The sequence below is a fragment of the Lepisma saccharinum genome, chromosome 14 (assembly GCF_977018435.1).
Source record: "Lepisma saccharinum chromosome 14, izLepSacc3.1, whole genome shotgun sequence".
Classification (NCBI taxonomy): Eukaryota; Metazoa; Arthropoda; class Insecta; order Zygentoma; family Lepismatidae; genus Lepisma; species Lepisma saccharinum.
Window position 1 is genome coordinate 35,164,471 of NC_139242.1, and position 288,358 is coordinate 35,452,828.

A 288,358-nucleotide genomic window follows, 5' to 3' on the forward strand; every position below is an offset into this window, starting at 1 on the left:
CGAACCCGGAACCCCTGGCGTTGTAGCGCGATGTGCTAACCACTCCGCCACGGGGCCGGCTTTTGACCAATTATGAGTTATTGTTTATTACATTATACATTTATTTCAAAATGTTTGCTAAACCAACCGGAGGTGCGACACAAAAACAAATTATTTAGATCGCATATTCGATACCCTTTTCTCGATAAACAAAATAATCAAGGTGTCGGAAACATACGAACAGCTAGCTGTCTTTCGAAGTGTAACTATACCTGTAATGCAGTTACACACAGAAAGCAAATGTAGGCCTATTAATTGACTGACACAAATATGTTGATTCCATTAAAGTATCGAGTACATAAATTTCTAATGATGCACTTTTGGGGAATCGAAATACACAGAAATGCCTCAAAGGATAGTTTTTTGAGCTGCTTTTCCGTATGTGATACACTGAAAATGCATCGTTCGAGATGATCGGACACCATCGTTTCAATTAAACCAAAAGTACATTTTGAATTCTCTGTGTAATAACTAAAGCAGGAGTTAGTTATACAATTAAATGAAAATTAATGTTTTGATGGTCATCAGTGAAATAAAATTCATATTCATAGCATGCAGTTCAGATAAGCTACACAGAGGAAAAAGTTATAAAAATCCCAAAAATTACTGGTAACCAAAGCCGACAATCAAATTCTCTTGGCAATTGTGCATATTTTCTTCAGGCACACCATACAATTTGGTCAAAATTTACATTCATTTTTAAATAATTTTCTTAGCACCTTCATATCAATTCATGTAATTTCATTTGCTTCATGAAAGTTCAGAATATTCCTCCCCATCTCAATTTTCAGCTACAGAAAATACATTTTTTGTAATTGTGACTGGTGTGACACTTCTGAGACATTACTTTAGGAACCTTCCTCAGTTTTTGAGATAACTCTGTGAAATATATGAATCGCTTACTACAGAAAGGCAACTAGTCCAATATTTACACATTTCCTTTTTTGTGACGATAATGGTTTGTAATAGCTCAATGGATCGTTTACCACAGAAATGACACCTGTCCGCTCGATAACAATGGGCATGGCAACGCCTTCAATTTTACGTTTACTGCAGAAAGAGAACTTATCCCGGACTAGTTCCCTGTCTGCAGTAAATGAGATTTTGTAGTGAAATGTGTACATGTTGCCTTTCTGCTGTAAGCGGTTCATATGGGTTTACTGAAACAACTTTACTTTATTTTCACAAAGTAAACTTTACTCGACATTTAGATGATTTTATTCTCTAAAAATATAACTACGTACTTTTCTTATAAACATTTTTTGCCTGTGACAAGTGTGACAAACTTTGTGACGGGTGCGACTTCATGCACATGTAGGATAATGGAACAATGCAGCAAACAAAGTCTATTAATATTATCATTAATAGATTCTTCAAACTAAGATTTGTTTCAGAAGGGAAGTAGGATACTTCAGAGCTTAAGCTATAGAAACAATAAATGAGACAATTAGAACGAAATTAGAATTAATTTGGTTTTCTTATGGTATAATACTGTTTCATAATGAAACTAAATTAAGTTGAAACACCACACATAAAATCCAACTTCTACTATAAAAAATAATAGGTTTTAAACAATATGTTATTTAAAAGCCATTAAACTAGTGTTTGTATTAATAATTCCAAATTCGACGTAGTTTTCCCTTTAATTTCATGTATAATAAGTGATACCTTCAATAAAAATAAGTTAACCTTGTTCGCCCACTTTCACATGGAATGGCTCATAAGCGAGATTTTGTGAACTAAGTTCGGTGCTATTTTGTGGTGTATATAGAGTACAACACTAAAATATTTTGAAGTGTCAGTGTATGTAAGTTTCATTTGCACACTTATTTTTTTCCCCAGCCAAATTAGATTCTGCAGCATGCTGCCACTGCATTTTTTTTCCACTTTATAAATATATGGTCTTCAATCCCAAGCAAATCCACCAGCGGAACCAATAGGCTATGGCAGCCATTATTTTCTTCCATATCCATATGGCGCTCCCCCAAAAGTCACATGAGTTTAAGGTTTTTCACGAGTTAAATCCTGAAACGAAGATTATGAAATTAATTTTGGCGTTCCTTAAGTCGATTTTCGTGCGATGCGTGAAGTTCGTTCTCACTCACGAAACTGAAGGCTGGTTTGCTTGTTCAGTGGAAATTGTCTGCCACTTGTAGAGACAATGTGCATGCATGATGGCTTCAAACTCCACTCCACTGAGAAAATACAATATGATTTGAACAAAGAACGATACGAAGGAATATGCACACTGTGTGCCTTAACTGTTCTTAATATGTGATGAAAATGGGCAAGATGGAGTTTATTTCTGCCAGACTTATCCCATAACAGGGTTTCGAACCGTGTTTTTAAAAATGTGGGAGTTTGCCCTTGCAAACTGTGATTGTGCTAAATCGCTGTGTTGGTGCCGTATGTGGGTGTCGCTATTCTAACATTACACACAACTCAAGATGTTAATTTGATGCCAGAAGTTTTTGTGGCGCGTTTTCTGCTTTCGACGTCGAATCGTGGTAATATTCTCTGTAGAAATGTAAAGACAAAACCGTTGAACATTTTCTGTTCCCTTTGCGATATAGATTAGGGATGGCCAGATCCGGATCCTGGCGGATCCGAAATCCGGATCCGGTTGGTTCCGGATCCTAAAATTTTTCGGATCCGGATCCGGAATTTTTGGATCCGGATCTGTTTTGCCATCCCACATGCGCTTCTTTGGAAAGTAAGAATGTGTTTATAACATATTGTTACCTGCTAATATACATATATATATAATATACATACATACACACACACACACACACACACACACACACACACACATATATATATATATATATATATATATATATATATATATATATATATATAGTGTTTGTGCGCGCGTGCGCGATTTGAAATTAATTAATACACTTACAAGGGAGGTCTAAGTCTCCCCTTCCGATTTCCATGAAACTTGGCAAATGTATAGAGCCCCCCCCCCCCTCAAATGTCAAGATGAGGAGAAATTGAAGTGGGGATCTGACCCCGAAACCACGTAAATATGGCATAGGAAGAAACAGGGGGCATAGGGCCTCTCTATACACCTGCCAAATTTCATGGAAATCTGAGGGGGACACAGGGGTCAGATCCTTACTTTAATTTTTCCTCATCTTGACATTTGAGGGGATTTTGCCTCCTAAAACAGTGTTTAGCTGAAACAAAAAAACACGTATTTCTTCCTTTGGGCCCCTCTATACACCTGCCACGTTTCATGGAAATCGGAGGGGAACACAGGGGTCAGATCCCCACTTCAATTTGTCCTCATCTTGACATTTGAATGGGTTTTGCCCCGTAAAACCGTTTTTTTAGCTGAAACAAAAAAGAAACACGTATTTCTTCCTTTGAGCCCCACTATACACCTGCCACGTTTCATGGAAATCGGAGGGGGACACATAGGTCAAATGCCCACTTAAATTTGTCCTCATATTGACATTTGAGGGGGGTTGCCTCCTAAAACAGTTTTTTAACCGAAACAAAAAAAAAAACTTATTTCTTCCTTTGGGCCCGTTTATACACACACCTGCCAAGTATCATGGAAATCGGAGGGGGACACAGTGGGCCAGATCCTCACTTCAATTTGTCCTCATCTTGACATTTGAGGCGGTTTTGCCCCCTAAAACCGCTTTTTAGCTGAAACAAAAAAACACGTATTTCTTCCATTGGGCCCCACTATACACCTGCCAAGTTTCATGGAAATCGGAGGGGGACACTTAGATAACCTCTCTTGTTAGTCTTACACTTGTAATTATATAACACTGCATATATTATAATGTTGTTTTTTTTTAATTTGTAAAACTGTAACTGTAGAACAATTGTATAATTTTTGTATAACATTTCTATCTTGTTATATGTGTCAAAGGTTTCATCCTGGAATGGAATGTCTCACATTTATGTGTGTTTTCATTTCCAATACATTCGAATGAATACATATTCGTTTCAATGGCATTTACAAAATCACCTCTGACATTTTATGTTAAACAAGTAAGATTATTTTTGTGCACGAGTGTGTTAGCCGATGCGTAGCAAAGTATTTTAGGAACAACACTTGAAAAAATCTTGAAGGACTAACTAATGAAAAATTTCTTTGTAATCGAAGATCATAATACCTTTTAAGGTGTTATGGGATTGAGATCCGGATCCAGATCCGAAACTTTCAGACCCGGATCCAGATCCGAAACTTTTGGATCCGGATCCGGATCCGTTTGGCTAACCCTAATATAGATTTCAATGCATATTTCCATGCTTTATTTATTTTGAAATATTTCTCTCAAAAATGTTAATCTTGTTGCTGACGTCAATAGTAGGGGAAAGTGGGGCACTTTGCAACAGGAGGCACGTTGCAACAGTGCTTTTTCGGTTATGTAGGATGGCTCAACTGCGTTGCTCTTACTGTCGTTCCAACACACGTTGGTAGGTGTCTCTGATGAACCGTTCGTTACGCCAGTTTTTCAGATGTTGTCAGAGTGGAGGAAGAAAGATGAATTTCGTGGACGGCGAGTAATATTTAAGAATCTATTACAATTTCTAATATGCAATTCCTATAAATGACCACAGCATGCGACATGTGGTCAATTGAAAGCATGTTTATTTAAGGTGTGGAACGTGATATTGCTTTCCATTTGATGCAATTTTTGTGGAGGCAAGAATAGCTTTCGTAATCAAACATGTCGGTGAGGCAAGTTGCAACAGATGTTGCAACGTACCCCACAATGTTGCAAAGTGCCCGATGACAGACCAGCCCTTTAATAAGAAATTAAATGTAATTGTTCACTGTCCCGAATGTGATAAATCGATGTACGGTGTATTGTCTACTCATTTTACAATCTCTTCAAGTAAAAAAAAAAAATGTGATCGCATATATTTAGTCCTTAGCTTAAGACAAGTGGCTGCAGAGTTCAACATTCATTATTCAACCCTCTCAAGATATATACAAAAGAAGAAATTACAAGGAAGTGGTCCTCGTGAGAGACAGAACATCAGTTGTGGTTATGCGAAACCGTGGAAAGTATTTTCAGAGGAAGAAGAGAATATCTTCAAAATGTACTTGCAGCGTTCCAGTGAGATTATGTTTGGATTAACACCACAGGAAGTGCGAAAATTGGCTCATCTCTGTGCAGTTAAGTTTGATATAAGTGTTCCTTCATCGTGGTCGGTAAACGGAATGGCTGGTATTGAATGGTTCAGGGGATTCCTGCAGAGAAACAAAGATCTTTCGGTGCGCTTGCCTGAATCAACTTCTTTAGCAAGAATGTACAGTTTCAACAAAGAAAATGTGCGCATGTTTTTTGACAAAGTTTCCGAATTTCTGTCCAGAAACAATTATTCATCCTCAAGAATTTGGAACATGGATGAAACTGGTGTCACAACTGTGATGAAACCAAATAAGGTTGTAGCTCGAAAAGGAACAAAGCAGGTTGGCTTAGTGAGCAGTGCAGAAAAAGGTGAACTTGTGACAGTTGCAGTGGCAGTAAGTGCTCAAGGGACTTTTATACCTTCAATGCTAATATTTCCACGTAAAAACTTTCGGGACCATTTCATTCGAGATTGCCAAACAGACTGCATTGGAGCAGCTACTGGTTCAGGTTGGATGATTGAGCATGTCCAATTCATTCGACACTTCATTTCTCAGGTGAATCCTAACGAAAACTCCCCTGCGCTTCTTTTCATTGATAATCACTCTTCCCATCTCTGCTGTGAAGGTTTAAATGAATGCAAAAATAATAATATTACCCTTTTGTCGTTTCCTCCACACTGTTTGCATTGAGTATGACCGTTAGATGCCAGTGTTTTCGGTCCATTTAAGAAAGTGTGTGGCCGAGCAATTGATTCTTGTCATAAGAATCATCCAGGAAAATTCAACCAATCTACTACGTACCACAGATAGTTAAAACAGCATTTTTGATTACAGTTACCCCTACCAACATAGCATCAGGTTTTGCTCAAACAGGAATATTTCTCTTCAATTCTGAGGTATCCCAAGAAAGCGAGTTTGCTTCGTGTTTCGTTTCAGATCGACCAAATCCAGCAGGACAGGTAGATAGTAGGACTCCCGTATTTGATAGTGATGACATAGACCAAACTGCCAGTTGCGATGCACTGCCAATTACATCATCTTCAGGTGATGTTCAAAGTGAACCTTTGCATTGGCAAATTGAAATGCCGGGTCCAAGTGGCACACAAATGTCTTCAGTAGTGAGTAGACCTAAAGTTTCCTTCTCTCATGAAAATGTTCGTCCATACCCAAAGGCTCAACCCAGGAAAACGACGAATCGTAAACGTAAAAGAAGTGCCATTCTAACACACACACCTGAAGATGCAAAGAAGAGTAGTGCAAAGGGAAAGGGCAAGAAGAAAATTAAAGTGCAAGAAAACATTACTCCAAAGTTCTTGCAAAGAATAGTCCCATTGGCTGTGTCCGGAGAGAAATCCTTATTATGTGTGCATTGATTGCAAATAGTGTCATTCAGACAACGCATAATCCCTGTTGCAACGTACTCCAAACACTGTTGCAACTTACCCCATGCATGGGGCACATAGCAACACTCGGACCTGCTTTAAATTAACATTCTTTTCTCACTTGACGTTCAAAATTACAATTTCATATTTGTTTCTTAAGTAGCCAAAAGACGTACCATTTCATAGCATATTTGCAACTTGCTCCAACTGTAACAGTTTTTGAAAAAAAACAACAACTGAAAAGTGTTCCCCTATTTATGGTTCTCTGTTCAATTATTGGATTATCTAAAGAATATTTCTATTAAATAATTCATTGGTTGTGTTGTTATTCTTTGTGAGGTTTGTTTATACGTATTAGTGTTTTTCCATGTTTTTGCATATGTGATAGGCCTACGTACTCTGATACTAGTCGTCTATGATGAGAGACAAAACGACGGTCGGTTGGATCCGACCTGTCTCCAAGGTGACACTTTGAGTTTCTTGTGAGCAATGACGTTTTGGCGGCAAGATGAAAGCGCCATCAAACGGTTGGACTGCAAAACCATGGACAAGTAACAGGCTATTGCGGTTAGTCCGACATGAAACTCATACATTAGTGTTGAAACAAAACATTTCTTATTTCTCATTTTTAAACATCGGGCTATTTCTTCTTACATGTAATAATACTCGTCAATATGTTCAATTCCTATAAAGCCAGAAACTGAAGCAAAGCATCTGTCGAGGAAATGAGCATTTGTGCTCTCGATTATGTGTTCAGTTGTCTGAGATTTTTCTAGAATAGAATAGCATTTATTTTCAAGCTGTGCATACCATATAAGGATGAAAAATGTTAGTGCAATTTTCCTACACCCTTCCTCCTCTCAGTCTACTTCCACATTCACACTGCTTAGGAGTTCACAAACATTATTTCATTTCAACTCTTTCACTACACTTGCACTGTTACCCGAGTGATTCCTAAATTTTCTCACATTCATTTATTTAGTATAGTAGCACCCCCCCCTTTTCATACATGTTCGCTATCCCCACTGAGCTTCATTGCTCTCTTTGCCCAGGCATAGTGTAGGACTTTCTACGCTCCCGTCCTCCCGTTTTAGTTTAACTTGTGTCCATCCCCCAGTCTGAACCAGGCCAATTCTGACCTTTCCTTTGCCCCATACAAATCGATGTAGTTCCTCTTTCCCCATTCTCGATCCGTATCCACTAGTTTCGCTGATGTTAACGATATTTTTGTGTCTCATTCTGCCAAAATTTTATGTTCGTTAATGTCTTCCAGTTTGGCACGTATGGCCCTTAACATCTGCATATCAATTCTCCCCTCTATTCCCTCTTCCCACACCCATCCCAGCCCTATACTGTATAATTCTGTCTTTATTTTTCCTACCCATTGCCTCCCATTACCCCCATTTATCTCTGATTGTACACAGAGTTTCTTCAAATTTCCCCCCTCCCAGATGATCAGTTTTGCTCAGTATTTAATGCTCCTCATTTTGGCATCCACTTCCTATCTTAATTTTCCCATTTCCCTAAGTGCCCCACATGTTGCCATACCCCTCCTACACCTATAGCCCTTGTTTTAGGATTCTAGACTGTATGACGTTTACGGTTTCTCCTCCCTCCCAGACCCATAGTTCGATGCCATAAAACAGTGTCGCCTTAACTGTGGCCTCGTAAATCCCCTCCAGAGTTTTGATTGGTATATTTGGTACTTTGTATTTATTTTTCTTGTTTTTTTTTTTCCAACGCAAACATTGCTTTACATTTATTCCAGTGTACGTGCCTTGCCCACCTACCCGTCATTGTCATCACCATGCCTTAATAATCGTACTATTTCACCCTATCAACCTATCGACACTTTTCCCTCCGTATTTCCATTGTTCATCCTTACCAAATACATACCCATTCTTAAATACCATTATTTTGGTCTTCTTGATATTTACTCGCAGGACCCACTTCTCGCAATATCCATGTAATGTGTCTAGACCGTTCTGTAGACCTGCTGTTGTGTTCGAAATCAGTACCAGGTCGTCTGCGTAGAACAGAAGTGGTACCTTTATGTCGGATATCGTTGGTTGGTCCATGTCCTTCTGCGGTATTTCCTCCACGATATCGTTGATGAGGATACACAGGAGAGGGGAGAGAACGCACCCCTGTTTCACCCCCAGTATTGATTCATTTGCACCTGTGACTCCCTCATTCCCGCACTTTACGCAAAACTTAACTTTTTCATATGCCGCTTGGAGAGATCTTATCATTCTGGCCTTTTCGAAATCTACGTAGCAGCAATATAGTTTCCCCCTTTTGCCCCCTAATTTTTCTTGTATCAATGTCTGCAATAAAAGTACATTGTCTATTGTCTGAAAATTTTTTCGAAATTCAGCTTCCAGAGGGGAAAGTACATAAATTCCGCACCATTTTTGTAAGCGTCTACTATATAATACTGTCAGTACAGTTTGCTCAGTACCGACAGTACTGAGACTCCCCTGTAATTTTTCCGGAAACAGACCCTTCCGGTAGAGCCCATTCACAATTTCCCTGCCCATTTTCGCCATCAGTGAGTTTTTATTTGTGGCCTTTATAATCTCCGAAGTTAAACCATCCTATCTGCATAGTGCAACACTAGCGCATATATTTCGTATTCGTTTCATAGGATTCGCCTTCTACCGTCGTTACGTCATCACGACGAAAACAATCCATCTACTCAACCAATATATTTCTAATAACCTTGAGTCGGTCAAGATTCTGGACCATTTCTCAGTTACTCGTACCTTGCTTCTTTGTACTTGTTGGGATGTGTGGTTCGTGTGGAGGATATCTTACAGCCCCCTTGTTTCATATGCGAACTCGTTGAGAAGTTTTGTGGTTTTGCTATTTAGTTTTGACGATATCTGTGCTGATTTTTATTGTGTGTCTTGTCCCGAGATTCCATAATGCTCGGTAGGGCGTGATTTGTGCGACTAGTGTGGGGGTGGAATAAGCGTTCCCTGTGCAAACTCGTTTCACTATGGTTTGATTTCTTGTAAGGTTTTGAACCCTTAACTCTTGTTCAGACCGACGTCTCGGAGTGGGACCTTGTGTTTTTACTTGTTTATGTTACTGTGTGTTTATTTTGATTGGCAGGTCTGTTTTAATATATTTATTTGCTTATATAGTTTTGCCCTTGTGCACTTGGGCCTATGCACATTTTGATTTTTCAAGTTTTATCTTTGTAATGAGGCGATCATTACTGGATCCTTTTTATGTTATAAATTGTATGTATGTGTATTTCTGTACTGGCTTTTCTCGAATTCTTGGCCGTCGGGGTAGGTAGGTGTGTCGCTGGACAACCGACCGGCGGAAAGTTTCCAGTAACGGTTAGGTCATTAGCGGGGCCTATAAATAGGAAGGGCAGGGGAGCAGTGGGTCTCAGATGTTTAGCGTAGTACTACGATGTAAGAGGTATCTTCTTCTCTAAGAGGAGCGGATGGGCGAGCATTCTTTCCTTACTATGTGAACCGACGGGGATGTTAACTTTCTTTCTTCTTATACACACACTTGCTCTTTTCATATCGTTTCAATAGTATATTTCATGTGGGAAACCGGCTACACTACACACGTACACATACTTTCAGCAACCTTTTTTGGTACTAAAGGGTTATTTTTTTTACTCGTGAAGTCAGTGGTTACACGAGTCTACACACACTCTTCGGGAAGGGCGGACAGGGCACACTGAAATGGGATTTTTTGTTAATAACGGCCTAGTTTTAACTTATGTAAATAAGATATGAATAAACCTGTATATATCAAAAGGAACATGGGCGTTAAGTTATGATTTGAAGAAATACCTGTATATTGCCAATAGTTATATCCCCATAACTTCAGATACTGTATGTTTTGAACCTAGGGACAAGGTTTTTAAATGTATGGGTGTGTATGTTGAAGGCGCGAGCTGTGAATCGCTTAAAAAACACAATTTATACCTATACATCTTGTAATCGAAATAAAGAAATAGATTTCCGAATCTATATATTCCAAAATAGGCTAAGTTTCTGAGTTTTGTTTGACTGCAAATCTTAACACTTCCCATGCTCTGAGAGGTATAATTTGAATACCGGTTTCGGGTCTCATGTTGTGTTTTGTAATTATTGCTGCTATTAGCCGTTTCAGTTCAGAGCACCGGATTTGTAGTTAATCACTAGTCCGACATGGGTTCGACAACTGAGAACTAGAGATGAGATGCTCTCTCGAAAAGGCCTAGTAGATACGCACAGAACTCGAAATGTGTCAAATGAAGGTTGACACAGTTAAACCACAGATAAAGATATTGTATAAGCAGGTGGAAGGTTTTCTCTGAATCCATCGCTTCAGGGCAATGGCTCCGGTGAAGTCAGGCATGACAGCTGTTGAAATTTAGCAGTGCCATCTCTTGTTCTGTTTGTTAGAATAAGTGGAAGCAAGATTGCGAGTAGTGCCTTTCAGCGCCTCTTAGCGGATTATTACAAAACTTCTTGCGATTGGGGATTCTCAGCAAGAGGTCAGTGCACCGGTTTTCCTGCCTTAGATGAAGATATGCTTATATATCTTTATCTGTGGATAAACCGTGTAGTATGGTTTCTTTGGAGTGATAGTGTCTGAACTGTTCAACTGAAGTTAGTGTTGCACTGAACAGAAGGTGATGGAAGTACTCTTTGATGTATTTCTCTGTTTGATACATCAAAAGCGTATTGTTAACGGTTTATGTATTTAATATATTTGTCATTTGACACTTTTTGTGTTCTGTGTGTAATGTACAATTAACAATCCAGGCTAGTATATATGCAGGATTTCCAATTCGTAGTGAGAAGACAAAATGATTTTGCTCTCTGGAAAAAAATGCTGCAAATGGTTCACCATGCAGCATTTCTAAATTATTAAGGGGTTAACTAAGTCTCACCTATTCCCCATTACTGTGTATGGCACGGTAATATAGATATCCCGGGTTCGATTTCCACTGGAGGCGCATTTGTCCAGTGGTTCGGATCCCACTTTAAACTGTAGCATTAATTGGCGTAGCATTCGAAACAGAAACCAAGTCGATCCAGCCGCTAGAGTGCTCCACTAGTCAGCGCATGTGACTTCTAAAGGTAAGACTCGACTGTCCCATCCGCGCACAGAGTCTGCGTGGGCGAATCCAGCCGTACGATCGATAAGAACGATGACGGGCGAGAAGGCATTCCCCACGTCGTTTCGTCCGCCAGTTTATGGTTTGCCACTAACAGGACGGCGGGGGAAAACTTGCTCGGAAGAGCCAACTGCAAGGTTTCTGCGGTTGGGAGCAGAGGGAGGTGTTTGAGAAAGAACACGAACTTGATTGTGGCAACTTGTCATTATGTAATATCTCTCCCTCTCTGTAACACACACACACAATATTCGTATTTCATTCCTTGCTATCTACCTAATGCGCAGTTTTTACACCGCTAACTTCAGGCTTTCCTACGAGGGATCTGGGCCTCCCCGATGTCGTAAAATCTCCGCCTTGTAATGAAGGGGTCGCTGGTTCGATACCCAGTGGAGGCACATAGTGTTTCGGATCCACTTTAAACTGTAGGTCCAGTCTTGATTAGCCTATGTGCATGAAGCTTTTACTTAACAAAGTCAAAGCCTACAAGGAATCTGGTTTTGATCCCCTGTGGAGGCACATTGTACAGTCGGCAGCAAATTTCAGTTGTTTTGCACATGCTAAAAAAAGTACTGGGATTCCTACAGCTTACTGTCGTCAAAAACAATCTTACATCGTGTATTGCCTCTTGATTTTTACAATGACCTGGTTTCCCTGCCCAAAACACAATATACATTACAGGAATTTTTGTATGTTTAAGGATTCCATAACAACTTCCGTTTTTATCTTTACTTATACATCCACTTGATTGTTAACCTGTGTCAGAAAGCACATGTTGAAAGATTCCACAATAATATTCCGAATTGTAAAGAATTACAACTGCTTAGAGTCCCTTCTGTAGAGCAATGAGGTGTGGTTTGCTTTTGCTGTTGTAGACAACAGCAACACCAAAACACAATAAAATATACTTGAATATTCGAGAGGGAATTCTAAACAGGTGTACTTTGTTGGGATTTGAGCGAATTTTCGAACGTGTCTTTGTTGGCGCACAAAGGACCATTGCGGCCTTAGCTATATTTTCCTACATTTTCCTAATCAGCATGGAAGTCGTACATTTTGGTGCCAGACATTTTGGTGCCTGGTCATTTTTTTGCTAGACATTTTTTAGCACTTTTCTCTTTCGACACCCTTTTATCTCTAACTCCTGACTGTATATGCTGAATGTCTTCATCCAGAGGCGAAGATATAGTACAAGCAATGCAAGCACTGCTTGCATTATTCGAATGTCATTTAATGTACTTAATGTTTTAGCCTTATTTCGTTTCCATCGCACTCGATTTCGCGAAAAATTACGGCCGCAAACTCCCTCAGCAGCTCTGTAGCAAGCACCAGCCTCAATGCTTGCGGCTGTTCTGCGGGAAAATAACGCACCCGAAAGAGTCACATGGCGAAGCGTGAAATTCGAGTGGAACCCGTCCACAACGCTTATACCAAAAGCTCTGCTTGCTGAGCTTGCGTTATTCCCGAAAATGGCCGAGCTCAACCGAAAGCAGAAGGATATATTACCACCAAAAACTACGAGTAAAGAATATTTGTCTTCATGATCACGTAAACAAGATCGCGAATATAAAAATAATTCTTAGTCATAAAATAACTAGAATAAGTTATTATCATTGTTCTAAATTCCATATATACCATTTTATATTACAATTTATTTTAGATTTCGCGAATTGTAAAACGCGTAAAAAAGTGGATATTGGGAGTTCGGGCGAGATGGTAAAGGGCGGGGGTTTGTGTTTCCAGGAAGTGAAATGTCTGCACCCCCGTGAAGAGTTTCCCCAGGGAGGGAGGGAAGATTCGACGGACCTTGGTCTGCACCCTGTGTCCAGCTCGGTCCAGCTCAAATTACGTCAAAAGTGTTGACCGCACCAGTGTTTGCAACTGCCAAATTATTTACACAGTAATTCAAGTGAGCTGTTTCACAAATTTTACAACCACATTCAATAAATTGACTGCTTTTGAATAAAACTTGGGGTGAAAATAAAGCTATCTAAAAAGAACTCTCTACTGATATTTACACAGCACAATTAAATCTTATACATTGTACACATTATGAACACAAGAACATGTTTTAAGTTTTATTATTATGACACAATTGGTGCTCCCAGGATTTTTTGTAGTAGTCTTCTCATTTTGTCATCTTTTCCTGCCTTTGTTCCTTTTCTTAGGAATACTGGGCCAAAGAGGGGCCAACCCTCCCCCGGCCCCGGCCCCGCCTCTGTACGACACTTTATTACTTAAATATTATGTATATACTCTTTCTGCTGTAATGATTCTGATTCCACCGCTTAATTTCTATCTCCATACTGATATATCTTTCCTTCCCATGAGGGATAAAATTAAGGAAATAGGTTGGTATCACTTTCGGTCGTTTCAGAGATTTCCAAAGTGATCTTGCGTGGATGCTTTCCAGTTGTGGAAAGAGCATGGGAGTGTCTTCACGTTTTGAGAACCTTGAGACCCTAAGATTTGTTGAATTGTTCGATAGCGGGAAATTTCCTATATATGCAAAGGAGTTTGGAATTTATTGTGGTGAGTACATCGTCTATGCATGTGTTTCTTTGGTTTGAAATGAAATTTTTAAAGTTTGTATTTAACTTTTTATTTTAATGTTTGACTCCGAATACGATTTTTAGAATGCCCACAAATCCAAAATTACAATCACGCAGTGTAAATTAAATAAATGAGTTATTTTACCTTAATCCGTTTGGTCACCGTTTGCCCACATTAAAAAATAATGAACAAATGAAAGTACTAATAAATAAATAAGAAATTACGTACCCCTTTAGTCGTATGCGGAAAGTTTGCATATGTAAGACGTTTACTACCATACGAATAACGTTACGTGGAATTTCGAAAGTAAATGTGACGTTTGAGGATCATATGGTTTATTTTTAGAACCGTCACTTTATTATGATATTTTGACAAATACAGTGACCGGGCCAATGAGGCTATAAACCTTTAATCCCTCTCTTGGCGTGCCATTGTACTACATGTTTTGTTGTACTGAAACATTGCTTGCCTCCTTCGTAAGACTACGCTTCGCTACTGTCTTCATCACTTATAAAATGGCTTTGTTAGTGACTTCCTCTCACGGTGTGAAGAAACTAATTCATGATGGATTTTTGTATTCAAAAGAAAAGGCCAAAAACGATCAAGTGTAGTGGTTGTGCTCTCTGAAGCAGTGCAAGGCCCTCGTCTACACTGTAGATGACGAAGTTCTGAAACTTGTGAAGGAAACTACTCGTGCTCTGGTGCACGTGGACTAGCTGCATTGTACTCTAATTTCTGTAGAGACCATTGTAATGCATAAGTTAAATACTTAATCCGGTAATCCCTCTTATGTTACGTTATGTCGTTCGCCGGCCTAAACTGCTTGGCTACGAGAGGGATTTAAACGTGAGAAGGGGGAATAATTAATGCTACTTTGTCCTTCACCTATGTATTATGTAGCTACAGGCCGAACAGGTAAGGGGGTGAACACGCCTGAGCCGGGTTTGAACAACTAAACACTGATACTTAAATTACTAGTGTCATCACTGTACCTGATCTGGTCCGTCGGCCTGGTCGCGTTGGCACCGTGTGGTCCGTTGACGGTGTGTACTTTGGGCACTGCCCAACCTTTGCACGGACACACTCCTCGAGTCGCACCACTTAGGCTACTCGCTTCCAACTCTCTCGGCCACTAACTTCTGACTCTCCCGACGACCTCTCGTCACCGGGGACTTGGCTGGTGTTTGCTGATTTAGCATTTAATGCCGGCTCGTGACACTTAATTAACACAGTAAGGTCATAATATATACTATTAGGAAACCTCTAAGATTATTAGTATCACAAAAATTAAATAACGTATGTGGAACGAACGTTCCGGAAGACGACAAATACCCAAGAATGCGTAGTGTTTTTTTAATAGTTTCAATACATACAAGATGTCACCTCAGCTTTAGTAGACTCCAAAAATCTTGTTGCGTTTTGCTGACAATTGTTTCATTTCACTGTACATCGACATGTTCGTTTACAAATTTCACAACTTTATCACTTACATTGTGGGTCAGAGATGAAGCGAAACAAGAGAGCACCAAAATTACCTAGCACCAAGATGTCTGCCACCAAAATGTCCTAGACTTGATCAGCGTATCTGAGTGGACTTGTCTCTTATCAAGCAGTTCCTTCTTATCTTGTGTCCAAGCAATTTCTTTCTTCTCTTGATCACTTAAGTGCTGTGCTTCCTTCACTAACTCAAAACACCGTCCAATTTCTTACTTTGCCCATTTCACTCTCTTCATTCTTCCCCATAGTCACATACCTACATGAAAGTTCTAGTCGCTTTTCCTCAATTCTTGGTAGAGACCAAGTCGCTGCAACACTTATTTTCGAACTCTTCCTTAGTTCTTTGTTCAAAGATCCACAAAAATAACTTCTTCTATCAAATGCTTCTTCCCATTGGTTCTCACTATGGCTTCCTGACTGCAACTCATGTCGCTGCTTGTGATGCATCCCAGACATCTGATAGAATTGTTCAATCCTTTCGCCTCGAATTCTCAGGTTAATTTCCCTTGAGTTTTACCGCATCACCTCTTCCCGACAGTGTTGTCACTTTTAAATTTACAACCCACGTAAAATAGAAAATTTGCAAAGGACCTGGTCGTGTTAACAGAAAACGAAACAGTATGTTAGAAAAGTTATAGCCGTTTCAGGATTCGTGAACAAGGGGTACTTATACAGAATGAAAATCGATTACACAGTTCACACCATCTTTTATATATTACAATACCTTTACGAGTACCAATTGACGTGACTAATGTACAATTTACTGCAAAAGCGAAGCAAGTGCAAAGGCAAACCTATTTTTGCGTAAGTGCGTAACCTATTTTTGTTCACATTGAATTTCAATAAATTTAAAATTTCCTGCTTTTCCGTTGATCTATTGATAATTTTGTACAATAAAATCTGCTCGTGGATTTCTCTTCTAGTAGAATGTATTATACTAAATATAGTCTATTATACTCCCTGCACAATCGTGTGTTTCATTAAAATCGGCATTTCACTTGCTCGCTTCAACAATAATGTAAGAAAATCAGGCATTTAAATGTTAAATCCTAAGTCAAGGTGTCGCGTCTCGATTTTTGTCACATAACACATATTATCACAGATCATTTCTGTCTGGTTAAACAAAATACAAAATGCGCATACAATATCATTTTTCAAACCTTAAATTATTAAGAGACAATCAAACACGTAACCTATTTCCCTGAGAAGAAAAGTTAAAGATATGCATAATAATTCTTGCAAACATCTTCCCCATTAGCTCCCGTGTTAACCCTGAAAATTAAAATTTTTAGTCCTAAGTATACATACCAACATTAAAGTAAAAAAAATAGAAGCCACAAAGAAGAAATCGGGAACTTCAGAGTTCCGAACAGTATAATTACATGTCTAATCCTATTTGATTTTCTTTCGGGGACGATAAAAGATAATTTCTTTCTTGCTTTTAGAATCATTAAGACGACCGGAAGTATGAGAAATGGGTGAAACTATAGGGGCTATCCACCGGAAGGAAGTGCCTTCGCGCGGACGCCATAGTTGTAGCACAACAACTTCCGGTTCGTAGGGTCACAACATGCCGCTAAAGGGAGTTAGATTGTGTCATGTATGAAAGGAACGAATGAGTGTGTACAAGGAGGATGTAAACTACGATCAGGGCTAAATAATCTTTCATGGATCTCTCTTCATCCATTTCCTCGAGATCTAGGGCGCCCAAATTATTACATTCAAGCTGTCAGGGGTGAAAATTGGAAGCCCATTAGCAGGAGTATACTCCGCAGTAATGACAACGGATGTGCAGGAATCCAAAAAGTTGGGACCTGAAAAAAATTCCGTTCCTATCCAGACTTCGGAAAATCTAAATAAAAGTGGTTTATTCTCGACACACACACACATACATATATATACAGTACCAGTGATTATTCATCAACAATTAATGAACAATTTTTAGTCAAGCAAGTGTTCGAAATGTCCTCCATTATTATATTCCAAGTTGAATTGATTTAAAATAATTCAACTTGCAACACGTACATACTTTGAATATACAATGCCAGGCCGACAGTGTACTGTATACCTACTTTTGGGCCACCCCGTATATCTCCAAAATGTTTCAGTCGGAACTTTGCAACGTGGAAGTTGCATAGCAACAAATATGCACAAGAACAAGAACAAGTTTACCCCAAAGGATGCATTCAGTAAATATAATCCGGCTACGTTCTGCCTTCAACAGGGGGTACGGCCGTACCATCGTATCCCCCCGGAGCCGCCGTGCGCGTGCATGAGCCCCAACTGACGGTGTCAGTTGAGACCCATGTGGATGTGCGGAGTGCCAAAAGTGGTCGGTGCAGCGAGTGCTGTTGTGTACGTACGAGGTTGAAATGAACAACATTTTGTTCACTGCCCTAAAACATGTTTGCCAAGGAAAGATAGTGATTTAGGATCAAAATCCCGTGGCAAAAACGCACGAGAATGTCATCAAGACTTGCATGAAGCCTGTAGCAACAATATCTAGCCGTATCTGGTGTTGCACAATGGGTAATTGTATTTCTTGAGGTTTGATGAGGTTGGGATGTGTCAGTGAGAACATGAGGAAAATTGCATCATGCTGGGTTCCCTTCCCTCCCTATATTGTCATCATTGTGTAACCATCAGATACGGTTAGGTATTCTCTTACTGACCGAACAAAGATTTCTCCCATTGAAATAAATGGCGGTATTATTCGCATTACCTTTACAACTGTGAATATATTTCCGAACCTTACGTGAAAAATATATTTACATGTACACTGATCTGTTTACGACACATGTTCTGCCTGCCTACACAACTTTATTAAGACAATTTTTTCGCAGTTATCTCAATCTTTATAAATGAATGGTCAAGATAATACAATTGTATAAAGAAAAACCTATGTAACAAGATGTAATGTAAAAATTCATGATGTCTTCTTTTGTTTGTATAGGAACAGGCAAAGCGTAAGATATTGAGGCCGTGAGGTATATAATGTTTCGTTGGGTCCATCGTCTCTCTTCTCAGCCTGTCGACAGGTCTCTGCATCTTCTGTCACTTCAAATAAGTTCGATTTCTTTTCTTCCTTTCCGTGCGTGAAATAAATTTTGATCATAGAACGCTGAGGAATAAGGAATGTCTCTCTACCGTGCTGTCAGAATTGAAAGGATGATGAGAATTTCTGTTTTCCGATACCCGCTCCTCACGCCCAATTGTGCAGTCGCAGGAACTTCTTTGATGTGTTGACTTTACTAACCTTTCTTTAGAATGGGGCTAGGTTGACCCAATAATATTTTATATATGTAAATATATATGGGCCATTTCTTGTCAATCAGGCAGGAGTTGACCCTCGTATTTGGCGATTTTGATGATATTTGGTACACAGCTGTGCTTTGCTTCAAAACCGACACCTGTGAAAGGTTTTGCTGAAATATGATTATTACGTATTATATGAGGATTGATCAGAAAATAATTTTTCACAAATATGCAATTTGATTGAATGAAAATACAGAACCATTCTTGAGTTCGTTGTAAAGAGGAAGGTCAGTAGAATTTTACGAGGTCATTAATAGTTGAAACCTAGTTCAATTTGAACAATAAATGAGTTTGAAATTTGTCCTGCACCAGCAATGAACTGAACCGTAATAGACTTATGCCGAGACATTTAATTTGTGTCGCTCTAAAGGGTGTTTACTTACTGTACAGGGACAAGATGGTATTCCTCTTGATTTTTGATTGATATACCGGGTGGTCCATTTATAATGACAGTATGGAATATCGCATGCAGAATGCATCCAATCGAAAAATTGCACAGAATAAAAGTTTGATACTATTGAGGGGGTAAGTCAATGCCGCAAAAATTTCGTCGCCGCCACCCACCCCTTAGGGTGGGGGGTACATTTGAAATTTCAAATGGAACACCCCCATTCGTTTTACATGTTTGGATTCCGTGTTGAAAAAGAAGATTTTTTTGTTTGAAAAATTTTGTAAAAAAATTGCAAGCTTCGAACATTTATAAACATTTGGTAGTTTCAGATTCATTTTGTTCCCTTTATGTAATAACGGTTTTGGTTTCCGTTGAGAACATTGCATAAACGAATTTTATTCAAAAAAATGTGTGCAAAGAATTCGGCGAAAGAAAATTGTTTGCATTAGAGATAACTGACCGGTTCAAAATAACACTTGGTACGAGGCCTATTATTTTTATTAATTTAACCAGAATAGAAAACCTATTTTGACGATGTTTTTGTCGATTTTATACTATTACAAATCTGTGTTTTTTCATCTCACACTTGCTACGAGTGGTACGAGGCCTATTATTTTTATTAATTTAACCACAATGGAAAACCTATTTTGATGATGTTTTTGTTAATTTTATACTATTGTAAATCTGTGTTTTTTCATCTCGTACTTCGTACGAATGTCATAATTGCTTACGAGTTAAAGTACATCTACACCCATCTACACCCACCCACACTCACCCACACCCATACCCACCTACACCTATTTACTTCCGGTCTACTTCCGGTCTACTTTTTACTATTTTCTTTTGCCGAATTCTTTGCACACATTTTTTTGAATAAAATTCGTTTATGCAATGTTCTCAACGGAAACCAAAACCGTTATTACATAAAGGGAACAAAATTAATCTGAAACTACCAAATGTTTATAAATGTTCGAAGCTTGCAATTTTTTTTACAAAATTTTTCAAACAAAAAATTCTTCTTTTTCAACACGGAATCCAAATATGTAAAACGAATGGGGGGTGTTCCATTTGAAATTTCAAATTTACCCCCACCACCCCTAAGGGGTGGGTGGCGGCGACGAAATTTTTGCGGCATTGACTTACCCCCTCAATAGTATCAAACTTTTATTCTGTGCAATTTTTCGATTGGATGCATTCTGCATGCGATATTCCATACTATCATTATAAATGGACCACCCGGTATATCATACATTGATATGTAGCCTATTAATAACTTCCGATTCGGTGGTCAAGCGCCGTGCCGGCCTCCGTGGCGGAGTGGTTAGCACATAGCGCTACGGCGCCAGGGGTCCGGGGTTCGAATCCCGGCCTGGGCATGGTTGTTTGTGAGTGTCCATTCATCAATTTCATCATATCATCACTCATTCCCATCTTCGCAAATTAGCCAAAAGTGGTACAAAAGCGAAGTAAAATAAAGCAAATGAATCAATGAAGCCAAGCGCCGTAAGTGTTGGACTTTCCGTTTCGCACCGAAGTTCCCTGGTTCGAATCTCGGCGTGAGCATAGTGTTCTTTCCCCCTTCATCATTTTCATCAAATGATCACCCATCCTCATTGTTGTGATTAGCCAAAAATGGCCGAAAAGCGAAGCTAAATATGTATTTCCCCCTTGACGAATTTTGGGGAGACACTTAATCGCGAAGATAATCATGAATGATGATGAGATTAAATTGATGAATAGACACAAAGAACAACGATGCCCAGCCCTGGATTCGAACCCAGGACCCCTGGCATCGTAGTGCTGTGCGCTAACGGAGGTCGGCGCGTTTCAGTTTAATAAATCCGATTAGCCTATTTGTTCCAAATCTTTTCTTTGTATTCTTTGACAGTCTGGAAAATATTGTTAAAGGATTGTATTTAATGTTACTCAAAATTTGTTTTCGTTCGTTCGGATTAACGATATCACTTTAAACAGAAGTTAGTCAATACTTGTTTTTTGGGGGAAGGGGCATCTAAATCCGCCAATGTCCAGTGGTCCTAAGTTCGAACAGCGGTAAGGCGTGGATGTATTTGTGCCTGTCCCATTGTCCAATTTTCTAATTTCATCATTCATCCTTATTGACAAATGCCAGAAAAGCGAAGTAAATTAAGTTAAATAACAATAAGAAGAAACAAAACAGTATTGTCCGTGGTTTTACGCAGTGGCTCCAGTTTCGTGAATGCTTAAACGCGTTCTACTTAATTTGTATTTTCCCCCCTTTTGTGTTCTCACTTCCCTCTCGCGAATTAACCTGATGATGATTAATGCAACGGTAATTAAAACAACTAACCAACGAAACAATTCATAAAAAAAAAAATACCAGAACGGCACATATTACGAATTATGACGCTAATATAGTAATACAGTGGGAATTGAAACTGAGTTAAATGGATACATGACTTAGAGTATAGAAGGTGTAGAGAGAGCGTGTGTGACGTCAGCTGAAGCCAAAATAGCTTGCGGCGGCCGCCATGTTGGGATGTGCCACCCGGCTGTTGCGTCTATTTGATAACATTCAGCGAGAGGGAATTTCGTCGGGAAAATGAAGGCTGCTTGTTATGTTTATTTATGTTTAAATCGTCAGAAACAATAACACGAAGTTCTTAGTAACTAGTTTTGACAAAAAAAACTTTTTATGTACTGGGGCGTCTTCATTTACCATATGTAATGCTCTATTATATCTCGTTAGTAGACCAGAAAGAGTTTAATGAAATAACAATAGAATCAAAATAGGAGTTGCATTATAACTCCTACACTCGTAAATGCATCACAAAACATTATTATATAAAAATATGAGCTATGTACAAAGGTTTAACATGATTTAATAACACAATTTAAGCCACCTCAATAAGTAAGCCTAAGTCGAGATTATAAATAGATTTCAAACCGAAGCATCAGGCGATACGCGACACTCGACAGGCGACAAAAGACAGGAGCACGTTCATTCAATGGAAGCATTCAGACCGAAGCGACAGGCGACAAGCGTCTCTTGGCAACCGACTCTCAGAAATGAATGCAATTTTTTAAACCGAAGCGACACGACGAACTGCACGTGTCGCTTGTCGCTCGTGTGTCATTCGGACTGAGTCGTTTCCCCAATACTATACATAATGTCGCTTAAGTGTGTTGTTCGCGCTTCTGCGGTGAATATTTTGCTTTGGTGAGAATTCATACCGAAGCGACACGTGTCGCTTAGGAACGAACCAATCAACAGCAAACGTTTCACACCGTAGTGACATGACAGGCTGCACCATCAGAAATAAATGAGACCTTCTGAACCGAAGCGACATGCACGTGTCGCTCGGACTGGGCTGTTTCTTAATACAGTCCTTCGTGTCGCCTCGGGCTGTTGGTGGCGCATGCACGGTTAATTTTGTTACTTCAGACTGAAGGGGCTAGTATCGCTTGTCGCCTCAAAAAACGGAGTTTTCAGATTTAATGTACACGCGACTCGTGTCGCGTCGGAACGAGCAAGCCAACGTTTACACCTGCCTTAGCGGCAAGACAGACCGCACAAGGCTGCATTGGTGAAATCCTCAAGCAACACGTCGTGTCGCCTGCCGCTTTGGTATGAATTCTCCTTTAGACTGAAAGGGCGCTTTTCGCTTGTCGCTTGCCACTCCGGTGTGAATTCTCAGGTGTTCGCGCGACACATGCCGCTTGGGAACGAGCCAACCAACAGCAACGTTTCAATCCATAGAGGCGTGACAGTTCGCACTAACGTGCCTTCGATTGGTGAAATCCTTAAGCTACACATGCCGCGTGTCACATTTCGGTGTAAAATCTCCCTAAAAGCAAGCATTCACCGCGCACAAAGAGACCGAGGCGACACGATAAACGATATTGGGAAAACTGATCAGTCTGTGTGACACATGCAGCTTGCCGTGGCCCTGCGGTTCGAAAAGTTGCATTGATTTCTGAGGGTTCGCTTCCAAGCGGCACGTGTTGCTTGTCGCTTCGGTCTGAATAGAGGTATTTCATACCGAAACAACAAGCTATACGCGACGCTTTGAGGATTTCACCAATGTAGGCTTGTGCGGCCTGTCTTGCCGCTAAGGCAGGTGTAAACGTTGGCTTGCTCCTTCCGACGCGACATGAGTCGCGTGTACATTAGATCTGAATACTCCATTATTTGAGGTCACAAGCGACACGGGCTCCTTCAGTCAGAAGCAAAAAAAAATTACCGTGCATGCACCACCAACAGACCGAGTCGACACGATGGACGGTTTTAAGAAAACGGCCCAGTCCGAGTGACACGTGCAGCTTGGTGTATCGCTTCGGTTCGGAAGGTCTCATTTCTTTCTGATGGTTGGTTTCCAAGCGACAAGTCTCTCATTTTTCATGTCTGAGGTCTCTCTTTGTTCGTTCAATGAATTTACATTCCACAAAGTTCTCAACACGTATAAATATTTGCAATAGTTACCTTCATGAAACGTGCGAACGATTTTCGCTATTCCGATGTGTCACAATTTTGAATTTAAAATTTTATACGTACTGTTAATAATAATACCACTAATAAAATCACAACAGAAATGCGTGTATAATAAACGTAAATATGTTGTAAGCATATTTATCTGGGAACTTCTCAATTCCTTCTTTTTTTAAAAAAATACTTCTTGTCACTTCTATTGTTGCATTGGAAAGCTGCGCACAGAGGTATAGATTCTTATTTATTATCTACTCCCAGTGTCACTGAAGTGTACAGATAGTATGCACTATAACGAACATTCCACGCTCAAATCCCTACTTCCATCACTGTAACTGTGGCACATCCCAAGATGGCGGTTTTACCTCACCCCCTTCCCCTCACGGCTTCATTCCCCTCGCCCAGAAAACACGCTTCGGCTCTCTCTATACCTTCTATACTCTAAGATACTTGACATGCTCACTTGGTTTGATTGATTGATTTGCTTCATTTTACTTCGATTTTTGTGCCACTTTTGGCTAATTTGCGAAGATGGGGATGAGTCATGGTATGATGAAATTGGTGAATGGACATTCACATACATTCATGCCCAAGCCGATATTCCAACCCGGGACCCCTGGCGTCGTATCGCGATGATCTTCACTTGAAATCAACGAATCAGATGACGAGGCCTTCCTTAAGGGCGAATCACACGGAACTGGATATCCAGTTAGTTGGCGCTGAACTGGCTACCTGCCCGGATGTGATGGCTGCCTGGCTGGCTGCTTGACTGATTTGGAGGAATAGGAGATGTTCTAATTGCTACTGGCTTTCCTTGACTGGATTCTGTGGAACAGCCAATCATAGCAAAGTTTGGACATGTGAAGATAATCTGTGAGTTTGCAAAGGAGAGGTTTTTGTCTGTGGTTTCCGAGTGCTGGCTGTTTTCGTTACTTTCTCCGTTTCTCGATAAAAAAAAGGTAAAGAGATGACATGCAGTTCATTAATATTTAAGTATTTATGCAAAGCGATGAGATGTGTGACAAATATCATTATTATTATTACAAGTGTATTAAATGAATCTCATGTATGAATATGCATACCCGAGTTTATCAAAAAGCTTGTTTGGTAGGCATTGATTACTATATTTTTTCAAGCCAATTTCTAGTTCATACTTTTTTTTTTTAAATTTTTAATAAAAGCACAAAGCAGTAAATCTCCAACAATATTCTTCAAATTGCTCGTCCATCTTAACAGATTGTCGGCTCTGCGCAATGTCTTATGGGAACAAAAGCCTATGGACAAGTACGGTAGCAAGTGTGAGGCGAAAACTAGCAAATGAGTAGCCAGTCCAGTGCCAACTAGGGCATTCCTACTGGAAATCCAGTTCCGTGTGATTCGGGCTTTAGCATCAGAAGGATACGGGTTGTATTTTTGTATTTGAATTAATTTCCACTCTCTTTCTTCCTTTGGGATGAATGATGAAATGCGTGATAGTAAGAATAACGTTAGCAGTAGCCATGAATTGATAGTTGTTAGTTTCATGTAGGCCCGTTACCATGCAGGGGTCAGGGACTGAGCCCCCCCGCCCCACACACCTGCCACTGGCGTCAGCCCCCCCCCCCCCCGACATAGGTAGGTATTTTGTATAATTTGTTTGCATTGAAGAGTGAAAATGTAGACAGCAGATATTATTTTGCTCACAACTTGGAGAAGGATAAATTCACAGAGCATGAAGAGCAGCTATTACATTCGTTCATCTGATTTGTGAGCCGAAGTCAGTAGCGATAGGTATTTAGAAGATTCTAGATTTCAGAATGTTCTTATGTCATCATCCACATTCCTTCCACATCTGCGTCAAAGGTCAACAGCTCCCAAGTTTTGGGAACGAAGGGGAGTTTTATTGCTTCGGCCGGGGGTGGAATGTATGGTAGGCACTATGATTGAATATTGCACATTTTTTCTTGTTATCATATAAATATATGTATCATCAAAAGTGATATGGAGTTTGTTGTAAGGGATGGTGTCAGTAGCAGTCAAAAAAATGTAGTATTTGTATGATATTTCTAAATTGTATGTTTTGCATTAACTTAATGACACCCCCATCACACACAATTTACCTTCATTTAATACTGTTAAAATTTTGAAAAAGGGACTTGGTTTACAAAGCCCCCCTGATAACCCGTGAGCCGGTTTCTTGGAAATTTAACTTTTCATCTCATGAGGAACCTTCTACAAAATCAAATTGTACGAAACACACACCTACGTAAGGTGCTGGTCCTCGTGAGGAAGATGACGACGCAAGGGTTTTAAGATCAAATTCGATTTGTTTTTGTTTCTTATAGGCATTTATCGTAATTTTTCTTCCTCTGTAGGTTAATCAGGAAAACAATTTATGATTACATTAAACAGATGAACGAGGAAACACAATGAACCCAGTTTGGTTGGGATTCGAACACTTAACCTTGTCCGTTGAAATTTCAAATTCTAGATAAGGCAGTTGCTCTATCTAATACTTGCGTCATTTTATCACTAATGTTTTTCAATCGCAACTACACCTGAAATAAATTTATATTGTATTTTCCAATGCATATATATTTTTTCACGGTTAAGTGTGACACACACACGCGATTGGAGTATAAACTCTCACCTAGTTTATGTAAATTGTCCTCTTTGTTCGTATGTCGTTAATGATGAAAAAGAGTTCTTGTGGCATGATTAGGACCATCAGAAGTCCTCTTTTTTTCTGCACATGTGTTACACTTAAGACTTGAGTCCGGCGTTCGGAAGGAATTTGGAAGAAATCTAAAATATCCAACATTTTTGGGTATCACATAATCTGAATTAAGAAAACATGTTTTTCTACGAAAAAACAGAATCGATAAAACTCCAGATACTGAGAGTAAAATAACTCCAACACAACTATATCCGGGTCAGGCTAAGAACCGGCCACCATTCACAGCGCAGAACGGCTATTTTGACAAGATCCTGTTTCCCTGCTGGCTGCTTCGGAGAGGAGTGACTTTAAAGTTGCTACTTCTTGCCCAAACAGGGCAACAATATCGTGGAATTAGATTTCTGGACGTTTTCAAGGTATCCTAAGGTTCTAGAATTCTGAACTTCTGTATTCATTCTTATTCAATTCCATGCGAAAGCTGACGTTTTTAACTTCACATACAAGCATAATCACTTAAGAACTCTTCTACAGTTATATAGTTCAAAATGTATCAATGTTTATTTTGAATTGCATTTTTAAAATTTTTGTAGTTTTAGGTTATGTTTGCATAATATTTTGAAATGTTCTTTTGTCTAATACTGTGGTTTTGGGTATGTTGTAAGTTGGCAATGGAATTTTTGTTATACTGCTGTATTAAGGTTCAAAAGCTCTTCACGGCAGTATAAACATGTTTTAAATAAATAATAAATAAATAGATGAAGATGAGGCCATGATGTGGTGAAATTAAGGGACATTTACAAAGAATACTCATCATCACGCCGTGATTTGAAACCGGGAACTTCGATGGCGAGATCGAACTTCCACTTAACGTAGTCGATTCGAGAACAGCAATGAGGATTTGACACTATGTTGTCCTAGACTGTGGCCTCAAGTCTGGGGGGGGGACAAAAATGAGACGCTGAAGGGGCGGAAGTGACAAGACCATCGACTATTAAAATTCCTTAATACTGTGATAATAGCAAAATTAAAAATGTCAAGTCCTTGTACTTGCTTATTTCATGTAAGAAGGTAAGAAGAGAGGAGTTTCTTAGCGTAGCTTCTTATACATCACAACCCTATTTTCAGTACTCTATTTTATTAACCGGAGTGCAAGTCTGTGTAGCAGGCTGCAAAGGAGAAGTGAACTTGGCTGGTGACTATCTAAAACTTATTCGTGAAAAATATTTAACAGTACATATCTGAGAATTTTTGTGAGTATTTAACCATCAAATGCCGAAGAGCGGTCGTTCGGTGTTCTAAAAAGAATTGAGGCTCCCCTCAGAAATTCAGCTTCGGGTATAGTAACTAGTGTTGCCCACGGGACGAGACGGGATAGGCTTTTAAAAATTCGAGACGAGACGAGATTGACCATGTGTCATAAGACAAACGAATATTTTCGAGACCAGACAGCATTTCCACGAGACTCCACGAGACGAGACAGGCCAAAGTCTCGTCTCGTGGGCAACACTAATAGTAACAGACTTTCTACTTTAGCTTCCTTCACAGTGAATGCTGATCTGCAGTAAGAATTGGACTTTGAGTCATGTTTGCTGCCATGAAATCCAAAAGGAAACTGTTTTGGGTTAGTGTTCCGTTATGAAATCTAGAGTCCGGCCATGGCTTAGCCCCGGTTAGGGGCCGCCTTTCTGGCAGTGACCCTCTCTCTATTCCCGCGTTTATCTACGAAGAAACTTGCTGCAAACAGCCAATTAGGCCTACATCTAATTGACACCTTAGGCCAGCCGCACACCGGATCCGACACGACGCGACGAGTCATTTTTGTTGCAAACCGACTCGAGGAAAGTCTAACATGAGGCTCTTATGGGCGGCCGCACACCGGACGAAACATTTGACTCGAGGCACGTTGCCACAGTTTGCGACAAAACATTGAAGTCTGGGGAAGTAGTATGGCAAGGAGCAGCTTGCGACAAGACGATCTGCGCATGCGCGAATCCATTCAATTCGGCCACGGATAATTACAGGCCAAAATTTCTGAACTGGGGAACAGTATCATGGCGGCGATTTATTATATTACAAATTAAACGTGATTATATTCGGACACAGGAGATTATGAAACAGAAAATCTGGACGACCAAATTAAGTTTGGTGCAAAGAATGTTTGTGTTCAACCTGAGCGAAGTTCGACATTTATGAATTTGTGAACATGGCTGAATGGTAATATTAATTACATGGATGCCGAACTTGTAACTACTATGTTCGTTTATTTAACACGAAAAATGTTGATTGTTATTTATACGTATGTCCGTATTATTGCGCATATATTGTCTGAAATTGTGCGCACTTCAAAGTGCAAAAGTCACGTCTTTAATATCTTATTTACATCTAGCCACAGTAGAGGATATTTACTTATTTCTTCATGCTAAGTTTCGGTATACAAGAATTATGTGCTTCATATACATGACGTGAAAGAAAATTAATGCACATTAGTAGAATTTTACGACTTTGTTCACATCATGTAAAATGATACATTAATTTCTACAAATATTCGTACATTGATGCATTGATTCTGCTGTAAACTGTTATTATGTATCTTTAACCTGCTTCCGAAACTATAAGAGACAGACCTATTGAGTACATGGACGAAATCTGCTATCAGATTTTAGCCAACTAACAAAATGATTTGTGACTCGTCGCGTCGGATCTGGTGTGCGGTTGGCCTTACTAGACATTTGCATAGTAAGATGTAAAAGGTGATATAATTTATAATCATTGTCTACTTTATGCACGATAAAATATAAAAATTTAAATTTAAAAGTGGGTGCGTACCGTTATTGTAAATTTTACGGTAATTTCTAACTCTATTTGAGGGCCGTATTGTTAGTAAACGTGAGACTTTTAAATCCTCAGCGCTCTGGATAAAGAATAGCATTTCAGGCATCTTGAAAATATGCAAGCTTAACTCGTGAACAACTTATGAAACTGAGAACCTTACTCTCGCGTTTATAAAGCTACCTGTTCTTGCTCTCTAAAAGATGTAAGCAAAGTCTGCGACACCTGTTACTCGGCGCAATGCTGACGTCATCTCACTCTTCGTGATTTTCTACTGTAAGCAAATTCCACATGTGCACAGTAATGGAGTACAATGAGGTTCTTTGAAGTCAATCTTCTATCATAAAAATGCAAGCACAACTGCAACGGTGAGGTCAGATCGGACCCCAGGCGGCTATAGTTAGTTATCCAGTAACCCGCCATAAGACTTCTGTCCTATGAATTTACTTCATTAAGATGAACCATATGCATACAGCGTGTTCCGCTTAGAAGGATCGAGAAATAATTGATAATTTGAAGTGTATACAACGGTATATTAACACGCCTTTTTACTTACCTTGATGCTGAAACTCCGAGTTTAGGAAATTGGTGAATGAAACTCGACGTGTGCGCCCTGCAGACATCTAAACTACATTCAAGCTCCCGCAAGTATATTGTGTTCAATGACTAGCGCAGCTGCATTTATAATGCATGCTGAAGCGCGTGTATTCACTATTGGTGTGTAACCTCGGATAGTTTCTGTATCTTGTAAAATGAAAATCATATCTTCCTCTGTGTTTAAACGGTGAGCATATATTTCTCGATCCCTCTAAGCCAAACACGCTGTATAGCTAATGCGTCAACATTCTCTAATAATGTTGATTTAAGACAAATAAAGTGGCATTAAAATAAAATTATTAAAATTGTTCCAAATAAAAACAGAACTACAGATCGGATGTGATCCCACCATGTTCAATTTGTGAATTATTTGCACCATGGAAAGACCAGAATTTGGAATGCCACCTTAAAGACCTGATTATTCACGGTTTGTTCTTACCATTCTCGAATTACTTTCCTTGGTCCGATTACTTCGAGGACATTCTTTTCTGTGTAACAATCGTTTGTCTATTTCCTTCCTATACGGCACCATGTCTCAGAGGTATACATTACCACAGGATTTACGCAATTAAAGGGTGCTAGGTTCGATCTCGGTGAAGCCACATTTGTCAGCGGTTTGGATCCCACTTTAAACTGCAAGTCTTTTCCCGATTAGCTTATCTGAACATAAAGTGCACTTATAACAATCTGTAGGTCTCATCTCTGTGCAATAAATTTGTAATTTTTTAACATTACGTTCAATTAGGAGAAATAGGGTTTCCAAAATGCAAAACACAGTGGAGTAGAGTGGTGCGCTCTGCACTCTGTGGTTCTCAAATAGCAACCCCTTTATTTCGAGTAGCTAAAAATAAGGGAGAACAATGGTGCGATTGCGTCCGTCTTATAGATTGAGATGCATAAGTATTACCAAGCAAGTATTGCCATCACCATGTTTATTATGTTTGCTTTACGCAATAAGAGATTAAAGATCTGAATAAAATTGCGAAACAAGCTTCTGACGTAAAAATCCATTCCTTCAAATCTTACAGGAAGTATAATGTATATACTCAGGACAATTTGCCGAGTAATATTTGTGCATTCCACTGTACAACCGACGGAAAAAATCGTAGGCGAATTATCCATCACCATTTTAATTCAGCCCGTTTCCTACATGTGATCTTGTATCGAAATGAAACCTCAATCTGCTTCACATCAACAGAATTCCATTCCTTAAAACAACACAAGATGTGTAATAAAAAAAGAATGAAAATAGCGATGGACAATTTGCATATTAATATCTTTGCTTTCGATATCGACATATCGCACAGTGTACAGTCATGAAAAAAATACTTCCCCCTGTAGTCTTATGGAGGAAGTAATTCTTTTCACGACTGTACACAGCCTCCTCTATACTCTTCACCAATCTTGAATACATGAAAATGAAAAAGATCATAAAATCGATTTTTTTGTACCCAATTTATTTACATTCATTTGTCTAACTCTCATTGTACATATCGCTTTCTTTTTTTGTCAATAGACGCTGTATTTACAAATACGACTGTATAAGTACAACACAAACTATACTGTACGTTCGAACACAGTGTACAAACAATCCTGCCGAAAGTATACGGCAACTGTATAACAGGAACAAATACTATTGAAGCACAAGTATATAACACAATGCGATGCAACTAACGCCGACAATCACTCACACATTCCTTCACAAAGAACAGAAAACGATACTGGAAAGGAAGAGGGGTATATATTTCTTTCTGTTTAGAAAAGTTACCAGTTAAGAAAATATAATTATCCACATAAAGCACTAAACAGTAACGGAGTTTCACTGTCTCTTTACACACAAATGTTTTAGATTTGAATTTGTAAACTATACACTCACTGGTATCTTCTGTTCCAAAAATACCCAATTTCTATTTTTTTTTCATTTTGGAGTATTTTATTATCACTGGAACTCGACATAAGCTGTTGTATCGTACCCTATTGGTTCAAAAGATGTTGATGTTGCAGCACGCTCCAAATAAGTGTAAAATTTAACTATATGTCCTTTCATAAATTAAATAACGCCATAAGATCCTATGTATATTATCCCAATTGATCCTTTTAACACTATTTTTAGAATAACATTTTTTTGTAAATGTACAACATGTATGCCATTGCTTCACAAGATCATATCAAGAAAGGCACAGAATATAAACATATTAGTTTCAATCTGGCCTCGCTTCCTAGAAAATTCAACCATCTTTAATCCTGAAAGTAAGCTTGGAACGTCACTCTTGAAAATATTCTGCTATATGTATTGTGGGTTCAGTACACATTTTTTTCTGACAGTCCTTTTGGAGAATGATGGGACGCAAAGTGAAACAAGAGAGAATCGAAGAAAAGACCGGTTAAGTTACACATTTTTGGAAAACGTCCACAGCACTTGCGATGTGTTTAAATGCAATTTAGAATAGTTCTGAAACGTTATTTCTAACTTGTATGCACGTTGGGTAAAATTCATTGGAGTTTCATGTAGAAACGAACACCTATGGCTTGTATTGAATTTTTGAATTGTTGTTTTAAGTCCACTTTATGCACAGAAAGGCTAATCGGGACTGGACCTACAGTTTAAAGTGGGATCCGAACCACTGTGCCATGTGCCTCCACCGGATATCGGACCCGGAACCCCTTGATTACAAGGCGACGAAGATACCACTACGCCATCGGGGAGGCCAGCCTCTGGTTTGTAATGGTCTCATTTAAAGTCCATGGGGTTGTTAAAACTGTGTCCGTGACTGTACTTCCTAGATTCGCTGAAAACATTTTTGCACTGATCACTTTCTGCACATGGTAATACGGAAATCTTTCCATGGAAACACTAGAGAGATCACATCGCATTATTCCACCATCACAATAATTCTTTTCTCCCATTTCTCTAAGGTGTCAAATCATCCTCCGAAAGTTTAACCCCCCCCCTCCTTGAAATCAGCAAAAATGTTAACACTTCTTTTACTGCTGAGAGGGGGTACCACAAGAACTTTTAATCGGCTTTCTTTGGCGTTCCCAAAATAATAAGTAATAGTATTATTAATTACAGAAAGACTGTGTTCCTTCCGTGGAAAGCCTTTTTTCTTTTCTTCTTGCAGTTTCGATGTCACACCTTCCGTAACTTGACTAAGGAACATAATTTCAGCTTTTGGTAACTTATTTAGGATATCTACTATTGAAAAACGGACGATTAAATGAGCTTTGAATCGCCAAGGAAACATTCTTAGATATATATCTAGTTTTAAAAAAAATGTTTGCTGCCTGTATTTTGGCCGAAGCAAATATATCGTTATGATGGTGTCAGTATAACATTATTGCAGTCATCTTTCTGGATCATTCTGATAAATCTTCGTGTTAAATGATTTCCTGTTGTCTAATTTTCCAGAATTTTGAATATCGACGAGATTTGTAAAAAAAGAGACTTCCAAAAAAGTTGAAACTTAGTGTGAAATAGACTTAGAATCATATCACGAAGGCAAGTATTCATATTTCCGCATAGAGGTGTACATAAAAATATAAGAACACAATCGGATATTTTTTAAGGCCCGCCCTCTCTCTTTGTACTGACACGATGCAAGTGTACCCTAGAGCTCAATGAGATCTTTGACAACAGTGGAGAGATTCCTTAGTTCCGGCATTCTGGGCTTTCCCGATGGCGTAGTAATAACGGCGTCGCCTTGTAATCCAGGAGTCCCGGGTTCGATACCTGGTGGAGGCACAAGTTGTTCGGATCACACCTTAAATTGGGTCCAGACCCGATTAGCCTTCCTGTGCATAAAGTGGACTTAAAACTCAAAAACATGTTCCGCCATTCTATACTTCTTTGGTTACCACATAATGATGAAATAGTTGGACATTATACTGTAAAGCAGCCGGAAACAAGGTATACGGCTTCTACAGGAGCCCTGAGTGTTGCTGGAAATATTCTCAGTAATCCAGTCGTGAGATGATCTCGGCCAATCAGCTATAAAGGTGAGGAATGGCATGTTAAGACTTGCTTTCAGTATCGTTGTTGCGACTCCTTGCATTAATAGGATCTCAATTTTGACAGATTCTTACAGAACAACGAGCCTGTGCATAGACTTACTTTACTGGCAACAGTAATTTACCGAAAGTAAATATTATGCAATAATCAACATCTTTTGAGCGTACAATTAGGAGATGAGTAAGCCAGATGCAAAAATTCATTATGCAACTACCAAAGCTCTATGGTTTTGAACACAGTCTTCACACACACACAAAAGAACTTACAAATCTCAGAAACTGTGTGGTTCTACCTCATAACATGTAGTTTTGCATGTACCACATAGCAGATCACTGCAACTTTCGACAATGGGACTTGACGCAGGAAAATCTCTACAAAGTTTAAAAGAGTGGCGGCAACATTTGTACTATTACTCTAAACCCTCCATCACCATCACTCTACGTAAACACTCACTGACAACAAGAAACTGGAACAGACAGTATCTTCAAATGCGAGTTCATCTCGCTGGAAAAAAAAGTCTTGCATTTCTTACTCTTCGAACTGCTTCAAACGCGACACCGAACAGGTACGAATAATCTTCAGAGATCACTAATGTGGGGAGGTTGAACTGTACAAACGCTGCACGCGCGTTAATGTTACAAGTCATCCCCCTTTCAGCAACGGTACCATCGCGATACTGGAAATAAAAGTTCGCTTTTTCAGTCTTCAATTTCACTTGGAGTTGGCTTCTGCTGCTCTTACGGTCAGTCCCGCGGCCACTTTTTCAATGTTCCTCGTCAGGTTTTCGATCTTCCTGATAGAGGAGACCTGTGGAGGCAATTTATGGGTTCCGAAATTTTTGGTCTGCCTGTTTCCGGTCAGGTCGTTTTTGTTCCTCGAGTCCATCGCGAGCTGCTGAAGCCGGCTTTGTGCTTGTTGGCGGAACAGCAAGGAGGGGTTGGGGATGTGGCGGACAGCCTGGTTGGGTCCCGGTTTCCCACCTGGGAAAATCTCGTGGAGCCGCGGTGGGGGTACGCTGGCCTTCCCTCGAACGGTCGGGGTCGTGCCGTTCTCCGCGGGGGGCGAGGGGGAAGGGGAAGAACCGGAGGACAAAGACGAGGGACGGGGCTTGTTGGTCGGGACCGCAGGAATTCGCAAGGGGGGTGGGGGGCTACGCATTAAACCCGTCGCCCTCCCCGTTCCACCCCTGTGGTAGCCAGACACGCCTCTTCCTCCAGGTCCCATCCCGGAACCAGATGGTAGCGGTGTCCTCATGCCCCGCCCAGGGACCGCCGCCGACCCGCCTCTGGCAGCTGCCATGGCGAGGTTCAAGTTGCGAATCTGCACCGCCGTGTCCGAGAGGGTCATCAGGTTACGCATGGCCGCGCTGTTGAGGACGGACGCCGCGGCTGCCGTCGTGCTGGGGACGGACGTCGGTCGATTGGAACCCCGTGGGCCGTCGCCGTTCAGCCCGAGGCTGGATAATTGCCGATTGACGAGCGTCTGAGCGATTGATAGAATGGTCTGCGTCGCCTGCCCCTTTGCTGGCTTCGCTGGGGAGCGGGGGCTAGGGGGAGCAGGGCTGGGGGTCTTGCTCGGAGACCTCGGAGGGATGCTGGGAAGCGACGGGGAATCCGCTTTGCGGGAAGACTTCCCCGAAAGGTCAAGAGCTCCTATGTCGTCGTGCTTCGGTTCCTCTTCCTCTTCGGTGCCATCTTCTTCGTTCACCGCCTTGGTCCCGTTCTCTCGACTCTTCCCGTCCTTTTGGTTCTTGGAGTTGGTTTTGGTGTTATGCGAAGACTTACCATCCAGCGCTTGCAATGCGGACGATGGCTTCGGGGTTGGCGGTTGGGGTGGCTGCGAGGTTGGTTTCTGCTCCTTCCTCTGCTGGGCAACTCTGGGAATCTCCCTCAGGATCAAACCTTTCGGGAGCGGCGGGATTAGAGGATGCTGCTGCTGCCTCTCCTTCTGCTCGTTCCTCTGTTGCCTCTCCTTCTGCTCCTTCCTCTGCTGCCTCTTTATGAAGTCCGCCAAGGGAAGGGCTTTGGGAGGTAGAGGCATCGGCTCTTTCTTTGGTTTGTCTGCTGGGGTCGGCAGGGCGGGTGCCGGCGATTTCTGCGGCGGTGGCGATAGAGGCGGGGTAGGCGATGCCTTCTCGGGAGACGCTGGTTTCTGCGACGACGCTTCTGGCGATGCGACCTTCTCTGCTTCTTTGGGTGTCTCCTCTTTCGTCCCTGTATCCTCTGCGGACGGACTGCTTTGGTCTTCGGAATCAGGTTCTGGGTTCGTCTCTTCCGGAGCGTCTGGAGTCGACGGTGGTTGTTCCTGCTCGTTCCCACCTTGCTCCTGATCTTCACGCTCGTCGACGGCTTCGTCCACTTCAAGTCTCGGAGGTACTTCATCCTCACAGTCAGCCGCTGATTGCGTTTCCATCGGTTGCTCCTGGTCCGGATCACCACTTTCTTTGCCTTCATCGTGCTTCTCCTCGTCTTCATTTTTGACTTCCTGTTCAACTTCCATCGCGGATTCGTCTTCCACCTCCTGCACAGGATCAGGAGCTGCTATCTTGAGGCTAAGCTCATCCTCCTCCTCTTCGCCGCCCGCGTCTTCCACTGTGGGAGCCTGGTCGTCGACTGGGCCTGGAGTAACCACCTGATCGTCATTTTTTCGATGGTTGGTCTCATCCGCCTCTTCTTTCTGCTCCTCCTCCTGGGATTCGGATAACCGCGACATTTTCTCTGGTGGTTCCTCCGCTTCCGGTACAGGGGTGTCTGCAAGCGTTTTCAAGGCGGGTCTCGGCTTTGGTGGTTTGAAGATGCGAAACGAAAAGCGCATTGATTCATTCTGCAAGAAAAAAAATATACAAAAGAAATATTAAAATAGTGCTAACGGTACGATGATTTTGATGATTCTGAGATTAGGGGACCAATTAACAGTATTCACTAAGTTTGTGGAGCAATTCTAAAAAAAATATAACATACTCTAAGTATACAACCCCTTATGGCACAGCAATTATAATGAAAAATGTTTAAAATTGATTAAAAATATACGTTCAATTTGTCAGTAGCATGAACGTCCGTGGAATGACGTATTAGAGTTTAAGTGTTACTTTTTATTTATAAAGTAAAAATTAGTTTTTTTTGTGTAAACTAAATATAATAATTCATAATACCATGAAAAGAAAAAGCAATCAACAATATAATAGAGAATGGATGCGAATAAACTTTTCCCCAAGATCCTATGTCATCAGCATGACCCAAGGACGTAATTAGGAGGGGTCCGGACCCCCCTCCCCCCGAAAGATTTATCAAGTACTAAAATTAAATAATGAAAAATATATTCGTTTAGCCGTTTTTGTATAACTTCCTCTGAACTTACTGTAAGACAAGGATTATATTGGAATCATAGGGCTTTGAGGGACACGAAGGACGTATTTAGGGAGTCTGGAACCCCGCCCCTACCCGAAAACCTTATTAAGTACGAAAATTAAATAATGAAAATATACTCGTTTAGTATTTGTTGTATAATTTTCTGTGAACTTATTGGAAGACAAGGGTTATATTGGGATCATACGGCTTTCAGGGAAACTTAATTTTGGGGACAGAATCTGATTCAAGAAAGTGCACATTGGATTCGAGTGAATTTCATAAAATTGGTCCTGTGAAATGAATGCGCCACGAAACTGTTACAGAAAATTCAATCTACGTGAGAAATTCTAATCAATCTAAAAGTTTTCATAATTTAGAATATTGATATTTTCTAAATTAGTTTATTTCAACAGTGGAAAATGCAAAAACTATATAATTGGCGACAGATTTTCGCATACATATATCAAGGATAGAATTCGGCCGATATTATTCGGATATCTAATCAATTCGTATTTTCATGCAATCATTCTTAGTGCATATTAAAGGAACTTTCGTTTACGTAGCGTGAAAATATGTAATCGAAAGTTCCCCTTTGTACAAATGGATACTGTTAATAAATTAATAGACTTACTCTTTTCCACAGGAAGCAATACGCGACATCCATAAGTGTGAAATCTTCGGGGAGGCACTCGTCTTGGTAGATGATATCCACCTGTAAGAAATAAACGTGACAATTAATCAACTGCGAGGTTACGTATAGGTATACAATATGTGTGTGTACGTATATGTGTGTATGTAACATGTACAGAAGCTACAACTAAACTCCGTGACGTAAAAGCTATCTTAGACTCGCGGAATACTAAGTAGCTTTGTCATTGTCTTCATGATTCTGAGCCAACACCGAAAATTTGGAGGTTCACACCGGAAATTGAACCCTCACACAGAAAACTAAATGCAATCTATTTGATGCACCAGAAACGCATCGACAGATGCATTTCTGTATATCGTTTGTAAAGATAACGACAAAGTGCATCATTGTGGATCTGTACTTTGATGCATCAGTTGATGCGTTTTTTCATGCAGTTTCCTGCATCTTTCTCGATGATAGTCTGAGCTACAGACTTTATGCATTTTTCGTTTCTGTGTGGAAGACCGCTCTCACGCTAAACATTTGGCTTCGCGGAAGACAATACCATTTTCAACTTTCATGAGCAATTTTCTGGTTTGGTGGTAAATCTAGAATTTATATTTCCTTATTGAAGGAAACCACTCTGGTGTGCTAAATTTTGATACAATCTACTTTAATATTGTACGAGAAACAGATCTAGTTATTCTGAATTAAAATATCAAACTTGCTCTTCAAAACGAGTGACATATTCCAAAACACTGTTGCAAAGACAACCTCAAACTCTGAACATGTTGTTTGAAAAAAATAGAAACCAGTATATACTTATTGTTCGGCAGTTACACCGCCATAACATATATAAGAAAATAACTGCCGAACAATAAGTATAGACTGGTTTCTATTTTCTTCAAACATCATGTTCAGAGTTTGAGGTGTCACTCCAGGGGTTGACATAATTTCAATCTATGAAGATGAGAGTGACGTTAGCTCTCCAAAGCTCGGAAGCCTAACCGGAAATTACCTGGTTGATATCCCAAGAAAATCTCTTCATGTATAAGAAAGTGTTTGTTCTACCTGTATGCAATAGTTTGTCTGAAATACTTTTTATCCCCCGACAAAATAAGGCCATGAAATTGCATCATGAACTAAACTTCTACACTTCATGAAATAAATGAATATTTTTTCATCACGCTTACCTTGTAGTCTGGTGTTAGGCCATACTTCATCCGGATAAACTTCATCAGCAACTTCATCGTTACGGCCGCTGGGCACTGGAGATAACGCCTGTGGGGAGCCTGAAAAAAAAAGATAAATACATGAATAATAAAGAAAAAAAAACAGTTCCAGCTTGACGTGCTTTCGTCACGACATGTCAAGAAATATAACAGGTTACACGCAGGCATGTTATGGTTCTGCAAATTGACAATGTGGATATTAATTAACAGAACTATTTTGTTATCTTCACCCTAAAACCACAAAGTATGAAATTTATCGTTGGCTGTGACGTGAAGCGTGAAAAAGACAGCTTCCGTAAAGGTACATCACGAAGCGTGTCGGCATATTTATTTGTGGTACACGATTGTGACACACAGTTTCTGAGTTCAGTTGTATCTTACTTGATGGAACGCAACTTGACAAGTCATGCGTTGAAAGTGAAACAACTCTGAGCTTTCAGTTCACAACAGGAACACTTATACCATGCGTGCAACACTTCATGATAATATAGAAACACCGATAATTCGAGGTGATTGGAATAACCTAAGGAAAATTGGAACAGACGAAAGAATACAACAAACAACTATAGTATGTGAAAAATGGGATAGACAGTATCTGAATTGGGGAAAACGTTAGAAAACATCCGCGGTAGTGTACAGTGGAATGCACAAGTATTGATCGTCATTTTTACTTGCATCCTAGGTGTTTTTAAACAATGGAGATTGTCAACTACTTGTTTGGCGTTTGGTTCCAATTCTTGAAACTCTCATTGGCTAAAACAAAGAGAAAAAATATTGTGATGGACAATTTGCGTGTCAATAATTATGCATCCCACTGTACTCACTCCATTCAGGAGTCTGGATCGCGCTTGTTGCTCTTAAACGACGAACCTAACACCCCCACAGTAATTTTTTTTTTGCTTCAGTTTATCGAGAAACTACCGTTATCAATCTTCGCATAGGAATTGTAAAAGAAATATGCAAAGGTTCAAGATATTGTTATTTTGTTTGGGCACATGCCTGATACAAAAACTTAATAGTTTTTTAATTGCGTTCAGCTTACGAAAGGCGTACGCTGGATTATTTCCATTACAGCGTAAAACCAAAGTTAGTATTATAATCCGAATAATGCATTTTGTAAGAATGTGTTAATTAAAAGGAAAACAAATCATGATGACATCAATGGCATCTTTATGTAAATACTTTTTGAAAAAAAATTCGCAACGAAAATAAAAAGGGTCCGCTTTTTTCTCATTTAAGCTAGTCGGGACTGGACCTACAGTTACATTGTATCTTAACCACTAAATTGTGCCTTCGTGGAATTGAACTGTGTTCTTCTTGATTGCATGAAAATTTTCACTGTAAAGTCTAAACGGACAAAGTTATAGCTGCTCGGTTCATATTTTTCTAGCTCAAAACAGCATTTTCTTACCTCTTTATCTGACTGTTTAGAGTTCTCCCCATTCTGGTCTTGATCGCTGGTATCCTCATTCGCTTCACTGGAAGAAAAGAAAAGATAACACAAATAAGAAACTTGTAAATTCCAATAACGCTGTTGAATTTGTAGCCAAACATTAATTCAATTTGCAGAATGAAAAAATGTATACATTCGTTTAAAACTGAGTTACAGATGCCAAGGAAACCGATTTTCCCATTACGGCATTATAGAAAAAACTTATTTGATTAAACTTCTACAAAGTATAACGGGATTACACATTGGACTATTGTTAATAAGGGTTCGAACAGAAACTGAACTTTCTCAATCATTCAGCTTTCTGGATGCAACTGCTTATAACAAGCGAGCCTAGACCAAGAAAGCTGCGCAGAAACGTGTTCTGTGGTGATCTGCGCATGCGCCGAACAAAAACCGTTGCGTGGGTGGAGCCTCACCTACAACATCATGTGCTAAACTCGCACTGAACGTGCACGTAAGAAAGAGACACGCTTGCGAAAAATACACATGTTTCTGTATTGGCAAGAGTCATGGGGGTTGTTTTGTAAACGACACGATTAACATATAACCTTCAAATGTCAACTGCCCACATATCTGAAATTTTATGACACTTCTGTGTGAATGTAATTCTCATTTAACAGTCTCAATAAAAAGTACATTTTTTAAATTCATTACCCTATGCATTGGAAAGTAATGTGTCTGCATCATAATATGTAAAATTTCTCATTTTATGTCGCTGTTATTCTCATCAGAGGGGATTTATAGCATGTGGCATGCTTCGAAGAACGCCCTTACAGCTTTCCATAAAGTGGTGAATAAATTAACACATTCCACTGACACAGACGTCAAATATACAGTTCTCAGTTGTTTTATTTCAAGCCGATAGTAGTTCGAAGATTGGTACTTAGCGAGAATAACTTTCACAGATCCTTTCGTTACCTTAGATATTCTTTTGAGTCACAAACAACTCTGCGCACACAACAGCACGTAACGATTCCTCTTTTACCAATTCCAATCTTTGTAGAGTACTTTTTACTATCTTGAATTTCACGTCTATGAGCTATTGCTTTTATCTATGGAAGTTGTTTCCTCAACCTAAAAATAATATTGACATTATTGTTCAAGGCAAAGACGAAACATTGAAAATAATCTAGTAGTGTTCAAGAGTATCACAATTTATTTTTGAACCTTTTCTGTGTAATCATTGTATATACTACTAGCTTATTTGTCTCAAGCCTGCTTTCTATTCGTACACATTTTCATAAAAAGTATTAGTCTATTCACATTTGCATTATTTTGATCATGTAATTCTGTAGATAGGGTGGGACTTTAATTCATTTACACATGTATATATTACTTTACAAATGTCATAAACACGCTTTTCTGGTACATACGTATATAAATCTTCGTGTGAATTTTGGCAAGACTCTCAGAAAAGTGACCAGATTCTAATTTTTAGAAAATAAGTATATTCGACTAGTATGTATAACTGAAACATTTTTATACATGACGAAAGTTGCAGCTAGCACAGACAAGAAGGGCTTTTAGCAGAAGAAACAATTATTAACCTACAAGAGCATCGACTTGGAAGAGATTCCTAAAGACATTTGTCTGGGACACTTCACTATTCGCGATTAAAGTTATCAGATATGCCATCTGGTGAGATTTTCAGGAACCACTCCACGTAGGACACCTCGCTGCACTTCGCCGTGTTGAAGCCGTTCAAAGCATGGGGAACATGCGAAAAAGTAGCGTATACTGTTCAGTTTTTTGCTCTAAATCGTTTTGTGGTTCAGGACAAGTGAAAAGCTTACATGTGTTTTCCAACTCATGGAATCAACAAAATTAAATGTTTAAATAAATCAGAGAAAACAACTGATTGATAAGATTGGCATAACTGAAATGCGGCAAGGAAATTACGAAGAATGCACGAGTCTGTTCACTCTATTTTCCGAAATAATCTTTCGGAAAAATGATTTTATTGCCATGAAAGTAAGTTTTAAATTGTTCTTTATGAATATAACATTTTTTTCGAAAACAATGTATTATGTATGTAGTTTGGAACAGGTGCAAGTCGATTAAGTGCAAAGATGAAAATAGTTTGAGAATTAATTAATGTCCGTAATTATAAAGGTGTCAGAAAAACATAATCGACATGCTAATGTTGCTGTTTCATTCAGTATGTTAATTTTCAGTGAAGACTGCAGTATGTTAATTTTCAGTGAAGACTGAAAATAGCCTCAATGAAATTATTGTTATTGTTATTATTATTATAATTATCCGGTGTTGTTATTAAACCAGCCTGCCTCTTTGGGGGAAAAAACTGTAACAGCATGTTTTCATTTATTTCCTCCCAAGCTTTGCAATACAGGTGAATTGCTTTATTTTCAAATCCTTTCTGAGAGCCCCAGTTAGGCAGTTACAACCGAGGTGCAGTGCAGATGAAACAGCACCACTTTGAAAAACCAGGTTACATTAGTTTCGTGTGCGTTTTCCGTGTTATTTTTATTATCATAATTAAATTCTTCGCTCTCAGCACAGCTTCACCTTCGTTATAGTTCCTGGAATTCACATCGCATTCGCAATATTTAAATATAACGCGTAATTTAAACGTTTCTTCCATACCATCAATGACAAAACTCTGCTAGATAGACTAATACTGAATGTAAACAAAGATTTATCCTACGTAGAGCGGCCATATTGGAAGCGACACTAGCGCTCAGGTGGTCATTTTAATCGCGAATATAGCTATGGATACGAATCATGGACAGTGGCTAAAGGTGAAAGTACAGACTGCAAGCCTTTGGAAATAGATATTCCAGAGATGATGCAGGATGGTAGGCCATATTCTGAGACTTGAAACTATAAGGCAAACATTAAATGAAGGAATAAAAGAAACGAAAACTATACTACCTGGCCCAGGATGGGTACGTAGCCGAAACTTTCCCGTAAGTGAAGATTTCAACACCAGATCTTCACTCACTCCAGCATGAAAACGAGAGAACTTGCCGAAAGGAGTAAATTCAGGGTTCTCTGTCTTACAAAGCCTCGGGATATAGAAACTCGTCCGAGTACGTGTATCAAAGAAACCACTCAAAATGTGAATTGCAAACTGTACAGACAAAAGAAGGTATTAGCGGAAGACCGGAACAAATGGGGAAATGTAACAAAGTAATAATATAATAAAACTTCCACAGCTCCCTTCTTTAACATGGAGAACAAGAAAGAAAAGGAAATATGAAGTGAAAATGGGCGTCGCCAGAAATTTTTCTAGGGGTGGTCAGGCCGTTGATATAAAGCCAAATAGTAGAAACCAGTACTATAAATATTAGTTTTATTGCATCTCGTGATTATCATCATCTTTGATGAGCGACTTTTAATCGATACCCAGCACAACTGTTTACTTTCCGTATTTCATATAGCATTACTATGCTGAGATGAATAGTTTTTCTATTTTGCTAGTAATGTGTACACACTTGAAATTTCTTGAAAAGTAGGGGGAAATTTTAGTCGGGAAGATTTATGAAATCTGACTTGTTGGATTTTGAAAATACGTGGTACCATTTATATTATTTGGATTAAGTTGGGGAATATGAAAACATTTTCAGTCTTTTTTTGCATTTTGCACAATTTTTTCTACTAAATGCATTTTTCCATTTAGATAATTTGATGGAATATCCATCACATAAGCTTTGTGATTCTTTATCTAAATTTGAAATGAATGGTGCTAATTTCTAAGGAGGGGTGGACTCCCCTACCCCCACGACGCCTATGCAAAAAATATATATTGTGCAAAGGAAGAATTGTTGTGACTTGAGACTGTCACGATTCGAAGACGCACTCAAACAGCCTTCGTCATTAGAAAGCGAAGCCAGCTGTGGTACAGACAGGGAGGACGTGTCAATTATTACATTCTCTCTCCCACGATTGATAACAATCGCAGGAAAGGCAGTTGCAGATGTGTGGCTTGGAAGTGCATGCTTGTAGGCGGGGAGGGGGTACTGTAGCTCTGGCATCACGAGATCCGAACCTGTTCCAACACCACAAATCTTGCGTGCTTGAGTGGTTCACGTGTCAAGCTGGGACAAGTGAATGACGACTCGCTCGCTCACTGCGCCGCGGAACCGGCGTACGGCAAATGTGAGAGGGACGCAGAGTACTCGATACCAGTGTTGCCAGCCGCGCTGAAAACCGACAGTGTTGCCAGGGGATAATGGAATATCTGAGGATTGGGAAAATGTTTCGGGACAGAATTCTTTCAAGCGTGCCATGGTTTGGAATCATATTACGACTACACACTCTTTATTTTTTCCCCAATTTCATTCCTTACATTTAATAAAAGACTGAGTTTACTTACATTAATAACACTGGGGAACAAAAAAAAGATTTTATTTTGTGGCATAAAGTTTAATAATAGTTTCAGTTTCAACACGCAAAACAGCTGTGATTGCCAATTGTATGATTGGTTCAGTTGAATTGACTCCAGTTATAAAAATAAACACACCATGGAAAATGTAGGTGGTAAAATAACTCCACGCTTTTCTCGGTAATATCAAAATTTGATAATGGGCTGAAATTCCCATTAAGAAACTTATTTATTTATTTGTAAATTGTTGCTAGGCAACCTATGAAGCATTGCTGGGCAATATATATCTTAATGTTGAATTTTGTAGTATAACTAAGCGAAATGCGTTTAATGTGAATAGATTGGAAATATGAGTTCCTCCCGTAGTAAGTGTTTCAATAACCCAAATGTTTTTTGCTATATATGTGGAATATATTGTCTACCATCACAGAGAAGAAATAACACGGATGTAGTGAGAGATTTGTATCAGGGTTATTTTGCCAAAAATCTGGGACAACAGAATAAAAAATGGGTCCTACATATAGTTTGCAAAACTTGTTTGGAATCACTTTGTTATTGGGGCCAAGGCGGACGAAAGGGACTCAAATTTGGAGTGCCCATGAAATAGAGTGAACCAAAAAATCATGTTAATGATTGATTGTAATCACAAAAAGAAATATTAAATTGTTGTTGGAAGTTCATTTATATGTATGTCTTATGTTTCCGCCATTTTGGTTTAGTTGCATTTATTTCATAAATTAGAGCCAATTCAGGAAATATATTATTATATCATTATTCACAAGCATGAAATCGCCCTAAATTAGCTCTCAAACACTGTGCTGCAATTTCACTGTTCCCCAGTGTAATATACAATAGGTGGGTTTTGTATTTGTTACCTCACGTGGCTTTTCTGCCGATTTTGGCTAATCGCTACGATCAGGATCAGAGATAACAATAACCCGTGGCGCAACAATCCTCGAGGGTCAGGGCCTACCTACCGACTTCCAGCCCCAACAATTTACGGGGTGACGTGTGGTCAGCATGACGAACCCTCCAGTCGTTCTTGTAGGTTTCCTTGGCCGGGTTATAACTACTCCTTCGTAGCTTGATTTCCTCACGATGGTGGGTGGCCACCGGTCCCATACACAGGCCGAAATCTCAGGATAAAAGTTGTTACGCTTCTCACCAGAGACTCCAACCAGCGTGTGTCTCTTAACCTGTACGGCCACAGTGCGGGACAGGATGAGAAGTGATTAGATTACATTGATGAAGGGACACTTACAAAGAGCACCAATTCCAACGCCAGAACTCGAACCCGGGAACTTCAGTGGTAGGATCGAAATATGAAGACTTAAATGCGCCGCTACCGTGCTGCAATGAAGGACAAGTTTTATGCAATGCCTTTCAACCAAGAGGAGAATACGATCCCTGATAGCCACAGTTCGGTAAATTACCAAAAACAAAGTAACGCGTTACATTTTTCCTAAACTGGAACCTTCTCGATGGCGTAGTGTTATCGTTGTCGCCTTGTAATGAAGGGGTCCCGGGTTCGGTACACGTTGGAGGCGCACAGTGGTTCGGATTCGACTTTAAGCTGTAGGTCCAGTCCCGATTAGCCTTTCTGTACGTAAAGTGGACTTGAAACAACAATCAATTAAATTATTCCTAAACTCTGCTGACAGCTTAGTTGCTAAATAACATCGCTTTGTACTCGAGAGGTCCGGGGTTAGATCCCTTGTGGAGTGAAGGCATTACCCAGTGGTTAGGATTCCACTTTAAATTCTAGGTCTCGCCCCGATTAGCCCATTTGTGCATAAAAAGACCTTTTACTAGATGATTATTTGTCATTTTCGGACTTACGCCGGTTCTAAATTGCCAACAGAACAAAACAAAAATGTTTAGAATCATCTCACGATAATTAAAGAGTACATTGAATGGTTGGTTTGGTTTATTTCACTTTGGCTAATCCGCGAAGGTAAGTATGGGTGATGGAAGAAATTGAATCAAAGAACACCCATGCCCGGAATTCGAACCCTGGATCTTCCAAGAGTACATTTCGTGACGTTACGTAACGGATACATTGCAAGGACAAATGTTTAAAGTGAGTGTATGAATGACAAGTTAGTTCTATGCTGCATGAGATGTGGAGTCATATCCGACCTCACAGTCTCCGTGGCACACTTATAAAATTTGTGAAAATAGTAACTTTGCTAGCCTATAGTTAATTAGCGGGTTTTCTACGTGACGGAACGGTCCATCAGCATGTTTTTTGCACGGTGAAGGAAGCTGAACCGTGAAACAAATATGTGTCGCCGCTTTTACGGTGTGGGAACATCATTACCACCAGCATCAAACCTACCACACATAACAAAACGTGAAATTACTAAGATTATAAAACCTGACACGCAAAATATATGAAAAACATAAAATTATTAAGCCCTCAAACGATTCATCTGAATCTTCATGTGGAATTTTGAACCGGTCCGAAGTTTCAGAATTCCCAATAGCGTGGTATTTCATCACCGTAGGCATTTTTAGAAGTCGGACACCGTTCCAGCAAATCCTCAACGGAAAACATTTCGAAATCAAGGAGGTTGTGGGTTCGATTCCATTTAGATACAATTAAAAGTTATATTTCGGTGGTGCTAGACTCGGTAAGTTTCTGTGGGCACAAGTGGACAAACCTTCCGGGTGTCTTTTGGCATTCTTCTAGGTTCCCATTTGCCTCACCTGAAGGGGTTAATCGAGAATTTTTCATCGGGAAGGGAAGTAGGGGGTTATTTTAGCGCCAGAATGACCATGAACTGGGCTCTTGTGCAAAATTATGGTGTGTGCGCTGATAAACCACTGCCCACTTATCCGAGGCAGAGCTAATAGGCGACTAAACGCTCTCTCTGCCGCAGCCTATCCACCACCCCGCTGTCTTCTCGACCTTCGAGTTCGCCCGCTGACGTCCAGGTCGCGAGGGGAAGCATGCTTCTCCCATCAATGACGATGCCGTAAGCCGTTGCCATGGAGACGGGCGAGCGAACAAGAGGTGGCATGCTGCAAACAGTACCAACTTCGAAACATCCGCGCGCTACCTTCCGCCAACGGATCCACAAGTCTGAAAACGGGCCCCGGGGGACCAAAAGTAACTCGGCAAACTTCAGCATCCATCCACCTCTTTTGCAACTTTTGTTTCAAATGTTGCTTCGGCTGTTTCGATCTCCGTTGTTTCAACCCTTTGCATAAGTCGAAAGCAAGATTTTCATTAAATTTTGTTCACTTAATTTAAGATTGAGACCATGTGTAAAGAAATGCACGTGACTTGTGAGGATCCCTATTGGTTAATTCCGTTGACTGTTGTTGCACAGGTTTGCACGGGTGATGACCCAACTCAGGAACTATGACGAAAGTTCCGAATTCAGAAACCGAGCTTTTCACGTGGAATGTTCCTAAATCAGGAACCGCTGCCTCGGGAGGGAAGGACCGGTTTTTGAGAGGTCCTGCAGTTACCCTGAAATACCGCGTACATATATATCCATTTGCAGAACAAGTACTGTGCTTTTCGGGCAATTTCTTCTCTTCTCTAATATATTTTGAGTACATTGCAAATCTTTGGCTTATAGGTTAGGTTAGCAGTTACACAGGTGTGCATAATGTCAACTATGTCAGACGCCAATTCATCCACCCCCGAGGCAATTAGTAGGACGTCCTGATTTGGGAAGACATTTTACTGAAATATACAACTGGTATGAACAGTTCCTTTTCAGTAATTTCCATAGTTCCTGAGTTGGGTAGTCCTGAATCGGGCATAAATCCTTACACGCAGGAATATGGTGCGTATGGTTAAGACATGCAAGTCAGCTATGTTACTAGATTGAAGTTGTGGGGCTATAAGCCTAATTTTTTACCCACGTCACGTTGGTCTGTCTACCTATGCTCATTGCCTCCATGAAGAAGATGAGAGATGGAAAATGGGGGGGTGGGTGTAAGAGAGAGCTATGAAGTGACAAAATAGATGAGAGAACGAGGGAGGGGGAAAGAGAGAAGAATAGAGAAAGATAGAGAGAGAGAGAATCTCTTTCCCTGTCTCTATCCCCTCCCCGAGTGAAGATTGAACCAATGGACAAGCATATGACAAGTCATGCTGTTTTGTGTACATTGAAGTCATTATTACAGTGGATGGAATATGGAGCAGGCATGGTGTCGAACAGGGATGGTACAAGGGCTTTTTTTATTTTAAAAAATTGAGACGAGGAGGTCTGGATTCCACGCCATTCGAGATGTAGTGGTCGAGACTACGATGAGAAGAACCACGGCAAACTTGCGAGCTAAAGTGGACTGTCATTTTTTTCATCTCTCGCTTTCTTTTCGCTTATGTCCGAGTGTCCACGTGTGGTCATGTAAAACTTCCCTGACTTGCTTCGTTGTCAAAAAAAAAGTTGAACAGCATTAAATATCGCGTCTCGCTACGTGCGGTTTTTATTTCCTCTTCATGATGATACAAACATTTGGTAGGGCCCCACAGGTTACGGAATTCCCATTTTGCCGAAAATTTTCCTTAGGTGGGGCATTCCATGTGAAATCAACAAGTGAAGATTCACTTTTCAACCTCACATACTTTGATTCACTTGAAATTTGGCGTACTGAAAGGGCCACCTGAGGTAGGAAAATATGCATGGTTACAGATCCATAACTTTTGTATTTCCGAAATTACGGTGTTGCAAACTTTGCGATTTTGACCATTTTTTTCCCACATCTTTAAATTGCAATGTTTCGGCAACCAGGGCACCTATAGAAGTGATTCGGACGACGTTGGAAAGGTCTTGAAGGGATCTTTCACACGAGATCCGGAGTTATGTTAGATTTAGGTCAGATTAGGGAAGGCAGGCTATGGTATGTTAGGTAATGGATGATAACAGATTTTGAAAGACAAATTCCTAATGTTCAAAAGTAAAAATCTAACGGAAATCAAATACAATATTGTTTGAATTAACGTACATGAATATGACGTTTAAATTCCCGTTTATTAGAAATGCAGGGAGACTCAAAAGTCTTGTTCCATAGGCAACTCCGTTATTAGAGCACATAGCGAGAAATGGAAAGAGGGGAAAGTTGGTGGAAGTAGGTGAGTTTCAATCTAAAGTGCTTGAATTTTCAACACCGTTCAGGATGTACATTGGTACGACCCTAATTGTAAACCAAAAATGACACATGCCCTAACCTGACCTAAGTCTAACATAACCCCGGATGTCATTGGCGTCCCATTTTTAAACTTTGTACACTCATTGAGTAATAGTGTATATATGACATATAATTTTTCCAAACAAATTAAAAGACCCATTTTTGAGAAAATGGCTACCAACATTTTCTTTTCACCAGCTTCAATTGTTTTTACCCTGGCATGGGCATATGTGAAAGATCCCTTCAAGACCTTTCCAAGGTCGTCCGAATCACTTCTATAGGTGCCCTGGTTGCCGAAACATTGCAATTTAAAGTTAACAAGATGTTGGAAAAAATGGTCACAATCGCACAGTTTGCAACACTGTAATTTCGGAAATACAAAAGATATGGATCTGTAACCTTGCATATTTTCCTACCTCAGGTGGCCCTTCCAGTATGACTATTTTCAAAGGAATCAAAAAATTTAAGGTTGAGGACCTTATAGATTTCACATGGAATGACCCAGGTGTGACATTTGTCTCTGGGGCATTCGTCGAAATGGGAATAAAGGAAACAAATTAGTGCTGTGAGTAGATAAGGGATGGGGTGAAGTCCTACTAGTAACAAACACGCTTGGTTGGTCATAGTGTTGCCCACGGGACGAGACGGGACAGGCTTTTAAAAATTCGAGACGAGACGAGATTGACCATGTGTCATAAGACAAACGAATATTTTCGAGACGAGACAGCATTTCGACGAAACTCCACGAGACGAGACAGACCAAAGTCTCGTCTCGTGGGCAACACTAGTTGGTCAGCAGGTGCGCACAAGGTAATTTTGCTTTCAGTCAAGATAAAAACACCTTGCTATACTGACCCCCAAAGTTTCATTACACATGCTTCAAATTATTCACAAAGGTCTCATTTTATTAACATGTGATTCTATAGCGGCAGCAACTCCTACCAGATTATAGAATGAAGAAATTAAACGACATAATAATTATTTTTGGAAACATGAAATACCAATGTATCAATTCAAAGACAATTTAGTGTTAAGACACGAAAATGATATTGCCGAGCCCCGTGGCGGAGTGGTTAGCACATCGCGCTACGACGCCAGGGGGTCCCGGCTTCGAATCCTGGCCTGGACATGGATGTTTATTCATCATCACATCATCACTCATCCCCATCTTGTGCCCCAAAAGTGGCACAAGAAAAGAAGTAAAATAAAGCAAATCAATCAATGAACCAAAATTATATGAAATTTTAATTTCAAACGATGAAACGCGACGCAAGACATGTAATTTCTCAACTTTCAGATAAAATCAGAATGTATTGCATTTGCTATTTTTTTTATCGCCATTTTTACCTTTTGCCATTTTCACTTTGATATTTTTTCCGTTGCCATTATAACCTATATTCAAACATTTGGCACTGGGTAAAGGTGACGAATGTGTGTTGAAGAACGCCAAACATTTCGGCAACGCAGGGGAAGGATCACATGGTAAACAGCTGACTGTATCGTCCACGTCCCTCGCTCATTTATGGTTGAAAATCTGAAAGCGCCACAGGGGACTCCTCATCTTGGTAAAGCCGTACAAGACGAAATAGAGACAAAACCGAGAACAAGACACGCCCCTGCACACACAAGATGAGATTGGCAAGTCTAGTCTGGATATATCCCGTATCGAAAAGTGAACCCATATATGCACACGCCAGTCTAGAACAGGCCACTACATCTTTTATGCATTTCTGAAGGTTTCATTGTAGCATAGTGCGTAATGCTTTCGTCTTCGGTGCTAGTGGTCCTAGGTTCGATCCATGATGGGAACTCAGATTTTTGGGTGTTGGCCCACAGTCGCAAGGACAATTCGGTGACTGCTTAAAAAAATAGAAGCAGACTCCGGTCTAGAAAGTCAGACGACAGACCACGCGTCTCCCTACGAAATGAGGCTTGACAGATGTTGGCCCTCAAACGGAGCTATTTAATGCTGTCGACTACAGCAACTCGATAAAGGTAGACTTGGGTTTTCCCCTTGTACCCTTCATTTTAAATCTACGCTTTCGTATGTTATTTGTACTTCCGAGTTCATGTAGAATTCTTTGCTCAGTTTAATATGAGAAGAAAGTGAAAGAATATCAGATATTATTATTATTACTATAAATGTTTTTTTGTTGTTTTTTCATACCAACCTCCATGGCGGAGTGGTTAGCATAGCAGCCACGAAGTTTAGTTCTGCATTTTGGGTTCGTGGCGACAAAGAGAGCGGAAGTACATGAATTAGATTTTGGGCCAAACACAATCACACACTCGGGCATACCAACGTGATCGCTCAGCTACATGACGGCGAAATAAGCTTTGCTCGCTAAGAGCTACTCACTTGCTCCTTGGGCGAGCTTGAATCTTGATCGCCACAGATTAAACCCACCGAATATATCGTTTTGTGTTTCGATCTCATCAGATGGTGGCTAATGAAGAAGAAGTACTTGTGACTAACGGCTTGGCACATGGCGTAATTACAGAGGAACTTCAAGTAACAGAAGGTAATATCATTGTCCAGTTTTTGTAAATGTATTTAAATTAAAGTGTTGTTTATTCCAAACATACACCGTAGTTTTTGCAAACTTGTGCAAGTGTTGGAAAACGTAAATTTCAAATAACGTTTGGTGAAAATGTTTGATTGTATTCTCATCATTAGCACCCATCATTGTTTTGATCAATGAGCATTGAGCATAGCATACACCGCCAAGTAAATGATGCGTCTGCTCAGCGAGCATCGCTCAGATGCCCGACGCGCCCCAGGTCTCTGATTCGTGTCCTGACATTTGCTGTGCGATTGGAGAACGCTGTTTTGCATGAATTGCCTTGCCACAAGGTTGACAAAACAACACCAGCAGTAGTGGCCGGTATATTGTGGAGTTCCAAATAGTTTAGTAATTTACTGCATATTTCGTCTATTTTATGCATTAACTCCAAAATGTGGGTTTACACAAATAATTCACAAACTTTATTTTGTCTGGAATGTGTAAAATGTGTACATTTTAATTTAATTCCTTAGAAATATGTATTTTATATGCTAAAGGTAAAATGATGCATTTTATGTGAAAAAAGATTTTGCAGCGGTGTGGTTGGTTGGCACTCCTACCGAGTATGACCAACTTTCAAAACAACAAAAAAGTGTTGTTGTTTTTTGTTTTGTTTTTAACCTATAAACATCGGTTCCCTACTCATAACTTGACCTCGGATATTATGTTTTAACCTATTTTTTCCTTTACAGGTATGTAAGAAATAATATGTCATGTCCGATTTCTTCTTAAAAAAGCAACAACTGATGAAGTTTTATAGAAACTAAAGAAACTAAGAAACCTATTTTGCTTGTTAGAACTTCATGCGCCTAAACCAAGCCTTTTTTTAGGTTTTTATATATTTTTAAAGGTTTTGCAGGATTTTTATGTCGCACAGAGGCATTTGCTTTGTTTGGTCACGAAACAATTCAATGACGAACGTGTTTGAAACGTACTCTCTGTCGATTTATCTTATAACACCATTAAGCCTTGTTTCCATTATTATGAAAAAATATAAGCTGACCAAGGCAGTAATTTATTTTATTAAAAACATAAACTAAACGTAACGTTTCAACCTTCTAGCAAGGTCTTCATCAGACTCTGTATCAAGTACAAAAGTAACAAGATACCAAAAACAGGGCATTATATATACACACAAAACATTACTCCCTCCAGACTATTAGAAAGTTGTTTTGGAACTTTCTAGCAGGTGGCTTTCACTATTGAACTGTACTTTCACCTAAAAGGCGAAAAATATATACTTTCATATAGAATGTGGATTGGGCTTTATATCTCACGCTCTGGAAAGGACAAGAGAGAAAGAGGAGAGGAGAAGGAAGAAAATGAAGGAAAAAGAGCGTGAGATATAAAGCCCAATCCACATTCTATATGAAAGTATATATTTTTCGCCTTTTAGGTGAAAGTACAGTTCAATAGTGAAAGCCACCTGCTAGAAAGTTCCAAAACAACTTTCTAATAGTCTGGAGGGAGTAATGTTTTGTGTGTATATATAATGCCCTGTTTTTGGTATCTTGTTACTTTTGTACTTGATACATCGTCTGATGAAGACCTTGCTAGAAGGTTGAAACGTTACGTTTAGTTTATGTTTTTAATAAAATAAATTACTGCCTTGGTCAGCATATTTATTTTTTTCACGATTTATCTATCTCCAAGTCCATGGTGGTTTTTCAAAGCTCTAACAAAGCAAAATGTCTGGTGCCACTGTTACCTGTACAATCCAAAGTGGTTTGAACTGTGTGGTCTTGCTCACTTTCCCGTCACTTCGGTGCTTTGTGGCATTCACGCCTTGCAAACTAACATTTCAGCATTGAAGTTTGCACCGCTGACTATGTTTTAGTCATATTATTTTCACTATATAAGATGATCCTCACAGACAAAATTCCGGAGTTTGACTGTGGATAACATGAAAAAATATTTTTGCCTAACTATACGGCGAAGAGTGGATTTTATTAGCAAATTTCCAATGGTAAGTTCTGCCATCGCCGTAGGGTTAGGCAACAAACATAACGTTATGCAAGATATAGGTGTCCCATTTTCATTGCCGGTGACTTAACCTAATCAGCAATTTTAAGAATTTTGAACTATTTTAAGTTTTTTTGAACCCACTTCAGGATTTGTCGAACCTAACTTCAGATATTTAGAACCTATATTTAGAATTTTTAGAACCTATTTGAGGGTTTTTAGAACATATTTTAGGACTTTTAGAGCCTATTTTAGAAACCTAGAGGCACACTTTTTCGAAGCTAAAAGTCCGAGGTCTACTCATAACAATAAATGATCTGGCTGCTGTTAGTTGCGGACAAGAACAAGGGGTGGTGGTACAGAGGGATGTCTTGCGTCAAATACTTCAGAGCGTTCTTTGACCGAAGCCGGGAAGTGCAAGGACTAAGAAAGAGGCAGAGGCCACCGCACCGTATGGCTACACCGTGAAATGATTCAGCGTCCAAGAACAATAGCATCCAGATCATTGAACCACGTAATGAATCTTCCCTCCGACGACGAAAGATCATATCGGCATAGCGAAAGGCAAACTCCCGGGTCGCTACAAATGAGAGTCGAGTCATCGCGGCTTTTGTAAGGTTGCAGAATCCCACCGGCGTGTGTCCACTGAGGAGCATATATCCACATTTTAGGGGTGCGGACTTTTGTCTACTTCCCGTTTTTGTATTCATTTGTATTAAACATAGGTATTAATGTGTGCTGTTTCGAACCCGATAACTCACTGTTATGGTGAGGTTTGTGAGATTGAAGTTTTGTGCCTATTTTACATAATCTTGCCTAAAAATGCCGCTTTATTTCACTACTTTCGTTCTCCAAGAAGTACACTCAGCGGCAATAAAAATGGGATACGTAGATTCTGTAATTCTTGCTTCCCCACAAGGCGTTGTTGTGTTGTTGTTGGTAGAAATAGCCATTGAAAATTTGCCATTAAAATTCCCTCACATAACGCCTTTCTGGGAAGCAAATATTTCAGAATCTACGTCTCCCATTTTTATTGCCGCTGAGTGTACACCGTACAAGATAATGTTTTGTATTCTGGGTGCCCTTGCTGAGATAACTCCAAAAGACATAAATGTATTCATGTCAATAAGTGTGTAACCGACTAAAGGCCGAAACACACAGCTGTATTTATACTGGAATGTCCTTGTTGACTCTGGACTGGCTACCAGGCTAGAAATAATGGCTGCCAGACTAGTTTTGGCGACTATCTTATTATTTATACATGGGTTACAGCAACTGTGAACACGGTGGAGCGTAGCTGCTACCAGGACAAAATAGTTTTTCTAGGAGCGTCGACACGAGGCGTTAAACAGGAAATTGTTATTGAGAAACATTTTTGCGTTTGAATGATGCATATATTGCTTACAGACCCTGTTACATTAAATGAGATTGAGACTTTTCTTTCGAGACTGTGTCGACCTCCGTGGCAGTGTGGTTAGAACAGCGCGATACGACTCCAGAGGTCCGGTGTTCAAAGTCCGGCCTGAGCATTCCTTTGTGAATGTCCCTTCACCAATTTCTTCAATCGTCATCAACGCTAAATAACAAATCAAATCGAGCCTTTGGTAGAAGCTGTCCCGAATTCGATCCCCGGTGGGTGACTCAAAATCCCGATACTGACTCATCAGAGTGATGGCAATTAGGTAGCTGCTTGAAAGAGACTGTTTATGAAGTCACGCCAGAGAGGTGACCTGACCGCATTTGATGCGCTGAATACGAATCACACACGCTGCGTCATGCAAAACAAGATGGAACAGAAGCTTACCTATCGTAGTACTCCAGAGAGAGACTGATACTGTCGTCAGGCGAGATAATGATTCCATCCACAGCTTCCCCTCGGTCCTCTGGTGTTGTCTTGAAATTTGATGCTGGAACACAGAGAAATTACATCTTAATGCCAAGTTTTAGGTTTTGTTCCCTAAAGAACATTTCGTTACTGACGTCCCCGTGAAAATTCTGTTACTAAAATAATGAAATTTTACTCTAAATCCTTGCATCTAGCAAGTATTATCCAATTCTCCTCCTCTCACAAGATTTCTAGTTGTGATGCTTTCAGCCCTGGAGCTGAAAACACGGTACACAGTCTATCCAGAAGTTTCCATCTGGGACCATGTATGATCCTTTTGGGAAGGGGTAAATGTAGCGCCAAAATAAACACAAATTGATGATTTGTGAAAAAGAAAAAGGTTTAAGAAAAGGAAGCTAGGGGTGTGTGCATTGCGATGCTACAAATTAGCATCCTTGGATGCAATGGTCTCTTCCATTGCATCGGCGGACAGTGGTCACTGCCGATGATGCACGGATATTAGGGTGCCGCTACCTTCAGGATAAAGATCTTATCCTTCGGTAGATACAACCATAATATCAATGAAACAATCACCACAGCCCGCATCCAGCTAGTTAGTCGATAGGGGTGGGATACCACTGAATGTTTTCATTGCAAACATTAAGAACTAAATTACTAATGAAGTTGGAAACTATTCAACTTGAGTACATCACTGATTATTGCAAATCAACCACTGAAAAAGTTTCCTACACTGTAAGATCGTCAATTTTCGCTGCCATCCATACTCTTAGAATTTACCGTAACATTAACATTTTACGGTTAAATTTTAACATTCTCCCTGTTACTTGTAAAAAACTGGACGTAACAGTATTTTTTAAATTTTAATTTCAATATTTTATCATGTACAAATACAGATAATGATTATAAATTACAGTTAAGTAAATATATATTAAAAAAAACTGAATCATTAGCATTACATTAATTAGGTTAACTATGCAATAGCCGTTAATACTTTTAAAAACTGTCAATGTCAGACCGTAAGAAAACCCAAGGATAACATATAAAATTGCAAACAGCTAAATAATGGTTTGTTTTAAGATAAAGAAATCAGAGCAATGGATAATTTTGGTCATAATCTTACTCTTACAAGCAATTTTCTCACTAAAATATATTTTTTTGGGGAACAGCATTGGTGAAACAAAACACTAACTAAATAACAACGAATCCAAAATGGATCCCTACCTTCCTCTTTGTGTTTTGCATAAAAGTCTCGTCTCCTCTGCATCTCCCCATGGAAAAGGCTAGGCACCAATTTGTACACGATATCTTGGAGTGTTTTGTCCGACCTGTAATTAAATAATGATTACATTTCCTTCACGAACCTATGGACAATATTACCTAATCTGGCATAATATACTTAAATTATCATCATGCACATCATTAGAAATCATATCAATCTTTTTAGACCGTGTAAACTATCTCAAGAATACGGATATAATAACAGTCAAATTGCCCATCAGTATGTTCATTCTTCCCTATCGTGCTTTATTAATGGAAGGAATTGGCGAAATGTCAATCACCATTTTCATTCAGTCAATTACGACACATTTACCAGAAGATTTTCCATTTTTACTGCCAAGGGTTATACGATCTACGAAGCAATAATTTATACATATAAATTGCAAGAAAAATGTATTAATATTAAAGGATTCCAAAAGTATATTAAATTCAATAGTCTAATTACGACTTATTTAAATGCTCTTCATACATTATAAACTGTACAAAAACTTTACAGAATTTAAGAATCAGAGGAAAGATAATTAATTCATTTACCCTGGGTTGGAAATGAAATGGCAGATTTGTATGCAAAACAAGCCAGGGAAATTCAATCGTCCTGGAGCTGAAAACACGGTACACAGACCTTTTACCGAAGGTGAAGAAAAAATTGAAGGGAAACTGGAAGGAATGGTATAAAATTGAATTTCAAAATACGGGAAGTTTTTTTTATCAAAGATTAGCTAATTACAATAGAATCAGTCCCTGGTTTACAAAAGTTAAAGGTACAAGGAATATGATAGTATTACGGAATCGTATCAGGTCAGGACATACAACTACAAAAAGTCATTTACAAAATATTCGGATTGTGCAAAATCCAAATTGTGTAGGTGGCAATAAGGGAGATATACACCATATTATATTTCAGTGTAATAGGTAGATAAAGGTACAAGGTACACTCTACAATACTATCAAAAACTGCAATTCCTCTTCCACAGTGTTTGGAATCTTCGATTTGTGAACCTAACCTTACAGTCGGATATATATATTGCTATCATTTGTTTTTTTGAAAATTTGTAATATCAGTAAGAGTTATTTGTATCAATATGTGACGTTTTAAAAATAACGTAGACCAAGTAAAAATAAATATGTATAAGTTCATTCAGTCTGTTTTCCGCAATGTATTGATGATCAATTGAAATAAAAAGTCAATATGCAGATGACATCTGCTTCGCATCAAGAACATTACATTCCTTCAAACAGCACAGGCTGTAGAATACAAGGGAACGTAAGTTGTGATGGACAATTTGCCTATACTAATATCTTTCCTGTTGACTGTACCGTTGTCATGGAATCTTTAAAACACGACCTAAGTTCATTTGTGGCACGGAAGCAGATAATCGTATTATGCAGATTTTCAGAACGGGTTGAGCTTTTTGTTCAGTGTCCTAAGAACTCGACCTTTATTGCATTGTTGAGGTTTGTTACAATTTTTAATGAGCATGCTGATGGACAATTTACCCATTATATTAAATTCAAAAAACTTCCAGAAGAAGAAACATGGAACCCAATTATTTTTAAAAGATCAGTCGGCCTTTTTCGACCTGATTCAGTAAAAACTATTTGGAAAGTGTCTCCATTTTCAAAGACCCACGTGAATAATTCAACTCGTAGCTTCAAGTGTATCTTGTGAAATATTTCAAGAACGTTGATACCTACTTCATGTGTCATAAATATTTTCTGTTTTGCCTTTAACTTGTCTGTTCGATTTAAGATATACACTGGTTACACAGAAATAAATATTTGGAAAACACATTTGCTGACTGGTTCCCCCCAAAAATTGGTAGTCAATAGTGTTGCCCACGGGACGAGACGGGACAGGCTTTTAAAAATTCGAGACGAGACGAGATTGACCATGTGTCATAAGACAAACGAATATTTTCGAGACGAGACAGCATTTCCACGAGGCTCCACGAGACGAGACAGGCCAAAGTCTCGTCTCGTGGGCAACACTAGTAGTCAAGTATTCTCAATAATCAAACGATTTTTCTATGACCAATCACATACATCACACTATACGTAGTACACTTGAACAATGATTTATGCAAGCTTACTAGTACTTACCGTATGTGGAGTAAAGGTTTTGTCTTGTGGATTTGCACATCGCAGATGGGACAAAATTTGCTGGTTTCAAGGTAACGCACGATGCACGTTCTGCAAACTGGAAAACAAGACGATACATTTTGTAAGCATCAATCTCTTAGACAATATTATTATTACATTATTTCTACTTATTTCGACAAAATAACAAATTTCCTAAATTTCCCCAGTTTATCAAACCATTCGGTGGTACTTTAACATGCTAATAATACCGTAGTTTATCCAAAATGTTCCACGTTGGAGAGTGTAAGATCATGTTCAGGAGTGTACAAGGGTAAAATTTATACAAAATAACCTTACTGGACATTTAGGAAACATTTTAGAGGGATCTTGAGGGTGTTGGGGGGGGGGATGTGGATAAATTAAGGCTAATAACCAGTTTTAAGTGTTAAAACAGCTCTTGCTATTAAAGAGAATAAAGTTTATTCAACACTAAATAAAGTACATAAATGTACAAAAATCTCCCGTTAAGAATCTAGTTCAAGGAAAAAGTGGGACTTTTATTTTCATTCCCAAAACCTAAGAACTACACAAACGGAGTGGTTATCACATCGCGCTACAACGCCAGGGGTCCCGAGTTGGAATCCTGGCCTGGGCATGGATGTTTGTGAGTGTCCATTCATCAATTTCATCATATCATCACTCATCCCATCTTCGCAAATTAGCCAAAAGTGGCACGAAAGGCGAAGTAAAATAAATCAAATCAAATCTCTCTGACAGTACTAAGTTTTTTAATATATTTTCAAAGCGTTACTCGAGTGTAATGGTAAATTTAGAGCGAAAATAATCATAAATTGGACCTTCATGAAAAATTTTAGTGGGGGGGGGGGGGGTGCTTGCGCTCAGGTTGAGCCGTTTTCTCAATAGCGTTCAGCGTGTCGCCTCGGACTGCTGGTCACGCATGCTCAATGTTCTTTTTTTTTAGACTGCAGGTGCCAGTGTCGCTTGTCTGTCGCGTTGGCCTGGAAGCTCCCTAAAACATTTTGTTGTTATTAATTTTAGTATAACTTCCACAACTACAGCAGTAGTTGATGTAAATGTTTTCGAGACGAAAGGCAGGTGCATTAAGATTAAGTTACATTCTATTCAGCTATAGAGAAAAGAGTTTGTTTGGAACAGCCAAAAAATAGTTTTGTCGTAACCGAATATTTACTTATACTACACGCGAATAAGTAGGTGATTGTTCACAAAAACAAAATTATTTCAGTAATCGTGTAAATTTGTTTTGAGTTACGCTAAGAAATTGATCAAAATCACCAAATTTGGTGAAGGCAAACACACTTTTAGTTTGTTTAGTTGATTCATGTCGATGTTCATTTATTTTTATCAGCGTCACAACGCAGAATGTCGCCTGCCTGTATGTGTGACATAACTGAACACGTCTCAAAATCTTCGTCTCCTCTCGATGAGCGACAGATAGTTTTGGATGGTATCGATCTGGACACCAATGCCTGGATTGTTTTCGTGTTCCTGCGGCCAAAGACCCGAGTAAGTCTCTGTATTGCTTATCATGTCAATGTTGGTGAAGAAATGAGAATGTAAGGTCGGGCAAGCCTTTCTTCTCGGCTCTGACCTTTCTGCGGAAACTGCGGTTTGCTTGAATAAATAACGACATTCCCGCGCATGCGCTTCGCATAGATTAAGCCACTTGGGCAGTCGCTGCGATGAACGATGATGCCCCTTTGTTCCCTCTGGGTGTCGTGCTGGATGTTCAGTACTATACTAAATTATAGCTTGTGTTTCCTCTCGGGGCGCTGTTTTATCATGTCAAAGTTCGCTTCAAGTTCAATTTATGCTTAGATAGGTTAATCGAGTGGAATCCGAAACACTGTGTAATGTGCCTCCAACGGGGGAATTAAGCGGACCCCAGAAGGTTAACCCTGATACAATTCCCGTCACCAAGCGGTCTTTCGTCTGCTAGCAAGCTTTGCTTCATCACGTGAGTGTTTCCATCCATTGATACGAGCGCTGAGTGCAGCACGTGGTGTTACCTGCCAATCAGAGCTCGCCAATCAGAATTCGCTCGGTCACCTTCCTCTCGAGCTGTCAAAGGTACCAAACTGGCGTTCGAATCAGGACTCGGACCAAACCATCATCAATGCGAACCACAATATTAAAAAGGTGCACGTCCTCCGTTGGTGTGGAAGGATGGAAGACAAAAAGTATATTAGGGATACAGGTGAATTTAAAATTAAGAGGATAATGAAGGTGGTTACGATTAGAGAGAGAGAGAGGCGAAATGTCTTACGTCATGTCTGGACAAAGAAGTTCCGAGCGGGAAGTGAAAATGAATGACTAAAGCTCTGAACAGTGCATAATTAATTAATGAAAGTAATATAAGTTTAATGAAAGCGGGGAAATGAAAAGGTGGTAGGAAAATAGAAGAGGAGGTACAGAAAATTGCACCATCATTCCCAGGTATGTGCAGCTAAGGTTCATGCTCTAAATAAATGCTTCTCTTTTACAAGTTCCAAAGATTCAAATTTCGAAGAAGTTTCCCCTTATTTTGTGTGAATTCATTGTAAAAAAAAACACGCCACTAAATTCGGCATGCTACAATTGAAAGAGAGATCCACAGCAGGGGCGCCGACTTGTCAAAATTATTGGGGGGGGGGCCTCTGATCACTGAAATAAATTAATGAATGACTCCCTCCCACCCTTTTTTCAGTTTTGGCCTCAGTGTTCAGAATCTCGTAAAAGCACATGAATTCCTCAAAAATATCAAAAATTTCATTCACAGTTCGAATGCAGAATGTCAATTGTTCACGGATGTAAATGTCACTAGTTTCGTCAACCGTAATAGCAAAATATTCCCGACTTTTAATATCTGCTACAACGGGGCACAAAACAGATCTCCCTAACATATCAACGACCTCGTTCTTAATGTCATGTGAGAGCCATTTGTTGCCCGAACGTCCTATCCACTCTCCTAGTTCATGCACATCTTATTTTGAAACTCTGTTTAGTAAAAATGTTAACAATACTCTAATTATATAATTAGTATATAGTAATATGTCATGTGTTTTGCTGTCTCTGGTCATTGCCCCCCCCCCCAAAGTTGATGGTGTAGCGGTCTCAGCCCCCCAAATTTGATGGTCTAGAACATTTCAAATGTGTATTTAAAGTTAAGTTCATGTGGCACAATTCAGAGTAAACTTTACAAGAGAAACAAAATAATACATTAGATTCTCTTAAGCAAAATTATTTGGGGGGCTCTGCCCCCACATCGATAACATTGGGGGGGCTCAAGCCCCCCCCAAGTCCCATGGAATCGGCGCCTATGTCCACAGCCCCTTTATTTTACATACACTTTAAAGTTTAAAAAATGCAGTATGCTTGATAAAAAGTTCGAGGCTGTTTTGTGACGCCATTTCGTTGTCTCCTATGTTTGATCTTCAAATCACGAGATGGCAGAATTCATAAATAAATAAAGTTCTCCGTGCACCTTACACCGTGCCATGAAGGCGTATCTGGCACATTATCGTTCTCGGCCATTTTTGGAGGCGATGTGTTCAGCGCCCCGCTTTCCTCATGGTTGTCCCCAGAGGCTGGTAAACCCCAGAACCGCTTTATGCAGGGAAAAGGCTGGAAAAAGTCCGCCTCGACCACCAACCCAGGGAATCGAACCCGGGTATCTCGCGTTTGTCAGACGCCTCACACATGCGGATCCTTTCCCCATTCAAGACATTTAAAACTAAACGCTAAACCGTTAACACACGAAACATCACAGAGAGGAGGGGGAATTAGTTGACGCACATAAGGTATTTGCCCCTCCCCCACCTTCTCGAGTCGTTACTGATGTCATAAAAACATTACATAATTGACATTAAATAATAAACGTGGAATGAACTTTAAATTCCTAGAATATGAATAGTTTAAACTACAACGTAAAATCAGGAACATTACAAACTACACGAGCTGATCTTCGGAAGTGTTCCCATCCGAGCCATGAACAAGTAGACAACTTGTAATGGATTCCTGGAAACGAACCGAACAACAATTACGTTATGTTACGTAAGATCTCCGAGCGAGAGATCCCATTTCGAACCCATTCCGTCTTGCTTCCCCCTTCCGTACACTCCGATCGGAGGAAAGAAAGAAGAAGAAAAATAAAAGCCAAGATTCACCCGGAAATAACTTTACGGCCGAGCTCGAGCGAGTGTAAACCAGGCATGAAAAATAACGGTGTCACTTCACTGCCCTCTGGTGGATAGTAAATGTAGCTTTGTCAAGTCAAAAGAGAGGGCAGAGTGGCACATCAAAAGATGGAGGGGGGACTGCTGTACTTGCCATGTCTCCCCCTTCCCCTTCTCGCGCGAACAGATCGATAATCCCCCCTCTTCTTCACTTCCTCTCCCCTTCACGGTCGCATGCTGTCCTTCCCCCTTCGCTAACCATTCGCCCGAGCTTTAAAAAAAAATCTTTCCCACTCGAGAATCGCAACCTGTTTGGCACGCGCTAATGAAGGAAGGAAACCTGTTTTAATCTTTCGGCAGCCGTCACCAAGGTTTCTTAAAACTCTGAAATGACACGTCAAAACTTTAGGAACTATTTTGTACGGCGGTGGACCTAATATTTACAACCTTGGGAAATAATTCAAAACAAATGTATTGATATCAGAATCTTACTTACGTCACTGTAATATATTTAAGCAAATTACTCAAACACGTTACAGTTAATATGGTCGCGGGTTCGAATCCAGGCGCGTATGGGTGTTCTTTGTGAGTATCCCTTTATAAATGTAATCGGTTGTTACAATAAATGCGAATAACCACAGACTATCGAACATCAAGCATCAAAATATGTTTTAAACAAGTCTAAGAAAAACAACGTTTTAAGCATTTTGTTTTAAACGTTTAAAACATGTCAAAAAAACAAAGCCATGTGTTTTAAAAGTTTAAAACAAGTTGTTTTAAACATGCCAACCCTGGTTACGAGCCAGTTTATACGAGACGCAATCGCCTTAAACTGATGCGAATCACCTCATCAATCATTATCAATCTACTTCCATATCAGAATCGATCTCGTATTTCTTTTACAGATAAAAGGTGATCTTTAAGAAAGGTTCTCTAGTGTCAACCCTTTTTGCATGTAGTATACTGTAAACTCCTATAACACGACGGGTGAAAATAGCCAATGCGTAAACAAATTATATTCACTTATGCCATATCAGGAATGATTTCTGACCAGCGTTACGGATCTCCCCGATGGCTTAGTGGTAAAGTCATCGCTTTGTAATCGAGGGTTTGATACACGGTGAAGGTACACAGTGCTTCGGATGGTGCTGTGCATAAGGTGGGCTTAGAAACTAAAGCCACTTTTCCACTCTTTTTCTAATACTTTTGTATTTCTCTTTTTATTTATGACTCTTGTATTTTTCCTTCACGTTTCTATCTCGATTCGCTTCTCCTTTCTTTCTTTCTCTCTCTCTCTCTTTCTCTCTGTGTCCTTATGTCTTGCTCTATATTTGTTTCTTCTTACCTCTGTTGCTTCTTTCATTTCGCTTTCCACTCTCACTTAAAACATTGCTACTATTTTCAGTGGTGTGCCCAATGGAGGGGTAGGGGGTTCGTAACCTCCCTTTTGTCCAACATCCCTAAAAAGTCAGGGGAAGTGTACGGGAGACTACTAGACATAACCCAATCCCTTTTAGGTCATATTCCCCTGAACGAAAATCCTACCCACGCCACTGGCTAACTTCATCATGACTCGCACCCGGTCGGCTTCCGTGGTGGAGTGGTTAGCACACTTCGCTACGACGCCAGAGGTTCGAATCCCGGCCTCGGCATGGGTGTTCTTAGTGAATGTCCTTCATCAATTTCGTATCAACTCATCCTCATCGTCGCGATTAGCCAAAAGTGGCAGAAATGCGAAGTAAAATCAATCAGTCATCGACTCGCAACCATGACGTCAACATTTTTGAACATGGATACCAGTTCAAAACACAAGTTTAATTTTGGTCCCCCTCGTAACTTTTTATGCTGGTGCTCATGCTTACGTGTAGGTGCGAAGGCGGATGATGTAGCTAAGATTTATTGCCTACAACAAGACAAATATAACAAAAGTATATCGGGTTCGATGCCCGGTGGAGGTACATAGTGGTTCGGATCCCAGTTTAAACTGTAGGTCCAGTCCCGATTAGCCTTACTGTGCATAAAGTGGACTTAAAACACCAAATCAACCAACCAAAAGTATGCACAATGCCGATTTCATAAATCGTTTCTGTGACTATTCTGTGGCCACATACATTCAAGACTGAGTCACACAGTCTCCTCCCTATCCTTGTATTTAGCACATGGGAACCATTCAATTCAACCATTGAATGGGGCTGATTTCTTGCACCCACAGCAGATGGCACGTCTCAGTGGCGTACGCAAGGGGGGGGTTACCGGGTTTAAACCCCCCCCCTTGAGCTTTTGAAATATTATGGAAAATGCTGTAGAAAAAATTAAAAATGGCTAATTTATCACAGTCAAAGATCTGCGACAGTAATAATAATAATAATAATAATAATAATAATAATTGAATTATTATTCCCATGCAGCATGAAGAAAAACACAACATTCCAAACACAATCTAAGCGGCCGCAAAGTTCAATTTTGCAATTATTTTCTTTTGCAAAAAGTCGCCCAGTGACTCTCGCGAGAATTGTGAAAATTCCTTGCTTCGTCGCAGTGTGCCGACCTTATTGCAAACGTTCTTCCCGGTACTGATTTCACATTCCCTTGTGAACTCTTAAGTGATGCTGAGTCTACATCCACATCATTAAATAATGTTGAAGAAGTGCTTTGTGAATCACCTAGAAGTGATAAATGTCTTAGAATGTCTATAAACGTACTTTTCAACGAAAACATAGACTCAGTGGAATTTAGCAACATTTATTCTCGCGCTTCATCATCATCCTGGGCGAGTTTCATAGGTAAAGGTAATGTAAATTCCCCCGTGCATATAGCACCGTGCCATGAAGGCACACGTAGTGGTGTGGTGGGCCCCAAAGATTCTCGATCTAGTACTATTTTGCAGGTGATGTGATCAGCACCATGCTCCGGCAGCCTTCATCCCCCAGGGTTGCTCTCAGGTACCCATTGATATGAGGCTGGGTGCGGAGACAAGCCTGGATAAATTCCAACCAATTCCGGGAATCGAACCCGGATATCCCACGAAGTTGTCTGACTAGACCAGCGCGGCTCCTTGAATGAGTTTCATATTTCGATTATTTCAATAAATTTAATATATTTGCTTGTTTTTATGGATTTTCTTCACACTTAAAATGTCTCACTTATCATATACAAATAACCGTTGACTAGACAATTATTTTGTTACAAAGAAACAAAAAAATGTAATTTTGTTCTATTTCTTTCATAAATAGCAGCTGCATTAGTAGTAATTAAACTAATTAATTAATTATAAGAAATATTAATTAATTAATTAAAGTATAATAAAACAATGGTAATGTGAATTTGTAGAAAGTTTTCGAAATAACACCCCCCTTGATGAAATCCTGCGTACGCTACTGGCACGTCTTATCAAGGAAACAGGTTTCTTAATGATTTGTGTTAATTAGTATTGTTAAGTCTCTTACCCTTCTTATCAGGCTCTAAACATTTCGTTAATGTGGTCGGTTCCCCTCTGGCCTTGGTCAATTAGGTCATTTTGAAGGCTTCGAACAATTTACGTCATGGTCCTGGTGTAATTGTATAAGTTATCTTCTACCTAATTGGGTATTGGTAGAGAATGTAGCGACAGCTCATATTTTCAAAATAAGATCATGCAAAGAACAAGGAAAGAACGTAGGGCGTGTCATGAGTTAAGTGACGTCACGTTGGCAGAAACAACAGCAGCCAATGCCGTGGTTTGAGTCCGTCTCAGTGACGACCTTTTTTTCTTTCCGAAAATGTCTGGTCTCACTGATATTCTAAATGTATGCTGGGCATAACAGCCAAATGTAAAGCTGTAAGTCCAATAAAACTTTGTTGAGTTGAGTTGATATTCTAAATTCTGCAAGTTATATTACTTATTAGAATTGCTCCTAGAATGTCTATGAATTGCATTCTCTGTCTACATCCGCAACAGTTTCGTAATTTTTACTATTGCAAATAGACAAGCAACAGTGAATAAATGCTGGCATTTTTTTTTTTCTGAATCTAGACCAAGTATCCTGATACAGATCCATACCCCAATCGACAAATAAAATACTCAAATATTTAAAATATAGAGCACAACCGTACATAGAAAAACTGATGTTAGAATTAACAAAAACAAGTTTGGTTCTACGTAGTACATCTCCTGTGTGTGTCTAATCTACAATAAGGTTTGGTTATGTTTTTTGGTAACTATAAACACGAATCTACTAGCATTTACTAATTTTCACCAAATTCTTTGGTAATTCTAGACGACCATGAGCGAATGAATACTAAAGGCATTTGGTTCTAAAGTCGCTTGGCTGACCCTGTAGGGCCATAGAATTTTGTTTTAGAACCCTTTGTAAAAACTGCTTTCAAGTTTCACGTATAATTGCAACCTACAACGTAGGTTGATAAAAACATGAATACAAGACTATGTTCAAAACTTCAATCATTTTAGTATTCTTCTACCTGTAAAAATTTGTGGGTATTTGTGTTCTTGCGTAAAATATATATTTCTTCCGCTCCATTCTGCTCTCTCGTTCTTCATTTTCTAACCAGAAGCAGCCGAGATTACTTGACAACTTGTTTTCTTGCAACGATCCCCTGGAGAAAAGCATTGCTGGAAAACCGGCAGCGTTTCCTCTGCTCGCGAAAGACGCATATTAGTGCAGGCCAGCTTTCTCTGCCCTCGATGTTCACACACTGTATTGCTCGCTCGTCTTGTCAGACAGGCTTTGCCGCTTGCAAGCGTTCTGCCTTCCAGTTTCCCCAAGCACAAAATGGTCCGCGAGGTTTTGGTGTTGCAAGACGCCTGAGAAGAAAACAGCTCGAACACAGAATATTTTCCGATGTGGCGTCGTGGTAGGCATTGATGTTCCTGTCCCAGAGGGAAAATTTCCTGTCGCATATCCCACAAAATTCCATTTTCAGCCTTAAAATTTCCAGTTTCCGCATATAAATTCAAACTTAAACTCTGTGGTGGAGTGGTTAGTACAGCGTGTTCCGACGTCAGTGGTGACGTGGTCCCCTGTTCGTATCCCGGACTGGGGGAATGGGTGTTCTCTGCGAGTGTCGTTCGATCAATTTAATCACCACATTATCATCCACTCGCATCGTCACGATTAGCCAAAAGTGGCAGAAAAGAGACGCTAGATAGCAAAAACAGCCTTCTGGGGTCCAGGCACTGCCTAGCGACTTTTCCATAGGGTGCATGGTCAACGCATCGAGTCCCATCGCAGCTGTTTTGTTCTCACGATGCTGTGCCAACACTGAACACTTGTGGGCTCTCGCTGAGAATCGAGTCCGAGACCGTTCGCACCAAAGGCGAGAGCGCCAACCATATGGATACGCGGGAGCTTAGAAAATAAATGGTCAACGTGAACTTTCGATCTAGGAGGGAGCAAGTACGATTTTAGGACGTGTGTAAAGGCAAATTTAGTACCAATTTAGTGTTTGTAAATAATATTTGATGGACGTAAACCACTCTGTGCTAATTCATTTTCTTTGTTAAACATTTACAAAATTTGCTTCATCTTTAGTCTTCATTATTAATTAAACTTCTAACTTATAAGTTCTTATACTTTCTAGCTCAATTAAGATCAGCCGAGTTGGAATTTAAAAAAAAGTACGACAGGGGTTCCCAAACTCTTTCGTTTCACGGCGCTCTTAATGTTTCAAGATATTTCCGCGGCGCCCAAGTCAGAATGTACACCTATATAACACTTGCAACGCTCAGTATGTTACGTTGCTTGCTGAAGTTAAAAAATAAACACATATTTCAAATTCAGGAACATTTTGTGTGTAAAAGTACTAAATTAGCACATATTTGAATCAATCATATCATTTCAGTGAAAATATTCGGAACATTTCACTGAAATACGATATTTCAGGGGTGATACTCCAGTAGAAGCGGCAAAACAGACGCAAGTGTGAGTCAGAAATAAGTATTGGTTTGATTAATTTGTTGTTTTAAGTCCACTTTATGCACAGGAAGGCTAATCGGGACTGGACCTACAGTTCAAAGTGAGATCCGAACCACTGTGCCATGTGTTACCACTGCGTCATCGGGCAGGCCCAAATAAGCATTGGCATAGTGCATTACGTCTAATATCCCCGTTTCTTGCATTTTCCCTTTCTCTGTAATTTTGAGCTCCAGAATTTTCAGTTTGTGGGGGAAATTCCCTGCTTGGAACATCACTGATCCCTAAAAATCTTCAGCGAATTTCTCAAGGATTCGTGTGGACTGCATTCTTGGCGGTAACGGCCATGTTTATTTTAACAAAACACGTTTGGGAAGCTTTTAGTAATCAATAAAGAACGAAAATTGGTAACCTTTATTAAATATGGTAATTTTGACCAAAATTTTTGCTAACTCTAAACAACAGTCGAACACTCATTTATTTGTTGCCTATTTAACCACTAACTGATAACGTGTTCTTTTTTTTGTAGCGTGATTGGTAAGGTAGGGTGTTTCACACTCCACTTTTGCTTCCCCCTCCTCCCGATCACTATGATGTAAAACCTATGTAAACTTTGTTTTTATGTTTGTTCGTCTCCATGGGAGATACGTAAGTGGAAAAGATCGCAGAGGAAAAATAATTGGCACAAAATAAATACATATATTTCTTAACCAAGTACATAACGTCATATTATCCTGAAATTCTGGCTATCGCCATAGTATACTCAAATTAAATGTTTCAGTGCATTTTCTGAATTTCAAATAAACACAGCAATTAACAAAACCAAGCACTTTGAAAACACAGCAAACATAATGATTTCTGCAAGTCCTGAACTTCAACAAATCTTACATACAGTTTTGGAGCACGGATTTGCTCGAATAGTCACTGACAAAATTTTGGTCCACCTCAGAGTCATCATCTCCACTAAGATCGCTTTCAGCCTCATCAAGTATGCCGCGGGCCCACTCTTCAAACCCAGGGTCAGCTTGTCTCATTCGGTGCCTCTCACTCTCCATAATGCACTAAACAAGATGCAGAGCCCTATCACAAAAAAATTACGCTAACAGGAACGTGGGGTGTAGCCCACCCCAGCCAAGGATTGTGATATTTCCAGCGGAAGATTACTCACCCTGTGCAAAGCGCCGATCCTACACGTGTGAAGGCTAGGTACCGACTGGGAGGTATACGGGAGCACAGTGCCCTATAGTGACCAAGCGCTGAACTATCCACCAGCAAAAAATGACTTGGGTGTGTAGGCACCCCACGTTACCAGTTAAGGGTTAAACACATATTTGGGTTACCAGAAACTATTTCTTGGTTATCTATTTGGATTCTTTTTTCCTCGATGCTCGAATGAAGGAAATCAGCCAAATCCCGCATTTCGTGGTATTGTTCAGGAACTATATTTTTAGGCGCGCGCGCATACACAAACAACAATGAAACGGAAATGAAGAATGCACGGTTGACCTCTGCAAATAAATCCTCCCCGGTATCACACGAAAGCTGTTGCTAGGTTGATTCGTGTTTGACGATAGCCTAGTTATGGTGACGTCATAACGTCGAGACAAGAAGCAGACGCGAAACAAAAAGGGAACGTAATTTTCGGATTACAATTTGCTCCTTACTAATTATCATCTTGGCGTTCTCCATTGTAACAGTTAGCATTGTAAAAGATAATGTTCACACTCCCACGTTCCAGTCGAGATGAGAAGGTATTGTCAACGTTGTCACGACAATAACGATTGCAAGTATTAATTTACACAATGGTATAATGACCACTTTGTATTGGATGCTTGTATTAATTTTAAAAAAACAACAACAATAGAATAAGCTAACTGTCAATTCAGCATTACAGTTCTAAAAACAAAACTGTCGACTAGGACCGGCTCTATATACAACATATGCACGCAGTGGCGGCGATTGGGTTCCAAAACCGGGGGGGAAGGGGCAAGCTGCCAAAACTGGGAAGGGGGGCAAAGACAGTATTTTTCCCTCTGTAGATAAGGTTTAGCATACTGCGGGGGGAAAAGTGGCGAAAAGTAGAGGCAATATTCACAATATAAAATTATAACAATTAATTTACATATTTTGTATTATCATCTAAGAGCAATAAGCAGAACATGTTGAATGTTAAAACCAAGAGCTATGGGAGGCTATTAAAAGTTTCTAAACTGTTTAATTTTTATTTTTGATGGTGCAATGTTTATTACATTTAATTACAAAATTCGGTGTGTTCAATATAAAAAAAAATATTTTACCTATTAACGCGGCAATTTTTTGTTACATCAAATTACATTCTCTATCACAATTCTCTTTGTTTACTGCCGGCCTCCGTGGCAGAGTGTACAGAACAACGCGCTACGACGCCAGGGGTTCTGGGTTCGAATCCCGGGCTGGGCCCATTCATCAATTTCATCATATCAACACTCATCCCAGTCTTCACAAATTAGCCGAAAGTGGCACAAGATGCGAAGTAAAATAATGCAAATCAATCAATCAATCTTTGTTTACTATCATTGAATTTTGACTGATAGTGAAATGAAAATATATTGCTTCATATGAAATAATATTTTCACTTCATGAGTTCATTGTATAATTAAACTAAAATTGCACATTAACTATTTAATGCCATATTTATGTAATGCTTTGTTTAGAATATGATTTGAATGATTTTGGATATCTTCAAGTAGCCTATGTCAAAACAATCCATGAAGTCATGAAAATCAGATTAGCTGCTTAATTGGAAGTACCAGTGTCCTATGAACTCGTAATAAATCGCATACAAATAGTTTATATCTGGTGCGGGGCCTTGGGCGAGTGGCCGCCCCTCACGGCCTACCGGTTCTGTTGCCTACGATTCCAGAAATTTCGTAAAAACGATGGAGAGGTATGCCTTGTTTTTGAAGCAGACCTGTCTGCATTCTGACTTCCTTCTTTGGTAGAGGATAGTTTCCCGGGCGGGGTATGTCCCCTTCTGTGTTTCAAAGGAAAGGGAAGGGTAATTTCAGACAGTACAATTTCGCACAAGGTAAGCCAAAACGATGTTCCCGATTATTTTTTTTTCAATTCATATTTTGCAGCAGAAATAAACAATTCTAACTTCCAGAGCCCTAACTAGACATTTCTGCGCCCGGGGCGAAAATAAATTTCGGCGCCCCCTACACTCGCCTTGTCGAACTTCTACTATTGTTTTTTTTTTTTAAAGGGAGGGGTAGAAGCATTTGTTGTGGCTTACTTAAATAATGTCGTTCATTTAAATTGACGTTTCATTTATGCTAATAATTGTAGCAATTACAACTATCGAGTTGTTTGTACGTATACACATATTCTTCTGAAGCAAGGATCATTATTGACCTCTCGGTGTACAATGATAAAAAATCCTAGAAATTAAACTAATCCAACCTACCGTTTTGAAGGAACATAATATGAGTAGTCTCACTTTAAAATCACTGAGTGCCACAAGGTGGGAAAGCAGGTTCGATGCCTTAATGTGACAATAAAACTGTCCAAATGGTCGCACATGAGGCTCAGTGTATTGCAAACCAGTTGTGTAGCTTTACATTCCTTGGATCACTAGTTATCTGAAATGACTTTTTACTCCAAGTAATGTAATGAGCAAATGTCTTCAAAACATTATTCTACGATTTGTTAGATGCTGTTAGATGATTTATTGCAAACATTTCAGCGCTTTGAAAAAAGCAGAGCCATGAAATTTTCAAAGTTTCTTAGACGCCACTTGGCAGCCTGGCAGGGCCTCCCTCCCTCCACTCTTGGAGGCGTCGGGGGGCGGCGACCTGTGACTCCCGGTTGTTGAGAAATAATTGGCATCGAATTAGATATAGATGATCCAAAGATAGGCAACACTGTACAGGGCCGAAATCGAAAGAAGCAGCAGTTTCACTATGATGAAACTGTTGAAAAACTGTACAAATTTGATTTTTATTACCAGGTCCTAGACGATCTTTTTTAGCTCCAAGAGAAAAAAATTGAGCAGCTTAAAGATCATAGTGAATTTTTCAATTTCTTTTATGATATTAGTAAGCATCAGGGGCGGCGCGAGGGGGTGCTTGCGCTCCCCTTAATTTTCTTCCGCACCCCCTTCAGTACCCCTACGTTCACTGAAAACACTAATCCTTAGAGTGTCATAATTTGTCATGTACTCATACTGAATGCCGAATTTTAGGTACTGAAGTAAGGCCGTTATTATTGTATGCAACAGACAAGCACTGAAAGAGATACCGATATACATATTTTTCTCTACTGGCGGCAACCTCTATAACGATCAGCGGCCCTTTTCTTTTTTCTATCGCCAGCATTGATATTATATGATATTATGATATTTTTCTTCATTTGTTTCTTCAAGTGGTCTGTTTGTGGTTTTCGATAATTGCCTATAGCTTAATGAGTTATGTTTTTTTCTTTTTCTGTTTTGCATTGTTGATAAACGGTTTAGCTGGAGCAAAAATTGCAGGGCCGGGATTAGAAGGGACGAGGGGGGGGGGCAGTTGCCCCCCTCACTTTTTACCACTTTGCTAAACCTTATCTACCAAGGGAAAGTAAACTCCCCCCCAGTTTTGGAACATGTCTAGTAAACGTACCACTTCAGGCTTTTTCAAAAACTGTTAGGAAGAGGCCCAATGTTCACGAAGAAATTTTACAGTTCGTTGTTGGGTATAGTGCGGCAGAAGAGATTTTAACGAAGACGAAGTTGCTGTGCACTTCGCGTTTTTGTCCTGAAGTAGCAGAAGGAAGGAACATATTATGTATTATGTAATGTACTGTATGTATTTTGTACCTCCATTGGTTATATTGAAAAGGTTCAAAAATTGTGTTTTTAAAGGCAAGGATAATTTCATTTTGTATTTCACTACATAGTTCAATAAGACTGCAACGTGTATTTCAATGCTTACACTGTATGACCACTTTCTTGGAGTATAAATGAGACTTAAAACATATCATCATGGACATCCAGGGGGAGGGCAAGAGGGACACTATTTCGCACATATAATTTCATTTAGTCAGTAATTTATGTTAATCAGTGGCGGCGATTATGGGTGCAGTTTCTCCCTGTTTTTGCTATTTTTGCCTCCGCATTATGCTAAACCTTATGTACCAAAGGGGAATTAAACTGTCCTTGCCCCCGCCCCTTCAGTTTTGAAAGCTTCCATGCGTATTTTTCAGCATCGTACCCCCAAAATTTATTTCCGCACCCCCTCAGCACCCCTAGATAAATAATCCTGGCGCCGCCGCTGGTAAGCATAAAGACACGCCATCTGATCTTTTGTCTGAAAAGTGTAGAAAACTTTCCCATAATGTTAACACATGAAGGCTACTAAAGTGCTTTTCGGCTATAATAACCCTTACAGTGATAAAGGGTTATGATTTTCCATCTAATGTGAATGTGGCAAGTGGCTAACAACATTTTTTTCTGGAAATTTAGGTTAATAAAAATACTATCTTCCGTCAACCATGTCTGAAACAACACGCTTGTTTCCATTTTGTGCAAGATAGATAGCATTATACGAAAGAGAATATTACATGCAAAGGTAAAGTTCCCTGTGCATATAGCACCATGTCATGAAGGTACATTTAGAGGATGTGGGGACAGGACCACACACATTCTCGATCTAGTCCATTTTGGAGGTGATGTGATCAGCACCACTCTCCGGCCGCCTTTACTTCCCATGGTTGCCCCCAGGTACCTATTTATTTGAGGCTGGGTGAACCCCAGAGCCGCTTTATGCGGGAACAACGCAGGAATGAATTCAGACCTTAGAACACCCGCGCGGGAGATCCGGGAATATTACATTTTAAAAATCAAATCATACCTATATCACAGACCTACAACGGTAAACATAAGAAGTCAGGCCTTCATTTCTTTCTACTTGTTCTCTCTCCTAAACGTATCTTAAATGTAACAAGTCTCGTTATTTATTTTATAGTTTGATGTTTTACTTAGGAATAGATTGGTTTTAAATTTCCCGTGGCTGCGTAATGACGGGGAAGGTGGGGGGGGGGGGTTGTCAGGCAACCAATTAATTTTTTAGACCATTTGATATTAACTCGAAATTGCGTTTTTATAAAGCACGTGCAATATTTATATAATCCTAGGCCAAAAAAAGGGGGGGGAGGGTTTTGGAAAGGCGAACTACTACATCTTGTTCTATGGTACAAGAAACAACAGAAAGAGAAATATCCATGCAAAATTCTTTACTTACAAGAATGCAAGCATTCGATGATGGTGGTGGCATCTATGTAGTACCCTCCGCACAGGAGGCAGATCAAGTGCGGATTCAAGTCTCCCAATCGGAGCTTCTTGGGTCTCTGCATGTTGTCACATCCACCCTTTTGCTCTCACTGCCTGCACCTGGAAGAAAGAGTATTATTGTGTAATTATAACAGTAATAAACGAAAAGAAAATGATAATAAACTACACCTACGCGTATAATGTCTAATGTCTACTGTAATGGTTTCGTTGTGCATCTGCTGCATCGTAAAATTTGCAGTATTCAAACGTTACCTATATGTAAAATTTGTAATATTCAACCGTTACCTATATGTAAAATTTGTAATATTCAACCGTTAAGTGTATAATTTGCAATATTCAACCGTTAAATGTAAAATTTGCAATATTCATCCGTTAAATGTAAAATTTGCAATATTCAACCGTTAAGTGTAAAATTTGCAATATTCAACCGTTATTTTTCAAGTCTACCTGTTAATTTATAAAAATAGGACGTAATCGTTTTTGATTTTTTTCGTGGGTGCAATATTTCTCTGTGCTGGGACTACAATGAGAAGTTAACATGACGTCGGCAACCGCTTGGTATGTTAAACACGAAAACACACTCGCGCAGAGAGTACACACGCAAACAGGGGTAGGACAAGCAATCCTTTTTCAGGGAAGACAAACAATTTTTTGATTTATTTGAAAAGGGAATAAGATTTATTTTACTTTCCACGTAGCAAAGCATAATGTGCAGAAACAAGTATTTTTACCACTCGTTTCCAGGAGAGGTGCAAGGCCCCCTCTTGCTCCCCGCTGGATACGCCCGTGTGGAGAGTAGGAGGCCTCTTATAGTATACAGCCAGGAAAACTTTCAAATTTAGAGTATTTCACCATGCACTGTTCACCACAAATATTATTAGACTTTATCATTAAAACTGCGTTAATTACCGTTAATATTTTAAAAACAGTCTTGGGTATTTTTATGGTAGTTAGGTGGTAGCAGAAACTGACGGTCTTGGACCGTCGGTGAAGTTTTTTTTTTACAGTGTAGTCTTTTTGCTTGAAGCTCATGGATGACATGACTCGTGGCCTAATATCTTATCAGTGATTGTGGAAAAAAAATAACAACAATACAGTTTAATATGCATAACGTACACACACACAAAAAGTTCTTGAGCAGTTGCAGTTTTATCATTATGACGTCATTAATATATTGATAAAAAAAATTAAAATCAGATAACATTGAACAGCACAGCGCGCTACGCTACGACTCCATGCGTTCCAGGTCTGAATCCTGGGGTTCATGAGTGTGTGTGTGTCCCTTCATTAACTTCATCTTATCATTAGGTTGGTTGATTTGGTATTTTAAGTCCACAGTAAGGCTAATCAGGACTGGACCTACAGTTTAAAGTGGGATCCTAACCACTATGTGCCCCCACCGAGTATCGAACCAGGGACCCCTTGATTACAAGGCGACGACGCTGCCACTGCGCCATCGGGGAGGCCCATCTTATCATTAGGGCCCAGACTTTTACGTAATTACATATTTTTTTCCCCTTTGAATATATAGGAAAGCAAACATTGCAAATGTCGGCGAGTTACGATGTTAGGAACAATATATGTGAAATTTAAATAACATATTTTGAGGTTTATTACATATTTCTAGTTTACATTGCATATTTTAACAAAAATGTATGGACCATCTTTCTGGTTTTTGATTAATTGGTTGCTTTGCTTTATTTTCCTTCGCTTTTCTGACACTTTTGACTAATCGCAAAGATAAGACGAGTGGTGATACCATGAAATTGACGACGGAACACTCACAAAGGATCACCCAAACCAAGGCCGGACTTCAAACTCGGAACCCATGATGCCGTAGCCTGCACCGATAACCACTCCACCACGGAGGTAGGTATTTCTGATTTCTCATCGAGTAAGGAGCTAAAATTGTGGTACAAACGTTCAACATTTGATTTCTTGAAAAGTCCGCTAATTTGTATTTGATTGTGACAGCTCCATTACTCTTTAGCTTCACATCAATTCGAGATAACTTCTTAAATTAAATAATATTGAGAAACTGATTTAGTACAATTACATTTTCTACTGCCAGGACAGCTGAGGAATAATATGCGAGCATATTTTAACATACTTCAACAATTTTTCTTATTATTAATGTTCAGATTTCGCATGTTTTGTCTACATAAAAATCCGGTGTCTACTTATTATAGCTCATACTCATCTTCGCGTTTAGCCAAAAGTGGCAGAAAGGCCAAGAAAAATAAACAAAATCAATCATGTGGAGAAACCATCATAGACAGGGAAATTTCCTTTGCTGTCTTTCGATCTGGTGGTCTGCACGATTTATTCCCGATTCAGGATTTCCCAACTCAGGAACTACGGAAATTCCAATGAAAACAGTGACATCTCAGGAACTGTTCTTTACCAGTTGGATATTTCAGTGAAATGTCTTCCCAACAGTCCAACTAATTGCCTCGGGGGAGGACGAATAATAATAATAATATAATCCGTTGCGCAACAGCCCATGAAGGGCCTAGGCTTACCTACCGACTGCCGGTCTCCCTCCCACGCTTTCCTTCGTCACCTCTAAGCGTGGAGATCTTCAACCAGTATTGGAATAGTCGGGGGGTCGGCCCGACGTATCCCCAGCCGTTATAGTAGGTCTCCGTGACCGGATTACGCTCACTCACTCGGAGCTCCCCAATTTCCTCACGATGGTGGGTTGCCACCGGCCCTATACGTAGGCCGAATAAATTCCGACCAGAGCCGGATTCGAACCTACGCCGTCCCGCAGCGAACGATCTCAAGACGAGTGAACGCCTTAACCCGCTCGGCTACGGAGGAGGACTCGGGGGAGGACGAATAGGAGTCTGAAATAGTTGACATTACGCACAGCTGTGCACCTGCTAACCTAACCTACAAGCAAAAGATCTGTACTGTACTCAAAATGTATTAGAGGAAAGAAGAAACTTCCCTTAAAGCACAGTATGTTTCTGGATATATGTACGCAGTATTTCAGGGTAACGTGCAGTAACGATAAGAGCCTCTCAAAAACGGGGTCTTACATCCTTCCCTTCCCTCCCCATTCAATTAGCAGCGGTTCCTGAGTTGGGAACTTTGGTCACAGTTCCTGAATTGGGGCATCATCGTCTGGATATGTTCACAGAAAGAGAAGGGGGTGCGATGTTACAGGGGCACTAGGGATAAGAATTACTCCTCTAAATACATCAAATTCCGAGTTCCGACGAGGAAACAGTAGCTGACAAGCCGGTTCTGTACTTGAAAGAAGAACCTGGCCATCTTTGAGCCTTCACGACCTTTCGCAACCCAACAGGTATCGAGTAAAACTGAATGAAAGGATTATTGCAGTTCCCGTTGTGCATGTAATCCCTCCCCATTTTGCTCCCCCTTGGCCGTTCGTGCCACGAGATCGATAGCTACCCCAGAACCCTCGTCCACAAAATGCAAGATCTATCATTTCTCCCAATCTTGCGCTGCCGTCAGGGGCAAGCCGAGTGCTTCCGGAGATTCCCGACCGCGCCCGAACCGCGCTGGGGCTGCGGCACGCGTGCAGCTCAATGCGATCGGCCGTCCGCTATCACCAGGAACGTCTGCGGAGAAGTGGCAACAACGTGTCCCGCGTGCTCGGCATACAATGACATCACGTGAAGCAAGGAGACACCGCGTGGATACATTCCGCTGCATGACCGTGGCGGAGTTTTGATAAATCGCTGTGCAGTTTGTTTAGGAATCAATTGGGTTTTTGAGCAAACAAAACCACGTGACTTGAGAAAAAGTAATTTCCAATGAGTTAGCTGTGTTGTTTAGTCGTAGCCTTGACGCATATTTTTTTTTCGGGAAGGGGCTGAAATTCTAAAAGTGGATTCACATAACTGCTTTCTAGGTATGAACTACAGCGTGTCCACAAAAACATTCACAAAATTTTAATTATGTATATTATATAAATATATATATTATATAAATTTATACAGATACCATTAGAAAGACAGCTCAAAGAATTTTAGCGGATGTGTAATTGATGGCGTTAACTACAACAATAGATGGCATAACAATAAAAGAATGGAAAAAGGAAGAAAATTAGCCAAAAGTAGCAGAAAAACACATTTTAGGATGTACGAGAAAATTAATGAAATGGACAATTTGCACGGTAATACTCATAGATACCGCCACTGGTGGCATCAACTTTAGTTCGCGAGTTCGTCGCTGTCATTCTCTTCTTCATATGACTACATTGAGTGGTATGGCTTTATTGCTATTTTTCTACGCGGAAGGGTCTTGCACAGCTGTCACTGCAATAACCAATAGAATTCCTCAAAAGACACGTGTGTGTGTGTGTGTTTACATTAACTTCGTTCTAACACCGGACAGAGATTAGTTCGACCGCTTATTTATTGGAGAATGGAGAGATGATGATAAATTGCACCTTACATTGAAAAAGGAACATACATTAAGAGTATTTGAAAATAAAATCCTTAGGAAAATATTTGGACCTAAAAGAGATGAGGAGACAGGTGAGTGGAGAAGGTTGCTTAATTTAGAACTGCATAAAATGTATTCATGTCCAGATATTATTAGAATTAATAAATCAAGAAGACTTACGTGGGCAGGCCATGCCGCACGAATGGGAGAGGAAAGACGAGTTTACAGGATTCTTGTTGGGAAACCTGATGGTAAGACACTTGTAGGAAGGCCAAGACGAAGATGGAGGGATAACGTTGAGATGGATCTAAAAGAAATCTGTAAGGATGGAGAAAATCGGATTGATCTTACCCAGGATAGGAACAGATGGAATGCTTGTGTTGCTGCAGCCATGGTGAAGTTGCAAGTTGCATGCCGTGGTGAAGCGGGAAAAGACATGATTTGCAACTGTTTTTTCTCTTGTGCGGGTGGTAGGGCATTCGAGAAACGGGCACTGGGAGTGGAACACAGGAGTAACGGATTACTCGTGGCCATAATAGCAACGGAATAAGCATAAAAGAGAAACTTGTAAACCGAAAAAGTCAAAACTATACTGTCTGTTCGATGTAAGAACGAAGTCGACGTTAAAAAACTCAATGTGGCTTTTGAGAAATCCTATTGGTTATGCAATTGGCAGCATTGCAGCTCCGGACAAACTTAAAGAAAGTGTTGCCACCACATGCCCCGTCAATGTTGCCAATTCATGCAAGGAGACCCACGTCGATAGGCTGGAGAATTCACTTCGTATGAACAGTTCAAACGAGTTTTTTTTAGATGTTTTGCTGCCTCTCAATCCTCGTCCTGGTGATAAGCCCTTATTTTCCCTTACTTTGCTAATAACGATGTCACCATGGACAGTGTAAATAGTAGAGGACAGTGAAAGATACCATATTGGAGGTGTAACAAATTTATTGTGAAGTATTTTTGATTACACTCAGTCAGTAATTAAGTTGTGAATTATTTAAATATATAGGGATGAAACGTTTTTTTCTCAAGCGCGGGGATTTTTATTTTTCTAAAATAAAATGTAGGCTAATAACTGGCATTATTTGGAAGACTCGAGCCTCACACGCCCATGTAAATTGGCGCCATTAAGAACACCAGAAATTAAGCCCGCATCACACGCAACTGGAAACCAATAAATATGCCCTAGTTGGCGCTGGACTGGCTACCAATTTGCTAGTTTTCGCTTCACACGATACTTATCAGCGTACTTGTCGATAGACTTTTGTTCCCATACGAGGGCGGCTGCGTGAGAAGTAAACAATGTATCACTTCACATTTTTAAAAGCCGATAACTATTCAACCGAGAGGAATAACGTTTCGTATAAAACGTTATTAGGTACAAAACAATGGCGCAGCTTAAATACATACTTTACAACGTTTACTGTACACGTATGGAAGAATATTTTAGTTGTTTCAAATGTCAACACCGTGCATTCAGCATAGATGGTGTAACTCAACGCGCCTTTCATGCTGTATACGTTATACATTGCTGGAGTAACACTCGGAAACCATAGACAAAAACGCTGCTTTGCACACTCACAGATTATCTTCACATTGCGAAACTTTGCTCTGATTGGCTGTTCCACAGAATCCAGTCGAGGAAAGCAAGTAGCAATTAGAACATGTCCTATTCCTCCAAACCAGTCAAGCAGTGAGCCAGGCGATCATGATTGCTACCTAGAAAGTTAGTTCAGCGCCAACTAGGGCATTCGTACTAGAAATCCAGATCCGTGTGATAGGCGCTTAATGCCTGAATCATAGACTAGATTTCTTTGCTGGATTTTCCAGTTGGACTTGTGGTACTGGTTTTCGCCTCACAATACTTGTGGCTTTTGTTCCCACAAAGCATTGCACAGAGCAGCCAAGCTAGAAAGATGGACGAGCGATTTTGAAAACGTTGTAGGGGGATAGCTACTACTGTTATTAAAAATTAAAATTAAAAGAAAGGTATGGGATAGAGACTGACTCGAAAGAAAACTTGATAATCAAGGTGTATGAAAATCCAGTTCCATGGTATTAGGCCACGTGGGTTTGTTTAACTTCGTTCCAACGGTGGATGGATATAGCGCTGACAAGGCGGTCAAATCGTTTTCAATGATTAGGACGTCACCTGTTGCTTCCTGCCGCTGCCACCCAGTAGCTACGTCACGACCTTCTCGATCTCGCTAGATACCATTGTCAGCGTGGCCGCGAGGGGCGATGCACCAGTGCATACAACACATGGCGCTCGATACACCTGCTGCCACCTCGTTGCACATCGCCTCCCCTGGCGTTCGATGAATCCGACCAACTGAATGCGGGATTTCGAATTGTTCCGGGTGGGGAACTAGCTGGTCATAACAATCGGAAAAGCTACCAGATTAGCCACGAGCCGGGATTGATTTTATTGAGACTGAAAAAAAGTCCAACAGATGGCACCACTTTCGTGCAACAGCGTTCCATTAGCTAGGGTGCGCAAACAAGCTTGGAAACGTCGGATTTATGCAAGAAAAGAAAGATTTTAGTCTTTCTTTTTTACGCGACCTTTACAAAAACGTGTCCAGTATTACGAACGGTAACGAGACGAGATGAGAGTGGTAGTCTCGGTCTCGTCTCGCAGTGTCGCCAACCTTTGAGAAACATTGTGTGAACTCTCAGATTTTTTCTCACATGATTCATAGTTGGGGATTTGCTCTACATTTGAACAGAAAATAGAGGTTTTTTACTTTTAAAAACCGTTTCAGGCCATCTCTGAGAGTAATACATCAATTCTATACCGCACGTTTCTGCCTATTTTATTCATAGGTGCCTATACCAAAAATAACTGTCGACGTGCATCACTTTCAGAGCTAATTTTGTATTTTTCGGTGCTTCTTTTGCCTGCCTATTTTGAGAGGTTTTAGTGCTTCATCCGGATCATAATACTTCTGTGGAGTTTCGTACTGTATCGGAACCCACTTTAAACTGTGGGTCAAATCCCGATTAGCCTCTCCGTGAACTCAAACAGAAAACTCAAACTCTAGATCTGGCGTAAGAACAGCTAGGATGGCAACTCTGGGAACGTGCTTTGAAAGAGAATATCTCGCTGGAACCGGTGACTGCGATGCATCAATGCGTAACGAACTGTGGGAAAACAAACAGTTGACACACAGAAGAAGGTAACTGCTCCCTAAGTAGTACTTTCCTATGCACGCTCCGAGACGGGAGTCCGACGCAAGTTCAAGTAAAACTTGAAAACACTCCTTGAAACTTTTCTGCAACTACGACAAACGTAACAGTTTTGCCTTTTGGAATGCCAGAGCAGAGGGAATAGCTGAATTCGCGTCAGCAAGAAACAGAATCCACATCTCTTTTGTGTACTTGCTGCTGTAGCGTCTTCCACAACGCTCTTGAACATTGGCATCTTGTGAACAACGGTGCTAACGTAGAATTTACAATATTTTACCGTTAAAATTTAAGTCTCTGTGTTAATTTATAAAAATGGGATCTAACAGTTCTTTTCGTGAGCGCATGCTACAGTCACTACCATTCACAGGGGTGGAAGGGATGACCGTTTATGAAGACAGACAGCCAAATGTGAACCTCACTTCCACGTAGTACACCCTGGACTGCATTTTGCAGACTAGCGAGGCTCTGTCGTCTTGCCCTGCAGCCAGGAAAAGCCTCTGTGGGTATCGTGTTGTGTTGTGTCGTCCCTCTGTTATTGTTCCTTCATCCATCATCTCTTATCACTATTCATTGTCATCCTAGCAATTAGTGTAAATTGGCAGATAGCGAAGTAAATTAAACTCCATCAATTCAATCTAAAGTTGAGTTCCTTAGCTACATTCTAAAGCAGGGTTGTTTTAAAGGTACAGGAATCCATAAATTCTAATGGGTTCTATTGGTTTCCACTGCAGGACCGGAACCTTTTCTCTCGCACAATTTAAATTCGATCCAATGCATTGAAAAGGGTTCCTGGACCGTATTTAAAATTGATGCGGGAAAAAAAGGTTCCTGGACCGAATTTAAATTCATCCGGATAAAAGGTTCCTGGACCGTATTTAAACTGATCCGGAAAAAGGTTCCCGGATCGAATTGAAATGCTTTAAATTTGAAAAAGTTATACACTGTCTGGAACTCATTTACGTTTGCTGATTTTCTCTCCCAGACCGGGATTGAATTTATTTACAATTCCTGGACCAGGGTTGACAGATCAAAAGTTGCCTTCTAAAAATGCCCGCGAGTACGTTCTACATTAGAATGTCACACTGCGGTTGTAGAAAACGTACCACAGGGAATAATTCAAAATGCTGTTGTTCTCTCGTGGGGCAGGTAAAAAAACTCCCTTGTCTGCATAACGCAATGGACTATATTGAGTTCAAACCCGTCACGTGTTGCTCTGGCATCCGATCCAGGAACCGCAGCCAATAGGAACCGTTGATGAGGTAACGTGAGGCTGCTGTGTTCCCAGCAGATATCACAACAGGGACGGGCAGTGCTGCTACAACCAAGTGAAGGAACACGCGCGAGAGAATGGGGCTACATGGAGAGTGGTAACGTGACTGCAGCGTTTGCGTTTCGCCCATTTCCACCTTGTACCTTAGATTCTCGAGACAGCCAGCACCTGGATAAGTCTTTCATGCTCACAAGTGGATAATTGTTTATCGCAGTGGCGGCTGCTTAATACGTGCTACCGTGCTATAGCACGCTACTCAATTTACTAAAATGAAAAGAAAGAAAGGGGCACATTTCATAGATTGAAGAAGTTTAATAAAACACTGCAGTGAAATGAAAATTCTCACGTTAAGAGGCTCAAAAATTTGCAGCGCGCTATGTATTTTCCGCACGCTCTTAACCTACAACGAATACCGTGCTATTGGATTCATAGCACGCTTTCGCCACCTCGCGGCGCGCCGAATCTGGCCGAATGCCCCTCGGTTCTACGGGGGAGGTAGGGTCGGAGCCAATCAGCTCGCGAAATTCGTCTGCTAGCGTGCTACACAGATCCACAGCACGGTAAGTGTTGTCATCTCAGTATAAGAAGAAAGTTTGCGGATAGCTTTACAGAAACACACAAATTCTTTTCGCGCTGTTCATGGTCATGCACGTGGCATATGGAGCAGTCATGGTAAAGGACAGTTGTTCCAAACAGTGGCGTACGAGAGGTTGGGGCTAGGAAATTGATGGGTGGCTACATCCCATCTCCAAATTTTGAGTTTCGGACGAAAGCAGCAAAGAACTCGGAAACAAAGAACCGTGTTAAATGCAAACACCCCTTAAAATAATCTCCGATTACCATTTTTGTCTTTGAATAACTTAAAATGAAGGCTTAAATCGGTGATTGCAAAATATTTTATAGTTTATTCCGACCGTACGTAGAAACCAGCTATGTGATACAGACCTTTACAATTCCAGACCCCCCGGGGGAAAAAAAAACCTGCGTACGCTAGCAACTCCAAGTGAGTGTGTAAATGTGTATGTGTTTTTGTGGGTGGGGGGGGGGGATAATTGTAAGTGCAAGAAACAACATCTACCTGTAGCACGCATCTGTGAAAAGTCACGAGCCGCCGCTGGTTTATCGTCAGGTCCGTATTCGATCCAAGTTGCGTATTGTTTCATTTCAATACGGAACTTGGACCCTATTTAAACTGATTCGGGAAAAAATGTTCCTGGACCGTATTTAAATTGATCCTGGAATAAAGGTTCCTGGACCGAATTTAAATAGGTTCGGAAAAAAGTTCCTGGACCGTATTTAAATTCATACAGAAAAACGTTCTTGGACCGTATTTAAATTGATCGGGAAAAAAGGTTACCGAATTGAAATACCTTACAGATAAAAAGGTTCTTTACGGTCCAGAACCCATTTACGCTTGCTGATTTTCTCTCCTGGACCGGAATTGCATTTAATTAAAATTCCTGGACCTTTAACAACCCTGTTCTAGAGGAAGGGGGTGGGATACACTATAAAATATTTCGTAATTATAATTTTTTAAGCTTTGTTTTAAAGCGTTACCCCCACACCCCCTATACGCCTTCATGGCGTGGTGCTATGCACAGGGGAACACTTTACCTTTTTACCTTTTTGTTTTAAAAGTTGTTGATAGACAAAAATTGATATCGGGTGTCATACTAAGGGGGAGATTACATTTATTAGTTTTTATGCAACAGTTTTCTTAAATTTTAATTTTAATATTTTGTCATGTACATAGATAGATAATGGTTATAAATTACAGTTGCATACACATAAACTGAGCCGTTAAATCACTAAAGTTAGGTTAACTTTGTAATGGCCTTTAACACTTTGAAACGAGGTGTGGACTTCGGAGTGCATATAATTAAGTGAATTAATAAACTGAGGAGATGAACAAGTACTTGGAAGAATTAACGGAAATTGCAGGACAGGAGTAACAGAAACTGGATAGGATACGGACGTTGTTTGCGAGCGTAATATAAGGTGATAATGACGAACGGTTTGAAAGATATTGTTCTGTTACTTTGAGAACACTCTATTTTACCGAACACGACATTTGGAACTCCCATCTAGCGACGATTCTCGGAAATTTGAAATGTCTCTCCCATATTGATATTCTTGATCATGCCTTTCTTCGCATGGTCAAACACAAGAATACAATAACGTTAAGTAACCAGTGATGTCATGGAAGTCGGATCTTTATTTATTGACAGGTAATGTGCGTTGTTGAATGTACAAAAACTAACTTCTTAAAGTTCAACACCGTATTTACGTAAGTACTCGTGTATAGGCAGCATCCTTCTCCTTGCAATTTCGCTGAAAGACAATACAAGAATCAGAAGCGTTGAGAGTTTATGCCAACGGTTCAAATTCCTTAACTCTCACTGACCCAGACAAAGCATAGTGAATGAATGGAACAAGGGGGTCCTTTTCAGTTATTTTGCCGCGATGATGATATGATGAAACGGACGATGGGACAAGCACAATAACCAGGATTCGAACCTGGAACCTCTTGTTTCGTGGAGCGTTACGATGACCACTCTGCTACGGAATTCGCACAAAGTAGGCTGAAGTGGTGGCTAGCATTGCTGTCCCTTCACTCCTTGAGTTTACTGGTCATGGGGCACTGAAATATGGGTCGAGTACAAGCGAGTGGTACCTTGAAATCCAAGTTGCAAGGTGTGCGATTCTCAAGAAAATGAAAAGTAGGTGTCGTTACACCAGCACTTTTGACAAGATATGTGTGATATTAAGAATAAGTTGTTTTAAATTAAAATTTAGTATGACTTTCACTTGTCTCGTGTATAAGCCGCACCCAATTAATCTGTCCAATTTTGGGTCTAAAAGGTGTGCGGCCTAAGCACTTCTAAAAACTGTTTTTTTTTCCTTAAATTTTCCGTGCTACGACTTCGAGACAAGAATAAGAAGGGCATCCTCATTACAAGTGTCATCCTTGCTGCTCAAACACCTTTTCGATACTTGCGTTAGTAACGCATTTGCAGAAATTAGAAGAATATTATAACTTCACTTCATTACTTTTCGATACTTCATTTGGATTACCTTGATAAATTCAGAGGATTAATTTTGCCAGTTGTGCATCGTTCTGTTGTTTTAAACATATTCATGTAAAGTTACATTGGGAAAACATGCAGTACAGAGAATAGATGCTAGACTTGCGTAAACAGTTAAATATTTTTATTGTATTACAAAGTAACGATAACACGTTATTTTTAAAAAGCAAAGTAACTATAACGGGGTACATCTGAAAGCAAAGCAATGTTAACTGTAACGCAATTGAGCATTATACTCCAGTTTATCGCTTCACGTTAATGATATTTAAAGTTTCCATATTTATTATTGCATTAAATATTGTGTCACAGACAGTCTTTCGGAATCCGTGTTCAAATTGAGTTATAATCTCTCACCGGTGACGTCACACTTATAACTCGATAGATCAAGTGGATGGAGTAACTTGGATATATTAAACTAAAATAATGAAGTTGCCAGCATTCGAATTGCTTATATAATACTTGCTTCTTCTTGAGACAAGTTAATATGAAATTGTACAAGTTATTTAACATTGTATTTGAACTTTGTGTAGAAATGTATGTAAAAAATGTTTATTCTGTGAACTCAAAATGTATGCTGGGCGTAAACAGCCAAGCTGTAATAAAAATTATTGATAATGATGATGAATGGTTAACATTCTGGTGATGGTCAACTTTTGATTAACCCAACACTTAGTTTTTTTAAAAAATTAATATCTGTAAAATAGGAGGGAAACTGATAATTTTAATGTAAATCAATTATCTACATTTTATATGTATATTGTAATGGACAAAAAACGGCATAAAAGCTGTTAGGTTCAAAATAAAGGAATGAATGAATGAATATCCAACACTTAGAAAGGCAAAGGGTAAAGTTACCCGGAATATTACAATATGACATGATTTCATATGGGGTGGTGTGGAGGCGATGCGATCAGCACCACGCTCCGACCGCCTCAAACCATTCCGCGAGCTGCTCCGAGGTAGGCATTCACTAAAGGCTGGGTAAGCCTCAGAGACGTTACATGAAGGTACATTGCTAGAAACAACTGCCACCTGAAATTACCCCGGGAATCGAACCCGGGTCTCCCACATGACAGTCAGACGCCCTAGCATCCACATATCTTGTAAGGTACGGGACTGAGTTATCTTTTTTAGGAAAGGGTTCAGCGTTCTGCCTACCTCAGCAGTATTTATGCGGTAAAAAAATGTCGCAATTAGCATGCAGTGCAAGTACCCGTTTTTCCGCTCATTACAGCCAGAGCCAAGCCAAGCCTTGCACTGTTTGCATCAAGGGCCATCACGTCCCCGGACCTCACTTCAGGTAACAAGAAACAAGGAAGCGGCGTGCCTTGTTCCTTCGGTACCCGCTGACATTTGGAGGATTCGGGGAGGGGAAAGGGGGAGTAGGTCCTCACCAGACAACTTTAAATCACTCCTGGGCACGCGAGCCCATCATTTATCTGTGCAGAGTCTGCGGTCTTCTCGTCAACAGTGTTGCCAACCATTGAAGCTGGAAAGAAGCCATTTCCAGATTCGTTCAATTTCTTTTTAGAATCTTGGCAGGAGACGGAGTGAAGTCTTTGCATTTAAAAGAAAAATCTGCGTCGCTTTCCTGCCAGTTTAGCTAATCCCAAATATGACAAGACATACAGAGATGCCCACGGATGTCATGTTTTTATTATTTCAATTTCGATTAAATTATGAGATTATTCTGCATTATTATTTGTACAAAAAAATTATTTAACTTTTCATTTGCTACAGTTCTTATAACATATTTAGCAAACAATAACAGAATAAAAGTGTACTAACAGGAAGCGCTTTTTGTTCTTCTCAAACTTATTTAGCCAAATAACCCTGCTAACTAAAAGTTACCTAGAAACTTTTCAAACAGATTAACAAAGGGCTAACAATCCTGGCCAATATTAATATAAGATTAAGTACTTTAAGAACAGCGTATTTAATTATTTTTACAATTTTCGTATTGATTTTTTTGTGAAACATTGTTCTACTTCTGTTTAGAATAATCCACACGCGCGTCTAGAATTGCATGTAATTAACTGTATTTATGAATATCTCCTCTATGTACAATTTTATAAACGGTACATGGAAATAAAGTTTATATGTTCGGGAGTGCAAATATACCTACTACGCATTCGGAAATCTCATTGGATGCATTTTGCACCTTTTCAATATGTACGGGGAGAAATCCCCTTATTGAAAATCCTTACCTGAGACTTAAAAAGAGGATGTAACTTGTAAAGGGGTCTATGCACATGACGTAGTTGCGAAACAAAAAAAGTTGCTTATCGTTTTTCTAGGTGGGTTTCATGTGACGTCACGACGCGCACAGCCGCCATGTTTGTGGCCAATTTTATTTGTCGTTTGCAAGTAAATATCCACCACGTAGCGTTCGTTACAACTGCACGAACTGTACGTTTGTTTTAAATCACGAATATATGTGTTAGTATCTCCCGCCCGCCCACTTGAATTCCGTACGCTTATAAGAACTGGCCTCAATCATGGCTGCTCGAAGGCACAGTTTGTGACGTAGGTGAAACACACCGATATATTGGCAGGCAGTGTGTGAAATTTTAACGGCAGAATGTTCACAATGTTATGGTAACAGCCTACTCGCTTCCACTTCATGCCCACCTGCTAGAATGTTCCAAAACAACTTTCTAATCGTCTGGAGGGGAGTAATGTTTGTGTGTATATATATATCGTCCTGTTTTGTACCTTGTTACATTTGTACTTGGTGCAGAGTCTGAAGAAGACATTGCTAGAAGGTTGAAACGTTACGTTTAGTTTATGTTTTATAATAAAATAAATTTCTGCCTTGATCAGCATATTGAGTTTTTCATATCATAGAAAAAATTGTATATAAGTAATGCTTTTTTGAAACTCATCTGTTTACCTTGGTCTTGACTTGTTTATGTTTATATTTTGTTTATTTTATTTTATTTTATCTTGTTTCGTGTGTTCATTTTAACACTAGTGTACTGTTTTACTGTGGTTTCTTTCCGGTTTAAAATGGCTTTTGTTGCACTGAAAATTTCAATAAATAAATAAATAAATTACATTTGTACAAATCATGAAATTGAATTGAAAATACCTAGGGCCTCCCCGATGACGTAGTGGTAACGTCGTTGTATTTGTAATCAAAGGGTCCCGACCTCCATATCACATGGCCGATTGCACAGTGATTCGGATCGCCCTTTAAACTGTAGGTTCAGTCCCGATTAGCCTTTCTGTGCGTATGTGGCCTTAAGACAACAATTCAAATTAAAATTAAAATTACCTTGGCATTGTTGTCACTAGTAAATCGAAACTGGATACAACTTTGTCTCCCTTTCCAGAAACATCTATCAGTTTGTTGATCAAAAATTCTTTGCCTCTTTGTATTTTTTTATGATGCACATCCCATATATATATCAACAGAGATCACTTCATTTTCTGTCTTTCATGACACACCTCATCCTTCTTTTCAAACTATAATTTCGCCCCCTTCTACGGGCGCCCTTGGATGCAAGGGGCGACGACCCTCCACAAACTCTGTTACACATTTCAACAAAACGTCAAGTAACGTAGGATAAATACTGACTGGCCTCTCTCTCTTTGATACCAGCAAAGTCGATTTCGAAAATTCATCTCATTTCGAGAAACCGCCATGCTATCCCAAATTCTGAAAAATTACACGTGTTTAGAATTCCTTCTAGAGCATTCAAGTGAATCTACGTGTGGTTTTCTCTCGCCTTTGTCTGAATATCTGCAATATCGTGGTACCGTAAGCCTATTTTCTATTGCAGAGATCTATAGACAATAGCGAAATCAAACCACACGACGATGCTCTGGAGGGAATTGTAAATACACGTAACTTACTCAGAATTTGGAATACCATCACGGGTTTAAAAATATCCCAGGTTCGATACCCGGTGGGGGCACATAATGTTACGGATCCCATCTTAAATCGTAGCTTTTTTCTAGTGCTTACGGTCCGTTCGAACTTCCCTCCCGTTATGCTTTAATATATTATTTCGTAACACTGGCGTACGCAAAGGGAGCTGATAGGGGTAACGAATGAAAGCAGTAAAGAACTCGGGGGGGGGGGGCAGTGTTAAATGCAAACCCACACCTTAAAATGACGCCCGATTATCATTTTCGTGAGTGGAATGATCTAAATAGGCTATACGAAATATCTTGTGTATCTCGCCCCTTTTTACCTTTACAACTCCAGCTCTCACCGACAAAAACGCCAGTGTTTCGTACCTTTATAGAAAGTGTCATTTTTGGGGACATTATGATTTGCTACATTATCTAAAAGATTTACGAAACATTTTTATTATCGGCTTAGACCAGATACCGTTAACTTCGGTGTAAACACTGTTTCAATAATATAACATCGCTATCCAGTGCAAAACTTAGGGCAATCAAATGAACAACGACTTCCCTTCGAATACAACTACGCTGGCGCCGCCACCGGAAAATTTTAGCATTGAACTGCCCATTGCCAAACACACACATTTAGTGTGAATAAGAAGATATACGGACACTCTAGGAATCGAACCCGTAGCACTCTTCCAGAATACGGGTAGTTTCAGCAAGATGCCCGTGTCCACATAAAGTACGTATTCCGCTGTGCAAGACGGGATTTACCGTAATTTTCTCGCTGCATTTAACCTTGCAACCAGCATGTTGTCACGTTGTTGTTGAACACTGAAGTAACGGGATTCAAAACCGGATACTGCCTACCTTCCGTAAATAAAGGACACGCCGCGATTTGTTTCTTTTGGTCTGGACGTATGTTAAACTTTTAGTCTGTTCTATTCTCTGTCCTCTGTGAAAACGAAGTCCATGTAAACAAATTCACAGGACTTCTGAGAAATCCTATTGGTGGTTCCAGTGGAAGCTGCGCAGAAATCTTGCGGCGCGTATACACAGAAACCAAAACTTGTCAATTGACAAACATATATAGTTTGACTCTTATCGGCTGAAGTTCCGTGCGATGCACTAAAACTGCATCAAGTGGGAAGATCAGACAAGGTCATTTCAAAGACAACAAAATTACACATTTATCTGCGTCAATTAATGCATTAAAAGTGAAATGTGATGCATTTTTAGTGCATCACGCGGAACTCCCGCCGATAAAAGTGTCCTTTTATGCATTTCTGTATGTAGCTATTTTGACACACCAAAATGTGCATAATTTGCAGTTTATACACGTTAATGTGTTATTGGAATCAAAATATATGTGTGTGTCAATTGACACGTTTTGGGTTCTGTGTGTAACAACAGGCAAGTATCTACAAATTTATTTCGGGGAGAAGTCCGAATCATGTGTCTCAGAAATAAAAATGTACTAAATGTTTAAATGAATACGTTAATATAATTTATAGGTCTATTCATAATAATATTAACTGTACTGGCACGGAAATGAACAACAAAAAATTGAATATTTATTGAATAACAAAAAAGGAGCTAGTCAGACGTCCCGTATAAGCCGGGACAGTCGTTTTTTCTAGTCTGTACCATTTTTTCTTTCAGAACGTAAAATGCCCCTTTTTGTAACAATGACTTATCGGCATAGAATTACTGACACTATGAACTATGGCATTGATAGGTAATTTTTTTTACATTTCGATGTCAACAATGTGCCTGCCTGCCATATTCCAATTTTATTAAAATATTGAAGTTTCCTCTCTATTTACTTGGAACTGATGTCATTCAAAGCCGTGTTGTCCCAGTTTTCCATTGGTAGACGAATAGAGTTGTAAATGGTTAAAAAAACCAGGAGGTTTTTTTTCGCGGCTTTTTTGGTTGGGCTTTGTTCACAAAAGTGTTTCAAATTCGATGAAAATACAGAGTTTGCAGTATTTTTCCTGTCCCATGGTTTTCATTTATCTCCCTACTGTAAAATAGACACTAATTTCTAAATATAAAATACAATTTACACTATGAAATTCGTAGCTAGACAAAACCAGTGTTTTCAAGAAAGTTGGCTCTTTTGAATGGGTAGTTCTTCCTGAGTGTTATCTTTATATTTCGGTAGGCTTATTAAATTATCTATGTAGTATAAGCATATACACATAACTAGAGTAGTTTTGTATGTGTTATTTATTAATAGAGCCTAATAGTGTGATTAGTATGATGTGATTTTCAGTGTTTGAATTTGTTATAGGAACACGTACGTGAAGCATAGAAGAAAATACTGCTCTACCTTTTGAGAATCTAGTATCAAATCTCTTTACATGAAATTTTGTGTTCAGTAAAATATATTTGTATTCTGGCTTTCCAGTACATCATGTATAATTTGGTTAAATGGCCGCTAAACCTGGTCACGGAGCAACTAGTGTTGTATTTTGGCTGCTCGTTGCAGCGGTTCTCGATCTTTGTGAGACCACAACTCAGTAAATTTATTTCTTACAAGTCGATGCCCTGATCCCAACAATTTCACTCATAAATACATTTCTGAACTTTAAAGTTTATATGCAAATTAATATGCAACCTTAATTAATATTAATACATCAACTATGGCATAATCAGAGTAGAAATGTGTATAGACTTGCTGTTAAATATAAAATTAGTTTTAAATTTGTCGTCAACCCCTGGGTGCAATGGAACTTTTGCGGCCCGGCGGTTGAAAAACACTGGCACTAAAACTGAAGTTGAAACAAAGACTGGCCGCAAATGGAAAAAAAATATATAAAATAAATCTGGAGTGGACCTACAGCTTGAAATGAGATCCGGAGCACTCTGCCTCCACTGACGATTGAACCTCGGACCCTTTCTTATCACAAGGCAACAGCATTACTTTATGCCACTCCAGAGGTCCATTCATAATTATAAAAGGAACATTCTATCAAAAAGCAGGCCTTGGTCCTTATTACCCAGCAAAGGGGCAATTGGTACCATACAACCTGCCTTTCAATTCATTGTTGTTTTTGCCTTTGCATTATATTCTTACTCGTTTGTGTTGTCATTAATGTAAACTAGAAAATATACATTCCAGAATGCATCCTGTTTGTGTTTCCTTGAACAGCTCCTGATGAATTTCTTCAATGAAATAGCAATTTGGTGGTCTTTAATACCCCGGTTTACCTTACATTATGAGCTGTACCGATACAACCAGGCAAAATAACACCTGAACTAACCCATAGCAACCCATAACCCATATATCTGATTGACTGATTTAGTTTATTTTACTACGCGCTTTGTGCCTCTTGGCTAATTTGCGAAGATGGGGATGAGTGATGAAATTCATGAATGGACATTCACAAACAACCAAGCCCGAGCGGAATTCGAACCCAGTACCCTTGGCGTCTCAGCGCGATGTGCTAACCACTCGGCCACAGGGTCCGGCCCATATATCTGAGAAGCCATGTTTACAGCTCGGATCTCTCAACTTTAGGACTACGATATAATTCAGGGGTACAAGCAGATGTTTTCTCTATTTCAACCTTATACGTAGGGAGACAAATTTATGGTAAATAAAAACTGAGGAGAGCGGTAAATAAAATGTTAGATCAGCGGTATATACCAGCGGTGGAAAAAAAATGGCACACACTTTTTCATCTTGAGAGGAAACAACATACAAAAGAGCTATAAATTGATAAACTACTTCATTTTTATATACTGTACACATACACAAGTACTTAGCTGTCCAACCAAAAAGAAAACATCAACACAAAATCACTTTATTTCTAAATTGCATATCTCAAGTGATTTATTCATTGTATGTAATTAAAGGATATCCTTGCTGTCAAACAAATAAAATAATCACTACTGCACATACACAAACCCATGTTGATAGACAAAATTCATTCATGACGGAACACAAATTACACCATTGTTTCCCTTGATGTGCGGGAACAGACTAATTTTATCGCTACTACAGCTAGCAAGTTCAATGAAACTGGAAGTTGAGTAGACATTCGGGGGAAGAAAGGAATGCAGCTTGACATGGAGCGAAGTTTTCGAACTGAGATTATGTGCATGGGAAATCCCAATTTGCAGCGTCTTCCTGATGTGATCGAAGATAAAACGTTCTTCTGCTGCTGGTGGTAGGAAACTTTAGGCAAACGTTTCGTTACAAATCGACAGTTAGCGCGCGCAGCCTCGATTGCCGGTTTTTGCCTGTTTTCTACTTAATTTCATGATATTTCACGGTTATTTCGCGAAAAAGCGTTCATTTCGTCGAAAAGCACACATTTCGCATTACTTCGCGAATAAAACTCAGGCATATTGCATCATTGGGAGTGTAGTTACGTGCAGAATGTTCAAAATTGCATCTTTTTTCACATTTCGCGATTTCGCGCATCGCGAAAATTCAATGTCTCTACTTAACACACATACACATACAGATATATTAACAATATAAAGGGCCTGTGTAATTCCAATGTATTCAAAAATTCTAATTCAATTCAATTAAAAGATTCAATTCAATATTTAATTTAAGGTGCGGAGATTACATTAGCCATTTCACATACTCGGACATGAAATACAAACACAAGTCGTAAACGTTACAGAATATACTAATCTACGATAAATTGTTAATTGTATAAGAATTTCAAACTCAAATTTACCTAATCGACTTCAAGATACGAGGGCGGATTGAAAAGTTCGTGGCCTGAGTAGGAAGGAAGCTTTTAATTTTAAGTTTCATACATTAGTTGCATAGCTATATCCTTTGGTTGTCACCGTGTAAAATTTCATTTCATTTCATTGCTCTATTGTTTCAGGCGAGGACTTTTAGTGGGCAGAAGTGACGGAAATTTGTGACATGGAGAAAATAGAGCATCGCGCTGTCATTAAGTACCTGCATAAAAAGGGTTAAACACCACAGCAAATTCATACGGACATGGTAGAGACGCTTGGAGACTCCGCGCCCTCGTATTCCATGGTGAAAAAGTGGGTGGCTGAATTTAAGCGTGGAAGAAACAGCATTGAAGATGACCCCCGCAGTGGCAGGCCTGCAACGTCGACCACAACAGAAAATGTCAATAAAATTTGTGACCTGATTTTGAGTGACCGCAGAATCAAAATCCGCGAGATAGCTGAGACTGTGGGCATTTCCTATGAGCGAGCACAAAACATTATCGTGAACGATTTAGGGTTTTCTACGGTGTCTGCGAGATGGGTACCCAAGTTGCTTTCAGTTGAACACAAACGCACTCGACTCACCCTTTCCCGTGATTGTTTGGAACTGTTTGAAAGTGATCCGGAGGAGTTTATTGGCAGATTTGTGACTATGGACGAGACATGGGTGCACCATCATACACCGGAATCAAAACAACAATCAAAGCAATGGAAACGACAAGGATCTCCTACCCCAAAGAAAGCCAAACAGGTTTTGTCGGCAAACAAGGTTATGGCATCAATATTCTGGGATGCTAGGGGCGTTATCTTAATCAATTTCTTGGAAAAAGGAAAGACTATCAATTCTGAATACTACTGCACCCTGCTGCGACGTTTACGCGAGGAAATTAAAATTAAGAGGCCAGGAATGCTGCGAAGAAAGGTGTTGTTTCACCAGGATAATGCGCGCGTTCACACGTCCCTTGCATCCATGGCAGAAATTCATTCCTGTGGGTTCGAACTGTTGCCGCACCCATCCTATTCGCCTGATCTGCCCCCCTCGGACTTTCACCTGTTTGGAAACCTGAAAAAGTTTTTGGGGGGTCAGCGATTTTCTTCGGATGAAGAGGTGAAAAGTGATGGACTGGGGTATTTTGCAGACCTTGAGGAATCAATTTTTAAAAGTGGTATAGCAGCGTTACCGGAGAGGTGGCGTAAATGTATCTCCCTCGAGGAGGATTACGTGGAAAAATAAAACATAACTTATCCAAATATCTTCTCATTTTCTAGGTCAGGCCACGAACTTTTCAATCCACCCTCGTATCTTGCAATAATCTTCCGTCTGTCAGATATTGTTCTGCAAAGTAAAAGGATTGAGAGAATTCAGTTTTTATTTTCCAAGCAGCTTTCTTTTCCTTCCTTGATAAAATAAAGGCTAAACTGTGAAGTACTTGCCTCGGGGCATTTATAAATATGTGTAAATTCAATGGGATTTGGATTAATAAAAGTTGCAGTGTTTCACGTCTACGGAGAAAAATTCACACACAATTCCCGGAACTCGAGGAATTTTCGATTGAGTAGCCACCCTGCTGAAGAATTGGTAACGATTGCATGATGCAAGAACAATCAGCAAGACTCATCCTTGCCCATTTCAGATTTCGATCCCAGGATCATTAACTTTTCAGAGCGTTATTCTAACCCGTACGCCGCCGCGTCTTTCACTTTTATGGAGCACTGGGGATCTGGGAGGTCTGAAGCCACAACGAGTTATTAACACCACGCTTATGTCTACAAGGATAATTAAAAAAGACAGCTGCTTGCTGAAGAATTAAATTGCCCGGCAACCCTGGGTTCAAATACTAATTAAGAAGCTTGCGGAAAATTGAGTGGAGGTTTCAGACAAGGCGCGCTTGTCTATCGCAGTAACATCTAGGTAACGGTTCAGCATTCAGGTCAGCGTCACTGGGGATGGAATGCCTTTTATTTCCTATTTTTTTCGAACGTTGTCGTGTGACTTGCAGTGCAGAGTAGTACGGTAATTCTTATCAGTCTAAAAGTCACGCGGGCCAACAAAATATTTTCTGATGGGGGAGTCAAAATGTAAAAGATGTGTTGGTCCTTTCACTGCTTTCGGTATTCCATTCTAGAAAATGTCATTTCTTTATAATTCCTTCTGGAACATTCGATTGAATTCCCAAGTGGTTTGCCTTTGCTGCTTCAGTGGTTCTCAACCTTGGTGAGCCCGCCGCCCAGTAAATTCGTTTCTTAAAAGTCGATGCTTCGATCCCAACAAATTTTCCACGTAAATAACGGTAGCTTTCCATTGATTTTAACTTTATACGTTAATTAATATGAATCCTTGGAATCATAGTTGATTGATTGCTTTGGTGTTTTAAGTACACTTTATGCACATTAAGGCTAATCGGGACTGGACCTACAGTTTAAAGTGGGATCCGAACCACTATGTGCCTCTATCGGGTATTCAACCCGGGAGCCCTTGCTTACAAGGCAACAACGCTACCACTGCGACATCGGGGAGGTCCTGATAGTATTAGTTCGATTATGACTAGGCTTGTTGACAAATACAGGGAGGTTATTGCAGCATGCCACCGCTTCAGCGTCGGCCGCTTGCCGGCCCAGTCATGCAACAGGTGCCGGCAAATTGCGTAACAGATAGCCCGTTACACAAACCGCTTGTTTTGTAATGTTTCCACTTTTCACAATTATAGTTACAATTACAACTTAAATAAGCACGTACCTTGCCGCAAGGATGCTGGAAAAGGTGTCCTCTAAAATACAAATATTTCTGGCACTTTATTTCTGCCCATATCGCTTCTGACAGCAATGACTCATCCAACATAAAGGATTCAATTTTTCATTCTTGTCTTGCCTTCGAATAAACAAAACCGTGACTCTTATTTTGCAGATAACACAAGATTAATCCTTTTGAACACTAGAGTCAGTGGCGTGCCCAAGATTTTCGAGGGGGGAGGTTACGTATACATTATTATGCAAAACGAAAGCGCAGATAAACGAATTATTTAACAGTGTCACTTAATTTTAACGTGTGAATATTTTTGAAGTAAAGTAGCGATCATACACTGTGTGCGTTTTTCTTTCTGAGAGCGCCATTTGAAATAAGCACTTTTCCCCTTTTGCTACTATGGGATAAACTGAATATAAAAGGCTATAACTGCTCAACAACTGCATCTTTTTAAGAAATTTAAATTCTAAATGTAAGAATGAACAAAAAGCAACATTTTATGTAAATTCCGACAATTGTGAGTCCAGGGGGAAACGGGGGCCAAATCCCAAAGTTCTATTTTCCCCGTAATTACGCAAAATTTCTGAACGTCGTAATTTCCATATATTTTTTTTTTTTCAAAGTTGCGGCAGGAGCATTACATATCCTCATAGAGTAGTCTTTTGTTGTGCTTCCCTCAAAATTTGGTCCATCCAGTGTCTATAGAGCCGACGCTAGAAGCGAAATTCCTCAGATGTCGCAAGAGCGTCAGCGGCTTATCGGAGTAGTGGTAAGCCGCGAGAAGCCTCTCGATACTACGCGAATGCGACAGCTGTCGGCTACCAGTTGTTTAGACGTGTTCACTTCGGTTTGCGTTTATCAGTACTCGTGTTGTTCAGTGCTAGTGCTTTATCGTGTGTTAATTGTTATTCATTCATTAGTTATGCCGCCAAACAAATATAGTCTTGAACAAAGAGTTTTTATGTACGATACTTACGTGAAAACGAACTCTTGCAGAAAAATAGTCAGGCGATTCGCAAGAAAATTTCCTGGCAATCCTGTTCCGGACAGACATACTGTTTACAACCTCGTTAAAAGATTACGAGAGACAGGATCTCTTGAACCTAAGAAACGTGTTTCCAGACGACGTGTTCTTACGGAAGAAAAGCTAGACGAAATTGGTGAACGACTTGAACATACTCCAAAAAAATCCCTCCGTCGGCTTGCTCAGGAAACAGGCATTTCAAAATCCTCAGCACGAAATGCCACTAAATTACTTAGATTAAAACCCTACAAAATTACAGTGGTTCATGAATTGCAACCGCGCGATCACGCGACTAGAGTTCGATTCTGTAACTGGATGCTGGATAATATTGTTGCTGGCAGAGTAAATCCAGAATTAATCATATTTTCAGACGAAGCTTGGTTCGAATTGAATGGCCGAGTTATTTCACAAAACAATCGCTATTGGAGCGCAGAAAAACCTGACCTTGTGCATGAAGTTCCGCTCCATCCTGCAAAAATTGGTGTGTGGTGTGGTTTGAATGCGCACAGAATAATAGGGCCTATTTTTTATGAAGGTACTATCAATGGTGAAAGGTATCGAAGAGACATACTACAACCATTTTTTGAACAATTAACGGACATTGAATGCCAGCAGTCATTTTTTCAGCAGGACTCTGCTACTGCTCACACTGCTTATGAATCACTTAATTTTATTGCCGAGATTTTTGAGGACAGAATTATCAGTACTGAGTTGTGGCCCTCTCGTAGCCCCGATCTTACTCCTTGTGATTATTATTTATGGGGAACATTAAAAAACAAAGTGTATCAGAATAACCCGCGTACAATAGAGGATTTAAAAGAAAATATAAGAAGAGAAATTGCCAGAATCACACCTGAGGAGCTTATGGATGTTCAGAGGAATTTCATACGCAGATGCCGGAAATGTATTGGTGTTGAAGGAGGTCATTTTCAACATCATTTATAACACAGAAGGTTAGTGATCATCATTATTATTAGTTTTAAATATAATTTTACACTTTCGGTTTGCTTTATGCGCCGCGATGCTGTTTCTGTTACGGACTATCTGTTACGCAATTTGGCGGCACCTGATGCATGACAAGGCCGGTAAGCGGCCGACGCTGAAGCGGTGTCTAAGAAAGATTACATGTCAAAAATAAAGTGCCAGAAATATTTGTATTTTAGAGGACAACCTTTTCCAGCATCCTTGCGGCAAGGTACGTGCTTATTTAAGTTGTAATTGTAACTATAATTGTGAAAAGTGGAAACATTACAAAACAATCGGTTTGTGTAACGGGCTATCTGTTACGCAATTTGCCGGCACCTGTTGCATGACTGGGCCGGCAAGCGGCCGACGCTGAAGCGGTGGCATGCTGCAATAACCTCCCTGTATAAAATTTGGTATAAATTTGTTAAAAACGACTCTAATCATTAAATTTATTGCCATGTCCAATTTCGGACAACGAAAAATTCAATTAATTTCCAATATTTCTACTTCAATATATTTGTTAATGAGAATATCTGCGAAATCACCGCAGTGCCCGTCCGTCAACCTCCAAATTTTGGGGCCGGAAGCAACGCATTATTTGATCGCTCACCGCCACTGTTGCCGAGGACATTTTCTGTTATCGGAGTGGAAACCCGAACGTATGTCCATGTTTCCAGGTAGTTGCTAGCTTAGGCTGCAAATGAAAATCAGGAGAACCACTCGCGGCCTGGCGGTTTAGAAACACTGCTCTAGACATTCGCAATACTTTAGGAGACGTAGCCAAATGTTCCTTTCGGTCTGAAAGCTACCATCCTAACACAGTTTCATGGCATCACAAATAAAACAACGTAGTGGATGTGTGATCAGAAGAACGAGGAATTTTATGGGACGGAAATAAAGCGAACCACTCACAAAGTGAGGAATATAAGAAACCAGACAGACACTCAAAGATAAAAAATAAAAGAAACGAGGGATCGGAACCTTGTATTTGTCATCCACAGATGGCAGCACCATTAAAAAATTGTCATAACATGAAATAAATAAAAATAAAGTACTTTATTTCTATAATGCATGCAAGTGTTAATAAAGTTTATGAACGCAAAATTAAAAAGTAGTGAAAATATAATATATGTATATACATTACTGAGAATTCAGCCTGAACAGAGTGAAATATCTCACCTACTTTCCCTGCAAATAGGCATATTACATACGTAGATTCACAATACTTCAATACAATCATTCTTATCTTATGTATATATCTATACAGGGTGTTTCTAAAGGTTGTTTACAACGCTTGGGAGGTGATTCCTCACACGAAAACAAGCAAAAAGTCTAAGTTCCATTTTTACGACTGAGGCTTCGTTTCCGAGATAGGAGCCTCGCAAAAGGTGACAAAGTGAACGTCACACCTGACTGGGACGAATACTATCACAGATAGAGAGGCGGTTCCAAGGGAATCATAAAGGAATCGTATGTGCTCAGTCCGGAAGTCACTATGAAAAGTTCACTGCACGCATGCGCAATGGAGTCCTCAAAGGAATTGGGGATTTCCAGCAAGAACAATACATGGAAAGGGTATGTAACGCAGCAAGAAGGACCGTGACAATGAGAAATGCGTTAAAGACAACACATCCCGACCTCAAACATCAAAACATGAGCACCGAACACAAAATCCGAAAAGTTGAGCACGGTTGCATACCCCAGTTACACGCGAGGAATGAACGAATCATGTCATGTGGCATACGAGATACACATTACTCCACCAGGAGGAGGGAAAGAAAAACACAATATCAGATGATTGCGACAACGTGTATTTTTACACGCGACAACTACGTAATATCCCCACACACACACACACCACAAACAACAAATGCTACAATGTCTTATGCACAGACAGTGCGTGTACACTGTACACCAACTGTACACCAACTGAAGATGTCACTTTCACCACACAAAGGGGGTGGGGAACAATACCAAAAGTGTTCGCACGCGATCATTGTGACGTAAAAGAGACCAGTTTTGGAAGCGCTGTGCAGGCAAGTCTGGCTCTCGTAGTCTACGTTTGACCTTCATGACTGCTGTTCCCGCGAGAGGAGCTCGAAGGGTTGGTTCTCTCCGGCAGTCGTTCCAGTCGTGTTGCAGGTGCTGGGATATGATCAGCAGTTCGCTCTAGGTTGTCATACGCATTGAAGAGTACTAGTATGTTGTATTGAAAGAAGTTGACGTGGTGGAGTGGGCAAGTCAAGTATCGCAACAATTGGTCTGTGGTGTTCGTACGGTGATACGGCCAATTTGTGCAGTGTGCCAGTGTTAAACAAAAACAATACTTTGCAGTTCCAGCTCCCTATTACACAGATGGCTGCGTATACGACCCAGCAGCTAGCAGACATGCATCTCATGTATGGGGAGGCACGTGGTAATAGTCGTTAGGCAAGGCGTCTTTATGGAGAACGCTTTCCACATAGACGTTTACCGTCTCACACCTTCTTTCAGGTAGTGGACAGTCGACTGCGTGAAACAGGGTCAGTGTTACCACCGCGGCAAGAAGTTGGAAGACCCCGAAGTGTACGCACACATCAGTTTGCAGAAGATGTGTTAACAGCGGTCGCAGAACATCCTGGCACCAGTACGCGAGTGCTCGCTCGGGCACGAAACACGTCTCATGTGAATGTTTGGCGAGTGTTGTCAGAGGAAGGAATGCACCCTTTTAAACTGCAGAAAGTACAAGAACTGTTACCTCCTGACTTTCGCCCTCGTATGGAGTTTTTCCAATGGTTGTTGCATCAGCTGGACACAAACCTCACTTCGGGGCAAACGCATAGGCGTAGATAGAACTTTATATTTGGGTGTGCACAAAGGAAAAAAATGAGGTCTTGTACCTTTTTAATAGCATATTTTGCAACACATTCACTTGGCTCTTTAACTGCACTGATGTTTGTAAAGGAATATAAATTCACTAAATGACAGTGTTGAAAATTTCTGAATATTTGTAGTAGCAAAAATCAAATTGCATAGAAATTACACACACACAAAATGTTCATAAATGTTACAAACAAATACATCAAAATACACGTCATCTATAACAAGACACGTCTGTCAAAAGGTACAATGTTCTTAAACTCATCAATAACTTCATTTACATCCATAGACTAAGCTTTTTCCTGTTCCACAAATAGCAAGAGCAGGGCTTCCAATCTATCCTGCTTCTGAGTTGCTCTTAATTTAGTTTTAACTTGGGTAAGCTTGGAGAAAGCTGTCTCTCACACGTGCAGCTTGTGACATGTATAGAAGAAAGGCGCTGCAGTACAGAGTAGAATGCAGTAAATATCTTCTTTCTCCAATGACATAAAAAAATCGAAAATCTATAGACACCCGTTTCATCAGCGATAATGCACACGTTTGTACCAAGTAATGACATTTTCAACTTCTTACAAACTGCTGCTTATTTTCTATCTTATTGAAATATCTGTGTTTAATTCTCTTTGATAAAGCAGTCCATTAGGGTGTGCCTAGGCACACCCGGCACACCCCGTAGCTACGCCTATGGGCAAACGTATTGTGGACAGATGAAGCCATTTTCACCAGGATGGATGTCTTCAATAGTAGAAACAGTCATGTATGGGACTTTGACAACCCACATGCACCTTTTGTGGCCCATCACCAGCACAGGTTTCAGTGAATGTGTGGTGCGGGATAGTACATGATCATTTAATTGGACCATACATTCTCCCTGTTCGCCTGAATGGTCGCACGTATCATGCATTTCTTAGTGAGGTTCTGCCTGAACTGTTGGAGACCGTACCTTTGGCACTGCGGCAAGAAATGTGGTACCAACACGATGGTGCACCAGCTCATTTCGATTGTAATGTACGACATTTCCTGCATGACGTGTTTCGCAATAGGTTCATTGGTAGGGATGAGCCTGTGCCTTGGCCACCGAGGTCGCCAGATCTCAACCCTCTCGATTTTTTCTTCTGGGGAGAAATGAAAACCCTCGTATACGACACACCTGTCACATCAGCTGAGGACCTCGTTGCTCGCATCAACGTCGCCGCCGCATCAACGTCGCCGCCGCGACGGTAGCAGATACACCTGGCTTGTTTGCTCGTACTCGACAATCCTTGATTCGTCGCTGTCATCTCTGCGTAGAAGTAAACGGCAGACATTTTGAAAACCGTCTGTGATTATTGCCCTCGGCAAATCCCAGTGAGAACACTCTTGGTATTGCTCCCTACCCCCTTTGTGTGGTGAAAGTGACATCTTCAGTTGGTGTACAGTGACACGGACTGTCTGTGCGTAAGATATTGTAGCATTTGTTGTTTGTTGTGTGTGTGTGTGGGGGGGATATTACGTAGTTGTTGCGTGTAAAAATACACGTTGTCGCAATCATCTGATATTGTGTTTTTCTTTCCCTCCTCCTGGTGGAGTAATGTGTCTCTCGTATGCCACATGACATGATTCGTTCATTCCTCGCGTGTAACTGAGATATGCAACCGTGCTCAACTTTTCGGATTTTGTGTTCGGTGCTCATGTTTTGATGTTTGAGGTCGGGATGTGTTGTCTTTAACGCATTTCTCATTGTCACGGTCCTTCTTGCTGCGTTACATACCCTTTCCATGTATTGTTCTTGCTGGAAATCCCCAATTCCTTTGAGGACTCCATTGCGCATGCGTGCAGTGAACTTTTCATAGTGACTTCCGCACTGAGCACATACGATTCCTTTATGATTCCCTTGGAACCGCCTCTCTATCTGTGATAGTATTCGTCCCAGTCAGGTGTGACGTTCACTTTGTCACCTTTTGCGAGGCTCCTATCTCGGAAACGAAGCCTCAGTCGTAAAAATGGAACTTAGACTTTTTGCTTGTTTTCGTGTGAGGAATCACCTCCCAAGCGTTGTAAACGACCTTTAGAAACACCCTGTATATATAAGTATAGACGAACTTGATCAGCCTCATGCAGAACAGACAACTTCACGTAAACTGAATACTATTTCCACATGACCCTCCGAAACAACTTTTAAAACAAAACTGTAGTTAATTGCTGCCTGTAATCGGAGTGCAATAGTCACCCACTAATATTAATCAGTATTTGACCTACATAAATCTCAACTGTGTACATTCTGTTACATACTTCTTGTCATATTTATGTTCTCATTTCTGAGGTATGGATACAAGAAAATCCTAACATTACTATTAAAGAAGTGAAAGTAAGAATTCAAGTAAAGTTTAGCTTCCATTGAAGAATTCATCCGTTCTAAAAAAAAACGGAAATGCACCACACCTATGGACAGTGCCACTTTTGCACCTGCACTATGCTAAACCTTTTATACAAAGGGGAAACATACTTTCTTTGCCCCGCCCCCCACCCCCAGTTTTGGGAACCGATCGCCGCCAATGCCTACGGAATTTGACTGCATAATCGTCGCACCCTGTTTTTCTCAGTCCAAAAATTGGTTTCAAACCCTTGATCGCGTAACCTTTTTTCGTTGAGATAAGGAAACCAATGATAGCGGAGAAGAAAATTTTGTAACTTCGCATACTTTTTGCAATAAATACTGTAGTAAACTATAAGTTCAGTCCCGATTAGCCTTACTGTGCTTAACGTGGACTTAAAACACAAACTCAATCAATCATTTCTCAGACCGGAAAAATGTTCGCAAAATTGTCAAGAAGAAATTATGTGCGTCGAATCCGTCGATTTGAACTACATTCAATTTTAACGTATATTTACGAGTATTCCGTGTATCCTAATCTTGAATCAAAGACAGTTTAGTAATAAATGATTTTTAAGTATCGGTAATACAGGCACATTTTCTTAAAAAATAGGGCCTCCCCAATGCCGCAGTGGTATTGCGTCGTCGCATTGTAATCAAGGGGTCCCGGGTTCGATACCTGGTGGGGGCACATAGTGGTTCGGATCCCTCTTTAAACTGTAGGTCCAGTCCCGATTAACCTTACTGTGCATAAAGTGGACTTAAAACACCATCTCAATCAATCAATCTTCAAAAATAAAAGCTTAACATAATGGTCGCACTTCACTTTCTTGCAAAAAAAAAAAAAAGGCATAAAATCTTGGACGATTAGGCCTATGCGGTGAAATACGATATGTTGGCATCAATTTGAAACAGTTAACGTATAATTTTGGTTTCTTTGAAATGATTGTGCCTGATCTGTCCAGGTGTTGCATTTTAGTGCATCACACGGAGCAGCGGCTGATGCATTTCTCTGTGAATTTTAATGCACCAAAAGTTTAATATTATCAGCTTATGCACTTGATCCTCTCCCCCCCTAGATGGGAAATATTGGATAAACGCCTGGCGCCACGGAGGTTATTTATTAGTCTATTAATGTTTATCTTCCAAAATGTGATTCAGACAAAGCCGACAAATACCTTAGCAGTTCCAACACACAGATTACGCACCCCTCAGCCGACAAAGCCCCAAGCCCTATGGGTGCATTCGTGACGTCATAAGGGTAATCCAATCTTTGATTGATCCTCTTGTTTGATTTGACCAAGTCCCGCCCCAGACACGGGGCTCTCTTTCATCCAGCATCCCTTTGTGTCGCCGCTCTCTCTCCCCGTGGTCAGATCGAGCCCTCCGTTCGAAAGCCCTTTCGGGAGGGAGGAGGAGGGAGGGAAGCGGCAAGTGAGCAGCCAGTAGCCGACCACGTGGCGATCATTATCAGCGGGTTACCAAGCAGAACGGAAATAAACACTGTATGGATAACACCCCCACTCTCCCCCCCCCCCCCATTACGAGTTCTTAAGACCCTCTTCTATAAAATGTATCACCTTCTAACGGTGTCACGTTTGACTTGGGGCCTGCGTCAGGAACGATTTCTATTCATTTCTATTAAGTGCAAGTTTTCTATGAACGAAGAACTGATGAAATGGCGATACAAACACAGTGATACATCCATGCCCACAGGGGGGCTGCAGATTTTTCTCGGGGGAGAGGGTGGATGCTATCCTCGCAGTTACGAAAATTCTTACAAAGCATCTCCCGTTCTAATAATTTGCATAGACATCCCCCACCCAACGCATTTTCTCCATGTTGATCCATACAAGCATCCCTTCACCTTTCCCCACTGGGCAGAGCACCCCCCCCCCCCCCAGGTAGGAATTTCCACTTCAAGCACAGGGGAACAGAGTAAGATATCATATCTTGGCTTTCAGTCATAAAAACTCATATTTAAACGTTTTTATTATTATTACTAGAGACCGGATGTTAGGCAAAATGCCTATTCTTTCCTGTTAGAGATATGATGAAAACGAATGTTGCGAAGGCCAGGGGGGAGGGATTAGCTTCATTTAAAGGCAATTTAATTTTGCCTATTTTGCCTATTTCATACGATATTGCCTATATTATTTCATAAATGCCAGATATTGCCTATTTTAGGCATTTTCTTTAAAATTGGGACATGACTGGACTTGGTGCATACAATTTCCTGTTCCCAGGATTAGTTTCCGTTGCTTCCAAGAAATTTAAAAATAACAATTAGCGAGTTATTGCAGCTAATAAGGACTTGGACAAATTAAGGGCAATTCAACAAGTTCTGAAAGGTGAAAATATACAAACTGAGTTAGATCCACATGTTCTCGCGTGCTTTAAGTATGCTCCGGTAACATCTGTGGAGGTTGAGAGATCTTTTTCAATTTTAAAAAAATGTGTTGTCCGATTGCAGACATAACTTGTCGGTTGATCACCTGAAGAAATACCTTGTTGTGATGTGCAACCACAATTAGTGTTTCTTATTCAGAGACTGCCAAACAGTATAGTACAAACTTGAAATGCATTTAAACAGTTTCTTAGTTCGAATTGCTGTGTGGAATATATAGTGTAATTTTTTTAACTGAAATAACCCTGTGTGCAGTGATAAAGTGTATATTTAAATAATTTGCGTACTGGTTGGAAGTAGCCAACACTTTATTTTGTCAGACTATTGTGTGTAGCCATTATACAATGGAAAATTTTGGGCTGACGTGACTCCTGTTTGCAGTGATTTATTAAGCACAATATTGGTTTGCTGTCTCTAATGATGAGCTCCTGGTTTTTTTTAAGCAACTATAAAGAATGTACAGGTATGTTTCTATATTATTTAAACACCTATTTCTTTTTGTATGTCTATCTTGATTATTTTGAGTTAAATTTCATTGCCTTTTTTATTGCCTATTTGACTTTTAATGCCTATTTTACTGCCTATTTTAAAAATTATAAGTGCTTATTTGCCTGCCTATTTCATATGTTTTTAGTGCCTAAACATCCGGTCTCTAATTATTATTATTATTTCTTTTTCACGATGTACAGATATCAGACAGCACTGATTTGCTGTCCTTCATGACACTTCTCCTTCATATTTTCACGCTACAATTTCACCTTCACAGTTGTATTAATTTCTTTACTGATATCTCAGGGGAGCAAGCGCACTCACAAACCAAACAAAACTTACTTTCCCTTGGTTATATAAGGTTTAGCATAGTGCGAGAGCAAAAGTAGAAAACAGTGGGGGGCAACTGCTCCCCCTCGCCCTCTTCCAATCGCCGCCACTAGTTCCTAGTGTTCCAAAATTAGCCTGTCGACACGTGCTGACTTTCATTGAGACGCAACCATACAGGGGTGCCATTGTGTCCCTACACTCGACCTGCCAGTGTGACCATCGCGTCCCTACACTCGACCATCCATGCTCTAAAAAATATGCAACTGAGTTTCCACCAAAAGTGTATAACTCCGTAATTGGTCTAGCACAACACCTAATCGAGTGTTAAAGGCCTCCATACTTGGTGTGGTGTGACGTCAAATGGTGTAACAGGACACCAAAAAAAGGTGTTAAACAACGCATTAACACACAAATGGGTCTCCTCTTACCACCACTCTTGGTGGCAACTCAGTTACGTATTTTTTAGAGTGCAGTGTCATCACCGTATTTCTACACTCGACCAGCCGGTGTCGTCATCGAGTTCCTACACTCGATCAGCCAGTGTCCTAATTGCGTTCCTACACTCGAGCAGTCAGTGTTCTCATTGCGTTCTACACTCGAGCAGCCAGTGTCGTCATCCCGTTTCGAGACTCAATCATCTATAGAGGTCCACATAGTAAATGCTATCGAAAGTGATGGCTTCACTTGTTCCTAAACAATTCAAGTCTAGATTGTACTTGATCGACTAAGGTGTTAACGGGCTCAAATTTCCAGATCACGTCCTGCGAGAGTAAACGCTGTACGCAGACGATACAACTGCATTTGTTTTTACTAGCGCCACCTGCGAGCGTCTGTGAACTACAGGACTGCTTACACGAACAAGTCACATCCGAGACGCGTTGTTCTTTAATTAACAGGGTGTTTCCGTGCACCTCCGTTCATTAGAAGGTCCTCCGTGAAGAAACCCTTTCGCCACCAACGTCTGCATTATCTCCAGCCTTATGTTTTAATGCAAGAGAAGAAGAGACTCTTCAATTCACAATGCATTCAAACGGCATTTAAATGCGGTGCAGACAATTCGACATCTCGGGGTCATCGCCAGACAAGTCTTTATCTGAATATGGATGAGGCGAGGGCCTCGCGAAGGAGGGATACGCCACCGGGTGTCGCTGCGACTTCCAATGTGCATATCATTACCGCACGAACATGCGTGTTAGGTTGCTACCGCTTGCGTGTTTACGCACCCCGTGAAGTCTAGGGAACTGATTTGGTGTGCGTAAATAAGCCCTTGAACGAATTTAAAATTGCAAATGTGACATAAGCCTTTCTTTCTCACCAAAAAGTTTATGAAAAATATGTGCACAAAATGTATCAACTCCTAAAATGGATTTTTCTGAATTGATATTCATGGGAATTGTTGTAGTCGTAGAAATTATTGAATGGTAGTAGTTTCTTTTAACTGTACTTCCTGCTGGAAAATGCTTCTTTCAATTTCCAGTAAATTAACATTGCTGGAAATCCGTTTCTTAAGATGTCGTTTGACGTAGGGACCCTTAGCACAGACTTTTTCGAAAATATATCGTGTTGGAAAAACTCTTTCGTTTCAAATTTCGAAAAAATAACAACTTCATGGAATTCTTCTAGACTCATTTATCAGAATCTTCGTGCACGTTGGATCTGCTGTTATCTAGAAGATTCTGATAAATATTCTAGAACGAATTCCATGCACGTTTTATTTTTCAGAATTGAGAATAAAGGTTGTTGTAAATAGGACGCAGTTTCCTTGCTGATACAGGTCTAGTTAACTTTTTGGAATAGCACCTGAACTTCATGAGAATTAATAATATTTCCGTAATTTACAACAATAATGGTGAAAAAAATGTTATCACATTATTCGGATAAATGTACTAACAATAAATAATATTTTCAATTAATTCTGTTATGATAATTAAGGAAAAATATACGAGTAGTCCATCTCTCCCACACGACTTCTCCAAGCCATGTTCACAGAGATGCATTGTGTATTTTCGTTGTGATAAGCATAGGCGTACCTTGGGGGGGGGGGGGAGGGATAAGAGGCCATTTGCCTACGCCCCAACAAAATTTTCAAGCTTATTAAAATTTACGTGTTACACCTTCCATTCATTTTGGCTTTCCCTTCTCGAGTTTCTTGCCCTTTTTGTCCAGACATAAATGTTCTTTTTCAACTCGATATGATTAAATACATCCTTACGTCACTGCTTGGTTCACCCATGTTTATTTATTGAAATTCCAGTACAGCAGAAGCCATTTTAAACTGGAAAGAAACAATAGTAAAAACAGTACACTAGTTTCACAAATATCGTAGGTAGGAATTAGGTATTGCAAAACGATCTCCAACTGGATCGTGGAATCCCAAACTAGCCACACTTGGCAACACTGTGCGGAACAACTTTTCGCTCGACTTGCTCCAGTGATGAATTTCACTCGCTTCTCAATTATGCTTCCCCTTCGCTCCCCTGCCTCCCCCCTCTCCTAGCGACAACCGTGCAATAAGGGTTCCGCCGCAGGAGTAGGGGGGGGGGGGGGGGCAAAGAGAAAATCTACTCTCGCAAAGTGCCACTCATTAAGAAATGCAGACAGAGGACTACTGATTTAAAAATCAGTGCAGCTCGACACGCACGGTTCGCGAAGGGGGTTCGGGATGCGATCGTAATCGGACGCTCGAAAAGCCGGCGATCGCGCTGTTATCGACTGACTCGCAGCGTTGCCAACTCAGAACAGAAGAATTGTCGCCACGAGAAACTAGAAATTCTCATAATTCTCATATATTGGAATCGGATTAAGCATTATATTTGGGTACGGATTAACATAACGGTATGGGTGGGGGAATGGGAAATTCCTGTTAACGTTAGGGGAAATGAAATACAGCAGCCAGTAGAGGCGATTAGGTGCCAACATTTTTTTTTGGGGGGGGGACACGGACAGTTTACTTTTCTTCGTAAAGGCAAAAGAGAAGGGAAGCACCCCCCCCCATAATCGTCTCTAGCGACAGCAACAGCGAGTGAAAGTATGTACAGTAGAAGAAAGAGAATTCCCAGGAGGTCTACTTGAGACCACGTTGGATACTTGGCCTGCGACAGCAAATTTGTTCTCGAAAAACATACACCTTTCAAAGACTGGTCGTGATTATGGCTCGGAAGTTGAGGAAAAATCCTTTTTTTTTCTTTCCTAGTGTCCGAAGACGAGACCAAACATAATATATGTTCATTTTGGGTCATTGTAGGCCAGAAAAAGGTGGGTTTTATTTGTCCTTCTTTGGCGTTTTTTGGCTTATTGGTACTTTTTTAGCCTTTTTTTTAGGTATTAACGGCTTGTTTTTGCAACTTCACCTTCTTGCGACTACGTTTTTACTGCCCATTCTCAATTCGAATCATCATCAGTTCATCACCTCTTCAACATCCTTTCTGTAGTAAAGAAATAAAAAAAAAATATATATTTGAACCATCCCTGAAACGAGAGAAAAAACATTATTGGACGACTGAAGCAGGTACGGTACAAGTTAACCGTAACTTGTCTGGAAGGTTGCGCTGTATGTGGTAACTTTCTCTTGTTCTGAAGCCACGAAAACTATTGCGAATATCTAGACAACAAAAGTAAATAAACCACACAAAAATTCACGTGTATCCTGTAGGAGTTCCAAGCAGTTATAAATTTTCAGGATCTGGAATATCATGACGGTTTTTGGAAAAGTCCAGTCTTCAGAACCATACACGAAGAGACCCTCGATAACAAAAATATTGGTATGCTGTTTGATGTGAGTTCTCTGCAAAGTATAGTCTAACACGTGTCCCATAAAGAAGGACTTCAATTTTGTCTTTGCTGTCCGATACTTAGTGATAATAACCCATGGATTTGTCTAAGCATTGACTTTTCTACAATAGACTTTTTGTCTAGCATGAGCCTTTACGATGATAGCACCCTTTTGTATATCCTGTCTCACTTTCATTGAGCTATTCTCCTCTCTCTTCATTACGAGTCTGCCACTACCCTATTTTGCTTTTCTTGCTTCCTTCATTCTACTAATGTCATGAACAGGAAACGGATTTATATGTAAATACATATTTATGTATGAAGTTGAAATCAGTTACATTTTGTATTATCTTCACACTTCATCGTATGTAGACTCGAAAAATTGTTTTTATTTTTCATATATTAGGTTTTGGCTCATATTTGACATATTTTAGTTATTTCTACATACTTTTTCCATATTCATAACATTTCTCAATATATACTCCATATTCGCGTAATAACTACATGACCCCGTGTGACCGAAAGAGTTGGATGAATTTCTTGCGAAAAACTGACTAATTTTAAATACACTACCGTTACTACTTGCGATATTGAATGTACTTTCAGTCTATATGTATAAATCCATTTTAGGAGACAACATAAAGAAATTCATGTTCGAACACTTGTAACAAAATTTTCTTATTCATTGTTTTGGAAACAGAAAATGAAAACACATTTTGTGTTTTACTATACTAAACGCAACTCCAATTGGCGGCTGGGAATCAGCGATCAGTTCTTCGACTAAGATCGGGCATTTTCGAGTCACAAGGTACCGAGCGTTGTTCGCGGGACGAAACAAATGAGCGCTGGGTTCACCACATGTTGCCAAACAGTTCAACTGCACATGTGGTTCTGCGCGTTAAGTTTCCGGAAGGACCACCCACAGGTCGGAATGCAGGCGGACACAGTCATATAAAGACAACTGGCAAAAACAGAAGTACGCTTGGCAACGTTGCTTCGGGAGAGCGATGTTATCCCTTCGTAACTGAGTTTGTTGACACCCATCAGACCACACGCTCCCGAAAATGATAGGGGGACAGGACGCGCCAGAAAGAGCCATCAAGGTCAACCGCCAGATGGAGTTGCGTTCAGTATAAAAACATTATTTTTAAACTGACTGTAGCGTTTTATATTATTACAAAGTTTTTTTTTACAATTTTAAGTCCATATTTAACTCTATATTTTGGTGAAAATAACTAAATATGTATTTACATAATTAGCACATTTTTACTACATTATAGATCAGTCTCCTGGACCTGAGTTTTCTAATAAACTCCTCTTTGAACATTTTCTCTTCTAGAGACAGGATCTATCGATAAAAGTTCCCAGATTTCTTATTTCCTCTTTTTTTCTCTCCTCGACCACTCCCTCTACTTAATCCTTGATTACACTTTCAATTTTAGATTTATTTATGCCCCATTCCCATATTTATATCGCATCCCCTGTGCGTTAAAAGGGTGCCGGAGCGGATGGTATGGCCGAGCCCTACCGACACAGTGTGGTGCTCTGTCCAGTCGGCATGGCGTCCGACTGCTATGCGGGAGATCCGGGTTCGTTTCCCGAGATGGGTGATGTCGGGCGGGGGATTTCTTCGGCGATGGCCGGAGCGTGATACTGACCACATCACCTTCGCTTTCGCCATGCATCTACACACACCGTGTCACCGTACAAGTACGTTTTAGCATTTGTACAAATGAAACACTGAGATTAGTTTGAAATTTGCGAAGATGGATTCAAAAACTGATCCGACTTTTTCGAAGGTAATATAAAAATGCATTCATCACAATTCCTGTAGCTTCTTTTAACCCGTTTCTATAAGCAGTACTTCTTTTAGAACAGAATATTCAAGTAATTGTATGAAAACGTTTGAAGAGTCACTACCAGAGAGCGAAGTGGACCGGAGTGGACCGGAACAGCGTTCCGTCTCGTTACTGTCGTAATCGTAGACAAAAACCAGATATCATGCTAACAAAAATAAAGCGTTCCCTTTAGTGAACATTTCCATTTTCAGCCCTGGTTACGACTCTTCGTCCAGAATAGAAGCGTGAACGTGCTCGTTGGCGGAGTGGTTAGCACGGCGCGCTACGACCCCACGGGTCACGGGTTCGAATCCCGGCCTGGACATGGGTTGATGTTATTTTCTAGTGTCTCTTCATCAATTTCATATCATCACTCATCTTCATCTTCGCGACTAACCAAAAATGGCAGAAATGTGAAGTAAAATTTACCAAATCAAGCTCATGGGTTAACTCAACCCGTCCTTCGATTTGCTCACCCTTCATTAGAAACAACTGATGTCAAAATCAATCAAATACAGTATTTACATTCCAGTCAGAATCGGTACTCTTACACATAAAAATAAATAATAATTCCAGGCTATTTTTTTCTCATTTCTAAAGTCAATACTGTTCTCCTCTGTGCAAAGTATAGATAATGCAACTACAATGCAGATTCGAAGAGCATCACAAATTTGGCATTTTCTTATTTTTACGTCGCTTTTCGGTTCCTTCCGGGCACATCGCGACGATGAAGATGAAATTGATGACAGGTCAGGACTCGAAACCGGAGCCTTTAGTGACGAGATTGTGAGTCGTCCACTCAACGCTCTAGGCGGCTACACATGTATTTTACAACCCTGTGAACTCAGCAATGGGTACAAGTCTGAAACTGCATGAATTGTGGTATAATTACAAGGTACAAGAAAGTAGTCTCCCCAGACTTTCTGATGCAAGTGGCTCAGTGGAGGGTTGTCATCATTATCACACACTTCCACTTAATTATTGTCGCGGATTTTGCCAATTTTATTTTGACAGGGTGGACCAGAATGATTTTTGGATGGGCCGTCGTCAGTGGCGTGCTCAAGGAGGGTTGGTCTTAACCACACACTGGCCCAGTATTCATAAAAATAAGATCGTCAAAGCAGAAATTAGGACTAAAAAGGTATATGTAACCCCCTTTCGAAAATCCTGGGCACGCCACTGACCGTGGCCCACTTTTGGAGCCGCCCTTGCCATAGAACGAGTTACAATGGTTGTAATAGTATTCATAGTTTGTTAAAAGATGCGGTTTATACCGTTCACGAGTTTGCTTGTACCGTTGCATTTGCGATCTGCGTTGCACTTGCACCCACAGTTACATATTACACGGTTGTTCCAGTCGACCCTAAATGTAGAGTTATTTCGCCGCAATTGGCAACACTGACGCGCTCCCCTACCTTACACCCCTGCGACAAACATGCAAAATGGACTCGTCCCAAGTTCCACGTTGATCCTTTTCCCGGCTCTATTTGTGAAAGGGAACTTCGGTGCCCGCGCTCGATTGTAGTGAGGCGAGATGGCAAAAGGAGTGAGAGAGAGAGTTCGGAAGTCCCGAGAGGGTGCTTGCGGGGAAGGGAGGGGAGAGGGGAAGAAGGATTTCTGAGGTCACTGGCAAATTACAAGGCAGGACCAAAGCACGTGGTTATAAGAGAGGGGGGGAGGAAGACGCCGGTTTCCAAAGCGGGGATCTGTGCTTGGAATAACTCAGCGGGGAATGTTAAGTAATAGACGTATTGACTGTTCTTTGTCAGCTGACCTTGAGGAGGGGAGTGAAGGGGAGGGGGTGATTCATTCCAAATGGGATTCCGGCTACACGAAGTTTGTTTACCGGAACTCATGACGCAGATTACTTTCCTGCACCGCTTTCACGAGTTTGGTGTGACCTGTGCAAGCTTTTCTGCAACGCAAGGGTTAAAACTGGGCTCTGCTTCGGAACTGCGAGTTTGTTTTATTTCGTTTATCTGCCACTTTTGGCTAATCGTGAAAATGAGGATGAATGCTGATGAGACGAGATTGATAAAGGGACAACACAGGATCATACTGGCCATGGGTACACACGCAAAATGCAGTCCACGGTGTTCGATAGTCAATGGACTTCTTCGGGTAGCTTGGACATAAAACAGTGTTTTCTTAAGTAAGATTTGGTTTTAATTGAGTCTTTTTATGCCCCGAAATTGTGAACACTGTAGATAGAAAAACTATAACAGTAATAAAATTTGATTGCAAACAAAGCAGTATAGTATTTAATGTAGTGTATTTTATAATCTGTTGCTTCAATTAAAGCTGAAGAAATTGCACAGCTTGTAAGAATTAAGTTATCTGATGATGGGTGTAATACGTGGAAGGGAATTGACATTGGGTGTCTTTTCAACATTCTAAGTGGTAATCATAATTTGTTTCATCTAAAGCCTGGATTTTCCCTTGGCAGTAGCTAAAATTCCATTCACTTCACTGATGTAGTGAGGGGACTTACTGAAAGATGATGAAATTCCTAAAACTTAGCTACACGCTATCCCGAAAAACAAACTCCAATCGTTTACCGTCTCTTGATTTTTCCCATTGCGTGACTTTGTCTGCCAAAAAGTAATATACATTAGAGAAATTTTGGAAGGGTATTTTAATGATATCGTAACAATAGTAATTTTCTGCTAACTTCACAGCGCTGAAAAGAGCTCAATATAATTTCTCTTTTACAAAAAAAAAATTCCAAAAAGTCTTACGACCAACACGACGTCAATTTCTCATCCTCTTCTCTTCTCATATTTCTCTCCCTCTCTCTCGCTCTCCAGAGGTAGAGGGGGAGATATATAGAGGAGAGGACGAGACCCTATTCTAAATTGTATAATTAAGGCAATTAGAGTTTTCATTAACGTATACTCGTTCATTCATTGTGGTCGTTTTGTTTGGGGACAAGGCCCTCCCGATGGCGTAATGCTGTAACCCTGCAACAGAAGTAAATTGTAATCCCAGTCAGGGGTTATTTAATTAATATTATTATAATATTAATATAATAGTACATTTGTAACATAAGTATTCACGAAGTCAGCATTTATGTGCTTTCAAACAACATTCAGTACAATTTACTGGAATTACATCGAACTATTCTGAAATCGACTGTATGTATGTGTACAGTCATAGAAGAAAGTACTTTCTCCATCAGTAGTCTTATGGGGGAAGAATTTCTTTCCACGACTGTACACATAATATACAAATTAGCATTAAGAAATGCTTAACAATATTTTATACGTTTTTATTGGCTACACTAAAAAAGTCGACTCGAAATAACTGCCCATCCAACTACCGTAAAAATCTGACTGTTTTAAAAATATTGCGAGAGTTTTTACTTCATTTTATTCACAGATAGGCTAATCGGAACTGGATCTACAGTTTAAAGTGGGATCTGAATCACCAAGTGACGCCTCCAGGTATCGAACCCGTGACTCCTTGATTACAAGGTAACGATATAGGTAACTATAATGAGGGTAATTGTAATGATTGGGTTTCTAAAAGGATAGTTAGTATCTAAGCTGTACACAACTCGAATTCAATTATTAGACCCTGCCTTTTTTCAAGATGGAATATTCAAATTTAAACTTGAGAAACCTTTTGTGTCTATGCTATATATACACACACATATACCACGCGTGTGTGTGTCTATCATGTAGGCTATTAGTGTGTCGGTTTCAATATTCTAAGCGGTTTCAAACGCCATCTTCTCACTCTATCCACAGCGCATGTGTCTTTTTTTTTTTCAATTACTGCTAATTTTACGGTAACATTTAACACCGTGGACGTTATCTTGTCTAAATACTATTTTTGACACAAGCCCAGTGGTGTTCTGAACAATTAGCTCTGTCCAGAATTCTGCTTGGAGCCTTCGGATGGATATTAAAGTGCATTGTATTTGCTATTACATTGATATTTGTAATAATTTTGTTGGTTTCAGGAATGGTACAGTCACAGACATCAGTATTCATAAAATCACCGGGTCACAAATCACTTTACTTTGTGCTGACAAGCCTTTAGGCGAAACGGGAAAACACAGCCAATTCTCACTCAGAAAGCAACCCGTTGGTAAAGAAAATGGCCTGTATTACCAGAGTGTACAACGAATTTCGTAATTTATACAGTGCAATTTTGACCAACTCATTTTAGCGTTTTGTAGAATGAATTAGAAACGTTATAACGAATAAAAACTAATTACACGAAGTTACAAAAAATTCTCCTTAAAAGCAATCCAATCAGGTAACGTCGATCAAACTGTATCGTGGACGACAATGTTGTATAAAAAAGCTATTTGCTGTAGTGAGTAGTCACATTGCCTTTGTACTAGAATACATTAATAAAAATCTATAATATTATTCTAACCAAGTATGTTCGTAAAGCTTATTATCATTAAAATAATTGTAGTATCCCGATTTTTCTGCAGTAACAGGCAAGGAGACACAAAGTTGTCAAATATTTTAAGTTCCTCACGAAGTGATGTTGCATTTAGTGCTAATGATGATGCAAAAATTAATAACTGTTATGTCGCGTGCCATCTGCTGGCTTTGAAGTCAATCACAATACCATATTTAAGCTCACGGAAATTTTCAAAATTCTAAGTTTTCCTGTTTATGTAAATGCGTAATCGCATTGCGGATCCCTCGAAGGTGATGCAGGACGTTGTACACAATATACGACAATTCGTCTTTTTATCTTACCCAACGCGGGTTTCTTAAAAGAACGAGGAAAGTAAAAAAATTTGCCTCTTGACACCAATCTGTAGTCGCCATTAATAAAAATGGTTGCCAGTTTTGGAAGATAAGAGAGTTTCAAACAAGATTATTTTGAATATCACAGCGGTTCCTCGAATTTAAAGATGAGTAATAGAGCCTTGGGTTTTTCACAATCGCAACAACATAAAAAATGGTTGATTATTGCCAGGAAGTGGTGTAGATGGCTAAAATGATACACCAAACGCATTTTTATGCTTAGTAAGTCGGAAACTATTAGTCTTTTCTCGCGAATTTCCCCACTTTTTAACACAAAACAATACTGTGCAAATCGGAAATGTACATTGTTGAGCATGATAGCTGAAGTATTGCCAATGGTAAAAATTAGTGAACTAACAGTTAGTTCCATCACTTTGTTCGAAGCACTGAGCAATGATTCGCTGTAACATCTGGTAGTTACTTTTGGGCATCTTCACTGCCCTAACAAGAAAATCCCATAAACTTAAAAAGTAGAAGAAAAGTTTTCGGATGATGTGTTTCATTTAGGCAATTTGCGGAAAGCTTGTATATTTTGTCTAGTACCGTGTGCAAGATCACTTGCAAAATTATTAACTTCGTGTGTGTTTGTGAGTATATGTGTGAGAGAGAGAGAGAGAGAGAGAGAGAGAGAGAGAGAGAGAGAGAGAGAGAGAGAGAGAGAGAGAAAGAGAGAGAGCGCGGCGGTTTTATTATTATTTTTTAAATATCTTGGGAGGTGGGGGTGCATGGTACTTTCTAAGGGTTAGCCCTGTAAAAGCAAATTCAGTGCCACGATGATCATACAATTCGAATTTTGCGAAGCTACAATTATTGGCCGCGGTGGCTAAGTCGGTAACGCGTCTGACTACCATGCTCAAGGTCCCGGGTTCGATCCCCGGCCGGTTCAAATCCGAGAACTTTTCTAACGTTGGAAGCGGCCCCGGCGCCCACCCAGCGTCGAATAACATGGGGGAAACCCTGGGGGGTAAAGGCGGTCAGGGGCGTGAAGCTGATCACATCACCCATGACCCCCGCACCCCCTATACGCCTTCATGGCGTGGTGCTAAGTACAGGGGAGCACTTTACTTTTTCTTCTTTACTTTTACAATTATTGGAAGCATGGTAAATAGGGTTGGGGGTTATTCGCTGGCAAGGAGCATATCAAGGGACAGATATTCCAAAACCGTTCAAATATGCTATATACATGCAGAGTATAGCACATCATTAAATGTTTGCAGTTACACAAGCTAAGTCGTGTACGCCCCACCATAAAATACAAAATTAGTAACAGGTGACATTGCTGCAGGTGTTTACGTAATAAGAAGGAATCTCCTGATATTTTTATTCGTCGCGTAGTTGAACGAGGCACGAGACCGCTAGGGTGCAGCACCGTCTCCACCGCCTGCATTCTATATCCGTCGGGCGGTATGCAACTGGCGCTGGCATTTGCTGACGTCAGTTGAATCCACTGCCAGTACACGAAGAGGTGGTGTGTGTAAGCAAAAAGCCAACAGCGACTCTAAATCCGGTGTAAGCACGGAACTTGATCCCCTTGATATCTGTATTAGTTTCGTGGTGTTGTAAGTTTATTTTCTATCACAAATATCTGCAAAATACCACAATGGCCGAGCGCGCTGTGATTAGTGCTGACGATCACACGATTCCGGGTTCGAGTCCTGGTCTGGGCATCAGTCAAAAGTAGCAGAAAAGTGACGTAAAGTAACAAGTACAAAAATATCTAGAAAAATATTAATATAATCCGCACGAAAAATCTGACATTTGGTCTGTTTGATTTTGTTTATTTACAAGAAAAATTGTATGCAACAGCAGATTCAATAGTGAAAGAAAAAAGAGAATAAATTAAGTGTACATTACAGCACGGAACTAGATTTTATTTCAATTTTGTAATTTAGCGTCGCTTTCTGGTACTTTTGATTAATTAACTGCGACGATGAAGATGAGTAATGAGTAATGTTGATGAAATTGATGAAAGGATACTCCCAAAGAACACCCATGACCAGGCTGTAGCGCGCTGCGCTAACCACTCCGTCAAGGAGGTCGGCCAAGAATTGGGACATTTTGCTATTTCCCCTATTCCAGTGTCAGATTCGAGGCCAAATTTCGCCCCCTTTGCGAAACCGCCATGATAATCCAACTTCTGAAAAAAATACATCTCTTCAGAATTACTTCTAGAGTATTCAAGTGTATTTTTGAGTGGCTTGGTTTCGCTGTTGTCTAGATATCTGTGATAGGAAACAAGCTTGTGGCGCCACGAAACTATTAGGAATATCTCGACAACAGTGAAGGCAAACCACACGAAGATTCACGGCAGTGTAATGGCTTTAGAAATTGGATTGTCGTGGCGGTTTCTCTAATGGAGAAGAATTTTAGTAAACTACTTCTCCTGTAGGAAAGGCCAAATATCCAGCAAGGCTTTAATGATAGAACAAATGTTCCACAAAAACATAGTTCAAAGGAGAACGCCAACTACTGCCTGACAATGGATAACACTTTTGTGTCTACGTGTGATACGAAACGGCCTTTGAGCTTGTCTGTCATTCATGTATTGTAGTTCCGCATCAAGCAGCACCGGTAAAAATAAATGTTAAATTATATTTATGTATTTTATGTTCTTCAATGTTAGGATGTTTTGAAAAAGCTAACATGTCGTTATAGCATGTGAAATCAAGACATGTTCATTTTCTACTTCCAATAGCTACATTTTATGATAATAGATGTCTCTTATTTGAAACCTACACATTTCTTGTTCGGTAGACTTTAATTTCCCAGTCTTCTAATGATCCAACGGTATTTTTAAAAGAAACTCTGAACTAATGTACTTCACAATCTTGTATAAGCTAGTGTCCACAACTCGAGACGACAATGTTGCCAATTCCTGCAAGGAGCCGATATTTATTTTTACTTGGCTTCATACAAGAGAAAAAATATACTTATTTATTTATTTTCCATTTTGACGAATCCCTTTTCGCCGAATATGCTGAATGAAGAAAATTTCAGGTCCTTTATAAGTTCTAAACGCGGCGGCAAACTTGTGGTATAGGAAGGATTCGTGTATCGCATTTGAAAAGGAGTGGCGGACAGATCTTATTGGAAGTGTAGGAGCGGTTGTAAAGCATTAGTTGTTCTTTATAGTGAAGAATTTGCGTCTAAAGCTGAAACACATACATACGAACCGGAAGTAGCAAGAATTGCAGATCGACAGCAGGCACGTATCTAGAAATAATGTTTCCGGGGGGGAGTCCGAAACAAGTTTCTCCCCACCTTGCTCGACAGGTCCTTTACAGAAAGAAGAAGAGAGTGCATGAGACATCATTGGAGACAGCCAATGCACTGGCAAAGTGCGAACCGACTGAAATCGTCCTTGATTTCGAAGTATAGCAGCTTTGAACGCAGTACGAAGCGTCTTTCCAGGCATCATCATCCCATTCCCACTCTGTAAATCAAGCCCTTTGCTTTTGGGGGGATGGCATTCAGTGGCGTGGTGTCCGGTAAAAATGGTAAAAGTAAAAATGGGGACAAAGAGAAAGCAAAAGCAAATGATAAATAATTTATATAAATAATTCACATGTAAATTGTAAAGAAACATTGAAGCTGTATGAAACTAACAATATTTATTCATCTTTGATTTCGTCACTTTACAATACTGTATTTACAATATTTATTCACCTTTGATATGTGCTACTCCTCGTAAGAAATCCTGCATTGTTCATTTGTTAGCACTGTAATCAATGCACAAATTTCGCAGTCTGTGTTGCATGTCGGCATAAATTTGATGTTCCAATTGACTAACAGCCCATAAGGAAAGGTAATTAGAAAACAGACAAGTATATCGCTTCAAGTATAGCTATTGTATGAAATGTTCTCTAAATATCTAAAAACAAATCTTCTAATGTTATAGGTTCACTTGGATTGCACGGACGTTGATTTCTCATAGTACGCTTACACATATTTTCCGGAGCCAGTCGTGCACAAAAACAATCTTCTAGCTCTTGAAGAATCTCTGCATATATTCGCGATAGAAACCGGCTGTGAGTTTAGCTTGATTCTTCTTATATTACGACACTTGGCTATTTTTACGGCATCGTAATCAGGGGGGGGGGGCGTATGGTCATAGGAACACCCAGGACTTTGTTTCAATAAATTAATTTTTAGAATTCTTCGATACTTGAATTTGTTTCCGTCAGCACACCTCCACCTTATAACATTTTTCAGATTAGACTGTTTTGTAAACGTGTTTTCAGTCAATATGAAAACCCCCCGACACATGCATCAAATTATTCACAAAGGTTAGCTTTTATAAACATGTGATTTTGTAGCGGCAGTAACTCCTGTCAAAAGAAATAAATAAACGCATAATAATAATTATTTTTGAAAACATCACATAAAATGGATCCATTCAAAGACAATTTAATGTTAAAAGATATCACCATTATATTACATTTTAATTTCAAACTGAGAAATGCGAGATAATATAATTTCTCAATTTTCAAGTAAAATCATAATAATTGTATTTGCCACTTTCATTCTCGCCATTTCTATCGTTGCCATTTTTTCCTTTTGCCATTTTTACCTGAATTCCAGTGGCGTATTTGTGATTTCATTTCGGGGGGTAGATTTTTATGAGGGGTGCAAATTTGTATATGTTACCAGCCAGTAAAATAAACTAGGGGAGGGATAAAACATCCCTGGCAGGAATAAAAATAATTTTCTTTTGCCGGGGATAAAAATATTTGTGGGGGATCCCCGTCATCGGCGAAACGGGAGGTAACCGAATGAGTAGCGTAACCCAGTCACGGAAACCTACAAAAACGACTGGCGGTTCGTCGTGCTGACCACACGTCACCCCGTAACTGGTTGGATGATCTTCCACCTCAGCAGGTGCGAGTGAGGCCGGCAGTCAGGTAGGCCCTGCCCTGGCCCTCACGGGCTGTTGCGCCACGGATTATTATTATTAATGTATTACTAATGTAGCTTTCCGCACATTTGGGTTAATAAAATGTCATGCCGTAACGGACACCAGCGTCAAATCAATGAGGTTTACAACGAGCCGAATTATCCATGACACTATCACAATTTGATTCACGAGATAATCATACAAATTTCAGATCAAACACACGCACGTGTAACAAACGTTGACAAGTCAAAAGAAAGTGAATACTGTTACGTAATAATCACCAGCAGATAAAGTGATGCATCACGAGTACATTGCTACTGTATTCTAAAACGGAATATGACAAGGGCAAGGCCGTAGACCTGCGATAATTGCCTGAATCCTGACATTTCGAGATAAGCTAAAGTTAAGAGCTGAAAGAATGTTTTCACTCGGCAAGCTCGAAAAGTGAATGTTTAAAAACTAGAAAATTATAAAGGGAAAAATTATTGCTAAGGGGAAAAAAAAGGTACATTGATCAGTTAAGACTCGGCTGGATCTTTGGCATTCGAATCGGCTTTTTTTTTTCAAATTTTCCTCTCCGTTCGAAAAACCTCTTGGATATTTCAAAATATGAAAAATTCGCCGCAACCGAATTGCGCACACTTTAGATCCAGAATTGCGCATAAATCTCACTGACCTGTTTTGCGCACAGATTTTGATCCAACGTTGCCACTTTGATAGCTTTAAAATGTTAGCAAAACTGTTTTTTTCTTTAGACAAGAAAGAGAGAGAGAAATTAGAAATAAAATAGTAAATCTCTTAAGGATTAAATAAAAAATATAATTTGACCAGTAAGTGTAGCAAGTGAAGATACAATTTTCATACCAATTTACATAACACAGTAAGTCACTATTGATGTTTTAGAGATACACTTAGGTTAGGGTAATGACTGCACAACAAACCGGCCATTACATTCTAGTCCACCAATCAGGTTCATCCTCTATGCCTATCTAATGCTACCCTTCCAGCAAAAACACGTGTAAGTCCACACACACATACACAAATAAACACGACAGAGAACGGCTTGAGAAAATTTTACATCCGACAACATTGCCTCATTTTTTGTGCGCAATCCTGTACATTGTGACAGCTTGTCAACGGCTTATCAGATACCACTGAAAAAACCGAAAAGTGTGCGCAATCCGGCTGTAGCCGAAAAATTACATAGCTACGCTTAGAATTTCTTCTAGAGCATTGACGTGAATTTTCGTGCAGTTTTCTTTAACTGTTGTCTAGATATTATTAATAGTTTAATAGACTTACGTAATCGCGAAACAAACACGTAAAATTCGAAATATATTAAACCTAAGTTGAGTTTTTTGTGAATGAATCCTATACCTAATTTCGGTTTCTTTGAAATGATTGTGTCTGATTGTTCACACTGCATTTATAATAAATCACACGGCACAGAGCTGAAAAAAATACCCTGTGATGCCCACAAACAATTAGAAAATAGTGTGCTTATAATGATCACATGTTTTGCGCACTGGAACTGCATGTGAGTTTTACTTAACGACCTTCAGTAGTGTCGAACCAGTTTTGTTCATATGAACAAAATATTTTGCAATCAACCAGAATGGAGTAACAAGTGATCATTGATCACTCGAATCCTGGTCGTGCCTGCATTTTATCAACATAGCTTTTCCATATTGGGACCTAGGGCCTCCCCGATGGCGCAGTGGTAGCGTCGTCATCTTGTAATGAAGGAGTCACGGGTTTGATACCCGGTAGAGGCTCATAGTGGTTCGGATTCCACTTTAAACTGTAGGTCAAGTCCCGATTAACCTTACTGTGCATAAAGTGGACTTAAAACACCAAATCAATCAAAACCATATTGGGAAAACTTCGACGTAGTTCTAACAACTAATAACCCGTGGCGCAATTGTAGTTTAGAGAACAAATGAAAAACAACTAGGCTACCCATATATCTGTGAAAATTAGATTTTATGAAATTATTTCATGTCATTACGTTCACATAGTTTCTCTAGTGTCTCAGATTACATTTCGATTATAATGCCGAGAAAATGATTACGTGGGAGGAGCGCACGTGAGATCAGCGCACAGCAAGATTTCGTGGAACTAGCGCATTGGATCTCAGGTGTTAGTGGGATTAGCGCACAGTATGATTCCTTCGCACTTTTCTTTCCAGACTTGGGACTGGACAACGTGTAGATTAATACACAAAGGTGTTTTAAAAGTTCTTCTATCAGCAGCTTCCATTACAGATTCGTTAACTTTTCAGAACGATCTTCAATCAAACTTTGCAACGTACGACAGAGAATTGAGGCAACGAAATAAATCTTCAGTTTCAACATATTTGTCTAAAATTGTTTTTATGCGCCTGTCGGTTTCAATATACTGTTTTCTTCTCTTGCGACCTGGAATGCCTAGGTCTTTAGCTATAATTTTGGCGCTCATCTCCTCAGCGTCTTCCATCAGTTTCTGAATGAGGAAATAAACATTTCGTTTATGTATTCCCACCATCCTATTTAACTTGTTTTTCCAACCTTCTACAGGGGTTGCTTGTCCTGTCTCCTTGTCTATAAACATTCCACATGGTTTTCGGCAAAGAAGCATTGTCCAGCCATTGTCCAAGTCTGCTTTAACATGCTGCGGAGTCCAACCAAAATGTTTGAGCGCCGTAAACAACTGCATATATGTAGATTTCTTTTTATCTTTTAGTAACACATAAACGGCTGGCCAGATGTTTGTTTCCTCTTCGGAACTTCCTGCATCAGCATGAATTGAATAAATTTGCACAAACTGTTTCGGACAACTTTTGAACGTTCCGTCAAGGTAGAAAGAATCACAAGATGTTAATAATTTCTTGTCACTGTTACTTGCAAACACCAGACATTTCTTTTCGTTGTCCACTGTCAGGTCAAGCATAGGGAAGCTCGTCCCGTCGGAAAGTCTCAACACATTTTAATCCAAGGAGATTTCGGAACTACCAATCGGATTTTGGGTTGCTCCCAGTGTTTTCCTACGTATTTCACACAAAGAGGTTTTTACGTTATCATATTTTGGAATTTCAGTAACTAGTTCATAACCTCTATTCGTCGATTTCCCAAATTCTTGTTTGTAGACGACGTTCACTGGCGTAGACAGTTCCTCCCTTGCTCTTTTCCTGCATACAGACATGTTTTTTTACAAGTTCCAACTCTGCAACATTCGGAACACACTGATGAGGTTTTCTTTCCAAAACGTCGTTGTTTAATGTTGTCTTTAGTGATCCCTTGCACTTCAGCCGGCGTTCCTTTACACATCTCCAGTAGATAACATTTCCAGTCTTACGGCCAACACGATACTGATGTCCGTCCAGTAAGAGACAAGATAAAAACTTCCATTGCGCATTCACATGCAAGGAAAGAAAGAAGAACATTTGAATGCGCGCTACATCACACTTCTCTCGAGTTTCTGATACTACCACACATTTTCCTTTGGGAAGAAAATATTATCTTTGTTACATTTAATCGCTAGTCTATTTATCTGTTTCACTTGTCATACACACTGCCCACCTTTCGGTAAAATGTGAACATTTTTCTTTTATAGTGTACGGATGCAACTTCAGACCTTTTAATATTTTCAAGAACGTTGTTGAATTACTTTCAATTGTTCCATTCATTCTGTTTCAATGACAACTGAATCGTGTACGAACGCCTTTAGTGCACTAGAGTTGTTTGAGTTGGTGTTTAAAGTCCGCTTTATGCACAGTAAGGCTAATCGGGACTGGACCTACAGTTTTAAAGTGGGATTTGAACCACTATGTGCTCTACCGGGTATTGAACCCGGGATCCCTTGATTACAAGGCGACGACGCTACCATCGGGGAGGCTCCTTTAGTGCACTAGAATCGGACCTCTAGTGGTGACAGTTGCACTGAACAGAATCTAAATCATTTTAAGTCGCTCTAGAGAAAGTCGAACTTGAAAAGAAAAGGTCCATAGTTAAGCTGGTAAGACCCCCTCCCCTATTGCCTTCAGGTCCACCTGCCAGAGGAGAGAAGGACTGTCAACAAAGTGAGTCCCCTTCCCATTCCCTGTAAAAGCCATAATCTATGTGTAACGCCAACAATGGACCTCGAGGCACACGAAAGCTTTGGTAACAATGGCTAACAACCTTTGTAAGACCTGCCCTCACGGTCGGATATAAGCGACCCTGCTTTTAGACCACACAAGCAGGCAGTGGTGCAGGAACAGGGGTAAATTAAACCCCCTCAAATTTTCCACACTGTACCACTTGAAAATTTGCCCGACAATTGCAAATATTTACAATTAGAAAGTACGTATATTTTAATAATACACATACCTAAACTTTCCTTGTCGACACTCTCTACAAAACCAGCGCAATTCTTATTTGGGAATATCCCGGGTTGGAATCCTGGCCTGGGCATGGATGTTTGCGAGTCTATTCATCAATTTCATCATATCATCACTCATCCCCATATTCGCAAATTAGCCAAAAAGCGGCACAAAAAGCGAAATAAAATAAAGCAAATCAATCAATCATTAGGCCTATTAGCATAAAAACAATTCTAGCATAATTTCAATATAGTGATTTTTGTGTACGAGGTTTGCCAGAACGAGCGATGCTACGCGCATTAGTGGGTGAAGATAGGTCCCCCCTCACATTCTCGATCTGTCTCACTGGAGACGATGTCGTCAGCACCACGCTTCGGCCGCGTTTTACGCCTCTCTGCGGGTACCCGGGATGAACTCAAGAGGCGCTTTGTGCTAGAACATTGCCAGGAGAATTATATATTTATATATAATTATAGAACATTATACTGTCGAATTTATTTCCCTAAATACTAAAGTCAGTAAAAGTTTGTTGAAACGCCCCCAGGCGTGAAAAGCTTTATCAATTTGGCTACGTATGTATAAATAATATCAATTGTTCGATTTCTGTGCAAGTACTGAAACCGGTGGAGGCACATGGCACAGTGGTTCGGAACCCACTTTAAACTGTACGTCAAGTCCCGATTCGCCTTTCTGTGCATAAAGCAGACTTAAAACAACAATTCAATTCATTAATACTACTGTGTTACTTGAGTCGGCTAATTTACCAACTCTAATAGCTTTTACTCTTCAGATAATCAACAACAGAAAATGACTGGTCATTCTTAAGAAATGACCATACGTCATGCTCATGAAAGATGGAGTATTTGTGTATTCAAGGAGGTAAAATGTTTCAGAATTTGGATCAGCAGCGTTTTTCATTTGAAACGAGAACCATTTTTAAAAACATGGTCGAGCAATAATTCATGTGCAAAGAAATGGACGCTGTCCTCAAGTAAATTGTTTTATGGCAAGTGGGAGGCGGGGCTAGGAGCAAGGCAGGTAGTTTTCGGCCGTTTTGAAGTGCGCGGAGGAGAATGAATGACAGGGCAAGAGGGAGCAACTACCTGGAGTCCACTCTGTGTTGAGGCCTCTTGGATGCCGTAGTGGTGACGTCGCATTGTAATCAAGCAGTCCCGGGTTCTGTACACGGTGAAGGCACAGAGTGGTTCGGATCCCACTTTATAAACTGTAGGTCCAGTACATAAAAGTGGACTTTCAACGAAAACCCAATCCAATCACTGTAAACTTTCGAGAGTATCTCCTTATTACTATAGAACTTGATAACTGTGCTTTGTTGTTCATAAATACAGCGCTCTCCTGTGGGCAAATGATTAGTGCTTTTCTCATTTCGTAAGAGCGATCCCGGGTTCGATTCACGACGGTGTGATAGTTCTTCAACTGTGACCTGATGTCTCGTATGATTTACGTTTCGGTGGTAGGTGAACCATGACCGTGCACTCTAGTGCAGGACATTTTTCGGAGGGGCGTGCGTTCTCGGGGGAACGAGATCCACAATCAAATAGCTATTTCGTAATTGTCGTTTTCAGCCTTCGTCTTGAAAGTTATTCAATAACAGAAATGGTAATCTGGGGTCATTTTATGGAAGGTTTGCAAATATCACTCATTGATATTTTCAAATTTCGGAGGGGGCTGTAGCCCCGCCATAGCAGCTCGGCGCCAGTGTGAATGTTCACATGGTGGTGTTTGTTCTGCCGTGTACGTCAGTGTAAAAGTTCTGTCGAAACAGGGTCCAATGTGACCATACATACCCTTACACGGCATTGTGCAAACCGCACGTTTAAATAATTGTCTACGGGAGTGTGGTTTTAAACACTTTTGGATGAAAATCGTAATAGTTTGACCTGAATTTTATAGGGTCTTTTAAAATCGCGTCACCTTGCGATAACTATTTAGGAGGATAAGCAACATCTGTGAGCCTCGATGGGCTGTCTGACTGCCACACAACATAACCCGGGTTCGATTCCGAGATTGGGAATAATTATGTAGTATTCTAGACACCAATAAAAATATTGATTGGACAGATCACCTGCGGACCTCCGTGGCGGAGTGGTTAGCACAGCGCGCTACGACGATAGGGTGTTCTTTGTGAGTGTCCCGTCATAAATTTCATCACATCATCGCTTGTCGCGATTAACTAAAATAGGCGCAAAAGCGACGTAAAATAACCTAATTCAATTGACAGAGCCCAAAGAGTTTCAAGTATATACGTATAAACTTGTGACACAGAAAAGTTTGTCCTACAAGCGGAACAGGCAAGAAAATTTACTACATTTCTTTCCAAACTATTAATTTAATGTAACATTCAGCATAAAAACCTAGGGCCTCCCGATGTCGCAGTGGTAGCGTCGTCGCCTTGTAATCAAGAAGTCCCGGGTTCGATACCCGGTGGAGGCACATAGTGGTTCGGATCCCACTTTAAACTGTAGGTCCAGTCCCGATTAGCCTTACTGTGCATAAAGTGGACTTAAAACACCAAATAAATCAATCAAAGCATAAAAACCGACAATTATACCTGCTTATCTTTTAAAAAATTAACTTTAAATTAAAAGACAAATTACAACCTGGAATTCTCCGATAAAAATAACAAAAATAGTGGAATATATGAAAGGGGGGGGGGAATCTTTCCCTGGTTGGGAACTTAACAGATGTCGACGTTGGGAAAGAAAATTAGGAAGAACTTTCACCGGCTTAGAAGTCATTTTATGGCGGCAAGAAGGAATGTTGAAAGGAGTAGCTCAAACAAATAGATTACCATTGTCGACTTCCAACTGAGTAATGGCTATTCCACAAGTTCGTGACGTCAGACAGAAACAGTTGCGTAACTTAATGCTAGTGTGCAACACTTCCTTGACGAAATAAGCGGCCAGTAGGTCCTAGGTTACAAGGTCTGACTGTGGTATACTTTATCGTCCAACCTAACTACGATTTCAACTGGTCTGACAAGAAAATTACAAACTTTTGCTCACAGTGGCACTCGAAAATTTCTCTCCTTTCGAAAAACCGCAACGGTTTTAAAAATTCCGAAATTCTGTTGGAATTATTCTGGAACATTCAAGTGAATCTTCGTGCTGTTTTCTTTATCTGTTGTCTAGATGTGACAGAAAATACATTTAGGTTACAGTTGCACAAAACTATACAACAGAGAGCGCAAAATACACGAGGATTCACACGAATAATCCAGAGGAAAGTATACACAGATATTATTTTTCAACATTGGAATAGCTACCATAACGGTGTTTCGAAAAGGTTTTTACTTGCACAGGTCAAAAATTATCTGGGCACCAGCCTCCACGATATACGTTCCCATCCCAGTCTAATAAAGTTAGACGAAAATTGAAAAAAATGTAAAACGTCGGATATAACGTAGGGTTAACCTATTAATCTATTTAAAAAACTTTTATCTCTTTTTTAATGTCTTCAGTTACAGAATTTCGAATAAATATAGATAGATATGGCGGGATGTCTGAATTACCAAAACACTATTTTCTGTTAATTTTGAGCAAAACTTATAAAAACATTACAATTTACAAGATTTTTTATCGATAATCTAAGATAGGACCGATGAAACTGCGTTTTGATGTGGCCCACCTTAGTGCTTTTAAAATCTTAGTAGCGAGTTGCGATTGATTTACTTAATTTTATTTCGCTTTGCAACCACTTACGGCACCAAGATGAAGATGAACGGTGATACGATGAAACTGATGAACGGACAATCACAAACACACACATAGTACACAACACAAAATCTTGTATTTTTTTTTTTGTTTGCTTTATTTTACTTCGCTTTTTGTGCCACTTTTGGCTAATTTGCGAAAATGGGGATGAGTGATGATGTGATGAAATTTATGAATGGACACTCGCAAACATCCATGCCCATGCCAGGATTCGAACCCGGGACCCCTGGCGTCGTAGTACGATGTGCTAACCACTCCGCCACGGGGGCAGGCCCAAAATCTTGCACAAGATTATACTGGCTGTGAGTCTAGACACCAAATCCTCATTCGTCTGCAAGGATAGGGTAAGTACTATGTGAAAGAGGGGTTGACATTTGAGTGGTTACAGGAAAATCACCCCCTTAAAACACAGCGATTTTGAAACTTAGCTTTAGCATGACTCGAAAAATATATACAGGCACGTTGCTCACGGGAAAATCACTGGATTCTGGATTGATTTATTTGGTGTTAAGTGCTCTTTATGCACAGTAAGGCTAATCGGGACTGGACCTACAGTCTAAAAGTAAGATTCGAATCACTATGTGCCACCACCGGGTATCGAACCCGGGACCCCTTTATTACAAGGCTACGACGCTACCACTGTGCTGTCGGGGAGGCCCTACGGGATTCTGGAGTGAAATGCAAAGTATTCTCAATATGACGGATTATTGTGAATGTACAAATTTAAGTGAACCTTGGCTTGGCAATGATTTTGAGATTCTGTTATATCAACGTTACAGTCGTACAAAGAACATCAAAAAATCTTCCAAGACTTGTTCTCCTCTCCCTCAGAGATGCCAGTAATTTATTGCGATAAATAAATAAACAAAACAGTTATAATCGCGTTTTTGTACCACACTTGGCAAATTTAACTCTTACATTTTAAGTGGCTTCTTTTCTGCGTAATATGTACTAAAATTAAATTTATAATGTAAATTTTAGGAATATTTCATTTGTGTATAATACTATGTAACCCACGAACATTCGTTCAGGTCCATTTTTTGGAAACGATTCACAGAGAAAAAAAGTTTGTTTTGAGTAACCAAAATAAATAGGAAATATGCAAATGATTGTTCACCAGAAACAAATAATTTTAGTAGTAATCGTGCATATTATTTGCTTACAGTTGTCAAAAAATTTAGTCAAAATTATCAAATTTAGTAAACGACATCAAATTTTTGTTTACTGTTATTACTAAAAAGCTTAACAGAATGTGTTATGTTAATTCAAAGGAATCCGTTATTTCTGTGTAATTTGGACGAATTGAGACTTAAATAAATTCATAAATACACAAAAATTGATTTGATTTTTGTTATCTTGCGTCGCTTATCTGCCACTTTCGGATAATCACGACGATGAGAATGAGTGGTGATATGATGAAATTGATGAAGGGACGCTCAGAAAGCACACCCATGTCCAGGCCGGGTTTCGAACCCTAGTGTCGTAGCTAACCAATCCGACAAGGAAGTATAGGTTCAAAAACTGATGCGTAAACCGTTTACGGAAGCAACAAGAAAATTACATGGTAGCAGCCTAAATTACACTGTAATTCTGAACATGGCGGCCTGATTTGGGTAGAATTACTAAAACAAAAATATAACATGGCTGCCTCTTCTTGCGATATTATATTGTAGAAATTTGTTTCCTCCCCTCTGTTGTGTACGTTTGTCATCGGCACAATATCCACTAGTGGGCGTTGGCTGTCCACCAAAACGTTATTCTGGTGCGAACTTGTCGCACGTCGAATCATCACACACACACAAAAAAAAGTTGGAAAAACTTACACTTAACGTTCCATTACGAACAGACGCAGAAATTATGAACTTGGAAATCAATAATCAGTCTCCCCGGAAGGCTTGTACATTAATTAGCGTGTGCCGCCCGTTCGCTGGTAAAACCTCTTCTCCTGGGAGACAGTTAATGGCATTTTCTGACAGGCGGCTTTGTTAGGAGATCGATTTTTGACTAACCGCAAATACGAAAGGAACGCAAAACAACAACGTATGAAAAATGTAATAAGATTGGATAATTGCTTGGGCGGCTTTCAGAGGTTCGGACAAATTCGTTTTTTTTATTCTTTTAAAGCTTGGCCACATTCATTGCAGCTCTTTCGAACAGTAGCGTATTATCATACACACAGAATCCAAAATGTGCCACATGACACAAATATGTTGACTCCGCAGCAACGCATTAAAATGCATGAACTACTAATGATGCACTTTTGTGAATCAAAATACACACAAATACATAAAAGGATACATAGATGTATTAAAAATACATCGTTTAAGATCGGACACCACAAATTCCAAACAAACCAAAATTCGTGGACGTGCAATATGTTAAATGGGAAACAAAACAGTTTCATCTATTTAATTTTTAAAATGTTTTAAACACTTGTAAAAAACATGTAGCCAGGTATTTTTAAACGTGGCTCATGGGTATTGATTACGGTATGTTTCTTTGTTAACTGGATATACATTTTCAGCCACTGGACAGATTTCTGTTGACAGTAAACAAAATGACATGCATTGAATGAAACGGCCAAGTTATAAAACACGCAAATAACCAAAGACAATCAAATGTCAAGTATCAAAACGTGTTTTAGACATGCCTAAAAAATCGTTCAAACAAGTTGTTTTAAACACTTTTGTTTCAAACATGCCAACCATGACTACAGAAATGAAGTCTCCATACAAACGCTCGACACCAGGGACGCCATTGAAAAACATTAGGTGGCTCTCCTCACTTACTTAAACAAACTGTTATTTACTGATTTCAATGAGCAATCCACGATTGACGATAACAAATATATGACAAGAACAATAACGCGACCAATCATTGGGTGGACACGGGCCCCTACAAGCAATAAAATTTGGCGCCACTACCCAATACCATCTTCAGTTCTCTGTCCGACATGTGAGCGATATCAGTCAGCTTCTCTGGCGCCAGAAGCGAAGTCGCTTGTAAATCAGTCTGCTATCAACGCCTCGTGAAACTGAGCAACAGCAGCAGATACCAAACGCCAGATAAAGAGTAATTCATTGGCCGTAAAACATTTAACCACGTGATTTGAGCAACACTCGGTACGAAGGTTGCAGCGATCATTTTCAAGGCTGTCGATGTAAAATGCAAAAGAAACCATTCGTTCTGTTAGAGTTGGCAAATGAGAGTGAGCGACAGGGTGTTTACTCGAGTTTCATTTGCACAGTCTTATCTGCGAGCTGTCTTAGATCGTTCTTTCACATTTTTCTGCCGCTGCGTAAATACACCTTACCACACACAGGACTCAAAATGCATGAAATCAAGAGTGATGCATTTTTTGGTGTGCATCAACTGAAACGGTAAAACGTGTCATTTTGGTTCGTTGGAAATGATCGTGTCTAATATTCTCAATTGATGCATTTTTAGTGCATCATACGCAACAACAGCTGGTAAAAGTTCCCTTTTATGCATTTTTGTATGTATTTTGATACACCGAAAGTGCATCGGCACTTGTATGTGTAACTGGAGTCACTTTGTGTCAATTTGCATATTTTGGGTTCTGTATGTACAGTCATGGAAAAAAGTTCGTCCCTCATAGAGCCTTAATACGAGTACTCTTACAGGGGAAGTATTTCTTTTCACGACTGTACATTCTTACTCAATTCTCTTGAAGGATGAGCTGGGGATTAGAGTTGTGTCTGAGATTTACCATTCTAGAAAATTAATTTACTTAGCATTTCTACTGGAACACAAGGAAGTCGTTGATTTACTTTATATGTGCAAACACAAAAAGCATTCTACACCCAAGGCTGTAGTGAATTCTTACAGGAAATTTTAGGCGCATCTAAATTTACAAAATTGTAAATATTTTAGTAATTCTTTGAAATGATTAATGGCTGTGAGTTAACGTTAAAATAATGCTTGAACCAAACCACTAAATGCATTTCCATCAATAGAAATATCCTATATCAGGGCCTTCCCGATAACGTCACCGCCTTGTAATCAAGGTGGTTCAGGGTTGCAAACAGTAGCGTAACAGTTACTAGGACAGAAATAAAAATTGAACCCAGAATAAGTTTTCGATTTATAACATGCCGACGTGAGAGGTGGAGTGGTAATCACAGTGCGCTACGACGAAAGAGGTCCTTGGGTTTGAATCGTGGCATGGGTGTTATATGCGAGTGTCACTTCATGAATTTCATCATACCACCACTCAACCTCATCTTCGCAATTACCCAAAAAGTAGGAGAAAAGCGAAGTAAATTAAACAAATCAATCAATCGATTAATCATATTGAGAGAGATATATTCCGAATTTCAAAGAAACAGATCTGTTTCTCAAATCTTACTATCGAGCGAACTAACAAGTAGTTTCCAGATACTTGTGATTGGGGGAAAAGCAGGGGCGGCGCCAGGGGTGCGCTCCCTTCAGCACCCCCTACGTTCAACTGAAAACACTAATCTTTAGAGTGTCATATCATGGCTTGTCACATTGAGCGCCGAATGTTAGGTACTGAAGTAAGACCGTTATTATTGTATGTAACATGCAAGTACTGAAAGAGATTCCGATACGATAGGGCCTATACATATTTTCCTGTACTGGCGGAAGCCTCTCTAAAAATCAGCGGCCGTTTTTTTTTATTTATTTATATATTTATTCCAAGTTTCAGATACAGCACTTTTAAGGACATTTTACACTGAAAACTCTACCAAAGAACAAGTCAAGATAGTTTTAGGTGAAAACAAGAAAAGTTAAATATAAACATAAGACATAAACAAGGAAACAAACAAAGATTTACATATTCATATTTAGGGAAGATCGGAAAATACTTTCAGGGACAAAAATGTCTATGTTTGTGGGTAGTTTATTATAGAACTGGGGCAGTCTTTCGTTAGCATTGTTGTTATGAATATTTTCTTCCTTTGTTTCTCCAAGCGGTCTGTTTGTGATTTTCGATAATTGCTTATTGCTTAATATGAGTTATGTTCTTTTCTTTTTCTTTTTTGCATTGTTGATAAACGGCTTTATTTTCCACCTACTTGTTCTTCCTCACACTGGAGCAAAAAATGCAGCTGCTTTCAATATATCACCAAGTCGTGCTCGGGAAATTATTTAATGCAAATTGTAACGTGTTGTTAATATGTTGTATGTGTTTATTCCTCGTAACATGTTTGGTAAACGAACTATTTCAGGATTTTTCAAAAGCTGTTAGGAAGAGGCCCAGTTTTCACAAATAAGCTCGTTGTTGGGGCGTGGGATAGTGCGGCACAAGGGATTTTAACGAAGGGGAACTTGCAGTGCACTTCGCGTTTTGTCCTGAAGTGGCAGACGGAAGGTACATATTATGTACTTACTATGTACCATAGGGCGTGCGCACAGTCTGATTAGGGAAAGGGGGGGGGGGTGTTGATGAAAGTTCAGTTGGGTAAGAGGACCTCATTTCATCTCGCTATTTTATTGTACCGATAGGTATGACCCACGAAGGGGGATAGTACTTCAACTTTCCCCTACTAGTTCCTTTGAACTTTTATCAGACTGAAAATGCTTTACTTTCCTTAAGAGCAAAATATCGTTTAATAACGACGATAAGATTTCTCTACACTAAATTTCTAGGAGAAAGCATAATAATATAGGGGCTGTAAAGGCAACACCTTTCTTTTAGAAAACGAATGTCAACGTAAAACTACATATTTCTCATGTGTAATTTGATTTCAGTCACAGTAATTTACATTAATTATTATAATGGGAATGCAGGAACACAATAATTACAATTCAAATGGTGTTTTATTAGAGAGCATCACTATTATCGGGGTAATATGCCTCGTTTACCTCTCCGAAAAAAGAAAACCCTTTCTTGCCCCTCTGTGGAAAAAATCTGCGGGTTTACACTGTACGACCACTTTCTTGGAGCATAAGACTTAATACATAGCTATCATCATGGACGTCCAGGGGGAGGGTAAGCCTCCCCCTCCCCAGTTTTGACAGGTTGCATGCACGACTCATGTTTTCTTTATTTTCAGCATCGCACCCCCTCAGCACCCCTAGATGATTAATCCTGGCGCCGCCGCTGGGGGAAAGGCCAACAGTAGGCATTTTCCAGGCTTTAGGCTATGTTGAGTGGGTAGAAGTTTGAATTCCAAGATATTCCAATTGGCGTGGTGTTGGTTCGGTGTCGTCCTAATTGCGAACACTTCCTGCCTGAACAAGAATATACTGGAATGGGTGCGTCCTAATTGCGAACACATTTTTCTGCCTTGTGACCTACAACTTTCTCTCACACTTCCTGAGACCTTTTAACTCATTTTAAAAGAGACTCGGTGACTTGTGGGTCCTGTTGAAACAGTTCCACATATCGCTTGGCAGTAAGGGGTATTTGAGCCACCGGTCCACAAAATAGTCGAAGAACTTAACGAGGTTTTCATTACGAGGAGCTTGGTCGTAAATATGAAGCCATCTTTCTTCATGATCTGCTAGCTTTAGAAAAGATAAAGACGCACACATACGGATGCTCCTCCTTATTTCTTCATCTTCTTTGTAAGATGTTGTCATGCCAATTTCTTGAACTCTCCTCCAAAGACATTGTGTAAAATGGAAAAATAACCGCGAATGTTAATCGTGGTAAAAACCTCTTTTAAAGCAGAAATAGCAGCAGCCTCGAAGTCAATGTTCACCGTTTCAGGCCTCCACTCTGGTATTTCCCTCAACATTAATCGAAACAATCGTAAGTAAGTGTATTTTTTCTGGTCTGGTGGAAACGCAAGAGGTACAACATTTGCTTCTAAATTTGTACATCCCAAGTCTGCACGTATGGTATTATATCAGAAAACTGGGTAGCACAGCTTTTGAACGTTCCATCCATAAAAAAAAACGTGTTTGGGTCTTCAAAGTCTCTCTTCCTTCGGTGCTGGCAAAGACCAGAATTCTCGTGTCTTACCCTTAGCTGTTTTTTTAAAACAGGTTTTCAGTTCTGTGTGTTCGCAATTAGGACGTGGAAATATTTCTCAGTTTCATGTGTTCGTAATTAGGACGATTCAGGTGCTGTTCGCAATTAGGACTGTTTGCAATTAGGACGCAACCGTTGGTTCATTCATTTACAAATAGTAATTGACTTTTATGTTATTTAAGATAAATGACTAAACGACTTGGTGGACGTCCCCTCTCAGTGCAATGAATATGAATTCAACATAACGTACTGTACCTGATACTGTGTTGGGTGAGTGTTTCATTTCACTTATTATACAACATGCATTATTAGGACTCTTACTATGCCTCTGACCAGTGGCGTAAATAACACCCCCCGCTGTGGGCTGGGGGTCGCAGTAAGAATGATAAATTAAGAAAGATCAATAGTTCACAAAAGTTTTCCTTTCGGTGTTAAAATACATTTTCAACCAAAAATATTATATTTTTATGCTCCTACAACTGCAACCAGAAAATGTTACGCGTAATGTAGTTCAAGTGATCGAAGGGCTAGGCAAGAAATGCGCTGGCAACGCTGACTTTCAACCTTGCAACAAGATTTGATAATATGACATGTAGGCTAAGAGACGAAATCCGATATTACCACTTCATTTTTAAACACGTTGTTTTCCTACCATTTTTCGTATCATTGGTTCACTTACGGTTGGTTCACTAGACGCGTTCCTCGCTACGTTTTACGGCACATAATGTGGTTGATAGTTTGTCATTTTTCACAAATTTGTGTGTCCCTTACAACACTGCCGCGCAATGTCTCACCGCAAAAAATTACGTCGCAGATACGATGTTGGGTTGCCAGCATGCAGGCTGCAAAACGGGCTTTTTTGAAGGACTGTAGCGCCGAAATGACGCACCAACGATAAAAATGTTACGGATAAAAAAAAACTGTTTGTTTTGATATCCTCTATACGTTTGTAATCCGTGGGCGCCATTGAAATGACCCCCTGTATAATTTTCTACAGTTTTTTTGTATTAAACTTAAACCCGTTTTTACATTGATTCAAATTACATGCATGTATTTTCATATTTGTATATAAAGGTAAGCGCTTAGAAAGGAAAGGTTTTTTTAAAACTAGTAGAGGAGCACAACTGAAACTTGCGGGGGGGGGGGCGCAGGGCGTGTTAGTTATGCTACTGCCCCTGACATTCTATTCCCTTACCATAGGACGATTGATAGTGAAAATATAGTGTACAGTCCGTCTGCGTTTGTCGCGGCCATCGACGGAAGTACGTATGCGTGAACTGGGCAAGTTTAGTGACAAAATAAGGGAGACGGCCAAGTTAGTATTGATTCTGGCCAGTAGATCAAACTAAACATATAACTCCAGTTTCGTTGTTGTACCAAAAATGGCTGTCATGTATATTTCTTCTGGTTAAATGATTCCGCTGAAAATGGTACTGTTATAATTCTTTGCAATTTTAGTTTTGTCTGACCCAAGCACTTCAGTACCGAATGGAAGTGAAAGATACTGTCACCAGTGACGCAAGGTGATGAGTATTTTTTGGAGTACAGTTACTTTTAGAATACTCCTAAATATCACATGACAAAAGAAAGTTTAATTACCAAATTAGTGTTTTTGAGAAGGACTCCGATCCCTGACCCACCGGTGATATCCTTCGTGAAAGGGATGACTATCGATTTCATATTTTTTTAATATTTTTTATCTACTTTTTTGACACGGCATTTTGCACATATATTTGTAAATAGGGATGGACGAAATCGGAAATTTGATATCGCGATATATCGTCAGCAAGATATCATCATTTACGATATGATATGGTAATTTTTCCCCAGGATATATTGTGTGGCCTAAATATAATCTTAGGATATGCAATATTCAGTGTGTCAAGAGAAATCGTGTCTCACTCTATGGTATGATTTTTTGAACATTTTTTTTTTATTTTCAATAAAATACGTCTCGTAAACAGTATTCGGTTTATTTCTGAATATTGTTTGTTGGTATGTGTGTGCAGTGAGAGACACGAAAAAATTTGAAATTTGTCGTTCTGGATTAACAATGCACTGTACACGACATTAGTCTTATCTCGGAATGCTAAACGCTATACACTGTATTATAGTCTTATGTCTGAATACTTAAAAAATCAATTATAATGTGATGCGCAAAAAACCTGCGACTTGGCGTTCTGGGTAACGCATGATAGTGATGAGCAGTTTATCTGAGATTGCTTAAAATTATAATGAGATGCGCCAACAGCGTAAAATTCGTTGTTCTCGGCAAAATGATAGCAATGCGAATGATTGCGATTTTGCAACGGTTTCCATAAAACTCCAGTGTACTATAACTACATTTTATCGTGAACTTGCAACAGGAACCAACTGCAGACTCGCTTCTCTTTTGAAATTGTTTCCACATAACACATCTTGCAGAGAGACTGAACATGCGTTCTTGGTAGCTGTATGGCTAACAACAATTTGCATTTCGTGAGTTAGGTTCACTTACATTTTTCGCACTTCCTAGAGCACTGTGAAAACCACTTCTTTTTGTGTGGCCATAAGTACGTTGCAAAAGAGCCGAGTGCTGGTAGATAATTACAATTACACAAATAATGTCGCAGGCAGTGGCGTGCTCAGAATTTTTAAGGGGGAAGGGTATGTAGGTATATATTTTTTTGTAGTCAGCCATAATTTTGCCATATTTTCCTGCATTTGGCGTTCTTTTTTGTAGGAACTCTGGGCCAAAGGGTTTTAGAAGGGGGGGGGGGAGTTGTAATCCCCGCCAACCTTTCTTGGGAACGCCACACTATAACGCAGAAATATTTCTGATTTGGGTTGAAAAATATGTGAACGCTGAAAAAATGCAAATGAGTTGGGTATCGGTGGGCTTTGAAAGGGGTTGTACCATGAAGGAAAAGTTGGATACGTCAAGCACAGGCGCACCTACAAAACTTTTAAGGGGTTCAACAGCTGAGAAACAGTTTCGAGCCCAATTATGAATCCATGAATCCAATCCTTGCATTGTAGTCGCTGTAAAGTATATGCTTTTTCACGTCTGAAAAATAACAATCGACATTGAATATTTGTTAACAAGCACCAAGGCTTGGGTGAACTAATTAAAACTTATTGCAGTTATATATACGAAGTATGTAATTCAGTCCGAATTAACCTTGTGTTACAAAACAAAAAAGTTACGAGCCTTCCATAAATCTCTAAGCACTGGTAGAAAAATGGCCAAACAAAAAACGATGTTTTCTAGAAAACAGAACTATTCTCTGTTCACTGTACGAACGAAGTCAATGCCCCCCCCCCCACACACACACACGGTTTCTGAGCAATCCTATTGGTTGTTCGTATGGCAGCTATGCAGAAATACGATGCATGTGGAAAACCATAGCACCCAACGGAGTTGCTATATTGAAGTTGTGAGACCTTTCATTAAAAACTGGTACCGCTAATATACTCATCGACAGACGTTACAAAGCAAGGAAGTAACGGGTTTTTTAGATTAATTTCGTTCTTGCAGTGGTTAAAGAATAACCGACGTGCAGAGCAGACATCCGTGACGGAGTGGTTAGCACTGGGCGCTACGACGCCAGCCTGGGCAAGGGTACTCTTTATGAGCGTCCCTTCGTTAATCTCATTATATCATCACTCATCATCATCGTCGCGATTGGCGAAAATCGGAAGAAAAGCGACGCTAAGAAACAAAAATCAAATCGAATCCGCGTGCACAGAAAGTAAACACAGAAAAATATTTGGTCGCTAAACAACATAAGTTATACATATCTAAGTTGATCCTGAGTGAAAAATGAAAAGAGAAACTCCAGTGCCCGATCGTGCTCTCCAGACATTCGAGTTGTTTGCATTGTGACGTAATCATCGGGAAGAGTGTTCACGGAATTCCGAGGTAGTCTGTTTCAGGTGTTCACCAGTGCACCACCCGTCAACTGCTGCTCAGCATGCGAGTGTAAGGAGTCGTATTGGGATAGGTAAATGTAACTTCTCTCTCTCTCTATTTCAACTGTAATATGACAATTACTGTTAATTCTGCATGTTCGTGTTGTTTGAATATAGCCCTCCAATTACAGTCAGTGATTAATCACCCATGCCATAAGCATACAGAGTTAGGCTTTCTTTAACACTTACCTGTAGACATAAATAGGCTTTTCTTCCTTACTGCTGATTCCCGTAAAACTTCAAAGTAAAATAGGAATTAAACACATTACAGGAATAATTCGGCGATGTAATACGAGTGGGTCAAAAGCTACAGGTCCCTGATTCGCTAATGTTATTGGTTATCATTTTGAAAAAACCATAGTTTATTCGTTAGCATGTAGAAATTGCTATCGTTGATTCGCTAATTTAGAAATACGATTTTTTTGTGGGAAAAAACATATTCCTCTTCGCCAACGTCTTGGAATAGCGATCTTTTATTTACCAACCGCCAATTTTCTCTTCGACGATGCCTTGAAATGGCAATCCTTTATTCAATAATGTTTCGAAATAGTGAAATTTTATTCGCTAATGAGGCAACTGCCCTCGAAGGGCCAGGGCCTGCCAGAGCGGCTTTTCATTGGTTGACGAGCGGTCAGCGCATCGGATCCCATCGCCACTGTTCTCTCTGGCTTTCGTGACCGGAGTCCGTTACTTCTTTCAAAGTAATTTCCCGATTGTTCTCACGACGCTAGGTCAATGCCGAATTTTTGGTAGTTCCCAGCGGGAATCGAACCCGGGACCTCTCGCACCAAAAGCGAGAACACCAACAGTTTGGCAACGCGGGAGCTAAAAATTTTATTCGCTAAACGCGTGAAAATTGTTTTACTTAATTTACACTTTGCTTTGTATGAGATTTAAAATACGAGGCATCAGTTTTTTTTATGCATATCTGCATTCCAGAAGTGAAGTTTGACTGGGATACAAACGCAGGAAATATGAAGTCGAATGTGAGATCCAAACTTACCGGCAGCCATTTTTTATACTTATTTCAAAAAATCATTCCTGTTTGATAACGAAGCGAACGTTTCGTGTTCAGCACTTCCATTGAGATATCTGTATACAAAACAGATTCAATCTACATTGAAGATAATTTTATAATGAACACTTACATTTTTTTTTTTTTTTTTTTTTTTTTTGAAATAACATATTTCCATTCTGAATCGCCATTTACTACAATTTCCTAACTTTGAGAGCCAAATGTTCGCCCCTTGCCCATCCAAAACCCCGCCTACGCACGTAAAGTTACAAATTATAACGCCAGATATCTTTTTCACAATGCTATTAGACCTAAATCGCAAATTTGAGCTATAGGAAAATATTCTCCTCAATTTAACATCCTCGAAATCTATACATCCGCTCAAATGTAATTCCGATTGGTCTTTCAAGTGCTAAACTTTATTTTACATGAGACTTATTTCGTGTGTGTTTTTTCCTTTGCGAGTGATAACTAAAGTAAATATTTCTAAGTGCCCAAATAGCCAGGAAAAGTGCACTAGAAATTTTTGTTCAAAGAGGCACTTAAGATTAATTAAAAAGGATATTATAGGTGTTAACTCGTAATACTGAAAATAATAAAATCCTAAAATTGAAAATCTCATATCAATATAGAGCTATAGCAAAACAATTAAAAAGTGCTCCCCTGTGCTTTGCACCACGCCATGAACACATGGGGGGGGGGTGTAGAGTTAGGACCCCTCACTTTCGCGATCACGGCCGAAGGTGGGGGTGATGTGATCAGCATCACCTGAAATAATAACAGGGGTGGTGTATAAAAACAATTGCTCTGCTGTCATGATTTATTGTCAATATTGAGAAAATTTTCTGTATTGAAAAAGTCTCTGAACTTTACAAAAAAATGGGTAATTCCTACAATGTCAAAAGTCTGTTAATTTGCCCTGAAAAAGCTCTGCTATTCTCAAATGTTAATCTCAAATTTTCAACGTCCTGTGTCCTCTTAATCTATCATGGGAAAATATACTTTTCACAATTCACCACCTGTCACTCTTCTAAGTCCTCGAGTAACAGCCGAAATAGGCACAATGGAATTTACATATAATTAGGGACATTGAATTTTCACGATGCGCGAAATCGCGAAATGTGATAAAAAGATGAAATTTTGAACATTCTGCACGTAACTACACCACCAAAGATGAAATATGCATGAGTTTTATTCGCGAAGTAATGCGAAACGTGTGCTTTTCTACGAAATGAACGCTTTTTCGCGAAATAACCGTGAAATATCATCAAATTAAGTAGAAAACACGCAAAAACCGGAAATCGCGGTTGTGCGCGCAAACTGTCCATTTGTAACAAAACGTTTGCCTAAAGTTTCCTACCACTTGCAGCTGAAGGACGTTTTATCTTCGATCACATCAGGAAGACGCTGCAAATTGGGATTTCCCATGCACATAATCTCAGTTCGAAAACTTCGTTCCATGTCAAACTGCATTCCTTTCTTCCCCCGAATGTCTACTCAACTTCCAGTTTCATTGAACTTGCTAGCTGTAGCAGCGATAAGATTAGTCTGTTCCCGCACATCAAGGGAAACAATGGTGTCATTTGTGTTCAGTCATGAATTAATTTTGTTTATCTTCATGTGATTTTCAACATGTGTTTGTGTATGTGCAGTAGTGATTATTTTATTTGTTGAACAGCAAGGGTATCCTTTAAATACATACAATGAATAAATCAATTGAGATGCAATTTAGAAATGAAGTGTTTTGTGTTGATGTTTTCTTTTTGGTTGGACAGCTAAGTACTTGTGTATGTGTACAGTATATAAAAAGGAAGTAGTTTATCAAATTATAGCTCTTTCGTATGTTGTTTCCTCTCATAATGAAAAAGTGTGTGCTATTTTTTTTCCACCGCTGGTATATACCGATGATCTAACATTTTATTTACCGCTCTCCTCAGTTTTTATTTACCATAAATTTGTGTCCCTACATATAATGATTGTTTAAACCCTGAGACGAACTTCTGCACTGGAAGCCTAATCTGTTCATGGTTACAAAATAGGTAAAGTTCGATAACTGCGATATAATTTATTTTACTGTACAATTACAAACGTGGCTCGTTTCGAAGAACTATGCCGGTACTGACAATTCTGAAAAAAAAATACATGTTTTGAACTTCTCTTAGAGAATTAGGAAATCTCGTCACATAATACATTCAATGTTTACAGTTATTTGTATTAGTTTCGAGGCACAGTAAGACTATCACAAATTTCTAAACAAAAGTAATTCCGCTGAATATTGTAGGTACTAGCTAATAAATGTTTAAATTCCTGAGTTAAGCACCAGAGTTTGGTTGAAAAACTCTCACGTTTCAACACTTCAAAGTAGCTACCTTTAGTAATTTCATTGTTTTGATAAAAAATACCGGTACAGCATGTTTGTGTTTGAATTTTACATTACAATTAATGTCATGTACGCTAACGCATAATATATAGCTATGTGAGCAGCTTCCTTAATGAAAATTGCTATTTTTCATACTTGTAAGTCCACATTTAATTCCTTGTTTTGATTAAAATAACTTAACAATCTAACACTGTTTTGGTACATAAAAACCCGTTCCCTGCTTGTTAGGTTTAAAAACTCTTCAAATTGTGTACTCGCTAGTAAAAGTTGGAAAACTCTTCGAATCACACTTCATACTTGTGCAAAAATGTCGAGAAAATCACGTCTTGCCCGGGTGCAAGAGCAATGAACTGTGATACGCTACTCAACCTTAGCATGATGGCCTGCCCAATTAATAGTCGATCCATGTTCACGTAATAAATTATTAACACGTTACGATATAAACACCTTCAAGCGAAAACCTTGCTCATCGACGGGTGCTTGTTGAGTGCGAACGTTTTCCTCACAGAACGTAGCGGTCACGCTGTCCCATGTGGTTGCCACGTGTTTACAAACCTCAAGTTGACACACTCCAAACACTATGCAATCGATAACATCCGGAAGAAAAGGAAGACGAAAAGATGTTGCCAGTGTTCGGTGAACAGTTTATTTTTCAAGTCGTGAAAGACCACTACCGTTTCTCCTAAGAATAATAACCTGAACTAATTATGCTCATGGTTTTGGTGTAAAAACAGCAACGGAAGCATGAAAGATAGCACTACTTAGAACTGTCTGTGTGCATGTTTCAAGAAGCCATTCATTACATGAAATTTATACAAAAAATGCATACATGCATGTGTGTTTACAGCCTTGAAGAAGGCTTATTAAATAAAATATTATGTATGAAGATGTCTTCTATTCTGAAGAACCATGCAGTAAATTCTGTCTGTCGAATAAGATGCAATATTCCTGGACAAAGTACTCACGTACAAAAAAATACTGATTTTTTTATAGCATCCAAGTAGTCAATTTTATTATATAATTTAAAAAGTATCTCTCATGGTCACGAGGGTAACATGGACATCTCCTTTTGTGTGTTCATGTTATGGTTTAGTGAGGTTGAGCCGATTTTCTGTAATTAAATACTGTGTATCCAGTTTCACTAAATGTCTATGGAAGTAAACACAGGTCATAAATGGTCATTGACACTTCACACTTACCTACGCACGGAACTCAAATGAAGCAAATCAAGGTTGATCCACTTTTATGCATCAATTGACACACACAAACTTTTAAGTTTGGATTCTTTGAAATGATTAGTGTCTGATCTGTTCAGTTAATGCACTTTTAGTGTATCACACAGAAAATCAGCTGATAGAAGTAGACATTTATGCATTTCTGTGCATTTTAAGCACTTCGTGTCAGTTGACAGATTTCTGATCCTGTCTGCACTTTGAAGAAACACAATAGGTTCTGCAATACCTTTGCTGTTGAGATGACAGACACTATGCAAAATCACCTACTGCTTGTTCCTAGGCATGAATTTCGTTCTAGAATGTTAAAGGTATGTATCTCAGAGTATTTACCAGTCATTCAGTACTGTTCAGCCAGGAATTTGCCCATCAGGGAGAGGGCAAGGGTAATTTTAGAGCCCCAAGGTAACCATAAATCAAGGCACCGTGAACATTTTAGGGAGTGTTGAAGCATGGCAGTTTCTTAATTGACATAATTTGTTACTAATTATTTATTATTAAAAACAATTTTAAATTATAACCAATAGAATTTTCTATTTAATCAATTTGGATGTAAATATAATTATACATCTTTTTAACCATAAAAATATTGTTAGAGTGGGCTTAAAATAACTTTCCAAACCTTATCAACCGATGTAGTGTTTTGACCAATTTTGAGATGATGGTTATTTGATTATACAATTAGTGCAAAATGATTACTAAACCAAAAGGGGATTTGAACACGTTGGTTTAACCTCCCTTATATACGGCCATGTGTTGAGGAAATTTTGGTGTGTGTGGATAGATCACTGTGTTCAGCTATCGCAGTAACACTGACAATGTAATTTGGCTGAGCCACGAAAGATGCGAACCAAATACTTTAGTCGTACAAAAATCATGACCGATACGAACTTGGCATGATAAAGAACACACAAGAAAGAGGGTACTAAAGCCACTTATTTAGCTCAGTATGCTCCGCCAGACCAAATTACCCCAGAGGACGCGAATAGGATAAAATTTATTTGCAACCCATGTGGAATTTATGTATAAGAACAAGCCAGGCATATTTGTTCTCCCCAAGCAACACCACGAGACGTGTCGAGAACCCAGTCTTTTACCTGGAGTGCGAAGTCTTCTCGAAGGGGAGAGATTTTGTAGCGTAAATGCAAACCGATATATATTCATAAGCTGCCACGTTTTTTTCTTCTTCTTTATGCGTGCTCTTTTTCAAACGCCGTGCCGCTATTCTTTTCTTCGACAGTATTCGTTCCCTTCCGGGAGGAGAGACCCCCACGTGAACAATGCAGCGAGCGGCAGATGTTCGACCACGAAAAGGCAAAAACCAGGGAGAAATGACTACACCGTACCAGGTCATCCGCAACGAGTCAACCATTTGGCAACGTCGCGCGGAGATGCATTTCAGAACTCCCGACTTCAGGTTTCTTGCCATTCACACAACCGCTTCGAGAAAACCACTGCAGTGAAGAGCGCGTCCTTTTTGTGCAACGCGAGGTCTTGTTTGTCGGAAAAGAAACGCACAAACACCGGCACAGAGTCCACATTCCTCTCCCCTGCAGACACATGCCATTAGTTCGACTTGTTTATGTCCTTACGAGCACGGCTTCCCCTCCCCCCTTCGGTGCTCCCTCTCCTCTCGTTAATGTAATGGGCAGTGTTGCCAAGTTTACGCGAAGCAACGTCGTACGGGCTTCTTTTAAGCTCAAAAACTGACCCAAAGCGTCCAGGTTGGCCCTGCACTCAATACTTACCAGGAAAAAGAAGACCTAACCACTTACCATGCGAAATCAGAGCCATGCATGCGTACACGTTACGCTCCCGTTGGCATTCAGAAAAGAACAGAACGCGTTAGGACCATTCCAGAAAAAGATGCCTCGTCAATAGTACCAGAAACGTTGCAGAGGAAGGGTTAAATGCCCTTCAACCGTTGACTACATATAGTTTTCATAGTGAAAATACTAAAATCTGCACTTACCTCTTCTACAGAACAAGCGAAGAATGTTTTCCCAGTACTCTACTGCTGACGTTGCGCCTGGGAGAAATCTATCCTCAACACGGCCATAAGAACACTCTCGTACGCGAACGTAGTCCCGAACAAGATCATTTAACCGCTTCTCCGTACGATCTAGGATGTTTGTAAATGCGAAACCACACTCCCGTACACTACCGCTTTCCTTTCCGCTACGCTAGAACACTAAAAAACTAGCGCAAGTGCATCCAAAACATCACTAAATCCAGCAACAAGCCTTTCGCTTCCGTACGCCACAACGTCCACCTCTGTACTCAACTCTGCAGAAGATCCGAGCCACCCCACTCGCCTCGATAAGCTCCACCAGGTTCCGCGCGCAGCCAATGGGATCGCGTGACGTCACCAAACCTATAAAGCACGCTGGGAGTAGCTTGGGAAGTGGCAGACAATGGCTTGGGAGCCAAGTTCTGATGAGTTTAAGTGGCAAAGCTCCACCCATGCTTTCGGCCAGTGATCACAGTATTGTTTACAATCTTCGTCAGTATAATACATAACAATTTTACTTGTTACTGTGTGACATTAACTGGAAGGGCACAAGTAAATTGACTCAAGAGGAACCGGCCTATTTTTGGCTCCCCGCCTGAATATCTGCGGTGTCTTTTCGCCATTATGACCTTTTGTCATAGGCCTATGTAGACAACAGGAAGCTTGGTCTATTTCTCTCCTTTTTGCTGTGGATGCTATAGACATGTGTAAGTACCGAGATACAGACAGCACTCCCTGTTCCGTTCTTCGTTGTTTGATGATTCTATGGACTACGTACGCAAGACACAATGTGTACAGTACGTTTAAATCACATGCATGCGACTTGCCTTTCAGCAGAGTAGTGTTGTGTATTGGCAATTAGCCTGCGCCAGCGAAGTTCTCTTAAAAAATTCCTTCCCTTTTGGAAAACCGCCACGATATTCCAAATTCTGGAAAATTACACATGCTAAGCATTCCTTCTAGAGCATCGAAGTAAATCTTCATGTGTTTTCTTTCAAAGTTGCCTATAGATATTTGTGACATAAAACAGGCTTGCAGTTAGTAGTGTAGCAAATAATACCGGGGTACTTTACAAACTTGCATGACATAAAATACAAGTAGTAAATACAATGTTTATTATTGTTGTTGTTATCATCATCAGCGAAAACAAATGACTGTATGCCTTAGTTCTTTCTTTTATTACGCTGTGTTCCTTTCCATCCTGGCACATTTCTTTGTTTCCTGCTCAGTGATGATAATTCTGTTTAAACAGAACTGACACACACCAATTTAACGTTAAATAAAGCACATTTAAAAACTAAATAGGCTATGTGTGGTTACATACAAAAAGGCGCCCATCTGCTCCCTGGCACTACACCACTGGCTGCAGTGCTACCACATTATTACAGAAATGTAGGCAACAGTGAAAGCAAACCATGGTCTTGGTAATTGATATCTGTAACTGCAACAAATCTTGGCCTGCCTACCTACTCGTGTGTACATCTAGCAGCAGAAATAAACATGTGAATAAGTTAGGCACGTTAACATTTGTTTATTTCGCCTATTATATGCATACGGGAGTAGGTTAGGCACGTTAGGTTTGCTGCGGCTACCCGTAACAGCTTCATTTTCTACATTCGTGTGATTTTTACACAATTGAAATGTGACAACACCGCACCTGCTACAACGAGGTCTTTGGAAACTGCGGGCTGTCACTGCGAGCGGTGTCGCCACGTTCAACACACGTCTTTACTCGCTGAATAAAAATATCGATGGCATACTCGAAAAAAAAAAAATGGCTACAATAGCTTAACGAGAATTAAATAAGCTAAATTTTGATGTAACTTGTTTTTTCGCAGGTCTACTAGTTAATATTTAGTTGGAGTCCAAACTTGAGTATCCATAATTTTTAATCCGATAGTAAGTGTGTACAGTGTACACATTAGTGTACTACATTGGACAACTTTCGCTCGAAAATACTCGATCGAATATCCCACGCTCGAATATACTATAGAATATCAAATATCACTTCAATGGGACAATAATCGTACATTAGTTTAGTCTATATGTGTAAAAATTCGTTCTGGTAGTTTCAGCTCATAATCATCTATTCATTTCCATATAGTGGTAAGATAGAATAAGCTACATTTTAACATGGAGGTGATGACTATTTTCACTTTAGTTTCAATTTCACTGCGTCTTCCACTCACGATCCATATTTAAAGGCCCGCTACTGCGAACAAATTACGTTTGTACACGGAAACTACTGGGCTTCGAGCGTTATTCGCTCGAGCGAAGAAACTGTCCAGTCCATTCCATAAGCCATGTAGCGTCATCCGTGCGAACTATTAGACGATCGAGCAAAAAGGTCTCGATGCAGCACACCTTACATAATCATCCTCCACACATCAGGTGCTTTGAGTCGGGAGCTGAATATATTTCAACTCATAGTGTGCTGTCTAAAGTTAAAAGTGAACTGAAAGTGTTGATATATTCGAAATGAAAGATAAAATACTCAAAATATACGAGTATGAATGAGTACACATATGCAGCAGAACTGCTTGAAGTACGAATTGAGCAATACAAAGTACGGTATGATTGTATCTCTACTGAGAACTGAAACGCAAAAAGATTTCGCTGTTTACGATTTTGCTCGGCAGTATAGGCAGAATTTATTGCCAAATCAACATACTTTAAGCATGACGTTTCAACCTTATACCAAGGTCTCTAGTCTGAAGTTTAAAAACTTGAAGAAAAAATGAACTAAATGTCGTGAACTAATCTTTTAACAATAAGGTTTTTAATATATCAGTTAAATATTGGAAACATTGTCCTACACGGTTAGGTGTTTATTTGAAAAATCGACTTCGCCATCTACTGACCAAAGTGGAAACTCTACAGCAGTGTCTCTCCACCGGGACCCGAGAGGTTCTTCTGAAGTTTGTGATTTAGAGCTCAAGCTGGCAAACCACCTGAGAAGATTACTTTTCGTTCGGGGTTCACCAACGATATAAGAGGAAGGAAATCCCTTCCCGCCAGCCTCCAAATAAGAATTTTAAAGGTTTGGGCGTTTCTCTAAGTTTGAGTTCGACTGCGATAACAGAAAATGCCCTTGCGACAGTGGCGGTGTGCGATCAAACGATTTAACCGGGGAAGGGGGAGGGGAGGGACACGTTGCTTCCCGACTCGAAATTTGGAAGTTGACGTACGAACCAGGGTTGTTTAAGGTCCAGGAATACATAAATTCGAATGGGTTCTATTGGGTTCCGCTGCAGAACCGGAAATTTTTACTCGCACAATTTAAATTCGGTCCAAGTTGCGTATTGTTACATTGGAAAAAGGTTCCTGGACCGTATTTAAATTGATGCGGGGAAAAAGGTTCCTGGACCGAATTGAAATTCTTCCGGAAAAAGGTTCCTGGACCGTATTTAAATTGATTCTGAAAAAATGTTCCTGGACCGAATTGAAATTCTTCCGTAAAAAAGGTTCCTGGACCGTATTTAAATTGATCCGGAAAAAATGTTCCTGGACCGAATTCAAATTCTTCCGGAAAAAGGTTCCTGGACCGTATTTAAATTGATCCGGAAAAAATGTTCCTGGACCGAATTGAAATTCTTCCGGAAAAAAGGTTCCTGGACCGTATTTAAATTGATCCGGAAAAAAGGTTCCTGCACCGAATTGACATGATTTAAATATGAAAAGGTTCTTTACGGTCCAGAACCCATTTACGCTTGCTGATTTTCCATTCTGGACCGGAATTGAATTCATTTAAAATTCCTGAACCTTTAACAACCCTGGTACGAACACCACTATTAATTTAGTTTGCACAGCAATTTCTATTAACAAACATATTGAAGTGGAAATATTCTGATTAATTGGAATTTTCCGGTGTCCGAAAGAAAGATCCCGATGAAAAATCAACACTTACAAAGCTACAATTCAGCAAAATTACCAAATTAATTTAGTGGTCAGGGGAAACTAAAAGATTCCATTAGATCCAGTCGTTGTCAGCTCATTTAAACCAAATTTCATATTTGTCAACAAGCATAGGCAGATTGAACTAATACTATCTATGATTATGCTATAATTTATTTACTATAGTGGAGTCACCCATACACAACCAGTGTCCATTCACAACGCAGAACTGTTATTTTACAAAATCCTGTTTCCGTGCTGGGTGTTTCGTATTCTTTCTCAAGCAGTAGGCCTAATTGGTTGTTTGACCGCAATTTCCTTCGTAGGTAAACGCGGCAACAGAGGGTCACTGCCATAAAGGCGGTTCCCGTGCCGGCTGAAAGGGTGCCTCGACTTTAATATTAGTCTTCCTGCATATATCTTTCAACAAGACGACGCTACAATCCACACTGCGCGCGTGTGAATGGAACTCTTGCGTCTGACCTGTACATCTCTTCTCAAGATTCGACCGTATCTCCTGGCCACCGGGGTCACCTGACCTAACCGCTAGCGATTCTTGTCAAAGCTACAAAAGGCAAAATTTCCGAAAATGTTCCAGAAAACGACGAGTAGCGTCCACAGTATAGGCTCACTCAGTGTCAACAGCAAAATGGAAGACATCTATATGTATCTTCTAGACGTCATATTCCTAAAATAGAGTTTTGTTCCTTCACTTCGGCAAATACAAAATTACATGTTCTTTCTCATACAGGTCAAATACATCATTCCTTGTCTTTGCAGTTGGAGTTTATTGAACTCCTTATATTAAGTCCAGTGATTCACTAGCGGGCCGTTTACGCAGTGGCCTTATTGAGGGGGTGCGGGACAACTGGGGCACTTGTCAAGAGTTGGTGAACAACGTAATGCAAGTAACAGTGTGCTTGCAACAAACATAATATTATTAATAATCAAATGATGTGTAGCTGTTTTTCGCAGTGTAAAATCATTCCACATTATTTATGATTTGCAGAACAGTTGCGTTAAGTTTGTATGTTTGTGTACGCGTCTTTTACACGACCAGTGCTTGAAGAGGAAATTGTGAGATATGCTTGCTTAATCGAGCCTTTGGGGGGAAGCTTTATAACTTTTTTTCCCATCTGAAGGACGTGCTCCAAGTGGAAATCCCATAGTTTGGGGATGTTTGTTCGAATTTGCGAATAGGTGTGGGGAAGTGTTTGTAGCTATGATCCAAAATGGAGACAATGAAACAGGTGGGGGATGCTTAGTCAAATCATCCTAACTGGGGGATGCTTTATGCATTTTTGTCTTAACTGGGGGATAGCATCCCCCTTCCCCTCCCACTGAGGCGGAGATACCATCCTTGCATCCCCTCCACGTCGAGCACCGGTTACGACGTAAACCAATGCGATGATGTTATTACTTCGCCATTGGGGACGCCTTGATGCGTTAATGTTAATGGCGTCTCCTTGTAATCGACGGGTCCCAGGTTCGAAACCCGAATGATGCTCCCAGTGGTTCGGTTCAAACTCTAAACTGTAACCCCAGTCCCGATTAGCTTATCAATGCATCAAGTGGATTTAGAAGCAAACTTCGATCCTCGATTACGAGATGACAGCATTACCACTATTCTATCGGAGAGGCTCTCATTTATATAACTATACTAGCTGGTTACCCGGCGTTGCCCGGGTATTTATTTATTCCAATCTTGTACTAGACAGGAAAATAATGAATTCTAACTATAGTGTAAAATGTAACTAATTTTAAATGTGATCGTGAATGTCACCAATTAGCTTAGCGACTCCGAAAACTATGGATTCGACACTAATCTAGGTCATTTTTGTAGCATTTTATATTTCACCCCCTCTCACCCCCCCCCCCCCCCCCCATGCCGATAGGTGATAAACTTGGAGTTGTACCGCATTCAGAGGCCAGCGTAGTCTGCCTTTTACCTACCCGCTGCCCGCTTGCACGCGGACAGGTATACCTGCTCGCCTACCCACGGCAACGAATCGACTTGCGTCTTTACCCGGGTTCTTGCTCTTCAAGGCGCTCTGCGCTTACAAGGTACCTGGGCATTCAACAAGACCCGGGCGCCTGCAAAACCTGCTGGAAGGAAACAGCCCTCCGGCAACGTGTCGCTGCAGCCAGTGTTGCCTACTTACGTAGCTCCTAAATCCTACGAAGTCCTAGGAGGAGCTCTCTGCTTTAAGGAGAATTTACAGTATATACTTAGTGATTTCAGTTCATTGTAAGCAGTTTTTATCTTATTGCCAGGAAATGCACGCAGTATTACAGCTTCATTTATCTAAATGAATGATCGAGCAAACAAAAATCTCCTCACTGAAAACTAATTGTTTTTCATTGCATGGTGCCTTAACCAGGCACGCAGTGGCGCAACCAGAGGGGGGGCAGGGGGCATTGCTCACAACCTTGGACGGAAATTAAGTCTAGCGGAGGGGTCAGGGTGGGGGTCAAACATTAAAGCACAAGAAAAAACAGGCTAGCAGAATTAAAGAATAGCAGGGCTAAAGGGTACTCAAGATGGAATTAAATTTCATATTTTTCTTGCATTTTCCTTCCAGACGGTCAAGGGCACCTGCAGAGGGGGAATGGAGGGGTAATTGCAACCCCTTGATTTCAAATTTTATGAAAGTAGAAATATATTATAAAATATTATACAGTCTCATCAAGTTCAATGCCGTAGCAAAGGGGCAGCGGGAGACGGTCCTGAGCGCCGAACGATCTAAGTGAGAAAAGTTTTAAAACAGAGAATGCTATGGCGGCCCGTGATATTATTTGCTATTAATGTTGGTTTGTTACGAGTTGGATGAATTGATTATGTAATACGTCGCTCCATGTGAAAAGAAAATATTGTAGATGGAAATTTTACATGCCATATGTATGTACATTCGAAATGCATTTATCATGCACTTTCTTTCTTTCAAAAACAGTTTGTGTGCTTGTTTTCCATTATTAACTAATGTGAGATTGACGTGTTGAAAAAAAATATTTCCAATCTTGTTTCAACACAAATGCGTGAGAACAGACTTCTACCCCCTTTTTGCATGATTTATGAGGATAATAATGCCTTTCATGCTACTTTATTACTATTATTGTGATTGTTGTTGTTGGCACGTTTATCCAAGTACTTGCCCCCCCCCCCCCACCCCAAACGAGGGTAACGGCAATGCCCCTGGCTGGCTACGGCCCTGGTGTTCGCAGTAGAACAGTGTGTTGTTCGACTCGCGACTTCAGCGTCGAACGTGACATGTTTCAGTCCTGCCCTATATCACTATATATACGTATATTGGTTGTTTACGACATATACTTATGGATCCTGTGCCACGGAAAACCTATTTCAATGTGTGTGTGGGGGGGGGGGTAGCAACAGTCGTAAATCTCATTTCATTGGTGATGTGGCTTACGAAGCTTTGAGTTCCCTTTTTTAAGTAGTGAAAATCTAGTGCAGTTGGCAACACTGCAGAACGGTGTGGGGTCCGGAGCCGTTTCTACTCGAAGCAACTACGTCATGCAGAGGGAGGAGTCTGCAGTTGATGGAAAGAACGAACTGAGACCTACTAGGTATCGTAAGACTGCGGGTACCCGGCGGGTCTACAATGCCTGCCAGGAACGATCTGGGCAGGTGGGCCTACAAGCTGCTCAAGCGAGGGTGTTGCGCAGGTTGCATGGTATTTTAGGAGCGATGTCTCGCGAACGGGTCTGCTCCAGGTCTTGTGCAGGCCTCTAACCGCATTGGGAGTGTCACGAAAACTATGGATTCCATTCGCAACACAGCCTGAATGTTAGACAACCCGAGGAACACAATCGTTCTGCGGATTGCATAGTCACGGATGTCTGTCTGTGCGGAATTTAATATCGGTGGTTCTCGATTATTTTTACATGTCACCCCTTCCCACTCCCACCCCTAGGGGTGCCAGGGGTGTCTTACCTCCACAGTATTTCTTTCCACATTGTAAGTGATATGTGTACCAAGTTTGGTTGAAATCGCACCAGGCGTTCGAGAGTTATGTCTGAACAAACAAATATACACAGCCACACACACACATATATCCATTTATATATATAGAACAAAGATTGTACACTCACCGGCATTAAACATGTGACACCTAGATCCTGAAATACTCGTTTCCCGCCAGGCGTAATATGTGTTGCCTAACTCTACGGCGGTGATAGAAGCTGTTATTGGAAATTTGGTATTACAATCCACTTATCGCCGTAGAATTACGCAACACACACAACTCCTCTTATTTCAGGATCTACGTGTCACATTTTTTATTGCCGGTGAGTGTACATATTTTCTCACATTTACTAGATATGAATCCACCCTCTACTTGTCCTACATAGCTGGGAATGATGGTCGCAAACATTGCATCCAGCGCCACCTCGCGTAATGAATCATGGGAAAACTTTTAACCGGAACTTGCCCCATTCGTCGAAAACGCACAGCTCGTTGTCATGAAGTGCTTTGTCACAGTTTTCTGATTCACTGGGTGTGGCTGTGCCGCAGTTCATTAACTCCTGCGAGCTGCTTGCTGATGAGGAACGACAAAAAAAGCTTTCATTTGCACTGACTTTCAGCCTTACTCCGTGCTTTGCGAGTTGCGACTATTCATTTTCTTGTCGAGATGCAACTGAGCCTTTCGGACAAGATCGGAAACGAATGGAGATGGCGCCGAGAAGGGGTTGTAAACATCGAGACGAGACTTCTGTTCGAGACCGATATTTTGGTAGTAGCTTTATAGTGATATTACCTACACCAAATTTGCTTTACTACATAACTTTTTCTGACATACCCTACCTATACAACTACCTCATTGTGAGTCATATATTTGTTTATTAATAATGCCAATTCATTAGTAGCAAACGTGATCCTGTGCTGCATGGTTGCATATATATTCAGAATAAACTTTAGTTTTTAAGGGGAGGAGATACAGTTACGCACCAATTGTGCATTTATTTCAATATCACCCGAATCGGCACTGCTACTAAAAAAAACCCTGGGTGTAACCAAGAGTATGAATTTCTCTCCATGTTGATTATTAAGCCGGACATGATGCTTGAAAAATAATATGATGAATAAGAATTTTCGAAATGGGGAATCAACTTCAACATCAAGTTACGGCTAATCAAATGGAAGTTTCGACTTTTCCGCTGGTGAAATGCATCTTCAAACTGCCCTCTTCCCGTTGACATATTTTTCTATTCAATTGGAAGTTTTATATTCCCAAGAGAACGAATCAAATCACACACACATATGATCAATGCTTTTCTCCTTGCCTCCTGGCAGTGTTGCCAAACCGAGTTAAAATTGACCTTCATGGAGCTAGATTTACGAATGCTGGATAAAGTGCCTCATAGGGTAATGTTAGTAGTTGTCAAAGGGGTGGGGGCACTGCTATTATCGTTAGCTCTAAATTGATGACAATTTATTCTTAGTTTTCAACATCAGAACCGGCGGCATCGCCCATCTCAATAATCCACGGATGGTCGTATGAAATCGAAAATATAGAATTCTCTGATAACAATATTATGTCAATTTCACGTCAAACACGGCGGTATAAAGAAGTAGCTGGGGAGATAAAAGAGAGTGGGGCGACGCAGCCAATATAACAATATCACGTCACGTGCAAAATGTAGGGCTACCTATAATTATGACAAAAGTTGGTCTATGTGGGCCGGAACCAGTGATGACATCATAGTGGGGCACAAAGATGGGCGTCCCAGTTCACAGCCGAACGAGTGCACGAAAGAGCCAGATCTGGCTCCAAGAGAGCTAAGTTGGCACACTGCAACGGATGGAAGAGCTTGGAAAGAGTCCCGTGGAGACTGTGTCTATATCTACTAGGAATAGAGACTCCCGCCCTTTCGACGCACATGCTTCCCGCCTCCAAATTTGGAGGTTGACCGACGGGCAGCACGGTCAATTTAGTTTGCCCAGCTATTTTCATTAACAAATATGATATATACTCTGATTAATTGGAATTTTCCGGTGTCCGAAATGGAACATGCAAATGAAAATCAGCACTTAACCAAATTAAATTAATGATACTGTTCAGAGGAAACGAAAATATTCCATCAGATTGAGTCGTTGTCAACTAATTTAAACCAAATTTATGTTTGTTAACAAGCCTATAGACATAATCGCAGTAATACTCTCTATGATTATGCCATAATTAATATTACATTTCAAGGGTAGATCTTAATTAACGCATAAAGTTAGAGCTACGTGGAGTGTCTAAAAAGTATCCGACTTTATGCCGGGAAAAGAAAAAGTCACCTGTCTGGTATGGTTCACGTCCTAATTTCCTTCCTCTTTGGGATTTCACACGCTTAACCCAACGAGCCTACAAATGCTGGAAGCACCCCTGGAACGACTCTTTTGCACACAGAACTCAAAGTGTGTCAATTGACACACAAAAGTGCATCATTTTTTTGACTCCAACGACACATTAAAAATGCATCAAACCAAAAGATGCACCTAAATGCATCAAAATAAATGTGTCAAATGATTCACTAAAATGCATCAAACTGAAAGATGCACCTAAATGCATCAAAATAAATGTGTCAAATGACACATTAAAGTGGATATTTCGTTTGATGCACCAAAACGTGTCGTTGGAGTCAAAAAATTTGATGCACTTTTAGTGTGTAGAGTGACACGTTCAAATGCGTCAATTTTTTTTTCTTTTCTTGCTCATGGGGGTTGCATACCTGCAAGGGAAGTGTTTCAATATATTTCTCCACTGTAAAAAATATTCCACTTTACAAACACTTTCTTGAAGCACTTCACATTTAATGTGCTTCAGAAGTGTTGAAATTGCTGAAAAAGTGATAGAAAGGAGTATTGTCAATATTAAATATTCTGCAAGTGTGTAAAGTGCATTCTAGAAATTATTAATTATTTTTGATCATTTATAGTAGTCACACATTTAGAATATGCTGAAAACACTTCTTAGCACACAATGAACAAATTCCTTATTACTGGAAATTTTTCGATGGAGGGATGTTTAGTGTAAATTTCTCTAGTGTGTTAAGCTACACTTAACTAAATATTGGGCTTTTATTGTTCACATATCTGCACATATAAACACAATTTTCTGTTTCAAAGTGGCATGGCCTTGTGAGTTCATGGTTATATGTGCAAATATTGAATTGAATATTGAATACATAAAAATAACACTTTCAGAACATACTGAAAATAAGTCTTGCACAAAATGAGAGATTGTAATCATTTTTAGCCTGTGAAAAAGAAGTAAATTGATTTTCTTCCCATTTTAATCTACATGTTTATGTCTTACCGTGAACATGCAGATTAACAATCACAGAAAAATCCAAAAAGCAAAAATTTTCAATTATGAACAAGAATTAAGTGATGTAGGAGTAAAAAGCATTGTCATTAGACAGAAAAGAAATCAATACCCTGTACCTTAAAATTAATATACAACAGAAAATCTATGAATACCATTTTCAATCACACCAATGTTGTTAGAGAACAATAAAAGAACTTAGGTGCGATTCATACCAACAAATGATACAGATAATCCTGAGACAGAACATTTATTATTTTACACAGATACACTGGTGCTTAATGCACATTCTGTTTTAAATCCTTGAACTTCTCACATAAGATAGATGACTTGAGGCGACAGTCTCTATTTATGACCTAATAGTATGTAGTCGACTACTGCTATACATGTACCACAGTTTTCGGAGTAGTCTAATTCAAAAACATAGTACATGCCAACAAGTGCACAGATAAATGTTTGTAAAGTGGCACATTGCACTTTCTAGCATCCAGCTACCAGGACAACTTTCCTTCCACTAATAGTGCCAGATAAGGTGCTTCATTCTCAAAATCTTCTGTTGGCAAATGGTGATGCTTCCTGAAAATAAATTAATGAAGTACTCATAAATATGATATTTTCCTTTAATTTTATTACAAAACATCATATGTCAACTGGCACTGGAAAAACATTACCACATGTAAGTGGTGTAAATATAATAGCAATAATAATTTTGTAAAACTCTAAGGGAGACAGATTCTGTTATATGCTTATAGGCCAAAATGAAGTGAGTTTACACAATACACACAGGTTAAGCATAAACTTTCTTATTGATAACCTGTTCAAATCAATTTCCAAATCCAACCAGTTACGAACAAGATTAGCAATTGAAAAGCACAAACAGGAAACAAATAGTACATTCAATTCAGCTAATGTACATTACTTTTCTGTTCATAAACGTTTATCCTCATCAATATATAAAAATATGATTTAATAAATGGAAGACAGCAATATTTTCTGTTGTATATGAATGTGAAACAGTGGGTACTTTTATCACAGAGGAACATGATTTGGAGCTTTAAAAATAAAATAATTAGGGACATATGTGGACTAATACAGATTAGACCAAGCAGAACTGAAAATATTACATAGTTTTAAATGGTGTAATTTGTATACGATTTACAATCAGAAACCCTTTATAATTTATCCATCTCTTCCCTCCACCTTTCCATCCTTTTCCTTCCCACCACTTCTCTTTCTCCCACATAACAAGCATAAGAGATTAGAGAGGAGAGGAGAGAGAGAGAGAGATGATGCTCTCTCAAATACACATATTTCTCTCTCCTCTCTTGCAATCTCTCTCTCTCTCTCTTGGAGAGACTGAAAGAGGAAAGAAATGCAGTGACAGAAAAAGGGAGAAGGAAGAGAGAGAGAGAGATATGACAAGAACATACATTTATTTCTCTCTCTTTCTAAAAGAGAGACTCTCATATATATATCTTGGAGAGAAGAAAAATGACAGAAATTGACTGAGAGAGAGATATAGGGAGAAGAGGGAAGGAAAGAAATAAGAGAGTGAAGGAGTCTATCTCTCTCTGACAAAGAGTGAGAGGGGAAATAGAGAAAGAAGGTGGAAAGAAAGAAAATGGAGAAAAACAAGAAAGAATGACAGAAAAATACAAACAAATTAAGGGAGAAAGAGATTCCTCTCCTCCTGTACCGCTTTCCATGACTTATTGTCATTGTAATAATTAAATTTCCAAGCCTTTCATGGGTAGCTTGATGTACTTAAAACTATGTATGCTCATGAAAAAAATATATTAAAAGCCATTCATTGCGTATGACACTATGTGTATATATAGTTATTTACAATTATTTATCAGTTGCATTAAAATAAAATATTTTCAGGGGTGTATCCTGAATTTTCCATATGTGGGTGTAAGTTTATATTTAGGGGTGGTAGGGTAAATTTATAGCCAAAATGACCTTATGTCATTAGCAGTTAAAAAGCAAAATTGAACATGAAATTGACATAAGGTTCTTTTTTTTATAATGCCTACAAGTATAGAAATCATTTTCCACAAAAGAACTCCACTAATGAAACAAACATAACATCAGCTCTGTGGATTTTGTATACAAGTATGAAACACATGTCAAATAATTTACACACACATTGAGAGAGAGAGAGAGGCAACAAAGTTAAGCATATTGAATGAACCCCAGTCTCATATAAAAAACTAGGTATCAAAGGTGATAAGGGGCTTAAGAGCTGATCATTATGTCATCCAATGAGAAGCTGTTTGGATTTTGAGTGATGTTATCAGTTATCAGGATTTTAGAAAGGGGGTACATATACTTATTTTTATTAATAAGCCCTCAATTTGCCATCTTTCCTGTCTTTGATGTTCTCTTTTCTTAGAAATACTTGACCAAAGAGGTGGTTATGATCCCCAACAAACCCCCTTGAGCACACCACTGGATGTTATTTGAAGCAGTTTATTTAATGAGCCTAAAATCTATCAAATGAAAAAAATATTCTGAAGATATGTTAAATTAATTCAACATGGAAAAATTCTATTTACATGTGTTAACTTGCAAGTTTTAATTTCAAACATGAGCAACACTTGCACCATGGTAAATTTTCTGTGGAAAGTGAGATTTTCTTAGCACATATTCATGTTACGGATAACACACACTAACCTTTTGCTTGCATTGTTGGTGGGTATCAACAACAACCAGATAATAATCACTCTTCAGTCGGTTTATTTGCTTCACAATCCTCTGCAAAAGAGCTTCTGAATATTTCTGTATTGTCTTCACGAAGGGAACAACAAGTACCTTAAAAATAAACAAAAAAAAAACTTTGCATAAGACATCTACTTGGGATAAGCAGAAAAAACGAAACTTAGTGATATCAAAACAAAATACTAGTTGAGTATAATTTTAATGGTAATGAATAAAAGACAAGTAGAGCATTCAAAAATAAATTTTTTATACAAGTGCTAGAACGATCATTTATTTCATTCCTAATTACTAAGATGAGTGAAATATCATATATATATATTTTTTATTGTTTGAAATATGTTAGTTCGACATTATCCATTGTGTAGTTCTTGAAACTACACATATTAAAGCACTAGGCAATTGATAATATCCAATTAACATTGCATGCTAAAGTAGAACCCAGTGGCGTGCCCAAGAGGGAGTTGGTTGGTGGGGGTCATGACCCTCTTTTCCCCAATACTCTTAAAAAAGAACTTGAGATGCACGAAAAGATGGCAAAATGAGGACTGACTACTAAAAAATACCACAGGTAGAACTATTGTCTCTAACATTCAGGGATATTAAAATAATATTTCTGAACTTTCGTAAATAAGATTAAGATATTCTAGATTTTTACTGTATGTACGCCTTCTCAATTTTTATAAAAGAAGAAACAAAAATTCAGTTTGCGGCAATCGGAACCTGCAGATTGCTTTTCTACATCTCTCTCTCTCTGTCTTTCTTTCGCTCGTTTCCCTATTTATGTATGTTCCCCCTCTCTCGCTTCCCTATTTCTCTCTCTCCCATATCTTTTATTTCCCTTCGGCCTCTCCCTCTCTTCCCCAGATTTGCAACCCCCCACATCTTCGGTGTATGTCTGTGTATCGCTTATTTACTTCGCTTTATCTTTCACTTATGATTCTCTTCTCTTTACTTCACTCTCTGTCCGATTTTTTCAATCTTCTCTCTTATGAGTGTGATGGCATGTAAACAAGTTAGACACATTGACATCATGTTCCATGTCATCATAAGAAAGAAGCACGTTAAGGGAGATAAAAGAGATGAAAGAAGCGGCAGAGAATTTGAGAAAGGAAGAGAATTAAAAAGGCAGACGGAGTGAAGGAAAGAAGAGAATCACAAGTGAGAAACATATAAAGAAAAAAAGAAGTGAGGTGCGCGCACGCACACACACACGTTTGAGAGAGACAGGAGGGGAAGATAATTGTTTTTATTTTTAATCCACTTTATGTACAGATAGCCTGATCGGAACTGGGCCTACAATTTAAGGTTGGATCCGAACCAACGTGGAATGCGTCTTCACCGGGTATCGAGCTCGAGATCCCTTGATTACAAGACGACGACGTTACCACTACGCCACCGGGAGGCCAAAAGAAAGAGAGAAAAGAGGCGAAACACATAAGCCAGGCAGAGAGAGGGGAGAGAGAACATGAAAGAGCGAGAAAGAAATAGGGAAGCGAGAGGTAAATAAAATAAATAGGGAAGTGAAGGAGAGAGAAGAATAGAGAAACAAGAAAGGGGGAGAATAAAAGACAGAGATAGAAAAGCGAGAGGATAGAAAGGAAGTAGTTAAAAAGAGCAAACAAAAATAGAAAACAGAGAAAGAAATAAGAGGAGCAAGGGAGAAAGATAGAAGCAAGACAGGCAGAAAGAGGAATAGTAAAAGATTAATGAAGACACAGACCTAAAATGTGAGGATAAATATAGAAAAAGAAATGTTCGATTGATTAATATGTTGTTTTAAGTCCACTTTATGCACAGTAAGGCTAATTGGGACTGGACCTACAGTTTAAAGTGGAATCCAAACCACGTGTGCCTCCACCGGGTATCGAACCCCTTGATTACAAGGTGACGACGCTACCACTGCGCCATCGGGGAGGTCCTAAGAAGAAATGTTCGAAACGACGGGAAGTAATTAGGAAGGAAGAGGTTCGAAGAAGAGAAAAAAAAATCGGAACCAAATTTTATATGTATGTATTCGCTTCACGACACTGGGGTTGTCCTCAATTGCAAAAATAATAAATTATGAAATGGGCAGATAAAAGCAAAGAAACTGAATTCACACCCAACATTTGTAGTTTTTGCAACTTAAGATGACAGCGAAGCTTAGTGTGAAACTATTGTGCTATATTAAATATTGGGTCCTGAAGCTGATCTCCCATTTTAATTCCATCGTTTGGGACTGAACACGTGTTTCATTTTTACTCGAGCATTTGGAATTTAGTACTAAAATCAGAACTTCTACGGAAAAAAGCAAAACATAAAATTGTACAGATACTTACTTTTCTTGCTCCGAAAATCTGTAGATCTTCTCTCCTTGTGCAATCTGCAAACAACTGTAAAACACACGAGCACCAACAAACCACGTATCACCACAAATTCACAAGACGACAACAGCCAACTACGAAAACGAATGGAATGCACGCTTCTGGTAGTGAAAGCGTATAGCGTCAGCTTGCAACCCTCAGTGATGAGTCAGTCACCCAGGAGTTGTTTACAAGGAATTTTCCTTGTCGGGCAAGTTGAAGGTGGGGGGGGGGGGGGTGGATGGGCAGGGATTTGAAATTACATTAAATTTAGAGCCAAAATAACCATAAGTTGGGCCTATGCGAAAAATGTTAGGTGGATGTTACTAATATCAAGTTAGCGTGTAGTGAATACCTCAAATATCTTTTGTCTTTATTTGATTTTTGTTATTAACGCCGCTTTTCTTACACTTTAGGCTAATCCGACGATGACGATGATTGATGATATCATAAAATTGATGGAGACACGCACAAAAAAATCTCCAGCCCGGGATTCGAATTCAAGACCCCTGACATCGTAGCGCATTGAGATAATCACTCCGCCGCGGAGCAGATTAAGGGATCTTTCATATCTGTATATCGTGAAAAAGTACAAAAAAGCCAAAGAACTGTTCATGAACAAAGTGATGTACTTAGATGCTTATGGAAACAAGCAAAGCGAATCTAGTTTCTACCTAAATAGCGTACACAAGTCTCAACTTGTTAACAACGCCAAAGTATTTTCAATATAATTTCAATTTTATGTTTTGTAAAATAATAATAATAACTAGCACTTTTTTCTGGCACTTTTTTTTATGAACATCCAAAATATTGAGTATTTTTTATGATGAACACAAGAACAAACCAACTTGAACAGTATCGGAATTTTCCTCCCAGAAATAAAGCACTGATTAACAATACTAAAACGAAAATTTTAAGTTTCTATGATTGGAGGGCAAGACGTGTCCCCTCCTCTTTCCTCCGAGGAAAAAAATCCTGCACATACCCTTACAATGCAGTGCTTGATCAAAGAGTTCAAATTACTTACCGTGCAAAAACAATGCATCAAAAGAACATTATTACTGGCTTGAACATACAAGTGTGGCACCAATTTTGATATTTCAATTATAGGAAATATAATTTAGTTACTTAAAAATAAATTTACTTTTGTTCTCGATACCTTATATTTTTACTTCGATCAATTTATGAGCTTATAAATTAAGAATTCCTTTCATATTATCGTAATATCAAAATTTATTTTCTGTATAAGTTAAGTAAATTCACCGAACAATTGCTTCGTAAGAATTATGCATGCAAGTGTATAAATTGAGAAATATACATTTCGATGCATAAGATCCCATCAGATGGGCAATTGACACACTAAGATGCATCAAAAGACACACTCCACATTCGATATTCGATTTGATGCAGTAAAAGTGCATCAAATCCGAAGACAATTTCCAATAATCCAAGATTACACGTTTGGGTGTGTCATTTGATACACTAAAAGTGCATCAAATTCGCTTTGATGCATTTCGAGTTCTCTGTGTGGAATGTTTCTCAACCTTCTCAACCCCGCCGTCGCGTTCGCATAATGTCCTCTCGGCTGTAAAAATGAAAGCCTTTCAGTGGAGATTTTAGCTTCGTGAATAACCAGAAGTCACGTGGAGCCATGTCCATCATCTTCTCTCGTTATCACGGTGTTGAGTGCATCCCTGTTGAGTCTCCAGCATGTCTTGTGCGACGTCATGTCGAAGGTCTCGCTGCTCCTGCGAAAGCTGCTTGGGTACAAGTTACGCTGCTATACCTTGTGCATGCCTAAATCCTACCACAAAATTGAATGCACAGAATCTTTGCTAATGCCAGTGTCATCAGCAACTATACCCTGACTGTCAAACGACGATCTTCCATAATCAACGACCTAACTTTCTCAACGTTTTCTGCATTCTGGCTTGTTGATGGCCTCCCCGAACGCTGATGTGCGGCCATTTTTGAAGATGCTGTACCAGTCCTTTATTTGGGTAACTCCCATGGTATCATCGCCAAACGTCCGTTGAATCTTACGAATTGTTTCCGTTTTTGTCCTTCAAAGCTTCTGGCAAAACTTGATGCAGTATCTCGGCTCAAAAAAAAGTCCGTCCGGCCAAAGAACGGACTTGAGGAAACCCAGACTTTCCGCCTCCAGTTCAAGGCGGGAAAAGCGGTGTTGCTACCGGTTGCTACACATCTGATTTTTGTCCAGTTTTACACGACACCTCTTCCTGTCAACATGCACCCTTCGCTCGCATTTCAGGGAGAGGCAGGGAATCTGAGACCCATTCGCTTGCTGCGCTGCGGCAACCATTACGCACCGCTGTGCTTGGCCTGTTTCGAAAACGACTCGTAACGAAAAATTTGGCAACGCGTCACCACGGCAACTGGACAAAGCCGATTGGTTCAGCGGTTCATGTGACTCTCCATCGCTTTCGACAGAATAGATAAAAATAGAATTTCCAAGCCCATTCTTTGGCCGGAACCACTTGTAGCGAACAAGGAAATGCGACATTACACAGAAACACTACCTCAATCGCCAGCTGCCTCTCGTCTGCTGTCGGGTCCCACACACCCAGCAACATGCGTGCAATGCGTGCACGTGTATGAAGGTTCCCTTCACCTATGTGCAGAGTGTAGCCAACCTACCATAGATATTTTCCGCGGGAAAAGAAAAAGTTGGATACTTTTTAGACAGGCCACGTATTTACGTGTAATGCCCAATAATTATTGCATAAAGTTGTTTTTTTAAAAGTAGAAATGTATTTACGAGTAATATTGTTGGAATCGGGGCATCGGCTTTTAAGAAACGAATTTACCGGGCTGCGGTTTCGCGAAGGTTGAGAGCCACTGCTCTGTGCAATTGTGTGTTGTATCTTTACAAGCGATGGGTGACCCTTTACAGCCTCAGCTTTTAACCCGGCAGACCAGATTTTAGCCCTCAAGGCATGTTGATACGATAAAAATAGGACGGATGCAAATAGCCTAAACGCTGACCACCCACGAGTTTAATATTGATCAAATTTTCAATCATTATTATCCCGATCGACATGTCCTGTATGACAATTAGAGTAAAAACTGACAAGAATCAGTTTTACAGCCACCTATCGGTAACCAACAGAAGCAGGAATATATGGGTAAAATGCCCATAAGTTAATAATTTTATAAAATATTAGTTATATTAGGTTCAGCGCAGTCCTTTCGAGTTAACATTACTTGCCGATACGAAAACAGGGGTCACAGGGAATGTCATAATTAGGGCTCGGATGAGGAAAAATCATCTCTTTTTCTAAGCCTTGAAAACAATGCTAAACCTCATATCAGTCCGTTTCCCTTCAGTTAGAACCAGAAATAACTGGGGTTTTGGGTCATTTTTCAGTATTTGTTGTCGTTTTTATTGCGTTTTCTTCATTTCTGAGGCATATTTTCCTCCTCCCTTCTTGTTTCGTGAATTTTAAATCCATTTGCTAGAAAAAGTCACATATTTACATGTTACATTCCTGACATTGTAAAAGTACAATATTATTTTCACTGAAATATTTGGCAATGCATTACATAAGTTATTGTGCTAAATTTATTTTTCCTCCAGCAAATTAAAAATACTTTGTGTGACGCCTACTTTGAGGTTCTATTGGCCGACTAGGCCTACTGTATCGTGGAAAGTTCACTCTGAAAGAAGATGAACGACTTTTACAGAAAAACCTTGCGGTGCATTTTATATTAACATTGAAGTAAAAATAGAGAAAACTATATTAGCACTTAATTGCTTTGATCCCTTTTTTTCTGTAGTTTGAACCACCACGAACGGATTTTATGTTTTAATTGTAATTGTAATTTATGAAAAGTTCAGTTTCATTATCTAGGCAAAAATTATATTTACTGTCGGATTGAAAATTACAGGTAATTATAATTAAAAATTAACCAGTAGACCTACGTAAAAACGGATTACATCAAAATTTATTTTATTCAATTCTGCGTTAATCTATGCTAACCATTTTTTCTAGCATGCCTTCTATTTTTTGTCTTGAACAAAAAAAACCTGCCGTTTCTTCATAATTTTGCAATCCTACCTGGATCCCTCTCTTTGAAGTTTTATAAATCAAAAACGGGTGATGTGATTGTGATAAAAATTGAGTATGGTGCAGGCAGAAAGGTTTCAAACGTAATTCTTATTCTTCAGATTTTTAAAATTTGTCGAAAAACCGTTATCGTCAATTTTGCGAAACAACTTTTTCTTAGCGGGTAGTCCTACTAATACAATATTGGTCTTGTTTTGAAGCTCTTTGCATGTATTTTTAAAATACATTATCATTGTAAATTCGCAATGCGAAACCGATTTTATTCAGACATAGCGATGTCCGTTGAACTGTGGAAACTGCAGGCTGTCACTGCGAGTGAATGCGTGCGGTGTTAATGCGTTCCACGCACATCTTTACTCCGTTGAATAAAAATCTGTATAAATTCGGTTTCGCAATGTGAATTGACAATGATAATTTATTTTGAAAATACATGCAAAGAGCCTAAAAACAAGATCAATATTGTATTTGTAGGACTATCCATCCAATAGTAATAGCAATAAATAAAAGTTGTTTCGCAAAATTGATTATAACGGTTTTTTTGTTAAGGTAATTTGTTTGGTTTGTGTTTGTTTTTGTTTCTATGGGCCATTTTTAGGTCATCAACTTTCGAGCTATAGTCATGATGTAACTCTGTTTATTTTGTGGAGTCAAATATCATCGGACAATAATTTGATGGAACGTTATTAATCTACGTAGATTGGACTGCTTAGGACAGTGTTTCTCAACCGCCAGGCCTCGGGAGGTTCTCGTGAAGTTCGCGACTTGAGTCTGAGCTGGCACCTACCTTGAAAGATGGCCTTTCGTTGGAGTAACATGAAATGCTTTCGTGTCAGTGTCAAACGGTCTAACCAGAGGGCGCGTTGTGTCCAGACTCCAAACTTGGAGGTTAATGGACGGACGGACACCACAGTGAAATTAGTTTGCGCAGCAGTTCTCATCAACGAATATATTCAAGTGCAAATATTCTGATTAATTGAAAGTTTCCGATGTTCGAAATGGAACATGCAAATGAAAATCGTTGGCTTCGTTACAGGTTGACCAGCGCGTCGTCTTACTTTTGCTCCACTGCTCTCCTAACAAAACAGCCCTACGAGGTCTACTGTCGTTGTAAACTCATTTAAATCAAATTTTACATTTTATCAAGAATCGAGCTGGTACTCTCGATGATTATTATTAAATTTCAAGGGTACATATTAATTAACGTATAAAGTTTTTTTTAAAAAAACAGAAAGCTCTTTACGAGTAAAATTGTTGGGGTCGGAGCATCAACTTTTAAAAAACTAAGTTATCGCGAGCTCTTGAAGGTTGATACACCCTGGTAACTGCGTATCAATCCATAAGATTATATTTTATTTTAAAAGCCTCTCTGAATGCTGCTGAGAGGGGACTGACTTTGGATTGGAATTGAGGAGAGAGAAGAGGTTAGGAGAGCAGTGGAGCAAAAGTGAGACGACGCGCTGGTCAACCTGTAACGAAGCCAACAGAAGACTTATTTTATTTTATTCATCGTAATTATCTTCATTCGTCAGACAGACAGGTAACTCTCCTAAACCCAGCCATGATTCAGGTACAAAGGTTCATAAAACCCAACGAGTGACCATATATTTTCTAGTTGTTAAGTTCCTAAATCTTATTTGTACCTTTCGCACTGCCAAGCGTAAACTCGTCATGTTAATGACGAATGCTCTCATCATCGAGGATGAATGATGAATAGGTTGCATCACCCAGCAATTAATTGCGAAGTGACTGGTTCTGATCCCATCATTCTATAGAATGATACGACTGCAGCAATATTGCAGGGCAACGAGGCTCTGGCGGCTGGACCTACGGCCAGTAGACCTCCGTAGGGCTGTTTTGTCCTATGTTTGTCTTCGTGTGTGCCGAGTGCCTCTTTGCAGCCTCAGCTTTTAATAGGTAATGATATCTTAGTCCTCAGAGACAGTATAGTGTTAGCCCGTGTTAAGCAATGGATGAATTAATTGCTTAGTTCTAAAAATTAAACTTTCAGCAGAGATAATTTATTTTCTTATTGGAGGTCTGTTCTCAATTTTGTTTTAGTTAAGGCGGCATATTCCCCACATTGCGTGCTGAAGTGTCAATGTAAAATCAATCAATGACGAACGTTGAGAACTACTGGCTTAGGAAACTGCGGTAAATACGAAGTTAGTCTAATTTACTTGCAACTTTCCATTATTGCATTGCTTGCCTTAACTGATGCACATATGACTCAACAAATCCACTTGGTTTGCAACGGAAGAGTTACTCAGGTTGCATTCCTTCCACCCACGTATTCAAAATTTACCGAAAGCTTAGAAGGTGGTTGCGAAGATTCATTACCTATTGACAACCACCCTTCGCCGTGGTTCTGCAAAGCACATGTCCTTCTTGCACAAGCATTAAGGATTATCACTGGCCTGTGCATTCCAAGAAACTATCAAAGTCTGAGCGCGCATATCTTCAGAAAGTACTGTAACACAAGAAAGGCTCTCCTTCTTCGGTTCATAACAATAAATCCGCTTCTTCAGTAAAGACGGTTCGTCTGAAATCAGTCGATGACTATTCTCCGAAGACGAGAGTTCCGAAATGCACGTACGTCTCCCAAACGTATGTCACTTTCGTGGTACGAAATCTCAGCAGAAAAGATTTTACGCCTCCTTCCGCAGGAGATTCGAACCAGAGCGTGCCCCGTAGCCCAAGCCTGATGCATTAGGGCAACCGCACACTGGCTCGACACGACGCGAAGAGCCATTCTTGTCGCAAACCGTCTCAGGCCGACAGCACACCGGACGAAACATTTGACTCGAGTCAGCTTGCGACGAGTTGCGACAAAACAACGAAGGCGCGTGAAATTTCGTATCGCGTAGAACAGCTTGCGACAAATCGACCAGCGCATGCGCCAATCCATTCGTTTCAGGCACAGACATCTAATCACAGACCGAAAACTGGGGCAACTTGAAGCCAGCAATTAAATGTAGTCATTGAACCTTACATTAAATGGTTAATATCGTGTTTTCTATCCAATTATTTACTTGAAATATAATCAGTTAACGTCCTCCTCCGTAGTCGAGCGGGTTAAGGCGTTCACTCGTCTTGAGATCGTTCGCTGCGGGACGGCGTAGGTTCGAATCCGGCTCTGGTCGGAATTTATTCGGCCTACGTATAGGGCCGGTGGCAACCCACCATCGTGAGGAAATTGGGAAGCTCCGAGTGAGTGAGCGTAACCCGGTCGAGAAGACACAGTAAAACGGCTGGGGGTTCGTCGGGCTGATCACCCGTCCCCCTTTACTGGTCTAAGAACTCCACGCTCCAACAAGGTGACGGCGGAACAGTGTGGGAGGGAGACCAGCAGTCGGTAGGTAAGCCAAGGCCCTTCAAGGTGCTGTAGAGCTGTGGGTTATTATTATTTATAATCAGTTAACAACATATAAACTGATACATCAATGATACATATACGTACACTGATACATTGATTCAACTGTAAACTGTTCTTACTTACAATGATGCATCGTTACCCGCTTCCCAAATTATAAAAGACAGACCTACACCTACTTCGTACATGGACGAAATCTGCTATCAGATTTTAACCAACAAATTGCCACGTCGTGTCATGTGGCGTCGTGACTCGTGTTTCGTTTCGTCGCGTCGTGTCGGATCCGGACGGCCAAGGTGCGAGACGAGAAACAAAAATAGCTGATTGTAACTTCACTGCGAGGATAGCGTATATCGTCTACCACGTCACAACGTGTCGCGAAAAAAAAATTCACTTTCACCTACGTGTAGTAAGTATATGGTGGTCTGCACAATCTGGCAAATCGACGTCCCTCAATTGTCAACCGTTTTCGAGATATTAAATTATTTAGGATTTGTCAATGTGTCTTATCTCAACGGTTGGCGAAAAAGTTGTCACAAACAGTCGTATCTTGAGTTACGTCTCTTTGTGACGAAATTTTCCAGCACAAACTGAGATACGCCAGCCTAGCCTCTTGTTTTTAAAGACTATTTTTGACATTGACCGAATTGTTGGACATATTGTTGCCAACGAAAGGCTCTAACTTTGTCGTAAACAGAAAAAGAAACATTAAAAGGCTTTACATTCATTAACGGTCGGTGGTACTTATGTACATTATTCAGTCTATTTATGATATATATTTCTATACTTCCTTAGCTCTAGTAATTTGTTACTAGAAAAAGAAGTAAGATGGATATTTGAGTTTAGAGTCAAGACGGTACGTGTGAAGAATGTTGTATCCACTTAAAGACTTGATTTTTCTAGTGAAAATACTTTAAAACAAGTTATCAAGTTTAAATTATTGAGAGATAGAACAAAAGTTGTGTACAGGAATCATGATTATTGCTACTGACAGGAAACAACGGGAATTCCTGATCTGGCAATGACGTTCCTTTGTCGCAGACACAACGCAAAACAAAGAAACCCGCCTTCGAGAATTTCGAAGTAAAAGTAGAGAAATAAATGTGTTGAAGCAGTAGCAAGGTATCAAAGTTCTATTCTTATATTTGAATACTTTGTTTCAATCGAAAACTTTCAGACAATCATTTTCAAGTATTTTGTAACAAATTCTTTTGTTTCTCATATTTTCATGGAAAAATTAAGTGATAAACTACCACAATGATACAGCATTACAATAATAGTAACAACAAGCCAATGCGCTAAACATAATGCAAGAAGTTGCTCAATCAAGTAATGACGCACTTTAAAAAAGGTGCCGTGTCTCAAGCGTTCGGACATACCACACTCATCACAAATGGTCGTATCTTGTTTATGCCCCTTTGTATACAACTAACACAATTTTTGAGAATATTGTTTGAATTGAAACGTTAATCTTCAGTAAACACGCATCCGAAATATTAGTTTCAGAAGTGAAATATTATTTCTGTAGTAATAGTTTTAAAATGTGTGAAAACCTTTAAATCGCTCCCCTGAAAAATTTCAAAAATTGAAATTACGACACTTTGTGGCGAGGTCGACGATATATTGACCAGTGTTACTGCATAAATGTCTGCTTAATTAGAGCTGTAGTACAATCTAGTGCCAAAAGCTTTAGAGTTTTGGAGAAACAAAACGATATAAAATTTCAACTACTGTTGAAAAAGAATCTGAGAGCGAAACGCATAGACTGATGATTGCAGACACACCTACAGTTAAAATGTGGAAAAAAAAATGTTCATACCAGCATTAATAGGTCATGAGAATGACTAACGGCAGACTCAACTGAAAATTTTTAATAAACTACATCACATCCAAAACGAAAGCATTATAATTACAATATAACACAATAGGCCTCACTCTTGTTTTCAACGGAACACATAGGTACAGGAAAACATATCTGTGGTCCTCTGATCCCCCACCCCTTCTATGTATTGCTAGGGTTAGTGAATCACTACTGCGGAGAGGCTCGTGGTGGTAGAATCCGAGTATCTTTGGAACAACTGCAACAGAGTGCGCGAATCTAGCCGGTGAGCCTGCCCACGGTGCACAGCGTGACGAAGGAAGCGGTAGATGCTGCGTTCAGATGACGTCAGCGACTCTCGTGTTGATTGGTCGGTTCGGGAGTTAAGACTCGCTTCCAAGCTGTTAAGCAGCCAGATATGTTATGGAAGTAATTTCAGTCTTACAAAAACCACGTGGAAATCGCAACTGTGGGCGTGGCGAATGGAAACAGACAATATTTATTTTTTTTGTAAAAAAAGAGGAAATGTTCAAAGAGAGACAGGTCATAAATTTGTGTGACCACCGCAACTGCCGTAAATTTAGAATCATTTAGATAAAATTATTTCTATAGAGAGAAATCTTGAAGGACTTGAAAAGTATTACTAAATTGGACCACGCGTTTCACCATGTAACCGCGTTTACCTTATCTTCATATAGGCTAGGCTATATTTTTTATGTGGGAAATCGCTCATTAGAAATTATGCAAACTATTGAAAAAAGTTTTAAAACTCGAATTTAAGTTCTCCATGTAGTCTACATGGAGGGGAGGGAGCCAAAGAAAAAGTGGGTTGCCTGAGCTGTCGGTTTCACAGCTGGGAACAGCGTTGGCGGGAATAAAGGACTTATTCCTTTCTGTTTCTGTGCCGGAAGGAAAATTTCCCTTGGTGAAGGTTAATTGAGGTTCAATTTTTGATAAAGATGGTAACTGCTGGAAAATTTGAAGTTGTCAGACGGCTTGCCTGCATTGGTGTTTCATTTCTGCCTACATCTAATTTATCCCGACAGGGGGTGCATAATAAATACATAATTACATTATACAATAAATAAGAATTGTTGCGATAAACTAGATTAAATTTTCAGGTTATGTCACTGCGTTTCACGAATATAATACGGAGTGCAAAGTGTTAACGTTATAAAAATTTTAGGGAATTTATTGGGCCACAATGTTCAACGGGGAGAACCAGGATTTTCCCCACTTGTTCAAGTGGCTCCGGGGCCCACCCAGCGTCGTATAAAGTGGGTACCTGGAGGAAACGTGGGGTAAAGGCGGCCAAGGGCGTGGTGCTGATCACATCACCCCCACCTTCGGCCGTGATCAAGAAATTGTGGGGCCCTAACTCCACACCCCCTAAATGCCTTCATGGCTTGGTGCAAAGCACAGGGCGCCGTTGCCTTGTAATGAAGGTGTTCCGGGTTCGATTCCCGGTGGAGGCACATAGTGGTTCGGATCCCACTTTAAACTGTAGGTCCAGTCTCGATTGGCCTTGCTGTGCATAAACTGGGCTTAAAACACCAAATCAATCAATGAAGCAAGCAAAGCACAGGGGAGAACTTTAGTTTTTTTAAATTTTGCTATGAAGCTTTCAAAATCTAATATTACGTAGATTACGTGGAAAGGTGTCAGTTCGAAAACATTGTAACTTTGACAATTGCCGTAAATTTAAAGCTTTCCATTGGATGATTGGTCTAGTATTTCACAGGAGCAAATTTGGTCAACCTGTGTACATTTCAAGATGGTGAATGAAAGCCCGATTTTCCTCCTGTTTGCCAAAGTTTAAGTTCACAATATGTTCATATAGTCTAATCGGGATTTAGCTACAGTCTACAGTGAGGTCCGAAGTACCGAGAATCGAAACCGGAACCCTTTGTTTTAGAGCGAACAGCGTTACTGAGCAGGCTTGTCTACACTACGTTTTACGATTAAGAAACTAAAATCTCACCATAACTCGTGGCATAGGTTTTTCATAAAATTTATGTTTGTAACATAGCGCGTTGTTTAGGATGAATGAAGGGTGGGTCGAAATAGGAACAAGTCACAAAAATTCGGACCACGCACTTCAGGAAATTTAGAGGTATGAAGTTGGAATCTCGTGTAGCAACTAAGCTGATATTGTAATTGGGCGAAATCAGGCAACCGTTTTCAAGATGGAAGCTGTACCCTTGGTGCGAATGTGTGGTGAAATTATTTCGTGCAAAAGCAATTTTCTCTGTTCTGTTTCGAAAGCTGAACAAGCAAAAAATGTAATTGTAATCAGTAAGGACGCATTAAGGCGGGGCGGTTACAAATCCCCAGTCTTAACAAGCAGTAAAATTAAATAATGAAAATATATTTTAGCATTTTTTATTGCATAATTGAGAGTTATTTATTTCCGACAAACTTACGGAAGGTCAAGGATTATGGTTGGGATCATACGGTTTTGGATGATAGTACCAAAGAAGATTTACACTACTACTTATAATGATACGCACAAATATTAATCGGGAACTATACTTTTCATTAACAAGATATAACATCATTCTTTCATATTCAATAAATATTCAATTATTTATCTACGTGACATTAATTTCCTTGGCAGGGCAGTTGTTTTTATACAAATTTTCGCGATCTTAACTATACACGCAAGCTGTTATATCTCTATTAGACTGCTGCATCGAAGCTTTTATTCTAGATCGTCTACATGGCTTACGGAATGGACTGGACAGTTTCTTCTCTCGAGCGAATAACGCTCGAGCATTCAAACGATCGCTACACGCTCGAAACCCAGTAGTTCACGTGTAACCGTAATTTTCAATAGTAGTGGGCCTTCAAATATGGATCGTGAAGAGAAATTGACGCAGTGAAATTGAAACTTAAGTGAACATAGTCATGATCTCCATGTTAAAATGTAATTTAGTCTATCTTATAACAATACATAGCAATATACTATTGCTTTATTTTACTTCGCTTTTTGTGCCACTTTTGGCTAATTTGCGAAGATGGGGATAAGCGATGATATGAGGAAATTGGTGAATGGACATTCACAAACATCCATGCCCAGGCCGGGATTCCTGCACAAAGAAAAATGTTTGTTTGGATTAACCAAAAAAATGGTAGTGGTGAACGATTCGTTTGCTTAAACAGGCATCAACCAAATAATTGGTCACCAGTACCAAACGATTTGGTCAAGTTCTATTTGTTTGTTGTAAACAATTTTTTGGTTACTAATACCGAATATTATTTTGGTAAATCTAACAAAATGTAGCCCATTTGTTTAAGAAAACCAAATAATATAGTGAAAATTACCAAATTTGCCTTTTTACCAAATGATTTGTTAAATACTTTATTCAAAATTATTTAATCTGGCTAATTTTAGCTAGGCTGGATAGTTTGTATAAACTAACCGATATAAAAATACACATTAAGAATGATCAGAATAGAAAGTTCACATTATCTAACAGTTATGGGAGTGTTGGTTTGTCTTTGCCATACTTCTCCTAGTTATATAGTCTGGAATCAAGAAGGTAGGCCATGGGAGATTCACTTTAATTCACTGCTCTACATTTTCTTCTCTATCTTGTAGCTTTAATGTTCACACATCTTTTATATGTTGTACAGAAACTTATAGCGGCCGTTGCAGGAAACATCAGTATGTACTGTTTGGCTGCATTAGCTGAGACCATGGACGGAAGTGCGCATGCGTCAACTGGACGTGTTCATTGGCAAAATAGGGGTGACGGCACTTTGGTCAGGAAGCGGGTTCCGTGAAAATGGTCTGCTGTGGAAACAACAATGAAGTTTTAAACGTAGTAACATCGCCGCGAAAATACGCAGAGTTCTTTACGAATTATGTAAGGGTACAGAATGAAAAAAAAAATAGCCATCCATATACTACGTATATAAGCAAATAGAATATATCAGGAAAATATTCATCACGTCACAGTAGTAGATAAACTTTGTTTGTAAACCAGTACTTTTTTTTTTATCATTCAATTAAATTGATCTCCTTAGTAAATATTATAATTATCACAAATGTACAAATTAACAGTAATCAGGATAGTATTCACTAATAATAGTATTATTATTATTATACATAATATTATAAATATAATAAAGAAAATGTAGTAACTGAATGGTTTGTGGCATTGTGTATTATATCGAGGGCGTTTTGTAGAATGTGCAACAGGTACTAAAACGACACAGTTTTCTTTGTTCTACTTCGAAACGGTTTGTTACGAATTGTTAGACACATCACAAACATAACACAGTAAGTAGTAATAAACACAACAAGAAACCCATGCAAGCAAAATGCCACAGGGTGGTTTGGTGGGAGTTCTACCTGCTTCCCCTCTCACGTTTGGAATCGTACTTTCCAGCTAGTTTCGTTTCCCTTGGCCGGACTGTATATCCTGAGCTTTTTTCCAGCATATCAGGTAATATTAACGCGAACTCGAACGGACTTTCATACTACACTCGGACAATTGTTATTTCAAATTCGAACGCACGCTCACGCACATATAGTAAATTTAACCAAACGTTTTGTTTCTCTTTACTTACACGTGTATCACTTTCTTTACGAGTACCATATTTCGTCTGACCAAATTTTTTGGTATTCTTAAACAAAATGCTCTAGTAATTACGAACAACGTCTGGTTATCGGAAACAAAAAGCCTAGCCAAACAGCTCAACCAACCTTGTTTGGTAATTCCAAACAAACCAGATTTTTCTGTGCGGCGTCGTAGCGTGAAGTTGCTAACCACTCCGCCACGGGGCCGGCTGTGAAAATGAATAGATGATTATGGGCTGAAACTACCGGGACGAATTTTTACACATAGGCTACTACAAATATATTTGTACGATAATTGTCCCATTAAAATGATATTTGATATTCTACATATTCGAGGGTTTCACGCTGGAGCGTGGGAGATTCGATCGAATATTTTCGAGCGAAAGTGGTCCATTGCAGTACTTTAATCTTAAACCATCTTCTTACCTATTTTATGTAATAATAATAGACTAATACAATTAATTTACATATTTTAATTAATATTATTTATTATTTCTGCTTCGGACCCCCCCCCCCCCCATCCCCAAATATTTCTACACGTGCCTATTGATCAACAGGGGAGGGAGATTGTAGCGGCAATTTGGCTTGATAACGCGATCTCGCACGCCTTTCAAGAGACTGCCGCCAGACGAACTGTCTTAGCTGTTTTTCTCCCAGACTCTTTTCCCCCCACGAGACAGCGTGATTCACGAGGTACCGCGTAAGCAACCAGCAGCAACCTGGGCGACTGCCAAGCACCATGCATTATTTCGCGCTTCTTTTTTTACCCGAGTGGCGGCACCACGGTCGAGGCTTCTCCTCCAGTCAATCGCAGCGCCCTCCTGCCGTGTCACCCGGCGACTCGCCTCTGTTGCTTCGTGCTGACGTGACTAACGCACGTTTGTCTGCAAGCCACTTCATGCATTCTGCATGAAGGCAGCGCGATCTCTGCTGAGAGAGAGAGGTTTTTACAAATCTGCAGCACGAACGTTGGTGAATTTCATGACCATGCATACATAAACACCGGGCGAGGTTCAGCTTTCGTCGCCGCAAGAGAATAAATATTAATAAGTGTTTTTTTCCTGTTATTATTAACATCGTTCAATAATATATTTACAAACACTGTGAATCTAAATCATGAATTTTGGCAGAATAATTCTAATGCAAATAACAAGTTTCCTTTTACATTAAATATACTTTGTATTTTTTTTAATTACAAAAAAATTGTCTTTCCTGTGTAACCGCGAAATTCACCACGGTACCAATCAGAAGCTGGCATAACTTGTATAACCATCATAATTTTAAATTTTCTTCTACAACAAATTTAACCGTTTTTTATAACAAAACATTTGTATTAAATTAACATTTGTTGCACACTACAGTTTCAGAGAAAAAAGTGTGTTCTGGGAATTTTGAATCACCCTGCACCACAGTACCAATCAGAAGCTGGCATAACTTGTATAACCATCATAATTTTAAATTTTCTTCTACAACAAATGTAACAGTTTTTTATAACAAGACATTTTGTTGCACACTACAGTTTCAGAGAAAAAAGTGTGTTCTGGGACTTTTGAATCACCCTGTATTTTACACAAGAATTACGGAGAATCTTTTTCTTGTACAAAAAAAAAGGTCGACGTTAAAATGATAAAAAATGGTGTAATTTTTCTCCATCTGACCTTTCCGCATTAATATTATTTTTTAACCAGCAATAAGAATTTAAAATATTGATTGTTATTGACATTAATTTATCAAATAGATGTAAACGTAAGTCTAGAAGTTTCTTTTTTTAAATATTTTTGATGACTTCCAATCACATCACATGATGGTTACCAAATCCCCACAGAAGCAATGCCATAGCTACAACATTAACCTGCCTATTATCGATCTTCATCACGTTAATGATCTACCTTTATTTTAGCAACTTGTCAATGTAGTTTATATTAACAATTAACACTCAGAAAATTTAAGAAACGAAATCACCACAGCGCGGGACCAAACTAAGGCCCTTCAATCGGCTTGTCATTGTGAACGCGTGGTCAGGGTATCGAGTCCCATCGCCGCTGTTTTCTCGCTTATTAGACCGACTACAGACAACGTAGCTCCTCAATTGTTCTCACGGAGCTGCGTCAACATTGAAATTTTAGGCTTGCCAACAGGGATCGAACCCTGGGCCGATCACCCAAAGCGAACATAAGTATGTGTTAAGTTTGTATTAATTTATTGTATTTAATTATTTGTATTATTGACATTTCTTTTAGATTTTGTATCTTCGTTCCGGTACCACTCCTGTTGTAAAGCTATCCGACACGATCAAATGAAACATAAGCAACACATTGAATTCCACGTTTAAAGGAAGTGACGTCAGAGCACACGTCATGTTTCTTCTCGCATCCATGTCGACCAATCAGAGCACATGCATTTGAAATAGATTATCGAAACAAAAGCATGGAGGTACAGAATGAATGTTAGGCCTATTTATTTCTATTCTGTAGTGAAGAGAAAGCGACGCAGAAAGTGTAAACAAGTGATTGCGACTTTGGGAGAAAGGAAGGTGTAGAATATTGTTGACTGTACTTATTTAATCGAAATTATACAACAAAGAGTAATGTGTAATTCTCCTGCAGTGAGTGATGTGAAAATAAAATAAATTCTACAATCAACCATAAATCTAATACTTTTTTTCTGAAAATGTAGTTTTGATAATGAAAATGAAAGACATTTTGTGAAATTATTTTATGTTATTGTGACCACCCAGTTTCTCTGGTCCTTCAGATTGCATTTATAATACCGGAAAATAATAACATTTCTTTGGAGTTTCTGATTGTATATCTTCCTTGGAATGAAAGTTATTGTCTTTGTTACGGATATTCTATTTAGTTCTTTTTCTTGACGACACACTGCCACCTTCCGGCAAAATGTGAAATTGTTGGAATACGGGTGGAATTTCTGGCCTTTCAAGATCTCCAATAAGATTGTTCAACGATTTTCAACTTTCGATTTTGTTGGGTCATGCGCATGGGCGTCCGGAAGGGGAGCAGGGGGGGGGGGGGGCACGATATTTCACACACATAATTTAATTTCAGCCACAATAATGTGTGTTAATTATTGCACGAACGTGATAAATTCAAATTTAAGCAATGTTTTTTGAGGGCTGAACACTATTATTGGGGAAAATATGCCATGTTGCCCCCCTGCAAAAAAATACGTCCCTTGCCCCTCCCTGGAAAAAATCCTGCGGATCGTCCATGGATGCGTATGCTCTGTTTCAGTAACAATTAAACCGTGTGGAGACAGATTGGCATTCGAAGTTTCGACAAAGTGGAGTGAAAGTTTGAGCACTGACACGCTGTATACGTTGTTTATATATTGTATATTTTGCAGGGGGGATTTGTCAACTAGGCTATCCTAGGGGCCGCACAGAAATGAGAAGCTGAAGGGGCAGAAGTGACAACACTATTAAAATTCCTAAATAAAAACAACATGTCAAGTCCTTTTACTTTTCTTTTCATGAAAGAAGGTAGAAGAAAGTAGTTTCTAGTATTTAAATAATATTTTACTACATAACCCTATTTTTAGTACTGTATTTTAATCGGAGTGCAAGTGTGTGTGGCAGACTGCAAAGGAAGCCGCGTTAGTGCACGTAACAATACTCGAATAGTAATGACAATAATGTCGGGCCGGTCTCCGTGGCGGAGTGGTTAGCACATCGCGCTACGATGCCAAGGTCCCGGGTTCGAATCCAAACCCAGGGATGGATGTTTGTGAGTTCCCATTCATCAATTTCATCATGTCATCACTCATCCCCATATTCGCAAATTAGCCAAAAGTGGCACAAAAAGCGAAGTAAAATAAAAAATCAATCAAATCAATCAAACAATAATCTCGGCAGGGCCGAAAACAAATTGAAGGCCAGGGGTGCAAATTTTATAAATCCCCCTCTGATATTTTGACACTGGAGACACGTTCGAGGTTTGTCGTTCGATACCGAGACGAAAGAAAATATATTGCAGTCACACTTTTATCATGATTGTGAGATAAATAAATGTACCATATAAGGAACGATGAGGAAAAATTGACAAAGAATTTATGAAGAAAAAACAAACGTGCATGATAAAAGAGACATTAAATTAACAGATTTTCCCTCATACCAGGCTAGCATAAGAATTAAAAGGTATCCTCTGAAGAGCAGCTTCGAGAATCGATAAGTTTGCCTCCGTTTCTTCATCAGATATACAGGGTGGTGTTTGAAAAATTGCACACAGAACCCGGAATGTATCAATTGACACAAAAATATTGATTCTAGTAACACACTAAATTGCATAAGTTTAAGATGTACTCTTGGTGCATCAAAATATGCACAGAAATGCATTAAAGGGTACTTTTGCCAGCTGCCATTCCGTTTGATGAACTCAAAATGCATCAATTGAGAAGTTCAGGCACGATTATTTACAAGGAACCGAAATTACACATTTAACCGTGCAAATTGATGCACAAAAAGTACATCAATCTTGATATCGAGTTCTATGTGGGAATTTTCAGTAACTGGTCTTGAATTATCTCGATTTTTTTCACGAAATGCCTAAAATTAGCAACCAAAGGCGGTGTAGTAACCATAAGAGGGAGTTCCCTTATCCCCTCATCAAATACCCCCTTGCTGATGATATAAATTTAGTGAATAACTCATTTCGTTCACATTATATTTTTTTCTCAACGCTCCCCTGCTCTCGTTTACAAGCCATCTCTAACTGATATCACATGTTTTTTTAGATTTGGATTCTCACTTAAACCGCGTTCGGTCTAACCTGTTAGCTTTCCCGTGCTAAATATCGCTGGACAGTTTCTCAATCAATCGGAAACTAAGGTAATCTGCTGGACAGCAAGGGTCAATGGGAACCAGGTTTATGCATATACTGTTGCCACTTCTTAGTTTAAACATCACTCCTTTGTCTTATTAAAGAAGTTATTTGTGAGAAATAGAACCGCTGTTATTGTGTTGCGCATACATTTCTACATTCTCGTGGGTCTCATCCTTAACGTCCCCCTACCAATGAGGGGGTTGACAATTTATAGCGATAACGCCGCCTGGTTTCGCCTGGTTTAATAACGATCATTAAGTTAAATAATAAGGGTTTAAAATGTGTGAAATAGCATTAATCTCTTAGAGAGGAATAGGTTTCTCATTGTGTGACCAAAAGACTATAAATATTATGACATGATTAAAATGAATAGCTCCTCCACTCCCTTCTATTTGTTTACGTTTTTTAATGAGCTAAGAGGGTGAGAAATTCCTGTGGGGTAGTTTAGTCTCTGTCTATAATAATATTGATAAATATATCATATTTACTAATATTATTACTATAATTTTACTATTATAATTGACAGAAATAAATTCTGAAAATGATGCGTATAGATTTGTGTACAGATTGCAAGATTTGATTGATTGATTGATTTGGTGTTTTAAGTCCACTTTATGCAGAGTAAGGCTAATCGGGACTGGACCTACAGTTTAAAGTGGGATCCGAACCACTATGTGCCTCCACCGGGTATCGAACCCGGGACCCCTTGATTACAAGGCGACAACGCTACCACTGCACCATCGGGAGGCCCCAGATTGCAAGAAAATATTAGCGTTGTTTATCTTCCACTGTTTGGTAATCGCGACGATTTTATTAATTTTATCATAACATCACACTATAATAATAATACGTTTAATAATGATAATAACAGTAACTATATTATTAATATATAATAAATAATTTCAGCAATGTCTTTGAATCTTGAAACTCAATTTTGCTCAAACCTCCGAAATAAATTTCAAGGGTAGCCATTAGGGTTATGACTAAAAAAAAAATTCCAAAATTTTGTATCTCGTGTGGTCGCAAATGATGAGCTTTTGTGACCTGATTACTAAAAAATAATTATTACAGGTGGTTCTAAAAAAAACTTCCCGCACCAACCCGTTTCAATTTCAGTGTGTCTCACAAGAACTGTATGTACGGTACTGTAGCCTGTAGCTACTAAAAAAGTAGATCTTTATAATATCGCTCACGATAAAATGACTAATAGGATGTCTTTATATTTTTAGTAAAACATTATTTAAAATGATACGTGTATTTGTATCTGTATGTAGTTACAGATTATGCTAATTATACAGTGTGTGTGACTGTTGGTGGTTTCAAACAGCGAGGATTCTTCGGAAAGAGCATCACAATAAATTTAATATTTTTATAACCCTACATTATCAATAACAACTATTTTTGGGGATCTTTCTAAAAATACCACAAACAACATTTGAAAAGGGCATTCTTAATGTAATAATTAGTAAATTAATGTAGTAATTATTAAATGATTATTTATTAAGTGACTAATTGTGTATATTTTCTCTATTTTTAGGTTTGGTAGTTCAATATTAGTATTATAATGGCATATTATAAATCAAGTGAAGCGATTAAGAAAAATGCGGAATCGTGGACGCAGAATGTAGCTATTGATGCAACAATAAGACGAGATGTACCTATAATTGAAACACTTAGTTCTTTTACTCGACTTCCTCGAAAGAAAGACATATTGGTCGCTATCATACACTTCTGGAAACAGAGAAAGATAAGAAAGAAAAAATGGCTATAATAACTGGTGAGCTTACTGTTCTCTGAGAAAAATTTAGCTTTCCAATTTTATCAAAACAAGCAATTATGTCAAAAGTAGTTAAATTGATTGAAGAGAACGATAGAAATAGAAAGAGGAAAAAGGATTCACTTCAAGTTGAAATAGAAAATATATTGGACATTACGAAAACAGATTGACATTAGTGTGCCAAGAAGATAAAGAACTATACAAGTTACAAGTTAAATCACAAGGTAAAATTGGATATGTAACAAGCACAGTTGCTCCACAATCGTCCATCGATCCCTCTAAGCGAGTGCGAAAATCGGCTTCACAATCTGAACCAAACGCTGTCTTTGCCACTGATGTAGACGACGCATCATCAGCAGAAGTAAGTAGTGATGAAATTTTTATGACACACCATATGTATCAGAAGAAAATGAAAATGACAAACGAAAACGAGTCGTGGGTTTTTCAACATCACAACTAAGTTGGTGACATAAAAATATCTTTCAATTAATAAAGCTGCTGTAGTGTGCTCCAGTCTAGCCGAAGATGGAATCAGTGTTACAACACCATCACAGTCAGGTGCTTGGCGAGCTGTTATAAGAAGTGGCGAAGATGAAAGGCGTAAAATAAAATCTATTTTGCAAGAAGAGAAACAATTCTGCCTTCATTTCGACGGTAAGCGAATTGCAAATCACGAGTATCAAGTGGTAATCTTGAAGAGTTCACTTAGAGAATTGAAATTAGGTATAGTAAAATGTGAAAGCAGATCATCGCAGGATATTTTTAATGCACTGCAAAGTTTGCTGAATTAATTTGATGCGTGGAAGAACTTCAAAATGATCGTATGTGACACAACAGCAGTAAATACTGGACGAGTAAATGGAATTGTTCAAAAATTAAAAAGTGAAATCATCACAAGAGGCTTTGATCAGCCACAGTACATTGGATGCCAGCACCATATTCTTGATAGAATCGTAAATCATGTGTTAGACTTCTTCAATCCGATTTCTTCTACCAAACCAACTCTGAACTATGAATTCGTGGACGAAGTGATTAAACAATACGATGTCTTGCAGCAGTCCTACAAGCCAGAAAGTGAAATGATAACTGTTCAAAATCCAGGTTGGCGAGATGCTCTTAGATTTCTGTATGAGTTATGTAGAGCATTCAGTTTCCTTAAAGAAACTGGTGCAATCCCAGCAATTAAATGGAAAAAATTACCGTCTCTTCACAATGCCAGATGGAATTCACGTGTTATATATGCTCTTATTTCGTACTTCCTCATTCCTAAATGGAGAATATCACTGGAAATACCGTCCTCTTTCATCTCAAATACATGGCAGGAAGCCTGGTTTTCTAACCAAATGTTCAACGCAGAGATTCACCAGAAACTGATGGATGGAATTTCCGAATTAAATTGCTCTACAGCCATGAAGTGCTTTGTAACTCACTGGAATGTTGAAAGATCCGTTGTAGATATATCACGGACGAATATTTGTGCCGAACGAGGGGTGAAATTAATGGAAGAACTGTACCAGAAATGCAAAACAGATAAATATTTGAATCTGAAGCTTATTTCAACTAATACATTTTGACTATGCTGAATGTACTTAAATTTGAGAATTTTCATTGTCATTGGTGCGGAACATTTTTTATGAATTGAACGAAATAATTGTCATTTTCTGATTCTGTATTAAAAAGTTCATTGATTTCTACTACAGGCTAAAAAAATATTTTTTTGTCATAACCCTAGTAGCCATGTTCATAATCTATTACACCTACATAAAATTATTATCTCAAAGACAGGGTCAAAGAAAGTGCTGCCCTCTAGAAAAAATCTTTTTAGCTAATTACAATCGGTCGTACTGTTTCGGGGATATCCTCATTTATGTGGAGCGAAATGTATCTTTGGTGGAACGAAAGAGGACTTTCAGAAATGACTTAAATAAAATCTGGCGATCGGGGTAGACTAGATTGCAAAGTATACCCCAGATTCTGTCAAACTAGTTCACTCTAAAAGATACATGTTTAAATCATTTTTTTCCTCTTAATATCATTACACCACAATTATTAATAAACAAATATAAAGCGGTTCAAACCATTACTAAACTTGAATTTTCTATAGTTCATATGCCAATGGGTCGCTTTATTCTTTATCGTATAACGCTCCGGATATTAACAGTTTGATTTAATGAGTTGTGATCAGATGAGATGGATGAAGGGACAATCACAAACATGCATGAACAGGATCTAAACCCCCACAAGCCATGCAGAGGATTATACACGCTGTGTGTCCAGGTGCCATAGCCTTGTTTGCATTCAGTAATGCTCTTTCCACGGTGACGTGGAAGAGATGTTGACTTTTAGCCACCTTACTTGAAGGTGTGTTGTTGAAATTTCTTTGCAGAATTCAAGAAAAACGGAATGTGATATACTTATCATAAAACAGAAGCAGTGTTATTCCTTACTATAACAAGGGTTTTACTTAATCTCCTTGTCATTAACATTACAGGTAGAATCAACCACCTTTTTATTAAACGGAAATGGGCAACCTATTTTTTTCGTTTCCGCTTTCGTTTATCGCCTTTTCCGGAAACCCGATTTTTTTAAAACATGCCTGACGCTGTTCGTTATGAAGTGGGAGAAACCCCCACTATCCCCCTTCTGGATACGCAGCCGCAGCTGTTCCCCGGTACCTTCTGTTGGGAAAAAAATAAAAAGCATTTTGAAGAAAAGAGCATTCCAAACAAAAAATGTTTTGCTTTTTTTATGAGGCTAAAAAGTAACGGATGATAACACTTACCAGGAGAGCATAACCTTTCGGCGGTGTTTTGCTTCCTACATTTTTCGATTTTTTTGGTGAATTTTCAGACAACAATGCCACATAAAAAAGTAATATACTAAACCCACCACTTTAGATTCTTTCTCGGGTTCGTATCGAAGCGATCAGATATAATTAGAGTTGAAATAAAGATTGTACAAATTGGCATCTGGCTAGAAGCCGATATTAACGTCAAATCTGGCATTTGTAGCTTATGTTATCAGCACAAGGCCACTATAGTTTTATTTCTGTGTGTGATGTTATTGTAGCGTTGATACTGTAGTCATAGAGAAGATGTTATAACAAACACAAGCTATAATACAGAACTGACTAAGCATTCATTGTATTCTATGGAGCTGTATCCGATATTGAGCCCTGGTCTGGTGTCGCTAGAAAGTTTTGCAGGGGAGGTTAGGCCGTTGATATAATATTGATTATTATTATAAATTGTTAACTATAAATATAAACTAATAATAAATAATTACTAATGGGGAGACTGGGGAAAAAGGCAAAAGGACCTGCGCACAATCGCGTGTCCTGTGCATCGTATTCGCGCGAGTAGGGGAGGGCTTGAACTGAAGGAGGGGAAGATGCGCGAAGGCTTTTGGCCAAAGGGTCTTTTGTTTGTGGTCGCTCTATAGAGGGTAATTCAAAATGAATTGTACAAAAATAAACTATATATGTGACTGCTGCAATGTAGGCTATGTAATTCACAATTATCGATATAACATGAAAGGTTAACTCATCAAGTTACTGGATACACAAACTACACGTTTCTACGGACATTCACAGATGTTCCATGTGGGCGCGGCGTGTGATACGGCAGACGTCTATACTGAACGGAACTCCAACTGACGGCTGACCTTGACGGCTATTTCTGGCCCTTTCTGTCTTCGGAGGTGTGTGGCTCGATGGGTGTCAACAAAGTCAGTTGCCAAGTAAAAGCTGAAGAGGTCACATCGCTCTCCCGAAGCAACGTTGCCAAGTTTACTTCTGTTTTTGCCAGTTGGCTATTTGCGTGTTTGTAGAGTTTTTGCTTGTGAAACCACCACGTGTAGGACCACGTGTGCAGTTGTACCATTATCACCCCGCTGGTGCTGGCAATATCGTTGCCCGAGAAGACTCTCGCGCTTTACAGGACGTTAGGCAACATGTGGTGGACCCAACGCTGTTTCGTCCCGCGAACAACGTTCGGTACCTTGTGACTCGAAAATGCCCGATTTCAGTCAAAGAAAATTCAACTGATTGCTGATTCGCTGTTTCCCAGCCGCCAATTGGAGTTGCGTTCAGTATAGACGATATTCCAGTTCTTGCCACACCCGTGCGAGCATACTAGTCCGACTGATCAATTGAGTCGATCGCGTCGCCTATTCGCTGCTGTAACTCCTGCGTAAGTACTGTGGAAGTGAGGGTACGAACACCTTGTCCTTTACATACCCCCAAAGGAAAAAATCTGAAGGCGTTGACTACGTGGGGCTTCGTAGGGAAGTCACGCGAATGTTTTCAACCACTTCATTCTTGACAGATGGCCGTCCTTTCTTTTTCCCTTGCATAAGCATCCAATTTCCTCAAATCTTCTGTTTCACCCACCTTGCGATGTTGTGACAGTGAGGTGCTTCTTTGGCAAATTTCGTTCGGAAATGTGTCTGAACAACGGTTCCCGATTAAGTTTTTGCGTATTCTAATACATTGTAAGTGTTTTCTTTCGCTGATGCCGCCATTTTGGATGACGAGCTTGTTTCGTTTCAGTGTCGCCAGATGAAACCTGCAAAGGTAAATTATCATGTTATGTCGATAATTGTGAATTAAATTTATTACAGCAGTCGCAGGTAGCTATGGTTTCTTTTTGTACCATTCATTTTGAATTACCCTGTACTGGCTTTACCAGATTAGTGAATATCGTGTGGGCTGTTTCTCTTAATTATTTTTACACTAGTATTGATATGTGATTAAGCTATTTTGTTATTCAACTTTGACACACTTCAAGGAAAAGATTTGGAAGTTAGGGAGAAATTTTAGTCATTAAGTTGACGTTCTGCAACCTCTCACATTTTTTTTCTATTTTTTAAATTTTGGAAATTCACAGAACCATTTATTCTTTGGATTAAGTGGTAGAATACGACAGTATGGAGTTTTTATCTGGTTCCTGCACTTTGAACTCAATTCTTTGATTTCATTTGCTTTTTATTTTTGTTATTTAGCGTCGATTTTCTTCCACTTTTGATTAATCATGATGATGAGTGATGATATGATGAAGGGACACTTGCAAAGGACACTCATGCCCATCCGGGGTTCGAACCCGGGGCTCTTGGCGTAGTAGCGCGCTGGGCTAACCACTCCGCCATCGAAATCGGTTCTATTCTTTGAGCCGACTCATTTTTTTGTCTTGGATATTCTGCTACAATGCTGAACTCTATTTCTGTTATTGACTATTGTTTATTGATTCTGTAATTTAAAAGTAATAATACTAATTTTCAAATGGGTCGCCCGAGAGGGTCAGCACCATCTCCGGACGCGCATGCGTGGGTCCAAGTTTCTTCTCCACTGTCTCCATACATTTTCTCCTGGGCACCCCTTTGGGTATTCTATCTCCGCCTACAACATGCTACCTCCTTTGAAATGCAGTGTCGTTCCATCCTTTGTATATGACCTCCTCACTCTGTCTTCTTGATTCAATGAAACCTTCGTTTCAAAAGTTGTTCAAAGATGTGGTTTTTCCGACTTCTTTGCTGCTTTCATTTTAAAATTTTGATTTTCTCAAAATTTCGGGAGGGGATCAAGCTCCTCATCTCCCCCCTTGCGTACGCTGGTGAGTGTGTCGCTGTCCTAGGCTTCACGTCTCTTAAATCTTATCTCCTAACAGAGCAAACACAACAGTGTGCGAATTAAAAAGGGGGGGTGCCGGGAATCCCCCCCCACAAAAAAATTATCCCGGACAAAAGAAAATTATTTTTATCCCTGCCAGGGATGTTTCTATCCCCCTCAAAGAAAATGGAATTCAATATATTAAACCATTTATTAATTAACCATCTAACAAACACAATTGAAAAATCACTCGTGCGTCCATTAATGGTTCAGTCATCAACGATTTTCCTGCCCAAAAGTATTTAACCTTTTGGATTAAAGAAGGACCATATAGGGTCTACAACTGATCAACCTCACCGAGCCGAGACAACAAGCTGTTTTCATGGCATAGTCGTGATATTTTATATGTATTAAAGTGTTTACAAGAAACTTGTATAGATCGACCACAAGGAAAAAAACCTTGGACGAAAAGTCCCCGCGCAGCTTTCCCTTCTTCCCTCCACCTCGGGCCATAAGAAAGAATGGTCCACTCTCCTCCTCGCGGGAGTACGGTGCACAGGAGTCGCGGGTCTGCGCAGGTTGTTTTGCTCGTGGTTTCACTATAGTGTATAGATTAGATGGTCATTAAGTTCGAAATTTTTAACAGAAATTTAGTCAACTTTTCGGCGTTGTTATTGATTGATTGATTCAGTTGGTGTTTTAAGTCCACTTTATGCACAGTAAGGCTAATCGAGACTGGACCTACAGTTTAAAGTGCGATACGAACCACTATGTGCCTCGACTGGGAATCGAAACCGGGACACCTTGATTACAATGCGACGACTCTACTACTGCGCCATCGCGGAGGACTTCGGCGTTGTTCGATATCTTTTTAGTCTATTGGTTTTGGCTCTCTTATAATGTAAATTGTTTCTAAAATAACGTAAATTGTTTCTAAATTAAAGTAAATTGTTTCTAAATAAAGTTCTCGGAAACGAGGAGCACTTTTGATACAAAAAAAAAAGTTTCTGGAGCAAGTGTCCAAATGAAATTCACTTACCTCTCTCTCTCTCGCTTTTTGATCCGAGAATAAAATGAGACTAGCGAGGACAAAGTAATTTGGAAATGTGTAGCGTATCGTCAAGTGGTAGACTTCACCCTAACATGGGACGGTGTCGAGGGAAATGGGAAAAGGAAGGTGGCAGAAGATAATGGGATATTTTCCTGCAGGTGCTATAAATGTTTCCCACATGTTCCTTCTCTTCTTTTATGTAATGTTCATAATCGACTTCCCTCGACCCGGATAGGCCTGCCTTTCAATCAGATTTTGGTGTAATGTAACAGTACACAACGTATTTCTTGCCCTCGAGTTAGTAACATATTAGGTCAGCCGCGTACCGTATCCGACACAACACGACGAGTCATTTTGTTTGTTACAGCTCTTATCCAGCCTTACGGCGGGCACTCTACATGCTGGTAAGGGGAGCGAGGAGCGAGGAAACGACAAATCTAGCGCGATAAGAAACACAGCAGGCTGTAGAACGAGGTGCACGTAGTACTTCCTCCCCCCACGTCGTAACTACTCTCGGCGCAACCGCTGTTGGCTGGTTGGTCTGCGGCGTATTCCCCCACTCCCCTTGCCAGCTTGTAGAGCGCCCGCCGTAAGAGTAGACAAGAGATATGGCTATAATCTGATTGCAGGTTTCGTCCGTGGTAGTCTTTTTAATTTGGGAAGCAGCGGGTAATGATGCATCACAATGAACGTGTATGTAGAATTAATGTATCAAGTTACATGTTTGGAAGTAAATCTATATAATACTGATACTGCCCTTGCACTGCGGCGATGTGCAGTGGCCACAGGGGCTATTCAAATATGACTTTATTTGTCCCCGTTTCTGTTATGTAATTACTATTAGAGGTCGAGGTCTGTGGCTGAAGTGAATGGACTCGCGCATGCGCAGATCGTTTTGTTGCGAGTCGCTCCACGCGATATCAAATTCCACAGACCTTCGTTGTTTTGTCGCAAACCGTCGCATCGTGACTTTAGTCAAATGTTTCGTCTGGTGTGCCGCTGCTCATAAGAAACTAATGTTAAACCTTCCCCGAGACGGTTTGCGACAAGAATGACTCATCGCGTGGTGTCGGAACCGGTGTGCGGCTGGCCTTACCGAAATTACAATTTAAAAAAATATGCAACTCAGTTACAGTTACACTGAAAATTATTGACTGGAGAAATGACTGTCCAAGACAGTCAATTTCTGCTGTCATCCAACTACCGTAAAAGAAAATGAACATGACCGATTTTCAAGTATTAACGGTCATTATCATGACATCATAAATGAGTAACAACACTACCACGAATGCGTGGACTTACGAGGCGACACCTTTCCCTACTCAACTAAAGCTAAATGAACTAAAGAGACTGACAGTCGTGTGTTGTAAACTCGAAAAATATAAGTTCAAGGAACAGCGCCAGTGATTTGAACTAGGGCCAGTGAGAGGCGGTTTATTATTTCATGAGCGGCATCATTGTGTAGTGAGATCATTCCCGTAACATCTCTGACTGTTATGCACTTGCAACTTGGGAGCTGGTCACCACAACTCCTGAAATCGTTGATGTCAGCTCAACCAAACACCTCGATAGCCCTCTTACGCTCACGTTCTACATTGTTGGTAGGCTCTCTTACCAAGAACGTCATGGTGACCTCATCCTTTCGATGGTTATGCGACGGCTGCCACGTCATTATACGGATGAAGAAAAAGTATGCATCCGTTGCATAAACTGAGAAAACATTTTCCATTATTTCGTCTTCCACATGAACACGTCACGACGATTTATTCCATACAGAAAGCTTCGCGAAGCTTACTTTGAGAATCACTGCTCTATACCAGGGCCGTTGAAATTCCCGGCGCGACCACCCCCCTTTCAGATAGGCTGCTGCGTCACGGAGGACAAGAGCCACGTGATTGGTTACTGGCGGGGCTGACTTTCCTACGCGTCACAGCAGGCACTCGAAACAGCCAATCAAGCGAGCACGTTCTTGAACATTTTCCGCGCTCTGATGCTCCTGCGGAGGTGGATTATAACGTCGGCCGCACTACAGAAGAAGTTCTAAACCGATGTATTTTAACGGAATGTAGAATCCTGTATGTTCCTCGAAAGGAGAGTAATTTTCGAAAACTACTTTGGTACTGTAAAAACCAAAGGTTCAGAGCGGTCTTATCGACAAAAGCCAAACATTTCTGGCATACTCTCTTCCACCACACTGAAGGTCCACCTCGGCCAAGAACCATGTAATCTTATTTCTCACACACGTCTGAAATATTCATGCGCGTTCCTCATATTCAAGGACGTTCTATATTGCTTGTGCGATTGGCAGGCCTGTAATTATACCGGATCACCTATACGAGAACGTATTGTTAGTGAGATAAAACTTTCTGACAGCCAGTTTCTCTCTCTCTTTTCAAGAGTTAGCTGTAAAACTTAATGACTTTTATAGTGAGTGTGGGATAGATAATATACGGGTCGACAGCAAACAGTGAGTAAAATACGGAAAGTTCAGCGCTACACATGTGTGTGTGTGTGCGTAAAATTTATTTCTAAGTCCGTTTTATGAACAGGTAAAAGGGGATAAAACCCCACTTTAAAAGGATTCGTAGGTCCATTACTTCACGTCGTTGATATAACGCGTTACAACAATCACAATTTGGATAAATAGTAAATGTTTCACACTGTTGATTAAATGTTACGACAATCACAATTTGGAGAAATAGTACATAATATTTCATTTCGAATTAAGTGTACAACTATCACATTTTGGAGAAATAGTTCATATATCGCGCTGTTGCTTTCCGTGTTACAACAATCATATTTTGGAGAAATAGTACATATTTCGCGCTGCTGATTTACGTGATACAACATCACATTTTGGAGAAATAGTACATATCTCGGGCTGTTGATTAAGTGTTACAACAATAACATTTTGGAGAAATATTACATATTTCGCGCTGCTGATTTACGTGTTACAACAATCACATTTTAGAGAAATAGTACACATTTCGCGCTGCCGATTTACGTGTTACAACAATAACATTTTGGAGAAATAGTATATATTTCGCGCTGCTGATTTACGTGTTACAACAGTCACATTTTGGAGAAATAGTACATATTTCGCGCTGCTAATTTAAGCGTTACGACTATCGCAATTTTTAGTAAGTCATTTGTCACTTTTTCATCAAATCTCTCTGCTTTCCAGAAGGAAGAATTTATCAGACTTCCTGGAATCAAAGTTGTTTTTCTGAAACTTTCAAAGATGCCCTATCAAAGATGCTTTGCCCCCTTAGCTCCACTCGTTATGAAACACATGAACATCTAACTGAGCGATGAATTATGCTTTAAAAAAATGCAAATGTAACAAATTTCTAGCCTTCGTTATCAAGGGCTCGGAAGTTGATGACAAATCTTTTCTAGGCTTTGAAGACAATGCTAAAACTGATAATAGTCCGTTTCACTTCAGTTAGAACCAGAAAACATTGTTCTTATTTTGCATTTTTTTTTTCATTTTCTGGCATTTTTCAGTATTTTTTTGTTTTTATTGCATTTTTTATCATTTTTTTAAGTTTCTTGTTCCTCCTTCCCAGTTGTTTCATGAATTTTAAATGCATTTTCTAGAACAATTTACATAGCCTATTTAAATTTCCTAACATGATATTTTTAGCAAGTATACGCCATTAATCAAAAATATGGTCAATGTAAAAGCACAATATTATTTTAACTGAAATCTTTGGTAATGGATTTTGCGTAATTAATTGTGTTAAATTTTCTTTTCTTCAAGGAAACTTAAAATACTTTGGTAGAAGCCTACTTTTGAGTTTCCCTTGTTGGTCACTGTTATCGCTTTTATCTGTGATTTTAAAGTAAAATTAGTCACAACGTTAATCTGATGCACACAAAACAAGAGTATTTTCAGATGCTGACCGACTACTGTCTCGTGCAAGGCCCACACTATTAGGAGGTGAATAACTTGCACATAAAAACCTTGTCGTGTATTTTATGTAACGTTGAAGTAAAAATAGTATATAGAAAACTATATTAGCACCTAATTGCTTTTTCCCTTTGCTATGATAGTTTAAATCACCAAACAACAGATTTTATCAAATTATTGAACTAGTTTCTTGTAATTTATGAAAAAAATCAAGCTTTCATTTTAAGAGCCGAAATTATTTTTAGGTCATTTTTTAAAATTATTTTAAGGTCATTCTACAGATTTTTTAGGCTATCAACTTTCGAGCCCTAGTTATCACTACAATTTAAATGTATACTATTACTATTTATTGGCATTCTATTGTTGAAATATCGTGCTTAGAGTTGGGAATGTGCTTTCTCATAGTATCCATCATGAAGATCTCGGGAATTCTTATCGCCTCCATAGCAATGAATATCCTTACGGCTCTCGGAGAACTAAATGCATCATATCGATTGATGCACGAGAATGCATCGATTAATGCACTAAAGTGTGTTTTATGGCTTCTTCAAAGAATCAGATTCACATTTGAAGCATTTGGGTTCATTTTTGAATGTCGTAAAAGAAACGTCAAAGTGCATCATTCAAGTGAGGCTTTCTATCAGTTGAGATGCACTTGAATGCATCAGTTGATGCGTTTTGATGCACCAGAATGCATCTTTTTTTGATGATGCACTTAAAACGTTTCGTCTGAGCTACATAAACTCTGTAGCTCAGACCAAACGTTTAAGTGCGTCATCCAAAAAGATGCAGAAAGGTGCATTAAGGAACATCAACTGATGCATTGAAGTGCATCTCGACTGAAAGAAATCCTCACTTGAATCAAATAATGCACTTTGGTGTTTCTTTGACGACATACAAAAATGCACCCTAATGCATCAAATGTAAATCTGATTCTCTGAAGAAGCCATAAAACACACTTTAGTGCATCAATCGATGCGTTCTGGTGCATAAATCGATATGATGCATTTAGTTTTCTGTGTGACAGACCAAGTTACTGCTAACATTTAGGTTTCTTTTTTATCGTCAGTCGGACCACTAAGCAAAACTTCAACATTAAATTGTATAGCATACAACCATAATTACATCATGACATGAATTTCCAAGTCACAATAATCTTCGTGTGTTTATAATATTTTACATTACGACTGGTTTACTCAAATAACGCAAAATGAACATTACCCTTTGGCTTTGTAGACAATCATCGTCATCTGACAGTTATTAGGCCTACTTAGATTCACAATACATAAGTTCGACCATCGGTGGGAGCACACAGTGGCAGGCATTAAGCTGTACGTCTCACACAGAACTCAAAATGAATTAGACTTAAGTCAAGGTTGATGAACTTATTTTTGCATCAGTTGACATAGTTAAGGGTGTGATTTTAGTTTCTCTCGAAAATGTTCCGTTCTTTAAATCCTCGAATTTTGAAATTGAACGATGGAGATGATTATACATAGAATATCAAAAAATGAAACTAAGTTCAAGGGCTACATAACATTCATAAACATTTTTATTATCTCTACGTTAATGTATTCGTGCAGTTAATTATCAAGTGAAATAAACGATATGATGGAAGGCCATCAATAAAGGCAAAACTCAATTTTATCGCCAACAATCGAAACAAGTTGATTATTAAAAAAACGACAGAACCTTCAAGGATGTAAGTAACTCTTGTCTCGACTTCAGACGAACCGTAAACAAAACGTTCGTCTTACTCGCCACATTTGCTTCATCTCTACAGGATTGCTTATACTAAGTTTTGAACCAGTGCTGTACAAATGTTGCTTTGTTTCATTTTTGTTTGTTCCTAGTTTGATTCTGTGTAATGTATTGCTTCACTGTATTCTGAGAGGTTCATTCTTCTGCTTTCGACCTTTCTTACATTGTGTATGCCCCTCTTTTCGTGGCGTTCTTTCTCGTTATAATTATCTCATTCTCTCTGTATTATACATTATATATGTAACATATTATGTATACACACTGGGAAGAAGTTGTATGAAAAAGTTATACCTGGGCATATTCTCACGGTTAGAAGATGGCGTAAAATTTACATTATTCTACTGTCTGTTAATTTATAAAAACGGTACCGCAACCATTTTTTATTTCAATCTGAATATTTTTTCATGCATAAATACATAAATATAAATAATAATTATCAATTACACTTGCTTACACCATAAATATATTGTTTAACACTGAATCATTCAAATTACATTAGCCTAATTAGGGCGACTATATCATGGCCGTTACTACTTTAAAAACAGTCACGATATTTTTTTTAACTGTAGTTGTATGGCAGCGACAACTGATGGTCTTAGACAGTCATTTCTTCCGTCAATTTTTTTTACAGTGCTGTTGTAATCGTTTACTGTTCATGTACAAAATGTATCCCTGTTTATGTTTCAGGCTTACGTCCAATTTTTCCATTTAAAAGCGTGTCATTTCTTCAACGTGGTCTAGATCTTCGAATGAACCTGCAAATCATTCATATTCAAGAACCTAGAATCTTCATTTTGTGCTGCGGATACAGGATTGAATTATTCGGATCATAATATCAGGATGAAATTATCAGCACCGGGACATCTCAAACATTATCTACAGTGGATATGAAAGTTTATTGCAGATATCAATTTAAGTTATTAGGCCTTGTAACTTGTTCACATTTAACGGTGTTCCAGTTAAGCATCGTAAGTTTCATACTTCCGAATGATCTCTGTCAAATGTTTAATCTCAAATTGAAGTTTCGATGTTGTGGCTCTGAACATTTCATTTAATGATTTATTTTTAAGTAAAATGAAGATTGTAGGCTCAGAATAAGAATTTGATTTGCAGGTTATCGTCACTCCAAGAACAAGACAGTTACACATTGAACAAAGAACACATTTTAAAATGCAAAACTGGACGTAAACTTGAAACATACATACCGACATACATTTTGTAACAGTATATATGTGTGTGTGTGTGTGTGTGTGTGTGTGTGTGTGTGTATATATATATATATATATATATATATATATATATATATATATATATATATATAAACAATATAACCACTTCCTTCCCAGAAGGCCAACCCAGTAGCCATGTATTTTGCTAGTTTTAATTGACCTGCATATAATTTTCTGTTTGATAGTCCATTAGCATCTACCTGCTACTTAGTTCTTACTTCAAGGACAAGACAGAACGTGTGCTCCTTCGATAAACAGTGTTAAAATAAAGCAAGTGTAAATTATTCATTAGGATCGTATATGCTTACGAATAATAACATTCAGTAGACTATTAAATTATTAGGCTATAGGTATTGCAAGAGTACCTTACCATTGCTGGGCATGTACACTTCTTTAAAAATTAAAAGAAGTTCTACAAATATAAGAAAAATCGAAAATCTATTCAATTGGAGGGATTTCATTGGTTCTTTTTACACACTCTGGGAGAGAGAGGGAGGTTAAAAATATATAATTCAACCTTACGTTTTTTTCTTTATTTTTTAAATTTTGAACTTAGGTTTGAATTTGCATTGGGATCATAACACCATCTCTGGGAAACGGGAAAGGTCTGGGGTGGTGCTAGGGTGACTTTTCGGAAGTCGCCGAAATTAAAATGTCAATCTCTCTTCCATGTAGTAGCTACATCCTGAACTGCATTCTTGCAGACTAACGACGCTCTGGCGTCTGGATCCTCTTTGGGCCTATCTTGTTGTCTTGTCCATGTGCGTTTCAATTTAATCTTATCTTAGCCAAAAGTGGCAGAAAAGTGAAATAAACGAAATCAAACGGAAAGGGCTATTTTTAGGAAGACCTTTACTGGTAAATATTGGAGGAAAGGGGGGGGGGTTCTCTCGTGTGTTTCAAAAGCTAGGCAGGAGCAAATTGTCATGTTTTCCTGCCCAATTTAGTACTTCTGCGTTGCCGGAATTGCACAAAATTTGTTATGTTTGAGAGTACAATAACACTGTTTATCAGGTAACAATAACAGTTATCAACATCCTTGGATTCAGGCTTAACGTTATGTGTATACGCCTGTTTTCGTCGATCACTACTTAGTTTGAAAACGGCAAATCACAAATTCCATAACTTACAAATGTGCTACAGGTGTAATCGTATGAGCAAAATTTACGCTGTCTGCTTTTCTGGTTCGCTTCGCGTACAAAAACACACACTCCAAGCTGTCACGAGTCGATAACATGCAACTGCTGTTTCGAGATTCAACGCGCCTGTGCCAACACCCGCGAGAGGGAGAGAGAAAAAAAAGGGGACGTAATCTTACGTGAAAATCGCTCCCCAAACAAATGTAACCGCACCAGTACCCATCAAAACATGTGTGACCTTGAGGACTGTAGTCTCTAGGCAGTCTAGGCAGACGGAGGCCGAGAGTTGAGGTTTGTTTACAGTAGCTTTCGCTGACGCGATACAATGTCATGTCTCCCTACGAAGTGGGAGAGCGGGACAGATCGCACTGCCTCACGGCTCGGCTGCATCGCTACGCCCGACCGCCATATTGCCTATCGCTCGATCGTCTGCTCAACAGCAGGGGTGCGAAAAACAATCTCGCACCGACACGTCCCTTCGTCGTGCTGAAACAAAACACTGACAGTGAATAGACTGGATGTAAAACCAATTCTACATACCTTCAGTACGGGCACACAGGGTGTTCTAAGGCAGAAATCCTCCGTGTAAAAAGCAGCGGCAACTTCACACAAACACTCACACTGCAGCGCAAGCTGACTCTCTTTCTCTCTCTCACGCTCCCCTGCGGTGTGGTTTCGACCGGTTCGTATCCCCTCCCTCCCTCTCCCCTCCGCAGCTATCGTAGTACGAGCCCGTGTCACGTGGTCGCCTTCCCCCCTCTGCGATAGATTTTTATTCGGCTAATCATCGGGGCCGCTCGCAATTAGGGTGCCGCGTTCGGCAGACCTCGTGGGCTTTCGGTAGTTCTCGCCATAGTCGAGGTCAATGAAGGACAAGCGGCTGGACACCGTAGAGCACGTTGTTTGCGTGAAGGTGTTTGCGACCGGTTTGTTTACGCCGCTAGAAGGTCTGACGTTGCAGCACGCTGCTGATCGACCCATTCTTTCTTGACGTTCAGTTTATTTAAAGAATAGTCATACTTGAATTTATGCAATGTTTAATGTGTGTTGTTATTTCTGACATTACACATATTGATTGTACATGGTTTGGAAAGTTAATTTTGAAAAGCTGCTACATGCGATGTAATCCTGCTTTAAGGGGACATAATTATGGCACATCTGTGAATAATCTTTTCTCAGAGTGATTGGATATCATACCTTTTCTTTATTTAAGTCAATGATAAGAGAAAAATTTTGTATTCACGGGACGTGGTCGTGGTGGGCGTTTCTTGAAGGAACATGAGTTCACATGTTGAGTATGGACATACATCGAGTGATTGTTTATTTAACGTCGTATTTCTACCACGTTTGGTTAATCGCGACAATGGGGATGAATGCTGAGAGGACGAAATGGATGAAGGAACAATCACAATTGCACAAAGCAGTACGCCTCATTCGTTGTTTGACCGCGAGTTCCTTCTTAGGTAAAGGCATCAGAGGGTTAGCCTACTGCCAAAAAGGCGGTCCCCGCGCCTGGTTGAAACGCCTACTCTGTAAATGTTCCTCCATGGCACGGTGCTATATGCCCGAGGAACTTTGCCTTTCCTTACAATGCAAGTTAGACTTACAGAAACTTGAAATTTGACGTTAAAAATAATGGCAGGTGAAACTAACACTTAGATAGAGCCTATGTCAGAGACTCGGGTTCGGGTCATATTTAGCTTAAATTTCTACACAGTACATCTGAGTGTGTGTGTCAAATTATGAGCAAAATGCCATCTGCTGGACCGAGAGGAGGAAACTGAAACTAGAAAAACAGCGCTTGCGTATGTGCTGTTAACGTTTCGTGGTTAAATCCTTTTTTCATGTGTTAGAAATATCATTTTGTCCTGTGCCAATGGCACTGCTGCGTACATGTATGAATTTCCCTGTAACTTATTCGTGACCTGCCCCTTCACACCCCTCCCTTAACATGGGGTTTACAGTAGATAACGACAACGCAGCATGATTTCTGCTAATGGCGAACGTTCGGCAAGTGTATAGGAAAGGCACAACTTGAGCCAAACGCGGTTTAATTTTACCAGGTGTAGGCCACACCTGTATTACTTCAACAGTCACAAGTCTTGTGAAAATAATGCTGTATTGAACGTGTCTTACAAACAAATTACAATATCACATAGTTCCAACAACCATGCCTCTTCATACAGACTCGATAATCTTAAACATGTCCAAGTTTTAACACAGAGTATCTCATATTTCGTCATCTTTATCACTCTTATCATCCTCCCGACGCTAAGAAGAAAGGAGAGTGTTATCTTCGTAACGTCCGAAGTCAATACGTTTTTATAATTCCATCCGCCAGGTGGTGTTCTATGTTCTTGTTGCATTTAGTACGTACGTACAAGACTGCTCTTTTTCCTTTGACGGCAAAGGTAAGAGTAGTTGCATTTTCGACTGTATTCATTCGCTCTGTTTGTTATCTTACACCCCGATTATACAATCTGAACTACAGTATATTTGTTGTAATTTGAAGGTTTGGTCGATCAATTGGACTTTCCTGTTGTGGGAATAACTTGGTCTCCGTGTTCTATGTTTCTACTTGTAAAATTAATTCCTAAGGGTTTACAAAATTTAACGTCGATTGTGACACAACTTTAGCTTTACACTTTGTGCCCTTGCACCAACCATCGAGTACTTCATAAACCACCATGCTGTAGCGTGGTGCTTGATATTTGCTGTTTGAACCGAACCAAGAAAGAACTTGTCGTTTCTTCTAACTCTTGCACACATTGCCTGAACGGAAATCTTTCTTGATTTTGGGTTTGTAAATTGTGTCTCGTATATTGGTTGAACCAATTGGTTTGTAGTGGTTCAAGTACAAGGACTCTTCAGAACTTTATAGCTATGTTTATGATCTGATAACTGAAATCAAGAACGTCTCTTTCTCTTATTTCTGTGTAATGTATAGACCTAAATGTGCATGGAAACACGAAAATTGTATAAAATTGGACATAATGCATTAACTGAGCTTCCAATATGTACTTCTTGTCAACGGCGGTCGGTTAATAGCGTGTTAAGCACGCAAATAATATTTGAAACAAAGATTTGTTTCCATATTAAGTAAGGTAAATTTTAATAATCAGCCAATTACCAGTCAACATTTAGACCCTTCGCCTTTTAAGCAGACACTAAATTTTTCTAGCGCTTTAACAGTTTCTCCTAAGAAACTGTTACCAACAGAATGGCACGGTTCTGTCATCCGCGGAGGGATATTTTCAGTTTGACCAAGAAGACAAACCCTTTGGAGCTGTCGTCGAATTTTCAACCCTATACTAGCGTTCTCGAAACCTCGTATCTAAAATATGCGAACTACAAGTTCCCGCGTTACACCTATAGACAATGGGGATCACCAAACGGTCGATCGCGAATCATCGGTATCTAATTTACTTTGAAGTTCACTTTAGATATCTGTGATATAGACTTACAGATGTCTACACAACAGCGAAAGCAACCCACGCGAAGCAGTACCAGCGATTGGGTGCCAAAACTAAGGGCAAGGACACGCCCCCATAATCGCTGCCACTGAACACGAAGGTTCTCTTGAATTCCTTGAAGGAATTCTAAATATTTTTTTTTTGTTCTTTTGTTCTCAGAATTTGGAATATAATGGCGAGTTATCGAAAGGAGAGAAATTTTCGGAAACGAGTTTGCTGCCACAGGCCAAATTTTCAGCACGGCCTTAATGTTAGTTTATTTACGCTTCCCCCCTTTTTTCAATGTTTTTATCGTGATCCATGTTACGGCTATTCATCAGAAGTAGTAAGATACTACGTACGAGAGAGGCTCATTCATAGAACATCTACTGATATCTATATCTTGTGAATGCAATCCAGTAGCCACAAGGGTGCAGTATCGTATACAATGGACCGTGAGCGAACAAAGCCTGCCTTTCGAGAGATTTTAAGAAAATGAAAATTTTCAAATGAAACTAGAATAGAACTCGGGAAAAACCGAAGTGATAAATGCAAACCCACCTTAAAATGACCAGAATACCGAAAAGAATCCTGCGCACGCAGTGCGTGTCATCATATTTTATGTAATGTTCGTTTTCTCTCATTTAGGCAGGCTATATTGGCGTTCTGTCCAGAAGCAGCAAGACTCGAACGAGAGTGCATTTGACATTGAATAATTGATTTTCAGTAATTTGAAATATTAACGGTCCCTTCCCCATTAATGGGTAATGGTTAGGGGCATGCATATTTCTTTTTTGACAAAAAAACGAAATTTAAAAAAACACATTGTAGTGTTAATTTTTCATGTTTTTGAAAGGTGTGAGGTGCATTTTGTGACCATATTTTGTCACGAAATAATGCGAAATGAACTGTGAAAAGCGAAATTAACTCTTAAACACGAAATTCAGGGTTTATTCACCGACGGGACACCTTCTGAGGTCTGAATTATCCTGAGAGTTATGCAATTCCCGGAAAATTGATTAATTCTGCTGTTAATATTGGAAAAGCAAAAAGGGACTCCTTTACACAGAAATAAACTTAATACTCTGATAATATGCTATTAGAAGTGAAATGTTAATTCTGTGGAATAAGTGTAGTTTTTAAATCAAATTTAGGATTATTTTTACAATTTTAAAACCAATATGTCTTTTTATATACCACTTTTAATCCAATTTTTCACCGCTATAACACCGATATTTTATTTTATTTACCGCTTTTGAACCCGAAATTGACTCCGTTTTTGTACCGAAATTTTGCTTTTTTATTTACCAAAAATATGTGCCTCTAGTAATGGTGTAAAAACACAGATGCGCTCTGCCCAGTGCCTCTGTCAGTTTCTTCGTGCGTTCCCATTTCGCCAAATCCCCTTTCGCCCAGAGGCACATTGTGTCAGATTTCACACCTAAGTAAAATTTTGGCGAAAGGGGAATTCCCCAGAATCCCTTTATATAGTATAATATTCTGAATGAAGGAAATTTTCCCTCCAAAGGGAAATTTCAGATCCTTTATCTGAACGTGGCGGTAAGGTTGTGGTATACGAAGGATTTGTGTTTCGCATTTGTAAACGAGTGGAGGGCAGATCTTTTCGGAACTGTAGGAGTTGGCATCAGTTGTTGTTCTTAATGAAGAATTTGTGTCTGAAGCTGGGACACATACATACGAACCGGAAGTAGCGAGAATTGCAGCTCGACAGCAGGCGCGCATCGAAATATGTTTCGGGGGGCGGGAGGTCCAAACCAAGTGTCTGGAAATAATAATAATATTTAAACTAAAATAGTGATACAATAGCACGTATTCATTATCTAGCTTACGTAAGGTCGGCAAAAAATGTAAAAAAAAAAAAACTGCATTAACAAGAAAACTAAAGTTAAATATAACCGGGTGTCCCAGAAGTCTTTCCCTGATTACAAACTTTATTCATATCAGCTATATGCAATGTAGAGATGTGAAAGTGGTGCCAAAATGTTGGAAAACTAACCAAGTTTACTTGTTGCAGGTTTCAGTAATGTGGCTGTAGTGTAGCAGTGTCAGTGCCAAGGAATCCGGAATTAATGCTCTTGACATCGGGTGGCATCTTTCCATACAATGTTTCTTGGACTTGACAGGATTGGGAATGAAGATAAATTTCATTTTTTAAATACCAACTTATTGATGGCAGATATTCTAGACGAAAGAATTCTGTACATTTGAAAGTTCCTCCGCACTGTTATTGGTGACCGGGTCTCGCGATACCAGAGGACATGCTGAGCTTTATCCTGATTTGTGAACATTTCCGGTTTTCTGGGCACTGACAATGCTACACTACAGCCACGTTACTCAAACCTGCAACAACAAAAAACTTGGTTAGTTTTCCAACATTTTGGCACCACCTTCACATCTCTACCTTGCATATAGCGGATATGAATAAAGTTTGTAATCAGGGAAAGACTTCTGGAACACCCGGTATAATTTAATATTTATTGAATACGAAAAAAGGATCTTACATCCAGATGACGAGAAGTAACGTTCCTGGTGATATTTTATGAATGTTCTTGCATAAATCTTTGATATTGATAGTGCCATTAGAAGTCGTATGATTACAATATAATCCTTGGCTTGCAATTAGTTTGTCGGAAATAAATAACCCCCGATTTAACAACAAGTATATTTTCATTATTTAATTTTGGTTATTTTATTAGTTCCGGTCATGTTACAGAACCCATTAGAATTTATGGGTTCATGGACATTTAACAACTCTGGAAATAAGTATTCTTTTTCCTTCCCTTAACAAATTGAACTCCTGTTTTCGTTTCATTACTTACAATGCCTCAGAAATGGGCTAAAATCCTTTTATTCTGCTCCTGGACATCCGGAAAGGGTGGCAAGGGGGTACGCCCTCCTGGAAAATGAAAGTCAATCAAAAATTGTATATTTCACACATAAATAATTTAATTTCAGATTGCATGAACATGATAAATTCAAATTGAAGCAATGTTTCTTGAGGTGACAACACTATTATGGGGGGAAGTGTGCCTTGTTCCCCCCCTGGAAAAAATCCTGCAGACGACCATGATTCTGCTCAAATTATATATTTTCGCAGCATCTGAAAATTTATCTCAGTGGGGAGAATAATCTCAACACACAACTTCATGGTTTACTTTTGCAGTTCATTGGTGGTGAACAGAGGCAACTGGAGTGAAGGATAAATGCAAAAATAAATAGGTGGCTTGGAAGACCGCATCCAAAAATTCATGATGTTCTGGCCTGCCTCAAGAGCCAAGCAGAAGACGCCAACATGAAGTACATGCGGATGGAACTTAAACTGGAAGGTCAGAAAACGAAGAAGCGTGACATTAAAATCGACGAGAGAGTTGGAAAGTGTATTCGTACATTAGAGGAGAAGGATGGGTGACTTCAAAAGGTGTCTGTTGGCTCTAGCTCATGTTCAAAAACTTGATTGAACCAAATTCCTAGCCGAAAATATCAATATTTCACATAATTCTCTTGTAAGAGGTATTGTACGGCGTGTTAAGTCACCCTTCAATTTGACAGAAGATTTAAAACGTCATCGCAATTGTCCACCCGCCCTTTCACTTCTGACTGTGTTCAACGCAATTGTCCGTCATCGCAATTGTCCGAGCACGCGCAAGGGAACACACAATTGTATCAAGCAGTGGCGTAGCAACGTATCGCGAGGCCCTGGGCGAGATTAGAATGTGAGGCCCTCTTCCTTTCTTTAAATTTGATATCTCAATGTGAATCGAACGAAATCTTCAGAGATACGCCAGCAAATTATTAAATGTAAATAATAATTATCAATTACTGACGAAAATGATATGTAATAATTTTATTCGCCCTAAAATGTCTTCCTCTGTTTTCCGGGAGCTGAAATCTGAGGCTGTAGGAAGTAATGCGGGGGAAACCCTGTTAATATTGTCCATGGGTTGAAAACAACGCACACGCATTTAAATGCCTCTCACTTGCTTCATGGCAGTTGGAGGCTTTGTTGTTATATTAAAATCGAGAGTGCAGGGTAAAGAGAAATAAGAAAAGGCAAGGCAAATGCTTTTTATTTAGCTAATAAAAGAATAAATAAATGGGTTTAAATGCACAAGCAAGTTATCGTGAATTTCTGTGTAAAGGTTTCACATGAGAAATACGACAATAATTTTTACTTTTTTTCGGGACTTAGGCTTAAGGTCCGCCCACCTGTACGTTACGTCCCTGATTTGAGATATATATTCATTCAAATTATAACGTTTAACTAGAATTTTAAAACAGAATGTTCTAATTTTATTACCCATGAAAATTTGCCGTTTTCATCTTCTTTCTGACTTCCATTATTGCATTTTTTGTATCAACCCCGCGAGACCCCGGGCGGTCGCCCACTTCGCCCATCCCTTGCTACGCCATTGGTATCAAGGATGGAAACCGTACTAGCTAGTCCGTGCGTCGTCCACTTGGTCATCGAGGCGGCTAAAATGGAACCAAACACATAGGCGAAGGACCATTTTATGGTCCCATTTCTCCACCTCCGTAACGGAGTGCTACGATGCCAGGGTTATTGCGTTCGAATTCCGGACTCGGCAAATATTTGTGAGTAGTCCTTCATCAATTTGATCATATCAACTCATCCTCGTCGTCACGATTAACAAAAAGAGGCAACAAGCGATGCTAAATAACAAAAATAAAATAAAAACATTTCTCCATTTTTCCAATTCGTTGTTTTTAAAAATAGTTTAAATATGGTCCCACTCGGTTTCATACACTTGTAATGTAATTCCTTCTACATCTTAGTGTGCAAATTTCTATAGTAGCAAAGTAAAGTGTCGAAAGAGAATAAGGCTGTGGGCATGACTCGGGAGCAGTCCATGCTCAATAGTTCCCGAAAACCCAGTCGGCAATACTATTATAGACGACATTACGAAATTCGAGTTTACGTGGCCCAAGTATATATTCTCCCATCACTGTAAACATCAACTAACTTCGATACGAAACTATTTTTACTTGATCCTACGGTTCATTCCACGTGAAAGTGAGTCCACGTGATCGGCGGTATCGGGACGTTATTTCCCTTCTTTCTTTATTTTTTAATCCCGACTTTCGGAACGGGAAAAATTCGCAATTACCCGACAATGTGTAAATCTAGAAATCTACACGCCATTTTCTCTTAAACATTTTTTTTTCATTTTTTTGAATAAAATCTAACGATTTCCGAGAAGTTTCAGACACTTACAATGCAGAAAATATCGATAATTTTAAACGTTACTGCTTGGAATTTCCCGACTGTTCGGGATCGCGAAAAGTAGGGAAATCATTTCCCGAAGTCGGGATCGGGACGGGAACGCCCCTAGTTCTTTGTGATGTCCCTTCATCAATTTCATCATATCATCACTCATCCTCATCGTCGCAAGTAGCCAAAAGTTGCAGGAAAGCGTCGCTAAATAGCAATAATCAAATTTAAGAAAAAATATGTATGGTACATTTACAGCACGACCAGTAAGTCAAATTTAGTCAACGAAAGTAGGTCTATAAATCGAGGTTGTCCTGTTTCTTTGAAATTGACAATCACAAGATTCGGCTGAAATGACCATACCATAGAGACCGTCAATTCATGCACTTCCGTAAAGAAATTACTCTGACTGCTTTTTAAAGTATTGCTACCCATTACATATACCGTGCATGCATTTCCTCGCGAGGCCGAGAGATCGGGAGAAGCGCGGCGGGCGGCGCTAGCGTTGATGCCGACATTTTCGACCAGTAACGTCCCGCTTAAGTTTACCCTCGAAAGCGTTTAAATTTAAAACTGTAGCCGTTTCGTTTCTGTAAGAATATTGTAAGTTTTACAATAACTTCTAATCTCATTACCCTCCTTCCCTCAGATATCTGGCAACAATCGTCGCGCGTGGGGTATTTTCCATTACACCAACTATTTCTTCTTTAGATGTGAAATCTTATACCTTGAGGCTGCAATATCGATGTGACCAATATGGTAGCAGGGGTGCCCACAGGGAGGATTCATGACGCGCCTGCGTGATGCGAATTTTTGGGGGGGGATAAAATTTTATACCAATTGTATATAGACCCCTATATTCACACAAAAATGGGGGGGATCGTATCGTTTCATTGACTTCTTATTGATTTTTAGTTTTGATTATTATGTACAGTTTTTCTACTTAACCTGTGGGTGATCGCGGCGATAGGGTTGAAATGAAACACCATCTCTTATGGCTTTAGAATCGGTGAGCCTAAAGAATCTAAAGTAAACATATATTGCTTAAATATGTCTGTATTATACACTGACGCAACCACAGGGGAGCAGGGGGTCATCCCCCCCCCAAACCTTCCGCGGAAGTCAATTCTAGGGTATCAAGGGGGGACAAACATTGACGGCCAAGGGCACCTGCAGGGGGGAGGGGGCACAGAGGAGCAATTACTCCTTCGATTTCAAATTTTATGCAAATAAAAATACATTTTGTAAAATTTCCTTGCTTGCTTCACTTGCATTATCCGCTTTTCTCGTTTTCGTCGAGTTCAGAGCGGCGGGAGTCGGCCATGGGCGCCGAATGATCTAAAAGAAATGTTGTAAAAGAGAGAATGCCATTTACAATAACGTTCAGTGGAATTATTTGCGCCGTATTAAACCAATATTGTTTTCAATTGCAAAAATTGGATCTAAATATTTTCTTGCTCGCTTCGTTCGCATTCTGCTTCTTTTCTGTAATGCAATGTATTTAAATAAAATGTGTTGTATATTTGTATTGAATAAACTTTGAATACGTACACAATTTAGTATTAGCTTCTTGCATACGTATTTTCTATTTCGCTCCATGTTGCATATGTGTAAAACATGTGTTGTACATGAAAGTTACACATGTACAGTGGCGGTGATTGGGTCCCAAGGTGCCAAAACTTGGGAGCAAAGACAGTACGTTTCCCTTCGTAGATAATATTTAGTATATAGTGGGGGGCAAAAATGGCGAAAACTGGGGGGGGGGGCAATCATTCATTTTCTGCCATTCAAAAATACAGTTTGTGTGCTTGATTTCCATTATTAGCTAAAGTGAAATTGACGGTGTTGAAAAGGTATTTCAAATCGTTTGTTCCAAACAAATGCTTTAGCACAGTCTTCTACCCCCTTTTGTGTAATTTATGAGGATAATAACATCTTTGATGCTACTACTACTACTACTGGTAGTAATAATAATAATAATAATAATAACGCCATTATTAATGTTATTATTATTGGTACGTTTCTCCTGGTACTTCCTTCCCCCCCACCAGACAAATATTTTTGGTTGCACCTCTGGTATTATATTTTTCCGCAAATTTTGTGACAAAAATAATTTGAGTAATTAATTCGGCATAAACGGGGGGCTGTTCTACCTTTTGGGGGGGAGTGCGTCATGGGGCTTGGGGTGGATGGGCACCCATGTATGGTAGAACTAGCTATCTGTGGTGAGGGAAACGGCTTTAGGACAGGGAGAGGATCTTTTAAGACATAAGTTTCTCTTGTGGGTGTGTAAGTGGCACTGGCGGCGATTAGGATTTGTGGGGGTACAGTTGCCCCCCCTTCCATTTTACTTTTGGACCCCGCGCTATGGCCTCTTATTATTATCCTTGTATACCAAGGAAAAGTAGCCTAAACTATCCTTGCCCCCTAGTTTTGTCGCCGCCACTGGTGAGAGGGTATGGTACTTAGATTTTACTACAAAATTCATTATTATTATCATTTGGAAAAAAGGACGTTTCCTGGACAATTCCAGCTTATACTACTGTAGTTTTGGTGATTCCAAATATTTTAGGTCTGTGTGGACTCCAGAGAGATAACTGTCAGTCTGTAATCAGAGGGTTCCGGGTTCGATTTCTGATGGAAACACATTGCGTAAGTGCTTCGGATCCCACTTTAACTGTAGGTCCAGTCCCGATTAGCCTATATGAGCTTAAAACATTGAGAAACATTGAATTTTGAGAGCGTAAAAAAGTATTGAGGCAAGGTAATTGCCCTCGTAACGTCATTGAGGGTGAATAAAAGTTAAGCGAATTTATTTAGTTAGCATAAATTGGAAGGTTACGCAGTGGCACAATAATATCATGAATTGCTGGCTAACGTCATGAGTTCTGTGCATGAACTGTTATCTTGTGTACTGTTTAAACTTGGATATCTCCTTTCCTGGAATTCACACGGGTCCACGAAAGGGCAGAAACAGTACGCAATGTTACTCTGGGAGCCCACTCAAAGCACAGGAACTCAGTGATGCATGTAACGTATTGTTTGCGTGTGGGAACCTTATCATGGTTTCTACGTCATCGAACTCCCAGGCCGATCACAACTGTTCTTGTTACGATGCTGTATTTGGTATCTTTCTCTGGGTTCCTGTCTTCCCGTCGTCCCTTTAAATCATTTGACTTCGAGGTCATGTTTTTAACATTTCCCACCTACTGGCTCTCTCCCTGGTGGTTTGCGACGTAACCTTTTCTCTCTGTCTCTTTTTTTACATAAAGCAAGCTGCCGAGACGCGAAGACCAGAGAATGCCGATAGATGTCGTGACTGGGATAACGAAGATAGCCGAAGTTTCCCGATCAGCTCCGAGGGACGCTTAACATTTTTTTCTTCCCTTTTGCTTCCAACGTAAGAGTTCTTCCTTTCTCTTCGTGGTTATCTGGCTGCATGCATGAGTTGAAAGTTAAGTAGGGTAGAATGTAGCCTTCCACGCACACGACCACACAAAGAGGATTGATATAGAGTTAACCAAAAGGTGCTGTTTGCAGAGTAAATATAACAACTCAAGTAGAGCCTCACTAGAGGGCTCTGTTGCGAAATAAAGACGGAATCTTGAAACAAGTAGGACGTCACTTCTTGTACTCTTTAATGCAGTAATGAGTATCGCAAATCATATTTTCTTCTCGGCTTCGAAGACAATGTTAAACCTGATAGTCCGTTTCGCTTCAGCTAAAACCAGAAATAACCGTTTTTATTTTGCATTTACCGGTCTTTTTTTTGTTTGTCATTTTTCAGTATTTTTTGCCATCTTGATTGCATTTTTTATAATTCTTGAAGTTTCTTTTTTCTTTTTCCCAGTTGTTTCATGAATTTCAAATGCATTTCCTAGCATGAAATGAAGTAAAAACATGAAAAGATAATGAAAATGATTAATTGATTTGGTGTTTTAAGTCCACTTATGCACAGGAAGACTAATTGGGACTGGACCTACAGTTTAAAGTGGGATCCGAACAACTATGTGACTCCACTGGGTATCGAACCCGAGACCCCTTGGTTACAAGGCGGCGATGATACCACTGCACCTTCTTTTCCCTTTGCTTCGGAAGTTTAAACCACCAAACAACAGATTTTTATTATTCAACTAGTCTCTTGTAATCTGAAAAACCAAGCTTTCATTTTTAGGGCGGAAATTATTTTTAGGTCATTTTAAAATGTTTTTTAGGTCATTCATTCAATAGGTCATTAACTTTCGATCCCTAATATAATGAGGAAAGGGTTTTGCTCAATTGAAGGAGGGGGCAGCAACAGTACGTGAAATAAACGGTTGCCTTTTAGAAAAGGGGAAGAGGCTCTGAATTCAGGTGTAAATAAGAAATATCCATGCAAATATTTTTGAAGAAAATCCTCTCATTCTGGGGTCGAATAATGAACATTATTATCACATTCGGATTTAGAACTTTTCTGAGGAAATATGCTGTAAGCATGTAATATGTAGGACTTGAATTAATAAGATGTGTAGATTTTTCGTGCAGATTTGTGTGTGTCATGTGTCTTGTGCGTGTAGGTTCATTTTACTCCAATTTGTGATCGGCCTACCCGATGGCGCAGTGGTACCGACGTCGCCTTGCAATCAAGGGGTCCCGGGTTCGATACCCGGTGGAGGCACGTAGTGGTTCGGATCCCACTTTAAACTGTAGGTCCAGTCCCGATTAGCCCTACTGTGCATAAAGTGGACTTAAAACACCAAATCAATCAATCAAATACAATTTGTGGTCAGATACACTTTTCGGAACTGGTTTTTCAAAGTGGAATTCGGACTACTGTGTAATGTAACCCTATCTCCGCCAGGAAACGAACGAGGGACCCGTTGATTATAAGGTGATAGAGAGAGATAGTATATCTTTGTAAATGGCAGTAGTTATACATTATTAGCATTAACAGAGAGGTATAACCGTGAGAATTCGATTTACCAGGCGAAGCTCTCACAAACATGGGATATATCTGTTCTAAGCTTTTTTTTCTTTTTTTTTTTTTGGTATCTGCAAAAGAATTGCCCGAACACATTGTATTCATTATAATATAATGCTATCAATATTTTTTTTATTATGCTAAGTAATTCCTTCTTTGAGGGGCACGTGTGCGTCCCGCTATCGCTAAATCCATTAAATTATTATTATTATTATTATTATTATTATTATTATTATTATTATTATTATTATTAACAACAACTGAACTAGAAGCTTTAAAACAGGCAACACCAAAAGCTACATAAGGAATTATTTCTTCCCTCATACGAATTTCCCAAGTATTCATTGTTTAACCTTTGCTTTGCCTCTTGTGAGTTCTAACTTTTCGTAAATGAAAGTTTTCTCGTTTTTAGTTTTGCTTTTATGTGATCAGTGTGATTGTTGTATCTTTGCGTGTAAACTTCCAATCACAGTTCGATAACTTGTGCAACAAGAAATGAAATGTGAAACCAAGCAACAATGTGTATTTTTCGATCCTGCGAACTTCTTACATTAAACTATTTCACACAGGTTAATAGCTAAATAATAGCTCTATTTATTGTATTTGTGATGAATGTAACAACTTCTATAACAGTCATTCCTCGAAGTGAATTAAAGACAACTTCCGTGTTGAACTGGCAACTGTCACTAAACATTCAATTACTAAAAGAATTTGATCCTGATGAGGTGAACAATTTGTTTGAAGTGATTCTCTTGGAACATTTTAGCCAGTCCAGTTCCGGATATGCTAACGAACTTTCGAGAGCATTGTTTCTAGTCTATTAAACAAATATTTGGTTATACTTTTTCGTTGTTCCGAACAAACTCTTTTCTCTGTATAATACACGTTATTTTTATTGGTACGTGAGTTATTGTCAGTGTAAAAGTTTAGTTTCAGACTGACAACAATCGAATCTACTTGAATATTAATGTCCATAAAATCGATTTCGCAATGTGAGTTTACAGTCACAATGGGTTTTAAAAATAGCTGCAAAGAGCTTCAAAACAAGACCAAGATAGTATTTGTACGTACGACTACCAAATTCTTAGAAAAATTTCTTTCACAAAATTGATGACAACTTTGTTTTTTTGCCGATTAAAAGATGAAAATTGAAATACCGGGTGGCCAGAATTAAAGATACCCAAATCAGAGCCCTCTGTAGGTTGTTTGAGGCATCGTAGAACTCTGACATTTGGTGAATCCACAATGCAGACCATGGGGAAGAGGATGGCGATAAAAAAAAAAAAAAATCAATTTTCCGCCACCAGGTTGAAATGTGGCGCTGTACTTCCATGATGGGTTGTAATAATGACGTAAACTGCTCCAATTGGTTATGGATTTGCCTTTACCTTGCAATCTTGCAATAAACGAGAGATTATTTTCTCGCAACTTCCAGCCACTGAACAAATGTCTTTCTAATTAATAACTCAGATAAATCACTTAACGTGAGTGCTGAACAAAAGTTCGGAAGTGATCACCATGCCATTAAATAAGAAAGAACGTGCATTGTGCGCGAGCTGTGGCATGTTCATTGTCTCTGCCATGGTCGACGGTTCACAAAGTGCTACGGTCCATTTTACAGTGGTACCCCTGTAAGATCCATGTGGTTAATTAAAACCGCAAGATCAGGGCCTCCCCGATGGCACAGTGGTAGCGTCGTCGCCTTGTAATCAAGGGGTCCCGGGTTCGATACCCGGTGGTGGCACAAGTGGTTCGGATCACACTTTAAACTGTGGGTCCAGTCCCGATTAGCCTTACTGTGCATAAAACACCAAAATCAAAATCAAATCAAAACCGCAAGATCCGCCTCTATCCGTCGATTTTGATCTTCGATTTCTGGCGAGGTTGGCTGTGAACGACATGTGGCCTTGGAATATTCTGTGGACAGATGAGGCGCGCTTCACCCTCGATGGGACAGTAAACACACAGAACTGTCGCATATGGGGTGCCTCGCCGCCCTGTGTGTTGCAGCAACAACAATTGCATTCTGATTATACGTCAACTGTCTTGCGTGGTTTCACTGCTGATTTCATTCTGGGTCCTTTTTTCTTCGAGGAGCAAACCCACAAGGCCCAGTCCGATGTTCCATTACGAGTGCACGTTACGCTCAACTCCTTGCACAGCACGTGCTTCCTGCCTTGCAAGAACGAGGATGTTTAGCGACCACAATCTTCATGCAAGATGGAGCAGCCCCACATATTGGTAAACAAGTGACGGAACTTCTTCGGGACAACTTTGGCTCTGATCCTGTTCGTGTCATCTCAAGGGGTTTTCCAGATGCTTGGCCTTCCCGTTCGCCGGACTTGACTCCGTGTGATTTCTGGCTATGGGGATACCTGAAAGATCGTGTGTACCAGGAACGTGTACAGACGCTGCCTGAGCTGAAATCAAGCATAAACCGGCATGTCGCTACCATTTCCAGGGACATGCTTCGTGCAACTGTTGATCATACTGTGCTACGCTTCCAACAGGTCATTCACACTTCTGGCACGCATATTGAACACTGCTGTACTGGCAGAAACCAACAATAAAGATTTGTACACCTGACTTATGTTTTTCAATATTCATTATTACAGCGTCACATTTCAACCTGGTGGTGGCGGAAAATTGAATTTTTTATCGCTATCCTCTTCCCCATGGTCTGCATAGTGAATTCACCAAATTTCAGAGTTCTACGATGCCTCAAACAGGCTACAGAGGGCTCTGAGTTGGGCAACTTTAATTCTGGCCACCCGGTATATATATATATATATATATATATATATATATATATATATATAAAATTATTTTAAACGTTATTAACATTATATAAGATAGATATTACAAAACTAAATTATTATTACTTACAATATTATGTAAAACTCATGTCAATCTTGCCACCCAAAATTTATTTGAAATCGACGCTACTGTGACCGACCTGTCCACTGCCCGTGGTGGGGTTGCAACGAGAGGACGTTGCCAAATCTTCCAATGAGATCACTGCCACCACTGTGTAGCCAACCACTCACGAGCCACATATTTTCATATTTTGCAGTATTTTCACCGTAGTTTATGGTTATCGTGCGTGAAGGGTGTAGGTTGTAGTTGATACTCAAGTGCAAAATAACTTACGTCAAAGTTGGTATTCAAGTAACAAACTGGTTGACATTACTGCCACTAGAGAGCACCACTTGCAAACGAATGAAGGGTGAAGAACTCTGACGCATTTTTCCTTGTATTTAAGGTGTCGTTTATTGTTGTTTATGCAGTTAAAATATTTCTTACGGTGAAACAAGTTTGATTTTACAATGACGTCACTGTTGTTCTACCTGTCGGCTATTTCATGGTAAACTTATTGTGAAGTTTGAACAGTGCAGCCTGTTAAAGATTATCAAGGCAGATTTGTTTTCTGAATAAAAAAGACTTAATCTGAACGCAGGTGAATGTTTTCTATTGATAAACTTGAAATTAAAAAAAAGAAGAGAACCACATAAACACTATTTGCCCTTTGCTTGGGTAATTTAAACGAGTGTTTCTCAACCAATTTATCAGTTTTTTAGTTTGAGTGCTCAGTAATTTTCATTTCGGAGTGAAAATATTCTAATTTATTGGAATTTTATATTCAAGATGCAACGTGAAAAAAGAAAGGGGGAAGGTTAGCATGGTTCAGACTTGGGGGTTGGAAACAAGTAAAAATGAAGAATGAAGCCGGGGAAACGATATGCTCTTTTTGCGGGTAGGGAGAGACGGACGAGCATCTGCTATCTGTCTGCCCCTCTACGCGTGATTTGCGAGACAAGTGGGTGCAGAACGTAACAGGGAGGGAAATAATGGAAGTGGTAGAAGATAGAAGAGGAATCATAAGCGAGATAGTGCAACGAGTGGGCAGATATTTGTGGGAAGTGAGAGAACGACGAGGAAAGGCGATAGCGGATACCGATAAGAGCGAAGAAACCGCACAAAATAACCTTAGCTTATAATACGTGGACTGTGGAATCAGCATTGTGCAATTTGTGTTTGTTTCATATTTTCAAATATGTGTCAAAAGAATAACAATGTGAATCAACATGCAGTGCGTACAGCCAACGGCTCGCACATAGAAGTTCATATATATATAATAATATATATATAAAACAAATTCAAGATGTTGGTCTGACGAAACTACAAGACTTCACTATATCCAGTGGTTGACAACTAATTTAAACCTAATTATATATTTGTCAAGGACCCCAGGCATCTTTATGATAATGCCATAATTTATTTATTAATATTTTATTTCAAGTGCACACAATAATTAATGCCTAAAGGTTTTTTTTAAAAGTAGAAATGTATTTACGAGTAACATTGTTGGGATTGGGGCATCGACTTTTCAGAAAGGAATAGCCTATACAGAGCCACTGTCTCCCGAACATTGAGAACCACTGATTTAAACCAATTTTATCGAATTATTCAACTACTCTAATGTAAATTATGAGAAATCAAGTTTTCAATTCAAGATCAGAAATTATTTTTAGGGATTTTTTTTAAATTGTATTTTTGAAGTAATTATTTTAAGGTCGTTCTATGTGATATTTTAGGTCATCGACTTCCAAGTCCCAACGATGACAAAGTGTGAGACACGGGGGAAAGGGGGGGGGGGAGCACATATACACCTCTTGCAAAACTACCCTTCGTTCTTCCCTTTCGCATTCCCTCGTTTCCTGAACACGTTTCATGCCTGGCTGACCAGAAGGGAATGGAATGTTATATCCCGTCTCAACCGCCTGTCAGGAAGAGAAAAATGAAAAATGCTTTATAAAATTATTGATTAGAACTCTTATAGAAGGTTACGAAAACAGGTCTGATAGTAAAAGGGAAGGGGGAGGGGTAAGGAAATCGATATAAGGTCGATGTGACCAAAATACACAAATCAGGAAAGGTCAGCAAGACATTATAAAAGCAGGGGAGAATATCAGTTTTGAAAGACCCAGATATGTTGCCAAAACATGCAAAAATATGTAGAAAAATCATTGAAATATGTAAGAATATTTGTCATATTCTTCGATCAATTTCAAAGTTCCCGTGTTTTCTAATTGCATTTTCCCCCAAAAAAATTCCGCCAGGGGTACCTGCACTGTAGTCACTATTCCCGAATCAACAAGGCTTATTGGGAAACGTAGCAGATGCGAAGAATAAAGTACAGTATATACAGGGCCTTCATATTTGTGTTGGCTTTCGTGGCTTAAACAACGTAAGATGATGGGATCTGTCACAATCATATAAGAATTACAGAATTTTCAGATACCTGCATTACTCAATGAAAACATAAAAATGACGCAAATGTCACGTAAAATATGTACAAAAATATGTAACATTAAATTCATGTACATCCTTGGCGAACACCGACATTTCCAATTTTTTCTTGGACTCGTAAGAAATAAAAAAAACAATGTAATTACATTAAAATCCAGGGTTTAGTTATCAGAGAACACCGTCGCAAATTTTCTCAGAGGAGAACCGTTGCAACGTTACTAGTTACATACAGAACCGTAGACTTACACATATCACCTCACCAACCGGATTAAGAAGAGAATTTAGCGTGAATTGTAACGAACTCTCCAATCTTTCTCTTGGGCGCAATGTTGTTGTTCTTGTTTACACTCCTATCCACGCCTAAACAGCAATAATCGAGACAGTGAATCTCGCCTACCAAGATAAAAATTATCCTGGGACAAAAACTTCTAAATGCCTATTTGTTAGTATTTATTGATCTGTTCTATGCGATAAATTACAACGTGTTACTTTGTAGTAGGTCCTTATTGAGTATTCTTACAGCACTTTCAAAAAGTTACCGTAAAATACACAATATTCTACCGTTGTTAATTTACAAAACGGTACGCACCCGTTATTTATTTAAAGTTGAATTATCTTATAATGCATACAGATACATAATGACTATAAATTGAAATTGCGTACACCGTAAATATATATTTAAAAAAATACAAACTGGATAACGAATATTTCATGAATGGACTGGCTAAGCGTGACGTCACCAGAGCCAGTGTCCCGGATGTATGTTTCCAAACAAACTTTCACACGGTGAAGCGAGGCCTCCGAGATACTTGGCCTCACACCAGCTTTCGTGACGTCACAGAACTATCAACTATAGTCGATTTATAGCATTTAACAAAGTGCATTATAAGAATATAATATTTATTTTACTGACTGAATCGTCCTTTCTTATTCATTCAGAACGTTGCTTTCACATCAAGCACATTTCAAATGTTATACGACATTACAAAATAACGTGAATAATGTTCTTAAATGTATAAAAGCCAATCTTTACCGTTCTGCATAATGTACCTTCATTTTTCAAATTACCAAGGGTAAAAATGCGATAGAGATAAAATTTGATCCTACATTGATACTTACTCTAAATTCGTAAAAAATTATCGTCGTTAATATATAATTGCTATTGAATTGCTGTGGAATAAACACACAATTCAACTTATGCATGCAAGATAATTTTGTAAAAGTTAGGTTGAGGAAAGAGCTTGTAAGATAGGTATTAAATAAACTTTCCAACTTTGGAAACTGAATTCTCGTGTGTAACTTGAATACATTTTTAATTTTCTAGAAATCCGGTAAATATTTGGGTGCACAAGTTTGACTAGATTGGTTGAAGGTTAAGGTTACAATTTTTTAAAATCATGTTTCGTATTAAAAAATTTACATCAAGCAAAGAAATATAGTGTACACATACTAATGCAGCAAACGTACTAGCCTAACCTATTCGAAATACCTGAATGCTAAGAACACTAACCTTAAATGATCTAACAGTAATTAAAGCCTATATGAAAATGGATTTACGATCACACCGAAAATGGGAATATTAATGCAAGCAAAGTCAAAGCAAAAAGCAGGAGAACACAATAAACCTCATGACCTATCATGAGAATATTGTTAGAAGAAATTCGTATTCTAGAATTCTTATAATTATATCCCTTTTCGGTAGACAAGCTAGATATGGTAAAAATCAAGAGACAAGTTGTTTTTCAGGATACGGCGTACGTTTTAGGAATATCAGATCAGCGTGTATTTCATTCATCTCTATAACAAGGACAATTTACTTGTAATTGTATCTGGACATGTATTGAAATCATACCATGCTGACATATAAGTTCATATTTATATTGCCCCTTGTACATACTTGGGATATTTAGAACAGGTTGAGATACAATCTCGCTCTCCTACTTTTATACGGAGTATAAATTTAAATAAAGCAAATAGGTTACATGAAATCACAATGACTGACTGTGCAAGCGTACGAAACGAATCGTTATTCAGATTCTTCATAAACTAGTAAATTTTCACTTTTGCAACTTGTCTACAGATTTTCGTTCTACATTCCCAATTACCTTAAATGCTGATGGCGCAAGTACACATTTTTTTAGTAGTTCACTAACTACATCGCAATAATCATAAAGATTTCTTCCTGTCTTTGACAGAAATAACCGACAAAGAGAAAATATAACATCCATTACTGAGTACAAAGATATAAAATTATCCACAATGTATTTGTGAAATAGGTTATTACAATTGAACGAAGTCGTAAAATTCCATTGATATACATATATTATATTTCTTTCACGTGATGTATATCATCAAGATCGTAATTTTTGTAAACCGGAACATAGCTTGAAGAAGTAAGTGAATACTCCTCTACTGTGGCTAGATAGTAAATTTGATGTTTAAGACGTGACTTTTGAACTTTGAATTACACAATTTCAGACAACTTATGAGCAATAATACGGACGTATGAATAACTATCAACATTTTTTCGTGTCTATTAAAATAATATAATTAGTAGTTACAAGTTCGGCATCTGTGTAATTAATATTACCATACACAAATTCTTAAATGTATTTCGCGCTGGTTGAACACACATTTTTTACTAACGTGTACTAAAATGTTGTATTACATATAAACGCATACATTTAGTTGTAACTGATCAGAACATAACTGTGTTTAATTTGCGATAATAATTATTATTCTTACTGTGAAATAAATACATTTACAGGAACACTTTTTAGAACAACTCGCTCATTCAAATACATGTATTTCGCCAAAACACACGACTAATCTTTTGACGTCATCAGGTTTCGGTCCGTCTATCTGAAAGCCTGATGGCTTGCTCTGGTCACGTGACTAAGCAACTGGAGGCGAGATAGCCGCCATGTTTGAGTTGCTTCTTGGGAATCAATGTTTGACTTTTTTAGTGAATATGGAATTGTAATGAAAATTTTTGAACTGTATTCGAGCTTACATGACGTGTAAATATGATTAAATGTACAAAAGGTATGATGTATAAGTGTTGTGTGCTCAATTGCAGAGGAAATTATGATGAAAAAGGTAAGAGTACCGTTAACATTTCTTCAAGATGTTGCTGAAAATGAGAAATGTTTAGGACAATTCCATGTGATTCGGTCCCTACGAAAAACTACAAGTTAAGTAACAAAGGTTTTATCCTCATAAATAAATAACAGAAATAGTTCATGATGTATAGATTTCATGTCTCCGGAATAGGCATTTAATATTCTCTTGTATTTGGTCAAGTTTTTTCTTTTGTCAACAATTTTTTTAGAAATATCAAATAATTTACCGTAAATTACAACGTTAAGATGCGTTGTTGCTTATGATTGCAAAATAATTAGTTTCAAGATTTAGTCAACGTTTAAAATATTACGGTCATGTCTACCAAAGCAGTTTGTTAGTGTAAATTTTATGCAAGCATTCGATAACATATTCATATAATTTACACAAATTTTAAGTTTCAAAATATGCTTAATGCATTTTATTACCTAGCTATGTTAATATGAACTACAAGTGTACTAAATTTTATAAAATTGTTTCATGTGAACTGTTATTTTATTTTTTGTCTTTGTCAAGCTTCGATGTTCGTAATTTTGATTATTAAATCAGTGATAATGTTTCATAATTCACTAACATTCATGATTTGATTGATTGATTTAGTTTATTTTACTTCGCGTTTTGTGCCTCTTGGCTAATTTGCGAAGATGGGGATGAGTGATGAATATGATGAAATTGATGAATGGACATTCACAAACAACCAAGCCCGACCGGGATTCGAACCCGGGACCCTTGGCGTCGCAGCGCGATGTGATAACCACTCGGCCACAGGGTCGGGCTCATGATTTTATTAACAGATTGTATACACAGTGTAAGGAAATATTCCAAATGAATGCTAAGATCGAAATATTAATGTGTTTTTTTTTTTCCAATGAAAATGTTGAAACTCTTAAGTTATTGTCACAGATTTTACTAATGACAATGAAAAGATGCAATATTTGTTTATTATCTTTCGTTCAATAAAGTCAAAAGGGTCGAAATTACAATGTGACAAGTAATTTATGTTTAGCATTTATTCACAGAAATGTAGCATTGCCCTTGTACCAATTTCTTTCGCATTTGCTGAGAGGTTATAGAAATTAAGTTTTTGTATTGAGATTGTATAGATACACAGAATATTTGCATTAGGCCTATCTGGATGATTAATTTTGGGTAAAGTTAAAGAAAATTTAATGATTAGGTATCTTGGCAAGTTTATGGCCAACCTAACATGCGGTTTTTTTTATTTAATCCATTGATTTTTACATACAATAGTTCATACCAAAGCTGTAACGAGTTTTACTGTAGCTGACAAATATTCCGGATAATATTTTTCAAAGAAATGAAATGTTTATTTTTTCCGCCAGGAAGTTTCTAACGGTTTTCAACTCTTTCTTTGTGCAAGGTAGGAATTTTTGAGATGGCCATAGTAACTTCCTGAATGAAATTGTGGGTGTAAATATTCAATATTCTACTATTTTCTTCTAACTATATTCGTCGGGAGGGTAAATGTCAAAATTTAACATCATAAAATAAATAAATATACCTTAATTCTCTACGATAAAAATTCAACAATGGGTTTACAGCGTTAAGACGATCGCCTCCAGATGATGACGTCTTGACTGAGCGCTGCGGCCTGAACCTCAAGATGGTCTTACCCGTATACGGAGTAGGCTATACACGTAGTATACGCATCTCGGCGTCGCAACCGAGTTGCGCACACTTTAGATCCAGAATAGCGCACAAATCTCACTGACCTGTTTTGCGCACAGATTTTGATCCAACGTTGCCACTTTGATAACTTTAAAGTCTGTGCGCAAAACTGTTTTTTTCTTTAGACAAGTAGAGAGAGAGAAATTAGAAATAAAATAGTAAATCTCTTAAGGATTAAATAAAAAATATAATTTCACAAGTAACAACAGAAGTGAGAACGGCTTGAGAACATTTTACATCTGACAACATCGCCTCATTTTTTTGTGCGCAATCCTGTACATTGTGACAGCTTGTCAACGGCTTATCAGATACCACTGATAAAACTGGAAAAGTGTGCGCAATCCGGCTGTAGCCCATTTCGGAGGCCCCGGGTGAAGCCCCTACGCTGCGGCATTGCAAAATGATCGTAACGGTATGATTTTTATTACAGTGACAGCAGTTATTGGAAACAGAAATATGATGTGTATCGTACATCAATCTAAAGACTAGATTCTGGAGAATACCTGGATATTTTACTCATTCCTCGCGGATAAGGGGTTGGTGAAGAAATGAGGTAATAAAATCAGGTAGTTTTTTCAAGAAACACGTCAACAATTTACACAGTCTTTACACAGATATACGATAGACATCATCAGTATTTTGTTTCCTAACTGTTGTCACAGTAACAAACGAATAAGTATAACCTTCTACGACCAGTTTTCTTCGCGTAAGATATCTTAATATATATATATATAATATATTTATATGGGTTAAAACCACCAATGGTTTTTTTTTCATGCGTTACCTAAAAAAATACCCGATTTTGTTCTGTACGTAATTAGTAAAATATCATTATTCACCAGAATCTAATCTTTACGCTGATACACGTAATGACGTAGCCTTTTCGGGGTCGGTCTTTTTCGTTGGCAACGGCTGTCCATGAAACAAAAGTTATCCCTTTCCGATACATTTCCAATGCAAGCGGGTTGAAAGTTTATTTGGAAACGCACATCCGGGACATCGGCTGCGTGCCAACGAAAAAGACCAGCCCCGAAGGCTACGTCATTACGTGTATCAGCGTAAAGATTACATTCTGGTGAATAATGATATTTTACTAATTACGTACAGAAGAAAATCGGGTATTTTTTTAGGACGACTTTTTGCAGTACATCGTTAACAAACTAGTATTCTTAATAGAAAAACATTGTAAAAATGATGCGTGTGTTTCAAACACATAGTTGTTTTGGCAGTTTTCGATATTCCAAACGCTCAGAACATTCCACACAACATTATCCAAATCACAGGTCTACATAATAAATAAGTTAATAACTTTTTGCAGCTGTAAATATAGAAATTCATGTCACTGTTAGGTTAAAGGTTGCATTGCGAGCGAAACGAGCAAGAACATTTTCTTTCTTTTTTTTGCAAACTTAAAATAATGTTAATTTCATAGGGGAATAAATATCCAGCACAACAGTTGTTTTCATTATTTTTTGCACACTTCATACGGTTAGCGTACTGAATGAATTCTATTGTATTAATAATTTTTACATACCTCGTTCAAGCAAAAACTTTGAAAGGTAGATGGAAATTTCAGTCATAAAATTTATATTCTGCCCTCTCGCATAAAAGGAATAAAATTTTTGGAATTTTGAAAACAGTGGAGCCATTTTAATCTTGGGATTTAATAGCATAATATGAAAATATAACCAGGTTTCTTCATTTTACACTATTTTTTTCGATCGAACCCAGTTATTACAGTGATTTTTCTGAACTTAACATTATTTGCTTCTTCGTAGCTTGAAACATGTCAGTTCTCAGGAGGGTGGGGGGGGGGGGGTCGATGGACCATTTTGATCCCCTCCCTCGACGCCCATGGTTGTCAGTCATGGATATTTCGATGTGATAGAGTGGCGTGCCAAAGGGGTGGGTGGGGGTTGGTGGGGGTCATAATCCCTCCTTTGACTCAGTATTTTAAAAAAGGAAGAACATCAAATAATGGCAAAATGAGGGCTGACTATTAAAAATGTATATGTAACCCCTTACTTTCGAAAAATCCTGAGCACGTCACTGGAATCCCCATAATTTCTCTCATAAATTCACACCCTGTAAACACGCAAGCACAAAAAACACATACCTGTCAGTACTATTTAAAATAAATCTTTTGTGTGTGGATCAAAGTGAATGATCAGAACATGAACGGCGATTAGGGGGGGAAGGGGCAGTTAAACGCCACTTTTTGCCAATTTTTCCCCCTACACTATGGCCTCGTCTACCAAGAGAAAGTAAACTGTCCTTTCCCGTTAGTTTTGGCACCCAATCGCCGCCATTGGTCAGATTCTTATCTGGAGAAACTTTTTTGACATTGAGGACTGAGTAGGAAGGAAGTTTGGCATTTCCAAAGTATATTGAGAAGGATTTTTTTTAATGAATTTTTAACCCTTGCTGTTATCAATAATACTGTGGCTATACTTTTAGGATATGCATGTTTGGAAATAAATTTCTGTTGCACGGATGTGAGATACAAGCAAGTTTTTGGTTGTGGAAACACAAAATCGTGTCTGACCTTCTCAGTGTGATGTATTTTGAGTGTATCAGGACACTTAAGCGCACGGACATTTACGCGCAATTTATACAATGTTGGGGGAGGGGAAACTAGCTAATACACGTACACGGACATTTGCGCACAGCCGTAGACGATGGAAGGAACTTACTTCTTGCTGACGACCTACTCATTTTGGTGTTTGCAAAGGAAATCAGCGATGACAGAAAACAGAACTAAAGTGTGTTTTGTAGCTTCTTCAAAGAATCAGATTCGCATTTGATGCATTTGGGTGCATTTTTGTATGTCGTGAAAGAAACACCAAAGAGCATCATTTGATTCAAGTGAGGATTTTTTCAGTTGAGATGCACTTTAATGCATCAGTTGATGCACCTTCCTGCATCTTTTTGGATGATGGTCTGAGCTAATGACTTCATGTAGCTCAGACGAAACGTTTAAGTGCATCATCAAAAAAGATGCTTTCTGGTGCATATGATGCATTTAGTTCTCTGAGTGGGGAACCTCTCCAGAAGAAACCAATGCAATTCCTGCCGCGTGCACAGTTCTTCCAAACAATTAACATGTAACCTAAGCGACTTTTCAGCTTAATTAAGTGTATAGTGTCGGGCTGGAATCCAGATGTTATTTCAAATTATTTTGAAATAGCAGCTATTCACGCATTAAAATGCTTGCGTCCAGAAGCGAAAACAAGTTACTGCAACTATCACTTTAATCAAAGGCTGTGGAGGAAAGTGCAAAAGTTGAGATTGGTGAAGGGCTATAATGAGACGGAAGATGTAAGATTTTATAGAATGTGTGCTGCGTTAGCTCACCTGCCACTGGACAAAGTTAATGATGGTTGGCTCTGTATTCGAGAAGATGCTCCTGACAATAAAGAAAAACTTGTTCGTTTTTTAATTATGTTGTTGATTAGTGCCTTGAAAACAGCACTGAACGATGATAATTGACAAATACTTCACAGCATTCTTCTAGTCAAGTCACGTGAAACGCGTCAGAAATTGAAAATAGCAAAACAGATATTCCAGAGACGGGATAAAAATTTAATTGAATATTCTTTTTTCTCGAAAGGCGAGGAGCTAATAAGGTTAATTTTAAGGTGAAAGTGTTATATTTTCTATTAAAATTATTATTTGTAATCAAATGTTATTGGATTTAGGGAATTATATTTAATGTAGCTTTCATTTTAGTGTTTTTAAAATTAAATTATAATATTAGAGTTGTTATACTTGGGGGATGTGCTTCTGGTTACGTGGCAACAGAGGGTCACTGCCATAGAGGCGGTCTCCGCGCCTGATGTAAGCGCTTCCTCACTATAGGCCATAGTGCTTGGGTAAGAAGCGGCACCAATAAAAGCCCTCCTCCCTGAAACAGCCAATAGGGAAACAGGATTTGTCAAAATAACCATTCTCCGCTGTGATTGCGCACCGGTTGGTACCACTGCCGGATTCTAGTTTACAGTTCAAACTCAAACCAAGCGGTCTAACAGACGTCTCCATGTATAGTGGGTGATTGTCCATAGTACAAAATTGTAGTTTAGGGTTGAAAGCACGTAGTATGCAAGAGAAAAAATACTGAAAATAGACATGGAGAATTTGCCCAGGTATATAATTGTGCACCCCACTGTACCAGCAAAGAATCACGTGCCTCTCTATATCTTTAAATTTAGATTTATTTTCTTTTTGTACGAGCCATAGGCTGTACGCACTACATAGTTTTGATTTTTCTACAATATTTTGTTACATTTAGTTTTCTTTTAAGCTGTCTCTTACTTTGTCCCCTATATACACATTCTTCCCCTCGCTCGAAAGTTCTTCTTTCAGTCTTTCTTCCTTCTTCCTCGCCCCACTTCTCTTTTCCTGCACTCTCACCAAAACACGCATACATTTTACTTTACACACACAAACACTCATGGGCGTCCGGAAGGGGAGGCAAGGGGGGCCGTGGCCCTCCCTGGAAAATGAAAGTCAACCAAAAAATATGTATTTCACACATATAATTTAATTTTAGCCACAATAATATGTGCTAATTATTGCATGAACACCATACATTCAAATTTAAGCAATTGTTTTAGGGAACAACACTGTTTTTGGGGAAAATTTGCCTTCGTTTGCCCCCTCCTGGAAAAAAATGCCTTCCTTGCCCCTCCCTGGAAAAAATCCTGCGGACGTCCATGCTAACACTATAAAGATGGCTCGTCTGGACATGATTACTCGTTTCGTTGCCTTCTCTAATAGCTTTCCCCCGCCGTTCTCTTACTTCTCCCAAGTATTTCCCCACTTGCTGCCCCGCTTCCTTTATCTTTATTCTGTCGTCTACCACTTTCTATTGGATTTGCAAAGAAAGACGAACTACCACTTATGCAAATTCCTGCGTAAAATCCACTCTTACCTTTTTAAAAATTAATTTATAGGGATCCGGACCTCCTGGACTCATCCCCTGGACAACCTTGCATGTGAAGGGGGGGGGGGGGTTAAGTGACCCTCTTGACCACCGCCCTCCTTGTGCTTGAAGCAGGGAAGGAGATCAACAGAAAGACGGGATTAAAAGCCTCTCCAAGACTAGACGTGGGAGTTAAATTGCGTCACACGACACGTGAAAGCTGCCCTTTGATTGGGGGAGTGTGACTACCAGTCTTCTTTTGCCGCTGTTGTTTCCTGGTGTTTTTTTTCTCCACGGCGCTTGAAATTGCCTTCCACGTCTACATCACGCTTTGCCCCGAGCTGGCTGTGGGCGTCCGGCGACTGCCGAGGGGGAAGGAAAGGGGGGAGGGGGTAGAATTTCGATCCGCCGGCGAGGCAAGGGGGTCGATACGACCTGCAGCCGAGAGGGTAAACAGAGGCGCAGACCTTGGTTTGCGATCCGAGCAGGCGATGATGGAAGAGGGGTGGGGGCATAGATACGTTTCTCTCTCTCTCCCTCTCTCTCTCTGACTGCCCCCCCCCCCTCTACGAGGTCTCCCCCTTCCCCCGAGGGCCCCACACCACATCCAGATACACCAATCGACAACCTATCGATCCGCACTCCACCGGAAATGGGGATTCCTCCCTCTCCCCCCATCTCGGCTCGGACGGATAGTCCTATTGCAGAGCTCGCAACATGATAAACCTCCAATTTCGCCCCCACGGGTAGCCCCCAGCAAGTAACTACAACACGCAGTGAGGTAGTAATCCTCTCTACTAACTAGAAATGTATTTATTTATTTAATTACTGCCCTCAACAGAGGTGAAACCTAAGGTCACCAGATTTTCGAAACAACAAATGTATGCATTTTCATATAAAACCTGCTTCGTCATAAATACTTGTTTGAAAACTAAATAACGAAATACTGTGTAAATAACTAACATAGCATTCTGATATGCACTGCACTCCAACCAAGCAGTCAATTATAATTAGAAGCCATTCATTGATATTTCGCCAATGAATGGATCTTCTTCAGTGCAGTAAACGTTTATACACGACACGTGTGATTCAAGCTCACGTTGGTAATCAACATAGCTTTCAAAGTTTGTACTGAAAAAACGTTCTTGTCACTTGTCCACTCGTTCAGTGGGGTCATTAGTTCCAGGCAAACAGAGGAAACTCCAATATTTAAAGAAAATTGGAATATGTCACATTGTTGACATTGAAATGCAATATAATTTCTAACCAACAATTCCATAGTTCATAGTAATAGTAGAGAAGGTTTATTGTTGCAGTAATTCTATGCCGATAGGTCATTGTCACAAAAAAGGGGATATTTTGGCGTCCCGTTTCATAATTTGGACAGGACTGTCCCGGCTAATACGGGATGTCTGGTCACTTCAGTAAAACCTCAAATTATAACATATAATGCTGGCTTATACGCAGAAAAACCACAAACAGAAACCAATACAATTAGCATTACAAACATTATACGCAGTGGTGGCGATTAACGGGGAGACGGCAACTATTTGCGTGGCGTCTCTGCTTGGTCGCTTACGAATGGGAAATACACTGTCTTTGCCCCCCAGTCAGGGGCGCCGACTTGTCAAAATTATTGGGGGGGCTCTGATCACTGAAATAAATTAATGAATGACTCACTCCCTCCCTTTTTAAAGTTTTGGCCTCAGTGTTCGTAATCTCATCTCGTAAAAGCCCATGAATTCCTCAAAAATGTTAAAACTTTTATTTACAGTTAGAATGCAAAATGTAAATTGTTCACGTAGGAATATGTCACAAGTTTCGTCAACCATAATAGCAAAATATTCCCGACTTATAATATCTGTTACCACAGAGCGTAAAACAGATGTCCGTAATATATCAATGATCTCGTTCTGAATGTCATGTGAGAGCCATTTGTAGCCCGAACGTCCCATCCACTCTCCTTGTTCATGCACATCTTCTTTTGAAACTCTTTTTAGTAAAAATGTTAACAATACTCATACTGTAGTAATAAGTCATGTGTTTTGCTGTCTCTGGTCATAGCCCCCCCCCCAAGTTGATGGTCTAGAACATTTCAAATGTGTATTTAAAGTTACGTTCATGTGGCACAATTCAGAGTAAACTTTACAAGAGAAGCAAAATAATACATTAGATCCTCTTCAGCAAAATTATTTGTACATGCAAGAAAATGCATGAAGTTTGATTCATACACAATCATACACAATCGCCTCAGTACGGCCGTAATTTGCTTCTTTATTCAGCATTTTTTTTGTCCAAGATGCAGTTCGGCCGAGAGACACTGGACATAAAGAGCACAATTTTATAGTCACCTAATAGGCCAGTCAATAAAGAAAAAAATGAGGGAAAGCTGGAACAAATTTTATTATCTTCATAAAAGAATTCTTAAGAACATACTAATTTTGCACCCTTGAAAAAATGGTGCCCAAAATCCGTTTTTTGAAAATATCTCGCTTAGAAAGCATTTTATAGCAAAAGAGGTTATGACAAAAAATAATGTATATCAAATTCTCTACAAAAAATATTCTGTGCATTTTTCTTCTAGGATGAGCCGTTTGGGTGCTAGCTGACCGAGAAATTTTACGTCTTTTTCCCGCCGGAACGTATATTTTCCATTATGTTTTGTAGTATTTATCTTCTATAGAACTGTACTTGTTACATTTGTTCTTTCTTACAGAATGACATTTATGAGTTCAATTGCTTTTGTCATTGCATGCAGTTCTTTATGTGAAATAGTTTAATGTCAGCTGTGTGCAGGAGATAATATGTTTGGTCTCAAAGAGAAGATAACTCCAAATGAGCATGTTGACTTTGTCCAAAAAGGTTGTTTCACAATAAAACGCCATTGTAATCAACGGGTCCCGGGTTCGATACCCGGTGAAGACACATTGCTCAGTGTATCGGATCCCACTTTAAACTGGATTCCACCTTAAACTGTAGGTCCAGTCCTAATTGGCACAAAGTGGACTTAAAACATCAACTCAAACTCAAACCCACTTTAAACTGTAGGTCCAGTCCCGATTAACCTTACTGTGCGTAAAGTGGACTTAAAACAACAATTCAAAACATAATAAAATAATCAGAAAAGCTTTGGAATCTGGCCAGAAATGACTGAGCAGTGATGATGCGTTCCATTAAAAGTTGTGGGGGATGGCAGAGGAGTGACCCGACTCAATGCTATAAAAAATAAGTGAATTTTTTACATGCTCATTAGTTTCCAGATAAAATAGATGATCAGCATGTCGATGCACGAAAGTCTCGTATATCAAGGTATAAGCAAGACTTTCAGTTCTTTTGTCAGTGAGGCCTCCCCGATGGCGCAGTGATAGCGTCGTCTCCTTGTAATCAAGGGGTCCCAGGTTCGATACCCGGTGGAGGCACGTATTGGTTCGGATCCCACTTTAAACTGTACGTTCAGTCCCGACTAGCCTTAATATCGTAAAGTGGACTTAAAACTCAAACTCAATCAACCTTTTGTCAGTGATTCTCATCTTACCACCCACCATTTTGATGGCATAAAGTCAATGATTACGAAGTAGCAGGGATTAAGAAAACCAATCCTTCTGATGCTTATGATGCTGGAGTTCTTCAATGTTGAGTATCGTTGGTAAAAATTTGGCAAATGTCAAGTTTGATCAAAATAAGAATGTTAATCACTGGAGCAGTCACTTCTGAAGTGAAAATCAGATGTGTTGTATCCAGTTGACCCAGAGTTTTTATTTAATATATTATTTTACTAAAAAATCACAAGACCAATTCAGAGAAAACTTTTAAGTAGAAACTTGCCCCATACCAGTTATAGCTGATGAGGTAGGGATGTGGACAACCAAGAAGTCTTCTCTTAACGATCCTCTTTGTACCACTTTCTGAAAGTATCAGAACAGACAAAGAAGCTGCACCGCCAGAGATTCTTCACATTATACCCAGTAAACGCCTTAAAGATTGCTGTAGAAACATTGGACTAAAATGTTCAATAACGTGTTCAAAATCTAAAACTGTTGTATTTACTTCTTAAGATTGGTTTCCAAGAGACACGTGCTGCTTCCGTCTGAAAGCTCCCTTCCTCTTCTATACTCTGTCCCGGGAATCTCTGGAACAAGGCCGCGTGTTAGAAGGGGAGAAAGTTTGTGGGCGGGGCGAAGCAGTACATGCTCCTGCAAGCGGTTAGTAGCTGCAGTCGTTTTCCCTCCACCATGCAATTCCCTCTCCCGCGTTTATTGGTCGAGTTACTGTCCTCTCGAGGACAAGCTACAAACCCTTGTTTTCGTTCGCTCTTCCAGAGATTCCCGGGACAGAGTATAGAAGACGAACGGAGCTTTCAGATGGAAGCAGCACATGTCTCTTGGAAACCAATCTTAAGAAATAAATGCAACTTTTCGAACTGACTCGACACGGCACTTCAACTGGGCCTTGTTCTCAATATCGTGCTTTGGAGCATCTCGTCAGTTGTGCGCGCATACAGGTGAATGTTTTCCTTTAGACTAAGGGGGCCGTGCCATCACAGCTTTGAAATCCCTGTGTAGATTGTGGCCTGTCGCTTTCACTTCGATCTGCAAGCTCACGTCAATTCTGATGATCTATTTCACATTCACTTACAAGAATTCTTACTGGTACAAGACAAGCGATGTTTTGGTCTCAAACAGTATCAGAAATACAGACGTTGTGTTAATTTGTTTTATGTTAAATATTACAAAATTATGTAAAAAGAAAAAAGGTAAAGTGTTCCCCTGTGCATAGCACCACGCCATGAAGGCGTATAGAGGGTGTGAGGGTAACGCCCCACACTTTCTTGATCCGGTCGTGAGTGGGGGTGATGTGATCAGCATCACGCCCCTGACCGCCTTTACCCCCCAGGGTTTCCCCCAGGTACCCATGTCATTCGACGCTGCGTAGGCGCCGGGGCCGCTTCCACCGTTAGAAAAGTTCCAGGATTTAAACCGGCCGGGGATCGAACCCGGGACCTTGAGCATGGTAGTCAGACGCGTTACCGACTGTTTTAATTATTATACATATATTACCACTTGAGAATACATTTTCAAGAAGAGTGCTTAGAATATTTATAATAGGCATTTTAGAAAGAAGTAAGGCCTCAAGCTACCATGCAAAAGCGTTTTCTTGAGTTTCGCTCTTTCACGGTGCGGGAAAACAGGTGAAAATTCTCGATTATCTAGCGCCATAATGGTGCTTCCTAGAAGAAAAATGCACAGAATATTTTTTGTAGAGAATTTTATGTAGATTAATTTTTGTCATAACCTCTTTTGCTGTAAAATGTTTTCCAAGCGAGATATTTGCAAAAAACTTATTTTGGGCGCCATTTATCCAAGATGGCGGCCAAATCTGGAGTGGTAGAGGGGTGCAAAATTAATATGTTGTTAAGAACCCTATGAAGATAATAAAATTTGTTCCAGCTTTCCCTGATTTTTTTCCTTATTGGACCCCAAAATCGTCCCTTGTTGACTGGCCTAAGTGTAACATGAAGAAAGCATTCCGCTATACATTTTTACGCTTCCTATTCAGCTGAAACGTTAAAAATGTATCATGTTAAAAGTTTCGATCAACGAAGAACCAGGTATCAATTGAGCTCTCGGTTGTATCAGTTGATTGTCCATAAATTAAATTTGATACAATTTTCCGAGTATACTTATTGAAAATCTATCGTGAAAGCGTGCCTACTTCCGACGTGGGACCCGCCTTTCTATCAGTGACCCTCTGTTGCCGTTTTCACGTACGAAGGAACTTGCTGTGAAACAGCGAATTAGACCAACCGCTGCCCCCACTTTGGGCAACAAGCTGCAACCTTTCAAGCACTGTCTCTGAAGCAGCCAGCAGGGAAACAGGAATTTGTCAAAATAACCATTGACTGTGGTGATTGCACACAGATTCCTGGCGCGGCGGCAACAAACATAAGTTAATATAACTTTCCATGTACGTAAGGTCGCTACTTCAATTCTGCAAGGGAGTAGAACTTAATAAACGTCAAAAGAACACAAAGTAATTGTTAAACGAACATAGTCAGGACCATCATTCATTGTTGTTCTCCCACGTTTAGCCGTAGCCCGCTACGATCCTTTTAGCATTCCACAAAAGAACAATGGCATTGTTTTCTCGCCTGATCCCTACACGTAATTTTATTGTTCCTAGCTCGCACTCGTGACAATGACAATCTTCATGTTACAAATGCGGTCATAATAACAGCCCTTTCAAACTTTAGAATAAAGACAAAAGTGTTATAGTTGCTGTTTCAAGTTTCATTTTGTATTCACTTTTCGTGTTTGTCGTTGCGATCGTAACCATTGTTGCCAACCATTTTTCGGCAATGTCCCTACAGACGTCAAAATGTCCCTACAACTGACCAAATGTCCCTACGCCAAGTAAAGCGACTAAAAAAAACACCACCTCATGAGTAGAGCCCGGAAGTTCAGGCATTTATTTTCGTTAAAATAGGCAGGCAAAAAGGCATTTATAATGTGGCAAATAGGCACTAAAAATGAAAAAAAAAAGCAAAATAAACCGAAAAAAGGCACATTTAGAAGTCGCTTACTTTTATCTATAATTTCTGGCAAAATGTTAAAATCTACATTGGGAAGAGCATTTCAATTTTCTCCGTCTTGATTGCACATAACTACAAGGTGTTTTTTAAGTTCTCAACATTCATTGATAGTAGTCTCTGAGAGAGCAGGTTTTTCATAATAGAAAAAGATCTTTCTACTTCGACAGAAGTTATTGGAGCATACATAACACAAGCTAATGTAGCTGGACTCATTTTGGTAACAGCATTTTCACCTTTTAGAATATCACAAATTGTTTTCAATTGTTTCAAGTCCTCATTTGCACTCACTACCCGTTTGCACTTTTCCGTAACAGCTGACCCCTTTTCTCCTGGCACTTCCATCATATGCTGCATAGATTCCTCGTAGATTTTCATGGAAGCTATAATTGTAATTGTCTCTGGCAATGCACCATAATGTGCAAAAATAAACTTGAATAGCACAGGAGTTTTTCCACTTCAAGAATTGAAGCCGCTTCATTTTCTGGAAGAGCATCTATCACCTCACTGATTTTTTCAAGGTTGTTAGCATAATATATAGCTGATGATATCCAGGTTCCCCATCTGCTCAAGACTGGTTGCGGAGGTAAACTAAGCTCAGATGCAACTTCCTTAAATTTTCGGGTTCGAGAGGGAGATTTCAGAAATATCTTCTTTGTGTTCGAAATCAACCTGTCCACTTCAGAAGTCAATCATGCAGAAGGAAATGTTAACCGAAAGGCAATATCCTAACTCAGCATGAAATACAGTTTTCTCACAGTTTTCTCCTTCAGCAATGTTGAAACATGCATGAGTTCAATATTACTTAAATAAGGCGAAAATTATTCACATAATAAACGGAAGAAAAATAAATGCCAATAACGTTTTTTGGGAGAAAAATAATTTATATAGACATTTTTTTTAAAAAAATGGTCAAATTTCATTGAAAAAGGCAAAAAAAGGCATTATAATTAAAAATAGGCAGTGGGGTCCCAAATAGGCAAAATAGGCAAAATGAAAAGTCTTCTAAAACATTCGAAACAGCATAAGAAACGTATATCCGGAAAAATTTTATCAATATATGCAGTAGATAAAAAGAGGCATTTTGCCAAACTTCCGGGCTCTACTCATGAGCATGCAAAACAGAACATACAATATACACATTTACTTACCAAATCCAATAACGTTGAGTCGTTTACTGTTGATTATGTTATTTGAAGTCATACATGCTGCTGCTGTGAAGAGATAGATGTTGGTTGGTGAGCTGTATTTCCTGCAATTCTGGTCCCATTTTATTTCTCTTTTTTGTTTTTGTATCGCTTAACATTGCAAATATTCTTTCAGTTTCCGCGTTAGAATGTGGTAATGTTAGCACTATTTTCGCGAGAGTGGAAATGTTTTCAAACGGAACCTGCCTTCAAAGTTCTTGGTAACCGATAACATGTTCCAAAATTCTGATGAAGATTTGTTAGTTCTTTTTTCTCCTCCCCGCTAAAGTATCCAGCTCATTCCAAACCGAGCGCGAAGTGCAACTGCCTGGCGAGTAAGCTTTGCACCTTTGCACAATAAAATGTTGTTCTCCAAGATTGAAAAAAGTCCCTACGTATTCCCTCATTTGGCAAAATCTGTCCCTACGTGAAAAGTCCCTATGAGTAGGGACACATGTCCCTACGGTTTGCATCACTGAATTCGTAACTGATACTGCTCGGAGTATAGCTAGCTCTTGCCAACTCTTGCTAGGGGTGCCCATCTCCCCCTAGGCCACATCTCCCACAAAAAGGTAGAACATTCACCCCGCCAACCCCCCCCCCCCCTTTATGCCGAATTATTTACTCAAATTATTTTGATCAGACAAAATTTGCGGAACAATATAATACAGACATATTTAAGGAATATATGTTTACTTTAGGTACTTTAGGCTCACTTTCATGTTTGCTAACATAAAACGTACAAAACTGTTCAGACTCACTGCCATTGTTAGCGTACTGAACCTTACAGTTTGTCTGCTCGGCTAACCTTGTATTAATGCGAACAGCACGACCCCCTCCCCACTTCATCCAAACAGATTCTAAAGGCATAAGCGGTGGTGTTTCATTTCACCCCTATCGCCGCGATCAACCACAGGTAGGTAGAAAAACTGTACATAATAACCATAACTAAAAATCAATAACAAGGCAATCGAACGCAGCGGACCCCCCCCCCTCATTTTTGTGTGGTATAAAATTTTGTACTGGTTATGTAGGACTTTATGTACATTATGAAAATTCTCTGAACTTTTTACTAGTCAAAAACAGTTGTTTGACACTCGACAAATAGGAACCCCTTGTGAATGGTTTCTTTTTTTACAGTGTATCTAATTCACATAATTACAATACACTATACTCTTTACATTATGGAATAAAAGTTCCTCAATGACTGCAATACAAAACCAACATTATAAGGGGCATTTAGCTCTCCAACCGCACCGCAAGATCTGCGATCCCTTTTCGCCACCACTAAGCAGAAGGATAAAAAACTTTGTTTTCTTTCTCCAACATCAGGGGTTTTCTGCAATTAGGGTTAATTAATATTATGTAAAGAGGAAAGTCCACTTCACAGCAGAATCGTTGCTAGAGTTTTGGGGCAAAAAATTGCCTGAAGTACTGTATTGTTATTTGTCCAAAACACTCAAGAAAATAAGTACATCATTATTTACGAAATTCTGTCGATCGGAATTTGTTTTACTGCAACTTTTCTTCTTTTCTGCTTGTAATTGTCTTGAACATAAATACACAACTTTCACAGTGTGCAGAGAACATCAAGGCCAAGAAATTCAATCCTATGAGCCGTTGAAAATGGCATATTCTATCCCACATGTATGCAACCCGATTTAATAGTTTCTCGGTTGCCACTGGCATTTATTTTTACTGTCGAATAAGATTCTAAAAGCGAAAATACACCATAGAAACAATATTATGCCAGCAGACACACTGCCAGGGTGAAGTCACTTAGCTGTTCCCCACAGATAATTTATTTACAGGGTTCGCACTGACTCCAAAGTCCTGGACAACTGGAGGAGTCAGGAAAACAACGCTAGGACTGAGGTCATTGGAAGCAAATGATTTTTTTAAATAGCTTTCAAAACCTGGAAAGATCAGGGGAATTGAATGATTCTTGCTTGGCAGAATTTGTAACCGGAAACACGTTTCGTTTTATCTTCTCAACAATCTTCCTTTTTTGGGTAATATTGCTTATAAAAAGGTTCTTTCATTTTATATTTAATTTATTTTCAAAAATGTTCAACAAACGGTGATTTATTTGATTAACTTACAAAGTTGAAGTGTAACTTTTATTTTTTAGCATGTTAAATCATTACACAGTTACGTAAAATACCTGTAAAAGTCAGGGACTTTGCAAAATGGGTGTGACCCCTCATTTTTTTTTCGCTCTCCGACAGAAATAAATGTCAGTGTCAACTGCAAATATTTGTCACGTGGTTGCATACATATAGGTTAGAAAATGCTATTCTTCAACATTTCGTAACAAAATGGGCAAATTTCTCTACCCACCTCTCCTATCCCCCCGCCCACGCACACACACTCATACAGTGTGCAATATGAGAGAAAATTTATGAAAATTCGTCTATGGGTCTGCCCCCCCTCAAAAAATCGTGGGCACGGGCCTGCCTCTTGCAGACTAAATAATAAAAGTGTAATTTCTTTCACGCAAAAATGAATCTAATTAGAGAATGTTAAAAAGAGAGAGAGAGAGAGAGATATATATAAATAACTCACTTGTGAAGCATCAAAGTAAGTAGTACATTGTTCCTGATACATAGATTTAAACAGAAACAGTTATAAAAAATACACAATGATCAGAACCTAATGTCCCGATATACTAATGCAGAGTGCAAAACGTGTCACAATGCGTCAATCAAAATTGTGAAAATAATTTATAATAGACTCTTTCTTACTTATATTTACGTATAGTGTCACCTTAGCGTAAACAAAACATATTACGTTTATTCTTTTATATTTTAGAGCAAGCTGGTTTGCAAAATTTTGTGAATTGCAATTGAAATTAATAACGCACACTAGTGGACCTTGTGTCGTTATTAAATGCTGCGTATTTCATTAATAAAACAAGAACCCGTGGCGCAAGAGCTCGCGAGGGCCAGAGCCTACCTAACGCCCTCTCGGCCTCTCCCACCTGCCGAGGTGGGAGATCATCCAACCAGATAGATGGTGACGTGTGATCAGCACGACGAATCGCAGTCGTTGGTGTACGTTTCCATGACCGTGTTACGCTACTCATTTGCAGCTCCCCAATTTCCTCACGATGGTGAGTGGCCACAGGTCCCATACACAGGCCGAAATCTCAGGAGAAAACATGTTACGCTTGGATGTTCGCGACGATGAGGATGAGTGATATGATGAAACGGACATTCACAAAGAACACCCATGCCGAGGCTGGGATTCGAAGTCTGGATCCCTGGCGTTGAAGCGCGCTGTAACCACTCCGCCACGGAGGTCGGCGTATAGCTTAAATTAGGGTTGCCAGACTTCCCGTATATACGGGATTGTCCCCTTTTTAAAAGAAATGTTCCGGTATCCCGGAAAATGTGCTCGGGACGCCCATTTGTCCCGTATTTAGCTAAAGAAATAACGAATTCAAATGTTATTCTATGTTAAATAAAACCATGTTTATACATTTTAAAAGGAAGAACAAAACGTCAATATAAGATAATGTTCACAAAAATCATTTTGTTTTCATGATGTAGAGGTTGTGTTAAAAATTGATTCCATCACGTACGTAAAATTTACGTAGAACTAGTTACACTGTAATATTGGAACACGATAGTGTTCTAGGGTTAACAATGCTTTAAATAGCAATTGATTTTGTAATGTTTTAAAAAATAAATTTAACTATATCCATGTCTATATAATCTGTATGTCCCGTTTTTATTTTAAAAATCTGGCAACCCTAGCTTAAATGTATATTGTATATTTTGCAGTTTTAAATGCAACCTTTCATTGTTGTATAAAGGATTAAGTGTTCACATCTAATTTACGAATAAAGAATTCAATGGGTTCGTTCACTACTAAAAATCGGGATGTTTAGTGCTGAGATGTCCGATAAGTCGCAATAGCTTCATTTCCTACAACAATAGTACAAAGTTGTTGCAGTTGTTCAGTGTTTGAAACCAAATATTAAATAGCTGTTCACCTATTACGTGTGAACGCGGGCTTTTTCTTCTGTGTCCTGGGGGTTTTTCCCTTGTTTTGTACGTCGTATGCTGATTGGTCTTTGACAATTACAACACAGATGTTGTTCCTTTCAGTTTTGAGAAGTGCGGGTATGCCGCCCATTGTTGACCGGCATTTGCAACACATGCTATTTCATTCTGTTCTGAGAACGGAGGATACACCACCTATTGTTGTAATCAGCTTGCAAGCAATTTTTATGACCAGTCATAAACAGGGCTAAATCCTTCACTGTCTTTAAAGATTCGATGTGTGAAAATTCCCGATCATTCATGAATACTTCCATGTTTAAATACTATAAGCGGCTTAGTTACTGATATTTGCTACACTAGTGGCTCAACCACAGGGGGGGGGGGGGCATTGCCTCCCCCAACCATCGACGGAAGTCCATTCTAGGGGGCAAACTTTGACGACCAAGGACACCTGCAGGGGGACACAGAGTAGCAATTGCCCCCCTCGATTTGAAATTTTATAAAAATAAAAAAAAAAAAACATTTCGTAAAATGTTCTTGATCGCTTCGCTCGCAATGCCTCCTTTTCTCAGTGTCGTCAAGTTCAGTGCCGTAGCTAGTGGGCGGCAGGAGTCGGCCATGGACGCCGAGCGATCTAAATGTAAAAAGTGTAAAAGAGAAAATGTCATAGCGCCCCGTGAAATTATTTGCGCCCTATTAAATCAATATTATCTTCAGTTGCAAAAATTGGATCTAAAAATTTTCTTCCTCGCTTCGCTCGCAATATAATTGTTTTCTGTAATGTATTTAAATAATATGTGTTGTATATACAGGGTGCTCGGAAATTCCCCTTACAAACTCCTAGGGTAAGTAGAGAGGACTGAGTAGACAATATTTGGAATACGAACCCATGTCTGGAAACATACCGTTTCCGTGCTACAACCATGACAATGTGTCGGATGTGCCTGTGTTGGTATGCAACCGGGTAGGCAGTACATGACGTCAGATGATCACCTGATGACCTAAAGTGTAATCATTTATTACAACCATGTCAAATGAGGTGTTACGTAAGGTACAGAAGTGAATGACGTGTGATTCAGTCCATAATACACACCAATTTATTTGGTAACAATGCCTAGGGAACAAAAAAAGAAACGTACTATTCATTGATCAACACCTGTGTCGACAGTGGAACGCAACAATTTGTAGACGTCACGTGCCATCAGGTGATCTTCTGACGTCAAGTACTGCCTACCCGGTTGCATACCAACACAGGCACATCCGATACATTGTTATGGTTGTAGCACAGAAACGGTACGTTTCCGGACATGGGTTCCCATTCCAAATATTGTCTACTCAGTCCCCTCTACTAGCCCTAGGAGTTTGTAAGGGGAATTTCCGAGCACCCTTTATGTATTGAATAAGCTTTGAATACGTAGATACACAATTTAGTGTTAGCATGTTGTATATGTATTTTCTTATTTTATGTCGCTCCATGTTGCATATGTGTAAAACATATCTTGTACATGAAAGTTATAGCACAAAAATCATTATCTTCGGAATGCATTTATCATTCATTTTCTGTCATTCAAAAAAGCAGTTTGTGTGCTTGTTTTCCATTAATACTTCAGCACCGACTTCTATTCCTTTTTTGCGTAATGTATGAGGATAATCACGTACTACTACTACCACTAGTAATAATAATAATAATAATAATGATAATAATGTCATTATTGTTATTATTATTGGTACGTTTATCCTGGTACTTGCCCCTCCCAGAAAATAAATTGTAGTTGCGCCTCTGTGTTATTTAGGCATTCTAGGTCTCAGCTTTTCGACACGAATTTTATTCTCCTCAGAATATTTCCATTAGAAATATGCTTAGAAAAACTAAAATAAATTCCAGGAGAATCCCTCACGGTCCGGTTGAATAACACATTTTAACCTGGTAAATACTGCTATACTTCCAGTCTGGCGCAGGAACAGGAAAGCCAGGTTACATTACACACCTTAAATTTTTTTGTCTGATAAGTACAAAAAGCCACAAGTGAAAAATTGTTTTTTAGCAGTGCAAAGTATTTTTTTTCTTTCACCCATATTATATTAAAACAAAACAAAAACACCCATCCATTATGAAGCAATTCTCCTACATTTTATTCCATATTTTCAATGTCTTGATTTCTATGTAAGACTTAAGAAATCGACTAACTTTCTGAAAGGGGAGAAGGGCAAGAGGGCTTTTTCTGAATGCAATTACAAAGCATTGGAAAAGTCAGATGAGCCATGGCTTTCAAATTTAGAAAATCTTATTAAAATCCGAAGTGGGGGGGGGGGTGATTGGTGTTCAATTTTATGTCGATCCTTTTCTATTCCTTTTGTACAAAAAGATTTCTTGAAGTGAGTTTTGTACCAGCCCCCCACATATCAATAACATTCCTGGGCTGCTGGGTAGTTCAACAGTTAGGCTTAAATCTTCTTGGCCACTGCTGACCGGAAGCTTGTTGGGGAGCGAGGAGGGGTGAGGGTGCTGGACCCGACAAAGTTATGTGTACGTACAATGAACATAGCCTATCCATTATCCTATTCTTTACTTCTTACAAAAAAACAACCAGAAATCCACTTCGAAGTATATCGTTAATCTTGCAATTCCTTTTCGGTACCATAATGAACTATGCGTAATATTAAAATGCTCATTTTACTAAACAACCTGACCACAGAGATTGTTTAGTAAAATAAGCACTTTAATATTACGCATTTAAATATAAATGAAGCTCAGGAAAGTATACTCTTAATCATTTCTTCTTTTCCACCCGATTGCAGGACATTTGTGCATCCCGAAGAAACTATTCGGGACAACAGTACAAATTATATCATTCCGAGATTGCCCTGAAAAAAAAAAACAGTAGTAGTCTTAGTAGTAATAATAATAACAAAAACAATAGAAATAATAATAATAGTAATAATAATAATACAGTAATATGACTACCCCCTTGATAAAAAAATTCCGCGGTCGCCCTTGTTCATGGTGATGCTTCTGTAGAAGGTCGTGTGATTTTGACATGTCGCCATTTTGGCGAGAGGCTCCTATTTTTGTGTTTTATTCTGGATCAAAAATTATTCAGAATTAAAATTCTGTATGTTAATACACACACAAATCTTTTTATATTAATGAAATAGACGTGTGTGACATGGGCGTCAATTACTGACACCAAAATACGATATATTCTTTAGTACTTGACATTACTTGCCAAGCATTAACTAACATGGACTTTCGATTGAATAAAATAGCACACCCAATGCCGGGGCTTTCCATTACAAAATCTCGCCTTTTATTGGGTGATATATCGTCTGTATCCATGTTTGTGATTGTATTCAGAGTCCAGTGGTGGCAATTGGATTCCAAAACCGGAGGGGGGAGGTGCAAGTACTGGGGGGGGGGGGGGTGCAAAGACAGTATATTTCCTTTTGTAAAGGGTCTACCAATTTTAACGTCAGAACTTTGAAAGTGTGTTATGGCAACACTGCCTGAAATTACAAGATTGAACTGTGACATCTGTGTGCAGTAGTCTGTGGCAAGTTATCGTGGAGAGATACACAATGCAACAACGCATAGAAATTATTCGAATTTATTATCAAAATTCGTGTGCATTTCGTTATTTCTTTTCCGATGAAGAACATTTCTTTCTTCATGGCTACGTTAACAAACAAAACTGTAGGATTTGGGCAGATGAAAATCCGCAAGTGATTCTGGATGTACCCCTTCATCCTAAGAAGGTGACTGTGTGGTGTGGTTTTTGGGCCAATGGCATGATCGGGCCTTATTTTTTTGAGGACCAACATTGAAACCACGTAATGGGGAGCTATACAGGAATATGGTGGTGCAGTTTTTGTGGCCTAAACTGGCAAATCTTGACATCAACAATGTGTTTTTCCAACAGGACGGTGCAACTTGCCACACAGCTCGCCAAACAATGGAAATATTGCAGGAAAAGTTCCCCGGACGAGTTCTGTCCACAAAGGGTGATGTGAACTGGCCACCAAGATCATGTGATCTAACCCCCTGGGTTATTTTCTATAGAGTTATACCAAATCTAAGGTCTATGAGACTAAGCAACGCACAGTTCGTGACCTGAAACGGAACTTCGAAGTGTTGACAAGGCGTATGGGACATTATATCCTGCTTCTTTTAGGTCTCTAAAGAAATAATCACGCGTAGTTGCATTAAGATGACATTTAAATATAATATGATCAGGTGTTCCTTCAGTTGCACCACACTGACAGATTGGGGATTGAACAATCTTCCTAGTGTACAGGTCTTAGGGGCTAGGGTGTAATTTAGCCATCTAAGAAGGCTTGTTAAAGAGTTTCTTGAAAGGTTAATGTCTTGATACCAAGGTTCTTTAGGTATAAGTGGTTGAATTGAATAATATTTTTCCCATTAGTCTTCCCTGTAATTGTCTATTGTTTCTGCCAACTTTTCAACAATTCTGTTTTAGCATGCGACTCTAGCGCTTTTGCAGAAAATTTTATCCGAAGCGATCGGCGACTTGATTCTTCAGCTGCGTACTTGGCTAATGCGTAATGGCTAATTATTTCTTTATTCGTTGTTAAAATAAAATCAGTCAAGTTTTCACTAAGAAAAATAAGTATATTTTACTTAGCAAGATAAATACTTATGTGTGTAATTCCATTGGAGACAAAGAAATAACAGCGTCTTACAATTCGACTTAACCAGGCTTTAAAACTCAAAGCCAAAAAACTAAAGACAAAACCCAGTCCATAATTACTGTGGCAACAGGTCTTACATGATAAATACATTCAGTTCAGTCACTATCCTGTAACATTATCAGTGATAGGTCTAAATATTAAACAAATGAACCACATACTAAATTACAGAGATTAAGATTAGCAATAAATATTTCTGCAACTGGGAAGAACAATAAACATTTATACAACGAGAAAGGAAATTAACAACAATAAATATTAATCCAAGGGGAAAGGACGTGTCAATTAACTATTATTCATTGTAACCCAGCACGTCATGTCATTACTCGTTAATGTCCTCCCTGCAGTAATCAGACAAAAGAAGAAAAACATTGAATACTCTGGCAAAAATGTGAGGATTCTGTACATGCGTCGAGTGAGCGAACACTACGCTCAATTGACGACACGGCACACAATTACTCTGACGGGACTGTGTTCGGGAGTGGAAAATTACCGAGCTGAGGTCTGCGGAGAAGGATCGATACAACGTAACTCGAAAGAGAAATGAATTCTACACGTAACGCTCTAGAGAGGGAACCTTCAAATGACTATAAAGATATACAGTTTTATGTATTCCCTTTGACACAAGGGCATATCAGTAGACACCCTCAGTTCTCGCCTTTTATTTCTGGTACGTGCTACACGAATGCCTCGGCGGTTTCCTTCGAAAAGAAGTCACGAAATAAATTCTCTCTCGCCTTCTCCAAACTATCCAATATTGAAGTATTCTGTTAGTTGAATCCATCTTCAACTAGAAAACTGAATGCTTCAAATCTCTTCAATGCATCTACTCGTGTAAGTTATTTTCAGTCAATTTAATGTACAGCGTAAAATGCCATGCTGATGCGCTTTAATGTGTTTTACCTTGTAATTCATTAAATATATGCATTTATATGCATTATTTCGCTTTGATTCATTGAACTCAATCATTGCATTCAGGACGAAGCAATTTGTTTTCGGATAGATTCTTTATCCTCGATTAGTTAGCTAAAAATTACAGCACCAACAGTACTTCTCAAGGGTTCAAACCATCGTTGAGAAATGGCTGCCCAGCGACAATAATCCGTCCCATATTACTGTACAACGTAAAACTATCACCGTAAAAATCAATGGAGTCGCAGCATAAGGTTACAGTGTGTAAATGAAGTTGAATTTTACCGTAAATTTTACAAGCAATTGCCTGTGAAAGCAACATAGCTTATGAGTACATAAATGTCATCATTACTTTAGTACAGAAATACTCTTATTTGAATATCTGTTCCCTTCTTCCGGTCAAAGCTTAGACCAATAACTCTTTTTTTCTTTTAGGCACCTTTATCTTCTAATAATATTGTAATAACGTTTCTTCCAGTGATTTGCCTCTTACGCGTATACAATAAAAGATAATGCAGATTCAGTGTAATTCACGCAAATAACGTGACTGCCAGGTGTAACAGCAAGTGCTGTAGAAACAGAATACAATTTTCTTTGTTTGGGATTGTTGTAGAAGTGTATAACCTTGCATTTTTCTTTACTGTCGAAGTAATTTGTTACATATCCACAGGACAATCTGGACACTACTGCTTAAATAGAATCTATTAATCTTTCCTTAATTTTTCTATGCTGTTACGAACAATTGTTTAAGTAAAACACACAATAGGTTAAATATTATTGTCAATTGTGAAAGTACAAGGCTTCCGCGAATTTTGCATTTAATAGGATTGCTTGAAGTTAGATTCGAATTGTCATTGTTGAAATGAAACTTTCCTTTCAGTACAACATTCACCTTGCCTCTTATTTCTGTAATTGACATTGTCTACTAGACTTGCGTAATCTACGCACGCGAAGGCAATACAGTTAGACCACTCTACAACAGGGCTGTCACAACCTTTTTCTACGCAGGGCCAACTCTATTTGAAGAATTATTGGTCACTGGCCATATTACATTATGTGTACACTATAATGCCTCAAAATAAGCATAGAGGTTTTATAAGAACTAAGGCCAACCACATAGAGCGCCATGGCGCGCCAAATGAGGTCCACGGACCGTAGTTTGAGCCAGGGGTGCCCATCCCCCCCAAGGCCAATGACGCATCTCTCCCAAAATCATGTCATGCGTCCCCCCAAATCATATAATTCGTGCCCTCAAACCATATCGTAATCCCCACAAAGTATTTAATTACGACAACGTGTCTACCGAAAGTAACCTTTTTCTTAGCTTTACAAACAGTATATACGTGATCTGGCTTTCCTCCCTAAACAGAGGTAGGTGCCTATCAGGCGCGGTTGGCTGTATAGCGCAAATGTGCAGTGAACCCCCAGTAATATACAAAATAAACAATAACTGAGATGTTCATAAGCGTAGAGTGCCAAATTCTCTTAGTGAGAAGGAGAAACCGCGGGCCAGAGCCACTCAGCTCCCCTCTAGTTCCGTTTCGTGCAAAGCCTCCGCTGAACCTCCGCAAGGCAACCCCTACCATGCTAAAGCATTGGACGGCTAGCAGAAGCTCGACGCGTACATATGGCGAAAATACATGCAGTCTGAGACTTCAGGAAGGTCGTCTCGTCAAAACGGACATGCGCAGTTCGTAGGATCACCAGCGAGCTGGAGTCACCCACGGTCTTCTCTCTTCCAGTGTTGCTCTGTGTATTTCAATTTGAATTTATTTGGCATTCTCTTTGTATTACTTATATTTTACAAGACTTATTAGATTAATGAAGAGGGTGTAATATAAATGTAGAGGTGACCCCAAACGAAAGCTAGATGTAAAGATGATGGGACAAATAAGATAAATATGATAGAAAACAACTTGCCTACACATTCAGAGTTTTCTTCCTTAAGATGGAAACACTTCAGGTGGAAGGAGCCGAAAAGTCAAAAATAGCGCGAGGGCGAGGGGTCGCTTATCGGACAAGACTTAAACAACCTTTTGGTCTTTTTACGTCAGACTAAATGCTTTCGTTGACATGTTAGGCTTTTTAGGTTTAGTTGTCATAGAATATATACACTGCAATTTTCGGTTTCTTTACCGTGCTTGACCAAAAATGTAGTATTTACTATTTATTTAAGCCTAACCTAACAATGAAGGCATTTCGCACTTACGTCAGAAAACGACCAAAAAGTTGTTTGGGTTTCGTGCGATCAGTTATACTCTAGAACGAGTAAGGAGAGGGTGTTCGAGGGGACGCGCGCGATTGACTTTGTTACGTGTCATTGCCTCCATACTTGTTAGTTTGTTTTGAAGTGCGTGGCTGGTGATTGGAATATATTTGGCGTGGTGATACGTTGAGTGGAGGGAGGTGGATTGTGTATTGGAAGGAGTGTAGTTGTTGCTGTGTGCGAAGTTAACATATTGCATAGAATAGAATCGAATCGCTTTGATTTAGCGATATACTTTCGAATAGTTATATATGAATTATCTTGTAATAAAGGGGTCTTGGGTTCGATTATTGATACATACTCATTTTAGCAGGCAGAGATTTGTATTTTTAACTGTAGGTTCAGGATCCAGTTCCAATAATATAGTCTATTTGACAGTGGTGGGACCAGAAAAGAGTTGGCAAGAGTGGAAAAGGCAAAATTGAGGCGAGAATATTTTCTGAATTGAGATACCCCTAAATACAATACCGTACGAAAATCTTAAATTAAAATGATCTAACCCTACACACACACTCCTTGGTGCTGTCACTGTTATCTGAACATAAAGCAAATTAACTTTGTCAGTAATCTACCGGCCAAAATTTGATAATTTTTCCAGTACTATCTCTACGAACCAAAGCGTGTAGTGTCTCAAAAGGTTTAGATAAGTCCACTTTACATAATTGTGGTGAACCCCCAGGAAAATTATGCACGAGCCGCGCCTGGTGCCTATCACTTAAGACCGTCTCTAAAATCATTCATCATAATCCCCCAAAAATAGTTTGGATGAATACGTAATAATTGATGTCTGTCTATTTGAATGAAATACCATGTTAAACTGTCCATACTTTTTTAATGTTCGATTTTCATAAAGACAAAGCTAGTACATTGATTGGTTAAATGTGGTAAATTAAATTATGTAAATATGCATATAAATAGTGTTTGTGAGTGGGTTTAAAAACTCACAATTTGAGTATTTAACACAAATTGTTACACAACTTAAGATAAAGAAAGAAAATTTAACCTTGACAAACCAAATACGACCTATTAAATTATTGTCTCACGAGACGTTACAGAACCCTAGAAATTCTTAAGCTCACGGCGATATATAATACGGTGCCTCTTTCAAAGACTCCCTCCGTTTTCTTGGGGTAACTATAATTATTTTAGTAACTCATATCAATAATTACGTGGATTTTATCTTCAGTGTAAATTTAACTTGTGAAAGTAAATTTTCCTGTGACAAGAAATGCGGATTCGATATATTTTTGTTGCACCGGAACACCGGGCAAAATCCCGATACACCCTCTCGGTGCCTTTCCTTTTTTGTCCCCAAATGCTCGCAATCGGCGCCCTGTTGATGAAAATTGCCACCGCCTTCTTGGCAGTCCAAAACAATTAATTCATATTATTCCTTCCATAACTTTTGGCATTCAGATGTGGAATGGAGCCGCTCCTATTTTTTATTAATAATGCTAAGATTAGAAGTTGAATTTGTAAATTAAAATTTATTGAGTTAATTATAATTAGTGCTGCTGTCAGAATTATTGATGATGCTAGCGCTTGAATTGTCCAGTCCGGCCCTACTTACGCTAAGCATTATATTTTAAGAAGTTATGTTATTAATAAATATCGAGAATATCGTTTGTCTTGTAATGTAATGCAGCTATAGTATAAAACTTCACATTCACCTCGGTAAAGCGCCAAACACGCATTCTTGCAACAGACCATTTTTTTGCAGGCTTTCAAGAATCTAATTTTATAGGATCCCGAGATATTTAGTCTTTTCCAGCTTCTCTTTTGGCACGTTCGGGATCGAAAACGTGTGGATACCATATCGCTAAATACATAGTCTCCAAAATATAATGTTCGAACTCTCTCTCCACTACAGAAATCGCTTGACAATGTAAGATGTAACACTTTATCAAGAGCTTTCTATCTCCTCCTTAAAATTTAATACCCAATCCTACCACCAAAATTTCCATGCCAATTTTAGACTTACTGTTGATATTGAAGAGTGTATATTGCCTCCTCAAAGAAAAAATATTCTCAGTCTCCACACCAGAATTTCCGCAACAAGACAATAGTAATACACAAGAATTGGATACCCCCCTTAATTTAATGCTCAATCTCCCTGTAACTAAAATATTCGCCATAATTTAAGACCTAGAGTTAGATACTGACCCCCACCTCCTCAACGTTTAATTCAGAATCCGCCTAAAACCTAATTAAGGTGTAATATGTAAGAGTTGGATATTTCTCCTTACCCCTTTCGATAATACCCTTAAACCACTGTGCAAATTAAGCTTTTTGCTTTGGGGGGGGGGGGTGCCACTCAGTGGCGTATTTGTAATTTCACTTTGGAGGGTAGATTTTGGGGGGTATGCAAATTCATATATGTTACCAGCCAGTCAAAAAACTAAAGGGGTAAAAACATCCCTGGCAGGGATAAAAATAAGTTTATTTTGCCGGGGATAAAATTCTTTGTGGGGGATCCCCAGCACATCCCCCTACGTTAATTCGCACACTACCCTATAAACACTTTATTTTATTCATCTATCTAATGGATTAAATATGGTGCATTCATTTCTACATAGATTTTCGAAAAATATATAAATGTTTAATTTTATATTATTTGAAAGGAAATATCCCCCTCCCAAATCTCGATGGGTCAGCCTTCGCCATAATCACCCCCTGTGAGCACCCCTCGTTTGAGAGACCCTGCTATACTCATAACACTGCGCTATAAAAACAACAAGCCGTTGTAGCAACCGGTGTCCATTCACAGCGCAGAACGGTTATTTTGACGAAATCCCTGCTGGGAGGGGAGATTTTTAACGTTGACGCTTTTTGCCCAAGCATTAGGCATAATTGGTTGTTTGACAGCGAGTGCCTTCGTAGGTAAACGCGGCAACAGAGGGTCACACTGCTATAAAGGCGATCTCTGCGCCGGATAAAAGGACGGCGGGACTGTAGTTTCTTCATATTGCCAAGATGCAAACACTGCAAATTATCCGCTGTGAGCGAATTCTGGTTGGTTCTAGGCTTCTAGCTACATTGACTGGAATTTACGAGAAGATAATGGCGGCGTGTGTCGTGAATTCTTTTGATGGAAATTTGATGCAATAAACGGTTCGGAATTTCTTTACACTAATATTGCTTCCCGGCAGAAGCAGAAAACCTTGGCTCGGTGGCCATTCGGGTTAACTTATTACATGTTACGTCAAATAATCGAGCAGAAAGCTTAATACATTTATCCAAATAACTTATTTATTTGTTGTAACTCGTATTTATTCTTCAATTTAAAAATGCATTTCCAAGTTTCTTAAAACCTTAAAGAAGTCCCTATGTTGTTTTGTTAATCGTAAATGTAAACAATATTAACAAGTTGTTAACACAAAGGAATATCATTAACTTGATGGAAATAGCTGATTGGTAAGTCAAACTCCTGCGTATAATTCCTGTTTTTCGTGTGAAGTAGGTTTGAAACACCAAAAAAATTATACAAAATAAATATTGTAGAGCGTTCTTTTTTCCAGTTAAGATTCGACAAGGATCACTGGTCAACACACATTTTCTGGCATAAGGTTTTCCAATGGTTTTAAGGTAACTTTGGGGTGCTGATTCCAAATCTGATCTCAGATTTGCTCTATCACATCTCATTTGTATGCTATTGGCAAATCCCATTTTCATTGATTTTACCCGGAATTGACCGGTGGTCACTATCACATCAGGTTTTTGAGATATCAAATATTGCATTTTCAATAAAAACAGCACATTTATGATCATTTACGAAGAGCTAAACAGACATACAAATGAGAATAAGATAAAATACAATATACAATAATAACGAAACAAACGTTTAATTTGTCGTAGCACAGTTGTGACTTCATATAAATGCTCTTCGCTCAAATGACCCAAGTCGGCCAAGTGACTATGTAAGTAGTGAACCTTGATGCTCATCCTACATCCAAGTGCTTGGAAACTCAAGAGCATCTCCTCCACAATCTCTTCATAGTTGTCCGCTTTCCTGTTCCCAACGAAATTCCGCACCACATCAGAGAATGCATTCCAACCCCTAGCCTCTGCCGCAGTCATTGTTGTAACGAAGTGTGGATCCCTGATGAGTGTTCTTATCTGAGGGCCATCAAATATTCCTGCCTTTTTCATCTTGGCACTAACACTTGAAAAGGTTGAACAAATATAGCTGAAGCAGTCTCCAGTGTGATCAAGATCTTTGACGAATTGCTTAATTAATCCAAGTTTTATGTGCAGTGGGGGAAATATAATTTTATTCCTATCAACCAAAGGCTCATTCTTGATGTTCTTGTCACCAGGCGTCAAACTGATTGTTGGTGGCCAGGTCCTTTTAACCCAGTGTTCTAATGTAGCCCTACTGTCCCAGTAGCAGAGGAAACAAGGGTATTTGGTGTGACCTCCTTGCTGCCCCAGCTAGTGTTGCCCACGAGACGAGACGAGACGAGACTTTGGTCTGTCTCGTCCCGTCTCGTGAAAATGCTGTCTCGTCTCGTGTCTCGTCTCGAAAATATTCGTTTGTCCCGTCTCGTGTCCCGTCTCGAAGGGTTCTGTCCCGTCTCGTCTCGTCCCGTCTCGTTTTGTCTCGTCTCGTCTCGTAAAAGTGATCCGGGATATCATGCCAACAAAAGTCAAAAGTAGCAGAAACACAATATTTTTCCGGAAAGTGGGATAAAGCTCTAAATATTGTACCCATTGCGTGGTGAGAATAAATAAGGTTCGTTAATCATGAGGACATTAATATTAAAAATGCAGTTTGTTGGTTACTGATTGCTAGGTATCTTATGAAATCTACCTTGTGTTTTTTCTCGCTTCCATACAACTGTCTGTCCTTTTGAAATGTTTTCCCCTGGACCATCTTTCTATCTGAATGTCGAACTTTCGTGCACTATGAAAATTTACCTTTTTTCTTTAAATTCTAAATTATTATTATTATTACATGAAATGTTACAAAGACGGTACAAGAATAGTAATATAACAGCATGAATATTAGCTAATATCTAGCTTACGTGTAGTTAAGAACGCCAAAATTTGCATAAAAACAGCTGTCCTGGCAAGGAAATTAATATAAAAAAAGGTGATGAATTGAATATTTGCTGAATAACAAAAAAGGATGTTAAATCCAGTTGACGAAAAAAAGTTCCTAATTAATATTTCTGTACATAAATCTTCATTGATACTGTCATGCAAAGCCGTATGGTCGCAATAGAATCCTTGTTCGGCAGGAATAAGTAACCCTCGATTATGCTAAACAAATATATTTTTTGTTTAGCTAGAGCAAGGCCCCAGGCGGATGCAAGAAGCCATTCCTGCAAAAGTGTCTGTTTCACGAAGCGAAGAAACTGACAAAACCACCACGTATGGAAGGCAAACCTGCATTTATTTTATATCGCACATTTACAGAGCCGTGCCTCCTGAAGTTATAAAAAAACCAAATTCAATGATTCTTTTAGACATGCTATAGTTGAAAATAATATGTTTAGATGCACCAAAAGTGCATAATTATCAGATTATGCATATAACGTGTTATTGGAATCAACCTATTTGTGTAAATTAGATGCCTCCCCGATGGCGTAGTAATAACGCCGAAGTCTTGTAATCAAGGGTCCTCGCGTTCGATACCCAATAGAGGCACAAAATGGACCGGATCGCACATTAAACTGAAGGTCGGTTCGCAATTTAGCCTATTTGTAAATCAAGTGGACTTAAATAAAATACAATATCAACGTTAAGAATATTAGAATCCACTAATTCACCTGCAGGTAAGTCAAATTTCACATATCCCTCTTCATCCTTGTTAATAGACTTCCTACAATACTCTTGTGCATGTGTGTTGCATCCCACCAAGTGCGAGAAATGTGAAGAGTTATTCTTTCCCTGAACTGCGTTCTTTCTTTTCATAAGAGTAAGGCTAAATTCTCGTTTTATCTGAACTTTTAAAAAACGTGCAAAATACTTCTCTATCTTTAAACAATTACCCTTTCTCATGTATGTGTAAAATGGCCGCGGTGGCTCAGTCGGTAACGCGTCTGACTACCATGCTCAAGGTCCGGGTTCGATCCCCGGCCGGTTCAAATCCGGGAACTTTTCTAACGGTGGAAGCGGCCCCGGCGCCTACCCAGCGTCGAATAACATGGGTACCTGGGGGAAACCCTGGGGGGTAAAGGCGGTCAGGGGCGTGATGCTGATCACATCACCCCACTCACGACCGGATCAAGAAAGTGTGGGGCGTTACCCCCACACCCCCTATACGCCTTCATGGCGTGGTGCTATGCACAGGGGAACACTTTACCTTTTACCTTTTTTACCTTTACATGTATGTGTAAAATAATCCTGCTCTGTCTCAGAAAACCTCTTCCTATGATCAAATGGCGGAAACAACTCTCAAGTCTCAACAATTATAAATTTATGCTTAAATTTCCTATCATTTATACAAACAGTAGCACATATCATGTCCTTTGGTGCAACACTGTCAACAGCTAATGTTACTTTACTCGTCCTAATAAATTTACTTCCAACCAGTGACGGCGCCAGGGAAATGTGAGGGAGGCGGGGTGCGGAAGGGGGCAACAAAATATTGTTGGGGTGCAGTCACATTAAAACGCCCGAAAACACTACATATATAACATATATATACATATATAATAATAGTTATAATAATAATGATTATTATTATATGCATGTATGATGTTTTGTGTTTGTCCCATGTTTAGAGTGGACGTTTACTGCCTAAATTTTCTTGATTACGAGTTTATCTCCATATGATTGTATTTAATAAAGGCATTAATTATTTTTCTATTCGTAAGTTGCGTTGTCTCGAGTGGCCTATTTCAGTATTGGAAGACATTCCTAATTTTATAATTCATTGTCTTTCATGAGATGAAACTATTGATATAAATATTCAAGTTATAAAGATAATAATACAAATGACGAAAAAATGTGCTTCGAAGAGTTTAATTTCTTGCAAAATGAACGTGACGTTGGAAGAAATTAATCTTCTTAAGTATTAGAAACAATGAAAGTCACTTAGAGAAGTGCAATTCTCCTGTAGGAGAATTCTGCTGAATGTGCTTTGGAGAACACATTGCCCACCTTTGGTACGTCCAGGACTTGACATTTCTTCTCAATGCCAAGGACAGCCAAATGAGGCAGTTTGCATCCAGCATTCTGTTTCGAGCAAGCCTTTTCAAAGATTTTAAGGACGAAAAGGTTCTTTCACATTCACACCCTGGATTGGGAACTGGAATTGTTACAGATAATACAACTACAAAAAAGTTTGAACCTTGTGAAATGCCAATTTATATTTTCCTAGGAACGCAGAAGAGTTTTGGGCAAAATTTGTATTTCACATTTCAGGGAAATTTTATCACAGGATAAAAAATCTGAAAAAGAAATATTCTGACCCTGGAATTACTTACTGTTACTCTACCACTCCGACGTATGTCTGTGCTACGCAATGACAGGCACCTATGGAGTTCGTGGGAAGGAGTTGTTCGACTTTGATATGTACGAGAAAGAGCGAACCTGCCCGCGATGTGTTTTGAATCGAATTTTAAGTGTAATTTGCATTTTAAGGTTCAAGTTCAATACACTTCCGAATAATATCCCCTCATTTTGAAATTAACTTCAAGAGTATCGAAGAAATTCCCTTTGTTAAGGTTTGCCTCAGGCTCAACATCTCGAAATTCAAGTCCCTGAATAGTAAGAAACCGCGATGAATCCACAACAACTGACATGGAGTGTCGGGTTTTCTCCGATCACCTTTGGTCCCGGGTTCGATACCCAGTGGAGGCACTTTAAACTGTAGGTCCAGTCCCGATTAGCCATACTGTGCATAAAGTGGACTTAAAACACCAATTCAAACAACCAGCCAAATCTTGAATCAACTTTGAATGTATTTTACTAATTAGCGTTGTCACTAACGACCCACGATTAGAATAATCTGCCCGTACTACAGATGATGTTTTGTGGTCTTTAAAATATCCGTGATGTTTTAAAACCATCCACATTCAACGCTTTCTCCCAGTTCTTAAAACTGGTTAAAACTAGGTTAATCGCAACGATTACAGGACGTATATGAATGAGAAATCACATATGTCCAGGTCAGCGCTGGAATCTTGAACGAAAGTCGCACACACACATTCGAATATATACTAAAACAAATTTAGTCAAGTTGGTATTATAAGCAGGAAAGTGATATCATGCAGAATACACCACTTTGAAAAGGTGAAAATTGTCATACTCTTATAAATGAACTCTCTTATTATTCGATATTTAATTATCTTCAGTTGCGGTGCACGGGGGGAGGCGAAGTGCAGGTCAACCTCGCCCCTGAAGCAACGGTGTCCATTGTTCAAAGCGAAACCTCTGTCAGTGGTGAGCGGTGAAAAATAGTCTCGGAATACACCCTGGCCGTAACCAGGCATGGGGTGCGCTGAGCTCCCGCCCCCCCCCCTTTCCTGGCATTGCTGTCAGCTTCCCTCTGAAGTTTGATAAAAAACTACTTTGTGAAATTTGTTTGGTAACGAGTAAAAATGTGGACAGTAGATACTACATGTATTTTGCTCAAAAACTTGGCTAAATTCACAGAATAAAAAGAACAGATACAACATTCGTTCATCTGATTTACAGAAAGGCTAATCGGGACTGGACCCACAGTTTAAAGTGGGATCCAAATCGCTATGTGCCTTCACCGGGTATCATACCCGGGACCCTTTGATTACAAGGCGACGACGCTATCACTGTACCATCGGGGAGTCCCCTCATAGAACAAAGTTTCCTCCTACGACAATTATACAGAACTTAGTTATCTTCCTTCACTTGAAATCTATTCTATTGTATTTCAGTCTCAATATTTCGTTATTACAATCCAAGGAATAGAATTCTCCTTAAATAAAAATAAAAGCATTGGAAATAATCTTTAAACGGACATAAAAAAATCGAATCGAACAACCTGTGGAATGCCTGAGGGAAAGAACAAGAATTTTCTCAACAAAGACATTTCCGAAATTTCCATAACATTCTAATAATTTTGCAACCCGTGCAAATAATGTGTTAAAATCTTGTCATGGTTCCCTGGAAACACTAAAATCACCAAATTAGTTATTTCCAAATTTCCCGTATTTTCTCCTCCTCTTTAGCTCTCAGCTGCTCGGAGTGGGATAATGCAAGATTATTTGTCCCTAATTATCTCCTCTTAGACTTGCTAATATCTTGGACTCCCTAATAACTTTCCCAAGAACTCCTCATCAATTTGTACTGCCATGTTTGCTACAATACTCGAAGGTAGAATTCTGTGTACGGTGTCAAGTGGATACCGTGACAGAAAAACGAAAATCGGAAGCGAAGGTAAAGCAAGGATGTGTTCTGTCACCCCTGCTCTTCACTCTCTCTATATATTATATAGTGGCGTATATAAAGAGTGAACAAGCCGACATCCCCAAGGTGGGGACGACAAGGGTACCGGCGTTCCTGTTCGCAGATGACATGGTTCTGATCTCGGAGACAAATGCCGGCCTACAAAGGGCTCTGGACGGGTTCGAAAAATACAGCAGAGAATCCAAACTGCAAGTAAATCTCACAAAAACAAAAATTATGGTGTTCAAAAACGGATATGTATATGGAAGAGACGAAAGGTGGACTTTCAGAGGGCAAGAATTGGAAAGGGTAAAAAGAATAAAATACTTGGGACTAGTTTTCTCTATGGCAGGGACATGGACAAGACATATGCAAACGGTACAAGGAAAGACTGGGGTAATAACAAATTAAATAATGCTGACAGTATGGAAATTGGAGAAATACGATATACATTTTGTGGAAAAACTGTATCGTGCATTATTAATTGGGTCAATAGGGTACGGGAGGGAGATATGGGGATCAAAGGGGGGCGATGTACTAAACAGAATCCAATGCACATTTTACAAGAGGGCTTTGCATATCAGCATGGGCACTGCAAACTGCGGCGTACTACGGGAACTTGGACCGGTCAGGGAGCATACGTGGGACATGTTGAGAAGGGTTAAATACTGGGCGACATTAATATCGAGAAGGGAGAACTCGGTAAAATGGCAAGCGCTGATGCAACGGGTACAAGGGGAGGAAATGGGAACATGGGCGAAAGAGATCAGAGGCAAACTATACGAAATTGGACTGGGATGGATATGGGAGGGGGGACATTGCAATTAGTGAAACAAAGATTAGAGATATAGATAGGCAGGAAATAATAGCGGAATGTGAAACTAAGAGATCGCTCGAACTCCAAAGAAGGGGAGTTCCGGGAATGGGGACAAGTAGCGTACATCAAGAAGGTGAGCATGGTGGCAAGAAAGTGGTTGACATGGATGAGGCTGGGGGATGGAGACACAATACAGTAAAAAACGAGGAAGGGAGATATAAATGCATATTACGCAATGGTAATGATAGGCCAGAACATTTATTCTTATGTCAGGACACGCGCGTTCTGCAGGAGGAGAAGCTACACAATATAAGGTTGGAGAGAGTGTTCGAATCAATTGTAGTGCAAAGGAGCATGGAACTATTGGAAAAAGTGGGTGTGTATTTACAAACATTTAGGGGGAAAAGAAGTGCTGTAAAGAGAAGGGATAAGGAAGAGGAATAAGTGTTAATTTACCAGAACTGCTATGTTAACATCTATACGGAATGTAACGGATAGTGTAGTCTGTAGTGAATCATAGTTATGTAATAAGAATAGATGTAGTGCCCACAGCCTATGGCTCGCACACGAGATGAGCAATAAATACTTATACAATGTTTTTCCTACTTCCTAAAAACATTTACTTCTGTACAACCTTTGATGTAAAAATTAAATAATAATAATAATAAACCCTATCCGTCGGTCCGTTTATCTTTCCAACTTATAGAGCTGAGACTATGTTTACAAGATAAATCTCCGACTCGGATACTCCACGATGTTCTGGCCCCTCTTTCCACCTTCTCTACCTGCCCTTTTACTTGATGTTATTCAGAATTGTTTCAGTATCTGGAGTGCCATCGTAACATAAAATTATTAATCTGGAATAATTTTTTTAAAAAAATGGGTAGAATTGCTGTGTTTCGAAAGAGTATTGAAAATAAGTTTAGGTATTCAATTCATTCATTACTCTCTCTAGAATAGTTTTCTTTTGACTTAATACACGCTTATCAACGTTTCTAATTTAAATACTTTATTCCAAGCAAACAAGTATTTGCAACTGATTAAATATTTTGCTTTTATTTTTTCGAGACATTCGAGACGAGACGAGACTTTTCAAAAGCCGTCCCGTCCCGTCTCGTGTCTCGTCTCGAAAACGAGACGAGACAGGCATTCCGTCTCGTCCCGTCTCGAATTTCAAAAGGTTTGTCCCGTCTCGTGTCTCGTCTCGTTTTCGAGACGAGACACGAGACGAGACGGGACATGTCCCGTCCCGTGAGCAACACTAGCCCCAGCAGAAAATTAACCATTTTCAAATCAACACAAATTACCCATTAATGAACATGATATTCCATTCTATCCAGAATTGTTTTGATGTGTGCATACTCTTCTTTCTTTCGTACAGAGTGTCCTATTGGGATTGAACCATATAAATTTCTGTTGTGCAGTAACACACATTTCAAACTCCTTTTACTACTGTCAAAAAAAGTCTCCATTCACTTGAATCATTGTAGGCAGTCCCATATTCTGAAGAAGCCCTTCAACATCATTACAATAAACAAGTTGCCCGTCTGAATGGAAGTACTTTCGCAGTGCTGCTTCTCTGTTTCGATAAAAGGAGACACTAGTACCAGGTCTGAGTAGTCCTTTCTCTTTCAGCCTGGAAGCCAACACTTCAGCAGACTGCTTGGCAAATACAAATCTCTTACCAGATCATTTAATTCAGGCTGACTAAACAGAGAAATTTTATCAGAAGCTGCAACAGATGGCGTATATTCGGTCAGAGCATCATCCTCATCATCTGTAGAAGCAGGTGAAGTGAGGGATTCAATATCAATCTCTGGTACCTCAGTAAATACAAGCACAGGTATTTCCTCACAGTGTTCAACTGGTACACCTTCTTGACAAAGGTATTGATGTTGTGCCTTTGATCCCTCAAAGTGAAGCTACCACAGATGTAGCAGAAGATATCTGCGTCATTACGGCAAGTCCTTTTTCCGAATGATGTAGCCATTGTTAGATCACGACATGCAGATGAAAAATATGACATAAATGTTGATGTCTACATAAAATCATATTATAAACACACTATCCTACAAATACAACGCCATCTTTTATCACTAAAGCACTCACTGACTCGCAACAACTTGTAATCATAAGTGACCACCGGTCAATTCCGGGTAAAATCATTGAAAATAGGATTTGCCAATAGCATACAAATGAGATGTGATAGAGCAAATCTGAGATCAGATTTAGAATCAGAACACTGAAATTAGTCTAAAACAGTTGGAAAAGTCCATGCCAGAATAAATATTATTTCTTTTGTTGACCAGTGTAATTTATCTTATTTGAAAATTATACACAGAACAAAAATGTTTAAAGTAACCAAAAAATAGTTTCCGGCAACCAAAATATGTTTGTGTGGGAGACAAGAAACAAATTCCTTCAGTAATTGTGCACATTTGTTCAGAGTTGCAAAAGAGCCACTTATATAATCTTATTGACCAACTAACAATGCAATGCCAGGTCTATGAATTTCTAATTGACAGTCTTTTAATTATTACATACAATGACGATTGCATATTGGTGTAAACAATTTACGAACCGTTCGTTCAATCAAATTTCCCACAAAAAGACTTCCCCAGAAAAAAAATGTTATTTCGACACAACTTGAAGCCAAGGACACCACTCCGGATAAGTGTCTCCTGGAGACAAAAGAGAAATGACATGGAAAAATGATCCATGCAAGTTCTCGCGTTTCTCTGCGTTCAATTTCAGGCAAAAACGAGACTTCCAAAGTTGCGAGGTTATAGCGTTGCGCTGGAAACACGATTCACCATGTTGATTACGTCATCTATTCGCAGTTGGCTTGTCGTCTGTGTGCGGAGTTTTACGATCTTACAGATTTAAATAGATTAGACAAAGTAACAGAAAAGCGACATAGTAGATTTAATACGTAAATTTCCAATATATAAATGTCGCCTACTGGAGGAAATTTTAAAACTCAGCTTTTTTTTTCTGTATCGCAACGGCAACACCCAACCTTGCATGTTGATGACCTGAGAGGTGTGGAAGGGCCATTCCATGCAGTTTCCGCGAAACATCGAAGTGCTCGGTTCCTACGTTGACATCTACTTTAGTCCAGTCAAATTAGAGTTCATCTTGGACATTCCAAAATTGAAACGAACCTTGTTGGAATATGCGGGACTACTTGAGGTGTATTTGTCACAAAATGTCCCAAATAATCCTGTCGCGGGTTTCGGAGATATGACGTCATCAATATGGCCGCCGTCAGACTTTGTAGCGTAATCTTGAAACGCGTATAACTTCTCACAGAATAGAGATAGAGCCTTCGTTTTCGGACCAAATTAAAGAGAGTCAAATGGGGCATTTATAAAATAAAGCACACTTTGGTGTTTCTTTCACGACATACAAAAATGCACCCAAATGCATCAAATGTGAATCTGATTTTTTGAAGAAGCCATAAAACACACTTTAGTGCATCTATCGATGCATTCTGGTGCATCAATCGATATGATGCATTTAGTTCTCTGAGTGTATTGTTGAGACTCTACACTGCGACACACACACACAAGTTGCAAAACATGGAATTATAGCTAATGTTTACTGAAATAGAGGTTGTGTATCCTCCAGGCTTCTCTGAGAAACACAAACACCTTAGACAAACATATTTTGTGTCAAGCCTGGACATGATTGATAACAATAACGCAAATTTTTGTTATGTATTCAAAAAAATTTCTCTAAATATGACCTGAAAATTTGAAGTGAAAAACATTTTTTTTAATTTGAGAACTTTTAATACGGAAGAAAATTGTTTGAGAATAACTCTTTACATGCGAAAATTATGAAAAAAATGTCCTTAAGAAAGTTGCTGGAAATTTCATAAGCTTTAAAACAATATACCGTATAATAAGGTAATCGTATAGTCTAAATGCATTAATTGGAGTGTTCATGTTCCATTTGCAAAGTTGTTTCACTTTAATTTGCTAATGTTTGTTCTGAGTATATTTATACGTAGCTTAAACATGAAATTTAACATAGAGCGTTTATTTGATCATCCATATGAAAATTCAATGAGAACCAAGCCCCATCATCACTCTTGAGGATGTTGGGGTAGAGGCTAAATCTCTATTACGCGTGCAAACTTTGACTCAGAACTATACAAAACTAATCGGGTGCATGTTCTAGACCAAATATAGCAAAATTAATTACAAAATTAAACATTTTGCGATGTGTTCATCAAATGGTCCGGAACTCATCCTCAATATTTCCAAAGCTTTCCCTTTCGGAAAAGAACGCCGTATTGGTTTTATTTTTTTCGGCTTAACGAAAATACTACTACATATTTATACATGCGTCTATATTGTTGTAGAAGGTAGTTTTGGCCTGAAGTAATTGGACTATTTCTAACATCACACGCAAGTGCATAGGCATAAAGAGGAGGAGGAGATCGAAAGAATGAGTAAGAACTTATAGAAAGAGATGAAGAAATGGGGGAAGAAGCGTAGAAGTAGTGTTGCCCACGAGACGAGACTTTGGCCTGTCTCGTCTCGTGAAGTCTCGTGGAAATGCTGTCTCGTCTCGAAAATATTCGTTTGTCTTATGACACATGGTCAATCTCGTCTCGTCTCGAATTTTTAAAAGCCTGTCCCGTCTCGTCCCGTGGGCAACACTACGTAGAAGGGAAGAAAGAGGAAGATAGATAGAAAGAAGAAATTGAAGATAGAAAAAGAGGAGGGAAGATAGGAGGAAGTGTAGGTAGAAAGAGAGAGGGGGATAGAAATAAAAGAAGATAGCGAAAGAGTGGACGATAGAAGGAAAATAAGATAGAGAAAGCGAGGAAGATAGAATGGAAAGAAAATAGAGAATGAGAAATAAAGATAAAAAGAAAAGAATGGAGAAAAAATGGTGAATTAGAGGAGAGAGAATAGAGGGAAAAAAGACAGATGGAAAAGAGAGAGAGGTAGAGAGAAAAGATAGGATAGAAAGAGACGGATAAACCATATTATGAAAGAAGGGGAAGAACAGAGGGGAAAACATATGTGACAGAAACAGAGGTAGACAGACGTGTCATGTCTATAGATGAAAATTCTGCAGCGACGCCACTGCATACAATGCCATTGCTCTACTGAGCTACCCAGTCAGCTATAAGGCTTCACCTGAAACATACATGTACAATTTTTCAAGAATCCTTGTTGCTTCTTTCAAGAAACACATGCCACAGAGCACCGTAATTTTGCAAAACTCGTCCACAGACTTGATAAAAGCCCGTTCTGGACGTTCTCATCCGTTGCAGCCAGCGCCTGTCTCGCGGTTATGACGACTGTACCCCGGTATCGATTTTCCCGAGCCCCCTCTAAAATTTTAATCAGAGGCAACCCTGGGGCACCGACGGCTGGAGCGGTCGGTCGGAGGGAGGGTGGAGAGGTTTGTCCTGGCCCGGAGGGGGAGAGGTGACATATTTGACGCTGAGCTTGGCCTGGGAACCGGTTTCGGGTCTCAATTTCCTCCAGTCAGCCGGTCACACACCATTGTATGGGGGCACAATATGTCACGTTCTCATTGGTGCAGGGGCACTGTAGGAACTGGCTGGGCACGTGTTGGGGAGGGGCCACCGATGGTCAACGTCACGTGATCTACCCGTAAATAAAGGAACAAATACACTATTATGGCCTTTTCGGGTAGTCATTCACCTGTATTTTCCGAAATCAATAGTTGTCATGACAAGACTAAATTATAAATCAACTACAGAACTCAGTTTAGGATGATCCGTGAACCGTAACACTGCTGCAATAAAGTGAGTCTTTTTTGCTTCTTTCAGAATGTGCCCATATATGTCCCTGCTAAAAAAAATGATGTTATAGAAAAGTTGGAAACGATGGAGATAAAGTTCAAAATCTAATATTTGTGGAAATTTAACAGCATAAGCGAAAAATCAAGCGAAACAATAATTGGTTGATTGATTTGGTGTTTTAAGTCCATATGTACAGTAAGGCTAATCAAGACTGGACCTACAGTTTAAAGTGGGATCCACCGGGAATCGAACCCGGAACCCCTTGATTACGAGGCGACGACGCTACCACTGCGCCATCGTGGAGGCCCGAAGCAATAATTGGCTCTGTAGATATGAATGCATCTCTGTGGGTGCCAAATCATAAGATTGTACATTTTAAATAAAAAAAAGTTCACACTTGAGAGGGTTTCAACTGTATTCCGTTACAGCCTACCCCTTTGGATGTGAACATATGACCAAACAGTAGGTTGTATACTACTGTATATATTTTTAAATTTTAATCACGTGTGTCCCATCAAACTAAGAGTTAAACTAAAATGTTGAAATACACAAACAGAAAGTATATATACACATAGCAGGGTGACTAGCCACTCAAAAACACATGTGCCTTGGTCAGCAACTTTAGTGTTTTTAATATGGAAACAAGGCTTAATTATATTAATATGTGTCCCGTGTTCTTTTTCTCTCTGCTCCAATTTGCCTTAGTTTTTTCTGCTTCTGTTGTCGTGTCTCTTTCAATATTTCTCCCTTCGTATATGTGTGTATATAAACTAAACTTCGTACAGATTTTGGCATATTCTAATGTGCCCTGCAAAATCCGTGGCGAGTGGCAACACGAAATTTATACGCGAGGAACACTTTGTCCTTTACAAATGTACTGAAGGAACACCAATGAAATTCCAAAATATTAGGGGAAGGCAAATACGTCATCTCTGCTTACGTTCCTAGCAGGTCAAAATTACACCGATGAAGAGGTAAGATCGTCACGCAAAATGGTATGAATTGCAAAATATATCCTCTTGTTTGTGTGTCTTTTATTCTTATTTTATTTTAATTTTTGATTGGTTTTTAAACATTGAAATCTTACGACGTGTTTGAAAACAAAACAAGTTCAGCACATGTATCATAAGGAAACAAAGAGCAAGGTGTTTCGGTACAAAACATAGACAATACAATCAGTCATCATCTTCACATGCCTCACATCTATCGGTCTCATGACAAAGTTTCCCTGTACTTTCTTTTCCACTCTATTTCTCTGCCTTTCTCTCTCCCTCGCTGTCTGTACCCCTCTTTATTTTTCTCCCTATTGACTCTCTCTCACCTTTCCTTGTATTACCTATCCCTTCCTTTTATTTTCTATATTTCTGCCCTTGTGACTGCTTCTCTCTATATATATTTTTTCTATCTTTCTACCGCTCTCTCTCTCTTTTTCTTTTCCTTCTTTATATTCCGCTCTATCTGTATCTGTCTCTGTCCCACTATTTCTTTCTCCTTTGTCTTTGTTTTATAGTTTCGTGGATGCGTAAGTATATTAAACAATTGCGATTATCCAGTCAACAACAAAAGCAAACCATGCGGAGATTTACGTGAATGTTCTGGAAGGAATTGTAATTTTGCAGAATTTGGGGCCGTATTTAGAAAGGAGAGAAATTTCGGCAATGGCTTCGCTGATGTCAGCCAAACATCCAGCTGAGCATTAAGCGCCAAATCTGATATTTTAGTCGCCAAATGCAATTCAGGATAGGAAAACCCATATGTCTGAGTTTTTCAGTAAGAATTTAATTAATTTCATACAAAAACAAAAAAAAAGGGGGGGCAAAAATTTGCTCCCCGCACATTGCAACATACCGTGGAGGCATAAGGAAGGGGAAGAGGTTGAAGCGGGGGCACTGCACATTTGCAATATCGGCCATTTGTAGAGATTATGCTGCAGCCCCCTTTATCCTCCAGGGATGCCGCCAGGTACCCTTGGATTTATTTAAACATTACTTTATTTTCGAATCGAAACGTACCGGTACTTTGTAAGTTTGGAAACGCATCGTCTAATATACTGAACATATCAAGCGGACCATGTTCTTGTTTTCGAAAAATTCAAGGTAAGATGATGATGATGATGATGATTTGTCATCATGCCTAAAAAGGGAAAAGATCTAGATATTCAAAAGGATGACTATTTCATAGGTTCAGTTATAGGCGCTAAACCGAAAACGATGATCGCATTTTGTAACCTTCAAATGCTAATTTTGAACACAGATGCAAAATTACTTAAAAATCGACGTGTTCCTGCGGTCTTTTCGGACTCGACACCGAAGTTCCGGTGCTCGAATCGCGGCCTGGACATCGATGTTATTTGTCATCCTTGATCAGTCTCATCTAATGATTACTCACTTATCGTCAAAATTGGCCAAAAGTGGTAGAAAAGCGACGCTAAATAACAAAAATCAAATCAAATCGAAAACCTTCCTCCGAATATTTTCGCCGCAATTTATGTGATTGAGCGTTTCTGGTGCTCCTATCATGCGGTGGAGGTGAACGGAACTTCTATATATTTGATCTAGTAAAAGTCATTCGTATGACACTCTCCAGCCACTCTAAAAAAAAGGCATTATTTATTCTAAGTCGATGTTTTCATCCAAATGCAAAACCAGACCAGAAAATACTAATTTTTGTGGCAGTTAGCCTGGTCAAAAAATATACTTTTTTTTTCCCAGAACCATCCCAAACCACATTAAAATCGTTGATATCAGATAAGTTACTCGAAATATCAAGTTGGTGCATGAATTGCAGCTCAAAAGCCTCTAAACTTGAAGCAGTTATCAACACAATGGCTGACTTGCCCCATTTTGATTCCTTTTTTCCCAAACCTCGCACTTCTAGAACTTCTACTATTCTCCATTCAACGTAAGAACGAAGTTAATGTAAACAAAACCACGTCACTTCTTAGAAATAGTTTCTTTAGTTCTGGTGTTATTTTGCCCATGAATATCTTGATCGGATAGAGCTCATATGGTATAAAACTCCAATGTAGCATTTACGTTGAATCATATGGATTTATCCAACACACACTATGTTCCTACACAGCTAACACACTGTTACTGACTTCTACACTCCCAAATAAAAGTATCTATACATTCTCTATTGTACACGTTGTTCAAAAATTAACAGGGAGGCCGCTTAGTTCAAGAACGCTGTATCAATGTGAATATTTCAATGTTGTTGATGTCGGTTCGATTTTGTTTGGTAGGAAGATTGGTTTCGTGTTAAAAAGTTGTGTCCTCAACTTCCTGCCAATGCGGAGAAGCTTGACAGTCAATTAATCATTTATTTTTTCAATGCCATTTACGGAAACACCATGGTGAATCTTTATATAAAAATTTACATAGTGCAAAAACCTCATTGCCGATATCCATATCAACATTTATTTCTGAACCTCAAACTTATACGATTAGGTATGTAGATCTTGATTTGCCCAGAAACATAACGTCACAATATAAACATGTTCATAACTCCCAGAATGAACGATGCCAAAACAAACAACAAAACCTCATCATACCTTAGGAACAGAAAGGTCTATAACACTGAAAAAAGTGACAATGGAGAATAATTTCTTGAGGAAAGTGAATAGCATACAGATTACTGTGCTTGGAACAAGATGAGACAATAATACATTTACTCCGCACTTTTGGCTAGAAATCGCTTAAAAGCGGTGTGAGCCAATAATAGATGAAATGTTTAAAATGTACACACTAATTTGTAAAGGATTATTTCAAGCGAAGTAGTAGCTTAAGAAGTACAAACTATCGTTTTAAATTCAAGGCAACGTTAATTTCTATAATATTATGTAAATATCCAGTTCGCGTATCGTCTAATATATATATAGCCCCAATCCCACCACTCACTGACTCACTGACATAAATGTTCTCCATGAAGGAAGCCCCGGAGGCGAAAAACGCCCGATTACGACCCCCCATGAAATCGTCCCAAAAGTCCGAGAAAATTCAAAAATCGCTCAATCGGCCCTTCCTTAAGGGTGAAAATGCCCTTTTCTCACGTCCTTAGCAACCGTTGCCACGGGCATTTTTTGCAGCACACATTGTTTCCTTCAATTCTTAATTGTCGAGATACATTATATTTCTCACAGATCAATAGCACACAGATGAATGAACTCGTGGTTTTGAAATGGTGCCTGAAACAAGGGTGACATCTACATAATAAGGAGTTTCAGCCCAGATACAATTACGTATATATTGTTATACTCAATACGTAAATATCTACATCGTGCTTGTTTTAACTAAATGTTTAGGGGGTATAATGACATGCAATTCCTTAGAGCTTGCCGTGCCTGTTGTTGTCCATGGAAACGGACGTTGCTAGGGAATTTAAAGAAATTTTATTTTCACCCCCACAAACTACTGTAAGGGAATTATGCTAGACTTTTCGAATTTCAAAATACGAACATCAGAATTTATTACAGAGGCAAGGTAGGAATTTGAAGGGAATGACGGAAAACAGTTATTATCCAATTACGTTCAAAAATGTGAAAATAACAAAATACGTAAATATTGCATTTTCAATTTAGTCGGTTTTCAATTCGTTTAAGCAAAACATCCAACTATTTATCTTGAAACGGTTATTACTTACTCAGTTCATTATTAAGAATATAGACAATAATAGTTTGAATATTTATACCTTATTAGAGCCCATATACATATAAAATTACTTTCTAAACTTTTCAAACTTATACATATGTTCCCCATCATCCAATACAACATGCAGACATTTTCAAAGTCATTAAGATCTATGAAGAACCCCATCTATAACATGATTGCGCCAACAACGTGGCCGAAGGTCACGCATGCGAGCGTACAAGACGTGGCCAAAGGCCACGTCGAAAGTACGCGAGTATGAACTATAGAACTCGAATGCACAGTTGCAACGCGTAACTCCAAATCAAGTTTGAAGCATTTTTGGTTCAGCGATTGATGCAGTTAAATGTTTAATTTTTGTTTCTTTGAAATGATCGTTTCAATTAATGCATTTTTAGAAGATAAAATTTGACTTGATTTAATTTTTGTTATTTAGCATCACTTTTCTGCCACTTATGGCTAATCGCGACGAGCAGAAGATACAAATTCCCTTCACTGCATTTCTCTGTGTATTTTGATGCGATATTACTAGAGTCAATATTTTGTGTCAATTGACAAATTTTAGGTTCTGTGTGTAGCAGCAAATATTTGCTTATGGGCCTCAAAGCAAAGAACCTTTTTCCATATAAAATCAACGAAAGTAAAATTACGACACAATAATTGTTTGTGGCATCATATTATTACAGCCTTAATAGCGCCAGTACTCAAAATCCTTTAAACAGGCAGAATTCACTATTACAAAACTTATAAATTAGCTACATTATTTTCTGAAAGCTAATCCTATATGGTCCATGTGTAAATAAGTCCCGAACGGTTAGGAACACAATATCTCTATACATCTATACCACAGCCGTTGTATAGTTTCCGACGTGAACCTTCTTCACCTTTCAGTACACTGCTGCGTCACTTCGGGAAGCAGTCGACGTGATTGGTCACATGCGGAGTTTCCTTCCCTACGCGTCACAGCAGGCGCTCGAAATGGCCAATCTGACGAGCATGTTCTTGAAATCTGCCCGCGCTGTTATGCTGTTGGAAGCTGGTAATAACGTTGGCCATACAACTTTAAGCTAACAAGCAAACGAAAGGGTTTTTCTGGCAGCCTTCATGGTCACAGAGAAATACGTTTCCTGGTTTTATTGTGTTGGTCCCTTCCTAACCTTGCTTTGTTGCAATTTTATCTTATCATTCATCCTTATTGTCCTAATTCGCCCAATATGGTACAAAGCGACCACTAGGAAAATAGCCTTCAGCCAAAAGTATCCGCGCACCTTCCCCTCCATCGGTTCAACTCGAGTCATAAGGAAGCACGCACCCACCCCTCCACGCGGGAGGACGATGCACAGGAGTCACTGGTCTGCGCAGGTTCTTTTGCCTGTGGTTCCACTGTAGACAATCAACGATACGCACTGTTTCGGGAATCTCTGGAGCACGCGAACGAAAACAAGCGTCTGTGAGAAGACTCGACCAATGAAGGCGTGAGGGGGAAGTGAGATTACTGTGGGAAAAACGTGACTGAAGCTACCAGCCGTTTGCATCAGCGCTCACTGCTTCCCACCCACTCTCTTCCTCCCCTTCTCTACCGTTATCCGGGCCCTTGCTCCATAGATTCCCGAGACGAAGTGTAAATGAGAAAGTTACAAATTCATCTTTAGCTTCATCAATAATCTGTACTGGTGGAGAATGTAGAACATTTACATACACGTTTGTGGGTGCAATTGTTACATACCAGAGATTTGCTATCGCTAGCAAATACACATTTTTTAAAGATGCAGTTCTGAATACATTCGTATTAGTTGAAATCAGTATTGTACGAAGTTCATGAGATGGTACGGGGAGTTATTTGTGTGTCATTATGTCAGGAATTCCAATTAAATCTGTTTCCTCGTTCTTTTTTTTTTTTACCTTTCTTTGAAATTATAGAAGCACTGGTAAGTCCCCCCTCCTCTTACCTCTTTGGATTATTTCCAGTTTTTCCTCGCAATTATCCCAGTTATCCGAGTCTCTGAAAACCCTCTCTTTTCTGCCTTTTCGATTATTCTACCTTTGGAACTGTCTTCTTTCACGGACGGAAAAAAAAGAAGTTTGTGTGGAGGTGGGGAAGAGGAGCAGTTGTTGAGCTTCGGTCGCCATGGCAACCGATTGTGCTCCGTCGCATGGAAGATCTCATCGAGTTTGCTTCCGTGGGGAAGGCGAGTTTATTTATGAGACTGGCTCTCTCCGTACTGCTGGCAGGATGGGAACTGCTTTTCCTTCACTCTTTTTACTTCCCGAGATTCAGTGTTGCCACTAGAAGGAAAATTTCCCTCTTGCAGGGAAATTCAAACCAAATTTTAATGGAAAATTGATGAAAAATAAAATTTCAGAGAAATTTGAAGACATCAGAATTCAATGGTAGTACAAATTATATTAGGTTTCAGTTTATGTCCATATTGTTGTTGTTATTATTTGCAGTTATGCCATATTTCTACCCCTTCCAATGTAAGCCTATACCGATTTAAATTTCTGTTTTGCTTATTGAACGTCTCTTGTTTCCTGCACCGTTGCTATTAATCATCGGATGAACGATGAATGGATGATGTAACGAACACATTTGTACATTCATGCCTGACCAGTGTTGAAACCTGGGACAACTGTCCTGAAGGACATATTTGGGAGGAGGGTCTGGACCCCCTCGAACAGGCTAATCAAGTCCCAAATTAAATAAGAAAAATATTTATTTTCTTTGGTAGGACAGCTATGTTTACACAAATATACACATAAGCCAGATAAGGAATAAGTACATGCCTTTCATTATCTTCTCTTGCAAAAATAACAACAATAATAATTATTATTGATTTGCTTTATTTTACTTCGCTTTTTGAGCCACTTTGGCTAATTTGTGAAGATGGTGATGAGGAATGATATGATGAAATTGATGAATGGACACTCACAAGTATCCATGCCCAGGCCAGGATTCGAACCCGGGACCTCTAGCGTCGTAATCCGATGTGCTAACCACTCCGCCACAGGGGCCGGCTATAATAATTATTAATGTACCTATTTAAATACAATTATTGTTAATTAATCTTATAAAAGTTATTATTGTTACTTTATTATTTAATTATCATATTATTATTATTATTACATGTGAGACACTTGGTTTGGAGCCCCACCGAAATTTTATTCTAGATACGTGCCTGCCTGGCCTGGAAGCGATGAGGCTTACATGTGATAATTTTTGAGATTAGGGACATACAGGAGATGTACTACGTAGAAATTTTCAGCGGAAAATGCAGGCTCGACCAGGACTCGAACCCGGGTCTCTGGCATACCGTGCCATTGCTCTAACCACCGAGCCGGCCTGGCCTCGCCTGATTTTACGCTATCGCTGTTTTACCTGCGTGGAATCGCCTCTGCTAGTGCTACCGCAACGGGATCTGTTGCCTTTGAAACACGAGTCCTGGTCGAGCCTACATTTTTCGCTGAAAATTTCTACATGTGAAATTTTTTTTAACATTTTACATTCATTAGAACATGGACCAATGGAAACACTACCACCACTAGCCTACTTATTATTATTATTTAGGTAAAGGGAAAAAATGGTCCAAGAAGGGAAATTTTGCCCCTTCGATAGTGGCAACACTGCTCAGATCATGAACTGAGAGAGTACTTAACCAAGCTCTTCTTTTCCCGCGAACTTCAGCGAGAATTCTCATCCAGCATAATTTAGCAGTTTCATTTTCATATTTAAGGATTCAAGCAAGCATGCTCGAGGTTAAAAAAAGGGGGAGAGAAAGAAGAGAAAACAAATAAGAATCACTTGCCCGTGGGAAAGATCCTAGTCTGCAGTTGTTTTTTATCCTCTTAATATCCCCGACATTATCATACGCGTCGCTGGCTTTTGAACAGACCCGTTTTCTCTTTTTTCTGCTACCTCTTTTGCTGTGAAATCATTGCTAATGCGCTGTACTTTTTCCCCCTGGATGTTTGCACAACGTGACGATGAAATTGTTTCTCCTCATTCTCTACATTTCGGATCCCATGAGTTAGCCGCAATTATCACGATTTGCACGCAAGTCCTTATTCATTTCTACGTATTCATTCTCCTGTGTTCTTTTCTCCCATAGTAAATCCACTATCCAGGTCTCCCTACATTGTATACCGCTGACACCATGGTTTTTAGTTTTGGAATTGGCTCCACCTGGATGGCTTACCTTCTGATTGGTCCTCAATGGGGCGTGTTTCCTGCACGTCACGCCAGACGCATGGGACAACCAATAAGGCGAGCATATCCTTGGAATTTGCCCGAGCCCTTATACTACAACAGAAATAACCCAAGCTCTACTGCACTTGATGTGCGTGCCTGTGTAAATGTTAACCCACTTCTCGATATTCACATCTGAAATGCTTTTGGATGTAAGGTTAGTGTTGCTACTCTCCATTATTAGTCTTTCCAACTAACGACAGCTTTCAGTACTTGTTTTCCTATTTGTTCTTTTAACATATTTTCCATCACTTGCTTTATCATGACTAGAGACCGGATGTTTAGGCACTAAAAACATATAAAGTAGGCAGGCAAATAAGCACTTATAATTTTCAAAATAGGCAGTAAAATAGGCATTAAAATACAACTAGGCAATAAAAAAGGCAATGAAATTTAACTCAAAATAATGAGGATAGACGTACAAAAAGAAATAGGTGTTTAAAGTATATAGAAACATACCTGTACATTCTTTATAGTTGCTTAAAATAAACCAGGAGCTCATCATTAGAGACAGCAGTCCAATATTGTAATTACTAAACCACTGCAAACAGGAGTCACGTCAGCCCAAAATTTTCCATTGTATAATGGCTACACACAATAGTCTGACAAAAGAAATTGTTAGCTACTTCCAACCAGTATGCAAATTATTTAAATATACACTTTATCACTGCACACAGAGTCATTTCAGTTAAAGAAATTTACACTATATATTCCACACAGCAGTTCGAACTAAGAAACTGTTTAAATGAATTTCAAGTTTGTACTGTACTTGGCAGTCTCTGAATAATATAACGGTCAAATATTGAGTGACAAGTAATTAATCTAATTGCCCGTTAGTAGGAATTAATTGCAATTGGTAATATTAATATCCGTCGCGAATACAGGTGTCTAGCGAACTGTCTTAGCCAGCACTAGCTTGCTCAACCACCGTTTTCGCCCGAATTCGGATTTACATGCATTCTTATGGGAATATCAAGAAAAATGCAACTTCTAAACCAATGGACCGAATTGGATGAGATTTTCACCAGCGGAAGACCACATCATGAAAGTACTGATTCCAAGATTTGAGCCTAATCAGAACAGAAATACGGGAGTTATGATTTATTAAAGATTCATCGCTGAATTGAAAGGGAGACGCTACCCTACCGAGTTGTCCTTGCTTTTCGTGACCGAATACAAAAGAGGAAGAGTTAGCCTAATCTCTGCGCGAGGGGCTGCGGCCAGAGGTTAAGGACCTGAGTGAGCATTGGCCAGGATAGGAGGACAACGGTCAAAGCACCAGAAACAATAAACAAGCACCTGATCATAGAGGGTAGCGCGTCACCTCGTTCAAATCTGGAATAAAAGGGATGATTTGGAATAGCGAGACACAGTTTGCCACAGTTTTGCCTAGAATCGCCACCAGAGGGTGAGCTACGCGCGACCGAGCTGCGAGTTGCAAGCAGACTCGTGGTCTGGATTTGTTTTCCTCGAGTGAGTGTTTCAGAGCCATGGAGTAGAGCAAAGTAGAACCAGGGGGTCGTCCTCCCCTTGCCGTCAACGCATCCGTGCACATACGTGTAGTTATGTGAGAATAACGCCAGACACGTCCACCCGTGTCAATCGTCCGAAACAACGTCCAAAGTAGTGAAAGTTAATAACATTTGATATCCATGTGAAACCGCGAATGGCTCATCGCGTATGTTCGTCTCATCGCCCAAGTCACGTATCTGTAGGGGAAAGTGGGGCACTTTGCAACATGGGCACGTTGCAACAGTGCTTTTTCTGTTATGTAGGATGGCTCTACTGCGTTGCGCTTACTGTCGTTCCAACACACGTTGGTAGGTGTCTCTGATGAACCGTTCGTTACGCCCGTTTTTCAGATGTTGTCAGAGTGGAGGAAGAAAGAAGAATTTTGAGGACGGTGAGTAATTTTTAAGAATCTCTTACAATTTTTAATACGCAATTCCTATAAATGACCACAGCATGCGACATGTGGTCAATTGAAAGCATGTTTATTGAAGGTGTGGAAAGTGATATTGCTTTTTATGTTATGCAATTTTTGTGGAGGCAAGAATAGCTTTCGTAATCAAACATGTCGGTGAGGCAAGTTGCAACAGATGTTGCAACTTACCCCACAATGTTGCAAACTGCCCCATGACAGACCAGCGCTTTAATAAGATATTGAATGTAATTGTTCACTGTCCCGAATGTGATAAATCGAAATATGGTTTATTGTTTACTAATTTTACAATCTTTTCAAGTATAAGAAAAATGTGATCGCATATATTTAGTCCTATATTCAGTAACCAACACATATTTTGAATTTTCACTTATTTATTCTTATACAAAATTACACGCACGTCAGTACGGCAAGAAAACACTATATTTCACTTAGTAGTGCTAGATAAATACATAAATTGTGAATGAATTTTTGTTTATAATCATGTGCATGTAATTTCTACTAGCAGCACGAAACATTAATATTGTTATGCTTTCTGATATGGTCTCTTTCGTCTTGCAGATTTATTTCTAAAAAATTGTTCCTTATGTTCCCGCCGAAACTATTGTTGTCGAATTGCTGTATAATCGTTGCCGTATTATTATTATTATTATTATTATTATTATTATTATTATTATTATTATTATTATTTATATTGTTTCAGGTAGCCTGCAAGATGAGGAACTACAAGAGGAAGACCCAAAAGGGGACTACACCGCCTGATGTGATGGATAGAGCAGCAAATTTAGTCCTGGAACACGAAGATGACAAAAATGTCAGCTTAAGACAAGTGGCTGCAGAGTTCAACATTCATTATTCTACCCTTTCAAGATACATACAAAAGAAGAAATTACAAGAAAGTGGTCCTCGTGAGGGACAGAACATAAGTTGTGGTTATGCGAAACCGTGGAAAGTGTTTTCAGAGGAAGAGGAGAATATCTTAAAAATGTACTTGTACATAGCAAGAGTATGGTCAAAGTAGTAAATAATCTAACCTTAGTAATTGTCATATTGTCGCCATATGCCATGGAATGAGAGTATGAATGTGAGATCGAGTGAAAGAGGGCAAGATGTAATGTGTATTTATCTGTGCTTTAATATATGTGTATATTCAGAAACACCGTAGTATTATGTAATGTCATTTCAGGTATTTAAAATTAAATCCTCCTAGGTTTGTTCTTGGTAACTCCGACTGTTAGGCACTTATCCTGACCGTATTATATTTCATGTAATGTTTAATTCGCCCAGCAGGTGAGGCGAGAGATTCTTCGTTGTTGCGTTGCTAAGCTCAGTTCAGTTGAGTTAATTGAGTTAATTAGTTATTAAATTAGCAGCCCGTAACAATAAGAAGCACTAATTGTTTTTGATTTGATTTGATTTAGTTTATTTTACTTCGCGTTTTGTGCCTCTTGGCTAATTTGCGAAGATGGGGATGAGCGATGAAATGATGAAATTGATGAATGGACATTCACAAACAACCAAGCCCGACCGGGATTCGAACCCGAGACCCTTGGCATCGCAGCGCGATGTGCTAACCACTCGGCCACAGGGTCGGGCGCACTAATTGTTGTTGCACATCACAACAAGGTATTTCTTCAGGTAATCAACGGACAAGTTATGTCTGCGATCGGACAACACATTTTTTAGAATTGAAAAAAATCTCTCAACCTCCACAGATATTACCGGAGCATACTTAAAGCACGCGAGAACATGTGGATCTAACTCAGTTTGCATATTTTCACCTTTCAGAACTTGTTGTAACTCGTATTGCCCTTAATTTGTCCAAGTCCTTATTAGCTGCAATAACTCGCTAACTGTTAATTTTAAACTTCTTGGAAGCATCGGAAACTAATCCTGGGAACAGGAAATTGTATGCACCGAGTTCAGTCATGTCCCAATTTTAAAGAAAATGCCTAAAATAGGTAATATCTGGCATTTATGAAATAATATAGGCAATATCGTATGAAATAGGCAAAATAGGCAAAATTAAATTGCCTTTAAATGAAGCTAATCCCTCCCCCCTGGCCATCGCAACATTCGTTTTCCTCATATCTCTAACAGGAAAGAATAGGCATTTTGCCTAAAATCCGGTCTCTAATCATGACATATGTTATGTAAAAATCACCTCTTCACCATATCATATACTCACTTATCGACTGCGATTTCATTAATTTTTATCGACTAAGATTTTGGAGACTGGTATCTGGACTCTCAGCCAGTATACTTCTCTGTTGAACGTGTGTTGTGTGTTGTCCGTGTGTGTTTTGTGATTGTTCCTTCGTCCGTTTCATTTTATCACCATTCATTCTAATCTTCGAGGTTAGCCAAAAGTGGAAGAAAATCGAAATTAAATAAGAAATTTAATCAATCAATTCAATGCAGCGTATGTGCTAGTTTGTCCTTTTAGCGTCAGATTTATTTTATTTTATTTTTGTTACTACTGTCGTTGTTCTGCCACTTTCGGATAACCGGGACGATGAGTATGAGTGATTTGATGAAGGAACATTCATAAAGGACACCCGTATTCGAACCGTGACCTTGCACTGTGCCTTCGCCATGAAGGTCGACTTTGTAGCGTCAATGCGTGTCCTCATTGTTGTACGTATTTCTCTGCCTGTCCTAAATGTGTTCGCTAACCCCACGCATCTCTCTGCCTGTGCTAAATGTATTCGCTAACCGCACGTATCTCTTCTGTCCTAAGTGTGTTCGCTACCACCTCGTATATCCCTGCCTGTTCTAAATGTGTTCGCTAACCCCACGTATCTCTCAGCCTGCTCTAAATGTGTTCGATAACCCCACGTTTCTCTCTGCCTGCCCTAAATGTGTTCGCTAACCCCACGTTTCTCTCTGCCTACCCTAAATGTGTTCACTAACCGCACGTATCTCTTCTGTCCTAAATGTGTTCGCTAACCCCACGTTTCTCTCTGCCTGCCCTAAATGTGTTCACTAACCGCACGTATCTCTTCTGTCCTAAATGTGTTCGCTACCACCTCGTATATCCCAGCCTGTTCTAAATGTGTTCGCTAACCCCACGTACCTCTCTGCCTTTCCTAAATGTGTTCGCTAATCCCAGATATCCCTCTCTGCCTTTCCTAAATGTGTTCGTTAATCCATCGTATATCCCTGCCTATTCTAAATGTGTTTGCTAATCCCACGTATCTCTCTGCCTTTCCTAAAAGTGTTCGCTAACGCCACGTATCTTCTGTCCTGAATGTGTTCGGTAGCACTACCTATATCTCTGCCTGCCCTAAATGTGTTCACTAACCCCTCGTATATCCCTGCCTGTTCTAAATGTGTTCGCTAATCCCACGTATCTCGCTGCCTTTTCTAAATGTGTTCGATAACCCCTGGTATATCACATCCTGTTCTAAATGTGTTCGCTAACAAACGTATCTCTCTGCCTTTCCCAAATTTGTTCGCTAATTCCACGTATACCTCTGCCTTTCCTAAATGTGTTCGCAAACCCCTCGTATATCCCTGTCTGTTTTAAATGTGTTCGCTAACCACACATCTCCCTGCCTGCCCTAAATGTGTTCGCTAACCCCACGTATCTCTCCTGTGGTAAATGTGTTCGCTAACACCACTTGTCTCCCTGCCTGTTCTAAATTAATTCGCTAAGCCCCCGTATTTCCCTACCTGTCCTAAAAGTTTTCGCTAACACCACGCCACGATATTCATCATCGCTGCTTCATTCATTTGCCTCTTCACAATTTCCATTCAGTCAATTTTAGCAACTCTTATTTTTGATCCTGGTTCTTTATTTGATGTATTGGATCCGTATCGGTCTTCTATGCCAGAATTTCCATTTCACCATACTAATTTGTCAATTCATTATTTCCGAACGCATATACTATTATACACCCGGAAGGCTGATGTCCTTACCAATCACCCTCGCTTCTCCAATTCTGTCCTGTAATCTCCACTACACCAATCTTCTTTGTTTCGATTTGTTGATAATGTCGTTGTTAGCCTTCGTGTTGTAAAAGCCTATACAATGAACCGCTTTGAAATCACAACCCCAAATTAAGAATGTTTTTAGTCAGAAAATTCGTTAACATTTAAAAATAAAATGAAATTAGGAGTGTGGCAGAAGTTGGCGCTGTTGCCACGTCTGAGCACAACCCCCTATGTTTGGAGGTTTAAGAGAATGAAAGATCTCGTTGCAGAGTTGGTCTTTGTAATCCATGTGACACAAATTGACAGTATTTAGCTTGAAAGGTCAGGGATGACACAAAAGTGTCCCGGAGAGAGGTCGGTCTGACCAAACTAGGCAACGCAGCCCGGTTGACGTTGCCACACAGTGCGCGTGAACCAGCGACTTTTATTTCGCTCTTGCTTTCCTTTTTAACCATATGTGGCACAAGTGCAATTCTGCCCAACTTCCAGTATCATGGCCGTGCGTTTAAGTCTATATGGAATGGAATGTTATCATTTTCTACTATTTCCCTCGTAATCCAGATCTTCTGAAGTAACTGTAACCTTGTAAATTTTGGTATCAAGTAACTGTAACCGAGAAACTTTTCGAATCAACTAACTGCAACTCAGTTACTTCTTAAGCGAAGGAAGTGTAACTCTGTTACTTTCCGAACCAAGTAACTGTAACTCAGTTACTCTTCGAACCAAGTAACTGTAACTCAGTTACTCTTCGAACCAAGTAACTGTAACTCAGTTACTTTTCGAACCAAGTAACCGTAACTCAGTTACTTCTTAAGCGAAGTAAGTGTAACTCAGTTACTTTTCGAACCAAGTAACTGTAACTCAGTTACTCTTCGAACCAAATAACTGTAGCTCAGTTACTCTTCGAACCAAATAACTGTAGCTCAGTTACTCTTCGAACCAAGTAACTGTAACTCAGTTACTTCTTAAGCGAAGTAAGTGTAACTCAGTTAACCTTCGAACAAAGTAACTGTAACTCAGTCACTTTTCGAACCAAGTAACTGTAACTCAGTAACTTCTTCAGCGAAGTAAGTGTAACTCAGTTACTTTTCGAACCAAGTAACTGTAATTCAGTTACTTCTTCAGCGAAGTAACTGTAACTTAGTTATTTTTCGAACCAAGTAACTATAATTCAGTTACTTCTACAGTATCTAACTGTAACCGAACTTTTCAAACCAAAAAACTGTATACGAGTGACTTTTCGAACCAAGTAAGTGTATCTCGGTTACTTCTTCAACGAAGTAAGCTGAACTCAGTGGCTTATGAAGAAATTAACTTTCGGAGCACTTCCGCGACCCCACACCTTCATAATTGGCACGTTGCACCGTAACTTCCGCCCGAGATAGCGTCTCTGTGGCAGCCAGCGATTCCTGAATGAAGTGGTGTAGCGGAGGACCCACCGGATGGTCAAGGGCAGCCAGGAGACAGGTGCTGTTTTATTTCTTTCTTTCCTTCCCTTTCTTCTTCAGCCGTGCTGAGCAATTGACCTCCAACACCGAGATCTTATCTGACAGGAACCTGATGAATGCACTTGTCTTCGCGGCCTTCAAGGATTGACTGGAGAATGGAGTCGGCATCCACTGAAGGAAAAAGAAGTTCGGGACAGAATTAAGTTAAATCGCGTGCGACAGCGCTAAGGAACTTCAAACAAAAAAGGAAGGCTAATATATAGTGCATTAAAGGATGATTGTTATCGTAATTTTAAAGGGCTTCGTTTCAACAGCCTTGCTCAGATGTTTGAGCGTAGAAAAACTCTCCTTCCAAATTCTGAAAGTATTTTTTTTAGATTTAAAGTGTTGTGTTTAGAATTCCTTCTAGTTATTCGAGTAAATTTTTCTGGAATTTGCTTTCGATATTGCATAGGCGTAACTTGGCGGGGACAAGGTCATTAGGGGCCTGCTCTCAATTTTGCGGTACAAGGGAGGCACTTGACTCTCCAAATTTCCAGATTTATTAAAAATTACATGTTGGGATATTTTTTGAAACTTTTTGGAAGGTTCATGTTCTGCTTTTCCCAAATATACGTAAGTCCCAAGTTAGGCTGCTGCGCCTTTGTCTAGATATCAGTGGTTACGAGGCTAATACCAATATCTACCTTACCTTACATTAAAATTTAAGTCTAATGTCAATTTACAAAAAGGACGTAACAGTTTTCTTTATTCAAATTTGCATTTTTTTTATGCGTAAAGATAGATCATGATTATAAATTACAGTTGAGTGCACCATTAACATATTTTTTAAAAAAGTGAATCGTTAAAATTATATTAAGGAGGTTAACTATGTGACGTTCCCGGATTAACTTTGATAGTTATACTTACTATTATTCCATTTCGGAGAACACAAGACGTTACCAGCCTACTATTACGCCTCTTCAGACGTGGGAATCACTTATGGGTTATTTTTATGATAAATATATTAAATTTCGCACAGTCAGAATACCTCAAAACTTCAGCTGAACTTTATATCACACGCTTGCACTCAAAAATAAACGTCTTGTTAGAAATAAAACTGTATTAATCTTGTAATTATTCCTCGAGTACACAAATTAAAACATCTTCTTACTTCTTTTTTATTTTTTTGGCTCACACCGCGTATTTTTGCGATTTCTAGCCAAAGTTGCTGAGTTCAGGTACTATTGAAATGGCCAACACACCTAATCATATATACAGATGGATTCAAAGATCGCCTAGGTGTGGGTTGTGCATATTTCATTCCAGATCGAAATATAAACAAACAATTCCGTTTACCACCTGATACTTCCATTTTCACTGCAGAAAGTTACGCAATATATAAAGCTCTCACATACGCTATCCATAATAATTACACAAAAATTCTTATCATAACAGATGCTTTAAGCGTATTAATGGCGCTGAGTTCCTCATATCCTCAGATTTGTAAACATCCTTTATTTATCATCCATATAATCCAACAAACCCAGTATGCTAATGGAAGAAATATCAACGTTCAGTTTAGTTACGTAAAGGCTCACCAAGTAAATACGGGAAATGAACGTGTGGACGTATTTGCCAGCCAAAGCTGCCCGATCATCGGAATCTACCTCACTTGCGAGGCTTCCATACACGGATCTACTCCCAAGAGTTAAATATAAACTTCAAGATAAATGGAAACAGTGGGGTATAGAACAATTTCAATCCGCGGGCAATACATATAAATGGTTTCCTGAACATTCACAAAACAAACTTTGGTACTCATTACTGTCAGTACTGAGCAAAGTGTGCTGCCAGATATTATATAGACGCTTACAAAAATGGTGCGAAATTTTTTATGTACTTTCCCCCCTGCAAGCTGGATTTCGGAAAAATTTTCAGACAACAGACAATGTACTTTTATTGCAGACGTTGACGCAAGAAAAACTAGGGGTCAAAAGGGGGAAACTGTATTGCTGCTACGTGGATTTCGAAAAGGCGTTTGAAAGGTTAACAGGCAAATGTTGTGGTCAAAATTGTAGGACGTTGGGGTATCCGCCAGAATGATCAGAGCTCTCCAAGCGGCATATGAAAAAGTTAAGTTTTGCGTAAGTTTGGGAATGAGGGCGTTACAGGTGCAAATGAATCAATACTGGGCGTGAAGCAGGGGTGCGTTCTCTCCCCTCTTCATGAACGATATCGTGGAGGAAATAACGCAGAGGGACACGGATCCACCAACGATATCCGACGTAAAGGTACCGCTTCTGTTGTACGCAGACGACCTGGTACTGATTTCGACAACAGCGGGTCTACAGAACGGTCTAGACACGTTACACGGATATTGCGGGAAATGGGCCATGCGAGTAAATATGAAGAAGACCAAAATAATGGTATTTAAGAACGGGTACGTATTTGGTAGGGATGAACAATGGAAATACGGGGAGGCAAGTGTCGATAGGGTGAAACAGTACGATTATTTAGGCATGGTGATGACAATGACGGGCAGGTGGGCAAGGCGCGTACAGAGGAATAAATGTAAAGCAATGTTTGCGCTGGAAAAAACAAGAAAAATAATACAAAGTACCAAATATACCAATCAAAATTCTGGAGGGGGTCTACGAGACCACAGTTAAGGCAACACTGTTCTATGGCATCGAACTATGGGTCTGGGAGGGAGGGGAAACCGTAAACGTCGTACAGTCTAGATTCCTAAAACAAGGGCTAGGAGAAGGGAGGGGTATGGCAACATATGGGGCACTTAGGGGGGAAATTTGAAGAAACTCTGTGTACAATCTCAGATAAGCGGGGGTAATGGGAGGCAATGGGTAGCAAAAATAAAGACGGAATTATACAGTATAGGGCTGGGATGGGTGTGGGAAGAGGGAATAGAGGGGAGAATTGATACGCAGATGCTAGGGGCCATACGTGCCAGACTGGAAGACATTAACAAACAGAAAATTTTGGCAGAATGCGACGCAAAAATATCGTTAACATCGGCGAAAATAGTGGATACGGATCGAGAATGGGGAACGAGGAACTACGTGGATTTGTGTGGGGAGAAAGAAAGGCAAGGATTGGCCTGGTTCAGACTGGCGGATGGGCACAAGAAACTAAAACGGGAGGACGGGAGGGTAGAATGTCCGCTATGCGGTGAAGACGAGACGAAATTTCACATTCTCCTCCAGTGCAAAGAAACAGGGGAGGCAAGACAAAAATACATCAGCGAAATAAATGTGAGAATATAATGAATGATAAGCGTTATTAGGAGGGAGAGACCGAGAGGGGGGAGGCGCAAAGAAGAAATCTGGGAACTTTCCTACACTATGCCTGTGCAAAGAGAGCAAAGAAGCTCAGTGGGGATTGCGAACATGTGTGAAAGAGAGGGGGCTACTAGGCCTAAATAAATAAATATTGAGAAAATTTAGGAATCACTCAGGTGACAGTGCAAGTGTAGTGAAAGAGTTGAAATGAAATAGTGTTTGTGAACTCCCAAGCAGTGTGTATGTGGAAGTAGACTGAGAGGATGAAGGGTGTAGGACAATTATACTAAAAAAAAATCATCCTTGTATGGTTTGTACAGCTGTAAAGGTTCATACTGGAAATACATTCTATTCTATTCTATTCTACTACTCATATAATCTTCCAAGATCAGTTATTATTTTTAAAATACGTCTACGTGTTCGCACTAATGAACATTTAGCACGATTACATATTATAACAAAACAAGCCTGCACATGTGGAGAAATTAATCAAGATGCCACACATCTCTTTTTACAATGTCCTAATTTCGACAGAGAACGAGATAAATTATATAATGGTTTGCGTCGCCATGGAGTTCCATTCCCTACACCTCTAATTGCCCTGTTCACGGATCCCATTCCTCCCACTATATGGCTTCTTTATGGATATGCAAGAAGATGTAATTTGACGATCTAGCCAACAGTATATAGGATATATTTTTTTCTTTCTTTCTTGTGAAAAATGAGTGCATAGTGAACTAAATATATTTTGCAAAATACTCAGAAAGATGACTAAAATCGACTATTAGTTGATAGGGTCAGAAAAAAGAAGAAGAAGAAGTCGGGTACTATTGTTTCAAACTGTTGATGAATATCTTTCACTTTCTTTGAAACACTATTGACTTATTGAGTGCTGTTGTCCATTCTGTTCTTCTGATATAACTACTTTGCGAGGTCTTTTGGAAATAAATTATCGTGAGGGTCCTGGATGTTTAGATGGTAAACAAATTAAAACATTCATTTAAAATTAATTTACATCAGCCATCAGAATCAATAAATTATATCACCTAGCAACCAACACTCAAATGTCGTAAGGTTAGTCAATAACCATTGTCACAGACTACAAATTTGAGTCAAACAAATTATAACGTCAATGAATAACACAAGTAGTTATTTTCATAAGTAACATATTAAACACTGAATTAGTAATTTATGTGGGTGCGTAACAACTACGTAATGATCATTAATAGTTTTAAAACTGTAATGATCATTTTTACGGTACTTGGATGACAGCGGAAATTAACGATCTTAGGGACATTTCAGACTGAAGCGACACGAGACACGTGTCGTTTGGGAACGAGCCATTTCACACCGTAGCGCCATGGCAGGCCGCATAAGGCTACGTTCGATTGGTGTATTGTACCACATGTCGCTTCGGTGCGAAATCTCCCTTAGTAATTTCTGTAGTAAGTTTTTTAGAGTGAAGCCAGAAGCGAAAGAAGACGAAATGAAAATTCCCATGGAATTCTAAACAGGTACCAATTTTCAGAATTTGTAATGTCATAGCGGTTTTTTGAAAGTAGAGGAATTTTCGAAAATGCTTTGACTGGCACAAGCCAAATGCCCAGCTTGCCCTAAAAGTTTCTCTTTACCATTTACTGGAATACTGCAAGAACAAATAAGAGTCCTGCATATTTCTTTAGAGTATTATTTCTCTACGCGAGTCTCTTAAATTCTCGAAGAAGAATTTTAAATAAATCTTTTTTCTTTCAGAATGTACAATATTAGCACTATTGCTCGAAGTTATCGCTAGGGTCAGGATTTTTATGTACTTACATTTTTTCTTTCTATGTAACCAAGCAAGAATTACGAATGTCGGCGAATTACACTGTTGGGAACGATATACCCTTATTTCATATCGCATATTTTCCGTTACAGAGGCGCAGAGAGCACTCCTTTGGCCTGCACCAGCCAAGTCGTTTTCGAAAATTCCTACTTTCGTAAAACTGCTATGTCATTGCAAATTCTGAAAATTGGCATCTATTTATAATTCCGTGACTTTTCATGTCGTTTTCTTTCGCTTCTGCCTTCACACTAAAGGGAGATTTCGCACTGAAGCGACATGTGACAACTTCATATAAAAATTGGGGGTGGGGGGCAATAATATTTTTATGCTATACTACTTTAGGAATTTTGAGGGGTGGCA

The 288,358-nt window shown here is 39.3% G+C and overlaps 1 protein-coding gene across 2 annotated transcripts; it reads right to left on the reverse strand.

Moving 5' to 3' along the window:
* Nucleotides 1-32,968: 32,968 nt before the first annotated feature.
* Nucleotides 32,969-202,962, reverse strand: LOC145998786 (uncharacterized). Of its 2 annotated transcripts, none has more exons than XM_083135378.1 (9): nt 202,876-202,962; nt 76,216-76,364; nt 59,878-59,974; nt 57,721-57,824; nt 56,458-56,560; nt 40,593-40,659; nt 39,143-39,241; nt 37,953-38,033; nt 32,969-36,797 (listed from the first exon to the last, which is right to left on the reverse strand). In XM_083135378.1, the coding sequence occupies exons 2-9, from the start codon at nt 76,325-76,327 to the stop codon at nt 34,686-34,688; spliced, it is 2,775 nt and encodes a 924-aa protein (XP_082991504.1). In that variant the 5' UTR covers nt 76,328-76,364; nt 202,876-202,962; the 3' UTR covers nt 32,969-34,685. The 2 variants fall into 2 exon arrangements, with proteins under 2 accessions (XP_082991504.1, XP_082991503.1); XM_083135377.1 differs by lacking the exon at nt 202,876-202,962 and adding an exon at nt 150,837-151,130.
* Between the last annotated feature and the right edge of the window lie 85,396 nt (nt 202,963-288,358).

Bases quoted from the DNA above. Each gene is read 5' to 3' on its own strand.
- LOC145998786 (XM_083135378.1), bottom strand. From the start codon at position 76,327: ATGCAGAGACCCAAGAAGCTCCGATTGGGAGACTTGAATCCGCACTTG. The intron at 57,825-59,877 runs GTAAGTACTAGT...ATTTAATTACAG, and splicing joins AAACCTTTACTCCACATACG to GTCGGACAAAACACTCCAAG. The intron at 36,798-37,952 runs GTAAGTCTATTA...TTTTTCTTGCAG, and splicing joins ATTGCTTCCTGTGGAAAAGA to AATGAATCAATGCGCTTTTC.